This window comes from Rhinolophus ferrumequinum, chromosome 18 (genome assembly GCF_004115265.2).
Source record: "Rhinolophus ferrumequinum isolate MPI-CBG mRhiFer1 chromosome 18, mRhiFer1_v1.p, whole genome shotgun sequence".
NCBI classification, from domain to species: Eukaryota; Metazoa; Chordata; class Mammalia; order Chiroptera; family Rhinolophidae; genus Rhinolophus; species Rhinolophus ferrumequinum.
The window spans coordinates 48,656,955-48,895,006 of NC_046301.1; the positions used below are offsets into that span (position 1 = coordinate 48,656,955).

The 238,052-nt window shown below is 53.3% G+C and overlaps 26 protein-coding genes, 1 long non-coding RNA gene and 1 other non-coding gene across 42 annotated transcripts; 17 read left to right on the forward strand and 11 right to left on the reverse strand.

Moving 5' to 3' along the window:
* Positions 1–209: 209 nt before the first annotated feature.
* On the reverse strand, positions 210–2,332 carry DAND5 (DAN domain BMP antagonist family member 5). The gene is made up of 2 exons (XM_033133537.1): positions 2,006–2,332; positions 210–455 (listed from the first exon to the last, which is right to left on the reverse strand). Exons 1-2 carry the CDS (start codon positions 2,330–2,332, stop codon positions 210–212), a joined length of 573 nt encoding a protein of 190 aa, XP_032989428.1.
* Positions 2,333–12,152: 9,820 nt separating this feature from the next.
* On the forward strand, positions 12,153–14,284 carry GADD45GIP1 (GADD45G interacting protein 1). The gene is made up of 2 exons (XM_033134719.1): positions 12,153–12,544; positions 13,923–14,284. The coding sequence occupies exons 1-2, from the start codon at positions 12,195–12,197 to the stop codon at positions 14,239–14,241; spliced, it is 669 nt and encodes a 222-aa protein (XP_032990610.1). The 5' UTR covers positions 12,153–12,194; the 3' UTR covers positions 14,242–14,284.
* Positions 14,285–14,424: 140 nt separating this feature from the next.
* RAD23A (RAD23 homolog A, nucleotide excision repair protein) lies at positions 14,425–20,851 on the reverse strand. Its single transcript, XM_033134718.1, has 9 exons — positions 20,666–20,851; positions 19,141–19,302; positions 18,794–18,975; positions 18,601–18,656; positions 18,340–18,467; positions 17,986–18,064; positions 17,728–17,861; positions 15,661–15,825; positions 14,425–15,586 (listed from the first exon to the last, which is right to left on the reverse strand). The coding sequence occupies exons 1-9, from the start codon at positions 20,780–20,782 to the stop codon at positions 15,473–15,475; spliced, it is 1,137 nt and encodes a 378-aa protein (XP_032990609.1). The 5' UTR covers positions 20,783–20,851; the 3' UTR covers positions 14,425–15,472.
* A 1,626-nt stretch (positions 20,852–22,477) lies between these two features.
* CALR (calreticulin) lies at positions 22,478–26,330 on the reverse strand. The gene is made up of 9 exons (XM_033135168.1): positions 26,156–26,330; positions 25,693–25,794; positions 25,302–25,505; positions 24,748–24,842; positions 24,450–24,659; positions 24,254–24,367; positions 24,024–24,167; positions 23,331–23,423; positions 22,478–23,246 (listed from the first exon to the last, which is right to left on the reverse strand). Exons 1-9 carry the CDS (start codon positions 26,244–26,246, stop codon positions 23,043–23,045), a joined length of 1,257 nt encoding a protein of 418 aa, XP_032991059.1. The 5' UTR covers positions 26,247–26,330; the 3' UTR covers positions 22,478–23,042.
* A 2,961-nt stretch (positions 26,331–29,291) lies between these two features.
* FARSA (phenylalanyl-tRNA synthetase subunit alpha) lies at positions 29,292–38,293 on the forward strand. The gene is made up of 13 exons (XM_033135084.1): positions 29,292–29,484; positions 31,032–31,169; positions 31,258–31,356; positions 31,425–31,543; positions 32,472–32,564; positions 32,654–32,782; positions 32,859–32,974; positions 34,347–34,431; positions 34,521–34,620; positions 34,715–34,883; positions 34,964–35,041; positions 35,199–35,313; positions 35,983–38,293. The coding sequence occupies exons 1-13, from the start codon at positions 29,338–29,340 to the stop codon at positions 36,107–36,109; spliced, it is 1,515 nt and encodes a 504-aa protein (XP_032990975.1). The 5' UTR covers positions 29,292–29,337; the 3' UTR covers positions 36,110–38,293.
* Positions 38,294–39,550: 1,257 nt separating this feature from the next.
* SYCE2 (synaptonemal complex central element protein 2) lies at positions 39,551–52,874 on the forward strand. The gene is made up of 5 exons (XM_033134279.1): positions 39,551–39,621; positions 40,257–40,372; positions 50,349–50,559; positions 51,466–51,654; positions 52,715–52,874. Exons 1-5 carry the CDS (start codon positions 39,607–39,609, stop codon positions 52,760–52,762), a joined length of 579 nt encoding a protein of 192 aa, XP_032990170.1. The 5' UTR covers positions 39,551–39,606; the 3' UTR covers positions 52,763–52,874.
* On the reverse strand, positions 52,095–58,130 carry GCDH (glutaryl-CoA dehydrogenase). Its single transcript, XM_033134278.1, has 12 exons — positions 57,986–58,130; positions 57,769–57,898; positions 57,644–57,679; positions 57,225–57,368; positions 57,041–57,103; positions 56,595–56,765; positions 55,735–55,864; positions 55,439–55,655; positions 54,861–54,964; positions 54,478–54,603; positions 54,000–54,160; positions 52,095–52,629 (listed from the first exon to the last, which is right to left on the reverse strand). Exons 2-12 carry the CDS (start codon positions 57,857–57,859, stop codon positions 52,556–52,558), a joined length of 1,317 nt encoding a protein of 438 aa, XP_032990169.1. The 5' UTR covers positions 57,860–57,898; positions 57,986–58,130; the 3' UTR covers positions 52,095–52,555.
* Positions 58,131–62,521: 4,391 nt separating this feature from the next.
* On the forward strand, positions 62,522–65,955 carry KLF1 (KLF transcription factor 1). The gene is made up of 3 exons (XM_033133452.1): positions 62,522–62,714; positions 63,342–64,167; positions 65,308–65,955. The coding sequence occupies exons 1-3, from the start codon at positions 62,628–62,630 to the stop codon at positions 65,481–65,483; spliced, it is 1,089 nt and encodes a 362-aa protein (XP_032989343.1). The 5' UTR covers positions 62,522–62,627; the 3' UTR covers positions 65,484–65,955.
* A 648-nt stretch (positions 65,956–66,603) lies between these two features.
* Positions 66,604–69,130, forward strand: DNASE2 (deoxyribonuclease 2, lysosomal). Its single transcript, XM_033134311.1, is given in 7 exon segments — positions 66,604–66,938; positions 67,061–67,238; positions 67,337–67,409; positions 67,713–67,877; positions 67,968–68,165; positions 68,562–68,899; positions 68,902–69,130. Coding segments are annotated over 7 exon segments (1,092 nt in total). The 5' UTR covers positions 66,604–66,843; the 3' UTR covers positions 68,947–69,130.
* Positions 69,131–69,288: 158 nt separating this feature from the next.
* MAST1 (microtubule associated serine/threonine kinase 1) lies at positions 69,289–96,741 on the reverse strand. Of its 4 annotated transcripts, none has more exons than XM_033134309.1 (27): positions 96,613–96,741; positions 92,977–93,008; positions 90,905–90,993; positions 90,373–90,448; positions 88,352–88,430; positions 86,347–86,507; positions 86,123–86,198; positions 85,742–85,951; positions 82,964–83,065; positions 82,735–82,867; positions 82,588–82,655; positions 79,827–79,912; positions 79,529–79,737; positions 76,626–76,764; positions 76,382–76,514; positions 76,080–76,245; positions 75,878–75,979; positions 75,589–75,711; positions 74,995–75,104; positions 74,091–74,269; positions 73,764–74,014; positions 73,211–73,417; positions 72,773–73,002; positions 72,345–72,467; positions 72,105–72,241; positions 70,802–70,989; positions 69,289–70,704 (listed from the first exon to the last, which is right to left on the reverse strand). In XM_033134309.1, the coding sequence occupies exons 1-27, from the start codon at positions 96,649–96,651 to the stop codon at positions 69,437–69,439; spliced, it is 4,716 nt and encodes a 1,571-aa protein (XP_032990200.1). In that variant the 5' UTR covers positions 96,652–96,741; the 3' UTR covers positions 69,289–69,436. The 4 variants fall into 4 exon arrangements, with proteins under 4 accessions (XP_032990200.1, XP_032990201.1, XP_032990198.1 ...); XM_033134310.1 differs by having other exon boundaries at positions 92,977–93,005; positions 96,613–96,666; XM_033134307.1 differs by lacking the exons at positions 92,977–93,008; positions 96,613–96,741 and adding an exon at positions 92,646–92,839.
* Positions 90,457–95,994, forward strand: LOC117037825 (uncharacterized). The gene is made up of 4 exons (XR_004425594.1): positions 90,457–90,679; positions 94,483–94,616; positions 94,823–94,979; positions 95,186–95,994. It is a non-coding gene; the product is annotated as an uncharacterized LOC117037825 (long non-coding RNA).
* A 171-nt stretch (positions 96,742–96,912) lies between the features above and the next one.
* Positions 96,913–102,855, forward strand: RTBDN (retbindin). The gene is made up of 5 exons (XM_033134312.1): positions 96,913–100,384; positions 100,940–101,006; positions 101,130–101,240; positions 101,764–101,860; positions 102,432–102,855. Exons 1-5 carry the CDS (start codon positions 100,216–100,218, stop codon positions 102,657–102,659), a joined length of 672 nt encoding a protein of 223 aa, XP_032990203.1. The 5' UTR covers positions 96,913–100,215; the 3' UTR covers positions 102,660–102,855.
* A 2,868-nt stretch (positions 102,856–105,723) lies between these two features.
* On the forward strand, positions 105,724–106,680 carry LOC117038286 (phosphoserine aminotransferase-like). The gene is made up of 2 exons (XM_033135151.1): positions 105,724–106,468; positions 106,598–106,680. Exons 1-2 carry the CDS (start codon positions 105,724–105,726, stop codon positions 106,678–106,680), a joined length of 828 nt encoding a protein of 275 aa, XP_032991042.1.
* Positions 106,681–111,468: 4,788 nt separating this feature from the next.
* Positions 111,469–118,057, reverse strand: RNASEH2A (ribonuclease H2 subunit A). Of its 2 annotated transcripts, XM_033135142.1 has the most exons (10): positions 117,750–118,057; positions 116,488–116,724; positions 115,291–115,691; positions 115,026–115,097; positions 114,774–114,900; positions 114,584–114,671; positions 113,079–113,216; positions 112,891–112,978; positions 111,776–111,899; positions 111,469–111,654 (listed from the first exon to the last, which is right to left on the reverse strand). In XM_033135142.1, exons 3-10 carry the CDS (start codon positions 115,415–115,417, stop codon positions 111,516–111,518), a joined length of 903 nt encoding a protein of 300 aa, XP_032991033.1. In that variant the 5' UTR covers positions 115,418–115,691; positions 116,488–116,724; positions 117,750–118,057; the 3' UTR covers positions 111,469–111,515. The 2 variants fall into 2 exon arrangements, with proteins under 2 accessions (XP_032991033.1, XP_032991032.1); XM_033135141.1 differs by lacking the exon at positions 116,488–116,724.
* A 29-nt stretch (positions 118,058–118,086) lies between these two features.
* On the forward strand, positions 118,087–120,933 carry PRDX2 (peroxiredoxin 2). The gene is made up of 6 exons (XM_033135143.1): positions 118,087–118,215; positions 118,681–118,792; positions 118,889–119,042; positions 119,643–119,765; positions 119,907–120,037; positions 120,606–120,933. Exons 2-6 carry the CDS (start codon positions 118,690–118,692, stop codon positions 120,689–120,691), a joined length of 597 nt encoding a protein of 198 aa, XP_032991034.1. The 5' UTR covers positions 118,087–118,215; positions 118,681–118,689; the 3' UTR covers positions 120,692–120,933.
* A 2,076-nt stretch (positions 120,934–123,009) lies between these two features.
* Positions 123,010–124,843, reverse strand: JUNB (JunB proto-oncogene, AP-1 transcription factor subunit). Its single transcript, XM_033135309.1, has one exon. It carries the CDS (start codon positions 124,546–124,548, stop codon positions 123,505–123,507), a length of 1,044 nt encoding a protein of 347 aa, XP_032991200.1. The 5' UTR covers positions 124,549–124,843; the 3' UTR covers positions 123,010–123,504.
* Positions 124,844–135,544: 10,701 nt separating this feature from the next.
* HOOK2 (hook microtubule tethering protein 2) lies at positions 135,545–145,449 on the forward strand. Of its 5 annotated transcripts, none has more exons than XM_033135102.1 (23): positions 135,545–135,919; positions 136,435–136,520; positions 136,589–136,661; positions 137,613–137,663; positions 137,776–137,908; positions 137,993–138,060; positions 138,410–138,472; positions 138,776–138,856; positions 138,953–139,113; positions 139,201–139,341; positions 140,320–140,521; positions 140,828–140,938; positions 141,050–141,137; positions 141,493–141,562; positions 142,256–142,393; positions 142,483–142,570; positions 142,669–142,674; positions 142,764–142,798; positions 144,174–144,256; positions 144,337–144,440; positions 144,672–144,782; positions 144,851–144,922; positions 145,004–145,449. In XM_033135102.1, the coding sequence occupies exons 1-23, from the start codon at positions 135,875–135,877 to the stop codon at positions 145,151–145,153; spliced, it is 2,160 nt and encodes a 719-aa protein (XP_032990993.1). In that variant the 5' UTR covers positions 135,545–135,874; the 3' UTR covers positions 145,154–145,449. The 5 variants fall into 5 exon arrangements, with proteins under 5 accessions (XP_032990993.1, XP_032990995.1, XP_032990994.1 ...); XM_033135103.1 differs by having other exon boundaries at positions 135,875–135,919; positions 144,340–144,440; XM_033135104.1 differs by lacking the exon at positions 142,669–142,674 and having other exon boundaries at positions 135,772–135,919; positions 145,004–145,448.
* Positions 145,450–146,859: 1,410 nt separating this feature from the next.
* On the reverse strand, positions 146,860–153,216 carry BEST2 (bestrophin 2). Of its 2 annotated transcripts, XM_033134573.1 has the most exons (11): positions 152,990–153,216; positions 151,990–152,089; positions 150,857–151,105; positions 150,626–150,720; positions 149,603–149,836; positions 149,330–149,484; positions 148,930–149,007; positions 148,611–148,763; positions 148,452–148,532; positions 148,105–148,259; positions 146,860–147,642 (listed from the first exon to the last, which is right to left on the reverse strand). In XM_033134573.1, the coding sequence occupies exons 3-11, from the start codon at positions 151,006–151,008 to the stop codon at positions 147,219–147,221; spliced, it is 1,527 nt and encodes a 508-aa protein (XP_032990464.1). In that variant the 5' UTR covers positions 151,009–151,105; positions 151,990–152,089; positions 152,990–153,216; the 3' UTR covers positions 146,860–147,218. The 2 variants fall into 2 exon arrangements, with proteins under 2 accessions (XP_032990464.1, XP_032990463.1); XM_033134572.1 differs by lacking the exons at positions 151,990–152,089; positions 152,990–153,216 and adding an exon at positions 151,802–151,866.
* A 1,698-nt stretch (positions 153,217–154,914) lies between these two features.
* GET3 (guided entry of tail-anchored proteins factor 3, ATPase) lies at positions 154,915–161,040 on the reverse strand. Its single transcript, XM_033133414.1, has 7 exons — positions 160,851–161,040; positions 159,880–160,027; positions 157,028–157,176; positions 156,797–156,947; positions 155,914–156,021; positions 155,627–155,824; positions 154,915–155,248 (listed from the first exon to the last, which is right to left on the reverse strand). Exons 1-7 carry the CDS (start codon positions 161,009–161,011, stop codon positions 155,117–155,119), a joined length of 1,047 nt encoding a protein of 348 aa, XP_032989305.1. The 5' UTR covers positions 161,012–161,040; the 3' UTR covers positions 154,915–155,116.
* A 1,384-nt stretch (positions 161,041–162,424) lies between these two features.
* TRIR (telomerase RNA component interacting RNase) lies at positions 162,425–165,540 on the forward strand. 2 transcript variants are annotated; one of them, XM_033135316.1, is made up of 3 exons: positions 162,425–162,845; positions 164,726–164,803; positions 165,099–165,540. In XM_033135316.1, the coding sequence occupies exons 1-3, from the start codon at positions 162,507–162,509 to the stop codon at positions 165,204–165,206; spliced, it is 525 nt and encodes a 174-aa protein (XP_032991207.1). In that variant the 5' UTR covers positions 162,425–162,506; the 3' UTR covers positions 165,207–165,540. The 2 variants fall into 2 exon arrangements, with proteins under 2 accessions (XP_032991207.1, XP_032991208.1); XM_033135317.1 differs by lacking the exon at positions 165,099–165,540 and having other exon boundaries at positions 162,425–162,822; positions 164,726–164,802.
* A 4,688-nt stretch (positions 165,541–170,228) lies between these two features.
* On the forward strand, positions 170,229–184,855 carry TNPO2 (transportin 2). Of its 2 annotated transcripts, XM_033134615.1 has the most exons (25): positions 170,229–170,362; positions 171,795–171,906; positions 172,532–172,607; positions 172,693–172,842; positions 174,657–174,763; positions 174,846–174,979; positions 175,060–175,141; positions 175,216–175,338; positions 175,436–175,554; positions 176,408–176,468; positions 176,567–176,732; positions 176,932–177,084; positions 178,509–178,734; positions 178,937–179,108; positions 179,550–179,636; positions 179,715–179,822; positions 179,923–180,081; positions 180,604–180,691; positions 180,877–180,975; positions 181,481–181,576; positions 181,879–181,984; positions 182,243–182,342; positions 182,422–182,496; positions 182,611–182,735; positions 182,818–184,855. In XM_033134615.1, exons 2-24 carry the CDS (start codon positions 171,808–171,810, stop codon positions 182,716–182,718), a joined length of 2,694 nt encoding a protein of 897 aa, XP_032990506.1. In that variant the 5' UTR covers positions 170,229–170,362; positions 171,795–171,807; the 3' UTR covers positions 182,719–182,735; positions 182,818–184,855. The 2 variants fall into 2 exon arrangements, with proteins under 2 accessions (XP_032990506.1, XP_032990505.1); XM_033134614.1 differs by lacking the exon at positions 170,229–170,362 and having other exon boundaries at positions 171,777–171,906; positions 181,909–181,984.
* On the forward strand, positions 178,790–178,859 carry LOC117038612 (small nucleolar RNA SNORD41). Its single transcript, XR_004425702.1, has one exon. It is a non-coding gene; the product is annotated as a small nucleolar RNA SNORD41 (small nucleolar RNA).
* Positions 184,856–184,969: 114 nt separating the features above from the next.
* On the forward strand, positions 184,970–191,153 carry FBXW9 (F-box and WD repeat domain containing 9). 2 transcript variants are annotated; one of them, XM_033134617.1, is made up of 10 exons: positions 184,970–186,620; positions 187,816–187,955; positions 188,034–188,162; positions 189,079–189,191; positions 189,278–189,369; positions 190,243–190,391; positions 190,473–190,586; positions 190,711–190,800; positions 190,878–190,943; positions 191,012–191,153. In XM_033134617.1, exons 1-10 carry the CDS (start codon positions 186,212–186,214, stop codon positions 191,084–191,086), a joined length of 1,377 nt encoding a protein of 458 aa, XP_032990508.1. In that variant the 5' UTR covers positions 184,970–186,211; the 3' UTR covers positions 191,087–191,153. The 2 variants fall into 2 exon arrangements, with proteins under 2 accessions (XP_032990508.1, XP_032990507.1); XM_033134616.1 differs by having other exon boundaries at positions 190,243–190,586.
* A 756-nt stretch (positions 191,154–191,909) lies between these two features.
* Positions 191,910–195,314, reverse strand: GNG14 (G protein subunit gamma 14). The gene is made up of 3 exons (XM_033134622.1): positions 195,176–195,314; positions 192,148–192,240; positions 191,910–192,067 (listed from the first exon to the last, which is right to left on the reverse strand). The coding sequence occupies exons 2-3, from the start codon at positions 192,238–192,240 to the stop codon at positions 191,942–191,944; spliced, it is 219 nt and encodes a 72-aa protein (XP_032990513.1). The 5' UTR covers positions 195,176–195,314; the 3' UTR covers positions 191,910–191,941.
* On the forward strand, positions 195,233–199,512 carry DHPS (deoxyhypusine synthase). 2 transcript variants are annotated; one of them, XM_033134618.1, is made up of 9 exons: positions 195,233–195,906; positions 196,527–196,691; positions 196,934–197,055; positions 197,138–197,234; positions 197,316–197,402; positions 197,881–197,986; positions 198,063–198,166; positions 198,967–199,092; positions 199,299–199,512. In XM_033134618.1, exons 1-9 carry the CDS (start codon positions 195,700–195,702, stop codon positions 199,392–199,394), a joined length of 1,110 nt encoding a protein of 369 aa, XP_032990509.1. In that variant the 5' UTR covers positions 195,233–195,699; the 3' UTR covers positions 199,395–199,512. The 2 variants fall into 2 exon arrangements, with proteins under 2 accessions (XP_032990509.1, XP_032990510.1); XM_033134619.1 differs by lacking the exon at positions 195,233–195,906 and adding an exon at positions 196,046–196,201.
* WDR83 (WD repeat domain 83) lies at positions 199,400–203,360 on the reverse strand. Its single transcript, XM_033134620.1, has 9 exons — positions 203,110–203,360; positions 202,906–203,026; positions 202,718–202,823; positions 202,404–202,452; positions 202,195–202,321; positions 201,160–201,227; positions 200,960–201,068; positions 200,762–200,876; positions 199,400–199,692 (listed from the first exon to the last, which is right to left on the reverse strand). Exons 1-9 carry the CDS (start codon positions 203,210–203,212, stop codon positions 199,543–199,545), a joined length of 948 nt encoding a protein of 315 aa, XP_032990511.1. The 5' UTR covers positions 203,213–203,360; the 3' UTR covers positions 199,400–199,542.
* Positions 203,361–203,439: 79 nt separating this feature from the next.
* WDR83OS (WD repeat domain 83 opposite strand) lies at positions 203,440–204,907 on the forward strand. The gene is made up of 4 exons (XM_033134621.1): positions 203,440–203,618; positions 203,727–203,832; positions 204,316–204,413; positions 204,509–204,907. Exons 1-4 carry the CDS (start codon positions 203,569–203,571, stop codon positions 204,573–204,575), a joined length of 321 nt encoding a protein of 106 aa, XP_032990512.1. The 5' UTR covers positions 203,440–203,568; the 3' UTR covers positions 204,576–204,907.
* A 1,238-nt stretch (positions 204,908–206,145) lies between these two features.
* On the forward strand, positions 206,146–219,442 carry MAN2B1 (mannosidase alpha class 2B member 1). 2 transcript variants are annotated; one of them, XM_033135144.1, is made up of 24 exons: positions 206,146–206,350; positions 207,208–207,310; positions 207,483–207,656; positions 208,017–208,210; positions 208,869–209,001; positions 209,273–209,418; positions 209,856–209,972; positions 211,987–212,072; positions 212,162–212,282; positions 212,359–212,437; positions 212,629–212,738; positions 212,952–213,059; positions 213,358–213,474; positions 214,059–214,232; positions 215,000–215,097; positions 215,180–215,297; positions 216,463–216,581; positions 216,671–216,772; positions 216,949–217,036; positions 217,215–217,295; positions 217,728–217,955; positions 218,390–218,545; positions 218,651–218,753; positions 219,214–219,442. In XM_033135144.1, exons 1-24 carry the CDS (start codon positions 206,192–206,194, stop codon positions 219,321–219,323), a joined length of 3,024 nt encoding a protein of 1,007 aa, XP_032991035.1. In that variant the 5' UTR covers positions 206,146–206,191; the 3' UTR covers positions 219,324–219,442. The 2 variants fall into 2 exon arrangements, with proteins under 2 accessions (XP_032991035.1, XP_032991036.1); XM_033135145.1 differs by having other exon boundaries at positions 211,990–212,072.
* Positions 219,443–238,052: the final 18,610 nt, after the last annotated feature.

Here is a 238,052-nt window from a genome sequence, read left to right on the forward strand (position 1 = left end):
TATGACTATAAGCAGTTCACCTCTATAGCTGGGGCTGTGTCTGGTGTCCCCGGGAGCAGGGCTAGGACTCTGAAGGCCCAAAGGGCTGTCCCCGCATCCTTGGTCTCTTTGACCCAGTGTTACATGGTCCAGGTCAGCGTCATTCTTGGCCCATCTCCCCACAGCTCTCCAAGGTACGTGCATCTGTGTGTCTGTCCATGATGCTCAGCTCATGCCTTCGGGCTGCACTGACACTCCTCGACCAGTACTGTGGACGTCTTCACCCGCCGACGGGAGGCTGGACTGCCCACTTGACACCAAAGGACCACAGGTGCCCAGCGCCTGCGAGTGGGGGCACAGCTGTTGCAGAGGACAAGTGAGGTGGAGTCCACACCAGGGATGTAGATCGAGGAGCAGTGGCCAAAGCAGAGGTGATTGCGGAGGCGCACGGCCGTGCAGCCCAGCCGGGACAGCACCTGGGTCCACAGGCAGGGAGATGGGTCAAGGGCAGTGGAGTCTGGGGCTAGAGTGGCAAGAATAATCGCCCATCCACTTCCACCCCACCTTGACAAGCATAGATGCCTGGGCTCAAATCGTGACTCTGCCATCTTCTGACTGTGTGACTTGGGGTAAGTTACTCAACATCTCTGAGCCAGAGTTTCCCCACCTTTGAAATCAAAGTCCAACCAGGAAAAAAAGAAACCACTCTAGGCCCTTCAACAGAGAGGATTAATACAGAGAAGGGCGAAGGGACAACAAGAAGGGAGGCATTACAGGAGTGCGGAGGGGACTACAAAGAAGCCCGTGGCCCGTTGCCTAGAACACAGTCAGTGCTCAGTAAATGTTAGCTCCTCCTCTGATCCCCTCCAACTAAGTGGACCTATCAACTCCCCCCCTGATCGTGGCCCTTCTCTATTTAAACCCTGCACTCCTGCCTCTGCTCCTCTCCCACCCCTCAGCTCCCACCCTCCCTCTCACTCTGCCCTAACCACCCCAGCCTCTTGCCCTGAGTCATACAGAAATCAGCAGTTAAGGCAGACCTTGAACCCAAATACAACTGGCTCCAAAAACTGGGCCATAACACACAGTATGGATTCCTACAGCCCTCACGGAGCATCAATGGAATGAAGCTGTGAGAGTGCTGCCCACACCCCTCTCATTCAGGCTGCCCCACAGAGCTTAGGAGGCAGGTACTACTAGGATTCATTATTCAACAAACACTGAGCTCCTGCTATGTGCCTGGCTCTATTCTAGGGCCTGGAGACAGGAATACGGAAGTGAACAAGCTATAAAAATCCCTGCCCTGGTGGAGCAGACATTCTACTGAAAGAGACAGACAATAAATGCAATTACAGAATCAGTTTCACTTGTTAGGTGATTATGAGTACTACAGCAAGAAATAAAGCAGAAAGGGAGGAACAGGGTGGGAGGTGCTGCATGTTTAAATGATGTTTGAGTAAAAACCTGAAGGAGGTGAAAGAAGGAGCCATCGAATGTGTGTGTGTTGGGGGTGGCGGGGAAGGAAGGGTTGCTAAAGGCAAAGGAACAGCTAGTGCAAAGGCCCTGAGGTATATAACATTGGTGTGTCTGGGGGAAAGCAAGGAGGCAGGTGTGGAAGGAGTAAAGTGGATGAGAAGAAGATGGGAGGAGGTGAGGGCAGGGAAGGGAGAGGCAGATGGTGCAGAGCCTTGTGGGCCAAGGGAAGGACTTGAGCTTTTGCTCTGAGTGAGGTTCTGAGCGAAGGAGGGATGTGATCTGACTCAGGTGTTCACAGGTGCCCTCTGGCCACTAAATGCAAAACCAGACTTGGGCAACGCTGGTGATAGCAGAAGCTGCGTGACCAGGATTGGGGCAACTGCATTGGTCCCAGTGGGAGAGGCTTAACCCCAATTTTATAAGGGAGGAAACTGAGGATCAGAGATAGTTAGGTAAGGGATGCAGGGCTGACCCCAAATCTGGCACCACAGCCCATGCTCTCTTCCAAGGCTGAGACCCAGCCCTCTCCTTCCCCCACCCACATACTCACCTGAGTAAAGGGCACAGCCTTACACCTCTCCTGGGCCACTTCCTGTGGATCCAGTGGGAGAAACATGGTGGTAGCCACCTCCTGCCCACGCTGCAGCCCACCTGTCCCCAGCCGTCCAGTTTTTTGCAAGTCCAAGAAGGCCTTCCAGTTGCCAAGGGCAGAGGATGACACCAAGGAGGCTAGGGCCCCTCTGCCCAGAGTTCGGGTCTGATTGGCGGCAGCCCAGGGCTGGGGTGAGGGACCGTGGGGTCCAGGCCTCCCCAAGACTATAGGCAGCCAGGCCCCACTGAACAGGCTCAGGAGAATGGTCAGCTGGCCGGGGAGCATCTGTCTGTCTGAGACTGGGGCTCAGGGTCCCGGGCAGTCGACCCTGCTGTCTGGTGAGTGGAGGCTAGGCCTTCCAGACCCGCTTTTTATGGCCTGCCCTCCACCTGGCAGCCTGGGAGGCAAGTGCCTCTGCAAACCTACCATGCGGAGAAGAGTAAACCCAGAACTACTGGGTTCCCACCCCTCCCCCCCCCAGCCTGGCAGGGGATCTGAGGGCTGGGCCTGCAGGTGTGTGGGCTGGGGGACCAGGAAAGGCAGGCAGGTCTAGAGACAGGGGCTTGGAGCACAATGCCGAAACCTCTGAGGGCTCCTTTTCCCATTGGGGCCCCATTCATCCATTTAGCAAAACCAGACTTTGCAATTAAGCTACTCCGGTTTCAATCCCAGCATTGCAACTTCCTGGCTGTGCAGCACCGGTCAAGTCCATTAACCACTCTGGGCCTCGGCTTCCTTTTCTGGAATATGGAGATAATAACAGTCCTTACATGGTAGGATGGTTCTGAGGATTCAAGGAAATAGAGAATTTATGGAAGGAGTTTAAAATTAGAGGCTGGTACACAGTAGCACCATGAGTAAGCTATGATTAACATTATTGCTGTTGGTTTTCTTTTAGCACCTGTTAGAGGCCAGTCGTAATTCTGAGCCCTAGGGATACAGACGGACAAGACAGAAAATATGTCCCCCTGCCACGGATTTTACATTGTAGTGCAGAAAACAGACAATACAAGATAAATAAGATGATTTTAGAGTCTTGAGTTTTAACAAGATATTTAAAAGGGACGCACCTTACAGGTGTCTTAGAGGGGGCTTCTGCCCCAGAGGTGGTCAGGGAAGGCCTCCCTGAGGAGGTGACATTTTTGCAGAGTCCTGAGGTGCTGTCACAGACAATATAAACAGCCTGGTTGGGGGCGGGGTAGGTTGGAATGCTTGAAGCACTAGAGGTGGGAGCCGAGTACCAGGCTTTTGGGCCCCGGGGGATCCCCGCGGGTCCTGACACCTCTGAGGCCCCCATCTCGCACCCAGGTGAGGCGCTGCAGGCCGCGGGGCCGTGGGAAGCTGCAGGGCGGGTCCTTCCCGCGCCCCACAGGCTGTGCGTGCGATGGAGGCGCGCTCGCCCTCTGGCGGCGGCTCTCGGGACTGCGCGTCGGGCTCTCGGAACATGCCTCCCAGACGACCCACCTGGAGATCCGCGGGCGCCTCCCATGCATCCCCGCTACATCTGAGTTCCTGGGTGTCCCCCAGCTTGCCTTTCGGCTGTCCTGTAGGCCCAGCTAACCTCAGCTCCATTCGGCCAGGTGCTAAGGCTTCAAACTTTAGAGCATCCTTGACGCCTCTCTTTCTCCAATCCCACCCCCTCCCCAATCTTATATGAAAGCAAGTCCCGTCCACTTCAAAATCTAACCAGAACCCGCCCACTTGTCATTCCTTCCTCAGTCCCCCACCTGTACACGGCCCCCATTATCTCCCACCTGAACCAGTATAGTCCCTCAGCCTTGGTCCCCCAGCTCCTGCCCCCACAGTCTGTTCCCCCCACAGCAGCCAGAGGGCGCCTGTGAACACCTGAGTCCCTGCCTGTCCCCCTCCACCTCACCCAGGGTAACAGCCAAATTTCTCACTGCGGCCCACCAGGACTTGCACTGTCTATTCCCATCACCTCCCCACTCTAGTCTCGCCCCACTCTCCCCCTCCAGCCACACGGGCCGCCTCGCTGTTTCCCCGACTCAACAAGCATAATCCCCTAATACTGCACAGCTGTACAGGGCTGCGTAAGCTCTTATAGTTTCAACATGGAAAGATACCCAAGAAAAATGAAGTCAAAACATTTGCAGAACAGTGTGTCTATTATGCCCAGACCTGTTGGGAGAGGGGGATAAGAATTTATAGCTACTGTTTACTTGTATATGCATATTGAAAAGTACAGCAGGATTTTCCTGTTGGGGAGGGGCATGGAAATGGGTGGATGAGATGGCAGGGGCTTCACTTTAGAGTTTAAAAATTGTTTTAACCATGCGAAAAGAAACTTCAGAAAAGGAAAAAGCACAAATGAGAGCAATTTATACTTTGTCCTGCCCCTTGCTTTTTTCAAATGAACTATTTTGGGCATTCAAATAAGTGTAGATAAAAAATATACCCCCCCCCCCCCCGCCACTGCACTCATTACCCCAATTAAGAAATCAAAGATTACAGACACGAGAGAAACTTGCTTTATACTTGTCCCTAACCCCTGAATTTGCCAATTATAATCCTCATGGCTGCATTCATAGTTTTACTACATATATGACCAGGTGTGATTAAAAAAATATGATGAATGTTTAAATTTTTAAAATTTGTTATAGTAAAAGACACATTGCCATTAATCCCCCTCAAAATACTCCCCTTGGCTTCAAACACACTTATCCCATAGTTCTTGCCACTTTCTGAAGCAGTTCTGGAAATGCTCTTTCGTGTCTTTTTTTTAAAACTTTTATTTATTTAAGTGTGTTTTTCCAGGACCCATCAACTCCAAGTCAAGTAGTTGTTTCAATCTATTTGTGGAGGGAGCAGCTCACAGTGGCCCATGTGGGGATCAAACCAGCAACCTTGTTGTTAAGAGCACCGCGCTCTAACCAACTGAGCTAACCGGCAGCCCTTCGAGAGTGTCTTTAGTTGTGCTGTTGTGTTTGTCTCGATGTCCTGAATCGATTCAAAATGTTTACCTTTCATGGTCATTTTGACTTTGGGGAAGAGCCAGAAGTCGCATGGTGCCAGATCCAGTGAATAAGGTGGATGAGGACACACCGTATGTTTTTATTTGACAGAAATTGCCGTTCCAGAAGCGATGTGTGACACGGAGCCTTTTCGTTGTGATCAAAACATATGGTGAATGCTGCTTCCGAGTGCCATCCAATGCATAGGTAGAGATCTTCAATACAGGAAGTGGTGCGTGGTACCTTAGTAACAGTGTGTGACAAGTTTCAACATGTGCAGTGCAGTCAGTTTGGTGTGTGCTACGTTTGAGAGAAGATGTGTTTTAAAGTGTGCCCTAAATCATCCTCCATCATGACAACGCTCTGTGTCACACATCACTTCTGGTATACGGCAAGTTCTGTCAAATAAAAACATATGGTGTGTCCTCATCCACCTTATTCACTGGATCTGGCACCGTGCAACTTCTGGCTCTTCCCCAAAGTCAAAATGACCACAGAAGGTAAAAGTTTTGAATCGATTCAGAACATCGAGGCAGCCACGACAGTGCCACTACAGACACTCATGAAAGAGGACTTCCAGAACTGCTTCAGAAAGTGGCAAGAACGATGGGTAAGTGTCTTTGAAGCGAGGGGGAATATTTTGAGGGGGGTTAATGGCAATGTGTCTTTTACTGTAATGATTTTTATTTGAGCATTCACTGTACTGTTTGATCACACCTTGTATATCCATTCAGAAACAATATATCCCATTGGTTTGTGTATTTTAAACTTAATATCATGGTATCATAATGTATAGATCCTTTTTTAACTTTCATCTGTCCTCCACTTTGCAGTCCCTTCTTTTCACTGCTGAAGAGTATTCCACTGCACATACATACCCCAAAGTTATTTCTCCATCATCCAAATTTTAATGATCACATTCCTACAAAGAACATTTTGGAATGTGTCTCTTTCACACCTGGCTTTTTGCACTTACTCCATCTGGCAGTTTGTTCCATACCAGTGGTTCACATTCCTGGCTGCACATTTCTAAGTGGGGAATTGATGGCCAGACCTTGCTCCAGATAAATTGTGCTGGGATCTTTGGGGATGGGCCCCAGGCACTGGTGTTTTTAAAAAGCACCCCAGGGCTGCTGTGAACTCCTGGTCTGTATTGTTATATACAGCGGTAGGTCTCACAGGTCGGCCTGTATCAGTGTTATCTAAAGGGCTTCCACACAGAAGGCCCCACCGGTAGAGTATCTGATTCTGTGATGGAGCCTGAGAACCTGCATTTCTAACAAGTCCCTAGGTGATGTTGATGCTGCTGGCCTGGAGCCCACACTTTGAGAACGAACTATAAGAGTGCCTTTATTCTTTTTTAACACCTGTATAGTATTCCGTCCTATGGATATGCAGACATTTCTTTAATAAGTCCTCTATTCTTGGACATCTAGGTTATTTTCCACCTTTTGTTATAAGAAAAAAAATCCCTAAATGGAATATGATTCAGCTATTAAAGTAATAAAGTACTGTATTAATTTGCTAGGGCTACCATAATAAAGTACCCCAGACCGGGGGGCTTTAACAACAGAAATTTATTGTCTCACGATTCTGGAGGCTGGAAGTCCAAGATCAAGGTGTCAGAAAGGTTGGTTTCTTCTGAGGCCTCTCTCCTTGGCTTGTAGATGGCTGTCTTCTCCTTTGTGTGTGTCTTTTGTGTCCAAATTTCCCCTTTTCATAAGGACACCAGTCATATTGGATTGGGATCCACCCTAATTACCTCATTTTAACTTAATTACTTCTTTAAAGACCCTATTTCTAAATATGGTCCTATTCTGAGGTACTGAGGATTACCACTTCAATACATGAATTCTGGGGGGACACAACGCAGGCTATAACAAGTACTGATACATGTTACAATACGAATGAACCTCAAAAACATGCTAAGTAAAAGAATCTAGACACAAACAGTCACATATTGTATGACTCTATTTTTATGAAATGTCCAGAATAGGCAAATCCATAGAGATGGAAAGTAGATTAGTGGTTGCCAGGGGGTGAAGGGAGAGGGGAAGTGGAGTGACTGCTAACGGGTACGGAGTTTCCTTTTTGGGGTGATGAAAATGCTCTAGAATTAGATAGAGGTAGGTGGTGGTTGCACTACACTGTGAATGTCCTAAATGTTACTGAATTTTTCACATTAAAATGATTTAATTATATTGTTGAGTGAATTTTACCTCAATTTAAGGCCTGCCCTCAGAAGGCCTCTCCCATGACCATTTGGTACTCAGTGTAGCAGAGCCCTGGCCAACAGCTGAAACTCAACCCAGGATGGTTTGACATCAGAGTGCCTACTCTTAACCTGTAGGCTGGTGTTTCTCAGAGTGGTTCCTAAATTTGCTAGTCTGGGAGAAAACTGCAGCTCAGAAGTCCCACATCTGACTGCCCACCAGCCCCATTCCCGGTACTTTCTTCCTCTTTTACCTCCATGATAATTACTGGTGTGTCCCACCCACAAGACTGTGAGCTGTTCCAGGTCAGAGACCATCTCTACTTTATTTCCTGTATCTTCCAAGATCCAAGAAATAGAGGAGGGATCCTCTGAGTTAAACCTGAATGACAAGAAAAAGCCCGCCATGTAAAAGACCCTGGGAGAAAGTTCTAGGCATGGTAACAGCAAAGTTCTAGGCATGGTAATATGCAAAGGCCCTGAGGACAGTGCAGGTGGGGGACCATATGGCCACCTGTCCCCTTCTACCTCCTAATAGGTCTTTCTATTTCTACAGGTTGACCCATTCGGTGTCTTTTCTGCTCAGCAGCTAGAGAATAAATCATATCCATCATTTCTCTGCTCAAGCCTTCCCATGGCTCACCACTGCTCTTGGAATCAAACTGGAACCCCTCACCATGGCCTGTAATGCCTGCATGGCTGGCCCCTGCCTAACACTCTTCACTTCACCTCCTCCCTCAATCCGCTTCATTCACTGTATCTCAACCACACTGGCCATCTGTTCCTCAGCAAACCCTGGGGAAAAATTGTGATTTGAGCAGCCCAGAAAAACTTCCTCATGGGCACAAACACAGACAGGGAGGCTCACTACAGCATCATTTCTGCAATTGAAAAAAAAATTGGAAACAAATGTCCATCAAAACAGCCTGACAGAATAATTATAGTTTATTCATACCGTGGGCAATATTGAGCAGAAATTTTTTTCAAACTTTTTTTTTTTTTAAACCACTAAGCGCAGTAAGAAATATTTTATTTACAGGCCTTGACAAAGAGACCTTGACAATACTTTGATTGACCCCTCCCCTTGAACCCAGACAACCTTTATGACTGGCTTGATAACAGAATACAACAGAAATGATGTCATCTGACTTCTAAGACTCAAGTCATAAAAATGTCTGCACTTTAGCTTAGCCTTGCTCACTTGGGACCCAGCCGCCATGCTGTGAGGAAGTTTAAACTGGCCCACATGGAGAGACCACTGTGTAGATAAATATTCCAGCTGATAGCTCAGCCAGCGTCAATCATGAGACATGAATGAATGAAGATGTTTTCTGATGATTCTGGCGGCCAGGTGAATTCTTCCCAGTTGAGGCTACAGATAGCATGGAATAGAGACAAGCTATCTCTGTTGTTTCTTGCCCAAATTCCTGACGCACACAATCTGTGAGCATAATAAAAACGGTTGTTTAGGGGAGGTTTGTTAGCATACAATTGCAACTGGAGTATTAGTATATACATACAGGTACATGTGATGGAAACAAAAGTTTTACCAAATAATACCCATACTACATGTGACATGATTATTTTTATTTTATTTTTTCCATTAAAAATTACTGCTGCACCCATGTTCATAACAGCATTATTCACAATAGCCAAAAGGTGTTTGACAAACCCAAGTGTCCATCAATGGATAAATGGATAATCAAAATGTGGTAAATACATATGATGGAATGTTATTTCACTCTCAAAAAGGAAGGACATTCTGACACATACTACAATGTGGATAAACCTTAAGGACATTATGCTGAGTGAAACAAGCCAGTCACAAAAGGACAAATACTATATGATTTCACTTACATGAGGTCCTTAGAGGAGTCAAATTCAGAGACAGAAAGTAGAAAGGTGGGTGGCAGGGGCTGGGAAAGGGGAGAATAGGGAGTTAGTGTTAATGGGGACAGAGTTTCTGTTTTGTAAGATGACAAAAGTTCTGGAGATGGATGGTGGTGATGGCTGCACAACTATGTGGATGTACTTAATGCCACTGAACAATATGCTTAAAATGGTTATAATGGTAAATTTTATGTGTATTTTGTCACAATTTTCAAAAATAATTTTTTAAATTAATTTTTTTATGAATATTCTCCCCTAATTGTAAACCTGGAAATAAATGTTGGTTGTAACCCACTTCATTGATTTCCTGAATCAATAATGGGCCCCATGACTCACAATGTGAAAAAAGCAGCTATACAGCATGTACAATACATCTACAGGGATCCACGTGGAAACATCTAGAAAGCATGAGGTTAAGGGAGAATAATTGCAAACTAACGTGTTCAGGATACCATTTATGTAAACTGTTTAAAAATATATATTGTACATTGTTCCCACAGACTCCAGATAACTAGTGAATGTATAAAGGCTGGTCCTGGAATAATAAACTAATTTCAAAGTAAGTGTTACTCCTGAGGACAGGGAGGGAAAGAGGCAGCATTTGTAGATGGAGGTCTTACTGTCATTGGAGGCTGTGATAGCAGGGGTCAAGTTTTATAAAAAGGAATTCTTTTAAAAAGATCTGAAGCAATCGAACCAAAGTGTTAATATTTATTAAACCTGAGTGATGACATAAGTGACTGTACTCTTTTGTCCTTGAGAAATAATTTATTAACACTGTAAATAAGAATTTACAAAGCAACTCTCTAGGATACATAAGAAACTAAAACAAGTTAGGGGGGTGCTCAGACAGGGAAGGGGAGGATGAGAGACAGGTAGGAGTAAGACTGCTCACTGTAATCCTTTTGGTTGCTTGTATTTTCATTTTTAAATTGTGAAATATAATAAATCTACAGGAAAGTGAACCCACACAAATATGCAGTTATTAACAGCTTAAATAATTATAACTCAGATATCACGGTAGCCCAGATCAAGAAATAACATGGAATATATAGTCCATTTAGAGAAAAACAAACAGAATAGGTTGCTCAGTGACCTGTTGTTACAAAGCGAACTCCCTCCCCCAATGTGACCACCACCGACATGTCCTCTCATCCCCACCATCCTGACTTCTAAAATGGAAAGAAAAAGTTTGGTCCTGCCTCTTTTGTTGCCTCCAATGTCTGTGAGACTCATCCACGTTGCTGTGAGCAGCTGTAATTTCTGCTCTTATATTCTTGTATGGTAGTCTATCAGCTGAAACATCAAAATTTAGGCATCCTTTCTACTGTGTGGATGGACTTGAGTGAGTTGATTCCAGCTTGGGGTTGATATATATGATATATACAGTACCGCTATGAACTATGAACATCCTTGTACAGGCTTCCTGGCTCATCGAGCAAACTGCAATTTCTTTCTTCTCTCTCTCTCTCTCTCTCTCTCTCTCTCTCTCTCTCTCTCTCTCTCTCTCTCTCTCTTTCCCTCTTCTTTAGTGATAAAATATAAATAACATAAAATTTACCATTTTAAATGTACTGTTCGAGCCAGCCGGTGGCTCAGGTGGTTGAAGCGCCGCCATGCTCCTAACGCCGCCGAGGTTGGCCATCCGATTCCCACATGGGCCAGTGAGCTGCGCCCTCTACAGCTAAGAGTGTGAACAACAGCTCTCCCTGGAGCTGGGCTGCCCTGAGCAGCCGCAGGCCGGCGTGAGTGGCCGGCAGCCATCGTGAGCGGCCGGCAGCCCAGCTGGCGAGAGCTGCCCTGAGCTTCTGTGAGCTGCCAACCGATGCCCGCCCACCAACTGCCTCAGCCGGGGGGAGTGTAGGACACAGCTCCCCGGCCCATGCATAACACCAGCACGGGCCAGGGAGCTGTGTCCTACACAATTAGACTGAGAAACAATGGCTTGAACTGGAGTGGGGCGGGGGGAAGCGGAAGAAAGGGAGAAAAATAAAATAAAATAAATGTACTGTTTAGTGGCATTAAGCAAATTCATTCACAATTTTGTGCAACCATCACCACCCTCCATCTCCAGAATTTTTCATCATCCCAAACTGAAACTGTCCCCATTAAACATGAACTCCCCATCCCCTTCCTCCAGCCCCTGGCAGCCACCATTTTACTTTCTGTCTAAGAATTTGACTCCTCTAGGAAACTCCTGCAAGTGGAATCATACAATATATTTCCTTTTTTGACTGGCTTATTTCACTAAGCATGTCTTCCAGGTTCATCCATGTGGTAGCATGAGTCAGAATTTTCCTTCCTCTTTAAATAAGGCTGAAATCCTTTCTTAAAAATAGTGTTTTAATTTCTGCACCATGATCAAATATTTTAAACATTTTAAAAATATAAAACATTAAATTAAAAAGCATAGTGTAACTAAATATTTACAATAAAATTTAAAATATTTATACATAAATATCTTACTACATACACATTAAATAAATGTTTTAAGTAGATATTTAAATATTTAAAATAAACGTCTAGGTAAGGTTTTAAGTAATTATTTTAAATCAGTTTTAAGATATTAGAAATTACAGTAACATTAAAATCATAAAATATCTGAGAATTTAAAAAAATTAGAAATCAAGTTAAAGAGCATAAAATAAATATGCAATGTAATGAACAATATTTAAATGTTTAAAATAAAATTTAAGTATTTTAAATTTCAAATTTCAAATTTTAGATTTCAAATATTTAAATTAAAATATAAAATAATATGTAGATGGAATTTAAAATCGAAATATTTTAAATATTCAAACAATTGTTTAAAATAATTTAAATTTAATATAAAAATCAAATGCTATTTAAATATATAAAGTTAAAATGCCATTTTAATAAATAACTGCTAAAATAAAATTTAAAGTTGTATTTGAAGATGTATAAAAAAATATATTACGACTCTCTTCTTACCCCTGCCCAGAACTGAGAGGCAACAGGGACACGCCTCATCCCGCCGGCCCCCCGTGGGACCTCCAGTACAGGCAGGGCCGTGGCCAGCTCGACTTGCCCGCGAGGACCCCGCACAGGCAAGATGGCAGCGCCCGTGGGGCAGTTTCGCAGCCTACTCGGGCTGGTGGCGACCCTGGGCCCAGGCTCCCGCGGCTACCGGGCACCGCCGCCCCCGCGCCGCTCGCCGGGGCCCTGGTGGCCGGACCCGGATGACCCACTGACCCCGCGCTGGCAGCTGAAGCCGCGATACGCGGCCAAGCAGTTCGCGCGACACGGAGCCGCCTCCGGCGTGGCCGCCGGGTCGCTGTGGCCGTCCCCGGAACAGCTGCGCGAGCTGGAGGCTGAGGAGCGCGAATGGCACCCGAGCCTGGCGGCCATGCAGGAGTCATTGCGGGTGCAGCATATGGCCGAGGAACAGAAGCGTCAGGCCAGGTGTGTGCAGTCGGGCAGGCGCTGGGTTGTAGGTCGCGCCCTCCGCAGCCGGGTGGATGAACTGTAACCCGACGGTGCTTACTCCATCCAGCGTTTAAGGGCGGGGTGGGGGCGGGGGTGCATGCTATAGATTTACGTGCATGCACACCTAGCTGCAAAACATACTTCTGAGTTCATTTAGCCATTCAACGGCAAAACTTTACTGAGCGCCTACTGTGTGCAAGGCCTCGTACCAGGTACTGAGGACACAGCAGGGAACAAAACAGGTCATTTCAGGTGGCGACAGAGAACCATTAGGAAGATGAAATTTGGTGAAGAGTACATGCCAGAGAGTGGCTTTGGTTTGGGACTTAAACTTGATGTTTAAGCCGAGACCTGAGTGACCAGACAGCCACGAGATCTTATGGAGAGTGTTCTGGGTAGAGGGAACAGCTGGTGCAAAGGCCCTGAGGTATGAACCTGCTTTAAGTAACAGCCAGGCCATCATTGTGACTAAGGAAGAGTGGAAAGTGATGGGGTCTGGAATCAAGGATAGAGGTCAGACCCAGAAGCAGGTCTAAAACATTAGACTTGACAGAAATACGGAGGCAACACTGGGGGCATCAGGATGGTGTCACTTTCTGGAGGGAGGGACTAGCCAAAACAGGCAAGTTGGGGGAGCAGACCAAGTGTGTTCCTGGTGTTTAATATTCCTGTCCTCACAACAGTTCTAAGGAAGAGAGGGTCGGAGCCACCAGTCTGGAGTCACCCTGGCAGTGAACAGTAGAGCTGGGATGTGAACCCGTCTCCCATCTCTGCCCCAGCCCGGCTGGATAACCCTGTCATGTGGCGTTAGTTCTTCCTGCTTCACCTTTCTAATCCTTAGATTAGAATCAGATTAGAATCTAATCCTTAGATTAGAATATGGGGCTGTGACTGGCACCTGCAAACTCACTCACAGGATTGGAGGGAAAAGGTCCATTTCTTGCCTTCACTCTTGTGCCTAGAACTGGGCCTGGTATACAGGTGCTTGGTAATGTCTATAGGATGGAGTGAGCTGTGCGAATGGCCCCGCATGGTGTGCGGCACTCAGATGGCTCAGTAGACAGTTCAGTGAAATGTTGGGTTGACTTGGGGTCTGCTCCTGGGGGTTATTGGGGCCTGGCTCCCATGCTCAAGGTCATATGTAAGTTAGTTCATCTCTCTTGCCTGTTTCTTCACTTGTCAAGGACTTCCTGACAGTGAATGGCCAAGATAAGTCTTCCCAGTTTGTCATCTCCTGGGAAGAGTTGGGAGGCAAGACGTGGGCAAAGGCTTGAGGGTGGCATGTGGGTAAATAAATAGGTATTGCTCTGGCTGGGTATCATTGTCCTCACAGCCCACCCTCCTTCCCCTGCAGGGAGCAGCTCATTGCAGAATGCATGGCCAAGATGCCACAGATGATTGAGAACTGGCAGCGGCAGCAGCAGGAGCGCAGGGAGAAGGAGCAGGCAGACAAGGAGCGGCGGGCCCGGCTGCAGGCTGAGGCCCAGGAGCGCCTGGGCTACCACGTGGACCCGAGGAGTGCCCGCTTCCAGGAACTGCTGCAGGACCTGGAGAAGCAGCAGCGCAAGCGCCTCAAGGAGGAGAAACAAAGACAGAAGAAGGCAGCGCGAGCTGCCGCAATGGCTGCCGCTGCAGCCCAGGACCCAGCAGCTTCTGTGCCACCCAGCTCCTAAACTTTGTTCTTTCTCAATAAAACCTGCTGTCGGCCATCTCCCACCCCAGAGAGCTCTGCTCTCAACTGAGTCTTCTCTCAATGTGTCCCTCCCTGCTTCCTTCCCCAAGACCTGGAACCAGGGAATCCCCCACCCTTCCCTGCTCACTTGGGGACTCTAGGCCATGCTGACTAACTGGGGCTTCAGGGTCAGAGAACCAGGGAGGAGTGGGGTACAATGGGGAAATAATGGAGGAGCAGATGGCAGATGAGAAGAAGGCTTCTGTTTACCAACATTAATCTCCAGTAATTAGCCAATTACCAGGGGGGAAGCATAGCCAAAACAGACTAGTGATGATGGTGGGGGCAGGGAAAAACAGCCCTTCCAAGGCCAAGCTGGGGCTGGGACCCCCTGCCTGGAATGAGGCAGCTTCTGAGGGGGCAGGATACACTGGGAGCCCCAATGTGCAGAGGCTGACAGACACCTCTGCCTCTTGGTATTCCCAAATCGCCTGTGCCCAACTAGCCCCCAGAGCCAGACGAGCTAGAGTGGGAAGCCCCAGCAGGCACCGACCACAGGACAGGCTTTTAAAACTTTATTCACTTCAAAACCTTTATCAGAGACACGGTTCTGTTCTAGGGTGGGGGGGTGGCCTTGACCTCCAGAGCAGCTCTGATGTTACCCTTTCCCCAGGCAGGACAAACCTGGCTGCCTCCTCAGTGAAGGGATACAGGCTGGAGGCCAAGGCCAGACTGGAGGGGACCATGGACCTCTGAGTGCTCACCCCAGATGAGAAGATTTGGGCCAGTCCAATGGAGGATCAAAGTTTGGGGCTCCAGGTTCCCCTCACCCCAAAAGAGGGTAGGCGGAGGGTGGGGGGAGGTCTTGGGCTCTTCAGGGGATGGGGAAGCAAGCAGCCGCCTCTCCATCTGGCTGCAGGGAGCTGGGACAGAAGCCAAGAGGGGCCCATCTGTTGCCTCCATTCCTGCCAGCTCCTTGGAGCAGGCTGGGCTGGGCCGGGGGGTTGGGGGGACAGCTGTCTGGCCTAGGTCTTCTCAGGCCAAGATGGGAATGGGGGCCATTTCAGGAGAATACGAAGTTGGGGTGTTTTGGGTTTTTTTAGGTTTTTGATTTTTTTTTTCCACTTCTTAAATAAACATGAATATATATATATATATATATTTTTTCTTTTATAAAACTTTTGTGGAGTTGGGAGTAGGGTGGGAGCGGTGAGCAGCCTGGCCTCCCGGCATCACTCGTCATCAAAGTTCTGACTCAGGAGGAAGTTGGCAGCCAAGTTTTCGTTTTTTTCACAGGCAAAGTAGGCCTGGATCACTAGGCTCTCTGGGAAGCCCAGAGCCTTCAACTGTGGGAAGATGAGCAGGTATGAGCAGAGGGTGGGGGCCTGCCCACCAGTCACCCTTCAGCCAGTCCTCTTACCCTCTCTATAGCTTCTTTCTCCTGTGGAGTCACTTGGATGTAGTTCATCTGTGGAGCCTCCTCACCTATGGCGCCCACCTCACCCTCCACATCTGAGATGTCTGCCAGCTCCCCAGGGGGCTCGTTTAGCATCTGGATGAACTGCTCCTGGTGCCGGCTGATTTGCTGTGGGAAACAGAACAAGGGACGGTGACCCACAGACCTTATGCCCCCTCCCCAGATGCCTATCACAGTCCTTGCTTTTTCATCCACTCAGCAAATACTACGGGTGCCAAAAAAATGTATACAAGCGGACGCTTTGGTCAATGTTGCTCAAGCAGTAGTTCGCCGTTATCAGAAGTGTCTGGACGCTGATGGTAACCACTTTGAGCATCTCTTGCAATTGCAGAAGTCACAGGTGACTTGGATTCATCTTTTGTTACCGGTATATGTTGAGTATTACAATTTTAATAGTTCTTTTCCTTTCTTAAAATGTATATACACGTTTTTGGCACCTTCTGTATTTAGCGGGTGCCGATTCTGGCTAAACAGCAACACCGTGTTGGACACAGGGCCTGTCCTGGTGTAGTGGAGGTTCCAGGGTGAGGAGACAGGCCATCAACAAACATATGGACAATTATTTACAATATAAATACTGGTCCTGGCATATAGTAGTGCATACATTGGGCTAGGAAAGACCCTGTAGGCCAGGTGGAAAGGAAGTTTCCTCCAATCAGAACAAATAGCAAGCGCGAGACCCAGGGGTAGGGATACTTTTAGCAAATTCCAAAAACAAGATCCTTGGGGCAAACCCAAGTAAACAAGAGAAGAGGGCAGAAACAGAAAATGAGATCAGAGAGGAAGGCAGGGACGAGGTCTGCTCTCTTCTAGTGCAACAAGACATCACAGCAGTCATGGGTAACTGTGTCCTTTTAAAAACATTAACTCATATGTAATCTAATACCTACGATCAGGGTTCTAACACAACTCAGTCTACTTTTATGTACGTCTGACAATTTTCCCATCAATGAAAAAAATACTTTTTCAGGATTGTGGCTCCTGGTGGAGAACGGACAATAGGAGCTGTGCGGAAGCAGAGGCCTGCAGTGGCTACTAGGCAACCAGGTGGGAGATTAGGTATCAACCATGGAGATGAAGTGCAGGGCTGGGTTAAGATGTTCTGGAAGTAGAGCAGACATGACAGGTGATGGACGACCCCAGCACGTCTCCAGGGCCTGCGGCTCCAGCAACCCCAGGATGGTCCTTGTGGACGAGAAAGGGCTGGGAGGGTCTGTTCTGAAACCTTAGATGCCTCAACAGCACTTTCATGGAGGCATCAAGTCAGCCATGGAACAGCCTGGCATCCAGAGGTCTAGGCTAGTTACATACATTTGGGGGTCACTACAGATTGAAGGCCCCAGGACGAAACGTGGGGAGGACTGAGTGCAGATAAAGAACAGAGGTACATAGCCTGGGCCTGCCAATATCTGGAGGGGGTGAGCAGGAGCCAGCACGAGGGCCTGAGAAGTGGAGAGAAGCAGCAAACGACGGGTCCTGAACCCAGAGAGGCAGGCCTTCACAGAGGACCCAGAGGATCCCTCCCACAACCAGCGGCCACTGCCCCTCGGCCTAGGAACCTTCAAGGGCAGGATGGGGTCTTGCTGAACATGATGGACCCAGAGCCAGCTGGAGCACAGCAGTCCTGGGCACTGCCATGCAACCCTGTGGACATTTATGAAGCACCAGCTATATGTGGAGCCAAGCCACAGTCAGAGCCACAAGATCCAGAGGGCAGAGCACAGGACCCAGAGGCTGGCAGCACATACTCCACCAGATGCTTGACTGCTCCAAGCCTCTGGTGTTTTCTTCCATGGGGGCGATGACAACAGTACCCACCCCACACAGGGTGGTTACATAAAACGGTATAGGTCATCAGGTCACAAGGAGCAGCACCGGGCTGTCCCACTTTCCTAGTACAGAGGAACTCCAACATAAGGCGCCGGGCCAGGCTTGCTCTTTGGAGCTGTGGTTCCCACAGGGGATGGGAAGTGGTGCCTACACTGGTTCCCTCTGCCCCCAGGGCCACACCTGCAGAAGCTGCGGGTTCTCCTGGCCCAGCTGCTGGAGCAGGGCAGGCAGCAGTGCCGGGTTCTGCTGAATCACCTGTCGCATGTTCTGGAACTGGGGCTGGTCCCGCAGGAATTCCAGGGGGTTCTCTCCCACTGGCAGGAGGAAGGCATATGGTTAGACCCCAGGCTGGGCTCCCAGAAGCATAGGGTTTGGGGGGAGAGAAGTCAGATGCCTTGACAGCAGACACCCCACATGCACACATCCCAACTCACTCACCTGCTTCTGTAGCTGGCTGCTCGGACACCTGGCTCTCCTGGACAGAGCCGTGTTCTGGCTCGGGGCTCCCAGGAATTCCCTGTCAGGGCTCCTATTTAGTTCTAATGCACAGACCACCTGCTGCCTCCCTCCTGCACATTCAGCCCTGGCAGGAGACAGGTGAGGCCTGGGCCCCGCCCTCCACAGGCCCAACCCTCTGCTCACGTCCAGCCTCCTGAGCAGGGAGGTTTTCCTGGCTCGAACCATGACCCAAAGGCTTTTGGGGGCAGGTTTTACCTCCCTGACCACCTATCAGAGTGCTGAAGCCCACGTATTCCCTGGAAGCCTCCCTAGGGGGCAGCAGCCCCACCTCACCGTGAGTAGATACTCCACGGCTCGGTGGGGGTTGTTGTAGCTGGCTCTCAGGGCGGCCACGACCCGTTCCCGCTCATAGCCCATGGACATGATCTCTGTCAGCATCGTCTCATACTCGGAGCCCGTCACTGTGGAGGGAGCAGCAAGGTCTGGGTCACCCACAAGAGGGAAGGGCAGCTCCCAGGCCCTCCCAAACCCACACAAGGCCCAGCTGATGGCTGGGGCACCCAGTCACTTCTGCCATGGGGACCACCCACCCACCTAACGTGGAGGCCGCGTCTTCCTCTCGCCCGCTGCTACCTGAAGAAGGAACAGAGCTGCAAATTCAAGAGAGAGAAATCGGACCCTGACTTCTGGCGGCTTGCCCTCCCCCCGGGTGTGTGGGACCGTATATGTGGGCACTGCAATGTGCTGGAATAGGGCCCCACAACGAGGTTGCTGCTCCTTGCCTTACCCCGACACAGACTCTGGGGACGTCGTGGGGACTGATTCCTCCGATGGACTCTTGTCCTCTCTGGTGGTAGGTGAGGGATGGGACATGCCTGAGGCAGGGGCTGGCGGGAAGGATGTGGAGGACTCTGGGGCAGCAGTGGGTGATGCCTCTGGGGGTACTGAGGTGCCTGGGCTGGTTTTGGCCTGTGACACCCAGAAAAAGGGAACAGGCATCAGTATCCCTATCACGCCCCAACATCCCGCCACTTCCTAGCCCCGCCCTGTTCACGACTAATCTCTCCAGGGCACACAAGCTCCTCAACTTCCAAGCTAATCAACATGCCCTCCCAACCAGCACACTTCACCCACCTTCGTCACCATGACAACCACAAAGTTCTTCTCATCTATGCGATAGTCCCTGATGGGGACGTCATCGCTCAGGATCTTGCCAGCATAGATGAGTTTCTGTCCAGCCACCGGGAAGGCATCACGTCCCTTCTCAGCTTCTATCTTCTCCTTTAGCACCTTCACCTGGAGGGAGGGGTACAGTCATTGCAAACCCCAAGATTCTCTCTTCCCTTCTAGTTTGGTGATTGAGGGGAGAGGCTGGCAAGCCCTGATGATGGAGAGGCGAAGCTTCAGTCAAGCATGCTAGATACGAGTTCATTTGATCATCCCAACATTCAACTGAGTATTTACTGAACACTTAATGTGCCAGACGCTGTTTCAAGCACTAAAGACACCGGAGGGGACAAAATCAAGACTCTGCTCTCATGGAGATGATGCTCAAGTGGGGAGACAAAAAAACAAGTATATATTTCAGGTAGTGTAAAGTATAATGAAAAGTGAAAAATAAAAGGGAGACAGGCGAGTTCCTCATTTAACACTGCAGACAGTGGTCAGTTTTTACTGAAAGCATCTAATTTGACAGAGATGTCATAAATGTATATGCATCACACTTTTAAAGCCTCATAATTCTATGAGATAGATACCATTAGCCTCATTTCATATTTAAGAAAACGGAGGCACAAAAAGGTTCAGTAACTTCCCCAAACTCAAATAGTTGAGCAGGTCAAAAAACCCGAGTGTTTCCTTTTCTACAAAAAGTGGATGTCAATGTCTCCCTCATGGAGTATTGTGCAAAAAGTATCAAATACATAGTTAAGTCACTCACTAAGGCTGGTTAGGTCCTAAGTTTCTTTTCAGCTAAAAAGGCAGAATGTCTGGGCTCTAACATGAGGAAGAACCGAATTTGAGTCCTAACTCTGCGAATACTCACTGTGTTTGTGGCAAAGTTCCTTAATCCTAGGTTTCTACATCTGTAAAGTGGGGAGTCAGAGTCCCCAAATGAAAAGCCTGTTTTGCAGATTTAGTAACATAACAACAGTAAAATGCCCAACGACTAGCAAAGAACAAACGGCCAACAAACACGGACCACTGAAACTCAGACCATTTATTATCAGTATCATCGTGTTGCAGTCATCAGTCGGCATCTCTAGGCCATTACTCCCAGATTCGGCCACCAACGTCCCGAGGAGACAGACGTCTGCAAAGCTGGGAACTCAGAGATCCCCGTCGGGGAGAGCGCAACCCAACCGAGAATCTGAACCTGTGGCTCCTGCGCCCCGCAAAGGCGCTGACATTGGAGCCGGGGCCTGGCAGGCGTCCCGGGATGGGGCCTCGTCCGAAGACCGCTCATGAGCACCACCAGAGCCGCCAGGGGCTAGGCCGGAGACCATCGTGGCGGGGATGGGAGGCGGTGGTTCCGGAATGTCAGGCAGGTTGGGAGAGCGCAATTCCCCCTGCACCTCCCACCGGGATCTCGGGCCCCCCCGCCCCCATCCCACCCCGCGGCACCAGTCACTCCGCCCCCGGGCTCCAGCCTGGCTCGCACCGTCTCGTCAGGCTCCATGCGGATCTTAAAGGTCTGCTGCTGCAGCGTTTTGAGCGTGATGGTGACGGCCATGGCGGGGCCGAGCGATGGGGCAACCCCAGGATCTTCACACAACATGCAACTCACGCCGCCGCCATCTTAGCGCCCAGCCGCGCCGCGCGCCGACAGCTTCCGGGGCAGGCGCTGCGCGCGCCGACTATTAGAATGCGTGACCTACGCACCTCCCTCCCACCCACAACCCGGCTTTCGCGAGCATGCGCACAAGAACGCCCTCGGACCAGGCGCAGAGTAAGGTCGGCTCCCGGGAAGGGGAGGGTGTATATCTCTGTGCGCGCACACTCGTCACGTGATTTCCTGTCAGTGACGCCATACCCGTTTGCGGTGACGTCATACGGCCATAAAATGGCTCCAAAGTCCCCTTTCAGGCCCTCCTGCGTTTAATTTCATGACGTAGAACAAAAATTTTCGTGTACTTGTTATAGCTATTTGTGTTTCTCTATAAAGTCTTTGTTCACGTTCCAAATGAGTTTTATTCTGGTCCACCACCCTGACAGGAACCTGATCAAGGCCCTGAGAGTGAAAATTACTCAGGACTGGAAAAGATACTCGGAAGGTCACGAAAAATAAAGAAATTAAAACTCTAAAAAAAAAAGAAAAAGCATTTGGCTGTGGAAGCTGGAACACGGGCCATTTTGTGGACTCATTCGTTCATTCCTGAACTGGATTTTTTGGAATGATCCCTACCGTTCAAGTTCTTGGGTCTCCCACCTCTGCGCTACTCCCTCCCCAACTACTTTGCTCACTCCACTATACCCAGTGCGACCCCAAAAGTATTTAAGATGTTAACTTTCAAGGCCTCCTTACGCTAAATACATAATTCTCTCCATAAGCTTGCCCTGGATACACCAATCCTGGAGGCTTCCCAGAGGGGTGGAGCTGGGCCACAGGACCCAGGATGAAGCTTGAAGGGAGCCCATCCAAAGAACAGACTTCCCAAGCCTGGCACCAAGCAGGCAGTCACATCTCAGGCACACCCAACTATAACCAGGTCCTGCTGCTGCTTTCTTTACTGTGTGCCAAGCCTAGAAGCTTCCACCAGGGTAGGCCATGCCCAACTGAACTTACCTCTCCCACAAGGTCATCAGCTGCAGACCACCTACTAGACTTCAGTGGCAGCTTTATGGACCCTAAGAGTGGGCCTAGGCCAGCCTCAGGAGCCCAGACCTTCCTCTGCCACTATCTCAGCCTCTGCACCCTCCCTGGAGTCACCTCTCTTGAAGAGGTTCAAATCCCAACTTGGCCACTGAAGTCCATGGGTAAGCTATATACACCTCTGAGCCTATTTCCTTGATTGTAAGTACACAAGGAATAGCTTTTACCACTGGCTGGCATTAAGGTTTAAAAATTATCCAATTGTTCTACGTAGTCTTGCTCCCTAATAGGTGTAGAAGTACATACGATTCAGTATAAAATAGTATGAGATGGTGTCTAAGATGTAGGTTTAAATCCCTGCTCCACCTCTGACTAAATTCTGGACCTGTCTTCTCATACTGAACTTGTGTTAGAACCAAAACTCACCAGTTTGGTGCAAGGACTCAATGAGTTGATACATAGAGTATTTGTAATGGTACTTAGTTCATCTCCCACTGCTTTGTGGGGGTAACTGTAACCTTATGGGACACTCAGCCAACACTTCAGTGGCTGAAAAATAAGCCTTACTCAAATGTCAACCCCTAAAAAAAGGGCCACTTTTGGTTCCCTAATGTCCATCCTCCCCCAGAAGGAGACACAGGAAGAAGACACAAAACTTAATTTAATAGAAATTTTGTTTGTAGTTCTTACATTCTGTATGAGCTGAGTTGGAACCCACTGCCCCACCCAGAAGTGGCCCAGTTCTGGAGGCAGGGAGAAAGGGAGGAAGTGGGGGTGAGGGGTCGGAGCTCGGGCCCTAGGAGCCCCATTCTTCCTCAGTGCTGGGGGTCTGGGACACCACGCCCTTTTCCTGTCCCACTCTGGGATTCAGGAAGGTGAATAGTCGGAATCTTGGGCCTGGAGCTTCTCCTCCCCACCTCCTCATGCCCCCAGGTTGGAGGGGAACTAAGGGACATGGGGAGAGAAGAGACAGAGGACGGCGAAGGGTCAAGAAAGATGAGGGCCAGAGGTGAGGGCTGAGGGAGAATCATAGACAAAAACACCAGTTCAAAAAACAAATAACAAAAAAAAAAGGGAGAACAAAACCAAAATCCACCCCAAATCCGAACCCGCCTGGAAAAAAAAGGAAAGTTCTCCAGTCTCATAGAGACATTATTTGGCGCGGCCGGCTGTGCGGCAGGAGCGCTCAGGCCTCAGTTCAGCCCCGGAAATGGCGGTGCGGCCCCTACAGCTCATCCTTGGATGGGCCGGCGGCGGCCTCGTCCTCCTCCTCGTCTTCCTCCTTATCATCCTCGTCCTCGTCCTCGTCTTCCTTGTCATCCTCGTCGTCCTTGTCCGCCTCCTCCTCCTCCTTGCGCTTCCTGTCCTCCTCCTCCTCCTTCAGCCTCTGCTCCTCGTCCTGCTTGTCTTTCATTTGCTTTTCTGCCGCCTGCACAGACCATACACTCAGAACCTGGCCCCCACCTGCCAGCCCTGCCTGCCCCCCCAGCCAAGAACTGGACCCAGGCCCCACCTTTGTGACACCCCACGTCTCATTGCCGAACTCTTCCGCATACGCCTCGTCGTTGGTGATGAGGAAGTTGTCAAAGATGGTGCCAGACTTCACCTGGGAAGGGGAGGATGGATAAAGGGGTGGCCAGAGGGAACACACCACGCTCCTGCCCTTCAGTTCCATAACCACTCCACAATGCCGCAGCCTAACTTCACACTTAAAATACAGGCTGACTGAGTGCAAACCCCAGCTCTGCTATTTCCCACCTACGTGACGTTGGGCTGGTGACTTTTCTATACCTCAGTTTCTTTATCTGTATAATGGGATCTCTTCCTCTTGTTCAAGTATTTTTCTAGCACCTACTATTGGCAGGTACTGTTCTTAGCACAGAAGGTATATTAGTGAATGAAACAAACAAAAATTTGGTCCCCGTACAGCTCATTTTATAAGGGACTATCTACCTTCTAGGTTGTTGGGGGCAGTTAATGAGTTGGTTCACATAAAGGTTCTTGGGGGAGTGCCTAGCATAGCATGTAGAACCTCAAACGAGGTGCTGTGAGAACGCCATAGAAACAGACCAAGAAATTCTTCAAAACAGGACAATTTTGGGGTCAGACCTACCTAGGGTTGGATCCTATCCCTGTCCCTTTCCTTCTGGGTGACCTTGAGCACTTGAGGTCCCCTAGGGATCCTCCTGTTCCCTCCATGTCTCACCTGCCAGAGGTCTAGGCCCAGCACAGCAAAGTTTTCATAGGCATAGATATTGCTATCCGGAGAATACTCAGGGTTGTCGATCTCTGGGTGGATCCAAGTGCCCTTGTAATCTGGGTTGTCAATCTGTCGGGGCTTCCACTCACCCTGCAGAAGAAGGGAACTGGAGGTGAGAAGAGGTCAGCATGCTCCCCACTGTGTACCCCCATCCTGCTCGGGAGCCCCAGGCCCACCTTGTATTCTGGGTTCTGAATCACTGGTGGTTCCCACTCTCCATCCATCTCTTCATCCCAGTCCTCAGGCTTCTTAGCATCAGGGTCAGGGATGTGCTCAGGCTTGTCCCAATCCTGAGGGCACACGAGGAGATCAGAGTCAGCCCAGCTCTCCGCCACCTCCTCCATGGTGGGGACTCCCTGCCCAAGCACCAACCTCAGGTTTGGAGTCTGTGGGGTCATCAATCTTGGCCCGCTCATCCCAGTCTTCAGGCTTGGAAGCATCAGGATCCTTTATCTTCTTAGGTGGCAAGAAGTCCCAATCGTCTTCCAGGGAGCCCGACTCCACCTGGCTGTTGTCAATCTTCACCTCATAGGTATTATCCGGCCGAACGATCAGTGTGTACAGGTGTGTGAATTCATCATCCTGAAGAGGGCGGGAAGTAAGTGGCCCCACCCACCAGGCTGGCCTCTGAGCCTCCCCAGGCAGCCATTTGTCACCACCCCAGGCACACCTTGCAACGGATATCCTTATTGATTAGCACATTCTTGCCCTTGTAGTTGAAGATGACATGAACCTTCTTGGTGCCCGGGCCACAGATGTCAGGGCCTAGGTGAGAAGCAGGTCCAGTTAAGGGCCAAACCCTGCCCACCATAGCCAGCCCCCGCCCCCTACCCCGCCATTCTTCACAAAAGGAAAACCTCTTAAACTTAGGTCTGTAAAGACTCAAGAGACAGGACTCAGACACTGACTGTCTCTAAGGGACAGTCTCTAAGGTGTCTCTAAGGTGGAGCCTTGGAAAAAAAAAAAATTCATGCTCTAGAATACAGTACCCTCACTTGTAAAATTGGAAAATGCCTATGTAAGATCACACATATTAACAGACTTAGACCAATAATAACAATGCAATAAATTGCTGCTGTGATTATCCCCTCACCTTACCCTTCAAAGAAAAGCCTATGTGTTTCCTGTGCTTTCAAGACCACCTGTCATGGGATACAAGGAACCTATGGGATCTCAGTCTCCCTCTAACTAATCAGAGGTCAGCACCAGGGTGGGGCCCCTCACCAAACATAATGTTGTATTCAGAGTCTCCGTGCATGTCTGTCTGTTCCAAACTATCTGGAAATAGCTTCACATAGCCGCCCCCACAGTCGATGTTCTGCTCGTGTTTCACGGTGAACTGCACCACCAATGTCTGGTCCTTGTTGCTGAAGGGCTCAAATCTGGTCGACAGGGCGTAAAAGCGGGCATCCTGGCTCGTCTGCAGCCCTAGCAGGGGATGGTAGTGAGGTCACAGCTGGCCCCAACCCCCAGGGAACCCTAAGAATCAAAGATACAGACGACTCTCCCCACTTCCTCCGCCTGCCCTGCTCCTGGAGATGCCCAGGCTGTGCAGTGCCTAGTACTTCCTCCAGGAAGTCCTCCTGGATCTGATGACCTATACCCATGCTCTTACCTTTATCTTTGTCCAGATCACCGTAGAACTTGCCGGCACTGAGGACGAATTTGCCAAAATCCGTTTTGTGTTTGGATTCAATCCAGCGGTTGGTCCACCCGTCTACGGGATCAGAGGGGCAGGTCAGCGCGGCTTTGCTGATTCCGCCCAACACCACCACCAAATATCTGCCAGGAGCCACTAACTGCTGCAGGCAAAGACATCTCCCTCCCTCTTGAGTGCCCCCATCCCAACCACTAGTTTGACACCTCCAGTGGCTTAAAAGATTCTCAGGCGAACCCTAACTCCCGACGCGGGAGGCCACTGCGCCCTCCATGTTCCCCAGGGACGCGGAAAGAAGGATAGGCTGCGGCTCTTGTCCCCGGGGACCACCGTGTTGGTCCTCAGAGCAATAATTACAGGCCACAACGCAGATCTGGGCTGGGGGGCCGGTCGCATCGTCGGGGCGGCCTCGAGGCGTTACCTCCGTCTAGAAACTGCTCCTTTAAGTAGACGACGGGTTCGGCGGCAGCCAGGCCGAGAAGGCAGAGCAGCAGCGGCACAGGTAGCAGCATGGCGGGCCGAGGGGGCGGCAGAGCGCGGGGCCCTTTAAGTCGTTCGTCGGACAGCACCTCTGCAGCAGGGACGGACGCTAGCTCTGGCCGCGCGCTTTTATAGCCGACCGACCCTTAAACCAACCTGGCCCTGCCTCTTGGCCCGCCCTCCACATCTTTTCATTGGTCAATGGCCACGTTTCTGCTTTCCCATTGGGCCCTCTTCGGCTCAGCATGTTCGGCTGTGCCTCGGAACACTGGGTTCCCAGATGGCCGATTTCTATTGGCCGCACCGCTCGCCAATGAGGGTCGACCACGCGTTGTGGGGGACGCCCACCGGTGGGGTAGGGGCCTCCAACTCCTCAGATCAGGTCATGTGACCACTCTTCGGCCCAACCCCGCCCTCGCGCCCGTGCATTTTTCTGGATTTGGGCATTTAAAGAACCCGCGCGAGCGCAGGTGTCACTGCGCTGGACTAGGACCCTACCCCAACGTCGCCTTCTCTCATCCTCTCCGTGGGGTGTGGTGGGCAGGATTTTACTAGTCTCTCTACCCTGCATTTGGGGAATTCTCACTACGACGCGCTGTTTCTCTCTTAGCCTTGCCCCCCCACACACACACACAGGCTGAGGCAGAGGGCACCAGAGCCCAGGGTCTGGGACCCTGGAGCTTCACTTCACTCCGGCGCAACAGCCGTGCAGTCCAGCGGAGAGAGTGCTAGCTCTCTCTTCTGTGCGGTCCCTAGTGTCTGGTAGCCTGGTGGACTGCTGCTGTGTGAGCTGGGGCAAGTCACTTAGACTCTGAAGTCACAGGAGTTCCTGGGAGGCTAGGAGGAGCGACCCAGGGCAGCTGCTGCTTAGCAGAAATGCTTTCAAAGTTTTTTAAGGATGGCCTGGGACAGACAGAAGAAAACCCAGAAGGCTCAAAGACATGACTATAGGATTTGACTCCTAGGGAGGGATAGGGTTGTTCCTTAGTTGCAGCCTCTCCTTTACCCTCCACCCCCATCCAGAAAATGAAAGGGGTCTCTGCCTTGTGGTCTCCCACAAACGGCCTGGCTTTTGCAATTAAACGGCTAAAGAAGAGAGGACAGGGGGTTCCGTTAAACGGGAGGGAAAATAAGAGACAGATGGTGGGGAAGATAAGGTCCGAGGGAGAGGGGTAGGACCCCTGAGTCTAGAGGCTTCTTCTGAAGCCAGAAACCATGTGACTGACAGTGTGGGACACCAGCTCCCTGCCTCAAGTCTGCAGGAAAGAGGAAGGAGGGCTGGGGTTTTCCCAAACTGAGCAAACAAGCCCTAGACCTGGGAACTTGGGAATGGCCTGCAGAAGGGGGAAAGGGAAGGAATCCTGGCAAAAGACTGAGGAGGTGGTACTTCCACACTAGTGATGAGAACTCAGAAAAGGGAAGCAGGAGGAGTCTTGGAGAAGTTGGGATTCTGACCCTTCCCCCAGGCAGTATCCGGTATGGCCCAACCTGGCCCCCCTTATGAGGAGCCTCCAATCTAGGATGATCACTTCAGGCCTGTCACTGACCCTCCTGCCTTCCCTCCAACCAAGTGTCATGGACACATGGGTTTGGTGCTTCCTGCCTGAGAGTAGACGCTGTGCTTGTTCACTTTACCATCCCCTGGTGTCTCAAGCAGCACCTGGCACACAACAGGCTTACAACCTATTTGATCTATGACAGAAGGAAGGACTCTTGAGGAAATTAAACAAAAATGAGGAAAGTGAAGGAACAAAAGGGATTTTGAGGAATGCATTCTGAAATTTTTTTATCAGGACTTCACTGTAGGGTCGGGATTAGGGGATATTAGTAACCTCATTTTCTAGGCTCAAATAACAATTGTAATGGTTAAATGAGTAAATGCATACTGCTTAGAATAGTGCCTGACACACAATCCACATGCAATTTAGTATTAAATACTGCGTACACGCATGGGCATTATTTCACTTAATTCTCACAATAACCTGGGCTCATATTATCTACATGCAGATGAGGAAACTGAAGCATGGGAAGATTAAGAGATTTGGCTGAGTGACATAAATGGCAGATCTGGGATTAGAATGTACTTCTGCTATCTAATATAGTCTCCACTGGCCACATGTTACTATTGCCCATTTGAATTTCAAGACTTAATATGAAAAAGAAGGGTAAAATATTTCATTAGTAATTTTATATCAAGTGTTTAACTGATAAATGGATGTATCAGAATTGGTAAGTTCTTCAAATTAATTTCACCCATTTTGTTTTTAATGTTGCTGCTAGAAAATTTTAAATTACATTAATGTCTCACATTATACGAGTATATCTGTATGCCAGCGTTGATTTAGACCATGCGTTATTGCCCTGACATTGATCTCAAAGCATGGGTAGGAGGTTGGGTGGGATCTGGGGTGTTTATAATTTCTGACTCCATCTCCACCAGCTTCTTGTACAACCATAGGCAAATCATATCACCTTCTGAGCCTTAGTTTCCACATTTGTTACATGGGGATTATACCAGTATCTACATCATAAAGTTTTGGGGAAAATGAAATAACACACGTGCACTACTTAACACTGGACGGGGCACACGGGTTAATGTTCATACAGGTTAGGTACTACCTGGACTGCAACTATTATGAGGAGAGTCCCTTTCCTATCTATAAATACGGATGGTCCCTATCCAACCTCCCTTTGAAAATTTAAAAGTAGCTGATACCAGTAGAATAACTTATCTCTGGAGCCCACCACCCACCGCCCTTCCATAGGGTAAGAGAGAATTCCAGAAGGGTTGGGGGCTCCAAAGCCCAGAGAGGGTTGAGAAGTCCAAGGTCATACAGCCCGCTGCAGCTGGGGCTGGATGAAAGTTAAAAACAACGCTGTAATTCTATCCTTGAGGTCATCAATTTGACTTCTCACGTCAAACAGACACCACTAGTCCAGCCAAGGCAGAAGGACTGAGTCCCTTCCACCCTTTGAGGCCAATTGACACACTCAAGATGGCGAAGCCCTGAGCCCTGAAACACAGACCACCACATTCAAGATGGCGGGATCCGCTTCGGCGCCGGTTCCGGTTCCGGTGGCTCTAGCTCCGGCCGGTACACGCGGAGCGCGCTGGGAGTAGCTATGGCGGATGGTCCGGTGGCGGAGGCATTGCTGCGGCGCCTGGAGGCGGCGGATGGCGGCCTGGACAGCGCGGAACTGGCGGCCGAGCTGGGTGTGGAGCACCAGGCCCTGGTGGGCACCGTAAAGAGCCTGCAGGCGTTGGGCGAGGTGAGCCGAACCCGTGATGCCTGGCTGCTGGCTTTGGCACCTGCAGTTCCCGTGTCAGGAGGGCCCTGACTCCAGGCCATACTGTCTCAGGCCTGCGTAGGGTTAACTGTAAGTGTTCATTTCGGGGTGTGCAGGCGGGAAAGCAGGAACGAGTGAGGGCCCCGGGCGCACAGACGTTCCTTATGCAGGAAACGTCTGTTAAAGGCATGATTAACGTGGTGGTGGTTACCATGGTGGACAAAGAAGACGCGGTCGCCACCCTCACGGAGATTGCGGTCTGATAGGGAAGATACTCAAGTGACCAGAGTGATGGAGGAAGCACAGGGAACCCAGAGGTGACAGCTGACCCAGCCATGGGGGTGAGGGAGAGTGTCCCAGAGGAGATGACAGTTGAGTCGGGTCTCTGTACTGAGGAGGAAAACCATAGCGCTTTAGGGATCCATTGGGAGTTGGGGGTCAGGTGGTGAGAAAGACCGCAGAGCCAGAATTTGCAAGGCCTTGTAGATCCCTCACAGGGATACTGGGGAGCCATGGCAGGAGCTGGAGCTAGTCAGATATGTGTGCTGCTTACATGACTTTTGGAAAGAACTGGCAGGGGGAGGATTGGAGATGAGGGACAAGGGCAGAGGCTGGCACATCCCCAAACTACAGGGCATGGTGTTTGGCTGTAGGGAGGCAGCTAGAATGGAGAGGTGATTCAGGAGAGGGTATGAAATGAGATTCATGGCAAGGCAGGGGGAGCACAGATGAAGCCCCGCCTTCTGACTTGGATAAGTGAAGCATGATGGAGCCACAGGAGGAGGATGCTGACAGGCCTGTGGGCCACCCAAGAGGCCAGATCCAGGAGGCAAAGACTCAGAACACAGATCTGGGCTGTTCATTCATGAAGCTCGTGTTCTGTGTCCCACTCTGTTCTCAGCTTTATTTATGATTCATTCCTTACCATAACCGTAGAACGGTGGCAGTGTTATTATTCCTATTTGGCAGATGTGACCACTCCTGAATACTTGGTCAGTGTCACTAGAAGGGACAGGCAAACTTGGATTTGAAATTAGGCACTCATGGACAGCAACAACAACAAAAGACATTAGGTGTCGGGCTGCAGAGCCCAAGGTTGTCAGTGAGGGAAAGGGATTGAAGCTATGGTGTGTGGGGTGACAGTATCTTGATCTACGTGAAATTGACGTTTGTGTAGGTCACAGAGGGTTAAATAATGGTTCCTTAATGTGGTTCAAATCACATCTTCCCCAAGTTAAAAAAAAATCTTTCCTAGGTTCAAAAGTGATAGAAAGAATGTGTTCTCTGCCAGGTATCATCTTTAGTACTTTAACTCAACTTGGGAGTTAGAACCATATTTATCGTTGTCCCTGTGTCTAGAAGGGAAACTCAACAAGAGGAGCCCACTCGGCTCCGGAAGTGGTGCAGCTGGGATGTAAAGCTAGCTAGTTAGCTTCAGTGGTTGTGCTTTATGTTGGCCCTAGTGCGGCTGCGGCAAGGGTGTGCTGGCTCTGAACCCTGTCCTCTCCTATGCCCCCTTTGCCCTGCAGATCATCGAGGCTGAGCTCCGCTCCACCAAGCGCTGGGAGCTTACGGTCGAGGGCGAGGAGATTGCCCGGGAAGGCAGCCATGAGGCCCGGGTGTTTCATAGCGTCCCCCCGGAGGGCCTGGCCCAAAGCGAGCTCATGGTAGGGGCTGGGGGGCGGACGGGTCCTAGGGAGGTGATGGGGTGAAGGCAGTCCTCATGCCCCGCTCACTGCAGCCTTGTTTTCCCAGCGACTGCCCAGCGGCAAGGTGGGCTTCAGCAAGGCCATGTCCAACAAGTGGATCCGCGTGGACAAGAGCACTGCTGATGGGCCCCGGGTGTTCCGAGTGGTGAGTCCCTGCGGGTAGGTGGGTGAGCCCCTGGTCCTCACGGTCCCTCATGCCCATCATTACAATAGGTGGACAGTGTGGAGGATGAGGTGCAGCGGCGGCTCCAGCTGGTCCGGGGTGGACAGGCCGAGAAGCTGGGTGAGAAGGAAAGGAGTGAGCTCAAGAAGAGGAAACTGCTGACGGAAGTGTGAGTGGCTGCCACTCCCAGGCTCAGACCCATGTCACCTGTGTGGCCGTGGGGTAGGGGGAGGGAAGGGAGAGCCCCTCTCCCCACCTGGGCCTCGGTGCTCTCAGTCGCCTCCCAGCTTCCCTTCACACTGTGGTTGTCAAGCACACAGGCCAGACTCGTGCCACCTCAGGGCTTTGGCACATGTTGTGCCTTCTGCCAAGAATGATCTTTCTACTGATCTTCAAGGCAGGCCCTGGCATCCGACTTCTGCTCATGTGTCGCCCTACAGGGGCCACCTTTTCTCCCTGTGAGTTCCACAAAAGCCGTTCACTCCTAGTCTCTGTCTCTTGCTCCCTGTTTATTTCCTTCACAGTCCTAAGTACTGTCTAAAATTGATTGAATGCTGGGACCTGGACAGGCTGGGTTCTCTGCTCCCAGGGCTGATGTCCCCTTCGAGTAGACACCAAGTGGACGCAGGCTGCCTGATCCAAGTTCTGGCTCTGCCGTTTACTAGCTCTGTGACCTTGGCCAAGTAACCTAATCTTTCTGGGCCTCAGTTTTTCATCTATAAAATGGCCCCCTTTCACAAGATTGTGGGGCAACTTCAGCGGAACAGAGCCTGGCACAGAATAACATTTACCTAAACTTTACCTATTAGTTAAAACAAATAACAAAACATTACCTATTATTACTTTCAGCTGTATGCTTAGTGCCTTGAACAGGCCCTGACACATGGTAGGCTCTCAAGTGTTGTTGAATGAATAACTGAATGAACACAGGACGTAGGTAGGAGGCAAATAAAAGGATTTCAGGTGACAATAAATGTCAGGAAGGAAATAAAGCAATGTGACTTGGTGGGTGGCATTGGGGCAGCATCAGAGGGGAGATCAAGGGAAGCCTCTTCGAGGAGGTAACAGTGGTGTCCCCTCCCCTCCTCTGGCCACAGGACCCTGAAGACCTACTGGGTGAGCAAAGGCAGTGCCTTCAGCACCAGCATCTCTAAGCAGGAGGCGGAGCTGAGCCCAGAGATGATCTCCAGGTAGGAGTGGCCCCAGGGTCGGGGGTGAGGGTGAGGGTAGGGGTGGGCAGCCCCCACCAGACCAATGAACCCTGCGTCCCCACCCACAGCGGCTCCTGGCGGGACCGGCCCTTCAAGCCCTACAATTTCTCGGCCCACGGCATCCTCCCCGACAGCGGCCACCTGCACCCCCTGCTCAAGGTCCGCACCCAGTTCCGGCAGATCTTCCTGGAGATGGGGTGAGCATGGGACAAGGGGTGGGGCCAGGGCAGCCACTGGGCACAGGCAGGACAATCAGGCCAAGTCTCTCACCAGGTTCACCGAGATGCCGACTGACAACTTCATTGAGAGCTCCTTCTGGAACTTTGATGCGCTCTTCCAGCCCCAGCAGCACCCAGCACGCGACCAGCATGACACCTTCTTCCTGAGAGGTGGGTGGGCCCCGCTGTGCCCTCAGAGGTACCAGGCCCAGGCAGAATCTTTTGGTTGGTGTATCATTTCAAGAATAAAGTCCATTATCTTCAGCATGGCCGACAAGGCCCCTGTGAGCTGATCACATCAACCTCTCTAATGTCCTCCTTCCACCTGCCCTCCTGCCCACCTCGGGCTTTGCCTGTGCTATGCCTTCTGCCGAGAACTATCTTCCACATCATCGTGGTGGGCTCCAACATGCATGTGTCACCTCACAGAGGCCAACCTGATGTGCCTTTTTCCCCTTGAGTTTTAAAAGCCTCTCACCCTCAGTCTTCAACCTTGGTTCCCATTTCTCTCTTTTTTTTCGCAGTTCTTAGTACTGTCTGAAATGGAGTGGTTTTCCACAATGGTTGTCTCCCCTGCCAGTAGTTAGGCAGGTGACGCCATTAGGTGCCCATTACCTGGCTGGGAGCAACAGCATTATTGCCACCATCATTGCTGTGGGTGTGGCACCCCAAACTTATGAAGCACTCACTACGCACTAGTTGCTGTTCTAATCTTCCTGCCAACTATAGGAAGTTGAACTGTTAGCCCCTTTTACAAGTGAAGAAACGGTCTCAGAGAGAAAACAAGGTTTGCCCAAGGTCACACAGCTTGTAAATGGTGGAGCCCGGATTCGATGTCAGGCTTTTCAGGCACCCCAAAATTGTGTCTCTGGAAGGGCATCTTAAGAATTTACACATTCGTGCAACAAATGTTCGCTGAGGCCCTCCTATGTACCAAGATCTCTGTTAAACACTTGGGTCACAGCCATGAACTGGACAGAAGTCCTTGCCTGGTGAGACCTGCATCCTGATGGGGTAGCCGTGTATGAATTCCTGGGCACGCTGTAAGTGCTGTAATGCCAGGGGTGGTAAATGCAATGGGAAAATCTGCTGTGGTGGGGAGGGGCCATCAATTCAAAGTAAAAGCTTTGCTTAAATCAAGACTGAAGGAGGTGGGGGAGGAAGCTATATCTGGGGAAGGGAAGTACAAGGCAGAGGGAATGGCCAGTGCAAAGGCCCTGAGGCTGAAACATGCTTGGTGTGCTCACAGGTCAGTTGGGAGGCCTGTGACTAGAGGGAATAATGAGTTAGCAGTGAGAGGGATGAGAGCTGGGAGTTGACCAGGAATCACAGAGAGGACGTCGACTTTGGTTCTTTCTCCCAGTGAGATGGGAACTATGGAAGGTTCCATGCAGAGAGGGTTGTGACTGAGTTAGGTGTTCCCAGGTGTCCTATGGCTGTGATGGGTGGGAGCAGAAGCTACACCTGTCACTATTTGTCCTCTGTGCGGTGGCCGTTTGAGAAATGCTCCTTGACTAACCAGATGATGCTCTGTCCTGTCCAGATCCTGCCGAGGCCCTGCAGCTCCCCATGGACTACGTCCAGCGGGTCAAGCGGACGCACTCCCAGGGTGGCTACGGCTCGCAGGGGTGAGGCAGCACCAGGACTTTGGGGTGTCAGAGGGAAGGAGGTTGGGGCCCCGAAAGCATCAGCATGGACTTCGGATTTCCTCCTGAAGGTACAAATACAACTGGAAGTTGGACGAGGCCCGGAAAAATTTGCTTCGGACACATACCACAGCGGCCAGTGCCCGTGCCCTCCATCGCCTGGCCCAGAAGGTGCAGCTAGGCCTGGCAGTGCGGGGAACAGGGAGGGGACTGTTATACTGACCTTCTGACCCATGCCCTGGCCTTGCCCGTCTATCACTCCCAGAAGCCCTTCACACCAGCCAAGTACTTCTCCATTGACCGTGTGTTCCGAAATGAGACCCTGGACGCTACACACCTGGCCGAGTTTCACCAGATCGAGGGTGTTGTAGCTGACCACGGCCTCACCCTGGGCCACCTCATGGGTGTCCTGCGGGAGTTCTTCACCAAGCTTGGTGAGCAGGCAGGCTGGGGCAGGCAGGGTTGGTGGGGCATCGGCAGTATACTTGGGTCACCAGCCTTATCCTGCACCCAGGTATCACCCAGTTGCGCTTCAAGCCGGCCTACAACCCCTACACAGAGCCCAGTATGGAGGTGTTCAGCTACCACCAAGGTCAGGATGGGACCCAGTGCTGGGGTAGGAAGGGAGGTCTCAGGCAACCCTCTCTCAGCCGGGGTCCTGGTACTGCCAAGGCCACACCCCGCCTCCTGAGCTCAGTGCCAGGCCCAGTATTACCCACATAAGCCACCCCATCCTTCTGCCCCCACAGGTTTGAAGAAGTGGGTGGAGGTTGGGAACTCCGGCATCTTCCGCCCTGAAATGCTGCTGCCCATGGGGCTCCCCGAGAATGTGTCGGTCATTGCCTGGGGCCTCTCGCTGGAGCGGTGAGTGTCCAAACCACTTAGGGTGTCAGGCTACCTCACTCAGGTGACTTGCCAGGCGTGCAGACCTTTAGCACCATCCATTCATTCATCATTGACAAACTTTAGTGAGCACCTGCTGTGGATTCTGTCCTATACTGTGAATAACCAGCACACATCCCTGCCTCCACAAAGCTAGGGTCCTAGTGGAGTGAGAAGAACAATAAGTAAATTCAACGAGTAATCCCTAGAGTATGTCTGAGCGCAGTACCTGTTATAGAGAAAACTCAGCGGGGAGGTTCTAAGGAGAGGAGGTTGTCAGGGAAGGCCTCAGAGGAGGTGACACTTTGCTCATTCACCTGAGCAAAGACGAGGTGAATGAAGGAGTGAGCTGGGAAGATTTCTGGGGAAGGGAGTGCCAGGCAGAGGGAACTGCCAGTGCAAAGGCCCTGAGGCTCGAGTGGCCTGCTGTGTTTGGAGTGAGGAGGCTGTGTTTGGAGGGAGGGCGGGAGGGACGGGGGAGAGGGAGGAGATGTGGGTGGGGAGGCGATAGGACAGAGCATGCAGGGCCTTGTGGGCCATGGGGAGGACTTGGGCTTCTACTCTGTGGAAGGTGGGAGCCCTCAGAGAAGTTTTGACAGAGGAGAGCAGGACCTGACTTAGTGTTAAACTGTGTCGCCTCTCTTCCTCAAGCCCTACCATGATCAAGTACGGCATCAACAATATCCGGGAGCTGGTGGGCCACAAGGTGAATCTGCAGATGGTGTATGACAGCCCCCTGTGCCGCCTGGATGCCGGAGGGGGCTCCCTGAAGACATAGGAGACCACGTGACTTGGGCTGCCATGGACAGGCCCCTCTCCCCGAGCCCCTGCTGCCCAACCCCTTGCATCCCTGGCCAGTGAACCCCTTGTATTTATGAGGCCTCTGTGAGGCCATCCCCCTGACCCTAGTATCTTCTTCCCACCCATCCCAGAGTCCCAGGGTCAGGAGAGCAGGTAGCACAGTTCGTTCTGATATCTACCTATGAGGGTGGGCCCTGGGGAGCCCTGCACGTAGTTACTCCCTAATAAAGTGGGCAGTTGCCCTCACCTGGTGCCTTTCCTTAGAGGTGGAGGGGTCTTGTCGGCTTTCCCCAGGTCAGAATGCTGCTTGGTAGGGAACCTGGTGCGAGTGTGAAGGGTCATGGGTCGGGGGGCCTCCTGGCCAGCCTCAGCCAGATCCCCTCCCCGCCTCCAAGGACGATGAGCTCTGGCGAGCATTTACTGATCACCTACTGGTGCCAGGCCCTCTTCTAAGTGAGTGAAACTTAGAAGTGAGTGAAACAGACCCCTGCCCCTCTGGGAGGGACATTTCGGAGGGCAAGCAAGCTAAGCTTTTAAAAGCTGCCCTGCCCAAAAAAAGACTTTTTAGACCATTTTTAGGTTTACAGCAAAATTGAGTGGAAGGGGGAGATTGCCCACGTGACCCGTGCCCCCACCACACAGCCCAGCCTCCCCCATCAACATCCCCCCTCTAGTGGGGCATTTGTACGACCGATGAACCTACACTGACACATCATCACCCATGGTCCTTAGATGACATGATGGTTAACTGTTGTACGTCCTATGGGTTTGGACAAATGGATGATGACATCATTATGGTGTCATACAGAGTATTTTCACTGCCCTGAAAGTCATCTTCAGGTATTACACCTGTTCATCCCGCCACACCCTCCCCAAACGCTGCTCTTTAAAAAAATTCTTGTAAGGATTTCAGGTTAGCTCAGAATAGAGAGATGAACAAGATAAGGCTCCAGGAGCCCAGCACTCCTATTAAACAGTGGTTGGGATCTCACATTTGAGCTTCATCGCCCGTGTGTTTCTGTGGAAGTATTTTAAAGCAAATTCCAGCTGCCATTGTCACTCGCCCCATGTCTTAAGGGGTAGTGCATTTTTGGAAATGTAGACACTGGCACAGCCAGCAAAGTTGACAGCTGAGGCCATGGGCTTCACTGGACCCAGGGCCCTGTGGGCACCAATCTCCCAAGGGCACTTTAGTCAAATTTTTTTTTCCCCTGCCTTTCTTCTGCCTCCCCTCCCCACTCCGGCTCAATCTGTTGTTTCTCAGACTAGTTGTGTAGGACACAGCTCCCTGGCCCATGCTGGTATTATGAGCCTTCCGCTTCCCCCTGGCTGAGGCAACCGGTCACCAATGGTCGGTGGGCCGTTCACAGCAGCTCACGCTGGCTGCCAGCCACTCACGGACTCACGGTAGCACACGGTAACCCACAGCCCCGTGGCAGTTCACACCAACCTCTGGCTGCTCACAGCAGCCCAGCTCCAGGGACAGCTGTTGTTCACAATGTTAGCTATAGAGGGCGCAGCTCACTGGCCCATGTGGGAATCCAACTGGCGACCTGGGCGTTAGGAGCACGGTGCTCCAACCACCGGAGCTACTGGGCTGCCCCCAGTCAAATCTTTTTATTTCAAGTAATTCAGTCATGCAGAAAAATCCTGATTCATGCAATAAATGCACACTTCCCTAAGTGCCAGCGCTCACTGTTCATAAAATGAAGTCTCCTCATGGGCCAAAGTGGACTTAGTTTGATACCGTCTGGAGCTGACATGGGGAGGACACATGGGAAACATGATAAACAAAGAAATGGAGCGGGTAAAGGCCTTACTGAAAAACAAAGGCAGCTGAGTAGGGTGGAGAATATAAAATAAAGCAGAATTCAACAAACACCTGGGAATCCACTCCACGCCCTATTCGATAGAATCTAAACATTAACTATAGCAGTTGCTTTGGATCTTCTTTTTAGGTCTAAGTGACCAATGGGTTTGAAGACCCTGTGAGCTTATCCTAGTTCCTTCCCCCCCCCCCCGCTGACGTTATTATCCTTCCTGAATTTGGCGTTCATCATTCTCGTGTTTTAACATTTTTACTACTTGTATGTGTGATTTTCATAAGACATTTCATTTTTCGCATTTTTAAAAGTTATACAAATGGTGCACCATAAAAATCATCCTGCATCTTGTGTGTTGCTCTTATTTGAGTTCTGTATGCTCATGTTTGTGTGTGCATGCTGAACAATAAGCCTTTGAGATTTTTCTTGGTAGATAATCCTCCAACCTTCAAATCTGATGCTACAGGAAGATGTATTTTGTTTTAACTTGTGGCTTTGCCACAAAATACTAACGTAGTTACTGTTTATTAAACTCTTGGTGTGTTCCAGAGGTTTCATCCCTGAAACCCTTACAGTAGCCTGCTGTTTCATATCCTATCACCTTGGTAGTAGATGAAGATGGGTTTTGAGAGTGAGTGGCAGTTTTACAATCATTGTTGCAGGTAAGAGATAGAGCCCAGGTTCAAATCCGTATTGTCCAGAATATAGGTGTCCAGATGTGTGCCCTAGTGTGTGTGGCCCAGGACACAGCCCCTCACAGAAGAGCTGAGCAATGTGAACAGATTCACACTGCCCCGCCACATGAACACTGTGACAGGTGTCCCACAGAGAGCTCCCTCCACCTCCTCCCCAGTCGATTGGAATAAAATCCCAACCCTTCACCCAAGCCCCCATCCTAACCCCTGCCCAACCCCTGCCTCCCCCAATCCCTGCTCTCTCCCTCCAACAGACCTCCTGGCTGCTTCTCAAACACACTGAGTTTGCTCCTACCTCAGGGCCTTTGCACACACCTATTCAAATCTTTTGCCTATTTTTAAGTTGGGTTGTGTGTCTTATTGACCTGCAAGAGTTCTTTGTAGATGCTGGTAAAGTTCTTAGATTTATATTGTGCAAATATTTTCTCCTTGTCTGTGGCTCCTAGTGTGCCAACAATACTGTTACTATTAAGGTATTATTATTAAGGGATATTGGTCCAACTCTGTAAAGGCCAGACTTCACCATGCTTTCAAAGAGCTTCTGATTCTGGAGGGCACAGGTAACCGATTCAAGGAGGTAACTGCATAAACTTTTTCACTGGAAGCGATGAATAGTAATCAGAGAATAGTAAGCGTCAGAATCTTTTATTGGAAAGATTTCTTGGGGCAGAGCAGATGAACCGCAACGTGATGACAGCTCAGGGTCCCCACGTTGGGCCCGGGAAATTTATACAGCCTAACACGCGTGCGCAGAGACCACCCCGGCCCCACCTTCCGCCGACCGCGCCCGCTGCGCGCGCAGCCCCAGGACAACCCAACCGCCCGCCGCTAACGGCCAACCCCGCCCCGCTGCGCGCGCATACAACCCAAAAGAGGCGGGGCCAGGAGCGCGCCGCAGCACGTGCGTGGGCGGCGCGTGCGCAGAGGGCGCAGACGAGAAGGCGGGAAAAGGCGGGATGGAGCGACAGGGGGTACGTGGCGCTTGTTTCCTTCGCGCGGCGGCAGGCGGACAGGGAACGGCCGCGATCTCGAGCTTTCGCGACGTACCCGAGGCCGGCTGCTTGTCTCCTGTCCTGTTATCGGGGCCACCCCTCGCCTGTCCGGGCCCTGATTTCCTGACTGACCGACTGGGCCCTGACTGATAGGCGGACGGTGTGACTGACGCGCTGACAGCAGTGTCAGAAGCACAGACATCCACGCATGGCGCGTGGCAGGAGCAGTGTAGAGAGGGGCTCAGACACCCATACACCGCACCCGTTTCTTTCCTTCTTCTTTCTCTCTTCCCTCTTTAACTTCCTTGAAGGACTCAAGCCCACACATACCCCAGTTAGGAGCCCGGGCACCACAGCGCCCCTCGCGGAGTCCCTGCCCTCACGGCGGTCCCTCCAAGTTACTCCGCCTCTGCCCTGCGCTCCAGGAGCAGGATTCCCTCACCCCACGGCCCCGACCTCGTGGTGCCCACCCCAGCTCTGCCCAACTCTTCTGTGGGTCCCTACCATGTCGCAGTGTCCCACGGAGGTGCCCAGGACGGGAGGAGGGGATCTGGCCACTTGTCACCCTCCCTCCTTCCATCTCTCAGTCTCTCAAGTGCTGGCTGTGCCCACAGGTGGACATGCCACACGCAGAGTGCAAGGACCAAGAGCCACAGCCGTTGGGGGAGAGCAAGGAGCAACAGCAGGGCGAGGAGAGCTGCGAAGAGGAAGCTGGTCGGGGGCCAGCTAGGTGAGGAAGCCCCCGGCCCAACGGGTCTAAACAGGCCCCTGGGTCTTTCTCTTTAACCCGTTTCTTCCCCAAGACCCTACCATTGTGTGCTCTTGGCGCCTTTGTTTCAGTGCTGGTTGAGCATCTTTCATGTGCCTGTCTCGGGCCTCTGTGCTGGGGACACAGCAGTGAACTTACACTCTCTAGAGGAGACATTGTAAATTCAGGAATATATAGTCGTTAGTAGATGCTAAGTGGTATGGGGGAAGAGAAAACAAGGCAAGAATGACAAGTAGCCAATTTAGATCAGAGGAGGGGCAGGGAATGCTTCATGGAGGAGGTGACAATTGAATTATGCAGATAGGGAGAACTATGCTATAGGCAGAGGAACAGCAGCTGCAAAGGCTGGGAAGGAGGACTGTGCTGGAGCAGCGCGAGTAAGAGGGAGACAGTAAGAGATACAGTCAGACAGGTAATGGGACTTTGGATATTAATTACCCATGAAAAGGTTTGGAATAGAGGACTGACATGAAAGGACTATAGCAGGGTATGGACTATTGTTAATAAAGTTTTTTTGGAATACCACCACACTGTGGCCGCTTCCACAGAGTTAAATTGTTGCAACTTGGAGGATAGGGCCCAGAAAGCTGAAGTTTGCAGTCCTCTGGACTACAGTATTAAAGGCTCCCTCTGGCTGCTGTGTAGAGAATAGTTTGTTAGGGCAGGAGTGGACGCCTGGAAACCAGTGAGGAGGCAATTGGAATGATCTAGGTGCAAGACGATTCTGATTTAACCCATGGTGGATCCATGGAGGTGGTGAGAAGTGTTTAAATTCTGGATATATTTAAGAAGCTAGAACTGACAGAAATTGCTAATGGATTAGATGTTGGAGTGAAAGAAAGAGCAGTGTCAGGGATGACAAAAAAAAAGGTTTTGTCTTGGACATTTATTAATTCACCATATATTTATTGAGGGTTGGCTTTGGCCAGACCAGACTGGGGATACAGCAGTGAACAGAATCGCTGCTCTCTTGGAGCTGACTTTCTTTCACTAGTAATATGTATGTGCTTAATGTTCCTCCATGTCTTTTCATTTCTTGATAGTTCATTTCTTTTCAGCACTGAATACTATTCCATTTTATAGATGTACCACAGTTTATTTATCCATTCACCTATTGAAGGACATCATGGTTGCTTCCAAATTTTGGTAGTTATAAATAACGTTGCTATAAACATTCATGTGCAGGTTTTTGTGTGCACCTAAGTTTTCCACTCCTTTGGGTAAATACCAAAAAGCACGATTGCTAGATCATATGGTAAGAGTATGTTTGTTTTGTAAAAAAACTGCCAAAAATGGCTGTACCATTTTATATTCCCGTCCCAGTTACTTCACATCCTCACCAGCATTTGGTGGTGTTAGTGTTTTGGATTTTCACCATTCTAATAGGTGGTATAGTGGTATCTCATTGTTGTATTGATTTGCAGTTTCCTGATGAGGTATTAAGTTGAACATTTTTTCTATGCTTATTTGCCATCTGTATTTGTTTTTGGTGGAGTGTCTGTTCAGATCTTTTGCCCATTTTTTAATCGGGTTGTTTTCTTACTGTTGTTAGAGTTCTTTGTATATTTTAGATATCAGTCCTTTATCAGATAATGTGTTTTACAAAGATTTGCTCCCAGTCTGTGGCTCGTCTTTTCATTCTCTTAACAGTATCTTTTGTAGAGCAGAAATTATTAATTTTAATGAAGTCCAATTTATCAAATTTTTTTCTTTTGGTGTTATATCCAAGAAGTCATTACAAAACCCAAAGTCGCCTAGATTTTCTTCTATGTAATTGTCTAGGAATTTTATAGTTTTGTGTTTTACATTTAAATCTATGATCCATTTGAGTTAATTATTTTGAAAGGTGTAAGGTCTGTCTAGCTTCAGTTTTTTGCATGTGGATGTCCAATTGTTCCCTCACTATTTGTTGAAAGGACTTTTCTTTATGCATTGAATTTTCTTTGCTTCTTTGCAAGGATCAGTTAACTATATATATATGTGTGGGTCTATTTCTAGGCTCTCTTCTGTTCCATTGATCTATTGTCTGTTCTTTCCCCAGTAGCTTTATAGTAAGTCTTGGAGTTGGATAGCATCAGTCCTCTGATTTTGTTCTTCTTCAGTATTGTGTTAGCTATTCTGAGTCTGTTGCCAAGCTGACTTTCTAAAAGAGAAATAGACAATTAAAAAGAAGAAGAATGTGGTTTAAACGGGTGGCAAGTGCTGTGAGGAAACAAAGCAGAGTAAGAAGTGACTAGAGTGACAAGGAGTTTAGAGTAGTTGAAGAAGATCTCTAAGGAGGTCACATGAGAAGGATCAAGCCAGGAGGCATCTGGGGACCCAAACATGCCGGCAGAGTACAAAGTCCCTGAAGTAGGAATAAGCTGGGTGTGCTCACAAAACAACAAGGAGGCCAGTGTGTCAGGCATTGTGATTGCCAGCAGGGATACCCGGGTTCCACCAAACAGACACTCTCTGTCTGTCCGGTGCTTCCACCTGAAGGGAAGAGAGATATTGAACAAGTATTGACATGGAAGAGATCAGGGCATTGAGAAAACATTTCCCTTGTGGGCAGCCAGCCCTGATGGGGAGCCAGGGACAGCGCCCTTGAAGAAGCAATGCTGAATCAGAAGGTGAGGACGAATGGGTGCTGAGTGCGCGGGGAGCTGAGAGAAGAGTTTATGCAAAGGCCCTGTGCTTGTTCAGGGAGCTGAAGGCAGCCAGTTAGGCTGAGGCGGGAAGGCTGGAGGGCTTGGCAGGGGCCGGGTCACAGGGGCCAGGTCACAGGGAGTTTCATTGGCTGTGGACTTTATCCTGAGGACTCTTTTGGTAACAGCTTTATTGAGATATAATTCAGATACTATACAATTCACCCACTTAAAATGTACAATTCAGTTGTTTTTAGTATATTCACAGAGCTGTGCAACCATCACCACAGTCAACTTTATAACATTTCATCACCCTGAAAAAACCTTTGCACCCCTTAACCATCATCACCCCCAATCCCTGCATCCTCCCCAACCCCTGGCAACCACTACAATGCTTCCTGTCTCTATGGATTTGCCTCTGCTAGAGATTCCATATCAATGCAATCATATAGTTGCGTGGTCCTTTGTGACGGGCTTCTTTGACTGAGCAGTGTCCTCAGGGCTCATCTCTGTTGTAACAGGTATCAGAACTTCATCCCTCTGTATAGCTGAGTAATATTCCATATTGTAGATCTGCCACATTTTATTTATCTCGTCATCAGTTGATGAACATTTGGATCGCTTCCACTTTTTGACCCTTGTGAGTAATGTTGCTATGAACGTCCATGTATAAGTTTTGGTGTGGACATGTGTTTTCATTTCTCTTGGGTAGACACCTAGGAGGGGAAATGATGGATCAGAGAAAAGACATGCTCAAGTTCCTGTTATAAAAAGACAGTGGGCCACTTTGTGTAGAATGGGCGGGAGGAGTCATGAGTGGATGTGGGGAGATCAGGTGGGAGGCTCCTGGGGGGCTGGCATCTAGCAGGGCAGATGGAGAGAAGCTCTGTGGGGGGTGTCATTTAGTGAGGCATGAGGAAGGGCATGCATCCAGCATGTCTCCTGGTTTGTGTGCTCACAAAACAGTGAGAAGGCTGGCATGTCAGGTGTCGTGATTGGCAGCAGGGATACCCGGATCCTGGTATGCTGTGGTCCTGGTATGCTGGAGGTGGCTCTACCAGCTCTCAAGAGCTAGTTCTACACATCTCTTCTCAACCTGGCATTTAGCGACTTCATATTGGTAACTTGAAATTGGCTATAGTGGGAGTCTTTGCACCATGGAAATTGGCAATTGGGGTTTTCTTCTCCCTCTACCCACCCAGGGAGCCAGTTGCTAAGTGCTGACCAGTACACCACTGGCTCCCCGCTTTCTGGCTTCGGGTGGTTTCCAGCAGGTGGTACTTTCACTGGCAGAGGCGAAAGCACAAGTCCCATTTTGCTCTTGTTGAGCAGTGGCTGGAGACATGTACGTGAACATGTCTGGGATACAGTGGGACTTTCTGACACAGAACTCAGGGTGGGCCAGGGGCTCGAGATGGCATTGTGGGAGTCACTGTTTCGGTGGCAGCTGTGAGGTGAATGAGCTCATCACCTGGGGAGAGAGTGACAGGAGGCCAGGGCCCTGAGGACTCTAGGCCAAACGCCAGCTTCCCCTTACCTCCCAGATTCCAGGCTACAGGGTGGGATGGTTTCCAACTGTGTGCTATCGGGTGGAGACCAGAAAAAAAGAAGGAAATGACTGACGTTGTTGTTTGATAATATCTTCCTGCAAATAGCATGTTTAGACCCGGATCTAAATGGTGAACAAACACAATTGCAAATCATTGTGAGGTTTCAAGGAGTCCCATAAGAGCTTTGGGCCGAAAAACAGATGGATGAGAACCAGTGTAGCAGACACTCAGCAACATGATTAAAATATGAACATGTTTCAGGAGAGAAAAGCAGAGTCGGTGAGGACTGGCTCAGCGGCTTTGATTCAGACCTTCCTCCTTGCTGGCTGTACTTCAGCAAAACCTCTTTTTGTCCACACCGGAGATTCTGTTGTGTTCTTCTTTGAATGTTTGATTAGGTTGCCTGTCCTCCAGGGACTGCTGCCTGCGGTGGTCATAAGTGGTTGGCGGATTGTTTACTTGTATATCTGTTAGAGGCCACAGAGGGAGGGCCCCACCAGCGGGCACCAGCGGGCGGTGCTGGCTCACATACCTGCCAATCACAGCTTTACCTGGAGCAAACAGATGGTCTCTTCGCTTAGACCCATTTCCTCTGCAGTTCCCGCGGCCCCCTGCCAGCGTGGGTCCCTGCTCGGGAGCTATGTCCTAATCCTCACAGCCGAATTAGGGACTCCTTAAAAGGACAGACCGTAATAGATGAGCATGGCGATGTGTTCAAAGCCCCCACTCTGATCCCCCACCGCCCGAGCTGCTGTGTTGGGCCGACTTCCATTCCCTGGCCTCCATCCAGGGTTTGGCAACAGAAGCAGGCCCTGGGAAAGGGGGAAGCCAGCGGAGAGGACACCGTGCATTTTGTTTATTAAAGTTAATTGGTGAATGCAGGCCCAGGGAAGCCTCTGATTTATTAGCATCCTGATGAATATGCAGCTGCTGAGTATTAAGAAAAATGAAATGGAAAAGAGTAAATCCCCAAAGGAGAGGTTGGAAAAAATCAAGAGGCTCTCTGCAGACATCTGATGCAGGCCTTTGTCCCACAATGAAATTTGAATGAGCCGAATTCAAATGATTTTTCACCATTTGCATAGCTGCCTGGAAGACCCATTCCAGCCTCATCCCCAGAGCCTGAGAAAGGAGCAACTTTGAACTGTTAGCAGCTCAAGCAGGTTGTGAGCAATTACAGAAAAAGAAGCACCTGGTACCATCATTGATTTTAATTTCAGTATCCTTACACCGCCAGGTCAACACGGCAACTGTGGGTCCAGGAGGCTTGTGAGTAGGAATGTTACACTCAGCTTCTCTCAGGATGTAGTTTGTTCACTTAGGTATTCAGCAAACGTTGGTGACAGCTTTGGTTTGAGTAGAGTGCTGTCCCCCTGGCCCAAGCCTGCACAGTGCCCTGGAGGGAACCGACACGAATAATCGGGGAGCGTTATGAACAGTAGGCAAAGGTGCCATGTGGGTGCACTAGCGGAAGCTCTGAATGTTGCCTCATAAAATTGGCAGAAAGGGAAAGTCAATTCAGACAAAGGCTGATGGGTTTGGTGAAACTGGAAGGTTCCAAATTGCTGGGAGTGGAGCATGGAAAGAGAATAAGGCTGGAAGGAGGGTGGAGGCCCAGGGCCCTGGAAGGCCGTGGGTGCTGTGCTAGGGAATTTAGACTTGATCCTGTGGCTGGGGGGGCTCTCGAAGGCTACGGAGCAGAAGTGGGACATTAGATTGCGTTCTACGGTCACTGGGGCCCGGGTGAGAAGTAATAGGCTTAGGGTCGCAAACGGTTAGATGCAGAGATGATAGATTTGAGAGAGATTAAAGAGGGAGAAATGAGAGGGTTTCGTGACAGGATATAGTAGGACAGGGACAAGCCAAGCTCCAGGCTAACTGCTAAGTTTCTGGCTTGGGAACCAGGTGGCTTTTGGTGCGGGGGGGCGGGGGGTAAGAGGGGGAAGAGAGGACGAAATCAGGGTCGGGGGGGAAATGATCATGCTGGTGTGCAAACGTGGGAGAGTTTGAGATGCCTCCGGGGCAGCCAAGTGGAGAGGGCCCGGAGGGAGTCGGGTATGTGGTTGGGGCCCAGCAGAGGTGGGGGGTGGGCGTGATAAGTTGCGGAGACGTGGCAGTGTGGATGGTAATGAACGCCCTCAGGTGTCATTCACTCACTTGACGCACCTTTATCACTCCTCCCATGAGGGGTAGGTACGCGGATATGAAGACAAATGAGGTGAGGCCCGGTCCAGCCCCGCTGGAGTCTAGAGGAGAGGCTGAGGTGCGGGAAGTGACACTAGAGGCCGGTGTCTGTAACCCAGCCAGGGAAGACTCTCAAACGAGGCAGGACTCAGGTAGGGAAAGAGGCTGCCAGGACATTCCCAGCTGCACGGGTGCCTTTGGGGAACGACAGGCCGTGCATCGCACAGGTAGGGGGTTCGGGGGTTGGCAGGAAAGGCCAGCAGGTAGGACGTGTGGGAGGCCTGGCTGCAAAGCAGTGGCGTGAAGGAAGGTGTAAAGGGAAGAGAGGGAGGCTGAGGACGGAGCCTGGGGACACGACATGTCAGGAATGGCAGGGAAGGTGGTCAACAGCACCATCTGCTGCCAAGAGTCAAGGGTGGTGTCTGCCGGGTGTCACTGGGGACCTTGCCAGTGGCTGCTTCATTTGAGAACTGATTGCAGTGGGCTGAGAAGCGAGTGGGAGGTGAGAAAATGCGTTCAGAAAGTGTTGGCATCTCTTTCTAGAACCTTGGTGGTGATGGGGAGTAAAGGGAGGTGGCTGGCTGAGGGAGGTGTGGTGTTTGAGGGAAGAGGGTGTGTGTTGTGTGTTTTTTAATGCAAGAGACTCGATGTGACATACAGGGTGGGGGGGGAGGCCAAATATACAAGAAGGCGAGATACAGGGGATGGGATTGGGAGCCCAGAGCACCTTACCTGCATGCCAGGCTGGGAGTTTGGAAAAGGAAGGGCAGTGTGGATACATTTATGGGGGGCGGTAAAGGGGATTATTGGCCTGTACTGTATCTGCTGGGGGAGGGGAGGCAAGTATGGGGCCAGGGATGGGAGAATTATAAAGGTTTGGGATGGCTGATGGGTGGAATGAGGAAGTGACCAGGGCACAGACAGGATGCCCAGTGGCCCTGAGGACCCCACTGAGGATGGAGAGCTGGACTCTGTAGTGACCTTGTTCAGAGGGTCTGATTTCCTCCAGTGTCAGATTCCTGAGTGTGGGAAAAGAGACCATGCTTGGTTGTGGAGAGCCAGGGCCTGGGGTTTTGGTGGGTGGGTGTGACAGAATTGAAGGGCAAAGGGGCTAAGGTGAGGCCACTAGCCAGGGACTGAAGTGATGGAACCCCGGGCTTAGAACAGGAGGGCAGTTGGTGCTTGAGGCCTACGGGTCATCAAAGCAGTTCCTGAACCTATGCCCCCAGCGCCATCACCATCATACAAAATATGGCTGTCCATTTATTTATTTATTTATTATTGGGGAATTTATTTATTTATATTTTATTGGGGAACAGTTTCTCCAAGGCCCATCAGCTCCAAGTCATTCAATCTAGTTGTGGAGGGTGCAGCTCGGCAACAAGTCCGGTCGCTGTTTTCAATCTTTAGTTGCAGGGGGTGCAGCCCACCATCCCATGCGGGAATTGAACTGGCAACCTTATTGTGGAGAGCTTGTGCTCTAACCAACTGAGCCATCTGGCCGAGTATGGCTGTCCTTTTAGAAACACTCTGGATGCACTGTGTTCTCCACATGCATCCAGATATTACAAAAATCTGAATGTTAAAATGTCAGTGTGTCCCACCCACATCTGGTCTGAAATCATCTCTGCCTCCCCTCCCCTTAGAAGAGTAATTGCAGGCTTAGAGGTTGTAAATTCCTTAGTAAACCTTTGTCTCACAGCAAAACATCTTTTTACAAGAATGTTCATGGAGTCTTTAATTGGTTTGTTGTTTTCTAGCTGATATAAATTTTTCCTGTAGAAATATCTGCCTCAATTGGAGATAATTTCCCCTTTTTAAAATGCATTGGACACAGCGTCTTGTATTGGAGGCAGATGAACTTGCATGGAAAGCCAGAGGAGGAATAGATCTGATGGAAGGTGTCCTTCATTTAGTCAACAAACAGTGGAGGACTTACTATGTGCTGGGTGCTGGGAATGTGGAGATAAATGGGACCGAGCCCTCTGGGGAGATAGGGACGTGAGCAGTGACAGAGATGGGTACGGGGAACCTGGATGGCTTCTCACAGGAGGCAGTGGTCTGGCTAGGTCTCATGGGTGTCAGAGCAGGGGCAAAGGCACAGAGGCAAGAGGCAATCTGGCAAGGAATACACGAGAACCTGGACACAGCCATATCCTCGGGCCTGAGCACTTTTGTGCGGATGAGAGCTCTGGCCACCCAGGCTCGCGTGTGCTGGCGTTTCACCGTGCTTGTATCCTCAGCCAAAAAGAAGAGCTCAGGCAGTCAGGAAAAAGCCAAGAAAAATAGTTTTGTGAACATTCAGAAAACCAAGATGTGTTTTTCTAAGTAAAGCAGTGCTGGGCTCGCGGTCATGGAGACTTTAGGGCTGGGTGTGAACTGGTATGTTTAAGAACCGCGGTGGTGACACCTCTGAGTCTCAGCGTTGGAAGGACCTCAGAGGGCGAGGGCGGCACTAAGGACCTAAGAGGAAGCAGGACACAGGCTGTGAATCAAGCCATGTGGGAGCCACACCCAGCTCTGCCATAGAATTGGCTGGTGACCCTGAGAAAGGGATCAGGCTGAGCCAGTGCCCTCAGCTATGAAGTAAAGATGATGAGCGGACAGACCCCAGAGCCTTATCGTCAGGATGCAGTGACACAGTGCCTGGCAGATGGAAAGTGCTGACAGATCAGATAAAGCAGAGAAGCAGCAAAAAAAGAAAATAAAGCTTACCTTAAACATTTTATCTTAATTTAAAACACCAGTGGGTTTGCTGATCAGATTGCAACTTTTGTTTCATATGCCTTGTTTATAATGAATTACCCGCAATTCCCAGTTGTTGTTAAAGACAAAAACTTACAGGCCCTGTCAAGCAATCCGAATGCAGAATCCTTCTAGATTTTTATGGTCTTTGCCCCAATCTATGGTTGTCTCCCCATACTTGATTTAATAGTTTTTCTTTTATTAGACTTAACCTTTATTCATTCAGTTTAGCTTTATCAGGCGGCTGTCACTTTTTTGCCATTTCACTGGCTAACACGCTATTTAATTGGATTACATCATTATAGTCCTGTGTAGTGTGGGACAAACATAACTCTTCTCTTTGTGCATTTAAAAAATCTTTTAACATAAATAACTCTTGACAGGCCACCTCATGTGGTGGGAGACATGCAGGTACACGAGCCCCAGGTGGATGGCAGGCTTCAGGCATCACCCAGAAGGTTTAGAAGGGGATGGAAAGGGATGCCGCAGGTTGGTGATAGGAAGACCCAACTAAGAAAGCATCTATGATATATAGAAATAGGACTATTGATGCTCATTTCAAAGCAAGTTGGTGTCATAAAAGGACTGTGTGCTTCAGTCAGGCAGATCTTGTTACGGAAACTTGGACAGATTTTGTGTGTGCCTCTGGTCTGTTTTCTCAGTTATACAATGGGGATACCATCCCTGCCTCTCAGGGTGGCTGTGTGAATGAAATAAGCCAGCGTTACCCACAGGAGACACTCAACACGTGTTCTCCTCCCACCATCAAGCTAATTCAGATAGCTCCTCTGGGCAGAGTTTGGCGCTGACCTTGGTTTCCTGTACTTTCAGAAGTCAGGTTTCTAGCCCCTCTATAGCCACCTCCAGTGCCAACCGCCAGCTGATGGTGCTGGAAGGGAAGTCGGGACCCTACTTTTCCTCTCTGGACTCGAGCATCGAGATCCTGAAGAAGAGGGCCCAGGAGCTGATTGAAAACATCAACGAGAGCAGGCAGAAGGACCACGCACTCATGACCAACTTCAGGGACAGCCTGAAGACCAAGGTGACAGATCCACACACGCACTCACCTGCACTGTTCAAAGGGGGTGCGGTGTCCATAGGTAAAAGGTAAAAGGGGAGGGAATGAAACCTGGTGAGCGTGTTATGTTCCCAGCATGATGCCAGGCAATTTGCATATAGTACCTCATTTCACCTTAATCCTGTAGAGATTGGACCCACTTTATAGATGGGAAAAGTAAGGTTTAGAAATAATTTGCCTGAGTGATAGTCAGAATGAGGGACCAAGGCACATCGGCCTCGACTGCCCAGCGCCCTTATTTCATACCAGGGCTAATGGCTGTGGGAGAAGGGGTTGAGGCACAGCCTGCGTTAACGCAGCCATTTATCCTCCAAAGTCAAATGGTTTGTGATGGGAAAGTAGGGGTCCCTCAGTATGTCCGGGGCTTATGTCTAACAAAGCCTGATGTTATATTCAGGTCCAACATTAATGGTTGTTCCTGACGCTTCTTCACAATGCACAACTGTGAGTGGGACATCTGTTGATGACAGGCTGAACTTTTCTGTCCCCCCGCCCCCCCCCTCACCCTACCAGTACACACCCTGGTACAGCATAGGAAATAGAGAAGTAGAGAAAAGTATAACATAGCAGGAAAAAACATAAAAACATTCCTATGAGCCTGCCACCTAGAAGCCCCTTTGCTGCTTGTGTTTTTCTAGTCTCTGTTATGTGCTTACTTCCTAACCTGGTGGAGCCTGTACTATATATATAATTTTGCAATCTTACCTTTAAAACAAGTTTTCTTTTTAATCTAGGCAGTTTCACCTCCAGTCATTGGAATTGTTTTTACCATTTTAATGTGATAAACTGCAGAAATCTTAGCCACTTAGAATACAAGTTTTGTGATGCCTCTGGTTCGATTGTCCAAGAACACGTCTCATTGTTTAAAAGGTTTCGGATCTGACAGAGAAGCTAGAGGAGAAGATGTATCAGCTTTATAATCACCACAACAAGATCATTCAGGACAAGCTTCAAGAGTTCAGCCAGAAAATGGCAAAGATCAGCCATTTGGAAACAGAGCTCAAACAAGTGTGCCACAGCGTGGAGACTGTGTACAAAGACCTGTGCGTCCAGCCGGAGGTAAGACTAACCCCTGCAGGGCTCGCTGCCTGAGGAGAGTTGTAGGGGCTAACATGAAAGGAAACGTCCACAGAAACTAAGGATGTAACGAACACAGAGAAGCTCTAGGTGTTCCTGCCATCACTCTTGTGCCCCCGTGCTCCCCTGTAACGTGGTATGTTGGAGCTGAGAAGCTGGCCCATTGTTATTTGCCACCGCTGTGTGGCCAGCTCTGTGGTGACAGAAAGGACAAAGTCCCCTCCGCCCAGAGCCCTGAGCCCTGGGCAATGCCTAATGAGTTTACTGATTACAGCAGAGCCAGAGACGCAGACATCGGCCAGGTCACTGGGGATGGGAGGAAACCCCGCCACATCTGATCACCTCACTGCCCCCACGTGTATTTGTTTTTCCTGTGACTGAAAGGACTTCTCAGGTAGTGCCAAGTAAATGTAACCCAACACTGTGGGTCAGACATGCAGTCTCTTTATTATTCTCTCTTCCCCCCTTATTCTGCCCCAACTTCCAGCATAAGGCACTTATCCCCCAGATGGGAGGGTCAGAGGGCACACAGGGAACTCTTGCTGTGTGTGTGGGGTTTACTCGGTAAGACACCAGGTCCGTGGGTCTCACAGAGGTTGCTTCTGTGTCACTGTCCTTCCCTCTCCCTGCTCTGTCAAGAGAAGCTTCTGTTCCAAGGTAAGTGGAACCTGTTTCCATCTGAGAAAGTCGGTACAGAGTTCCACCTTCTTTTTAAGGGGCTCATCTGAGTGACTTCAGAAGGGAAATTTTGATATTGAAAAATCAGTCTCTCACCTCCCACCATAAAAATTGGCTCTACCTGCCACCTTTCTGAGTAAGCTCAGCTCACAGCAGCTCCCTGGGAGGGGGCTCGGGACCATCTGGGCTCCTGGATGACGTGTGGTCACTTGCCGGTGGTGAACGCCTGGATCCCTGTGATTGCCCTTCCGAGGATCAGAGCGTGAATGTCGTGAGTGCCTGGACAAGATAAATATAGAATCAGTTTGGATTCTTAACAGTTCACAACTTCCCTTTAAAGACAATCTTCATGTCCCCTCTCCAGGCTACTACTTTGGAAGAAGAACAGACCCACAAAGATGGCGAATGCTGACAGCTTCTGGGAGAGTCGCCTCTTAGTGACAGCCCTAAGAGAAGGCTCAGAGGCCACCATTCCGGCCACACTGAGAAAATTGTTTTTCAGTTCTGTAATGCATTTTGGGAAAAAAAAAAAAAAAAGTTCCTTGTGCTAGACCCACAAGGCAGCAAGTCCAGCCACCACCATGGCTACAGCTTTGGTGACCCCCACATGTGGCAAATTCACCCCACCCCAGCCCTACATAGTTCATTAAATGTTTGATTTTCAATCCAGCCGTGCTTCCTTCCCATGGAGGTAGAGAGCTCTGATGGACTCTAGAAACACATCAGGCCCTTTCTCAGCCACAGGAGGGAAAGGAAAGCAAACATCACATAATCACTTGTCCCAGCTGAGGCTACCCGCTTCCTGAAGCCGCCACCCACATCCCACAGGGCAGAAGGCAGAGGTTACTCCCTTTTATGGAACAAAATAATTCTGATTGCTTTCTAAAGTGCATACCTGACACTGTCCCTCTCCTTGGTCCCTCACCTCCTAAAACAATCTGAAGGTCCCCCCTGCTTAGCCTTGGGGTCGTTCCTGTCCCCGTGTCTCCCACCCCTCCCTTTTGCAGTTTGGAGAATGTTCCATTCAGAATAGCATTCAGAAGCTATTTCACTGTCTCTGCCCAGGGAGCTCCTGCACCTGCCTCAAGACCTAACTCCATTCCATTTTCCTCCTAAGAGACAAGCACCTGCCCCTCTATTTCTGCCTGGATCACACTGGATTGTCCTTTTTCTCCCCCTTTTTAATTAACTTTTTCCACAACTGTCTTCCTTTGAGGCCAGGGGTTCTGGACCCCATGCGAGTCACAATCAGTTGCCAGGTGCAAACAACAGTCTGCAAATGGTTTACCTTTTTTCTCTTAACATAACATGGAGTGGCGATGCTTGTGTGTACTCACTCCCTTGCATCACCAGCTCACTGGGCATCGTGCCCCACTCGGGCTGCCCCATGAGGCTGTCAGCAGGCTTGGTAACACCCCCTCCCCGAGCATCTGAAGGAAAGGCTGAAGAACGCCTCACCTCCTCGGCCCCAGTGTGAGCCATTCCAGATGAGGGGTACAGGGTGGGACCTGTCCCAGGTCACACTGCCAGTGGGGGACAGCTGGGAGGAGGGCTCCAGTCTGCTGGCTCCACCCCTCCTCCCTGTCCCTCTTCCCCAAACAGTGAGGCCAACTGACCCTCCCCCATTCTCCAAAGGATTCAGCTCCCACCTTCATAGGTGTTCACGGCCTCCAGGTTCATGGCATGCCTGATCACGTGATACTCATCAGAAATCCCATTCCCTCCCAGCATGTCTCGGGCCTGGCGGGCGATGTCTAGGGCCTTCCCACAGTTATTCCTCTTTAGCAGGGAGACCATTTCTGGGGTGGCCCTGGGAATGGCACAGACATATAACAAGCCTTGATTACAAAGAACTAACCCCGCTCCAGGCATCCAGGCACCCCGACACGCTGGGCAAACCAGCCAGAGGAGGACTCCCTGCATTAGTCATAGCAGGAGACACTGAGTTCCCAAGAAGGGACAAGCAGGGCAGGCGCTGGCCCGTCAAGGCCAAGAGGGAGAAAAGGGATGGGTCCCCAGGGGCCACCAGCAGGAAGGACCTTTCATCCCAGGGCCAGCCGCCACCATGCCCAGAAGCGTGGGGTCCTACCACAGCTGTCCTCTTCCTCCCCCACAAGCAGCCCCTACTTGTCCTGATCCTTCAGGCGGCCCAGCTGCAGGCAGGCGTGAAGGCCCAGCGTGATCTCGGTGAGCATATCCGCCAGCTTCTTCTGAATCAGCTGGTTCCTGGCCAGCGGGACACCAAACTGGATCCTAGGCAGGCAAGGTTAGGGAAAGTTCAAGAGCAGGTGCCCACCGGCCCAGGAAGCCTTCCCAGGCTGCCCTAGGCCCCACTGAGCTCACCATGGCCCCGTCATTGATTCAGCCTGTCACTGCTCAGAAGGACTTCCCTGGCCATTTCACAGAGCAGGGAACTTAGGTCTGGTGAGTGGGGTCCAGGGAGCCGCCAGTGAGGTAAAGGATGGAATGCGAGCCCGCCCCCAAGAGCTCTCAAGGTAGCCTCCACTCACCTGTCCAGGGTATACTGCCGGGCTGTGTGCAAACAGAACTCAGCGGCTCCAAGCACGCCCCAGGCGATGCCATACCGGGCATTGTTTAGGCAGCCGAAGGGACCCTGTCGGATTGAGAGGGGGCCTCAGTCCCACCCCGGAGGAGCTGAGAGGGTCTGTGCAGAACCAACTCTGAAGTAGGGGGACACCCCCTTAACTCAGACATTCAAAGAGTCAGGGAGGCTGTTTAAATCACACAAGGCCCTGGTACCGAAGCTCATGTACAACAGGCCTTGCTCAGTGCCAGCTCACTCTTGGTTTGCACACAGGTCCACCCGTCCTAGGATCTGGATTGGCTGCTCAACTCTAGGGCCTGACATAGGGAGACAGGAAGATGTGCATGTGCCAAAGGATTAAGCTGGTTCAGGCCCATATGTGTCCTGGGCAGAGCCATTGTGAACAAGATAGTCACCAAAAAGGGGCAGTACACAGGGACTATGTCTGTCTGGTCTCCAGCTGGGACCCCAGCACGGGGCCTGCCCAAGAAAGGTAAACCAGCATGTGACCTGATATCATTTCCCAAGATGGCTTCTGCTCACCGCCAGCCCAGAAGCCTTGGGCAGCACGTTCTCCTCTGGCACCTCCACACTGTCCATGATAATCATGCCCGTAGCTGAGGCCCGCAGAGAAAACTTGCCCTCGATCTTGGGGGCCGAGAGGCCCCGCATCCCCTTCTCCAGCAGGAAGCCCCGAATGCACTTATCTTCACACTGAGCCCACACTACAAACAGGTCGGCCACAGGCGAGTTGGTGATCCTGGGGATGGGACAGGCAGTGAGTCTGGCGGCTGCCCCTCTGCCCTTGCCCACCCACGCGAGGCACCCAGATCCCTCACCAGGTCTTGGCCCCATTGAGGGTGTAGGTCCTGCTGGATGGGTTATGGCGGGCTCTGGTCTCCATGCTGCCAGGATCACTCCCGTGATTGGGCTCTGTGAGCCCAAAGCAGCCCAGGAGCTCCCCTTTGGCTGTACGCACAAGACATTGTTAAAAGGCTCCCTGACCCCATTCATGCCCTCAAGTGAAAAGTGTCAGCCTCTCAACCAAGCCAGGCTAAAGCAGATCCGGCCCTGCCCTCACAGCACTTCCATATGCTGGTGGAGGGACAAGTCCTTGCCCCCTTACCCCCCACCCCTGGGCCATAGTCATAATGCCATGATGGGGTGGGGCCTCACAGGAGTCAGGAAGAAGTCAGCTAAACTGTCTTGAAGGGGAGTGAAAAGGGTTAAGCAAGAAGAGAAGCCCTGGCAGTGGGAAAAGGACATGCAAAGGCCCAGTGGTACACTTAGAGAATTCCAAGTAGCTGAGTCTGACTGGGGCAGAGCGTCAAGAGAGTGGCCACAGATGAGGTTGAAAGGTCACCAGAGGCCTCCTCATGTGGGACCTCACGAACCCAGTCAAGAAATGAAGATTTTAAACGTTGGTCTAGGATGGGGGAGACAGAAATCAAATCAAGAGGGAGACAGGGAGATGATGGTGGTAAGAAAGGGCCAGAGAGAGAGTCAAAAGAGACCTAGGAGGGGATGGTCAGGATCAGATGTGGGGTTGAGGCTCAGACTCTGGCAAGGGATTCAGGTGGCCCCTGGTGCTATCCTTGATGGGGGAACAGAAGGCAGGCTCAGGGGACAGCCCCACCCGAGTCCTAGACCATTGGAACTGTCTTCTACCAGGGTCCCCTGGCAGCAGGCAGCTGCTCACCCAGCAGGGGAAGGTACTTCTTCTGCTGCTCCTCGCTGCCATACGCGTAGATGGGGTGCATGACAAGGGAGGACTGGACACTCATCGCTGACCTGTAGCCGCTGTCCACACGCTCCAGCTCCCGGGCCAGGAGCCCATAAGCCACTGATGAGACTCCAGCACAGCCATACCCTGGTGAGGGAGGTGCGGAGGGGAGATAGGGCAATGGGGGCCAAAACCGACCCAGCGGGGACCAGTGACTCCTGAGGCCCAAGAAACAAAGATAGATAGGGGTGCCCAAGGAGGGGGCGTCCAGCTGACTTTATCTTGAACATGTATTCGTTTCATCCCCAGTCAGAGGGACAAAAGCCTTGCTTTACCGACTGGGAAACCCAAACTCAGGGAAAGGAAGGGGCTTTCCAGCTCACAGCTGGGGCTGCAGAACGTGGAGAGAAACTTGTCCCTACCTTTGATCGTGGGGCCCAAAACACCGAGTTCCCCCATCTCTGAGATGATCTCCCTGTGAAAAACTGCAAAGGGACAGAGGCCCAAGTTCAGGGCCAGCTCTGGCCCACTGGAGCCCCCACCTCAGCGACTGAGGAGGCAGAGGTGGTGTGTATGGTGGAGGTGCCCACCAGCCCGCCTGGGCACCTTCGTTGCGATTGGCCAGCAGAATGCGGGGCATGAGCCGCTCCTGGCAGTAGGTGCGGAAAGTGTCCCTGATGAGGATCTCATCTGTTGTCAGCTGCTCCTCCAGGACCAGCGGATCCCTCCAGTCAAACACTGGACGCAAGGCTGGGAGAGGGAGCAGGGACTCGACTCAGCCCAGCCCAATCGACCACCGCACCTTCCTCTCCCAGGATCCTCCACTCCAATCCAGTTCCAGGATAACATGGGTTGCAAACAACAAACTGGCAAGCTGGCCCTTGTTCGGGAAACCCACTGCCTCAGCGCATTCGGCCCTGGCCTCTCCGCCCCGGCAGCCCTCGGACCCTGGGACAAAGCCCACCCGGGGCAGACAGACAGTGGGGCAAGGGCCGCAGAAGCACGGCGTGACGCGAGGTCCTTACACTTGGCCGGTCGGCTCTGTGTCTTTCCGCCCTTCTCTGCAAACACAGGACGAGAAAATAAACCCGAGAAAGTCCCCGAGCCTCCAGTTCCACCCTCCCCACCCTACCCCCGACCCAGCACTGACCGCTCTGCGCCGCTGCCGAGCCCCAAGCGCGCAGGAAGCGCAGGCGGTGTCCGCCGCTCAGCAGCCGCAAGGAGACGCCTCTCAGAGCCATGTGGGCAGAGGTCCGGCGAGCGTAGCAGCCACGCCCGACCTGGAGGAGCGGAAGCATCAGAATGGAGCGGCACCCACCCGCAGCCATGGCCCATTGCGCCCCTCGCCCCTTTTCGTCAGTCCCTACCAGGCGCCCCTCGGCTTCCCGCACAGACCACAAAGCACCAGATGATGGCTTTTGACCTCGGGCGGAATAGGAGGGGCGGAGGCGGAATGGAGCTTCTCATTGGTTCGTCCTGGGACCTGACTCCAACGCGGCTCGGCATTTTAAAAAGGCAATGGCAGGCTTCTGGCGAAAGCGGGCGCGCTCAGGCGTAGGCACGTTAGCCCCTTTAAGAAGCAGGACTGGAAAAGGGCAGAGGCGAGTGCGCCTACCCGATTGGCCAGCTGTATTCCGGCTCTGATTGGCCCAAAGAGGGGGCTCGGCCCACTTTTGGTTGGTCAGTTGATGGGGACGTGTGCAAAGGGATTCTGGAGTTAAACGAGGAAGCTAAGGCAGGAAAAGAATAAGTCCTGGAACTCAGGAGGCCAGACCTCGAGGTCTCCTGTAATGGGGTACTTGTGTGTGTGAGGAGGAATTGGGCTCTAGAGGGCGATCTCAGCCCAACCTGTCGGCTAGTCTGTCCCAGGAAGCACTGCAGCCGCGAGTGACTGTGTGACTTGGCGTGATTCCGAGTGCTATGTGATTCTGTGTGCATCTGTGTGTGTGATTGTGCTTGAGTGACTGTGTATCTGTATGTAGTGGGACTGAGTATGCCTGGGCTGTTGACTAGGTGGTTTTGTGCCTGTGTAACTGTGGCTGGTTTTGAATGTCTGTGTGGCTGAATGTCTTTGTGGTTTCTTGTCTGTGATTGGAAGCTTGTGTAATTGTATTCTGTGTGGTACTGTGTGTATGACTATGTTTTGGTGATTTTCTCTCTAGGTGTGGCTGTTTGTGGTAATATTACTGGATATTTGTGTATGTGATTGTGTGTAACTATATGTGTCAGTGTGGTTTGGTCTATGTGCAGTTGTGTGTGATTGTGTGCCTGACTGTAACACATGCCTGAGTGGTTGGCTTTGCTCACCTAGGTCACTTTTAAGAGCATTTATGTGGTGTGCATTTGTCTGGGTGCATCATGCTTGACCATCTCTTTATCTGAAAGACATAGATCTACCATGACTGACCCATTCTCAGTTGGGAAAAGTAAGGCCGAGAAAGCAATACAGACTTGCGCAAGGTCACACTGGGCCAGGTGCAGAGCAGCGACCAGGACCGGGATCCAAGCCTCCTGATTCCCAGGACAGGCCCCTGCCCACTCTGGAATACTTCTTCCCACATTGACACTCTGGATAGTTGTGTGTGTAGTGTGCTCTGCCTCACACATTGTGACTGAGTGTGATGGCAGTAACTGTGGGTTTGTGTCTGAATGTGATTACTGGCCTGCGTGTTCCCAAATGCCTGGGCCCTGGATGTCCCTGGACTCTCCCACTTTCTAGGCCCTTTTTTGCCCTTAATATCCAAATAAAATGGTTTGAACCCTCCACCTCACACAGTAGGGAGTCCATCACCACCTTGAAATGTTTGGGATTCTGCATAACTCATATTCTTCTGGACACCTTCCTCCTCCTGGAGCCCGTGGCCTCTCTCCTACTGCTTCCTTTTCCCCAAAGCTCCCTGCCCTGGAGCTGTTGTGGGTGCTGCAGTTCTCTATGCTCAGGGGGTGTCAGAGGGTGATGACAGCATACACACTAGGAAACGCAAATCAAAGCTCCAGCCTGGCTGCCTTGTGAAATCCATCATTCCTACCTACTGCTACATCATCCCAGCGGCCTTCTCTCCCAGCCAAATGCCTCTCTCTGGACCCTTATCCTCTTGCTTCAGAGCCAAACATACCTGTTTAGTGCCTTACCCTAAACCAAGGAAATCTCTCCCCAAGAGAGAGACTGCTTTCCTCTCCAGGAAACCAGCCATTTTGCTTTATTTGAAGTGAAATTCACATAACATAAAATGAGCCATTTAAAATGTACAACTCAGTGACATTTAGTACATTCACAATTGTGCAACCACCCCCTCTATCCAGTCCCAGAACATTTCCATCACCCCCCAAAGGAGACACTGTACCCGTTAGCAGTCACTCCTCATTCCCTCCGTCCCCCAACCCATGGAAACCACTAACCTTTTTGCCTCTATGGCTTTGCCTATTCTGGATATTTCATATAAATAGAATCATATGTGACTTTTGTGACTGGCTTCTTTCACTTAGCATGTTTTTGAAGTTCATCCACGTTGTAATACGTATTAGAACTTCATTCCTTTTTATGGCTGAGTAATAATATTCCATTGTGTGGATGGACTACGTTTTGTTTATCCATTCATCTGATAATGGACATTTGGGTTGACTCCACCTATTGGCGATTGTGAATAATGCTGCTGTGAACATGCATCTGCACAAGTATTTGTTCGAGTCCCTGCTTTCCATTCTCTTGGGTATATACCTAGGAGTGGAATTACTGGATCATATGGAAACTCTATGTTTAACTTTGTGAAGAATCATCAAACCGTTTTCCATGGTAGCTGCACCATTTTATATTCTGACCATCAGTGTACTAGGGTTCCAATTTTCCCACATCCTTGTCAACAAATGTTATTTTTTTGCTTATAGCCATCCTGGTAGGTTTGTTGAGCTGGCTTTTTTTTTTTTTTTTTAAAAAAAGGTTTTATTGGGGAAGGGGAACAGGACTTTATTGGGGAACAGTATGTACTTCCAGGACTTTTCCAACTCAAGTTGTTGTCCTTTCAATCTTAATTGTGGAGGGTGCAGATCAGCTCCAGGTCCAGTTGCTGTTGTTAGTTGCAGGGGGCGCAGCCCACCATCCCTTGCGGGAGTCCAACGGCAACCTTGTGGTTGAGAGCCCACGCTCCAACCAACTGAGCCATCTGGCACTAGCCCATGTGGGAATCAAACCGGCAGCCTTCCGCGTTAGGAGCACGGAGCCACCGGGCTGGCCCTGTTGAACTGGCTTTTACATTCTTTTTTGCACAGAATTTTTTGTCTTTTTTGTGTGACGCATTTGTGGTGCACCAACTCTGTGTATCTGTGGTGATTTGTCTATGTTTGGGCAAGATTGTGTGCCTTTCCCTATCAGGCTGTCTAATTCCATGTTGGTATGTTGTCTATGTTTGACTGAGTGCGCCCCCTAAGGTTGGACATTGATAGCTGTGCAAACGTCTGACTAAAAAATTATGTACTGATAGTGACAGGTGGCGTGACTACAAAAGGTTGTAGGCTTTATATGGTGCTGTGTGTGATTGCGTCTGTGTCTGATGTTAGCTGTATACATCATTGTGTGATTGTGAATGGTTGTATGCAGCCGGTTTTTATGCTTTTGTGTCTTAGGCACATCTGTGTTTGACAGGGTTGTGTGACTGCAGTTTCTATAGTTTTGTAACAACATATCTAGGAATCTCCATGTGTCTGTTTGGTTTTAGGTAAACCATGTCAGTATGATTGCATGATTGTATGTGATTGGATAACTGTGTGTGATTTTGTCAGCATGTGATTATGAATTCTATGTCGGAGACATTGTGTGACTAGATGGTATAACCAAATGGTATATGGTTGTTTTCCTGCCCGGGAATTGTGTTTCTGTGCCTGGTCTATGTGATGCACCAACACAGAATTATATGTGTGGGACTACATGGTCTGTATGGCTGAGGGACCAGGAATTCATGTCACTATGTAATTGCATATTGTGTGTTTGTGACTATGAACTGTGTATCTGTGATGTGTGTCCATGTTGCCCCCACCCCAGTGGAGGTCCCTGGTGCAGCACCTTGGATCCTGCCCCCATGTGGTACAGAAACCAGGCAGCAGCAAGACCCAGGGCAAGGGTTGATGTGAGTCTCCTGCAAGCCAGGTACTTCTTGTGGTCCCACCCAATGGTCCTCTCCCATCCAGGTGGGGGGATCAACTCCCCCTCCCCAGCCCTCATCAAACTGCAGATGTAGTGTTGCCAGCCTCAACCTCCACACAGCCCCACTCCCTACAGTGCCCCCCAGGGGGTGTGGCTCCATGGTAGACAGTGGCAGCTAATTGGCAGGGGCTCCCCTGCCACTGGTCTCAGACCCTGAGAGTTCACAACCAAGGAAATTTCAAGCCAAGCTAACGTGAAGCCCCAGCCCCCAGCCCTGCCACTCGTCAGGGACAGAGCTTTGGCTGTTTTGGGCCCCCACCTGATAGCAGCCTCCAACGTCTGGGGTGTCTGATAATGCTTGTCCTGGCAGGGAGTTCGTGCCAAGTCCCGCCATCAGCATCTTTGCTTCTGTTTTTGGGGGAGGGGGAGGGCTGCAAGGCCTCCGTGAAGGGAAAGGGGGTCTCAAAGCCCCTCCCCAGAATCCCCATTCTGCCTGTCACCCCTTTTCCAGGAAGGTAATTGAGAGCAGGCCCCCAAGACTCTCCTTTGGGGATGCAGTGCCTTACTTTATCCAATGCCTGAACCCCCAAACCTCTGAACCCCCAGCCCCCAAACATCTGAGTGGGCTTTGGATACAGTGTCTGTCTTTAAAGCTCTGCCCCAAATAGGCCAAGGTAAGGTCTGTTCCCCAGAAACAGTGACCATCCCCACCCCTCCACCCCCATTCCCCCGCCTTGCCTGACCCTTATCAGGGGCTGCAGCCAATCATCTGAGGGCAGAGAGGAGCCCTCCAAGAGGCCATCGGAGCCTCAGAGCCCACGAGGCCACCGAGGGAGAGGTGGCCTGAGGGCTAGGGTGGGCACCAGCCAGCCATGGCCGCAGCTGAGACCACCTTGCCTTCCATCAGTACACTGACTGCCCTAGGCCCCTTCCCGGACACACAGGAAGACTTCCTCAAGGTGAGGTCATGCAGGATCTAGGTGGCTGGCTGGGATCCTAGGCTCCGGTCATAGAACTTAGGGGTCCGGTCTGCATTTTGCCCTGGAATCCAGAGACCTGGCCTTGGCTGGGGGTCCTCAGCCCAGTCCAAGGGTCTGAAGTGGTCTAAAGGCTTATTTTTGAAGCTTAGAGCTGAACACCTTGGGGGTCTAGGCTCAGTGAGACAACCCCAGGTATCAGGGGAAAAAAACAAAGGTGTCTAGGGGACATCCAGGAATTAATCTTGGGAATTAATCTTCTTGGCGTACTGGGAAGCAGGAGATTCTGGGGGGAAACTGAGGCAAGGCTGGGCCACCCCAGCCTTGCATTCTTGGCTCTGCCACCCCTTCCCCCACGCCTAAGTGCAGCTCCAGATAATGTATGTCTTATCTCTCGTTGCCAGCCAGACGCGATGGACCTCTGTCCCCAAAGCTGGAGGGGGGACAGGGGCAGTGTGAGGGAGTGGGACAGACATCACAGACAAGCACGCAAGACCCCTTTCCAGAGCCTCTGGCCAGCGTGCTCCCATCAGGGCATCAGGACCCTCCGTCTCGGCGGAGGGTACCCTGGTGACCCCTGAAGCCTTACTCTACGGCTCCTTCTCTTAGTGGTGGCGCTCTGAGGAGGTGCAGGACTTGGGGCCGGGTCCCCCAGACCCCATCGGGCCGCCCCTCTATGTGAAGGCAGAGTTGCAGGACGTGCCTGGGGAGGACGAAGAGGACAAGAGGGACGCGGCCACTGCCTGGGACCTGGATCTCTTCCTCACCAACCTGCCGTGCGCAGAGACCGGCGGTGCGCCCCAGACCTGCGCTCTGGCGCCCGGCGAGTGTTCGGGGGTGCAATTCCCACCGCCGCCCGAGACTCTGGGCGCGTACACGGGCGGCCCAGGGCTGGTGGCTGGGCACTTGGGTCCCGAGGAGCACCCGGGCTGGGCGCGCCCGGCCCCACGAGCCCCGGGCCCTGACGCCTTCGTGATCCCAGCCCTGGTCCCGGCCCACGAGCCCAAAGCGCTGCCACTGCAGCCGGGGTACCTGGGGCCGGGTGCAGGCTCCTCCGGCAGCTACTTCCCGCGGACCGGGCTTTCAATGCCTGCGGCGCCGGGCGCCCCCTATGGGCTGCTGTCCGGCTACCCCGCGCTGTACCCGGCGCCACAGTACCAAGGGCACTTCCAGCTCTTCCGCGGACTTCCCACGCCCGCGCCTAGCCCCACCGCGTCCCCCTCCTTCCTGAGTTGTCTGGGACCGGGAACGACGAGTGCGGGACTCGGGGGAAACGCAGGAGACCCAGGAGAGACTGCGGAGGCCGCGCCGTCCAAGCGCAGCCGGCGCTCGTGGGCACGCAAGAGGCAGGCGGCGCACACGTGCACGTATCCGGGCTGCGGCAAGAGCTACACCAAGAGCTCGCACCTCAAGGCTCATCTACGCACGCACACTGGTGAGGCAGCAGGGCTAGAGGCGGGGCCTCGGGAGCCGAGCGTGGCCTGGGATCCCGCAACCAAGCGCACGGGTCTGGGCAGAGGGAGCTGGGAACGAGCAGGGACCCTCCCGAGCTGGGAGGGCTAGAGGACTGAGTAGCAGTGGTGCGAGAGGCGGGTTGGGAAAGAGGGAGGACCTGAAAAACCTGAGGAGCGTTTCAGAGAACAGACGGTTAAGACCTGGGCCTGGGTTGAGGAGCAGAAAGCCTGGCCAGCAGCGTAGGGTACCGGTCTAGGTGAGGGGCTGAGGGGAGGGGCCAAACTTGGAATGCCGGGGGCGGGGCCAAAGACACTGGGTTCAGGTTTGTGGCAAGCGGATTCTGGGCTCAGGGGCCGAACTAGGAGTAAAAAGCGTTAGGTTGGCATGGAGGAGGAGCCAGAGTGTAGGGGGCGTGGCTGGGGCTCAGGGGCTGAGATACAGGTACAGAGTCAGTTTCAGTTCCCAGAGAACAGAGGAGTAGGGTGGGCACTAAAGAAGCTGTCTGAAGACAGAGAGGGGGGCCGTGGAATAGAGGCGGGGAGGAGAAAGGGTGAGGCCTATGCTTAAGGATCCGCATAAAGGGTGGTGCCAGGTGTACAGACCTGTCCAGGGACTCAGGAGAGGGGCCAGGCCTAGCAGGGGGACAGCATAATAACCGCGGGCAGGGCCTGGAACACCAGGTGGGTTTTGAGGCTCAAGGGTCAAAGCCAGAGGCAGGGTAGGGCAGCAGCTGAAGAGTCCCCTGGTGCAAGGGAGAGGCTGGACCACCGGGGGCAGGACCAAAGGGCGAGGGTGGGACGACTTTAGGACGCTGGAGCCGGGTACCAGGGCACAGGAAGTGGGACCAGTGGTGTAGGGGATGCGATTTGGGCCCAGGAGGTGAGAACAAGCATGGGTCCAAATGCAGGTACAGAAAAAGGATTGGGGTCACAGAGGGCCGGACTCTGGTGCACTCCACTGAGAGTGGGCGCCTCCTTAAATTGAATTCACACCCTAGGCGCCTCACTTGCCTCACCCTAGTCCAGTCCTAGGCTGAACAAAAGGAGTGCGGCCAGATGCAGTGGCGGTCAGGGAGCGGTGTGGGACAGACAACGGCGCTGACAGCTTCCTCACCTCCCAGGGGAGAAGCCTTATGCCTGCACGTGGGAAGGCTGCGGCTGGAGGTTCGCACGCTCCGACGAGCTGACCCGCCACTACCGAAAACACACCGGACAGCGCCCCTTCCGCTGCCAGCTCTGCCCGCGCGCTTTTTCGCGCTCGGATCACCTGGCCTTGCATATGAAGCGTCACCTTTGAGCCCCCTCCCCCCAGCACTTGGACCTTCCCGGGGACGGAACAAGAATGGAGCCACGCAGGGTGGTTTCCCCTCGAATGGACCCTCTGCCAGTCTCGTGGCCCCACAGATCCACGAAAGATCAAGGGCTGGCCTATAGACAGACCTGGGGGGAGCCTCCAACGGAAGCTCCTACATGTCCTTAGCCACAGGGAGCCACAGAGACTTCCTACGAAACAGAGCCCCAAATAAATGGACTCAGATGGACACTCAGACACTTGGGACAGGAGACAGACCCTCAGAAAGCTGGACCCTCTGACCAGTTCACAGGAGGCCCTGGACAGCGGGAGGGGTTGTGGGGTGAAGCTTCTCAGAGACCCTGGGTCTAGAAGGGGTCTTCACACCTTGACTTCTGAAGCTCTGCATAGAGCCTGGCATCTGCTGTGAATGGTTATGGGTCCTGTAAAACTGCCCTCCTAGATAAAGCTTCGATAAAGCTTCGGTGTTGGCCTGACTTTGTGAGTTTTGGGTGCTGGAAGATGGGAGGAAGCTGTATCTCCAGAGGTGATATTGGGGGGCCATACACACCCTCACACCCTTATCTCCTAAACTTCCTAAACTTCCCCTCCGGTACTGCAGGCCTTATGGCCCCTTCTCCCCCCCACCCCAACCTAAGATCAGGCTACATCCTTCTAGTCTCCTGCCTTGAACCTCAGGCACATTCACAGGGACCGTCTCCCTCCATTTAAGAGCCCCCAGCCTGGCCCCAGAACCCCAGCACCCTTCACCCTGCCACGATTCACAGTGACCCCTTGGCTAGCTCAGGGGGGCCCCAGGAAAACAACGAAAAGGAGGAGGAGCAGGAGCACAAACTCCCTTTAAGAGAACAAAAGTCACAAGACTTGACTTCGGGCTGTAAGGCAGGAAATGAAAAAAATCCAATTTGCATATGACCCAGAAGCCCAGGTTGGAACGGGTGCCGGCGGGAGAGAGGATTGGAGGTAGCCGGAATTCAAAGACACAGAGGCGGAACTTAGTGGAGGGGCCTGAGCGGTGATTGGCTAAAAGCAGAGTCAGCGGCAGGACACGGGACGAACCAGAGGGTGGAGTCTATCAAGGGTCGTCGGCCGGAAACAAGAGGCGGCCTCTGGCAGGCCGGGTTGGGGCGGGGCCTGTGAGGAGTGACAGTTCGAAAGGTAGCCTCGCCCTGGGAGAATGTAATGCTTTTTTAAAACTCTGCTTCGCCTCTCGGGGTGGAGTTTTCGTCTTCCGTCTGTCAAGTCCTCGGTTTTTCCAGGATTTTGGGGAAATGAAAGTCACCAGGGGCCCATCTCGTGATCCGGCGCCCCGCAGTGTCAACACAGATTCCTCGACCTCAGCCCCATGGCTGCGCTGAGCCCGCTGCTCCTAGCCGCGCTGCTGTGGGTCCCTGCAGGGGCCGTGACCTGCTACGGGGACTCGGGGCAGCCTGTGGACTGGTGAGTGCACCGGCGCCGACCATTACCCCCGGGGCCCGATTGGGGATTGCTGAGCTCTTGGGTGAAGCCTGGGGCTTCTTCTCTTCCCCTTCTTCCATTTCTATCCATTCCCCAACCTCCAGGTTTGTCGTTTACAAGCTGCCGGCCCACAGCGGGCCCGGGGTCGAGGCGCAGGCGGGGCTGCGGTACAAGTACTTGGATGAGAGCTCAGGGGGCTGGCGTGAAGGCGCAGGGCCCATCGACAGTTTGATGGGGGCCGTGGGCCGCAGCCTGCTGCCGCTGTACCGAAACACCAGCCAGGTGAAGGGGCGCAGGGCAGAACCTGGGTTGGGACTATAGGGAGGGTTCGGCCTGGGACGAGAGGGAGAACTTCACGTCGCTCGATGTATCTCCCCTAGCTCGCCTACCTACTGTACAATGATCAGCCGCCTAAAGGAACTAAGGATTCTTCCAGCCGGGGGCACACGAAGGGTGAGGCCCGCACTGGGGGCTGGGCAAGGGCTGCGGTTTCCTTATGCATTTCCCTCAACTAACCCCTGACTGCAGGAGCGGGAGGGGGCTACTCTGTCAGACCCTGGGCATCTGTTCCCACATCTTATATTAACATTCCTTTCTCCACACTGTAACATTGATCGCCTATGGAAACAGTTCAGTAGTAGTCCTGACATTGCCCACACCTTCTCTAGGCTACCTGCAAACGAAGTGTATTCTTGATTGCACATGTGCTTTTTGGGATGCTCTGAGCAATCCCCTGATCCCTGTCTTCTGGTTCAGGCGTGTTGCTTCTGGACCAAAAAGAGGGCTTCTGGCTGGTCCACAGCGTTCCAGGCTTCCCTCCAGCTGCTTCCCATGCTAACTACAGCTGGCCTCGTCCTGCCCACACCTATGGGCAGACGCTGCTCTGCATGTCTTTTCCTCTCGAGCAGTTCTCAAAGATTGGTGAGTGGGGACAGGGAAGCAGAGTGAGTACCTGATTCTCAGGCCAGCATGTGGAGCACTCCCTCATTTTCTCCACCCCTTGCCCTCCAGGTAAACAGCTGAGCTACACCTACCCCCTGGTGTATGACCACAAGCTGGAAGGGACCTTTGCCCAGAAATTCCCCGAACTGGAGGAGGTGGTCAAGGGCCACCATGTTCATGACAGACCCTGGAACAGCAGTGTAACACTCACGTCAAAGGCAGGGGCTAACTTCCAGAGCTTTGCCAAATTTGGAAAGTTTGGAGATGGTGAGCCTGAGGTTGAGGGTTGAAGTACTCTTTTTCTGCAGAGGTGGTGTCAGATGTGTCCATGGCTGAGGACAGGTCAGAGATAAGGACTGGGAACCAGAAGTACATGAGAGGTAGACAACCAACACACCTGGACTCAACTATTGGTTTCTGGTTGTGTGCTGCATGATTTAACTGGACTCTCAGTTTACCCATCTGAAAAATGGGGGTACCGAGATCTACTTTAAAGGGTTGTGAATGAAGTGATACATATACAGCATTTAGTAAGGGCTATTAGTCTTAATGTTGTTATTCCCTGGGGTTGCCAGGAAACTGAGCTCAGAGAGGGGTCAGTGGCCTAAAGAATTCCTAGCAGTAACCCTGAGCTTGCCTATGCCCTCTTTCCATCCTCCACAGACCTGTACTCTGGCTGGTTGGCGGAAGCCCTTGGCACAAACCTGCAGGTCCAGTTCTGGCAACACTCTGGTGGCATCCTGTCATCCGACTGCTCCAAGGTCTGGGAAGTGCTGGACGTGACCCAGATAGCCTTCCCTGGGTCAGCTGGGCCCACCATCAATACCACAGACGACCACTCCAAATGGTGTGTGGCCCCAGAAGGGCCCTGGGCCTGTGTAGGTGACATGAATCGGAACTGCGGAGAAAAGTACCGAGGTGGGGGCACAGTGTGTGCCCGGCTGCCTGCCCTCTGGAAGGCCTTCCAGCCTCTGGTAAAAGCATGGGAGCCCTGTCAAGGTGAACAGACCTTGTCTCCAGGAAGCCCGGCAGAGAGTATAAGAGCTAGAGCTCACAAGCCAGTTTTGACTTCAGTTTAAATCCCAGTTTAGTCTCTTTCTAATTGTGTAACCTTAATTATGTGCCTTAACCTCTGTGACTCAGTGTACTCATCTGCAAAATGGGAACCATAACACCTGACAGGATTGGTGAGAAATAAAAGGAAACGGGTGGATGGGACTGTTAACCTTTCTACAGGTGGGTACTAGGACTCAGAACAGTTATTACGGCTCCCTGAGGGTCTGGGGGCAGCTGGCTGGTAGGTGAGACACCTAGTGGGACCAAAAGGAAGGATCCATATAAGACTCACCTCCCTATTCCATGGTAACCGGGACTGGAGTTCTGCCCCTCAACAAGTACACACACAATAGGGCGGAAACCTTGCCTTGCTGGGGAGGAGGGGCAAGCCCCAGAAAGCTCATGTAGCTTGAGGTACTTTATTTATATGTGTACATATGTATACAAGCGGCTGTACAGTGCAGGGCCAGCGGCCCCCTCAGCTATGGGCCTGGGGGTGTGGGGCAGGGTGCCTCTTTTTTCGTCAGGCCTGTTGGGGGTACAGCTTCAGCAGGGCACCGGGAAGTCAGCCCCACCTCAGGCTTGGTGGCTGGGACCAAGAAAGTAGCTGGTGGGGCTGGGGATGCTATGCTGCTGGGTGCATTCTTTGCATTCTTCGTTGGGGCTAGAGAGGGGGTCTGGGGTTCTGGGGAGAGCTTGGGGGAGGTGGGCTTGGAGCGAGGCCCACTCAGTGTGGTCCGCTCCTCTACCACCTCCAGTACCCAGCGCTCCCGGCCTCGGGGGGCCTCAGGTGCGGGAGGAGCCAGGGGCATGGATACCTGCAACCCCTTAGAGTCCGAGCCAGGAGGCTGGGGCACTTCGGTTTTGGCCCCCGGCCGCACAGGCTCTACAACAATGGGCACCAAGGGAGTGCCTGCTTCGCCGGAGCTACTGCGCCGGCCTGTCTCGTGTTCCTGTACTGGGCTCAGTGTGGCCTTGGCCACGGCCCTGGCTGCCCCGCCCACGCCATCTTCAGTCTGCACGCTCTGCTGCCGCGTGCCGCTGGCGTCCCGCTCCAGAGTCCGGCTCCCGGGAGTCGTCGCGCGGGGCGGGGTGCAGGCCTCCGCACTGCTCGGGGACTCCTCTTTACTGGATGCAGCCGGCGGCCTGGGGGCGCCCTCGGGCAGCAGCGGGTCCGCGCCCAGGCTCAGAGGCGATTCCTGCCGGCCCAAGCGGCGGACGGCGACCTGCCGGGGCGTGCCAGGCCCCTCGACAGGGGGCGTCTCGCCATCGGACTCAGCGAGGCTATGCAGCGCCAGCTCGCCGTGGAAGTCCTTGCGGAAGTCCGGATGGCCCACCTCGAGGCTGTGTTTGCGCAGCGCGCCCTTCTTGTCGGCGCCCAACGAGGCTCCCAGCTTCTCCGCCGACTGCACGCGTTTAAGGAGTGGCGAGCGTGGTGGCTCGGCACTCTTGGGGCGGGGGCGCACCACCGGCGGCGACGAGTGCAGCTTGGCCGGGAAGCTCTGTGTCGTATGCGAGCTGCCCACCGTGTGGCCGGGCAGCGGCGGCGGCGATGCCTGTGTCGGGGACGGCGTGTGGGCCAGCGGCGACAGCGGGATGTTGCCGGCCGACTTGCAGCGCGCAGAGCGGTACTGGCGGTGCAGCTTCGGCGACAGGCCGTGAAGCGTGCTGGGCCGAATGTGGTGTGACGCCGACGAAGCTGGTGAGTTGGGTGTGCTCGAGGCCGGGGAGCTGCTCTGGGACGAGGCCCCTGCGGGTGGGCAAGAGAGGGTGCTGAGCACGGCAAACACCGCCAGGGGACCAGTTCGGCCACCCCTCGCTCAGCCCCGCGCAGGCACAGAGAGTACCTAGGTAGGCGGAGTCTGGTGTAGAGCGGTAGCTGTGCGTGGGCGAGCGCGCGGGTAGCCCATGGGTGGGTGAGCCAGGTAGGCTGTCGCTGGAGGACAGCGAGCGGTTCAGAGACGACAGTGAGCGGCTAGTGTGCAGCAGGTTCGACTGCTTCGTGATTTTGCGGAAGAGGGAGCTGCGTTTCTTGCTGGGGGACAAGGAGGGGGCCATTTACCCTAGATTAGACTCCAAAATTCCCAGGTCCTCCCACAATGGCTCCTGGGACTGCCCAACCCTCTGGCCCCACCCTCTACAGCTACAAGGGTGAAAAGAAGTTCATCTGACTTACTTCTGCCTGGATCCTCACTCAAATCTCCACTCACGACTAGTGCAGGCCAAACCCACTAATCAAAACAGACCACTCTCCTGGCCCCACCCACCTCCCCTAGCTCCTCCTACCTATCAGGGTATGCTCATTCCAGACAGAAATCCCTCTCCTAGCCCTTCCGAGTCGTCTAAACACATCCAAAACAGGGAAAGACCACTAACTCAATGGCACCCTTTCTAATCCAGATCTGCTGGCCCTGCCCACCTGCCCGCGATACTCTCACAATGCTTTTCTTACAGCCCAGGAACCTGGCAAAGCTTCCTTTACTGGCTCCTTCCGCTTTCCCACCCCACCCCCTTCTCTGTCCTCTTGGTTTTGTTCTTTACTTGGTGGCCCAAACCTTTCCTTCTCCTGTCCTCATCTGTGCCCCTCCCACTTTACCCCCCCATACACACTTTTTTCCCCCCCTTCTTTCGCCTCCCCCCACAAAGCTGTTGTTTCTCAATCTAGTTGTGTAGGACACAGCTCCCTGGCCCATGCTGGTGTTATGAGCCTTGTGCTCCCCCCAGCCCCGGGCTGAGGCAGTCAGTCGCCATCTGTTGGCTGCTCACAGCAGCTCTCGCTGTCTGCTGGCCACTCAGGATGGCTGCCCGCCACTCATGGCTGGCCACCATCCACTCATGGTAGCCCACGGCAGATCACGATGGTTGCCGGCCACTCACGGCGGCACACAGTAGCCCGCTGCAGCACACAGCAGTCCGTGGCAGCTCACGCCAACTTCCGGCTGCTCATGGCAGTCCAGCTCCAGGGAGAGCTGTTGTTCACAATCTTAGTTGTAGAGGGTGCAGCTCACTGGCCCATGTGGGAATCGAACCGGTGACTTCGGCGTTAGGAGCACGGTGCTCCAACCGCCTGAGCCACCCGGCCAGCCCCACACTTTTTCAAAAACATAAACAGGAGTGTGTCCACTGCCTGCTATGTATAGCCCCACGCACCTCTCCTGGCCCTCCTTAGCTGAGGGCCTCTTGTTCCTCCGAGCCATTTTGGCCTTGTAGCTGCTGCGCCTTGCTGGGCCGATGCGGATGGAGGTATTTTCGAAGGGCGTTGTGGTCACTGCCACTTTGTTGCCACTCTGGGGGAAAGGGGGCAGCTCTGCTGGAGGCTGTTCAGGCAGCTTCAGCTCCCAGGATTTCCCCTCCCCCTTTTTCCCTGTGGGCTCCCTCCCTTGCACTCACCTTAAGGATCAGCTCCACGACCTCAGGATGCACCATGCCATGCACAGGCTCCCCATTCACATGGGTGATGAGGTCCCCCGCACAGAGCCCTGCCTCCTGAGCTGGGCCCCCCTCCTCCACGTGCTGGGGATGGAGCACCACATGGGCAGGGTTAACAGGATGGGTAACGAGGAAGCTCCCTAAGTTTATGTGCCAGACACCCAGCTCTGCATGCACTGTAATCCTCATAACACCTTATGAAATAATTATTCTCCCCAGTTTACAAATGAAGAAACTGAAGCTCAGAGGGGGAAGGGACATTGTGGGTCACAGAGGGGTCTCATCCAGGCTGCCCGGCTCCAGAGTATGAGCTGTCCCTTATGGCGGGGGGACGCTTCTCCCCTCCCACCCTCCACTGTGGAACACAGACGCCACCCATGAGTGCTCACCCAGACAATATGGTGGACACTGTACACATCCGAGTCACCCATGTAGACCCGGATGGCACGCAGTGTGAAGCCGTACTTCTTGCCCGAGCGTTGAATGGTGATGGGGGAACGGAGCCCACTGACAGCGGGTGAGTAGTCCCGGCTGGGTGAGGAGTCCCGTGAGGACGGGTTTGAAGAGAGAGATCGTGGGGACATGGGGCTGGCCAGTGGTGAGCTTCCATGGGGATCCACTGCAGACACAGAATCATGGTCAGAAGTCAGGGCCTGAAGACACAGCTCTCTGTTATCTGCTCCTCCCACTTCCCTAGTCAGTCTCAGGGCTCTCATTGGTCCATCCCCAATGCCAATCACTGGACAGGGAAAATGCAGTGTTTTCTTTGGCTTGTCCGGATATAAATGTGGGCAGCCCCACCCCTGACAGGTGGGGCCCAGCATCACCTGCAGGAATCATGACAGACAAGGCAGTCGCCGAGGCTGACTTGATGACTTTGCCGCCCGTTCGAGAAGGCCGCTTCTCTACTGCGGGATCCCCTGACAGCTGCTGGTGCCGCGCCCGGCGCAGAACCAGGTCATTGGTGGCCCTTTGGCCTGATGGGTCCCCATCCTTCGAAGTTGAGCAGAGGTCACCTGGGTGTGGGCGGTCAGCTGCAACAGAGCAGGTGGGTTAGGAGTCAGTCCAAGGTTACACACTTCTTGCATGCTGTTCCCTCTGCCTGGAATGCTTTTCCCACTTCTGGTCCGTGTTGGAATGTGAGTTTCATGAGAGCAGGTAACACACATCTAGAACAGCTCCTGATACAGAGAAGTGCTCAGATACATTTGTTGACTGACCAAACATGCAATACGGAATACGAGTGTTCCTCATGTTGATGAGAACCCTGATTGGAGTGTGAAGAGTACACGAGATCTTCCATAAACAGTACCAGGCCCATTGAATGCTCACTACATGACCACTGGGGAACTGGGGAAGGAGGCAGAAGCGGGCACTCACTGGCCTCGAGGTCCCCGGCGCTGGCGACGCCATCCCCTTGAGCTACCTCTTTGGGGACCCGTGCATCCAGCGAGCCTGGGGGATCAGAGCTGGGCGCAGGAGGCCTGCGCAGCCGGGACTCGTCCTCATCTTCTTGGGGGGCGTTGAAGCGGCTGGGCTCCAGCAGCGCTGAGAAACGGCGGCGCGCACCCAACGGGGGACTGGCCTCACCCTCCAGGAAGCTGGCCTCTGACGCTGAGAAGCGCTTGCTGCTGGAAGGGGACGTGGTCAGAGGCAACACGCCCCTTCCATCCCGCCCCGCCCCAACCCAGCCCTGCCTCTGCTCACATCTCTGGGGAGCCCCCTCTCCAGGTCTTCTCACGCAGGGTCAGGCTTCCCAGGCCTTCCCGCTTGCTGGCCACCTTCTCCTCTGGACCCTTGGCGCTCGGTTCCCGCTTGCTGCCCCCTGTTGCCGCCACGGGGGTCTTGGGCTCATGCTGCGACAGCTGCTCCATACTGCTATACACCTGCAAGGTGGGGGGGGGGGGCGGGAAACAAGGTCCTGCCTTTGCTCCCAAACCAATTGGCTTCCCACTACAGGACCCGCCCAAGCCATTCTCCGCCTCCCAAGGCTGGGTCCTTCCCAATTCTGGTTCGTTCCCCCAACTACCTACAATTCTTCAGTTCAGACTCCATCCCACAGAGTTAGGCCCTGCCCTATTCTAGACCATGCTCCCCCCATACCTTGAAGAATTTGCTCTCCTTCCAGCCCCACCTTCCCAGGCTTCACCCAATCATGTGTACCCAGGATAGGACCTGCACCCTACTACATAGTGCTCCTAGAAGCAAAACATTGTGCACCCTTGCCTCCCCAACTGCTCATCCTCTCCACCCTAAAGGTCTTGACCCCGCTTCATGTACACCTAGCTCCGCCCACTGTGGGTTCTCCTTTCCACAACTGTCCAGATTCTTGTTAGATTCCACCCAATTGCAAAGGCCCGTCCCATACACCCCATGCTGCCTTCCCCACCAGGCCTCATCATTCCCAGAACCCCGCCCGCTCAGTAACTTCACCAGCCTACCACCTCGGGCCTGTTCCCCAGCCTCCTCAGCCCCGCCCCACTCAGGGCCACCTCCATTCCCTTCCTCAACCCAGCTGAAAGACAAAGACCCGCCCTTGCCCAGGCTCCGCCCCCTCATCTCGCTGGCTCTCCCTGGGTCTCGCTCCACCCCTAACCCACCCTGGGCCCACCTTGCTGAAGCGTGGGGAGCAGGAGGAGAACTGGCGTATCTCCACAGGCTCCTCCTCTGTCGTGTCATCCTCATCGTAGGAGTTCACGTGGTGATACCTGTCCGAGCGGGCTGGGGATGGAGGGTGGACTATGACCACGGGCCATAGACATCCTCATATCACACCTCTTCAGGAGCCACGTCCTGGTTCAAGCCAGGCCCCATTCTCAGAACTGATTGAGTCCCTGCTCAACCCGGAGGCTCTATCTAGTCCTACCTCCATACCCGGAGAGCCCACCTATGGCACCCTCCGCCCTGCTTCCACCTCAGGCCAGCCCCTGCCCCTGCCTCATTCTGGGTCCTACCATCACGCCCTAACCCAGGCCCAGGCCCAACTCTAGAACTCACTGCTGTTCCGGCCCCACCTCTACCCCATCCTCCTTCCTTACCAACTTCTCAGACTGAGCCCTGCCCCTATGCCATGCCACACAGGAGAAGCCCACGCCCCCACCACAACCTCAGCGCTCTTCTCTGTCTGGGAGGCTCCTCTCCTACCCAGCTCGGTCCCAGCCCAGGCCTTGCCTGAGGGCCCCTCCCACACCCTGTCCCTGCTCACTGTCGAAGTAGCTGGTGTCATCCTCAGACTCCAGATGGGGGATGAACTCGGCTTTCTGCCTCAACAGCCCTGTCCAGTCCAGGTCTCGAAAGAAACTGTGCTGCTTCACCTCAAAGGCACCACCTGGGGAAGGAGGGGTGTACAGGGGCATGGAGGGAATTCCAGCAACTGACAGCCAGCTCAGCTGCCCAGCTCACCAGCTGTCTTCCACCCCAGGGCCATAGCACTTGGAGCCGTACTCTGCCATGGTCCCCAAGCCCTCAGCTTCTCTGTGTAGCTGACCCCTTACCTGCCCCAAGGCGGACCAGCGGGTTGGTCTGCAGGAGGCTGGATATCAGGAGCTGGGCGTCTGTGGGTAGAGCCTCATCCCCCTCAGGCCACAGGATGTCATCTGCAGAGCAAGGCCAGACTGGGGGTCACTTTTGGAGTTCAGGAGACCCTGGGCTGGCCCATGTCCCCTTGTCCCCCACACGCCCACCACAGGCACGCACCACTGATGACCTGTCCAAATAGTTCTTCAGGTGTGTCTCCAAAGAAGGGCACGCAGCCCACCAGGAACTCGTAGAGAATGATGCCCATGGCCCACCAGTCCACCGGCTTGCCATAGCCCTGGCGCAGGATGACCTCGGGTGCGATGTACTCTGGGGTCCCACACACCTGGGGGCAGGCCATCAGCCTGCGCCCTGGCCACAGGAGGGGCCTCGAGGGGGAGCCATGCCTCCCACCAGGCCCTGGGACCCGAAGTCCTGCTGGGTCACTCCCCCCGCAGTGATCCCCTTGCCCGCACACACACCTGTTTGTCCAGGAACTCCCGGGCATCTTTCTCGATGTGGCCTTCGTACAGATTCGTGGTGAGGCTCATGAGCCCCATTTTGGAGAGGCCGAAATCTGTGAGCTTGATGTGGCCCATGGAGGTGATAAGAAGGCTGCAAACACGAGCCAGAAGGAGGTGATGCCCACACACTTCCCTTCTGGCTCTTCCACACCAGGGCCTCCCCAGGGGCAGGAAGTAGGTGATGGGGAAGGTCAAGTCTCACTTGTCAGGCTTGAGGTCGCGGTGCACAATGCCATAGTTGTGCAAGTATTCGAGCGCTAACACTGTCTCAGCGAAGTACATGCGGGCCATCTCCACCGGCAGTGCCCCGATGTTCTTCAGCAGAGTGGCACAGTCGCCGCCTGTGGGTGAAGGACGCCCACATGAAGAGGAAGACACCCCCACCCCAGAGCTGAACACTCAGCATGCACCACAGGACCACGTTCTCACCTCACGTTGCCCCCATTTTATAGCTAAGAAAAACGGAGGCACAGAGCAGGGCCTCCCTCTCCCCAGATCACACAGGGAGTGCCCTCTGCCAGGATTCTCTAGTCCTCTTAGCCATCCTCCAAAGTTGGTTTGATCTGAGACTCAGAGAGGTTGGCTCACGCAGGGAGTTGATGGTGGAGGTGAGGTTTGGTAGGTACCAAAGGCTGCCTGCTTACGGAGTCTGGAAGCACTGCCCTCGATCTCCTGGAGTCTAAACTTGAAGGTCCGGGGCCTTAAACTGTGGATTCCTGGCCCCCACCTGATACGCTGTGATCAGCATTCACATTTTAGGCTCCCCCGATATCTACTCCTCCTTTTTCTTACAAAGACCAGATTTGCTTCCAAATGCAGTGGCTGGATCAGCATGTAATCCAACTTGCTCCATGGAGTCAGCCCTCAAACTTTTTGCCCTTTTCTCACGGAGATTGTTAAGCTAGTAGGATGTAAGTGGGATATGCTGGATGGCAACCTGGCCAGATGGGCCTATCTAAAGGGAAGTCTACACATGGGAGAACAGAACCAAAAAATGGAGATTCCTGATGATATGGTTTGAGCACCTGGATACAGACATTTCTGAAAGTGACACGGATGTTCTGATCATAGTACGAGTCAATAAATGTCTTTCTCTTTTTTTGTTTGAGCCAGAAAACTGATGAATCAGATTCCCTGAGGTAGAGCCTGCATCTGGCCACAACCCTAAGTAATCCTGACACACACATACACTGAGAACAAAGCTGGGTTGATTTCCAAGTAAGACTTTGAGGTTGGGCCATGTTCACGTACTGTGTGCTCAGCCCATCAGAGATCCCGATTCTGCCCACTTCTCTCCTCCTCCGAATGACTTTGGACTCATGCAGTTGCCTCCATCTTAATCTCCCTTTTCTGCCCTCTGCACAGCAGCCAAACAAATACTCAAAACATGTCAGACCATGTCAAACCTACTTAAAACCCTCCAGTGGCTGCCTGTTGCACTTGGCATGAAATCCAATGCCATTCCGGATTCTGCAAGACCCTACATGCTTAACCGCCTCCCCTCTCCATCTTCATCTATCCCCAACCCTCCCTCTCACTCACTCACTTGACTCCAGCTCCATTGGCCTCTCTGCTACTCTTCCAAATCAGATGCCTTCTCACTTAATAGACTTTGTGCTTGGGGTTCCCTCTTCCAAATATAGTGCAGGCCTCAGAGAGGCACCTGCCTACCTTTATCCACATGGCCTCCTTGAGCCTTGAGGTCTTCATTGCCATCCTCACTTTATGTAACCACCTAATTGCCTTTGGCTTGTTTTGCTTGTTTATTGTCTGTCTACCCAGACCAGAATATAACCTCCATAAGGGAGAGGTGTGTCTGTCTAGCTCCCATGGTGCCACCAGCACCTAGCACAGCACGTGGCATGAGGGAGACAATGAAGGGACATCTGTTGAATGAATGGATGGTTGACAAAGACGGGGGCAGCATAGCTTTAGTCCCATGAGATCACATGTGTGTCTTAATAACCATAGTATGTGTGTGTTTGGGCAATGAATACATTAATATTTGAGTGAATATAAATATGGATAGATGGGTAAATGGATGAAAAATACATACATTGGTGGCTGGATGGATGGTAAATGGATGGGTGCATAAACTGATGGATGAATTGTAGGTGAATGGATGGACATAGCTAGATAATATGAGATGGCTGCTAGAATGGAGGTTTGGATGAATGAATAAAAATACGGATAGTAAATGGATATATGAATGGATAGATGGATCACGGATAAATAAATAGATAAATAGGTATTGGTGAATGGATGGATGGATGGATGGTAAGTAGGTAGGTGAACAAATAGATGAATGAATGAAAAAAAAAATGGTTAGATATATAAAAATATGAATGGATGAAGAAGGTCCAAGATGGCAAATTAAGTAAATGCTCTGCCTACTGTATCCCAGGATCAAACCAAATTACAAATAAATTATAGAACAATCAACCTCAAGAATCATCTGAAGACTAGCTGAACAGAACCCTATAACTAAGGATATAAAGAAGAGGCCACATCAAGACTGGAAAAAAAAATGAACGGATGAAAAATAGATGTGCAACAGAGTGAACTCCAATATAAACTATGACTTCAATTAATAATAATAATAAAAAATATTGGTACAATTATAACAAATTATAACACACATACCACACTAATGCAAGATGTAAATAACAGGGAAACTGGAGGTAGAGGGTGTATGTGGGCACTCAATGTAGTTCCCAATCAGTTTTTCTGTAAACCTAAAACTGCTCTAAAAAATAAAGTCTATTAATTTTTAAAAAATAGATGTATAATGAATAAATACGTGTACGGATGGAAAAAGAGATGGATTAGCAAATTAATAGATGGAAGGAAGGAAGGATGAATGGATGGATGGATAGGTAATTGGATGGATGTATCTATATTGAATGAAATGAAAACAGATAAACTAATTGATGGCTGGGTAGAAATAAGCAGGTGGAGTGGATGGCCAATGACTGGATGGAGAAACAAGTGGATGGAGATACAGGTGGATAGTCAATATGGTGACTGGGGCTCAGGCAGGCCACCCAGCAGCTCTGACTAGCGTGCATCCCCCCTTCTTCCCTACAGCCCTGCAGACAGCCACACCTTCCACATATTCCATGACCATGCAGAGGTGGCGCCGGGTCTCAAAGGAGCAGAACATGCTGACCACAAATGGGTTCTCGGCGAAGGTAAGAATGTCGCGCTCCACGAAAGCCTGCTGGATCTGGTTGCGCAAGATCAGGTTCTGTTTGTTGATCTTTTTCATCGCGAAGCGCTGCCTCGTGTCCCGGTGCCGCACCAGATAGACGGCGCTGCAGGGGGAGAGAGCGAGGACCGGCCATCACCTCCGAGACACCCGGCCTTCGCCACTCTCCCCCCGCTAGAGCCCCGGGTGGCTCACCCGTAGGCACCATTGCTTATGAGTTTGATGGTATCAAAGTCATTCTCTCCAGGTGGCTTCTTAGCCTTGGTGGTGCTACTGCGGCCCTGCAGGGGAAAGATGGAGACCCTAACCATTATCACGATAAGATTGGGACTCTTGTCATTCCATTTTACCCCTATGGAACCTGAGACACGGAGGTGGGTGGATCATTCATCCAAGTACCACAGTGAGGGAGTAACAAAATCCCTCAGGACTTGAACCCAAGACTGTCTGACTCTGAAGCCATATTCCTAACTTCTTTCCATCAGGAAAGAAGCCTACAAAATCATCACCCTCATATATAAAGAGCTTCCAAAAATCAATAACAAAAAGCCTAACAACTGAAGAGAAAAAATAGGCAAGATATGTGAAGTAGAATTAGAGCTCTTAACCATATGAAAATATGCTCAACCTCACATATTAAAATTACCCAAGATACCAAAAAAATCCAAAAGGCTGACACACTCTGTGGGCAAAGCTGTGGGGAAATAGGTACTTTTATACCTTGATGTTGGGAGTGTAAATTGGTACAACTCCCATGGAAGGTACTTCAGTGTATATCAGAATTACAAACGTATGTTCCCTTTGATTCAGCAATTTCACTTTTGAATTAATGCTACAGATAGGCTTGCACGTGTGAAAACGACATATGTACTAACTTGCTCATTGCAAGACTGGAAACAATTGACACGTTCATCTACAGGAAATTGCTTAAATAAACATATGAGGGGCATCTGTATAAAGGACTATTGTGCCACTGTTAAAAAGAATGAGCAATCTGTCAGTATATTGATTCAGAAGGTTTTCCCAAGTATTTTATTAAGTGGAAAAGCAAGCAAGCAATAATATGTACTGTATGCTTTTTGTAAATAAAAGTGGCAAAAGAGAACTATGTAATCATTTTTGGGGGGATGCTCAGCAGCACATATATTAATAATATCTGATGAGGATATAAAGCAGTGGAGGACAAGAGTGGATGTAAGATTATTCACTGTATACCTTTTTTTGAAAATTATTTTTATTTTTGTTAGGGACAAAAAGATTTATTACATAAACACTACACAAAAGATCTATGAGATAAAAAAATATTAAACTTTTTTTTTTTTTTTTTTTAAGGAGGGCACAGCTCACAGTGGCCCATGCGGGGATCGAACCAGCAACCTTGGTCTTATTTGCACCGTGCTCTAACTAACTGAGCTAACCGGTCACTCCAAATATTGAACTTTTATGCTCCTAAGAATGTAGCCTAAAAATGTCTGACACAAAAGTAGACAGAATTACAGGGAGAAATTGCTCAAAACAAGGATTTAACATATATTGCTCAAAAACTATTAGATCAATCAGGCAAAAAAAAAAAAATGAATAGGGAGATGGAAGATTTGAATCACTCAATTAACAAGTTTGATTGAATGGAATCACGCAGAATCCTACAAACAACAATTAAAGATAAATACCTTTTTAGAGTTTTAGACTTTTGAGTGATGTCATTCCATTACCTATTCAAAAAATTAAACAAATGGCACGGGTAGTGAGATATATACGTATATATATATAAAAGATATGTGTGTATATGTGTGTGAATTCATAGATACAATTTGAAACAAAGGTTATAAACTCAAATGCCTTCAGAGGCCGGGAAGGCCAGATGGGGTCCATGGGTGACTGGGGGCAGGTAACTGATATCATAGGGCAGGCACCACTCACTGCCAGCTGGTTCCACCAAAGTGTTGTCAGAACTTCTGATTTTTTCAAAAGAAGGCCCAAACCCAGAGTTTGAGGAAAATTCTTCTAATTTCTATATTTTGCTTCAAATTTTTGAAAAACACTAGACAGTTCAGAGGAAATACACTTGTGACCACTATGGCAGGTAGTTTCCATTAGACATGTGTAACATCTTCCAAAGTATGGTTGGCCTGGGGGCGGGATTATGGCAATTTTTACTATACTGAACTCTTAACACAGAGAGACACTCAACTCACTCAAAACCCCATGCAGGGTTCCTCAATAAATTAAACACAGAACTATCGTATCACCCAACAATTCCACTCCTAGGCATATACCTAAAAAAACAGAAACAGTTGTTCAAATATTTGTACACAAATGTTCGTAATGGCACTATTCACACAATAGGCAAAAGATGGGAACAACCCAAGTGTCCATCAGTGGATAATGGATAAGCAAATATGGTATCTACATACAATGGAATATTATTCAGCCATAAAACGGTAGGAAGCACTGACTCATGCTACAACGTGGATGAACCTTAAAAACATTACACCAGAGACACAAAAGGCCACAGAATGAAGAATTCTATGTATATGAAATGTCCAGAAAAGGCAAATCCATAGAGACAAAAAGCAGATAAGTTGTTGTCAGGGGTTGGGAGAGGGGGGAACAGGGAGTAACTGCCTAATGGGTACAGCTTCCTTTTGGGGTGATGAAAATGTTCCAGAATTAGACAGAGGTGGTGGCTGCACAACACTGTGAATGTACTATATACCACTGAATTGTTCATTTTAAAATGGTTAAAATGGTATATTTTATGTTACATGTCTTTTACCATGAAAAGAAAAATGTCCATGGAGGAAGGGCTAGTATTAATCCATTTTACAAGTGGGAAAACTGAGGGTCAGAGCAGGGACTAAGAGATCTACCCAGCCTGAGGGCAGAGAGCCAGGAGGTAAGCCCCCGCTTGTTGGGCCAGAACCAGAGTGCTGACTGCTGAGCCACCTGGCCTTACCTCAGAGAGGTCGTCCTGCTCTGGTGTGTTGGAGCCGCCACTGTCCTGTTCCTCCAGGCGCACCACGTCTGGGAAGGGACAGAGAGTGAGCGGAGGCTGCGGTCCTGGCAGGTTCACCCCCAACCCCCTGTGCCCACCAGCTGGCACCTGGAAAAGGGTCCCGGGTGAGGCCCAGCTGACGAATGATGTAACGAGGAATGTCTGTCTTGACAAGGTGACCCTCCTTGGCATGGCCCTCGGCTGCCTCCAACAAGTGGTAGAACTCCTCTGGGTTGAATTCCTGAGTCAGAGCAGAGGCAAACTCAGGGTGGGCTCCGAGGGCCAAACACCCCCACGCCCCGTCCCGCTAGCCCCCACCCCCACCCAACCCCCTCACCAAGCACTCCAGCAGCCTTGCAGGGCGCGAGATGATAATGAGTAGTTTCTTCACCAACTGGGTGACGAAGGCCACCTCCAAGCTCTCCGAACGTTCATAGGCCTGGGAAGGGGGACACAGTGGGAGTGGGGTTCACAGGCGTCATGCCTCAGCCAGGCCCCTCTCCCAACCCCATCGGCTACACACCTCTGCTATTGTCCCATTTTACAGTGAGAAAATGAGGCCCTTCACTTATTGAATTGATCTTCAAAACAACCCTATAATCTGAGCCAAGTTAGAAACCCTCTGCCTGACAGGCGCTCCCCTCGGATCCCTGAGAGACTCCCTTCTTTTCCTCCTTCAGATTGCTGCTCAGTTGTCAGCTCTTCATGGAGGCCTGCCTTGAGCTCCCCACCCCAATCTAAAAATCACACCCCACCTCCTGGCAGGACCCTCAATCACCATTACCCTACTTTACTTCTTTTTCCAATCACATGAATCCCCTTCAGACATCTCATATATTAATTTACCTATCATGCTCCTCAGGGTGAGACTAGGGTGAGGCAAAGAGGCACTCACCGTGACACCAAAACCCTCACTCTTCGAGATTGCTAATATTTTAATGCAATATTTGAAAAAAATTGAAATGAATGCAAAAAATCCATGATAAGCAAAAGAGCAAAATTTAAATGACAGTATCCAACAAGGGCTGTGCCCAGGCATATTGGAGCTTGAAGCAAAAGGAAAAGTGAGTGGGTGGCCAGTTGGCTCAGTTGGTTAGAGCGCAGTGCTCATAACACTAAGGTCGCCGGTACGATTCCCACATGGGCCAGTGAGCTGCGCCCTCCACAGCTAGATTGAAAATGACTTCACTTGAAGCTGATGGGTCCTGGAAAAACACACCGTTCCCCAATAAAAATTTTGAAAAGGAAAAGTGAGTGACAATCTATGTGTTTTTAAAATCATTAATCTATGTTTTTTTTTTTAAATCATTAATGGTTTTAGTAAAAATATTATTATTGATAAGTTTGTTTCCATTAAAACCAGGAAAGTAAAGGTATAACAAATTATGGTTTAATCATAAAGAAAATATTTAACTTAAAATAATGTTAAGTTTTAATACATCTACTTTTCAATATTTTCAATAATTATTTTAAGGTTCTGGGGGGGAATTAACTACTTGCCTCACCTTAGTCTCAGCCCTGATACTTGTTGTTTATCTTCTGTTTCTTCCTGTTGGAATGTCAGCTCCCTGAGGGCAGGAACTTTATTTCCAGTTGATTCTCTAGCTTCTAGGCCAGTCTGAATAATAGGTGCTTAATAAATATTTGTGGCATTAATGAATGAGCGAACCCCTTTTATAGCAGGACGACTGAGACACAGAGAGGTTAAGTGACTCAGCAAAGGCTGCACAGTAAATAAGTGATAAACCGGATATGAATCTGGGCTGTTTGGAGTCTGTGCTCTTGACTCCTATGGATCTAGTGGCAGAATCCAGACTCAAAACAGATCTGATGCCAAAGCATGTAAGGACACTAACATGCTGTCTTCAGGTCTGGGCGGAGGGCCTGGAGCGCAGAGGCCCATATTCTGGTCCTTGTGCCCTTATCCAATCTCATCTCCTCAAGACAGTACAGTCATTTTGGCTTCTGTGCTTCTGGAATTTCCTAGACTGCCTTCTTAGCTCAGAGCCTTTGCATGTGCTGTCCCCACCCCCCCCCCCCCAGCTCTTCTCCTAACCGCTACCTTCTCGTTATTCTTTTTTTTCCCCCTTCTTCTGCCTCAGAGGCAGAGGCAGTCGGTCACTGGTCGTTGGTGGGCTGCTCACAGCAGCTCACCTCACTCAGTTCACCCCGACCTCCAGCTGCTAACGGCAGCCCAGCTCCAGGGAGAGCCGTTGTTCACAATCTTAGCTGTAGAGGGCGCAGCTCACTGGCCCAACGAACCGGCGCCCTTCGCATTAGGAGAACGGCGCTCCAACCATGGGAGCCACCGGGCTGGCCCACCTTTTCATTATTCTTGTCCCAATTTCAATGTCATCTCTTACAGGGAAGCCTCCTGGACCTTACAAGGGAGGCCCTAACACTCCATCTGGTCGCCCTATTCTATTTGCTACACAGCTTTAAGTATCAGCTGAAATTATCAACTTCTTTGGTTTGTTTGTGGGAGAAGAATGTTTCCTGTCCACCTCCCACAGTGGAATATCAGCCCTAGCAACGCAGGAATATTTCTCTGGTTTATTCACTGCGGTTCCAATGGCCCAGCACACAGTAGGTGTTCAATAAATGCTATTCATTATTGTTGACTTGAATAGGGGCATTATTTTGTTTACTTTCATTTATTCATCCTTTCATCCATGCATTTAATCAACATTTATGACCACCTACTGTGTGCTGGGCACCGTGGACACAACAGTGAACAAACAGGCAATCTCACGACCTACCAGCAGGACTGACATTCAAGTAGATAACACAGAAGTAAGATAAGAAAAAAATACACATTATGACATGATGCTGAGTGTTAAGGAGAAATCTAAAGAGACAGCACATGGTGAGCAGAGTTTGACATTTTAAATAGAGGGGTGTCTATTTAAACCTAAGAAGGTGACATTTGAGTGAAGACCTGAGGGAAGTTAAATTCCTGCCTCCCCCATCAGGCCTAGAGCAGGGACCATATCCTTCTCTTCTACCCCTGAATCCTCAGCTCCACACCAGCGCCTGGATGTGGGGTGAAGGAAGGCATGGGCCTGACTTTGGGTGTGCAGAGTTTGGGATAGGGCCGGTGTCCCCATGCACTCACATCCTGCAGCAACTTCTCCAGGTTCTCCTGAAGTTCGTAGAAGTAGACGGTGGTGATGAGGCCGTCGCGGGACTTGGTCAAGCAATCCCGCGCCAGCTCGATGATCTGGTGATGGATGAAGCTGAGCACGCCGTCGGCCAGCGGCAGCACGCTGTCAGGTTCGTAGGCGCGAGCGAAGTCGCGCAGCTTCTCCTCCATCTGCGCGGTGGCCTGCGGGAGGGACAGAGGCAGGGCGAGGGTGACAGCGCGGAGTTGAGCCCAGAGGCGGTGGCCGCCAGGAATCTGTGCTGCGCTCTCCGTCCACTAGGGGGCGCGCGGAGCTAAGGCGAGCAAGGACTCCGCTGGAGGGCCTCCCCACAGCCTCCCCCCGCCCCGCCTCACCTTCGGGAACCTCTCCTTGTAGACGTGGTTCATCATCACTATCTCGTTGTCGTAGGAGGAGGGGGAGCGCCCGGGGCTGCGGGGAAAGAAGCCCATCCTATCCAGCAGCCGCCTCCAAAATGCCTCCCCCCATCATGGTGCAAGCCATTTATCCACTGGGACGGGGGTCTCGCAGTACACAAGCCCCCAGACCGCCAGCTTGTAGTTGGAGGATGCCGGCCCACCTGAGGCTCCGCGAGCGCGGCCGCACGGCCGGGGAACGGCGGCCACCATCCTCGTCCGTAATGCTCTCGGTGCTGCCGAAGTGTTTGGAGAGGAAGTGGAGCTCATCCACGGTGGGCTGGTAGGGCAGCTGGTGCAGGCGCTCCTGGGAGGAGCAGGAAGACTGGGGGAGGGGGGGAGAAGGGGCGAGGTCGGGGTCAGAGCCACCGCCGTCCCCCCATTGCTCAGGACCCTGTGCTGGGGATTCCCGGGGCTGATGGGCCACTGGTAAGACCCGTATTAGGACCTGATAATGATCCTGGGGTCCCAGGGCCTGGGTTGGGACTCTTGGCGACAGGGGGACTGGGAGAGACACGGATGAGAACAGTGACACAGAGAGATGTGACTAGAGGGTACCTGTTAAAAACCTGAGTCAAGTCACATCCCTTCTCTGTTCAGAACACACCATGGCTCCCACCTTACTCAGGATGAACGCCAACGTTCTCCTCAGCCCACAAGGTCCTGAACCAATATCTGGCCCTGTCTCTCTGTCATCACCTCCTCCCGCTCTCCCCATCACTTACTCTACTCCAGCTGCAGAAATGTAGCCTTCCTGATAGACCGTGAACAAGCCAGGTACACTCCTGCCTCAGGGCCTTTGACCTGACTGTCCCCTCTTCCTGGAGCACATATGCTTGGATCACTCCCTCCTCTCAAGGCTTTGCTTAAATGTCACCTCTCAAGGAGGCCTTCTCTGAACAAACACCCAAAACTTCCTATCCTCGCCCTATCTTCTTTCCTCTCGCTGGATTTATCTCCTGACTTACTACTTCTTTATTATTTATTTGTTATTGCTGTCTGCTCTAGGGCAGGGAATTGGCTCTGCCTGGTCCCTGGTCAGGGCCTGGCATGCAATGCAGTTGGGGAAAACACAGAACCACAGACATCAGTGGAGAGACACAAGGATATCCACTTGATTCTGTAGGCAGAATGTTCTTTCTTTTTAAACATCACATCACTCACTCTCCTGATTAAAACTCCCATCCCATCAGTGCATTTAAGTAATTTTAAATGCACATAATCTATGACCTGCAGAAGCACAATTTCAAATAGTTCACATTGAAATTTTAATACAATTTAATATAAAGCCAAAAAGCCTTTCTAGGGCTTTCCCCTGCATTTAGAATAAAATCCACCTTCCTGCCCTGGCTGATAGGCCCCAGTATGATCAAGGTCACTGCCCGTCTCTTCTCAACTCCTTTACTTCCAACCCAAAGCTCCAGTCACACAAGGCTATTTTCAATTTTCCCAGTATGGCAAGTTGCTGTTCCTCCCTTCCTGGAACACCCTTCCTTCCCTTCTTCCACCTGCCAAACTCCTGCTGATCCTTTGTCTTGGCTTCAATTGTACCTCTTCCAGGAAGAGGTGGAATCCACTCTCTGCGCAGTTGAGTCAGTTGCCTCCTCTCTATCACCTCCCCGGTATGTTATTCCCATCACAGTTCCAATCCCCCATGTTGTAAATGCCTTCCTGTTGTCTCTCCCCAAGAGGGCTTTGTGAATGCGTGGACCCCATTCAGCTTGTGGGGCCCACCCAGCACATGCCATTCATGTGATGAATGTCTGCTGCACATACCAATGGATGCATGAGTGCACCAGAGACACAGGTAGAAAAGGGGGCGGATGGAGAGAGAGCCTTTGGGTTTAGCAGTGGGTGAGCAAACGGGCTCAGGGTGAAGGGCTCAGGGTGAACTGGCCCTGGCCAGCTGCAGACACTGGGGCAAGTGGCTTAATGTCTGTAAAATAAGTCAGTAATGAATAGGATCTCCAAGAAGATATGTTGAGGGTGGAGAACAGGGCTGGTGGAGGGGGAACATGCAACTCACTAATAGATACACAGGTGACACCCTTGGAGGACAGAGAAACCCAAAGCATTCACTAGGGCCAGCCCCATCCTGGCCTGGGTGTGGGCCTTCAAAGTTGGAGGAGGGTCCCCTGCAGTTCTCACCCACCTGCCTACCACACTCACCGAGACAGTGGAGCTGGGCGTGTTGGTGCCATATCCAGATGAAGGGAGCGAAGCCAGAGACCAACGGCGTCCATCCGCCCTGGAACCCAGCCAAGATGCTCAGAGACCACCAGGTCTCACCAGTACCCCCAATTCTCAGGATGTTAGAGAAGCCACTGACCACAGCCAGGGCAGGGGGTAGGGGAGTATATCTGTGATTCATGAAGGCCCTCCAAGTGAAGGAGGTAAAGTGGAAGACTTCCAGGCAGGTACCAGTCTCTTCTGGTGCTTCCCATGATCCTCCTCTCCTGCCACACTCAGGCCACACTAGCCCCCAGCATGGACCCCAAGGAAGACCATAAAAGGCCACTCATGGAAGTCATCCCAGAGGACCCCAAAAGTCAACCCCTACAGAACTCCCCACGAGAAAGCTCTCAGAGGCAGACCCCTTGGGTCTTCTCAGAGAAGGCCCCTCCCTCAAACACACACACACTGACACATGCTATCACATTGGTACACTCACATTCACACGGACAGTCACTCGAGTTTTAGTATGACTAGTGTAGTCAAGTTCACGCAGTGACAGTCACACATTCACACAATTCCCCAACAGACACTCATACACTGTCCCATACATGGACCCAAATATCACACTTTCCCACGCTAACACACAACTGCACTTACAAAAGCAGACATCTATTCACATATAGACACAGACACTTACAAAGACCCAGTTCTCACACTCTGATACACACACACACACACACACACACTACACTTTCACATTCACATACATTCAAGACACCTTCACACATTCAGTCACACATTCAAACTCTCACATAGCCACATACTCATTCACACTCCCACACAGACTACACATTCACGAGGAGAAACACATGGAGGTGCATGCTCCCTCACACATCCACACACATTTACAACCCTAGAGATACACATGCACACTCACAACTTTCACATTTGCACACATGCACACCCCATGGACACGTGTAGGCACAGGCTGCTTCACATATTCACAATCTCACAAGCTTACACTCACATTGCACACAGATTGCAGTCATATGGACACACACACTCCCATCACTGGACCCCTGCCTCATTCCTCCCTCCAGACAGTGCCCTTGCTCAGCCCACCTGCCTCCCAGCTCACCCTCCGTGCAGGCAACCACATTAGGCCTAATCTTGGAGCCCTTTTCTGGGTCTCTTTTCTGGAATTTGCCCTCAGCTGAATTCCAGATGAGAGGGGCCTCCCACCACTCTACTCAGGGTGCTGTGCTCTGTCGCCACAGTCCCTTGTGACTCCCACACCACAGACTCCACCAGCCTTTGCAGTGATCCTGGTTCTCTGGCCTGCCACCCAAATTCAACTCTGAGGATAGAGGATAGAGGCCCTGTATGCTCAGCTTCCAAAACACAGCATGTGTCCAGACAATGCTGTTAGAATGAATAAAGTTCAAAGAAAAAGAGATCTGCCCAAACAGCCTGGTGACTCCCAGAAGTTTCTCCCAAAAACATTCAAGAAATTTCTCTGTCTCCCCCAGTTTCACCAAAGGTCCCCAGAAAATTCATTTAGGGACACTCAAGAAACGTGCAGAGAAACCCCAGCGAAGGAAACCTTAGATTCCTCCTCGAGTCCTCGATAAATAGTCCTAGGCGCCCTCCCCCACATCGGGGACCAAGAGTATCTCGATGGGCACCATGCAGTCTGCGCTTGCGCACCTCATCTCCGCTCCCCATCCTGTTGCTATGGAAACGCCCGGCCTGGAGTGCCAGGCGCGAGACTGAGACCCTGGGCCCAGAGCGCACGCGCTTTCGCTGCTAGGCCAAAGAAGCTCCGCCCCTTCCCCGATTCCGGAGTGGCGGCTGGCCCCGCCTTCTTATAGGCCCCGCCCATAAGGCGGGGCGCTGGTGCCCACTCGGACCTTGGAGCACTTTGTGGGTCCCTCAGGCCTTGGCTCAGCTGCAGTTAGGACGGGCACAGATGGGAGCCCATTTGGGGCTCTGGGGCTCTGCGGACAGGGACTCACCTTCGGGAGGAGGCAAACGAGAAGTGAGCGGGGGTGTTGGGGGAGAAGTTCCGGGGGCTATCCAGAGGACTGCTACCTGTGGCAGAAAGAGGGGGATCTTTAGGCCTGTGCTGAGTGGCAATCCCATCAGGCCTCCGCGGGTTGCAAACAGCAACCCGTCCCCTTTAGTCCCACCGAGTGAGTGGGCCACTCCTGCTTCGCTGTGGCCCCGCCTTCCTAAGATGTCTCCTAATATGTTTTGGTTACCGAGTCAGCCCAGTTCCTACAGGCCGATTCTGCCTTCCTCTGGGATGGACCCGCCGCTCAGGTATGGCTCCTCCTTTCTACCCCATCTCCTTTTCGATCTGGCTCCGCCCACCAACACCAGCTTTCCTCCGGGCTGACCACGCCCATACAGTAATGACCCCGCCCCTTGTCCAATCCGGGCTCTCCTCTCTGTCCAGACTCAGCCCACCCGTCCTGCGGCGTGAACACACTCCTCGCCTGTGGCCACGCCTCCTCTAGTCTGGTCCACACCCACCATCTGTCTCACCCAGGTGTCCAGGCAGTGGGGAGTGGGGTCGCGGCAGCGTGGGCGAAGTGCTGGTCAGGATGAGACTTTTCCGGTTACTGGTGCGGCAGCTGCGGGGAAGGAGAGGCAAGGGGGCCGGGTTGGGCCGCAGACCAGGAAGTTGGTGAGCCCAACCGGCTGCCCTCCAATCTCAGATCCTCGCTTACCTCCCAACCGTGTGTGCAGGGAAATGCCCACAGAAAACTGCTCAAAGGACTCGGCAGTGAAGGACTCGGCAGGACTATGTATGAGAGGGGATGCGCGTGGGATGTGTAAGTGCAAGACTCCTGGTGCAGACTATGTGTAACCATGTAGGATACAGTGTCAGTCATGGAGTGTTAATCATGTGGTCTATGTGACACTACTGGAGATACTGAGTGTCTACGTGTCTAGGTCTGTGCGTGACATTTGCTGTGTGTATCCACGTGTGGCACCCAGAGTGTGAGTTCAGCATCCTAGTGTGACAGTCCTTTTGTTTATCTTGTCTGACACAACCTGTGCCTTGGTGTGTGTCTATGTGACACAGTGTGTAATGCCACTTGGGGATGACTAGATGTCCCACTGTGTGCTATAACTTCTGCATGATGTGTGATTTCTGGTCCATGTGTTTATGTATTCATACGGCATTCTAAGTCTGTGTGAGATACTGCCTTTGTGTCTGTGTGTGACATTCATCATGTGGGTCCACAAGTGGCATCTACTGTGTAAAGTTTAACACCCTGTGACACTGGGCATGTCTAAGCATGCCACCACGTGTGACATTCCCTGGATGAGTCTTGCTTGTGATAATGTGTGATACTGTGTGTCTTTCATTCTCTGCAAGATTCCCTGTGTCTGTTTATTATGGCATCCGTGTGACACAGCATGCGACATCCTTAGGTGATATCGTATGTTGTAACATTGGGTGCATGGATGTTTTTGCCACACATGTTTCTTTGTGCATCTTGGGTGGCATAATTGTGTGTGTCACCATGCATGTGAAATCTTACTGGGTGTACACAACAGTGTGCCTGTGGGTTTACTTGTTAGTATGTGATGCTGAGGGTGCCCCTGTGTGTCTGTGCATATCTCTGACCTATGGCCACTGTATGGCTGGGTATGCGTGGTGCCTCCGAGGTGTATCTGGGCCACTAGGGCTGTTGTGTATGTGTGTGTGACATCATGTCCTACGTGATACTGTGTGTCACAATTTTCCATACTGTCTTGGGGGGGAGTTTGTGCTATGATTAAAGTACCCCCTCTTCTTCTGCCCTTCAGAATCCCAGCTTCCGAAGAGGGAGCTCCCAGCCCCTCCATTCCCCTCACCCCCACCGCAGTGACTGAGCATATTAGCGCGGCCAGAGCACGCGGCATGGGGGTGGGGGGAGGCCAGGCTGCGGCTATTGTTCTGAGGGTGCCAAGCCCCCCTCGCTCCCCTTCTTCCCTTACCCCCTCCGAGCTGCCAGAGCCCGCAGCAACAGAAGACAAAGGCGCCGCACCCCCACACACACCCGGAGAAGCCCCCTCCCCCCCCCGTGGAGGTCATTTCCCGCGTGCCCCCCAGCTTCGGCCACACTGCCCCCCATTCAGCCCCATCCCTGTCAGGAAGGCGCAGCTTGGGCACCTCTGGCGCAGCTGGACTGGGTGCAGCATCCCGGGCCCCGCCCTGCGGCAGCGGCCGGAGGGACAGCTTTGGCGGGAGGGCCAGGTCAGGGTCTGATGGATAGGGGGTGGGGGGTTCTACCTCTTGGTGCGGCGGAACATACTGCCGCCAGGAAAGGAGGGCATCGAGAAATTGGAAAGCGCGGTCCAGAGAGAGTCAGACATGACCCAGCGGCGGCGACATGGTGGCAGGTGCGGCAGCAGCGGCGGCGCGGCGAGCGAGCGCGCTGGGCGGAGGCTGGAGCCGCAGCGGGCAGGGGAGGACGGGGGAGGGGAGGGCCTTTTGCGCCGCCTCCCGGGAGGGGGCGCTGCTGGGTACCAGCTCGCCAGGCCCCGCCCGCGCCCGCGCCTGGAGCCTCAACCCGCGCGGGAGAAGGGGCGCCCAGCCCTGCGCATCTCTCCCCAAGGCTCACCTGCTGCTTTTCCGGGGCAGGGGCAAATCCTTCTGGAAGGCAAAGGAACAAAAAGATAGAGGTCAGCATGGGCCAGCAGCTGCTGCCGGAAAGCCTTCTCAGCCCCCTGGAGGTGCAGAAGTTGGGTGGGACAGGCCCCTCATCAGCATGTCATCTGCACCCTTGGACATGCGTTAAGGGCTGTGTGTGGGGGGGGGTACCAAAGTGATTCCTCCCCCGACCCCCAGAGACCAGCACAGGGCCCAACAAAGGATTCCTGAGTTGGCATCTCAATATGTTTGTGCAAGTGGAATAGGAGTCTTGATTTGAAAAGTATTTCTTGAACACCTGTGCTAGGGCATATGCCAGGCCCTGTGCTAGGCACTGGGGACATAGCAGTGAATGAGACAAAAATTCTTGTCCTTTTGGTACTAGCATTTAGAGGAGGGAAGCAGACAATAAACAAGATTAATGTAGAAGTGAATGAGATCATTTTAGACAGCAATAAGTGTCGTGAATAAAATTAAGCAAGATGATGTGATGGAAAGTAGATAGGAGGGGGACATCATGTTCCGAGAGGGCTGATTTGGGAAGGTAACTTTTAAGATGGTTGCTGAAAAATAAGAGGCAGCCATGGGAGGATCTGTAGAGAGAATATCCCAGGTAGAGGAAACTTCAAAGGCCTGGAGGCAGGAATGAACTTGACATGCTCAAATATGAAAGTTTGAATGAATGGATGAATGACTCCTCCACACCCCAACAGTTCTACCACACTACTAGCCAGATCCACAAAGTTGGGGGTGGAGATATTTAGGGTGGCTCAAAACTGAGATTTGAATTAGGAATCAGGTGGTGGCTAGGTGGTCTTTTTTTATAATGACAGTGATAATAATTGGTAGCTATTAACTTTGTGTCCACATCAGAAGATGGTCGTGTTCTGCTTGTCAAGCACACAGGAAGTCACTACAGCGACCAGAAATTATGGAGGTCTAAACCCTTTTCTGAGAGGAATGGGGAGAGGGGGTGCCACCTTCCAGCCAGTTCTGTGTCCACAGGCTGATGTGAATAAAGGGGATTAGGTAGGACTGCAAGATTTGGGTAAAGGTTTCAAAAGCCCTTTGGTTGGGGACTCTAACCAGGGGAAAATTAGGAATGTTCTAGATCCTCTCTACTAAAGCAGAAAGCCTTGGGTTCAAATCCCAGCTTTGCCTCTTATAACTTGGCAAATGACCTTCCAATAGTCTGTGCCTCCTAAAGGATTCTGTGAGATGATGCAGGTGCCTAGCACCTTAGCGTGATGCTAGCGCACAGTTAGTGCTCAATAAATATTAGACCATAGGAACAGGAGTTGTTGTGGATAGACGCGCCGTATGACAAAAAGTAGGCCAAAGGGACCTCCCACTCCCATGTACGGAGGACAGACGTATAGTTGGGGTCAAAGGGCACACTGTCCGAGTTGGCAGCCTTGCCGTCCGGAGCCATGGGTGACCGAAAATCCATACCAGGTTTTCCCCCTGTCTTTGCAAGATCAGCTTGAATGAGCCGCATCTTGGACCAGCCTGCAGGGCTGTGCGACCGCAACGGCCCAAGCGAAATCAAGACCTGGATTTTCCGGCCACGTAGCCCAGGACTCCAGACCACGGTACGCTCGGCCTTCGAAGGTGAGCCCCTGGAGAACCTTTAAGCCCCTCCCAGAGAGGTCCTCAAACCTAGCCCCATCCGCTAGCGCCCCTAAGCATTGTAAGGTCGAACAAAAGAGCAAACTGGAACGGTAGAGGATTTGGATTTTTGGCATCAGTTTAAACAGACGCCACCTCCAACCCCAACTGCAGAGCTGCTCTGCCAAGTGGATCCCGCTTCTCCCCAGGATTAATGGACAGTGCTGTGGACTGGTCATTCGAACTGAGGATGCTGTTCAGATATACGATCCCAACTACACACAGGAAACTCCCGGGCGAAGCTTCGCACTAGTGTGTGAGGTTGTATCCAAGCAGCGAAGTGGTTAAACCTGCCAGAGGGAAAAGGTAGGGGCAGGACCCCGGCGGGGGTAGCCAGGAGTAGTAGTTGCCTGGGGAAAGTTGGGAGGATGAGTAGGAGGATACCGTGTAGGGGGCGGGGCCTTGCGGGAGACAGAAATTCCGCGTGGCGCTGAGCCAATGGGAATCGGCTCCAGACCAGAGAGTGGGGACACACCCCCATGCCGGCCCCGCCCTTTTCCTCCTTCTTCCAGGGGACCCGACGGCGCGTACCCAGTCAGCCTGCTTCAACACTTGCTCTGGCTTTGCCGCAGCTGCCTCCCTTTTCTCAGAACCCTTTCTCCTCATCCAGCCCTGGAATGGGGAGAGAATCCAAGGAAGACCTGAAGAACCCAAGGCTCCTAGATGGGGCCATCTGGGCTCTGTTTGAAAGCAAATTAGCTTTCCAACACAAGTCTGGGCTCCAGCATCATCTAGATTCCTGGGAAGTCTTTCCTGCCGTCTGACTCCAATTTATCCCCGCTGCAGTGACTGATCAGCTCACCTTAGTGTCCAACCTCAGGGATGGTGGGTTAGAGGAGTCCAGAAATGGACAAGGCCCTGGATGAGGGTTTGAATCCTCCCCCTTCTTTTCCCAAGCTCCAGGCCTGGGATGTAGCCTGAGTCTGGGCCCACATTAGGCTTTATCTAAACTCCTCAGATTACTTAGCAGGGGGCTGAGCTCCAAAATGGCTCAGAAGGACCAGACCCCAGACAGGTCTTGGAGTGGAACTGATCAGTTTCCCCTTTGGGGTCAGTTTGGGGACAAGACCCAACCCCCCTATTAGCCCTTAGAAGCGCACACCAAAGACAGGAGAAGAGGACCTTTCTCAGCTTGAGAATCCCCACCCATCTTGGAAGTGGGAGTTCCTAACGTCTGGATTTGTCCACGTCTTCATATACTCCACAACAATCCTCAGTGTCCCACTCTGCGCAGTGGACTCACGCCTCCCGCGCCTGTGCAGCCTGGAGACCAGCATCTTCTAAGGCTGCAAGGAGCTAAAAATCGCTCCCGCCCACCCACAAGCTGTGCTGGACTTGAGGATCACGCAGGGGTGGGGGTGTGTGTAGTGGAGGGGGGTGGAATGAAGAGTGAGAAGGGAGGTTGTCTAGGTGCCTGTCCAATTAGGTCAGTAGGAAGAATCCTAGTGGCTGGGCCGGTGCATGGAGGTCGCAGGGGGTCCCCACATCTCCGAAAGAGGCTCCTGAGGTGATGAGGGGCGAGGCTGCCGCACAAACATGTTTACGGCTGCAGCGGCGCCAGCGGCCCCATGGGGTGCGAACCCTGGGGCAATAACTTTGCTCTGCGCCCCCTCACCCCCAGCTTGGCGAGGCGCCAGTGAGATGACTTCTGGCCCAGGCCCCCTGCCCTCTGGTGGGCCAGGCGCCACGCAGGCTATCTTCGAGGGGGAGCGCTCGGCTGCACCTCCCTGTCAGCTCCCTGGATCCCCGGCGGCGCCTGAGGGGCGGGGTCCCCAGCGCGGCAGGACGCGCGGCCACAGCGTTCCCAGCGGGTAGCGTCCCGAGGCCCTGGGAGGGGGCGCGGGAGCGGATACTGGTGCAAGTTCTCCCGCCCCCAGCCGGGCCTTGCCCCAGGGCGCCGACCCCTTTCCCCCCACCCGGGGCCGGAGCCACCGCGTACCTGCAGCCTCCGGCGGCGGATCAGGCCCGAGTCGTCCATGGCGGCGGCAGCGCCTTCGGCCCCGGGAAGGGAGGAGGGAGGCGGCGGCGGCGGCGGGAGGAGGGAGGGAGAAGCCGCGGGGACCGCCGCGGCGGCGGCGGCGGCGGCAGCGGGGAGGGGTGAGCGGGGGCGGAGCGAAGTGGGGCGGGCCCCACACCGTCACTGCGTCTGGGCGCCCGAGCCGGGTCTCCGCCAAAGCTGTCCGCGCTGGGGGCGGGGTTGTAGGGGGGTTGGTGAGGGGCGGGGGAAGGAGCCTCCAGATAACCCTGAGAGAGCCAAGCTACCTAAAGATCCCGATAAGGAGAGACTTCAGGAGAGAGAAGCCCCCAACCCAAGAAACACCCCAAGAGAGAGACATTCTCACTGACATATATTTCCTATGCGACCACAGACACACACACACACCCTCCAGCGAACCCCTCAGGGAGACACATTCCCACAGGGACACAGTCTCCACAGGGAAGCGTTCTTCAATCAGGAACTCTCCCCTCACCCTGAAAATCATTGCTAAGACAGATGGTTTCGGAGAGATGACGCCTCCTCTCAAAAGACCCTCTTCCCCAGGAAGAGACATTTCTGCAGAGAAAAATCCCCACAGGTGACATTTCATGTGGGGAACCTGGTGAGGACACCCCCAATGAAAGAACCCCTAAACGCCATGTTCTCTGTGGAAAATTATCCTCACCCATGAGACCCCCACATCCCATTCTTACAGAGTGACATTTTCACCGAGGAGACCCGTCTTCACGGGAAATGCCCCCTCAAAAATATTTACATTCATACACCGCCCCCTCTCCCTCTTCAGGGAATCCTGCAGCCCCTCCAGTGACCCCCTCCCTCATCGTCAGGATTAAGAAGCCAGGCCAGGCCGGGCTGTATTTATAGAAGCGATTAGCTTGTCTTTGGGGAGGGGGGCATCTGAAGCTATTTTCAACACCCCATCCTCCGGCAGTGTTCCTACAGCTGAGGCCAAACTGACCATGCTTCCCAGAGTTGAAGTGGAAAGCTTCAGAGATCTCCCCACTCCAAGTCTAGGCATTGGGGGGCAGGGTGAGGAAGGCGCTGTCCAAGGGTTCCGGCCTATAAGTGGCCCGAGGGCCCTGAAGGGCGCGGTCACTGTACAGGAATTACCCCTGCTTGCCAACCAAGCTGACATAGAGGTCTATGCCCTCGTGTTCCCCGGGCGCTTGTCTCATCTCTGCTTTTTTGCCTGTGTTACCTATTTCTCTCTGTCTCTGTTGGTCGGCATGTTTGTGTTGCCGTCTCCTTGAGTCTGTTCCTCACACTTCTCTGTCCAAGGCCCGGACTCCGCTGGCGTCTGCCTTTTTCGCCCCCGCGGGCGGCCGCGGGAGCTCTCCGTGGTGCTGATCTCGTGCGCTCCTGTCCGCAGTACTGAAATCCGTGCATAGGGTTGGGGGCTGAGGTCAGGGGAGGGAAAGGGCTGGTCGGAGGCACAGCCCAGAGGCTGGACAGATCTGACCTACGAGCACGCTGGACTTCCCCAAATGTGCTGGGGGATGGCTAGGTCCACTAGGTCTTGGTTGCTGACGCCTCCAGTACATCAATGTGTGCCCACAGGGGGCCCCAGAGAAGTGCTTCCTGATTTGTTCATTTACTCGACTTGTATTGAGCACCTACTGCGTGCAAATTAGTGTTTTGGGATCTAGGAGTACAGCAGTAAAGCAGACAGACAAAAACTCTGCAGTAGCCTTAAAAGGAAGAGAGAGAGATTTGTGGTAGTGGTCATCACTCACATAAACACATACGCCCACTCTGTGAGCACAGGAGCACACACACACATACACATACACTCTGCAAACATACACACAAACGTGAACATACCAACACACATTCAGCAAACATAGACTCATATACTCATAGCCACATACTTTACAAACACATACTCCACAAACACACACACACACAAATATATACCCATAAATTCACACTCTGCAAACACATACTCAGAAAATGCAGACATATACACACTCAGCAAGTGCAGACACACACAATCAACACATACTAACACTCAACAAACACAAGCACATACACATAGTCCTAAAACCAAAGGAAGCTCAGCTACACATAGACAAACTCTCACCCAACATACAGACACATTATCCTTCCAAAACAACACATGGATGCACTCGTATATACCCACTGCAGGAGTGTTTTTCTCATCAGACTCTCCCACTAGAATGTCAGCTCTATGAGGATTGAGATTTTCATGTCTTGATCACTACTGCTTCCCCAGAATCTGACATAGAGCAGGTGCTCAATAAATGGTGAATGAATGGATGAATTGATGTAATGTTCCCAATGGACACATTCCCAGAAACTACAGAGAAACACAAACACACATACACATTTCAGATGCAGACACACCCTCTCCACACATGACAACACCCCCTTGTTCACTCATGGTTAACACTCATGGTCAATCTTTATCCACTGACTTTATCCACTGATCCAACATTTTCAAAGGATACCCATCCTGCCCTGATCCTACATGTCCTCCCCTACATTTATTATCTTACTCTTACTCAACTGGACACACTTGGCTTGGGACACATACAGTCCTCCTTATCCAGAATTTTGAACACACACACAGACACACACACACACAACCACACAACCAAGAGACACATATAAACTGCATACACATACACACTCAAACACACACACACACATAGAGCCACACAAACACACCCTCATTCAACACCCCCCACACATATAGATCCATAACCTCAACATAAAGGCAAACAGGAGAATGTATACACACTGGTCCCAAGTCTTCAAGCCTTGGGTCAGCTGGAGCAGGGGGTGGAGCGGTGGGAAACCCCTCCTCTCTGTCAAACCACGCCCTTTTCAGCTGCCACCGTTTCCTGGACTTAACCTTGAGGTGTCTCAGTAGCACCCTAGAACGCAGTCCTGCTGACAGGTAAGGGGTGGCCCAAGGGGGCAGAAGAGGGGAGAGAATTGTCTTATCTCTACAAACTCCCAGTTTCCTCTGCCCTGGGGCTTTTTGACTCCAGCAGCTGAGCCCGCATCCTGACACAACCAAGCTTGGCTCCAAAGGCCCAGCCCTGGGTGGCAGCCCCTAAGCCGATTGTAGACTGAGAGAAGGTGACCATGAGAGGGGCCAGCAGGGATCGAGAGGGAGAAAGGAGACTGGGCAGAAGATAGGGAGGAATTACTGGACAGAAAAGGGACATCTAAAGAGCTGAGGACATCCCCTTAGTTCTGAGCATGGAGGGGTTGCCTGACGGCTGACTGGGTGGGAGACCCTGATGGGTGTGAAGGGGGAACGGTACCAAGGTCATCTGGGGCTGAAGAGATAGAGGGGACAAGAGTCTGATGGAGGAGCTCCTGGGTCAGAGACAGGCCTTGGTGGCCCCCTGGGATTTGAAGGTCTTTGGCCATTGCCTCCTCATCAACTGCCCATTCTCTGCTCTGCCTGGCACTGTCTCCTGGGTGTGCACCAAGAGAGTACTACTCTGAGCTCCCAGAAAAGTACGGCCGAACTTCACCCTATATCCCAGTTGACTCATATCACAGGTGGATATGGCCTGCAGGGGCCTCACTCGACCCAGGGGCCTGGCTTGGGCCCTGCAACTGACCCTGGCGTGGATCCTGCTAGCAGCCTGTGGAGGGAGCCGCCCACACCCACTTAGGTCCCAGAGACACTATAGCCTGGCAGAGAATCTGGGCACAGGCCAGCTGCAACTGGCAGGTGAGTACTCCAGACCCTGACTAACTCACAACACCCAGGAACCCCCACTCCACCATAGCAATGCCAGAATTTCCTTATGACAGAGGCTTACAGCAGCCTGGGCTAGTGCTGAAGAATGGTGGTTAAAGAGAATAGACTCTAAAGTCGGACTGCCTGGATTCAAATCCCAACTCTGCCATTTTGTAGCTGTGTGACCCTGGGCAAGTCACTTAACCTCTCTGGGTCTCATGTGGGCCATTAAAAAGGAGGAGAAATAATAAACCTACCTCATAGGGGTGTTGTAAAGTTGTTGTGAGTGCATGTAAGCATTTGAGAAGTTATACCACTACCAGGGACAAAAAAATATAATTATCTGATTATGATAAATGATTATTATTACTTGAAGCTGCATTTGTATTTCAAGCGAAGTGTCTCTAAGTTTTATGTTTGGGAGGAATGATATAACGGGTCTCCTCTATTCAGGGGACCCCCAAGCTTTGGTTCCCCAACCGTACCTGAGGATTCAAGACCCCAACTCAAAGTAGTTCTCTTCTCCATGGCCCTGTTGTCCCTCAGAGATGGACACACCAGAGGCATCGGACCCTGGAATCCTCCCAGAACGCTGTGGGCAGCCAAGCCCCGGGTAAGTACAGCACCCCCCCCACACCCCAGCGTTTCTTTGTGATCTTTACTTCAGTTGCCCCAGCCAGGGGCCAGAGCCCCTGAGCATCTTGACCCAACCGGGCGGGTCCCTCCCGATATCCAGGTGCGAATCCTTCCTGGAACACCTCCAAGTTGCCCTCCGCGCTCGCTTCCATTTCCTACTATTGGGTCTACTCCAGACACAGCCGCTCTGCGCGGAGTTCTGCGATGCCTGGTAAGGAGTGGCGGGGTGTGAGGGGCGTGGCCTATGTTTTAGGCGGGGCCGAGGGCGGGATCTGAGGCTAGCTGGTCCTAGTGTTTGAAGTGGCGTGACCTGCCTCCAACGCGACCAAGGTCTAAAGGCTGAGGCCTAGTGTTTAGAAGCTACACAGAAAGTGGCGGGGCCTGTGGATGTCTCCAGTACGGAGGCATGGTCTTCCACGTCTTTTTAAAAGGAGCGGGGCTTCTTGATTGAAAAGAAAAGCAAAAAGTGTTGGGAATGTAAGGGGCTGGCCTGGAATAGATGGTTTGAAGTCTGCTGGGATGAGGCCAGCTGTAACAGGGCCCTGGGTATGTGTGGAGAATATGGGGCAGAGTGAAATCTGGAGGATGGTGTTTGTAGGGGCGTGGTCCTAAGAGGAGGGACCTGGATCTGGGGAAGGGACAGACACGGGAAGGATCCGTGGAGAGCTGGAATCCCACTGGAATGCGACTGCAGAGCCTTTACGCATCTTCTTCTCTCCACACAACAATCCCAGGTTTGCCACCTGTGAAAGCGATATCACCTGCGGCCCAACTTGGCTTCCACTCCTTGAAAAGAGGAATTGCGACCCTGGCTGCAGTACCTATGGGCAGGTGAGCATGGGACAGAAGTTGTGGGGAAGAGGCTGAGACCTCCCCTTACTATGTGCTGTCTTAACCCACCTAAGCCCCAGAGTCTGGACTGTCACTCCCAAGACTCCCGCTCCCACCCTTCGCCCTTCTGCAGCCCAACTTCCATAGTGGAATACATACGCCAGTAGCCTCTCTAAGGCCCACTGAATCCGAATTTGCCCTCCCAAAGGACTGTCCCTGTCGTAGGCTCATCTACAGTCCCCCCTGAAAGATCCAAAGGCCCGAGTTACCTTCCCCAAGGCCCAGCCTTAATCTGACCCCCCCCAGTAGGAACTACTCTCCCTCCACACGGCCCCGCCCCTACTATAGCCCCTCCCCTAGAATCCTGGGAGCACCCAGAGGTGGGAAATGCCCGCCCCAGGACCTCGCCCCTGCCGTCGCCCAGGCCCCTACTCTCAATGGAACTCCCTCCCGGCCTGTCGCTTCCGAAGGCCGAGATCCACAACACGCCCTCCGCCTGCCCCAACACGACCACGCCCCCAAGGTGTCTGCACTCCGCCCACTCGGGTCCTAACTCCACCCCTTCTCCCAGACCTTCGCTGACGGGTTGGATCTTTGCCGCTCGGTTCTGAGCTACGGGCTGCGGGTGGCAGTTCCTGGCGCTGGTCACTGCCTCAACATTTCCATCTCTGTGCGTCCGCATCCCAGACACGGACGGAGGTCTCGGGAAACCACCTTCCCGCACTCCCGCCACCCTCGGACCTGGATCCTGGACACTGCGGGGAGCGGGAGTGGCAGTGGAAGCGGCAGCGTCCCCTAGGGGGCGCCTGGCCTTGGCTGGGAGAGGCGTCGCTTTCCCCGCATCCCCTCCCTGCCCCTCTAGACACCTAGAGCTCCACCCCTCTCCCTCTCTGCCTTCCAGTTTCTAGAGCCCTGTCCCTCCTCCCTGGGGCTCCAGAGATTCGCTCCTCTCCAGATTATTCGAGCAATAATCCAACGCAAGCTCATTTCCTCCTCTCCGCCCTGAATAAAGTTGCCAGCTAGAGCGCATGATGTGGCTGCTTATTGGGGAAACAGGTGGGAAGGATAATTTCCAGAAAGTGATGGTGTCTCATTTCTAATCCTCAGGTCCTAGAGTTAGCGACTGATGCACACTAGTATGTAAATGACGAATGGCTTATATCCTGGAGCACTTGTTTTAGTAACGTGGAAAATTCAGGTGTCAGAAATAGGGGTTGGGGTCGGAAGAAAAGCTGACAAGGGCAGAAGGTATGTTCTCTCACTGTGTGCCACCGGGGAAAAGCTCCCTGCCGCACAAGAAGCTCCCTGACTTGTACAGATCTCCCCTTCCTTCCTCCCCATTCTCCCAAATCCCAGTCCTAACCCTAAGGCAAAGGACTGGACTCAGATTCAGGATTTGGGTTGTAAGCACTACTCCTAATCCTCATCCACAAGCCCCAGGAGAGCCTTGGTTTTTTCACCTGGAAAACAGGGCAAGGTCCCTTTTAGTTCAATAGAGCAAGACTGGTGGATGCCTCCTATGTCAAGGCACTGTGCTAAAGTAGATCAAGTTCATTCTCTGACCTCAGGGAAAATGGAATGACATAAGAGAGGTATCTCATTGGGAGAGTAGCAACCAGGCCTCTTTTGGCTGCAAGAGACAATTGGATTCAAAGTGCATTTAGCCAAGACAGTGCTAAGCTTCAGAAATGACTGTATCTAGGTGCTTAAATGACGCTGGGAATCTGTATCTTTTTCTCACAGTAGCAAAGATGGAACAGAAATTCCATGATTCCCATAGGTAAATGGGCCTATTTCTCTGTCAAACCAGCAAAAGTTCCAGGGCTGGCTCTCACTGATCCAGCCTCGTCATGAGCCCATCACCAAACCAATCATTGTGCCCAGGGGGATGCTCTGCTTTCACTGGCCTGATCTAGGTTATGGGCTTTTGCCTGAAGGCCCTTGGTAGCATCAGTTCCATCTGAACCACAGGGACTGAGGGTGGGGGAGGAGTGGTCCCCCCAAAGAAGAGTCAGGTGCTGGAACCAGAAGGGAGAGGGGTACTGGGCAGGGAATGAAAATATATTGACTATGGAGACTGGTGGTTAGGACCCTGACTCTGGAGTACATCCACCTGGATTCACATCCCAGTTCTACAATTTACTCATGCTGTAACTTTGGGCATATTGCCCAGCCCTGAGTCTCAGTTTCTTCGTCTGTAAAATGGGGATTATCATTGTTCTCATAGGATTGTTGGGAGAATTAAATGAGTTCATGCCAGTTGTTCTGGCTATGCACTGCTGTGTAATAACTCCAAACACCCTGGTGTAAAACAATCATTGTTAGCTCTCATGGTTCTGGGGTTTTCCTGGGCTCATCTGGGTTCTTGCTCAAGGTGTCTAATGCAGTTGCAGACAGAGGCTGGGGGTGGAGTCACCTTAAAGCTTCCTCACTCACCCATCTGTCTGGTGGTTTGTGCTGGCTTTTGCCTTGAACTTCAGCTGGGGCTATTGGCCAGAATAGCTACACATGGCCTCTCCTTGTGGCTTGAGCTTCCTGACAGTATAGTGGCTAGATTCCCAGGGCAAATTTCCCAAGAAAGAGAACCAGGTGACAGTTGTCTTACCTTTGACAACCTAGTCTTGGAAGTCACATAGTGTCACCTACTTTCTAGTCACTAAGGTGAGTAACTAAAGCCAGCTCATACTCAAGGAGAGGCATCCTAGACTCTACCTCCTAATGACAACGATGTCGAATAAAACGCTTGGAAAGTGCTTGGTACATAATTAACACTTAATAAATGTTGATGTCATCCATTATCGTTGTTAATGATGTTATATTCTGTGTCACTGGCAATAAGGATAAGTAGGCATTCAAAGAAGAAGAGTGACAGAAGCCTTGGAAGGATCTCCAGGCAAATGACCAAGCTGTGGGGGAAGGACATTTCAAACAGGAGGCCTGGAGATTTCAGGTTCTAGTCAGCGATCCTGGAACAGAGTGTAGGAACTGGGGTCAGATCATGGAAGGCCATGAACCCCAGGCAAAGGCAACTTCGACCTGATGATGAGGGCCAGGTTTACACAGGGGAAGATCCATCAGACTGACACTTACCTGCCAGTTACAAGCAGGACAGAGGAGGGTGAGACTGGAGGTGAGGAGCATCAGTGAGGATCTTGGGACAGGAACCGGAAGATGGGCAGAGGGAGATAATAACACACAGAGCTGTCCCAAGGAGAGCAGGACTGATTGTTTGATTGTTTCAAAGCTTTAAGAAGCACAGGTTGGCTGGCCCGGTGGCTCAGTTGGTTGGAGCGCGTCCTCTCAACCTCAAGGTTGCCAGTTCGACTCCCACAAGGGATGGTGGGCTGCGCCCCCTGCAACTGGCAACAGCAACTGGACCTGGAGCTGAGCTGCACCCTCCACAACTAAGACTGAAAGGACAAAAACTTGAAGCTGAACGCCTCCTTAAGATTGAAAGGACAACTTGACTTGGAGAAAAGGCCTGGAAGTACACACTGTTCCCCAATAAAGTCCTGTTCCCCTTCCCCAATAAAATCTTTAAAAAAAAAAAAAAAAAAAAAAAGAAGCACGGGTTGTTGCCAACCTCATTTTAAACCAGATCCTGGGGACCTTCACATATCTGCTGTGGGGCCCTGAGGTGAGCTTGATACTGCTGGTCTGGAGACCCCGCTTTGAGGAGCTATGGATCCAAAGACTTTTGTTAAAGGAAACATTTGCGACTTTCCAGCTGACTTGCTGTCCGCACCCTGGCACCATGGACCCCCCGAGGCAGGTGGTCAACTTCAAACCTGGGGCCTGCCAAGCTGCCGCGCTCGGTATTGTTAGAGATCCAAAAAGAATTATTAGACTACAAAAGTGTTGAAATGAACCACAGGTCATTATATTTTGCTAAGATTCTTAACACAGAGAATCTTGTGCAGGAACTGCTAGCTGATCCAGAAAACTACAGGGTGATTTTTGTTCAAGGAGGTGGGTCTGGCCAGTGCAGTGCTGTCCCCTTAAACCTGATAGACCTGAAAGCAGGAAGGTGTGCCGACAGCGTGGTGACAGGAGCTTGGTCATCTAAAGCAGCAGAAGAAGCCAAGGAGTTTGGAACTGTGAATATCGTCCACCCAACACTCGGGAGTTACACAGAAATCCTGGACCCAAGTACCTGGACTCTCAGCCCAAACTCCTCCTATGTATATTATTGCACCAAGGAGACCATGCACGGCGTGGAGTTTAACTTTATCCCTGATGTTGTGGGAGCAGTGCTGGTTTGCGACATGTCCTCAAACTTCCCATCCAAGCCACTGGATGTTTCCAAGTTCCATGTGATTTTTGCTGGTGCGCAGAAGAACGTTGGTTCTGCAGGGGTCACACTGGTCATCATCCACGATGACCTGCTAGGGTTCGCCCTCAGAGAGCGCCCCACCATCCTAGAGTACAAAGTGCAGGCCCGCAACAGCTCCTTGTACTACACACCTCCCTGCTTCAGCATCTACGTCATGGGCTTGGCTCTGGAATGGGTTAAGAACAACGGCGGTGCAGCAGCCATGGAAAAGCTTAGCTCCAGCAAATCGCAAATGATTTATGATATTATTGATAATTCTCAAGGATTCTATGTATGTCCAGTGGAGCCCCAGAATAGAAGCACGATGAATATTCCACTCCGCATTGGCAATGCCCAAGGAGACGATGCTTTAGGAAAAACATTTCTCGAGAAAGCTCTTGAGCTTAATATGATCTCCTTGAAAGGGCATAGGTCTGTGGGAGGCATCCAGGCGCCTCTGTATAATGCCGTCAAATCAAGGATATTCAGGAGCTGGCTACCTTCATAAAGATGTTTTTGGAGATGCATCAGCTATGAACACATCCTACCCAATATATACTTTGCCCTTGAACAAAGTACAAAATTTAAAGTAACTTAGCAATGGCTTCAAAAACTTAAACATGGTATTTTTCACAAAGGAACATGTTTATTATAGATTTTTCCCCCTCAAATAACAGCAAGATATCCACAGCTCTGCAAAGCTGGTGGGACTTAATTTTGACTTGAACTGGAAGCACTTAAAACACCTTCCTTTAGCTTTTCTAGCGATTCCAGCTTATGTTGTCTTTGCTGCTACTTTTTCTGGCTAGATCTCAGTATTCAAACTTGCCTGTGGACTTAATTATACAAAGTGCGGTTAATTGTTTTTGGAGACGCACAGATACACAGTATGGAGGGTGGGTGAGGTCCACTAGGTGCTGAATCTTTTTTTTTCTTTTTCTTCTTTTTTTTTTTACGTGCTGAATCTTGATCCTTTCTAAAATGACATGGGGGGGGGGGGATCTCCTGGGCTCCTCAGCTGTTAACTCAGGTTTCATTGACCTGTAGTATTTAGCAGTTCCAGGCTGAAGGGCAAACTAGAGATCTTTCTTTACACTGTTGTTCTCATAAAGAGATAAAAGTGACAAACCATGTTTATTTAGCAAGGTCTGTTTTTAATAACAAGTAGTTTACATCTCTATGCATTTATATTTCTGCTAATGCGGTTCTCAGTGGTATATGTAGAGACTTTGAGAATTTGCTGGAATCCTTGACCTTGTACCTTATAGCACCATATTTTCAACAGCTGTGTCTCTTCCCTTCCTCCTCCCTTTGTAAGCTCCATAAGATTTAGAAGTTCCCCAATTTAATTTTCCTTTCAGTGACTAATCGAGAAGGTTGGTTTGTTCTTTACATTTTAGTTATTCTAAACTCTAGTTAAACTAAAAATCTCTGTTAAACTCCCTTATCATTTGTTCATTTAACTGTTCTTGTTATAGTGTTTTCTTTTTTTAAAGTTTATTGGGGTGACAATTGTTAGTAAAGTTACATAGATTTCAGGTGTACAATTCTGTATCTCGTTATAGTGTTTGATCAGAGTGATGCTGTGAGTTCTGGAATATCCTTGCTGAAGAGTCTTTCCCCTATTGTTTATCAGTTGTCAGTATTTTATGTTGAATACATGATGGACATTAAAGTCCTAAAGTATCTAAAAACAAAAAGTAACACTTGTGAGTTAACAGCTTTAGGGTGCCCGCTAGTTTCCGCCTGGTGCCAGCTGTGAGAAAAGGGGGGACAGTTTCTCCTAATCTTGCCCAGGCAAATTACCTCAGCAGTCAGAAGCGCCTATAATTTAAAGACAAACTGTAAATCTAATAATTCTGAGAGGGAAAAACGCAAGTCTGAGATGTTACAAATTTGCAGCATAGAAGAGGACAGGGCAGAATTATAAATGAAATCAGGCTCAATGTTTTGGAACTACAATCACCACAGGCTGAGGCTTGAATAGAATGTGCCCCTTGGTGGGGGGAATAGGGAGGCTGCAGCTCTTCCTTGGTCTCAGGGTATCTGCATTTGCTGTTCCCACTGCCTGGAACCCCCTTCACCCTCTTGTTATCTGTTCCACCCTCCACCCTTCAGATCTCGGCCAGTGGGCTTCTCAGGCTCTGAGACCCAGACCAGACCCAGCCTCCCCATCATGCATTTTCAGGTCCTCTGGACCTCAGTGGGTGCTCAGAGAGGTCTGGGACCCTTCTAGCTGATTAGTGCTGGCTTCCACTGTCCAGCACAGAAAATGCATGGAGAGGAGGTGCTCTGTTATGGGCTGAACCACACTCCCCCAAACTCATACCGTGTTTCCCCCAAAATAAGACCTAGCCAGACAATCAGCTCCAATGCGTCTTTTGGAGCAAAAATTAATATAAGACCCTGTCTTATTTTACTATAAGACCCAGTCTTATGTAAGACTGGGTCTTAGAATAGAATAATATTAATGTAATACAATATAATACCGGGTCTTATATTACTTTTTGTTCCAAAAGATGCATTAGAGCTGTGTGGGCAGAGTCCCAGAGAGCAATTTCCAGGCTCTCGGCCTCATGTGGAAAGCTGCTGGCTCAGGTAATAGATGGCCATCAGCTGTGACTAGTTGGCCATCAGCTGTAACCAGTTAGCCATTAGCCACTGATATAACTGTCATGGCTAAACTAGCAAGCACGGATTGCGGATTGCACAGAGGCGAACTGCAGTTAGCAAGTGAGGTTGGTTGGCAGAGAGGCGGACGGCGGGTTGCAGATCGTGTGGCTCCTGCTGTGTCTCCAACCCAGGCGCCAGCGAGACTATAGTGGTATGACTCCCCTGTCTATGGCTCCCTGGGTGTTCCTTTTTGTCCTCACCATGTCCTGCGTTCTTAAGTGGGGAGCGGGACCAGAGATGCTGCATGACTCCCTGCATGACAAGCTGATTGTCCGGCTAGGTCTTATTTTCCGGGGAAAAACGATAACTTGAGTTCTAACCCCCAGGACTTCTCAGCATGTGACTGTATTTGGAGATAGACCTTTAAAGAGGTAATTAAGCTTAAATGAGGTTAAATGGGTGGGCTCTTATCCAACATGAGTGGTGTCCTTATAAGAAGGGGAGATTCGGACACAGTCACACAAAGAGAAGACCCTGGGAGGACACAGTGAAGGTGGCCATCTACAAGCTAAGGAGAGAGGCCTCAGAAGAAACCAAATCTGCTTCATTTGGGACTTCTAGCCTCCAGAACTGTGAGAAAATAAATTCCTATAGTTTAAGCCACCCAGTCTGTGGTACTTTGTCATGGCAGCCAGAGCCAACTAATACAGGCTCCATAAATAATATTCCCACAATGCCCTGGGATTCTGCCATCAGAGCATTTATTTAAAAATGCTCTTTCTTCTTTTCCATTAAAATCCCACTATTCAAGGTGGGGTTCAAGGGTTGGGAATGATGGGCCTCTCCCCAGCTCAAGGTATCAATTCTTGACTACCCCAAATACTCTACTCCTTTTGCCAGGGATTGCCTTGGGCACGGACATGTGTCCTATTTCTAGCCAGGAAGGGTAGCTGCTGGGAGATAAAACTTTGCAGGTTATGATGTGATGCCTGGAGCTATGGCAGCCATCTAGAGACCATGAGAGGCAAAACACCAAAGATGGCAAAATGGAAGATGGGTTAAAAAAAAGAAAAAAGTGTTTTTTAAGTTGTTTAGCCACCTGACTTCCAAACTTCCACGGAGTGAAATAAATCTGTCCTGTCGCTGTCAGGACAGATTCACTTACATTGCTGTTCACTTACATTGCTGGCAGGAGTGCCATTGGGTACAAGCCACCACAGAAGGGAATTTCAAAATATCTCCTCTCCAAATTACACACATACCTTCTCTAACCCAGGAAGCCCAACTCTAGGAATTTCGCCTAGAAATCTGTGCACAAGATATGATGGCACATTCTGATTGTTCCCTGCTGTACAGGTTTATTAACAGCAAGCTGAGCAACAGTTCGGCATACATTAAGAGGCATCAAATAGGGGCGGCTGGATGGCTCAGTTAGTTAGAGGGTGAGCTCTCAGCAACAAGGTTGCTGGTTCAATTCCCGCATGGGATGGTGGGCTGCAACTAAAGATTGAAAATGAAGACTGGACTTGGAGCTGAGCCCTCCACAAAATGGGACAACTTGGAGCTGATGGGCCCTGGAGAAACACAGTTCCCCAATAAAAAATTAAAAAAAAAAAAAGAGGCATTAAATAAACTATGGGACAGTCATGCCACGGAGGGCTCTTTATACTTGATCTTAGCCAAAAGGCCGAGAAGCAATGGGGAGGGCTCTTGAGCTATGAAAGGAATGAGGAAAGTCTTTAGATACCCATGTGGAATTACCTTCGATATTATGTGGCACAAAGAGTAATGTACACTATCTAGGGTATAGTTTGCTTCCATTTGTGTAAAAGAAAGTTTAGGAAAGAATGTATCTGTGCATATGTTTGTAACATGAGCTATGTCTGGAAGGACCTAGAAGGCACCTGTTAGGGTCTGAATGTTTGTCTCCCTAAAATTCCTATGGTGAAATTCTAACCCCCAAAGATATTAGGAGGTAGGGCCTTTGGGAGGTCATTAGGTTATGAGTCTGGAGCCTCCAAGAATGAGATTAGTGCCCTTATAAAAGGGACCCCACAGAGATCCCTCACCCCTTCTACCATGTGAGGACACAGAGAAGTCAGCAATCTGTGACCCAGAAGACAGCCCTCACCGGAACATGACCATGCTGACACCTGACCTTGGACTTCTAGCCACCAGAACTGTAATAAATGTCTATTTATAAACCACCCAGTCTGCGATTTTATTTTTTTAAATTGGGGAATACTGGGGAACAGTGTGTTTTTCCAGGACCCATCAGCTCTAAGTCGTTGTCCTTCAATAGTTGTGGAGGGCTCAGCTCAGCGCCAAGTCCAGTCGCCATTTTCAATCTAGTTGCAGGGGGCGCAGCCCACCATCCAACTGAACCGGCAACCTTGTTGAGAGCTCGTGCTCTAACCAACTGAGCCATCCGGCTGCCCCCGAGTCTGCGATATTTTGTTACTGCAGCCCAAACAGACTGAGATACCCAGGTAAGACCATCAGTGAGCTGGAGGCAGGGTGCTTCTCAATGTGCTCCTTCCTAATCTGTATCATACAAATATATATTTTAAAATAAAATCAACCAGTGCCCTTCTTGTTTAGGTTGCAAAAGTCAGTAGCTGGGTCTAGCCACAGTGCACACCCCCAATCCCCTCGACCCCAAGTATAACCCCCACGCTTGGCTTTAAGTAATTTTAATCACAAACTGTGGGGAGGGGGAGAGGCTGGCTCCTAGAGAGTGGTGGCCGACTCCAGGCTCCGCTCCTGGAAGTACCGGTGGGGGAGGCGGGGGCGGGTCCGGTGGCCTTCATTGAAGTAGGATGTGATCTTCCCGTGTCCCACCTGATCCTCCTCTGTTGGAGAGTCCTCCCTGTGGGCAAGAGGTAGTGTCACTGACCACCTTGGGGTGGGGTGAGGCTGGCAGCTCTCCCAAGCTGGGCTGAGCCCTGGCCTCTCTCCCTCCTTCCTCACAGCACCTCCAGGACACCCACCAAGTAACGACTTCCGCCTCCTTCTCCAGGATGCTCTGGGCCGTGCGCCAACTGAACCGGACAAACTGAGGAAAACCAAAGATGGGCTCCACATGCTTTCTCAACCACGCCTTTGTCTTGGGATCTGGTGGGGGGCGGGGGGAAGGTAGGCAAAGGTCATGGCCCCTGAGCCCTGCCCTGCCATCAAGTCCCAGCTCCTCAGCCTGGCATGCGAGACCCAATCACCTCATCTTAGGCCTCCTCTTGAGTACCTGAGGCACCTCCTAGAATTTGAGACATCTCCCTGCCTCAGGACCTTGCACAGGCAGTTCCCCTTCGACTCTTTACCAACAGTTGCTCAAGGTGCAGTTTAAAGAGACTGCCTGAGACTCTCCCTTGCCCACCAAGAACAACAGTCATTAAACCAGCATCTGTGGACCATCAGGTTAATGCCTGTCTCCCCCCATGTAACCATAAGCTCAGTAGGGACAGGGCGGTCCTTGTTTGTCTTGCTCACAGCCATATCCTCAGGCTTGGCCCTGCATGGCATGTACCAGGTACTCAGGAAGCAGTGAATGTGGCCCAAACTGTTTTTGGCCTGAACCTGGTTTCCTCATTTTGGCTTCATCTAAGTTCTAATCACAGACTTACTGTGTCACCCCACCCACCTGCAAGTTCCTTCCTGGGCCTCAGAAGGACCAGAAGATTCCTTGAACCCAGCCACTGAGTCTTCAAATCTGCCCTTGTGTGTGTTGGGAGGGCACAATCATCGCCACTTCAGATAAAGAAACTGAGCCTCACGATGGGAAGAAAATGATGGATTTAAGCTACGGGCAGTGGACACAAGCCAGTGGTCCTCACCCTGCTCCTTTCCCCTTAACAAATGGATGATGCCCACCGTGCGTCTCAGTCCCTCACTGGGGCTCCAGAGAGACATAGAGAGGGCGGGAGCCTGCCAGCTGGAATAGGGCTCTCCCACACAAAGCCACGAGCAAGGGGCCTCCCGTCTGGGCCTCAGCCTCTTCTGCTGTGGGCTGAGTGGAACGACTCTCAGGCCTGCCCTATCTGTGTTATCACCAGTATCGCTGTCTCAGGACAGCACCCAAGGCAGCGCCTACTGCCATCTATCTGCTCACCATTGGGGTAGCCGGAGCCATAATCAATGTCCAGGTCCTGCAGTTTTTCCACAAACTGCCAGTTCTTCACAACCTGGTCGCGGGCCACCTGTGGGAAAGACAAGTACTTATGGTCTCCCTCTTAGGGCCACACCTGCTCCTTCTCTAGAGGGATGCTGGGAGTCAGACATGGACAGCAAGGGGCTGACCTTGGCACAGATGCTGGCAGCACTGACCACGGGGTAGAGGGCATCTGCCTTGGCCGTGACTGTCACCTCAATGTCGGGAAAGCATTGCTGCAGCCGCTTCTGATATGTCTCTGGTAGCCCCACGGTGTCCACGAATACCTGCAGCAGTGACAGAAATGTATTCAACAAACATCGGGAAAACAACTGTGCAAATGATCCAGTCTCATAGCCTTTGCACTTGCTGTTCCCACTTCCTGGAATACTCTTCTCTCAGTTTGTCCCTACACTGCATATTTCTCAGGGGGTTCAGCTCAAACATCACCTCCCAAAGACGCTTTCCCTGATCAAGCTGCACCCATTCTACCCATTACTGAGCACCTGCTGCATGTCATGGGATACACTAGATGCCAGGAACATGGCAGTGAACACATCAGACAAAAATCCGTGTTCTCCTGGAGTGGAACACCCTGGCGAGGGCCACAGACAAGAAACAGGGTAAATAATAAAGGATAGGGGAGAATCAGAAAACGTTATCATTTTAAACGAGGGTGGGGGTTGGGAAGGTTCAGGAAAGGTCATTCTGAGGTGGTGACATTTGAATAAAGGACTGCAAGAGATGAAGGACCCAGTCATTTGGAGGTCTGGAAAAGCATTCTAGGCAGAGGAAACAGCCAGTGCAAAGGCCCTGAGCTGGGACCATTTCCAGTATGCTACACAGCAGTAGGGAGGCCCCATGGCTAGGTCAGGGAAGGTAGCAGGGAAAGTGATCTCCATAGCAGTTACTGTTCTTAGAAATCAGCTTTATTTGCTTACCAGCTCACCATCTGTGTCCCCTGACATGGCCACGAACCCGTGAGGCCAGCGCCCTTGCCAGCCCTCTAGCACTGCGCTGCCAGCTCCACACCCAGTCCTGGACCTCAGCCACCTCCTCAGCAAGACCTCCCTTGTTCCATTCCCTTTTTCAAGTGTATTTGTCTTTGTCATTCTCTCAAAACAGCTCGTTCTTTGCCTCAGAACACTCCATGCCATGCCATCTTATATTTCTCTACTGTAATTTAATCTCATTCTCCTCCCTTTGAGTGTGAGTTTTCCTTATTTAATTCTCACTGTGATCAGAAAATTAAATGTTGACATTTACATTTCAAAAAGATGACTATCTGCTGCTACTGTGTTGGGAGCAGACGGTAGGGGAGGGGGCTGGAGGTGGGGGGACCAGAGAAGAGCATGAGGCAGGTGTCCAGGAGGGGAGGGTGCCCTGGGCTAGGGCAGGTAGACAGATGTGTGATTTGTTCTGGACACTAAGCCTTTAGGATACAGAGATAGGTGGGGATGGGGGTGGGGCTGGGGCCCCACTATGGTCCTTAGTGGGGCATACTTTTGGGGTAGGAAAAGCAGTAGGAAGTCAACAGGAGCAACAAATATTCCTGAGGTACTACAGATATGTCTGACAGTGAATCGCCCACTGCACTCATACCTCCATTTTATCCCGAGGTGATTAAATGGGGGCTACCCAACAGTTAGCTCACCTGAGCGACTTTCACACCCTGGTCCAACGCATACTGCACCAGCCCAGCAGCTGTATCGTGGGACATGGAGTTCAGGTTGTATTTGACCCTGCAGTGGGAGACAGAGCCCAGTCAACCCCGTTCCAGCCACGGATCCCTGCCAGCCCATGCTGGCTGCCCCTCCACCACGGCCCCTCCGGGGATCCCTCACCGCCCAAGCATGCTGGTAGAGATGAGGTTCGGAGAAAGCACGTCCAGTGCCCAGCCCACAAAGTCCCCGTCCTCCTCCATTTTCGCAAAGAGCCTGTCCCGCTCGCTCTCCGACAGAGTCTTTGAGTCTGGGAGATGGGTTGGGAGAGAAGGAGTGGCTGGTTCTCCCAACTCCTGCTCTCTCTCTCCAGTTTGCACCCGCCCCCTGCACATTTCCAGGAACCCCCTTCTCAGATGTACACATCAGGCTCACCTGCTACTTTCAGGGCCTCCAGATCTGTCAGGCGCGACAGAGGGCAATAACAGATGGCGTAGACCATGGGGCCTGGGGGAAGTGGGGATCCAACCAGTGAGCCCGTGAAAGCCGCCTTCCCTGTTTCATCATCACCGCTTTTTCCGGTGCCATCACCACTATCACCACCCCCCACCCCAAATCCGGTACAATCCCGGCTCCCATTCCTGGGCAATTTGCATCCCCCTTATCATGTGCTTCCCCCACCCCGGCCCTGGAGGCGCACCCAGCACAGGGCCCCGGCCCGCTTCATCGACGCCCAGGGCGCAGGGTGCCTTGCGGCACACCGCGGGCACAGGCGAGTTCAGGCGACAGCGGCCCGTATTGTCTCTCTCCAGCTCGCTGAGATCCATGCCACTTTGGTCGCCGCCACCAGCCACAGAAACGAGGTCTGAAGGCGCAGCTTAGGCGCGCGTTTTTCGGGAGCTCCTCGGTGGCTCCGCTCCCGGCCAATCGGAGCACAGGACACGCCCCCGACGCTCCCGCCGCCGTTGACGTTTACGAAGCCGACGCCGTTGCCGTGCCGCTTTCTGGGAATTGTAGTTCTCGAGGCCCACTGCCTAGCTCAAAGTTTGGGTAACGGGTGGGCGGGGTCGCTTTCGAAGCTCCGCTCCGGGGTTTCTGGAGCTGGTGACAGGAGAGGAAAATAAACGAGGAACTGAGGCGGGCCATTGAGGACCCGCCCAGTCAGGGTCTAGAAGGTGAAATACCACTACACTCCCAGAATTCGAGGGTTCGCATCACTGGGTCCCCGTCCCCTACCTGGGCTCTAGAGGCCATTTGCACCCGCGATCCTTACACTCCACATAGTCTAAGCACCCTGGACTAGGTATCTCTGATCCCACTACGCTCAAGCCTTCGGAGATGGGGTCCCCCCAACTCCCTCTCAGTACCTCAACCGCATCTCCACTGCCCCGCCTCTTCCTATCCTCTCTTTCATTCCGGCTAAGCCTCCCCTTCCTTCCAACCGAGGTCTGAGATCTCAAGACCTCAACAGACTCCTTGCTCAGTCTTTGTCCACTACGCAGACTTATTCTCCCCATCTCTGGGTTCATGTCCTATCCCCACCCCCCACCCCGCCCTTCTCTTTCTCTCCCCGCATCTTATTCCCTGGTCTCAGCGGGGCTCTCGTCCTCTGCCTGTGGGTCCCTGGCCTTCACCAAGCTCATGACCCTTCCACAGGGTCACAGCTCCTCCATCTCCGTTTCCCCCTCCCCGTACCCCGCCATCTTTCTTCCTTTGTCCTCGGATGTCAGCGGTGCTCACATCTCCGGGCTCAGCTCTCTTCTCCCCACACCACCCTCAAGCCCCAGGCTTAGGACGCCAGTTCTTCCTTCCAGGTGCCCGCCTCCTACGCGCCCCCCCACCACTCACACAGCCCTTTCTATCTTCCCGCCCACCCAGAGGACTTGCCAGCCCGCACCGGTCCAGCCTCCTCTGCGCCCGTCTGTCACCCGGGCTCAGGGCCTCCAGTCGCAGTCGATGGGCTTGCAGGAGGAACAATCCCGTTGCCCGCAGGGCCGCACTTGCACCAGGTTCTCGCGGTCCATGAACACCGGGCCCGGCGCCGTGCCCAGCACCTCTCGGCTGCGCTCCTGCTTGCCCAGGTCGCAAAGACAGAGCCACTTTCCCCACGGGCCAAGGAGTGAGTCCTCCACGTCTAGGGATGGAGGGCCAGGTGGTGGTGGGGAACCTACCCGCCAAGCTCTCCTCTAAGAGGGGAGGAGGATAAAGACACTACCGTAACAGCAACAGCTCATGTTTGCAGGGCTATGCCTCTGCGCCAGGCACCCTGCCATAGATGATCTAACTGAATCTGCTCATTAGTCCCAGGTTGTGAAACTGAGACCTAGAAAGAGCAAGGCACCATTCCGAGCTCACGCATCTGGTGAGTGGCCCAGAGGAACTGCAAACTGACACGTCCCATCTATGACAGCCTACCAAGTTGGGGCTGTGGTACAACACCCTTGGTGCCCACTATCCGAAGCTGACTCTTGTCTTCCGAGATCACGAGCCTGTCCAGTGGCCACAGTGCCACCTGACTAGCAGTTCTGTCAAGTGGTAAATTAAATGACATAATTGGCACAATAAAGATACTTAAAGCCCCTGACGCTGTGTTAGTAGTAGAACAAAAGAGAGTGTGATCACTTTTAAAAGCAGCTACAACTTATTGAGCGCTTAACCACGCCCCTTTACAGGGTTCTTTTCCCGACTTCTCCCTAAACCCCTATGAGACAGGTCCCAACTCATCAAGCCTCCGTCACACAAAACTCCCTGGCGCACTCTTCCCCCTGTATCTTTGCATTTTTGGCTTTTCTTGTCAAGCCAGCTGTTGGTTACCTATCTTCTTCAGCCGGGCCTTCTCTGACTTCAGAAACTGACCTGCCCCCTTCTTTAAGCAGTTTACATGGAGAGAGAACGTGAGCAGGACCCAAGCAGACACATCCATAAACTCATGGGTAGGTGGTAGGAAGGGCGGAGATGGAAAAACCATGTAAGCTGCTTAAAGGCAGTCTCTATTTCACTTTACAGATGAGAAAACTGAGCCTCAGAGAAAAGTGACCAGCCCAGAGCGAAGGTGGGCGGAGATTTGAAGTCCACGGAAGAGGGTCTGTTTGTAGCCAGCTGGCAAAATAGAGCGATTGGGCACCCTTCCGCGCTGTCACACCCGCGAACTGCAGTTACCTTTCCCCTGATGCTGCAGCTGCAGTTGCTCCCAGGTGTCGCCTTTGCCCTCTTCACCGAAGTAATGGTAATCGGGGGAGACTTGGGCAGGAGTCACCAGCAGCAGGAGAATCAGAGGCGGCAGTAGCAGCGCCTCTGGGCTTCGGGCCATGCGGAACTCCAACTGTCCCCCGGCGCGCTCCAGGGCTGAGCCCGGCGCGGGGTCCCCGTGGGCGGGCGCAGTGGTCCCACCCGCGGCTGAGCCTCTCCCCCAGCGGTCGGCAGGCGCGTGGGCCCGGCCGGCTCCTCTCCTCCACCCCTGCAGTGGCAGTGGATCCGACCGCTCTGCTTGTCTACTACCCCCCCCCCCGCCCTGCGCGTCATGGTTCCGGCCACGCATAAAAGGCTCCGCGGCTCTGCGCGCACTTGGTGCTGAGAAGCTGTCTACGGGTCCGCTGCTCTTTGTGTCCCGCCCTTCCCCACGCAGGTAGGGACACCTGGAACGCACCCGGCTGGGGGGAACCCCTTGGAGCCGCTTCGGCCCTCTTCAAACTTCAGCGCTGGCCGCCTTTGTTTTCCACCCGCCGTGGTGGCCGCCTTTGTCCTTGGTGGGGGAAACCGAGGCCAGAGCCTTGGAGTGCAGGCCGCATGGCCAGGATCCCGGCTCCCAGCTCGCTGGGGCTCCTCCCGGGGCGGTGGGCCAGCGCCACCGCGCTCGGCGACAAGCTAATGGGGGCCCAGCGGCTGCGGCCTGGTGTCTCTCGCTGGCCGGAGGGGCGGGTCTCCCGTGGTCTCAAGGCCGCTCAGAGCGGGTACCAGGGAGGGTGCGGGGCAGTGCCGCTGCCTCCGCCAATCTGACTCAGTCATCGGGCCCAGCTCGAAACATGACCTTGGGAAGTGAGACAAAGGGTCTTCCCGGGCGCTCTGACCGCGCCGGGGGTGGGGGTCTCAGCTTTCAGTCATGGCCGCCGGTAACGCGCACATCGGAAAGCCCGCCCCGGACTTCCAGGCCACCGCCGTAGTGGAGGGCGCCTTCAAGGAGGTGAAGCTTTCCGACTACAGAGGTGAGGGCGACCTGGAGGGGGCCCAGACTGGGGTGGCGCCCTGGCACTCGAGGCGATGGGCCTTCACTCCTCGTCTATTCCTGCCCTCTTCCTCAGGGAAATACGTGGTCCTCTTTTTCTACCCGTTGGACTTCACTTTTGTGTGCCCTACGGAGATCATCGCTTTCAGCGAACATGCTGAGGACTTCCGAAAGCTGGGCTGCGAGGTGCTGGGGGTCTCTGTGGACTCGCAGTTCACCCACCTGGCTTGGTATTAGCGGGGACCAGCAGGGAGGGAGGGTGCAGCCAAGCCTACACCTGTATAGGGTCGGACCTGTGTGTTCTAGTGGCCATTGCTCAACATCTGCGCCTCCCTTTCTCATCTTTAAAATAAAGGAAAAGTGACGCCCAGGTCCTGAACGATGATGACAGTAATTAGCATTTGGAAACTAGTTGCTTGGTGCGGAGTTGCAAATGCTTTTTATCTCACTTTGAGCAAAGCAGCCTCCCTCCCAAGAACTAGTTCAAGAAGGTGGCAACTCCAGTTCAAGGGAGTCAAGGGCTGGGCCCCAGGACACAGCTAGAGAAGAGGATGGGGACTCTGCTTCAAGATGCGTGAGGCTGTAGCACGTGTGAATCCACTTTGCTAGAACAGGCGCATTGGCTTAGCCTTCCCAGCTGTGGGAAACAGTCCCTGCACCCACTTCAGGGTGGGGTGGGTGGGACTCCCAGGGCCTTGCTCTAAAGCCCCTTATCTCTTGTCTCCAGCACCCCCTCTCCAGCTCTTATCACACCCAGGCCCACAGGGTAAGGACCCTGTGGTGCCAGGCATCCCAGTCTGAGGTCCCAGCCCTGTTTCCTCTACCCCCAGGATTAACACCCCCCGGAAAGAGGGAGGCTTGGGCCCCCTGAACATCCCCCTCCTGGCCGATGTAAGCAGAAACTTGTCCCACGATTATGGCGTGTTGAAGAAAGATGAAGGCATCGCCTACAGGTACCATGGGGTCCTCAGGGGACACCTCCCATCCTCAGGGTGAGGGGACCACTCTTAGACGGTGCCCTCCCAACCCCCAGCCCTGTGGCTGGCAGAGAGATGGTTCTCCCAGCTCCTCACAGTGAACACTGATATCTTTAGGGGCCTCTTTATCATCGATGGCAAGGGTATCCTTCGCCAGATCACCATTAATGATTTGCCTGTGGGGCGCTCCGTGGATGAAGCTCTGAGGCTGGTCCAGGCCTTCCAGTACACAGATGAACATGGGGAAGGTGAGTGGGCACACATTCACGGGGGTTCATATGTGAGTAGATACCCAGCCCCTCTTTCTGTCGCTTATGCGGACATTCACTGCCTGCTCTATCACCTGGGTGACATGGATGTGAGGACCCTAAAGAAGATTCAGCTTAGGGCCTTGTCTGCAGGAAGTTTCTCATCTGGTGGGAGAGATAACCCGACTATAAGGATGGAGCGCTGGGAGGTAATAAAGATTTATAGAGAAGATATTTGAGAAGGTTTATGCCACAGCAGGCTTGAATAATGTTAGTTGCATCAGAGTACCTTCTCAGATGGAGGGCACAGCTTGACCAGTCTCTCAAAGTCCAGTAGGGCGAGGGCTGAGGGAGAAAGATGGGGCTAAAAAGAAATAAAAATATCAGCCCCAAAATCCTGCACCTGGGCTTGGGGGCTTCTGTCAACATGTGGTGTGGTGTTGGGTCTGGACCACTTGGCTGTGGGCTTTTTCTTCTGCAATTTGGGCTCTTGCTTTGCCTCTCACTACTGCCCTATCTTGAATATGGGGCTGTAGCATCACATGTGCATTCTTGTGTCTTCCCACAGTCTGTCCCGCTGGCTGGAAGCCAGGCAGTGACACAATCAAACCCAACGTATATGACAGCAAGGAATACTTCTCCAAACACAACTAGGCTGGCAGACGGATGCCAAGCTTGGGCTCTTGGTCCCCACCTGTGCCCCCACCTGGGTGCCCTGTGCTGGCCCTGGAAAGGCCAGACCTGCCCCTTCACGTTCCAGTCAATGATCCTGGAAGGCTAGGCCATGGCCGTCACGTATTCCTAGCTGAGTGGTGAATGGTGAACCCCTCCCTAGAGCCTACCTAGTGAGGCACAGGCCTAGAGGTGACCAATAAAGTATTAGGGACAAATATGAATCTGTTGGTGTGTTCTGTTCTGATGTTCCCCCCCTTCCCCTTTCCTCGAGGCTCTGGCCTTGGGAAACTAACACTGTAGTTACTTATCTTCACCACAAGGTGACAGTCTTACCTCATGCTCACTCCTTGGCCTCAGAGCAGTTGTGTGGGGGGGTGACTTTTGCCCCCTGCTGGGAACAAATCCCACAATACCCTAAAGGAACCTGGCCTTGGAGGGCAGTGCCCATCCCTTGCCATCAGCCATGCTTGGTTCAAATACCATTTAAGAACTGTGATCCTTCTTGGCTTTCATCATCAGGAAAATGGGAATAAAAACAACCAACCCAGATCACCATGCACATTAAGAGAGCAAGTGTGTGAAGGTCAGGGCCCAGTGAATGGTTACTACGATGGTTCCTGGGCCTGGAAGAAGAGTCCAGTCTTATGGGAAAGAGGGTGGGGACCCAGTTGTGAGAGCAGAACCAAGAGTGGGAGCTTAAGCTATACGCACAGTAGGCAAGCTCTGCCCCACCACAAGTTGGAAAGGTGATGGTTAGGCTGGGAGGCAGGTGTCAGGAGCAAGGTAGTATTTCCAGGAGTGTAGTCTGATGCTGTGTGTGGCCAGGCAAGTGGCTTCGCCACTCAGACCTCATTTCCTTCCACAGAATAGGACATGTTCATTTAATACATAGAACCATTATTAATATTGTTATCCAGCCTAATACCCTCCAAGGTCACTCATCTCAGCTTTGGAATATTATCTACACTCCTCCCCAAGTCCCTGCGTGTGGTCTTCCCATATTTAATCTCCATGCTCCTGGTTTACTCCATTCCAGACACATTAGCTTCTTACTGTTCTTTAACAGGCTGATCTTGTTCTGGCCACAGGAACTTTGCATGTGGTATTCTCTGCCCAGAACGCTGTTACGCAGGATTTTCTCAGAACCTGGCTTCTTCAAATCTGGTCTCATTAAAGGTCCACCTTCCCAATCCATTCTCCAAAGCCGCTCATCTCCCCTGCCTCATCACTACCACTTTGACTTGTGTTTTCTCTTCCTAGAACTTACACCATTTCCAAATCGTTTCCTTGTTTATTATCTGTCTCCTGTGGTCCAGACTGTGTCTCCAGGGCCGTGTTGTTCAGAAGTTTATAAATGAATTAATGAAGTGTCTGTTCTGCCTACCCCACCCCTTTGGCCTGGTTTCTCCGCCTGTTTTTCTCGGCTGTTATGGGGGCTTCCAGCTCCGAGGCCAGCTTGACCCTTTTGACCAGCTGCCCTCCTACCCATCCCAGCTGCGGGGGAGGGAGCCCCGAGCGAGGGCGGCGGCTGCGCCGGGCGGCCTGAGCAGCCGCCCCGGCAGGACCAGACCTGGCAGTCACCCCGCTCCCTGCCTGGCACCGTGAAGGAAACTGGCAGACGGGCACCGCCCTTCCTGGCGGTGGTGAGGGGGACCGCGGCAGCAAGGACATGCGGACTACAGCAACCCCCCGCCCGGGTCAGGTCAGACAGCGTGGGTGCGGCGGGGCCTGGGCGCCAGCCAGAAAAGGGAGGGTCTGGGGTGGCTCCCGGGACCCAAGAGCGCGGCCCGCCCACCGTGGACGCTCTGGACTCAGGCCTGGGGCTTTCCGGGCCCAAGCAGCCACCCGCCTGGGAAAATCCCGGCCTCCTTCCGGGCGCCGCGGCCTTGCCGGGCAGAGCGGGGGAGGGGATTCCCGGAATCTGCCCGGAGACCGCCGTCGCGTCACTGGGCAGAATCGGCCCATATATGGGCAGCGCTTCCGCTGCGTCAGCGGGGAAAGCCCCGGCCCGAGCCAGTGGACGGGGCTGCGCCTGCGCACTGCACATCTCGCCCCAGGCATCCTGCTCCCAGGTCCTGGGAGGCTGGGCCCGGTCCGCGCCCTGGACTTTCCAGCCCCCGGGATCAGGGTACGCGAGGAGGGTTGGACACCCGGGCTGGAGCTGCGAAATGCCTGGGCAGAGCTGGCGAAGGGACACAAATACCGGAGCGAGCCACAAACAGCAGTGGGGTGTGGGCAGCTCAACACTCTCCTCCCTCCGCCCGCCCGGCTTCGAAAAAAAAGACAACAGAAATTAATAAAGAACCTTTTTTTTTTTACTTAAATAGATTCAATAAAAAGTCAGAACAAACGCACACACACACACACAAACACATTTTAAAATAAACTTTTTAGAGACTGAGTGCGTGTTTCTTCTCCACAGTACGGTGCAGGGGGGGAGGGCAGGGGGCGGGGCCCCTCCCTTGAGTCCTCGCAGCCTTGAGTACCGGGCGGCGGGGCCAGCTCCGCCGCGATCGCCCCCTCCTCCCCACCCTGTTAAATACACAAATATATTATATTCAATATGAATCGAGTCTGTTTCCAGCAGAAAAAAAAATACAAAAAAACGCGGAAGGGGGGCTTGTAAACGTCGAGGTGGAAGGACTGGGCGCAGAGCCGGCGGGCAGGAGTCCAGTGTGGTTTTCGCCGCCCCCATACCCCGGGGCAAGTGCCCACCGCCTGCCCCCTTGCCCCTTGGGAGGCGTGCGCCCAGCCGTCCAGGCTGGGGGAATGTCCGTACGGGGAAGGGGTGCTCAGAAGGCGTGTCCCTTGACCCCGAGCAGCAGCTGGCAGCCGTTGCTGACATGGGTCATGACCTTCTGTTTGAGCTGAGCCACCTGCTCCCGGAGGAGGCCGGCAGTGCTGGAGAGCCCTGCGTTCTCCGCCTTGAGTGTCTTCACCTTGTCCTCTAGGCGCGCGATGCGCTCCAGCTTCCGCTTCCGGCACTTGGTGGCCGCCAGCCGGTTCCGCAGCCGCTTGCGCTCCACTTTGATGCGCTCCTGGTCTTCCATGTTGATGGGGGACACTGGCGGCGTGGCGTCGCGGCTGCGCGCCTCAGGCACGGTCTGAGGTTCCTCTTTGAAGGTGGAGGCGCCTCGGCCAAGGCCCAGCTGTGCCGGGTGGCCGCCAGCGAAGGGCGGCGCGTGTGGGAGGTAGCTGATGGTGGCCGTCGGGTATGAGCTCCCGGTCCCGACGGCGGCCCCGGCGCCTCCGGAGGGCGCAGAGGCTGGGGAATAGCTGCTGAGGTTGGTGTAGACAGGAGGCGGCTCCGGGCCCGCGTAGACACCCCCAGGCCCCGCCGGGGGGCCCCCGCTGGCGCCCAGCGACACATTGGGGGGTGTCACGTGGTTCATCTTGTGCAGGTCGTCCAGGGCTTTGACAAAGCCGTCGGCGAAGCCCTCCTGTTCCTCGGTGACGCCGCCCCCCGCTCCCCCCGCACCTCCACCGCTGCCACCCCCTCGGGGGTAAAAGTACTGTCCCGGGGGCGTGGGCGTCGTCGTGATCACGCCGTTGCTGTTAGGGACGATCAGGCGCTCTAGCTCCGATGAGGCGAGCTTGAGCGACGCGCCTGTGTCCGAGCCCTGGCCGGAAAAGTAGCTGCCACCACCGCTGCCCTCTGGGCCGGGGCCCCGCGCCCCAGGCGCTTTCAGACTTCGGTAGGGGTCGGCAAGGTTGAGCGCCAGGCTGGGTTTCAGGAGTTTGTAGTCGTGTAGAGAGAGGCCGCCCGGGGCCCGGCCGTATCCCGCCGCTGCGTATGAGTCGTCGTGGTAGAAGGGCTGTTCCATTTTAGTGCACATCCGGGCGGCCCGGGCGGTCTGGGGGGGTCCCTGCGGGGCCGCCCCGGGCCTCGCTGCTGCGAGCGGTGCTCTGTCCGCGGCGGTGGCTGGACTGACTGTCTGGACGCGCGGCCCTGGGTGCCGGCACCCGCCGGGAGAGGCCACCCGGCCGCCTTGCGCGGAAGCTCTGTGCGGCTTCTCCAGCCCCTCTGCCCCTCTCTGGCGCGCTCGCTTTCTCCGTGTCGCTTACCCCTGCTCCCCGTTCCCTGCTGCTCAGACGCTGGTCTGCCGCGCTCAAGGTACCGGCCGCTCAGCCAGAGCCACACGCTTTTATACCACGACTATCAGCTGCGGAAGTGAGCTCCGATTGGCCGTCGCGCGAGCCGGGCCCCCGCGCCCCCCTCCTCGAGCGTGGGGAAGGGGAGGAGGCGGCTCGCGTCACTGTCAGGAAGCGCGTGTCCTTGTAAACAGCGGCCACGGGCTGGGTGGCTTGGCTATGCTGTAGGGGGAGGGGCTCAGGGGACCCCGGGACGCGCGAGGAAGGGGGTGCTGGGGCGGTCCGAGGCACCCGAGGAGGGGCTCCAGGGTGGATGATGATACCCCTGAAGTACGCGATGAGGGACATGAGGAACTGATACAGAGCAAGTGTGTGTGTGTGTGTTTGGGGAGGGGGGGTGTCCCAGGTTGTACATAGAAGGACCTGAAGGACCCGGAGTATCCAAAAGGAGTTGGAAAGCTGAGAATACGCTAGGAGACCCCATAAAAGAGAGACGGAAGGGTTAAGCAGGGGAAGGGGTAAAGAGAGGCCTGACACAGGAATTGTGTGGGGGTCCCAAGTACCAGGGGTTGAGGGACTGGGATTTTCATGGGAGCGACTGAATCCAGGAAAATTGGGGAGGAGGAGAAATGAAAAGGGTACACTGGGAGAGGCTTGAGGACCCATTATGCAAGAAATGAGTAGGGGTCCTGGAGTCCATGGGAGAGACAGAGGGTCCCCCACAAATGGGAAGGGGGGACACTAGGGGAATCTAGATATGCAGAAAGTGAGTGAGGGTCCTGGGGTACACTGACTCAGAGAAAATATGTGGGGTAGAAAAGGGGGTCACTGGAGACATCTGCAAAGCCCTGATGAAGTAGAATTAGGGTCAGAGCACACTTTCAGAGCTGAGATGCCAATGACAGAGGGTCCCCGGTTGAGACATGAGGAAAGGCGGGGTCTTTGAGGATCCTGGGGACTTGGGCTGCTGGATCTTCCATGATTGGAGCCCCCTCTTTTGGGTGACCTTCCTGCTGAGGTCTTTGTATACTCTGTCCCCATCCCAAAGCCTTTCCCCAGTGACCGTGGGCTTGACCGACACCGAGTCGGCTCCTGGTGCTTGGACCCAGCCCGCCGGCCTGGGCGCGGTCACCCAACCCCACTCCTTCCTTAGAAAAGGCCTGGGAAGAGCTTCGCGGCAGGAAATGTGGCAACAGCCCTGGGGAACGGAGCCCAGCCCGGCCTCCGTCACTCGGATCCTACTGGACCGTGCGCCCCGCCCTGGGTCCGGCGGGGTTCTGCGCCTCGGATGAGGAACCTGGGAGCGCGACCACTGCTGAGGCCTGGGTGCGCCGAACACGCCCAGCTGCAGAGGCCTCCAGTCACTGTTCCCCCCGCCCAGCAATGTGGTTCAGCCCGTGGCGCCCGCAATCTCGGAGGCAGACAGTTCGGGGACTATTCCATTGGCCCGACAGAGGGGGACGCACCCAAGAGCGGGCCTGGTCGCTATGGCAACAGGCCAGAGTCCGTGCGCTGGCTGGGGGCGGGGCGATCCCCGGGAGTCTCTCCCTGACGCCCATATAAGGGCACAGGAAGGGGTGGGGCCAGCGCTGTCCCGGGGACCCGAGCCAGGAGCCGGGAGCCCTGGTATCTGCCAGGTCCCAGGGCGCGCCGGGGCCCCCGGACGGCTAGTCCCGACCAGCCTCGGCCGCCGCCTCCGGGCCCCCACGGCCGCCTGGCCCAGCCCCACCCAGTCGCTCTGGGGCGGCGTCCTGCTAGGCCTGGCCCGACCCAGCCCGGCAGGTCCCCGCCTGTCCGCGGGCCTGGGTCGGACTTCGCCCCCGGCCCGACGGGGCGCGGAGAAGGCGGGTCAGTGCCTCCAGGCGCCCCCGGCGCCTGGGCGGGCTGGCAAGGCTTGCCTCCTCCCTCGGGCGGGTACCTTCCTTTTTGCCAGATGTGGGACTCCTCCCCACAAACACCCTTAGGGGCTGGGATGCCCCCTCCTTCACTCATGTGAGCAAGCGCCCCTACTCTTGTTTTGTTTGGGGGTTCCGTCAACCATCCAGAATACCTGGGAGGGGTTCCCTTCCTCCACAGGATATCTCTTTTATCTGAGGGCTCCCCTTCCCTCCAGTCAGAAGAGACCTGAGAATCCAAGGGAAGAATCTGGGGAAACCCAGAGCCCCTTCCCCAGTTAAGGACTGAGTGGGTGTTTAGATGGTGAGGTTTCTAGTTAGACTTAAGGTGGGACTTCCAAGCAGTTAGGATGTGAGCCACTAGAACAAGAGGTGAGAAGCTCAGTCTCTCTCTCTCTCTGAGAGGCCTGTATCTTCTGGAATGATGGAAGTTTCTTTAGGGTAGAGGCTGAGGATGGAGCTAGCCAGTTTTTGTACAACAGGCACAGAGCTCACCAATGGTGGGGGAGAGAAGGAAAACGAAAGAGGTGAAAGAGAAACTGAGCTGTGTGGGGGTAGGGGGAAGTCCAGTAGAGCAGTGGTGCTTGGGAGGAAGGTCCCATGAGAAGCTGGGGGTGTCCCTTGTCTTTGGTCTTTGGAGGTCCTTGTGACCCCTGGTTGCCCCCTTCCCTCCTCCCCTTGTTTGAACTGCTCCCCTACCCCGCCCCAGGCTCAAGGGAGATTCCGGCGGCCCGCTGAGTCTGGCCGGCAGGCTGCCAAGGCCTATGTCTCCCGCCCATGCTAATAACTGCAGCTGACATCTGGCCTGGGCCCTGCGGGGGTGCAGTAGGCAAGGTTGGGGGGCTGGGCAGGTCTGGCCAGAGGGCAGCATCTCACGAAGCCAACCTGCAGGTCTCACAGGCCAGGAGGCCACAGTGAGTCAGCCCTGGCCAGTGCTGAGGCAGGCCAGGCCAGGGGAGTCTTGGAAAGAGGTGAGGCCAGCCCAGAGAGGATCCAGATGGAGGGCAAGGACTCAGCAAGGAAAAGTGGGTGTATGAAGGCAGGGGTCAGGGCAGGGAGAGATGGCCAGAGAGACAAACCCGGGGCAAGGTTAACGTCATGCAGACAGACAGCAAGATTCAGACACTTAAGATAGGCAGACAGACTGAGAAATAGTAATTATTATTTTAATAGCTAACACTTACATGGCTCTTATCATGGGCCAGGCACTCTTCTAAGTGGTTTACGTAGAATAACTCATTGCCTGCTTCCAACCACCCAGAGAAATGCATGCTATGTACCCCCATTTAACAGACAAGAAAACTGAGGCACAGGAAGGTAAAGAACTTGCCTGATGGCCCACAGCTATAAGTGCTGGAGTCGAGATATAACCCTAGCTGTCTGGATCCAGAGCATTAGCCACTACACTGTGAATAATCACAAGCAGAGAGGCTTTTATGCAGTACCAACTGGATGCCAAGCTCTGTAGACCCTTTCATGAAGGGTCTCCTTTAATCTGGAGAGCAATGGAGTTGGGCACAGGATGGAGAGATGCTGGTGGGTGGGGAGACAGCCCAGCATGTTGGAGTGGGGTCGGGTGGCTCCATGTACTCTGCATGGGTGTTTGAACAGGGGGTGGGGATCAGGCCAGCGAGGGAGGGCGGGGGCCCAGCTGAGCTGGTACAGCCGGTTCCAGGCCCCTGCCAGTCTCACCCTTGTGGCCTGGGCACCACCCCCTCACGCCGCCCCACTGGCGCCAAGGGCCCTGTGAAGAGGGTGTGAGGATAGCCCCCTCCCCCGCCTGGCCTGGGTGCCCAGATTGTCAGCTGGGGACTGCCCAGCCCCTGGGCTCCAGACCAGCATCTGTAGGAGGACTCTGTGCCCAGGCTTCCCCCACATCCAGGGGCCCAGGGCATGGGGTGGGGGGACAGGATAAGGGGGAAGTTCACCCACCCCCACCCACGGGTCTCTCTGGGGCTTTTGGTCCTGACATGAGGGACTTCTCCTTCTTATAAATAGCCTGGTGACCCCCCTCCCCCGGCCCCACTGACCAGTGGAGCCCTCACCAGGAAACTGGGCTGGGGGCTGTGTGTGAGTCAGCTGGTGGGCAGGACAGGGCGAGAACCCACAAGTCACAGCACCCAACATCCCGCGTCCCTGCCCCTGGGTGTGGACAGGCAGCTGGGCAGGAAGAGGCTGAGAATCAGAGAGGCCCTCCCCCAGGAACCCTTGGCCTGCCAGCTACCTCCCTCCCCCACCTCTGTGGTTTGGGGGTCCCTCACCCCTCTGCTGGAGAGGAAGCTGCTGGGTTTTCTTGGAAGCAGGAAGGAGAGGCTGTCTCCTCAGGCTGACTCAGCTGGGCATGAGGGGAGTTTCCCACAAAACTGTTTCTGTCCCCCACACACACTGCTGGTGAGGTCTTGGGGGGCCTGAGTCGACTGAGATTCTGTGTGCCCCCTTTACAGGGGATGTGCTGAGAAAACAGGCCCACAGCCCACCCGGGACTGAGGCAGCTGACTTGGGCCTATGGGAAATGACAAACAGTAGGGAGGGCAGAAAGTGGGGGGCAATGTTTGGAGAAAGTAAGTGCTGGGATCTCTGAAGGGGATAGAGACAGGCTGGGAAGCCTAGAGCCCCACAGAACCTCAGCAGGGTCCAGGAGTGCGTGTGTCTGGTCGGCTGTGGATCTGTGTGTGGCTGGCTTGTCAGGGCGTGTGAGAGTATGTGAGGCCTGTCTCCCCAGTACATTTGTCTGTGTGTTCGCCTAACCCTGCAGGGGTGTATAGGGTCTGTCTGTTGTGTGTGTGTGTGTGTGTGTGTGTGTGTGTGTGTGTGTGTGTGTGTGTGTGTGTTGGGGGAGTGAGGTGTGTGTATGGTCTATGGAATAGGTTGCATGTAGCTGGTCTATATATGCATGTGTTGTTTTGGAATTCATATGGCTAACCTATTCATGTCTGGGGTGTATGTGTGTGTGTGTGAGGTCCATGGCTTGCCTGTGTGAGGTCTGTGTGTGTGTGAGCTCTGTGGCTGGTGTGTGTGCATGTGTGTGTGTCAGGTATCTCTGTGCCATTGTTTATGAATGTCTGGCTATGGCCTGTCTGTGGTTGGTGTGTGTGTGTGTGTGTGTGTGTGTGCAGATGCCAGGGTGTCTCTGTGCCAATGTGTTTAGGAATGCACTACTGTGGCCTGTCCATGCTTCTCTGTACTGGATGTGACTGTCTGTTCATAGCATGTATGAATGTCAGTTTGTCTGCTTGCATGTGTCCATCTGTCGGTGAATCTGACATGTGAGTGTTACCAGTGTGGTAGCGTGTATCTGTTAAGTCTTGGTGTCCCTTGAAGCCTTTTGAGTGTGTGCAACTGTGTGGGGAGCAGGGGAGGGGCCTTTTTTGTCATGGTGTGTACATGTCCTCTCCGTCCATTTCATCACGTTTGTTTTTCTCTTTTGCCTCTGAGTGTCTTTCCAAGTTGGTGATCTTGCTAGTGTGTGTGTGTGTGTGTGTGTGTGTGTGCGTGCTCATGTGTTGCTTTCTCGTGTGTCAGGATCTGACAGTGTGTGTCTGAACATGTCTTATGAAGCTCTTGAGGTGCTTGTGCTGAAAGTGACTGTCCTTTCTCTGAATCTGTCAACTTGCATGCATTGTCACTCGTATCTAACCCACAATCATCTCTGTATCTGTGTGTTTCTGGCCTGTCACATTTGTCTCAGAGTGCATGTAACCATGCTACTTGGTGAGCCAGGCTCTGTGCTCACCTGAATGTCTCTCTGTGCTTGTGTTTGGCAGTGTGTCTATCTTGTCTGTATGCCCAGTTGATTTATCTGTGTCACACACACCCTGCCTGCATACTTCTGGCCTGTTGATGGCTTGGGTGTTTGGCAGAATTTCGATCTTGTTCCTGAGTCTGTCCTGTCACTGACTATGTCTGTGTGACAGCCATTGCTGGGTTTTTTGCCCAGTGTGTGTCTGACCCTGTCAGTGTGTCCCAAGTTGGCAGTCTCACTGTGGCAGGGTGACAGGGGTTTGTGTGTCTGGACTGGCTCTCTCAGGGTGACTGTGTATGTGTATACTCCTTGCCACCCCCCCAAGTCTGGCCACCCTGGGCCATGTTTACTCTGCCCCCAGCTGACTTCTGCCCTGCCCCGGGAGGGGCTGACCCTCCCATCTGGTCTGTCCAGCCGGCCATCCACAGGATGTTCCCGAGACGCTGTCTCCGCCAACATCCCCTCCCTCGGGCCACCCTCAGGTCAGGACCCAGGCGTCCAGGGCAGCAAGGGGTGGGGCAGCAGCGTGGGGGCCCTGTAAGGGCCAGGGAATGAGGGTGGAGGGGGCGGGGAGGCGACGGGCCCAACAGGTTCCGCCTCATTCCTGCTCCGCCTCTCACTTCCTGGGTGCCTGCGGTGTGGAGGGGCAGGGGTGTACGGGATGAACCCCAAGGCCTCGGAGCACCTGGGTGGGGCACTGGGTTAACTAGCAAGGACTCACTCCTGCTGGGCACTCTTAACACCCAGGAAGAGACAGGAGGAGTCTGGGTCCTTCTGCGTGCCAAGCCTCCTCCCTGCTTCTGTGCCCAGCTCTGGATGCAAAACGTCCCATCCATTATTCACCTAATCCCCACAATGACACAATGAGCAGGACATAATTATCCCCCATTTTCAGATGGGTAAACTGAGACTCAGACAGCTGTGAGAGCAGAGACAGGATTTGAATCCAGCTCTATATGCTACCCAAGACCCCCAGCCATCTCACCAACTGCTTTCCCTTCCCTCTGTAAAAATGGTACATGTGGAGTAGAATATGAACCCAGGCCCCCAAGAGGCCCGGCTCAAGGGGGCGCCCAGCTTGCTCTGAGTCAAAAGGGGCCCCTGGATGAAATGAATAAGAAAACGGCTTTAACCGTTTCATCGCCAAGAAGGGCTCTGCCAAAACTTCCTGTGGGCTGTGGGGGGAGGGGCTGGGTTCCCGGAGGCCAGGGATGGAGGAAACGCCTTTAGTGACCTCGGCAAGGACCAGGTAAGGGACCCTCTTCCCCCAGAGCAAGGGGTCCCCAGAACTTGGTTCTCGACTCCCCTGCCTGAAGGGGGGTCTCAAAGTCCACAGACCCCTCCCCGGGGGCCTGAGTCACACACGGGGAAAGCCGCGATGGGTGAGTCACAGGGGCGGAGAAGGGGGAGGGGGGTCGGCTGCGGCCAGGGGACCCCCGGGCTTGCCTGAGTCACGCACACCCCGGCCTCGCTAACCCCAGCCCTCTTCCCCGGAGACCGGGAGAGGGAAGCGCATTGCAGACGACGGAGCTGGAGGAAGATCTGGAGAGGAGGGGAGGAGGCACTCGGGAAGCCCTGGTTCCCATGGTAACTGGGGGGTCTCTCGGTTCGATGGGGGAGTTCCTTCCCTGGCAGGGACGGCCCCCAGGCGCCGGGGAAGCCCCCGCGCGCAGCATCTACGGGCCAAGAGTTTCAGGTCGGACAGGAAGGGGTTAACGGCAGCCCCCCTCCGGGTTTCACCCGCGCTCCAAGGCCTGGGTGGGGCGGGGCTGTGCACCACGCGCCCTCGCGCGCTCCGCCCCCGCGGCCGCCCACGCACGCGCGCATGCAGCTAGCCCATCCCCTGTTCCCCGCGCTCGCACGCACGACCGCGTCGGGCTCCACGCACGCAGTGACCCCCGTCGTGTCTCACGTCACGCACGACGCACGCGCCCCCGCAGCGCGGGGAGGGGCCCTTCCAGCATAGAGCAGCAAGTTCCAGGGCAACTAACATCCCTGCACAGTTACTACCTCTGTTGAGTACTCTGCCCCCTGTGACCTTGGCACCCTCCTACAATGTCACAAACTCTCCAACCGAGTTTCACATGGACACAGGATACCCTTGCACAATGGCACAAAACTTCACTAGTCCAGCCAGTTCTGCAGCGAACGCAGACAGGGTCACTTGGACGCATACGGAGGCACAGTTACACAGACGCACCCATCACACACCGTTTGTGGTAGGGACACAGACAGGGCCATCTTCATATACAGGTGGCATACACAAACACTCCGATAAAGTCACACCATCACCATCAAGACAAAGTAAGACAAAGTCTCGGACATCAAGACACATGATAGTCATGCTGTGATATGGTCATCACAAAAGATTCGCGTGAAGTAAACTAGGGTCACAGAGACAAACCCAAAAGCCACAAACAGGGACATTCATATTGTCAAGGGTACATGGAGAAACCAAGGACACACATGACAGGGTTACACTGTCACAGAAAGACACATGATGGAGAGAAAGGACAGTCACACAGAAACACAACCTAAAGCCACACTGAGGTGCTGATTGTCACACTTCTAACAAAGAATAACGAATATACCGTGTTTCCCCGATGAGACCGGGTCTTATATTAATTTTTGCTCCAAAAGACGCATTAGAGCTGATTGTCCGGCTAGGTCTTATTTTCCCGGAAACACGGTAAACATAAAGCAAGGTCTTAAATAGAGAGCATGTGCCCCAGTCCCTGACAGCCCCCCACCCACACACCACCAAGTCACACATAGTCTGTTGCCTAAAGTCCCAGGGCTCCAAGACACACCAAGACTGGTGGATACAGACATACACACCTATGCACACTCAATCAGACAAATGTGAGCACACTTCATAAGGACTCAGACAGACAAAGGGAGGTGTATAGGATGGGTGTTCCTGGAAGGATGTTGGTGTCTGAAGTGCAGAGGGCCTGTATGTGGCATGGTGTCTACCCTATGGCTGTGGTCAGCCCTGGGGGAGGGGCATCCATCCTCCAACTGTGTGAACCCAGGGTCCCCATCCCAGTCCTCATGACTGGGTCTCTGCCCAGATGTGAAGGCCAGAGGGTGCGGGCGGGGGTCCAGCTGTGGCCACAGGGAGGGGTTGAGTCACCCACTTCCCAGCAATACTACCCAGGCTGGGCCCAACTGTTCCTGGAAACAGGAGGGGGTGGGGTCCCCAAATCAGCTGGGGACTGCTGGCTCAGACCTGCCCTCTCTGTCCCAACAAAATGAGCGCCTCTAGACCATCCCCCAAATTTGTGGCTCCCTTCACTGAAAATGGGAGTTTGCATCCTTTCCCCAAATATAGGATCCCTGCCCCGAAATGAGGGCTTGTGACCCCTTTCATTGAATTGAAGGTACCTGGATCCCCAATAGTGTGACTCCCTGCATCCCATAATAGAGATTACTACTCTTCTCTGCCAAAACAGGAGTTCCTTTTCACTCCAAACATGAGATTCCTGACGCCTCAAATGGAGGGTGTGGCTTCTCCCCCAAACTGATGGCACACGGACCTTTCCTTAAACATGGGGATTCGAATAACCGCATATCTAGAATGCCCGTAATGTCACATCAGCAATAGAACAATTCATGTCTATGTTGCCAATATTTGGATTTCCAGATTCCTCCTAATCATCAGGATCCCTGAGGCTTTTGCAAACACTGGGGACCCCACTCCAAATGTTTGGTGATCCTAGCATATCCTCCAACATTGGGCAACTAGGCCCTCTAACAAATATTACTCCCCACACACACACCTTGTTCAGGTACAGCCCTAGTTCCTGGCTCACCTTCCACTTCTACCTAGGACCAGGGTGGCCCCGTTTCCCCTTATTGGCAGCACCCTCTCCTCCGGTGGACGCGGGATTGGGGAGCCAGCGGCAATGGTTTCCACGTCCGCCCGCCGGAAGGCAACCCAGTCCGGAAGCCAGCACTACCGGTCGGCCCTTGTCCCCTTCCCTTTTAGTCTCTCCTCCCACCCAGCTCCCAGGGGCTAGAGGCTGAAAACAACGTGGGAAGGGGATGTGAGGGTGTAGACAAGCCTCCGAGGCCCCCACGTGCGTGCGTGCGTGCGGCTGCGCATCTGAGTGGATTGTAACCGCGTGTTTGGTGGTAGAGTGACTCTGTTCTTGAGAAGTGGCTTGGTACTGTCCTACTGCCTAACCTGCTCTGGGGCAGGGTCGCAGGAGACAGACTCTGGGTTGGAGGGAGCAGCGCCCCTCCCCTCAGACCTAGACTCACCCCCAAGGCAGAGCCCGCCCCCCTCCTGGTACTGCTAATAATCTCATTACGTCGCCCTCACCTGGGGGAGGGGCTGCCGGGGAACTCAAGCATCAAAGGGCGCTGGCCCGGGTTTGACCCCCTCACTCTAAAGCCGGGTCCACCCAGAACCTCTGCTTCCTCGCCTGCGAGCCGGGAATTAAAACACTTGAGTCCTGGGGAGATTTTTTTTTTTTTAATGGTGTATATGCACAAAATAGTCCTGGGGAGATTTCAACCGCCTATGTATTTAAATCGCTTAGCGCAATGACTGCATACTGTAGGCACTCAATAAAAGGTGACTGCGACGTTATTGTTTAACTGCTCTTGTTATCATTTTCCTTTGAGCCCCTCCATCACCCGGGTGGAATCTTAGACTGGATACATTCGCTTCGCACTAGGCCACGCGCGTTCTTGCGGTCCGAGCGCCCCCTGCTGGGCCGCGGGGACCTGGTCCTGAGTTCTGAGACCTGAGGACTCTGGCTCCGGGTTCGGGGAGATAAAGCACAATGAAAGTTCAGTGGAGGACGGATCCAGGGTGGGTAAGTGTGTCTATCACCCAGGACGTGTGTGTCTGGCTGAATCATCTTGCCCTCAACCTAGGACCACATCCATGACCCCTTATTTACCCCGGGGCAAGACTCCCAAATCACCTCCGTCAGGAAGAATCCTTTGGAATCACCCCTCTTAAGTCCATAGAATGTATTAGGGCCTGCCCCTCCCCCAGATAAAGGCTCCGATCATAAGGTAGCCATACAGCAGAATTTCTTTCACCGAAGGGAAGGTACGTGAATGCGCCTGTATAACCGGGTGGGGTAGTTCCGTCTAGGATGCTGAGGAACGATCATGAGGTCTCCCCTACCCACAAAGAGCGGGGGGAAGAGGGATGCGCAAGGCTGGCCCAGACTGACCCCTAGCTGCAGGGCGAGCACCCGAATGCTGCCCGGATCCAAGATGGCAGCACTGGAGGCCTGAGCAGGCGCCCGGAGGAGACCACGTGACCTGGGCGGGGCCTGCCCTAGGGGGCGGGCGCGGGGCGGCGCTCTAGGCCGAGCGGGAGGTCGCAGCTGCGGGCTCTCGCTGGTGGCGGATCGTAAGGCGGCTGCGGTGGCGGGGCTCCGCGACTGTGGTCGAATCTGATCGGGAGCCATGAGCGTGGACAAGGCCGAGCTATGCGGGTCTCTGCTCACCTGGGTAGGTTGGGGGCGGGGCCAGGGACAGGTGTGTGCCCACTCTTTTTCGCCCAGGAGTCCTGGCCTTGGCTCGGTCCACTTTTCGGTCCTGGGGCTGGGAGGAGGAAGGGGGTCGTTGGCCGGCGGGGCCGTTGGACTCTGGCCTGAGCACCCGCCCCCATCACGTGGCAGGCCTGTGTGGAAAGAACAGGTGAGACCCCGCCCCTTTGTGGCTGGGTCACGTGGGGCAAGGGCACAGGTGAGCTGGCCTGTTGACGCAAGGCCTTTGGGGACCAGGTGATTAGGTTCCTGGCCTGGTCGCGCGGGGTTTGTGGGATAGAGGTGAAGTGAGGCCACGCCCCCTCAGGTCCCAGGTGAGCAAAGGCCACTCCCCCACGGAGCTGGCTTGCTGTAGCAACGGGCCAGCCCCAGTCCTACCGAGTGAAGTTCCTGGTGACAGGAAAAGTCTAGAAAAGGGTAGTGGCTCAGTGGTCCCAAGTCCTGACTCTGCCCATTGCTCTTTCCTCTTCCCCACAGTTGCAGACGTTCCACATCCCGTCTCCTTGTACCAGCCCCCAGGAGCTGAGCGGTGGCCTGGCCATAGCCTATGTGCTGAACCAGATGTGAGTGGGGCTGAGGGGAGGGTCCCAAAAGGGTCCCCCAGCAGCTCATCCCACCTTTTCACCCTCAGAGATTCTTCCTGGTTCAACGAGGCATGGCTCCAGCGCATCTCAGAGGACGCAGGTCCCAACTGGAGGTTGAAGGTGACAGGTGGACTCTACTGGGGACAGACTGGTGAAGAGATGATTAGGGAAGGGTCAGCTAGACATGTTCTGGATGATGGGTCAGCTACACTTGTGATCTGGGTAATGGACAGACAGACCTGGCCAGGAAGAGGGATAGATGTTTGGTGATCAGCCAACTATTCTTTCATTCATTTGTCAAGCAGCCCTGGGCGTGCAGCAAGGAGTAACACAGACAAAAACCTGTATGCACAAACAAATGTTGACTTCCAACATTATATGAAGTAAATTATATGAAGACAATAAAAGCTGGGCCATGAGAGAGAGCAACTGAGGATTGGTGGGTGGTTACGCCAGATGGGCTGATATGCATGTGAGATTTGGAGGAACGGTATTCCAGGCACAGGGAACAGCAAATACAAAGGCCCTGAGCTGGGAATAAGCTTGGTGTGATCAAGAAATGAGAGAGGTCAGAACAGAAAGCAAGGGGGTTAGGAATGGTAGATGAGGTCATCAGGGGCCTGGCAGGCACCAGCAGGGAGGTGGATTCTATTTTAAGTGCTGTGCAAAGTCAAGGAAAGGTTTTAGCAGAGGAAAGACTTGGGCTTGAAAAAGCTCCCCCTGTCTACTTGGAGAGGAATGAAGGGTAGGCAGCAAGAGTGGGAGCTGAGATTGGGGAGAGATGACAGTGGCTAGGGCCAAAGGGTGGTAGGGCAGGTGGTGAGAAGTGATTGGATTCTGGGGACATGTGAACAAGATGAGCAGGTGGACAAAAAGGGCAGGCAGCCAAACAGATTAGGCCAGGAGAGAGGACGTTCAGACAGAGAATGGGGCCAAACAAGATGAGGCAACCAGGGATTGGCAAGGGAGGTGGACAATAAAAGGATGGGGTAGATAGATTCAGAGTGAGGGCTGCCTGGCCCCTTCTGGGGGGCTCGGGGACTCTGGACACAACTCCTTGTCTCTCCTCAGGTCAGCAATCTGAAGATGATCTTACAGAGTCTTGTGGAGTATTCCCAGGATGTGAGTAACTGTAAAAGGATTTAAGGGGTTGCACTGGGAGGAGGAGGAGGAGAAGGAGAGTCTGTGGGCCCCTGACACCCACCTACCCACCCCTCCTCCCACCCATCTTCAGGTCCTAGGGCATCCCATTTCGGAGCAGCACCTCCCAGACGTGAGCCTCATTGGCGAGTTTTCAGACCCTGGAGAGCTCGGCAAGCTGCTTCAGCTGGTGCTGGGCTGTGCCATCAGTTGCGAGAAAAAGCAGGGTATGGGAGGTGAGGGGGTTCACAGGGGAAGATCTGAGGAAATCCTCCTCCCCAAGTCTCAGTCTCCCCGACCTTGATCCCCAGAGCACATCCAGAAAATCATGACACTGGAGGAATCAGTTCAACATGTGGTGATGGAAGCCATCCAGGAGGTAGGTGGGGGTGCCCAATGTGGCAAGGAGCTGCAGGGGAGGGGACATCTCCAGGGCAGAGGCAACTGGGCACAGGCTTTACCCTGGTAAGGCCTGGGCTCTGTCTGGAACTTAGCTGGCCAGATTTCCCTGTCTCATGTGTCTGCCAGCTCCTCCCAGCTCTGTCAAAGGACCAGGCCTCCATGTGTGCTGGACGCACAGCAGGAGGGCAGACTCCATTCCGGGGCTATAGGGGAGAAATGGCTTTGGAGACAGGAGGATGAACAGGTTCTCAGGCTGGATTGTAGAAGCCTTGAAGGCTGCCCTCAGAGAGCCCAGACCATCTCAGTGCCACCCCACCTCCTTCTAGCTCATGACGAAAGACACCTCTGATGCCTTGTCGCCGGAGACATATGGGAACTTTGACAACCAGGTAAGGAGTAGGGGACCTGGTTAGGGTCCGAAGCCCATTACTAATTTTCAGGGCTGTCTAAGGAGGAGGGACTTGTCCTTATGCCTGTAAACCACTCCCTTCCTGCAGGGTCCTAGCCTCTTGCCTTGCCAGGTACCCAGGGTTCCCTCATCACCTTCCTCCAGTCCCCTGGGGTCCCAACCCTCTCTTAGATCCTAAGAGTTCCTTGGCTCCCTCCTCTCTGCCCCGAGAGATCCTAGCCTCCTTCCCCTAATCTCCTCCCCTGGATTCTTGAGTTCCTTGCCCCTTCCCCTCCCCTATCAGTCCCGCAGGTACTACTTCCTGAGTGAGGAGGCTGATGAGGGGGATGAGCTTCGACAGCGCTGTCTGGATCTGGAGCGGCAGGTGGGGCCGAGGTGTGGGGACCACAGCTGCTCCCAGGGCAGGGTTGCCTCCATAGCCCCCCTCCTAGCTCCAGCTCACTGCACCTCCTACCTGCAGCTGGTGCTCCTGTCAGAGGAGAAGCAGAGCCTGGCGCAGGAGAACGCAGTTTTGCGGCAGCGGGTAGGCCAGTCCGAGGGTGAGGGGGCCACAGGCCTCACTGCCAAGAAGCTGCTGCTGCTACAGTCCCAGCTGGAGCAGCTGCAAGAGGAGAACTTCAGGTGTGTGCAACTGGGGCTAGGGCCAGGCCAATCAGGGGATTGGGGCAGTGCAGCCCCCTCATTTGTTGACTCCCTAATACCCGCCAGGCTGGAGAACGGCAGGGAGGATGATCGTCTGCACTGCGCAGAGCTAGAACGGGAGGTCACCGAGTTGCAACAGCGGAACCAGGCGCTGACCAGCCTGGCCCAGGAGGCGCAGGCCCTGAAGGATGAGATGGACGACCTGCGGTGAGTGGTGGGTCCCTGGGTCTCCACCACATGCCCCATTGCCAGAGTGCCCTTCTGATGCTACAGTACCTCTGTAACCCCAAAATGCCCAGTGGACCCCTACAATGCCCCCTAGACTCTACAATGCCATCCTGGACCCTATTGCACTTTTTTAGACTCCACCACATCCTCTGAATATCACCAAGGCCCCTGGGTCCATGGTGTCCCCCAGGGCCCCCCAGTGTCCCCCTGTTATCCTACATTGTATCGCCCAGACCTCATAGTATCCCTGTGACCCTACCAAACCCAGCGCCCCCCACAATACTCCCCAGACCCCACTGCACCATTCTTGGTTTTATGCCCCAGGATCCCATGGTGCCCTCCAGGACCCCATAATTCAATAACCTTGCAGTCCCTTATGATTCCACTGTGTACCCCATGACATGACTGTACCTTCTGACAACCCCAGCGTGCTTAGTGGGCCCCCATAGCACTCACCCCTTCTAGCTCACTGTGCCTTCTGTAACCTCACAGGGCTCCCTTGTGACCCCATGGCACCTCTGTAATGTTAAAATTTGAGGACCCCATACTGGTCTGACTCCAAAGCTCCCCCATGACCCCACCATGGCCCCTGCACTCACAGTGCTCTTGTCAATCCCACAGCCACCTCACAACTCCAAAGTGTCCTTGGAGGCTCCTCAATCCCTCTGGGCCTCCATCATTCCCCCTATAACCCCAAAACCATTCTGTGTCCCCACACCGACATTCCTGAGCATCCCTGATTATGACCTTAGCTATGCATTGATGCCTAGGGCTCCCTTTATTCCTCCTAATAACCCCCAATAGCACCAGGCCTGGGCTGACCCCTGACCTTCAAGACCCATCACCTTGAACTCAAATGCTCCTAGGCTGACATGACACCTGTCCGGAGGCCCTTGCATCCAAGTGAACTCTGACTGCAGACCCAGGCCTCCTCTCCCCACTTGCCCCCTCCCCTAGGCAGTCCTCGGAGCGTGCTGGGCAGCTGGAGGCCACGCTGAGCAGCTGCCGGCGCCGCCTGGGGGAGCTCAGGGAGCTGCGGCGACAGGTGCGGCAGCTGGAGGAGCGCAACGCTGGCCATGCAGAGCGCACACGGCAGCTGGAGGATGAGCTGCGCAGGGCTAGTTCCCTGCGCACCCAGCTAGAGGCGCAGCGGCGGCAGGTGTGCAGGGGCTGGGGTGCCAGGGAGCCTGGACCTGGGCTGGGGCGGGGGCCTCTCATGGCTCACTCCCTTCTCTTTGGGGACCTTCAGTGGGGTGCTGAGCCCCTCAGAGGTGAGCGCTGTCTTCTTTATATGTAGGCCATGCCCTTTAGGTAGGCCAGCTAATCGCTTGGTTTTAAACTCCGCCCCTTCTCTTAAGCCCCACCCCTCTTTGAGGTTGTGTCCTCTGGCTTCCTTCCTTCACCTTGTACTCAGTCCTTGCTGCTTGTTCCCACCCTGCCGTTCTCACCCCTCCCCTTTGTTCAGGTTCAGGAACTGCAGGGCCAGCGGCAGGAGGAGGCCATGAAGGCCGAGAAATGGCTATTCGAGTGTCGAAATCTGGAGGAAAAGTATGAGTCTGTGACAAAGGAGAAGGAGGTGAGGCTGACGTCCTACCACCCAAGCCCCACGCTGCCCATCATGGGGTAGCCTACTCCCCTGGATGCTGAGTCTGCCTCAAGTGGCATCTCTTGCACCCTGTTCCTCCAGCGGCTGTTGGCAGAGCGGGATTCCTTGCGGGAGGCCAATGAGGAGCTACGTTGCGCCCAGCTGCAGCCTCGGGGCCCCACCCAGGCCGGTGAGTTTGGGGTCCATTCCGGGATCCTGCAGTGCAGGCGTGGTCAGGGGCGCTATTAGTGCAGGCAGAAAAGGCAGTGTCCCAGGTCTTGTCTAGGATAGGGGAAGAGCTAGGCCATGCTGGAGGGACACTAGAGGGGAAAGAGGTGACAAAGGCTGACAGAAAGCAGGAGCTGTACTCCTGAGCTCAGGGTGGGGCCAAGCATCACAGCTCCTTGTCAAGCCGGGTATGGGGCTTGTGCCTAGCCAGACCTTTGGCAGCATTTGAGCCCCCAAAGATGATTCTTGGAAAGAGGACCCTTGGGATGGGAGTGGGGGCTGTGCAGCTACCTAAAGACTTTTCTCACATTCTCCAGACCCCTCACTGGATCCCACCTCACCGGCTGTGGAAAACTTAGCAGCAGAGATCTTACCTGCAGAGCTCAGGTATTCTGGGGTCACTCAGAGCTTTGGCCCCATCCTGGCCTGCTAGTTCTCCCCCTCCCCCCAGCCCTGCCCGCTGTGCAGGCACCTACGATAGCCCAGCCTGCTTGGCTTGTTTTCCAAGTCCTAGCTGGGCTCCTACGCCCACCCACTCCTCATTCTGGCCTTACCTGGCTGGGGCTCTAGCCCTATTGGCGGCTTGCCTCACCAGGATCCATCCTCAGTGCATAATTAGGTCCAATCTGTCTGGATCCACTAGCCATGCAAAAATCCTACGCCCCAGCCCCTCTCACATTGGACTCTGCCCTCTGGGCACAGCCCTGTCCTCAGTGTAGCCCCTGCTAGGTTCAGTGCCCTTTGCCCTGGCCAGATGGACTCTCCCACCCCAGCTCTTCCCATTCCTGTGTGTTGCTTTCCTGCAGCCCCTTCCCTGTGTTCAAACCATCTCCTGTAGCCCTGCCCTTGCCTGGCTCTACACCTAGGTCCAGGTCAGCCCCGCCCACTTTGGTCCCCCAGCTCTCCATCCACGACTATACCAATCCACCAGACTCTAGTCCTACTCCAGGGTCTGTCTGGGCTCTTCTCCAGGTCTCTGTCCCTTTCCTAGTCCCCTCTGCCCGGTCCCCCTGCTTGAGCCCAGGCAGGCCTGCGGGGTGATGGGTCCCCAGTGCCGTTCTACTCCCTCGGGGTCCGCAGGGAGACGCTCGTGCAGCTTCAGCTGGAGAACAAGCGCCTATGCCAGCAGGAGGCGGCGGACCGGGAGCGGCAGGAGGAGCTGCAGCGCCACCTGGAGGAGGCCAACCGTGCGCGCCACAGGCTAGAGACACAGCACCGGTGAGGACCGGGTGGAGGGAGGGCCCTCCACACTTGGAGAGGGGCCCCGAGGGCAAGTGCAGGCACTGAGCGGCCGCCCACCCTCTCAGGCTGAACCAGCAGCAGCTGTCAGAGCTGCGGGCCCAGGTGGAGGACCTACAGAAGGCCCTGCAGGAGCTGGGGGGCAAGACGGAGGACGTGAGTGCCCACCTGATGCCTCCTCCCTGCCTAGCCCTCCCTCCTGCCCCCCAGTAACCCTCTTCTCTTTCCCCACTGCTGCCCGATGCCCCATACAGTCCATTGTAAGTACCATTGGACCAGGGTGGCACCCCTACCCCAAGGGTTGGCAACTCTGGACCCCCACTCACCCCATGTCTCTTCTCTCTCTCAGTCCACCCTGCTGAAAAGGAAGCTAGAGGAACATCTGTGAGTCCCAGAGGGAGGGTACTCCTTGGGGGGGGGGTGCTGGGACAAAGGTGTGGGGAATGCAGGGTGTCAATGGAGAGTCATTTATGAGGAGAGAAAGTCAGCAGAAATACAGACTAAAGGCTCAGATCTAGTGGGGTCTTAAAGGCCAAGGGAAGCAGTAAGGACTGTTTTGGGAGAGCAATGGGGAGCCGCAGAGGGAATTTCAGTAAGGTAGTGTAACAAAGTGATAGTCGCCTTTTACTTTTTACATTGTTAAAAAAGAAACTATTTTAAATATTCGATCGTGTTTATAGTTTAAACGCCAAAATGTGTACTCCCCCAATTGATTGAATTTCCACCCTCATTCTTATTAGTTTATTATGGAAATACCTCCAGAGTTTTTAAAGCAAATACAAATGAATATGAATATAGATTTTTATCCTCATTCCTTATTTACACAAGAGGTAGCATAATACTATGTGTTGGCCTGCACTTTGCTTTTCCTACTTAAGATGACTGGAAAATTTTTCCAAATGAATAGTCACTTTTTTATATAAACATAGCAGCCTGTGTCAACTGGGGTTCCGTGGGGAAACTAGGCTTTACAGAAAATGATTTGGGTGGTGGTTTTCTGGGTTCTGGCCAAGGATGGAATATAAGGCCAAATTATACAGTGAAAAGTATTTCATTATAGAGGCTGGAAACCTAGAGGCGTTACGTCCTTAATTCTTCTGTAGAATTCTGGTCCAGAAAGGCTAACTTGTGGCATTTTTTGTGAATATCGTAATGTATTTAATTCATTCTTTCTCAACAAAGTAAAACGTTACACATGCATGATTTCACTTGTATGCAAATATATCACAAGTGGAATTGGTTGCTCAGAAGGCACATGCCTTTGTAATTTTAGTGACTATTAAATGTTATATATGTTCCACGTTCAATGCACAATAATAGTCTCATCTACAGGGAGTGTTATCAAATCTTTTCGTTTTTGCTACTGGTGGCATAGGGCACTGAACCTGGGTGCAACTTCTAGCTTGCATTTCCTTTCCTTTTGTTATAAGAGATTTGCATTCCGGACAGATCACTGGCTGCTGGGTAGAGAATGGAACTAAGGGGTTGAGACTAGAAGAGGCTGGTGAGGGGTGATGGTGACTGGACCAGCATGTGGGCTGTGAAATGAGAAGTGGACAAATGGAAGGCTGATCCAGGGGTGACCCACACATCTGACTAGGGGTGTGGAGGGTTGTTGCGGAGGAGGTGGTGGGGCCAGAGCACACAGCACCTGTGCTTGTCGGGCAGGAAGAGAGAGAGATCTTTGCAGCCAGGTAGGGGCACTCATGGCCAGCTGGGAATGCCGTGGTTACTGCTGCTGCCTGTCCCCTGCCCACAGGCAGAAGCTGCACGAGGCAGATTTGGAGCTGCAGCGGAAGCGCGAGTACATTGAGGAGCTGGAGCCACCTGCTGATGGCAACAGTGAGCAGGGCTCAGCGGCCAGGCAGGTGAGGGAAGCCCTGAGCTCGGCATGGAGCTGAGGGGCCACCTTGTTCCCCCAGCAGCCCGACGTATCGAGGAACTGCAGGACAGCCTACAGAAGAAGGAGGCAGACTTGCGGGCCATGGAGGAACGGTACCGCCGATATGTGGACAAGGCACGCACGGTGAGAATGCTAGGTGACCTCCTACCTGGGTTGCTGCCTTCCATTGGCTCACACCTCACACCAGTTTGTACATCTCTGACCCCCACCCCATGTCTGTCATATCCCATCACATACACTTCTACATGTAGAAGTCATAGACTTCTACACGCGCTGTCACACTTAACGCATCCCAATGCATCGAAAAGCCTGTGAGGCCAAGGTCACCCTGGCTGTGTCTTCCCCAACCCCTAGGTCATACAGACCCTGGAACCCAAGCAGCGGCCACCTGAGGGGGCACCCCCGGAACTCCGTACCTTGAGGACACAGCTCCGGGAACGGGAAGTCCGAATCCGGCACCTGGAGGTGGGTGCCCTCATCCCTTCTCACTGCCCCCAGCATATCCAGGCCCTTGACTATTGCCTCCTTGGCAGATGGACTTTGAGAAGAATCGAAGTCAGCGGGAGCAGGAAGAAAAGCTGCTCATCAGTGCCTGGTATAACATGGTGAGTGTACCAGCACCATGGCTGGAGTGTTGGGGACGTCCCATGGGCTCACCTGATGCCAACCACACCCCTTCCCTCCAGGGCATGGCCTTGCAGCAGCGAGCCGGGGAAGAACGAGCGCCTGCCCATGCTCAGTCATTCCTGGCACAGCAGCGGCTGGCCACCAATGCTCGCCGTGGACCCCTGGGACGCTTAGCATCCCTGAACATGCGCTCCACTGACAAGCACTGATGGACTTCAGGATCCTGCCCCGCCAGTCAGGGCTTAATTCACCCTGGATTCCCCCAACTCACCGAGGGCCCAGCATCATGCCTGGGTCAGCTGCTTGAGGGCCTTGAGGTCATGACTTCTGCCTTTTGCTTTCCCAGATGGGACAAGAGTGCAGGACAGGGTGGGAGGCAGGTATGGGTCTGTTCTTTTTAGCAATGTGATTCTTATCCTTGATATTCTCCCTGGTGTTAATGAGCTGCCAGGGCAGGAAGTGATTTTATATTTGAGAAGAAAAATAATAAAGACTTTTAATCTGCCATGGCTGGATTCTGGGACTGAGGTGAGGGTGAGAGGACTCAGGCGACTGCATTTTAAAAAGGACTGACTTGTGTTCTTACTAAAGTGTGAGTGACTGATAGCACCTAGTGGGAGGTGAGATTCATATTTGCGTTTGTGTAACTACATGTGTGGTAGGTTTTGAAGAAATTTCAGACAAAAATCTTTGCCTTATGAAGCTGTTATTTCCAATGAAGCGAGATAGACAATAAACAAAATAGATAAAAGTCTGATGTGAGAAGGGCTATGGAGAAAAATAAAGCAGACAAAAGTGATGGAGATGCAGGAGGTAGATTTAGGAAGTGGTGATTTTTAATAAAAGCCCAGCAAACGAGGCCTCACCGAGGAAATGACATAATTTAAGCGGAGACCTGAAGGATGTGTGGGAGGAGCCATGTAAGTAACTGAGGAAGAGCAATCTAGCCAGAGGCAACAGCATGTGCAAAGGTCCTGAGATGAGATCTTGCTTAGTGAGTTAGAGGGACAGTGTGGAGTGAGTGAGGGGAAAGAGGAGACGAGGGGAGGGAGATTGTTCAGGGCCTCGTGGGCTGCGGGAAGACTTTAGCTTTTATTCTAAGTTAGGTGGGAGTCATGGAGAGTTCTAAGGAAAGGACGGACGTTACCTGATTCAGGCTCCCTTTGCTGCTGTGGGAGGAACTGACTGGGGCGGGGGGCGGGGCGGTTAGGGCCAGATCTGGGAGACCAAGGCAGAGGGCACTAGTCCAGCTTGTAGGTGCATGATAGTGGGGGCTCAGCCATGGTGGGGGCCCTGCAAGAAAGGGAAATGGTTGGATTTGGGGTACAATTTGATGACCAAGCTGATGGGATTTGCTGCTGGGTTGATGTGAAGGGGGGTGAGAGAAAGGATTTATAGATGACTACAGGTTTTGGTCTCATCATCTGGGAGGACAAAGCCGACAGACAGAGGTTGGAGAGTTGATAGGGAGCTGGGTCAGGGGCATGTTATGTCTGAGATGCCTAGGAGATCCCCACATGGAGCCACTGAGCAGACAATTGGTGCTATGGGTGTAGAGATGGGAAGGATGGTAGCTGGACTTCTAAATATAGGAGTCATTGACATACTGAATTAAGAGCACTGAAAGGGTATCTGAGAATTCAGGGACGTGGGGTGGAGAGGTTGCTTGCAGAATCATAAATCAAGGTTGGCAGGAGGAAACCTTGGTCCTGGGACTATGGCTAGTACAGTAATGAATGAATATAGCTGTATGCACTGATGGGGCCATTTCGGAGTACAGAGTTTGGGAGGAAATGAGCAGGGCATCATCAAATAACCTGGAAAAATTCTCAAATCCGATAGCATAATGCCTGACAGGAAGTCAGGCTAATAACATTTGAGTAGGAACCACTAACATTTTATTGAGCAACTGTTATGTATCAAACACTTTAAAGCCATCATTTCATCCCATCCTGACAACTCAGAAAGGTAGGCACTCACATCTCCAGCAATAAAGGCGGGACACACTGATAGAGGACACACTCTCAGGCAGTGGACAGTGGGAAGTAGAGCTAGTGGGAAGGATAAGCTGCTCAAAGCAGCTGGAAGAATCCCCTGTGCTTAGCCCAGGGCCTAGCCCACAGGCGCTCCAAGCCCTTATGCCAGACGTGAAGGCCGGAATTGGTCAAAAGCGGACAGGAGGAGTCCACGCCTGGCTTATGAAGGCCCAGACTGGTGCCTGCCTGTGGTGCGGGTCTTGGCTCCCTGTCCTTGGCAATCCTGGGCCCCAGGGTCTCAGGTGAGACTCTCTTCCTCTTCGCCAATGGGGCTGGGCAGCCAGGGTGGAGCCGGTCCCCGGTACGTGGGCATGGACACTGTGGTGAAGGGCTCGGCGACAGGCCCCGTGGCGGAGGGCTCGGGCCCAGTGAGGGGCTCGGGTTCTGGTTCCCTCAGGCCCGGGTCGAGCAGCAGGTCCCCGCAGCCGCACTCCAGGGCTGCGGTGTCTGGAGCGCCCGCGCACGCGCAGCTGGCAGCAGTGGACGCCTCCGACACGCAGCTGTTCTTGCGGCGCAGCAAGGACAGGCGCCGGCCTAGCAGGCCTCCTGCGGCCATGCCTGGGCCTGCAGGCAGGAGGCGCTGCAAGAAGTCGCCCTGGGCCTCGCCCAGCGGCACGTCCACGCCATCTGGCCGCTGGAACTGCATGTCCTCCTTGGCCAACCTGTGGGATGGACAGTGGGACAGCACTGCGATCTCGACCCTCTCCTTGGTTACAGAGCTGGGACCTAAGCCCTCAGCTTTTCCTGGCTCCACCCACCCCTTTGTCACACTTATACCAAAAGACCTTGGCCCCTCACCTGAAAACCTGGCCTTATCCTCTGGCCCAGGCTCTGCTCAAACTTAGGCCTCACAGCTTCAGTTGTTTTTCTGCTGTGTTTCCTTTGGTATCGCCTCTAGCCACCAGTCCAGTCCTCATACACCTTAGCCCTTAGCTCTGCTCCCAGTTCGTGGCCTGGTCCTAGATCTTGACCCCAGCCCTTGTCCTCGTAGACTTTATTTAACTCTTAGCTCTGAATCTCCAGAGTTTAGCCCTTAGCCACACCCTAAATACCCTTCAATCAGACACTCAGGGCAGAGCCATAAGCCTCCTCCCCATGAGGCCCGGCCCACCCTGCTGGCTCACGTGATGTCAAAGGTGGAGCCCAGGAAAGAGGGCTGCAGCCTCTGGAAGGCGGTGGCTGCTGTGTAGGGGGCACGAGCCTCAGCCGCGTCCCAGTACAGATCCTTCTCCAGCATGGCTAGGTCGTCGTACATCTCATCCACGGCCAGCATTGACACCTGCGGGCGCAGACACGGGACTAAGTTGGGGGATGACAAAGCATGGGCACCGCAGGATGGACCCCTCAGGATGGGTAGGAATGTGGTACCAAAGAGAGAAGGATGGTTCAGAGGCCAGGTCTGGGCAAGTCTTGGCGGGGGTGGGGCTCTGGCCACTGTGGGAGCCCAGGGATGGTCGCTAGGGAGTCTCACCTGGAAGTTTCGGTCGATCAAAAAGTTGGTCTCAAAGTCATCGTCGTCCTCTCCAAAGGGGTTGATGAGCTGCTCGGCTACCTGAGAGGGGAGGGGGTAGGTAGGCGGAGACCCCTGCCGCCTACCACCTGGAGTCCGGGCCTCAGGGGTCCCACCCACCTTGAGCCAGCCGGCGTAGAAGAAGAACTGCAGCAGAGTGAAGACTGGAACGAACAGGTCAAGATTGTGGTCTTTGTAGCCCTGCGCAGGGTCTAGGAACTGACGACCGATAAGGCAGGCCAGGAAGTAACTGTACACGGCGATGGTCACCACCTGGAGGTGGGCCGTCCGCCATGTCAGGGCTGTCCCGGCCAGATGGGGTCGTGGAGAGACCAGGGCTAGGATCAGGCGTCACTGTGATGGGGTCTTAGCTGATCCTCAGTTTCCCCTTGAGACCAGCGCGTGACACTGGATATAAATGGAGGCACAGAGGGTTTACCTGAGTGTAGACGAGGGGTACGCTGATCCAGTCGTAGTGAAACAGCATCGAACACTTGCCCCGAAACACAGTCAGCTCCTGAGAGTGGATACCGTCATTGAGGGGGCCTGACTTGTGAGCTCACACGTAGGGAGTAAGTGTGGGTACTTGGGATGGAGGTGAGTGGTGACCTGGTGGGAGGTGGCATGTACTTCTGAGGGCTCCAGGGAGAGTAGTTAGTGGTGAGTGTACACCTGAGGTGCAGGCCCCCGACACATAAATGTGCACCTGGGGGCTGCTGGGTAAAGATGTTTGGAATCGCCCTTGTGGGAGGCGTGTGGCAGACTGCTGTTTGACACAATTCCAGGGCAGTCGGTACTTTCCCTGGTATTTTGTATTAATGACCAGCTGGCGAGCCCACCTCGAGCAGCAGTTTAAGGGCGCTGTTGTCACGGATGCGGCCCTCACGCCGGGCCTGTGCCGCCAAGTTGGAGAACCAGACGCAGGGCACCCAATACTTGTTGTAGGGCGAGTTCAAGTTCTCGAACTTCTTGCGCTCCTCGCGGGTCATAAACCCTAGAGGGGCGAAGTCCAGAATCATTTGCCCCGCCCTCCCGTCCTTGCGGGGGGCGGGGGTGGTCACTCGCCCCGCCCTCCGTGTGGGCACTGCCCCCGCTTCCGGCCCGAGTCTCACCAGCCTCAACCACGTGGTCTATGGTAGGGAAGCGCTTGAAGACTGCAGTGCTGACAGAGCGCAGGATGAGCACAGCTGAGAGCCCTGCGTAGCGCATGAGCGTGCGCCGGTAGAGGCGGCCGCGCTCGTCGCGCCCGTGCACGGTGCCCGACACTATGCACATGAGCGCGTCGGGCAGAGGCATGCAGAGGTACTGGTTCCACCAACGGTGCACCACCAGATTCACATAGAAGCCTGCGGGAGAGCCGGGAACGGCTGAGTGGGGGCTCTGGGGAGACGAGAACCAGGGGTTTGGGGGCCCAGGTGGTGAGAAGGAAGAGAGAGGAGTGACATAGCGTCTGCATCAGGGACACCAGGCAGGCTGGTCGCCCTGACCACGCGGGGCCACCTGAGCTTGGAATTTGAAGTTTCAGTCCTAAGGTCAGAGTGGCTGGAGCAGGCTGGGTCACTCTGGCTTTTTGGGAGTTCCCTGGGACGGGGGGATTGGGATCCCAGTATGGAGGCAGAGACACAGGGCCGGTAGGCAGGTTTTCACCTAGGCCACAGGGAGCCCGTGAGCCAGGGATGTTTGCAGGGCTTGGCCATAGGGTCTACGTCAAGGAGCCCGGCCAGGCTGGTCACCCCATCCATGTGAGCAGAGAACAGTGGGAAGGAGGCTGGGGGCCAGGACTTGTCAAAGAAATACTCCCCAGGCTGGACTTGAGAGGATAGAGTCTAGGAGGTCCCTGGGGCCCAGGACATAGGAAGGGGGGCACTGGTAATCTTACACAGATGGGAGTCTCTGAGTTGACCAGGGATAAGCATATGAGTGACATGGAGCTCTCATGGGGGCACTGTGACCAGGTGATATCCAAGGTCTTGGGAATGGGGGCCATACCTGGCATAAAGAACGCAAAAATGGGGGTCTGTGGGGTTGGATTTGAGGGGGATCTCAGAGGGGCAGGAATGGGGACGTCTCCAAAAGCCATGAATGGAAAGGTTTCTCTGGATCAGGGGATGGGGAACTCAGGAGCTCAGACACACCGAGCACGAATGAGACCGGGATGAGACTGGCGTACTGGTCGCAGTAAATGACGAGCTTCTCGAAGTAGCGCTTCTGCCCTTCGGTCAGCACGAAGCTGCAAGGGAGGGGCGCGGGGTCACAGGCGAGCTCCCTCCGCAGCTGCCGACCTCTCTTCTCGCGCTCTGCCCCGGGCACCCCCGGGCCCCTTCGCAGCCCTCTCTGGCCGGCACGCCCACCCCAGGCCACCTCACCGATAGGTGGAACTCAGCGCCATGTAGAGCCCGAGGAAACAGAGCAGCTCCCGCCACAAAAGTTTGTAGATGCTCCCGCGCCACAGCAGTAGCAGCTGCGAGAAGCCGCCAAAGCGCGCGTTGGCCACGCGGGCTGTGTACGTGACGGTCATCCCGGCGCCGGGCCAGTCCCGCCAAAGGAGATGGGGTTGGACCGATCCCCACCTGTGGGCCGAGGAACCGGGAGCCGGGAGGAAGACGGGCTGGGGGCTGCGGGAGCGGGTGGAGAGGTACGAGGTGACTCAGCTCAGCGTCCCCTTCCGCGCCCGGCTATCTCCTCCGTCTTCTACTCCCAGCTCTGTTCAGTCCGGTATCTAGCTGCCAGTCCTCCCAAGACCCCTCTCGCAGGCCACACCCTTCCCTGGACTCGGTCCCACCCCCACACCACCGTCTTGTGCCTACCTCCCCAGGTCCTCTCACCAGCCCCCACCCCCAAAAGCCTTGGGTCAACCGAGATGGGTCTACCTGATCCCATCCCCATTACCTGGGCTCCATCTACAGCCTCCCCCACTTCCTGAGTCCCCAGCACCTCGGTTTCTAGGTTCTCAGGGCTCGGACTGCCCCCCCATTCCCTTCTCTCAGATCTCATCTCTGCCCCCCCTTCCCTAGCTCCCCGTATCTGCCCTCTGAAGCCCTGTCCTTAACCTCCTGGCTTCCAGGTTCCCTCCTGTAGCACCCCCCCCACCCACACACACACCTCAGACTGGCCCCCTCTCCTGCACGGCTGCCCCAGTCTATCCACCCTCCCCACTTAATTGCCCTTCCCCTTCTCCTGGGTCCACCTTGATCTTTCCTGTCCATTCTCCTCCAGCTTCCGAGCTCTTCACTCCAGACCCTGAGGATTCCTGCTCGCAGGCCCACCTATTCTCAGGGTCCCCTAAAAACCCATGCCTGGGCCCTTCTCACCTGACGGTGGATGCAGGACACTCGAGGACAAGGACAGGACAGGCAGGTGGCTTCAGAGTTGGGTGGAGCTGAAGCCAGACCCCGGAGTGGGAGGGGACTGGGGAATGGGCGTGGACAGTCCCTCCCTGGCCCGCCCCCCCCCTAGGTTGCCGCCTCAGAACTTTGGAGAAGTCTGGACAATTTGTTACCTGGAGCAGGGGGAGAAATCCACCCAGGCCTCTCTTGCTCCTCCTGGGACTCTCTCTCCCAGTCAGTCACTGGCAGGTCCAAGGGATCTTGGACCTAGAGCTGGGGGAGAGGGCAGGAACTGTGTCCTTCTCAGTCTCTCTCTCTCTCTCTCTCTCTCTCTCTCTCTCTCACACACACACACACACACACACACACACAGACACACACACACACACAGACACACACAGAGCTCAGTGAGGCTGGGTCACTCCACAGTCACCTGTAATCATACACTGTCACAAAGATGTACTGTGTTTCCCTGAAAATAAGACCTAACCGGAAAATAAGTCCTAGCATGATTTTTCAGGATGACATCCCCTGAACATAAGCCTTAACGCGTCTTTTTTGGAGTGAAAATTAATGTAAGAACTGGTCTTATTTTTGGGGAAATGCGGTACATAGACCCAGGCACGAATTCAGCTTCCCTCAACACTGACCCAAAATCACGGTGACCCAGAGGGCAGTATGCACTGTCACAAAGTCACACAAGACACACCTCTCTCTACCTTCTCCAACATTCAGGTATAAGGCAGATGGACACTAACCCAGCAGGCTCACGGCTCTCAGCCACCAAACAGCCACCCAGGAGCACATGGGCAGGGACCCAGGGGTCCCGCATTCCCTCCTGATCACACCATGAAACAAAGACACACAAGGTCACACAATCAGCCAAACGCAGACCCCATTCAGAGCCCAGAAAGCCTTCACACACAGCTACACACCACCACACAGAGGGTGGTAACACACATTCAGGATCTTCCTTGCAGAAAGACACACTTGTGGTCACACAATAGATGTGGGAACGCTTGCCCTCTACACAGCTGCACATGCTCCTGGGGTCCCTTAGATCCACCAGTGTTGCAAAGACACACTCATACAACAACGATCCCTCCCCAACAGTCCCACAGACCTGAGAGGCATATCCAGACAGGGTCACCCATCACCCTTCATGAAACTCACCTGCATTTGCTCATCAATAAGTAAGACACCTCTCCCCAATGCCCGTTTACTACAGTGTGCAGGCATACCCCCCATACACACACCTCAGCTCTCAGACCCTCTCAGTGTCATGAACACACAAGCTTGGGGACACAAAAACTTGTCCCCACATTTGGCATAAATACAGGACAGTTGTTCAACCTTCGCAGACACGCCTATAACGTGGGCACTGTCAGCCTGGCACAAACAGCTTCCCTATCCTAGCCCTCAAATTCACAGCCCGGTGTGTGAGAGATGGAGGCTCAGGGATCCAGGCCCTGGGCCTCTCGGAGTCCAACCCATGCGTTAAGAGTTCGGATGACTTTATGTGGCCCCACCCCAAAGCCCTGCGGCCAGGACACTTTGTTCCCAGTCTGGCAGATGTCCGCCCCGCCTGGGGTAATTAGGAACCGGCCAGGGCTGGTCACTCTTGAACCTGCACCTCCGCTGCCCAGCTGCTGTCCAGCCCATAAAAATGGGCAAGGGGTGGCACTGCTAGCTCTGGGCCCTGGGAGGGGACAGGCTTCAAGGTGATGGGGCTCTGTTCCGACCAGGGGTCCTCACTCCCCAGGATGTATCTTTATACACACTGCAGCCAGCTCTTTCTTCCTCTCATTATCCCTCCCCCAGCTCACCGTGTCCCCACAGGCACTTCTGACTGCTGGACCCCCGATGGGGTAGGGGCAGGTTGCCCAGGCTAGTTCACATGCTTAATAATTGTTAACAGTGAATAATAACAAACACTCCTTGGCGGGTACATGCCAAGGAGTGTTGTAAAGGCGTTACTTATCTCACGTCACTGAGTCCTTACAAACAGGCTTATGAAGTTGGTGTTCGTCATTCTTGCTATCCAGGTAGGGAAACAGGCTCAGATGACACAGCCCTTTCATGGCACAGCTGGGACTTGAACACAGGAAGTCTGGCTGGGAGCCTGGGGTCTTTGCCACTGGCTGCACCACCGTGTTTGTTTACAAGTGCCACCCTGACATGCCCACACTCGCATGCACAAACTCAATGCATTGAGTCAGGGGACACGTTTGGGCTTGTGGCTGGGTTCCCCTTACACGCACACACACCCTGACACGCCCAGCCCCTGGGTGTGCAGTTTGAACACCACTTCCTGACTCATGCGTGTCCTCAAGTACCTCTTGTCTACCCCACCCCCACCTCCCCCAAACCAGCGCTGGCTTGGAATCTGCAAACGCCCAGGGTCATCCCAGTTCTGGGTCTCTCAGGTGAAAATGAAGGTGGCTGTCCAGGGAGGAGTGAAGCGGGTAAGGGGGCCCACTAGGTGCCTTTCCAGGCTGACCCTTCCAGGTTCAGGTGAATTTGTACGATGGTTCTGTGAATGGCCATACTGTCTCCATTTTTGGAATGAAGCTCAAACTACAGGAAACATGAGGCCACTCAGTGAGACCGTTCTGGAGCCAGGACTTCAGGGATTCCTCTGCCATCCTGTTCCCAGTTGAAGCCCTGTGTTGGGAGGAGCTGATGCCATCCCAAAGGGACAGGAATTGGGGGGTGGAGACTGTTAATCCCGTCTGGCTGGCCCAGCCTCTGCCCAGGGTGCCTCCTAATTTCCAAACCAAACAGCAGGTAGTGTTGGGTCAGCTGCCAGGCCTAATCTGCTCGGGCTCTCCAAGGGGTCTCCTGGTTCCCACGCTCTGAGTCTCAAAGGAAGTTGGCAGATGCTCTTCCACTCCAGCAAGGACACCCCTACTCATAGAGCGAGAGAAAACATCCCCTTACTGAAGCCACCCACTTTCCAAAATTGCCATAATAAACACACCTGTTAGGTTTGTTTTAACTGCGCCTCTCTAGATGTGCCATCTTTGCGCAGTGCACAACCTGTGCAATTGTATATGGAGGTGCTGACTCCCAAACTCCCTGTATCAATACCCACAGTGGTTTAAGATCATTTTATTGAGGATCGAGAGGCAGGGAGAGGTAGGGGGCAGCTACAGCCTCCCCAACCCCACCAGGGGGAAAAGATCCCCTCCCCGCCTCCCACGTGGCTCCCCCTGTATTATGGGGGTACTTTGTGCAAACTCTGCCCCGGTACAGTGGAGGATGGATATGAAATGGTAGCAGCTGGGACTGGCAGCGGTGCTACTGGGTGCTGGGTGGCTTGTAGGGCTCCAGGAGGAGAGCGGAGAAGGTGTTGACCTTGTCTGCCCCCCGCACCTCGTGGGGTAGCAGAGGCAGCTTCACAATGTGGAAGTCTTCGTACAGGTCCTCCATCTGCGGCCGGGAACAGAGGGAAGCAGTCAGGGAGCCGCAGGGCAGGAACAGAATGTGGGTAGATGGAAGGGGTCAGGATGGGGGCCTTCTGGGGTCAGAGGCTTCACAGGTCACAGGTAGGGGCAGTGCCAGTGAGGTCTGAGATCCCTGAGCCAGACCTCCCGCTGCCCAGGGTCAGAGATACCCGGGGCCAGGCCAGCCAGTCCTTGAGGGCCAGAATTAGGGGGAAGGGTCTGAAGTAGGGCTGAAGGGCAGGAGGTTGGGGTGCGGATGGAGCAAAGGGTCAGAGCATAGAGTAAATGGCTGGCAGTGCTGTGGCTAGGCTGGGCCAGGCTCCCACTTCCAGGATCAGAGTGTGAGGGCTGGATAGGTGCGCACCTGGTCCAGGTACTTGGCCTGGATCTTGTGGCGGGCCTCACACATCTTGCAGGGCTTCTCAGGGTCTGGGAAGACGAGCTGGTTGACGATGATGTTGTGCGTGTCGATCTTGCACTTGGCCAACTCCTGGATGAGCCGCTCTGTCTCGTACAGGGACAGGAACTCGGCGATGCACACGCAGATGAAAGTTGTCTGCTCCTGCAGGGTGCGAGAAAGAACAGTGAGGGCCAGGTGCTGGCCCTGTCCCCAACCCGAGCTTCTCATTGCCCCCCTGTACCGTGACTCACAGGGTCCTTGAACTGCTCGCTGACGGAGCGGATGACGGGGAGTGTCTCCTCCAGCTTGGAGGCCAGCTGGTCTGCGTTCATGTCCCCGAGGCCCAGCATGTTACACATCTGGTGGGGAGGAAATGGGAGGGTTTGTGACTTCCCTGGGCCCGTACATCTCCTGGGTTGGGGGCTTGCTAAACACCCAGGGGGATGGCTCCGGACACCTCCCAGTGGTTAAAGGCATGGGCCCTTGAGCAGCCCACAGGGGTCAAATCCCAGCTCTGCCTCTTCCGGGGGGCTGTGGCCAGGTGGCTTGACCTCCCGGAGTCTCAGTGTCCCCATGTGTAGACCTCACCTCCAAGAGCGGGTGTGCCAGATGAGCTGACACATCATGTGTTCAGAACAGTGCCTGGTACACAGTAAGTGCTCCACAAATGTGACTACAGGTCCCCAGAGAGGACCACACCTACCACCAGTGGTGTGGGATGTGTGTAGAAGTGTGTTTGTCACTAAGGTCGTCACACTGTCATGCTAATAACCCATGGGGGCACTCGCATGCTCTCCATGTGATGGTCACGGAAGGCGAGGCTGGGAGAGATGAAAGGACTTGACTGAGGTCACATAACTGTCCTACCAGAGTGCAGAGCATTTGAACCCAGGCTGCCTGGGTCTGGAATATGTGCTTTCAAGTTCTCTCTGGGCACTCAGTGGGCGGGAGTAGGGACATCAAGTCCTCTGGAGTAGGGGGACAGTCCCCCCATAGTGAAGATCCATCCCACCCATTGGGAAGCGTGGACCCAGAGGGGTTGTGTGTGGGAAAGGCCTTTGTCATTGCACATCTGGGAACCTGGGGACTGGCTCCCACTTAGGGGATGCCTGGATGCCCTGGGGCCCTGCCTGCCTGTGAGATGAAGGGGCTGATCTGGTTCTTGATCTGCATGAGGCGGCCTAGGCCCCGCTCCACGATGGTGGGGAAGTTGAGCAGCCTCAGCGTGTGGCCCGTGGGCGCCGTGTCAAACACCACGACCGAGAAGTTCATGCCCTTCACCAGCCTGCAGGGAGATGAGGGTCAGGCCCGTTTTGCCCTCTCTTCCACCCCAGCCCCAGGCAGCACCAGCCCACCGTGCCTGACCTCATGACCTCTGCATAGCTCATGGCCTCATCGATGCCTGGGAAGGCGCTCATGGCTTCCTGCATCATCTTCTTGCCCATGCTCAGCATGTTGTCCTCCTCGAAGAACTCATCAGGCAGCTCTGCCACGCCCAGGCTGGGATCGATCTCCTGGAGGAACCGAGGGTTTGAGACTCAGGCTGCTGCTGCTCCTGCAGATGCCTTCTCATCCCGGCGGGCTCCAGGCCAGGGGACACCACGGAGGGCCCAAACCTCAGTCCTGCATCAGGTCCCAGCTGGGGAGACCCCCAAGGTGACATGGCCCTCCCTCAGACACTAAAGGTCTCCGGGATTGCACAAAGGATCAAACTATTTCACAAACGGGTGGATCAGTGTCCCCAGAGGGAAGCCAAAGCCTCTGTAGAGCTTTCATTGGCGAGATCCCCCGCCAGACCCCGACTGCTTTCAGATCATTCCTCTAATGTGAGTCTTCCCTCACCATCCCATCTGACAGCACAGCAGCAGCCTCCCGTCCCACCTTCTTTTCTCCTTAACATCCAGCCTCTTTTCACATGATTTACTTATCACATTTCTCATGTCTCCCCAACCAGAATGTCAGCCGTACGAGGGCACCAGGAACTGTCTGGCACACAGCAGGTCCTCAACAGGGACGTGGAATTCACAATGGGATGAGCATTCCTGGGCTCCCTGGTCAGTCTTGGACTTGATGCCTCCTTCTCTATCCTCTGCCTGTGTCACCTCTTCTTGGTGACTTCATGGGTCCCCCCGTGAAGCCAACTCACTGGCCTAAGAGGTCATTTCCCTGCAGAGAGCTTGCCCACCCATCACCTCACCCATCACCCTCACCGTCACACCCTTGATGGGTTACTCCTAGTCACTGGCCACCTGTAAGCTCACGTACCCCACTCTGACCCGGGCCTCCTCACCTCCTGCCTCAGTTATTTAAACCTCTTTGGGCCACCTCATCCCCCTAGTTCACTGTTGGTGTCCCTCTTGGCTGGCACCCTTATCCAGCCTGGGCTCCATAGGCTGTCTCAGCAAACACTCCTCTTTCCTTCTGTGTTTTGCAAAAATCCCCATCCTGGCTCTCTGGTATGACTGCACTGAGGTGAGTAGCAGGGGAACACGCCTGACGAATGACTTCCACCTTGCTCCGTATTCCTGATCACAAATCTCCAACAGGCATTTGACGGCCAGACAATCCACCCTTGGGAGTGTTGATGTCACATCTTATCCTTCCTCAAAGCCCTTCTGCCCCATTCGCTTCTTGCTCCCTGCTGAGATCTGTGCCTCATCTGTGCCTCAGTGAGAAAGAAAGCCGCTGGCTGCCAATACCCTCATCGCCACCCCCCCCGCCCCCCGGAAATACTCCATACCCCTGGCCTTGCCTTTGAGTCCCTGGCCCTGGCGTAGTCCAAGTCCTGGGTCTGTGTGCTGGATGGAGCTCATGCCCACCTGAGGACCATCCTCTGCCAGCATCCCGGCTCCCTCCTGCAACATTACCTATCCCTCCCTATTGGAGCATTTGTGTTAGCAAAAAAATCATGCTCTAGCATCTCTTTTCTCAAAAAAGCCTTCCAGGGGGCAGCCGGTTAGCTCAGTTGGTTAGAGCGCGGTGCTCTTAACAAGGTTGCTGGTTCGATCCCCACATGGGGCACTGTGAGCTGTGCCCTCCACAACTAGATTGAAACAACTACTTGACTTGGAGCTGATGGGTCCTGGAAAAACACACTTAAAATCAATTTAAAAAGTTAAAAAAAAAAAAAAAAAAAGCCTTCCATAACTCTTCTCCCATATCCCTCCAGTGATGGCCCCATTTCTTAGCCCCTATCATGGCGGGCCCCAATCCCTGTCTCCACCTCCTCAGCTCACCCACTCCAGGCAGGCTTTTGCCCCCACTTCTAGGGTGGTCTCTCTAAAACTGATGCGCCTACTGGAGCCGACAACCTCTTCCTGCCCAAGTCCTTTGTCCTCTGGAGCTTAGGAGCCCACACCCTCTGGCTTTTCTCTCACTTCAGTGGTGGTTCCTGCATTGCTGGACCCTAAATGATGATGTGACCTCAGGTTGTTTCTGGGCCTCTCTGTTCTCTCACATTCTCCTCCACTCACAGCTTTAAATACCACCTTTGGGACAATGACTTCCAAATCAATGCCAAAGGCCACTATCCTGCTGTGTCCACTTGATGTCCAGTGGAAACCTTGGATTCACCATGGTCAAAACAGAATTCCTGATTTGTCCCTTCTAAACCTGCTTCTCTCCTAGTCTCCCCCATCCCTGATGCTCAGGAGCCAATTGAGAGACGTACTTAATCCATTTTTTTCCTTCACCCATCGCAACCAAGCAGTCATATTGCTATACTTCCAAAATACATCCCAAACTTAACCATGTCTCCCCCAACATTCTGCCCCACACCCGAGTTCCAGCTGTCATCATCTCTTGCCTAGTCACTGCCCTAGGCTCCTTGCTGCCATCCTCGACTTACAATTCAAACCCCACATGGCAGCCACAGGGAACTTCTTGAAAAATTAATTTGGCCATGACAGTGCCCTGCTTAAAATGAACAGCTTCCCATTACACTTGGAATCAAAGCCAAACTGCTCCCAGTGGCCTATAAGGTCCCACAACTCTCTGACGTCTCCCTCCCTTTGCTCATTGCTAAGTTCTGGTCACTGTGGCTTCCTTTCCGCTCCACAAACATTCCTCACTTGTTCCCCTCTGGGTATGTGGAAGAAGGAATGAAACTAGACAGAGGATGTAGAACGGGCAGCACATTGTCGCTGATGGTAGGTGTTCACAGGAAAGGCCTGAACGGGCCTTTGCTTGAATAGGGAGCTGAGCCCTGTTCCACTCACCATGGCGAAGAGGTTGTCATAGCCTTTGACCTTGGTGGGCACCTTGGAGAACTTCTGGTCAAATGCATCCGAGATGTTGTGGGCTGGGTCAGTGGAGATGATCAGAACACTTTCCCGCCCCTTGGATAGCTGGACTGCCAGGCTGCAGCTGGGCAAGGGAAAGGTCAAAAGGCAAGGAGTGAGGGGTTAGGCTCTGCTCCCTAGGTCTGCATGGAAAGATGTGGGGCCCAGAAGCTGGCCGGGCCTCGAGAATATGGCTAATTGTGGAATTAAGTCTCAATCTTTGCAGAAGTACCCTCTCAGACCTCACCTACTGACCCCTTCAGCTGGCTAGCATGGTGAGGTTCAGTATGGCTTGATGCTTGCTTCTTCACTACTCTCTCCTGGCACAGAGAGTCATGGTCCAGCTGTCCAGCCAGCATAGTTAAGGAGTCCCTTGTATCTCCTCAATTCTAAGCTAAGGGGTCCCCTGCACTTCCTGCTAAACTGAGGATGGTTCAAACCAATTGTCCAGGATAATTTGCCCCAGGGACCCCACCCTCTCCTCCCAGTTGACTGGGACAATCTGATCATGTGCCCTTGCCTTCTATCTCCACGTGGGCATAGAATGGCAAGGTTCACTCAGACTAGAATAGTTTGCCCCCGTGTGTCCCTCCCTATACTTTGAGCTCACTCTGGTCCACAGCTGACTGGGACAGTTAAGTGCTCTCCTGGCCCCCGAGCGTTGGGTTCAGTGTGGTCCCGCCCTTGAACCACAACGGGGATGATTTCCCAGAGGGTGCCAGGCCCGCATTCAGGAGGTCTCTTCCATTTGCTCCAGGTAACTTCTGGAGAGTGCAACCCGGAAGACCCCGGCCCAACCCCCGTGCTCAGCTCGGGGTCGAAGAGCGATCCCTAGCCTCCCCTTCGCCCAGATGGGTGGGATGGGAAGATCCCACCCATCTTCCCGGCCCACGCTGCAGCCTCTTTACCTGCAGGTGGTCTTGCCAACACCACCCTTGCCCCCGACGAAGATCCACTTAAGGCTGCGCTGCTCGATGATGTTGCTAAGCGTGGGCTCCAGCGGCTCCACATCAGGGGCATCCTCGAACTCCTCTGCCTCAACCCCCCAACCGGCTACCCCTGCCGCCATCTTGGAACCGGCTCACGTGATCGAGCGGAGCGCACCACGCAAAGTACCAACAGGGGAAATTCTCTGTTATATCCCCATCAGGGCTAGCAACCCGAGTTAATTTCCCCATGGCATTACTTTTAGGAGCTGACAGAAGCTATATTTCCAAAGTCCTCCTCTTCCAGGGTTCACCTTGTCGATCTCTCGTCTATGTTTTCTCAGAGACTCCCCCTGCCTAATTAACATATTGGTACGTTCCAGAATACTCCCCTTCACTGATTGGACCCTAAGTCTCGCAGCGTTCTTTTCATTGGCTACATCTTTTATTACTTTCACCAATCACTCTCAGGTCCTGGTAGCCGCCAATCTCTCCTTAGCAACCAGCCAAACACCCGGTCCATGCCCTGAAGTTAGACCCCAGGTCCGCCCTGGCCTGACTCCATAGGCTCAACTTCTTGTCGATCTTTTCCCCCCTATTCTCCAAACTGAATCACAACATCCTCTCAGGCCCTTCGCCTCTTATCCAATTGGCTGTGATCCATCTGGCTCCTGACGCTAACCAACCATAGATGAATTGATTAGTTGGCTGAAAACCTGTCTCGGGGCTGAGTGGGCTACAGGGAGAACGACTCCGGTTGGACGAAATTTGCAGATCCTTGTCCAGTGCGCACTGAACCCCTATGCTGGGCAGACCAGGGCAAGGACCAGACCTGCAACCGCGCTTCTTGTCTTCGAAGGGACCCTATTCCCGAAAACTTCTTAGTACTTTTATCTTTGTGGAAGGGAAGACTCCAGCGAATTCCCTGTTTGAACCTCTGCACTGGGCAGGAATACAAGATGGGTCTCTCATGCGGTTGGCGGACACTCTTAACTATAAACTGGGTTACCCCAGCTTGGAAATACCTTCTCCTGAGAAGCTTCTTCTGAATATTCTAGCTCATAAAATAATACCCTGATTCTCAGATGGGGACCCCAGCTCCACGGAGCTAGCTAGGTGTCCGCATTTCCAAACGAGAGCTTCATCCCAGAGACAGGTACCTAACCCAGACACCTCCATTTCTAGTCCGGGGGGGGTCCAGGCTAGATACCCTCTATAGACTTAGTTAGGGACCTAGATTCCAACGTGTCAGTTGAGTACACATCCTTAGAGGAGATACCTCTCCTCACTGAGATTATTCCTGGTGCTAGAAGGAGGTTCTAGCCCCGTAAAGCTAATGCACCTCCAGTCCCGTGAGGGCTACAGCCCCAGAGGACGGTCCCACTCCGGGGGAGACCCTGCACGCATAACGCCTGCCCAAATCTAGAGGGTTATAAAGGTCCGCGGGGCGGGGCCCTCCGGTCCGCCAGTCAGGTTTTACCCCTCATTCGTCCCGCCCCTCAGGCCCCGCCCCCACCGCGGCGCTTGGGGGTCAGAGTGTTCTTCCCGGCATGCATTGCTCGGGATCGGCAAGTCCGGCGGCAAGCGCGGGGCCGAGGCGGCCTTCCCGGAGTCCTTTGCGCGGCACTTGGCGACAAAATGGCTGCCCGAGGGAGACGGGCGGAGCCTCCGGGCCGGGAGGCACCGGGCCCCGCGGCGGGCGGCGGCGGCGGGAGCCGATGGGCTGAGTCGGGGCCCGGGACATCGCCCGAGAGCGGGGATGAAGAAATGTCGAGCCCGGTGTCGGGCGGCGTGAACTTGTTCGCCAACGACGGCAGCTTCCTCGAGCTGTTCAAGCGGAAGATGGAGGAGGAGCAGCGGCAGCGGCAGGAGGAGCCGCCCCCGGGCCCGCCGCGACCCGACCAGCAGGCCACCGCCGCCGCCGCGGGTCCCGGGGATCCGAAGAGGAAGGGCGGCCCGGGCCCCACGCTCAGCTTCGTAAGGAGCCGCGGGGGTGGGGGCGGGCGCCGGGGCCTGCCATGGCAGGGGGAATCGGCCCGAGAAAAGGGATCGGGATTCAGGTCCACCCTCCGACCCCGATGAAGGGGCCATCCGGGTCACTCGTTGAGGATGCGGAACCTGGATTTCCGATGCGCGAGTTTTGGGGGTGGACGTGGAGAGCCCCGGAGCTTGCTCGCGAGAACCGGGAGCCGAGGCTGGGGAAACCAGGATTCCTATTTAGTGGTACTCGAACTTTGGGTACTGGGACCATTTCCCAGTATTCGGAAGGGGAGCAGATTCAAATCTGGAGTCGAAGATGTGTGGAATAGAGACTCAGACCGCTTACTGTGTGACTTAGGAAATTTTCTTGACTTCCTGAGTCCCCTTCGGTTAGTGTCCATTTATTGAGCACCTTACCTTGTGCTGGGCATTGTGCTTAGGTGCTGGATATACCCTGGTGAACATGACAGACAAGATCTCTGCTTTCCTGAGCATCTGGGCCTATCTTCATATTTTCTGTTTGGAAAAATGGACATTGTCTCATCTTCTGATGTGATGAGGGTTCAGTGAGGCCATCCTGGAAAAGTTGTTAGTTAGCATGGGGCCTGGCTTATAGGAAGGGCTAAACCAGTGGTTCTCATTTGGGGATGATCCCCCCATTTAGCAAAGTTTGGAGGCAGTTTTGGTTGTCAGAACTGGGGGAGTGGGGTGTTATTGTCATCTGAGTAGAGACCAGGGATGTTGCTCCACATTCTACAATGCACAGGACAGCCCTCGCTGTCCCCCACCCCATTCCCCAGCAAAGAAGGATCCATCTCAAAATGTCATTACTGCAAGATTGAGAAACTTGAAACAAATGGCACCTTTATTGATGGTCTACTCTGAGCTTGCTTTGTCTCGTATTGAGATCAAGTCCCTGTGGTGTGAAGAAAAAAGTGTTGACTCGAGAATAATGGAGTGGGGGTCAAGTTTCATCATCCACCAAAAATGGGTGAGACTAGTCCCAGCAGGGCAGGTCACTTACTGCCAGGTTGAGGGGAGGAGATGATGCCTGTGAAGACTGTTGCAGCCCTCAGTCAATGGGAGAAGATGGAGGCCCAAGATGAAAGTCCAGACTGAGACTTCTGTTTGAGGAAAGGGAAATGTCAGTACCTGGGTTGGGATGGTGTAAGAAATGTGTAGAGGCCAAGTACCTCTCCTTGAGTGGGAGTAGCAGTAGTTGTCACAGCCTTGTTCATTGAGGGGCTGTTGTTGGAGCACCCTATAGAAGCCAGGCCAGGCCAAGTTAGGTGCAGGGGATATAGCGTTGCTTAGTCGTTACGGATGCTGCTCTGTGGCTTGGACCCACCTGACCCTGAACCAGCTCCATTGTTTGCTGCCAGGATGACCAAGGGTAGGGGCCTCACCTTCTCGAAGATGTTTCCTCATCTATAAAATGAGGATGGTTATAACCTATCTTAGGGTAACTGTGAATGTGAAAGGAGATGATACATTCAAAGCATTTGGCACAGGGCTTAGCATACCGTAAGTGCTCAGTAAAGGGAGATGTTGCTGCCTGCATGGTCACTGCCAGGGGAGGGGGAGGATTTAGCATGGAGAGTGAGGACAGAGTCCATCCCCACGGATGTGGGGGTTCTTCTCACTCCGTGGGAAGGCAGCCCCGGGGGCCCAGGATTGCCTGGGCATCATGGGCCCAGGACAGGCGCTGAGTCGCGTGTGCTCCTCTCTGATTGCTGCGCAGGTCGGCCGGCTGGCGGAGCTGGGCGCGGCGTCGGGACGGGCCACCGGGCCGGGCTAGGAAGGTGTAGTGGGCCTCAGCGCCGCCAAGGGCGGGCCCGGCTCCTGTAACCGTTGCAGTCTTCTGTCCCTTCACCCAGGTGGGCAAGCGCAGAGGCGGGAACAAACTAGCCCTCAAGACGGGAATAGTAGCCAAGAAGCAGAAGACGGAGGATGAGGTGAGCAGGTTGGGTGCGGGGGGGCTGCCCAAGTGGCCTTTCCTTTCCAGCCTCAGCACCTGGCTAATGAGCCCTGTCCCTCCCTGTCTAGCCTCCGGGCCTTGGATGTGGGTACTGGGTGGGGGAGGAGGGCTTTCAACGGCTCCAGATCACTTGACTCTGAATATCTTGACCTCAAACCTAGGACCTCTGGGATGACACTGGGGGTGGGTCAGCTGTCTCAGGACAGTCCTGATCCCAGTTCTGGCCTCCCGGGCATCCCCTTCCCAACCTCCTGTGCCCCCCCACCCCACAGGTATTAACAAGTAAAGGTGATGCATGGGCAAAGTACATGGCAGAGGTGAAAAAGTACAAAGCCCACCAGTGCGGCGACGATGATAAAACTCGGCCCCTGGTGAAATGACTCCCTTCCCCCACCTGCCCACGGCCTGGGACTCTGCGATGTACATAACTATTTAATGCGGCGGCAGCGGTGGCAGCGGCGGCAGCCTTTCCCCCCAAGGACTTACACACAGAAGGAACCCGAGATGCTTCCCGCAGCCGCCGGCGATCCTCCAGGACTCTTTTTTACCTTGAGCACTTGCCTCCTGAGACTTCATAGAACAGTGGTTTACTGTCCTCTCTCCCCCCCCATTTCCTCGCTCTCTCTGGCTCTGTCTGTCTTTCTCATCTCACCCTCCCCTTTCCTCTCCTTAGCCATCACTTCTGGAAAGTAAAGAACTTGATTTAGTGCCGGAGCTGAGTGCTTGGTTTGCCTTCTTTGCTCTCTCCAATCTAAACCCTTCCCCTTCGGCTCGTACCGCCCCACCAAAGCCTGGGTCTGGCTTGGTGAGTGGGAGTTTGGAGAGGATGGGGGCGTGCTCCGCCCAGTAAGCCTGGATTCTTCCCCAGGACCCATTTCCTCCCCCCCTGACTGCACCACCGTTGTTGCTCCTTACGTTCCGTGTCTCTTCATAGTCCCATTTGGCTGGGCTAAAGCTGTCATTCAGCAGACACTGAGTACCTACTGTGTGCCCTGGCTGTGCTGGGCCGTGGGGCCACAGCAGGGAACAGAACAGACCACATGTGCTCCCTGCTCTTGTGAAAGGAAACAGACAAAAAAGGGAAGCCATTTTGTGAGGTGCCTGTGAAGAAGTGCTGGGTAGAAGCTGGGGGAGTGGGTATATTTTTGTTGACATCTCATCTGAGACCTGAGGGAGGTGAGGAAGCGAGTCACTAGGTAGAGGGAGCAGCCAGTGTAAAGACAAGTGGGAGAGTGCCTGGCCCTTATGGGGAGTTCTGAGGAGGCCCATATGACGAGCCCCGTGAGTGAGGAGGGTAGGTGTATTAACATACACAGCCTTGTGTGTTAGGGTGGGAATGTGGGACTTCATTTTGAGGGAGAAGCATTTGCAGGGGGCAGGGGATTGCACTAAGAAGCAATAGTGTGTTTTATATCTTAACAGGATCTCCCTGGCTGAAGGGGGGCTGGGGTAGAACCTGGGAGATGAAGGCCCGGCCATGATCAGGGGAGCAGCGTGATGGGGTGTTGGCAGTTCAGGAGGTGAGGAAGGCTAGGATCTGGATTCCGGTGAGGCTCCTCTGTCCTGCCCGCTACTTGCAGTCCTCCCAGGGAGGCTGGGGTTGGCCCCGCGCTGGCTGTGTATGTGATCAGGAGAAGGAGCTCACTAGGGCTTGTTTGTCCCACTTACAATCATGAGTGTTGACTAGTCGGGACTGGGTGTCCTAAAGAAAGTCTGACTCCCCTAGTGACCCTCTAATGCTCTCTGTACTTCTGTGCCCTCCTGGCCCCTTTGTTCATCCTGGTAGAGCTGTAATGTTTTAAGATGCCCTTGCCTCCCAACTCCTTCTCAAACCTAATAGACTTGAAGCAATATCTGGGCCCTCCAGACATGAATGCTGAGTAGCTCAGCACTCAGGCAGGGAAACCATCCCAGGGCCAGGTTCCTGTCCCCTTTCGGTCGGGAGGACCACAGCTTAGAGGATCATGGTGGTCACTGGGACATGTGGAGGCAACGGGAGGAAGGGCAGACAGCTGTGGTTTTGGGAGAGGGCTGATGTGGCACCCGCCCGGCCTTAGACTCTGTCAGATCCAGCCTGTGGAGGTTGGGGTGGGGCGTTTCAAATACTGAGTACCAGCACAGACAAAACTCCCTGTCGTAGTGGAGCTAACATTCTAGTTGGGGGAAACAGACAAGAAGCAAAGTATAGTACACATCAGATAGTTAAACATTTTGGAGGAAAAGTATGAAAGGAGGACCTTGAGGAGAGTGGGAGAGATGGCAATTTTAAATTGGTCAGGGATGGCCTCCCCGAAACACTGTTTGTCCCAAGTTCTGAAGGAAGTGGGACTGGTAGTGAGGATGGTCCTTGGAAGTGTTCCAGGCCAAAGGAACAGCAGGTGCAAAGACCTCAAGCTGAAACCATACCTGACTTGAAGAAGAGGGAGCAAGTAGGCTTTGGAACAGGAGCATGTCCCCTCTCACTTCCTGCTAATACACAATAAGGCGTGTCTGGTTTATTTTCCACGTTGGCTCAAAGAGCTCTCTTTCCTACTTTTGGGCTGCTGAGCTGGCCCAGATGTGATGTTAGCCTTGAGGATGTAGCATTGGGGGAGGGGACATAGGAAGCCAATGGAACCACCTCTATCTCCTCCTCTCAAAGCCACCAGCAGCTGCTGGATCTTAAAAAAGAAACACAAGTGGGAGAAGTAGGTCGCCCCTGCAGCAGCTCAGCCTCTATTCTGGAGCGTCAGGAGGCAGAAGGAGCTGATGGAGTCCTGGCATCTCCATCCACGGTGCTCACCAGCCCTGACCTGGGGAAAGTGTGAAGGGGGAGGAAAATCAAATTTCAGGTTTTGGTGAGTCACATAGCCCTGGCTTCAAACTATTCTGGTGCCTGTTTGCTGTGTGATCTTGGGTAAGTCAGCCTTTCTTGGATTAAGGTTCATCATCTATAAAATAGGGGTAACATGCAGAAGCATCTCTAGAGACAAGCACTATCCGAACATTAGGGAATCAATGTTCATTCATACAGTCTACGTTAACCCTGACATTAAAAAAAAAAATGTATTGGGGAATAAATATTGGAGAACACTGTATTTCTCCAGGGCCCATCAGCTCCAAGTTGTTGTCCTTCAGTTTAGTTGTGGAGGGTGCAGCTCAGCTCCAAGTCCAGTTGTCATTTTCAGTCTTTAGTTGCAGGGGGCACAGCCCACCATCCCATGCGGGAATTGAACCGGCAACCTGTTCAGAGCTCCCGCTCTAACCAACTGAGCCATCTGGCCGCCCCAGTCCTGACATTTCAAACAGCTGTCTTTGCTTCTCTGGGTGAAGCAACTGCCTTGTGTTTGATGGTCATGTTTGAGAAATCCTGACCTTTATACGCAGGTGCAGTCTAATGAGATGCTCAGGCAGGGAGGCTGTTGTAAAGTGAGAGGCGTTTGTCTCCCATCTCAGATTCACGATTGGGGAATCAGCTCCTTGAGTTTCTTGACCTAAGCGCTTCTAGTTGAAATAAGTTTGCCGTGCACAGGGCTGTTGTGAGAATTACATTTGGAAACCCTCTGACAATAGGTGCTTGAGGAGTGTGTGTGTGTGGGGGGGGGGAGGGGAGTAGGGGGACGAGAGTCCCGATTCAGTATTCAAATCCACCAACTGGGGAGAGGAAGAAAGACTTCCGTGGTCACACGAGGCCCAATACTGTGGATCACACAGGCAGCAGGGGCCACTTTATTCTGCTTGGACTCCTCTCACCCCTGAGGTTTATGCAGGGCTGCTGGAAACCTGACGTCTTAAAAGGGAGGGAATGAGCACTAACATTCTCTCCTGCGTCTCTAACTCGCTTCCCACATGACCCTTATCTGGGGCAACCACCAACCCTGAATAGAAAACTCCTACCGTTCGTACCCTTTCCCGAATCCTCCAAACCTAGTTCCAGCCGCTCAGCCTCACTCTTCCTTCTGCTCAACGCCCACATCGAGGGCTCTCTAGATCCCCGAGTTTTGAGTCTCAGCCAGATCCCGTAAGCCGGCGCCTGGCAGGACGGAATTTGTAGTTCCAGGGAAGTTCCTGAGCGAGGGAAGGCCAATGCGCATGCGTAGGCGCCGGCTTTTCGCACGTGTCCTCCAAGTCTGGTCTCTGTCCAGCTCAGCCTGCTGAGATGAGAATGCAGCCCGACTGTCGGACGGAGTTAGGCACCAGCTGACCTTTCCGAAGCCAGTACTGGGCAAGAGAGGTCTTAGGTCCTATTTTTCATGAGTGAATGGAGCCGGAACTGACTTTGCCAATGGGAAATGGGCTGAGAAACCTGTCCACCTCCTCCAGGCTGGGGCAAAAATTGACCTCGTGCCTCTCCCGAGGCCAAAAAGTCTCGGGACAGGGCTGGGTTGTCCTTTGGGATCAGAGACCTAGTTAATTAAGTAAATTTAGTAAATATTGATTTAGGGAAGGGCTGAATATGTGTACAGTGAAAGTTCGGCCTTGAGCCTTGTGGGGTAGGAACCGCGTTATAAAAGAACAAATTTTGGTGATGCTTAATTTAGATTATCTCTAACCAAGCAAACTATAAGTATTCTTATACTCATTTGACAAGATGGGAAACTAAGGCTCCGAATGGAAGGATAACAAGGAGGTCACCTTGTTATCAGTAAGGTCAGGAACGGAACCGGGTGCTTCCGGGTCTCCATCTCCTGCCTGCTCTTAAGAGAAAGAAAAGAGGGCCCTACTTTGTCCTCCGACGGCGCAAGGATCACGAAAATGTGTTTTTCATGACCCTGCTCTTGCTTGAATTTCCTGGGCTGTTCCACTTCATTCAACTTCAGGTGGGGAAAGGGATTAGGCTTTTTGTTCCAGCGTTTATTTTATTAGTTCATTTCATTTAAAATTTTATATCCTTGTGTTTTTTTCATATCCTAGTAAAAATCGTCAAACAGTACTGGAAAATAAATAACGTAAAATGTGGCAGAGGCTTCTGTAGGAACCCAGCCCGTCTTAGGCACTCCCTTTGTCTGGTTTTCCTTTGTCTCTGGGGTATAAATCCACCCCAGGCTGTCCCCTTCCACTCTTTCTTTGCGCACACAGACTGTGCTCCCAAATACCCTCTGGATGGGGACAGGGAGATACAGTTCAATTCTTAGAGGAGGGGGTTACAAAGATACAGCTGACTCTAGCCGAGAGGTTCCCGGGTCCACGACAACCCGAAAGTGCCCACACGCCACCAAACTCAGTTCCCAGCAAAGAGCTGCTGTCAGGCCGGCTTGAGAGACCCCGAGAGAAACGAGACGCTGGGAGGACCGGCCGGCCAGAGAGGCCAAGAGAGCCGTCAACTCCTCGGTCACGTGACCCGGTCTCGGCGGGGCCTGGGTCTCCCTGGTGCCAGGCCACGTGTGACGACTGCTCCTTCCGATTGGCTGGGCTGTATCAGTTTGAACGGCATACGGAAGCCGCCTTAGCTCATCCACGGCCGCGTTTTTTTAATTCCCTCTCTTTGGCTCCCTCCTTCCGCGCGAGTCTCAGGAGAAGCCGCAGCGCAAGGCGCCGCTGCTCCGGCCCGGGCCGGGTAAGTGGGCCTCATCCAGAGCTAGACCGTGTTGGCACCGGCTTGTTTCGACCCCCGCCAGGGTCCGGATCTATGCCGCACGCGGCCCGGGCAGCCGGGCCACGCCTGACCGGGAAAGGCCGAGAACCCTGTTGGGCCTGATTCTCGAGGCAGAAAGAACGGGCCGGGGGGGAGGGGGAAACCGAGCCGGGTTTAGGGGGTGGGGCCTCGAAGTCGGGCTAGGTCCTGGTGCCGCGAGAATCGGGTCAGTGGGGCGCCTGGGGTCGGGCTCGAGGGGATCTGATTGGGGGACGTCGTGAGGATCGGGTACGTGTTTTGGGGGTGTTGTTTCGGCGGGGCTTGATTGGGTCTGATTAGGAGAGGCCGCATTGAAAAGTTGGGGGGGCTTGTTGGACTCTGATAGGGAGGGAGTCAGACTTCCGCCTGGAGGGTTTTGCTGGGTCTGACTGCGAGGCCTCTCTGGGATCCGTTGGGGGGAATGCTCCGCAGGGTGTTCGGCCAGGCCGAATTGGGGGAAGCCGCAGGGATGCGACGGAGGGGGTTTCCGGCTCGAGGTGGTGGGGGGCTTGGTGGAACTTGATTGGGGAAAGCAGCGGAGATCCGTCAGCAGGAGTTATTGCCGACCGGAGCAGGGGGCGGGAATGGGGGAAGGCTTGGCCAGACCTGATTTAGGAAAGGGACAAGGACCCGTCCAGGGGGCTTCTATCGCGGGGTGGGCGGGCTTGGCAGGCTCTTTGGGAGAGACAACGCGGACCTATTTGGGTATTGCTTCGGACCTGATTAAGGGGAATCGCTGTACGGGGTCTAGCTAGGTCAGAAAGGGGGGCGTCTGGCATCCGGCTGAGCTTTGAGGGCCGGATGAGGGGAGACGGCAGGGATCAGGACGATCGGAGCGCCTTGGGACGGTGCACCTGGGGAGGATCAGGGACCAGACCAGGCAGAGGAGGCGTCTGAGATCTGGCGGAGTTTGCGGGCTGGATTTCGGGAGCAGAAGGGGGATCTTCCGGGACCGTGCTTGCAACGGGGAGACCAAGGCGGCCGAGGCGCTATCGTGGGCTGGGGCAGGGCCCTCGCCTAGTGGTTGCAAGGGAAATAAAAGCCTTAGGACCCGCAGCCGGGGGAGGCGGCAGGGGCAGCCCTGGGACGAAGGCTGCGTGTCAGGCCTGATGAGGATCCACTGGGCCCTGCCACCGCCTCCCATGGCCCGCTTCCACCCCACCTCTCCGCCCGTACTCCCAAGCCCACGACTGCGCGGCAGTGGATGGCTCAGCTGGCAGGGACCCCGCACTTGGGCTAGCGTGGCTCGGCCTCCACCTGTCTGCGGAGGGCGCTCCTGTGGTGCTGCCGCCGCTGCCACCTCCCCGGGGGCTCAGCCTGCGTCTCACACGGAGCTCCCGGGACCCAGCGCTGACCCAGGCCCCTCCCCTCACAGCTTGCCTTGCGCCATGGACTGGCAGCCAGACGAGCAGGGCCTGCAGCAGGTCCTACAGCTGCTCAAAGACTCGCAGTCGCCCAACACAGCCACGCAGCGCATCGTGCAGGATGTATCCTTCCTTCCTTCCAGGCCTGAAGGCCAGAGAGAACGGGGACCACCCCCTAATCCCCAGACTCTTTCTGCAGTGCCTAGGAGCTGGCCTTGGCAGAGAATTAAGGATTAGAATTTAGCGTCCCAGTCTCAGGGGAAACACGGCCCTATTGGGGGGGGGGGCACCTCTAGTTGGCACTGAGCTTTTGTTTAGGTTCATGGTTAAAATTTTTGTTTCAATTTGTTGTTTAGAATACTATAAGTTAAAATTTTAAAATATTTAAACCACTGGCAAGTTTTACAGGAAAATGCGTATTCCCCTTTTTTAAAACAAGCTGGCAACACTAGACTGTTAGCAGAGCTGAGAAGCAGCTGCCACCTTCAGACAGAGCCAGGTCAGCCAACCCTCTCCTGCTCTGGCCAGGTCTTCAGGAGTGGTGGGGAGCTCAGGTATGCTCCCCCACCCTCTGCGTGAATTTGATGTGCCTGAAATGCTGCCTTCTTCAGGGCATGGGGGTTGACAGGTGGGCTCCCAGGAACTGGCTGCTTGGTCCCAGTGGTCAGAGGTACTGTCAGCTACGTGGTAGTAAGGGGGCCCCCCCTGGGGAAGCCCTTGTCTCCCAAGTCCCTTAACAACCTGACAGAAACTCAAACAACTGAACCAGTTTCCTGACTTCAACAACTACTTGATCTTCGTCCTGACCAGACTCAAGTCAGAAGGTACGTGGCCCTCGGTGCCCCTCCACACAGGCCAGACCCCATTTCCTCCTCTGTGGTCCTCTGAGCCTCAGCCCTCTTCCCCCAGATGAGCCAACTCGCTCTCTCAGTGGTCTCATCCTCAAGAACAATGTGAAGGCGCATTACCAGAGCTTTCCTCCGCCGGTGGCTGACTTCATCAAACAGGAGTGTCTCAACAACATTGGCGATGCCTCCTCGCTCATCCGAGCCACCATAGGTGAGGCGGCCGGCTGTAGTTGGCCGGGATGATGCCCTGAGCTCCCACTTGGCCGAGAATGGTCTCAGCATGTTGAGGGTATGGAATCACTGGGGATGCTACGACTATTACTGCTGCCATTTTGCAGATGAGGAAACTGAAGCACAGTGAGGTTAAGGGACTTGCCTGGTAAGTGGCAGAGCTCAGAAGTGACGAGTGCAGGTCCACGCTCTGAACCACACTCCCTCCTGAAACAGCCTTTCTTGCTTCTGAGGCAGTTACTTAATGTCCACAATTTTATGTTAGGTCCTGAGGGTGTAGCAGATTAAAATCAGAGTTCCCTACCCTTGTGGAGTTTGGTGTCATTAATGATTTAGCTGAACTAAATCAAACCAATGATGATTTAGCTGAAACGTGAGTTAGCTTTGCCTTGGTGTTTTCCTGATTCCTGGAAGGCTGCCTGAAGGAGTTAACAGAATGATGGCCAAGAATTTTCCAGAAGTGTTATCTTAAGTCTTTTCACTACTGTTTAATACCAACCCTACTATTTGTTACCGACTTACTTCCCCACCCCCAGCTTTATTGAGGTATAATTGACATATAATGACTTATATGTCTTCAAATCTATGTCAACTTTTAAAACTTGCTTTAAAAAGGTTGTTGCATGTAACTGTTTTAAATGAAAAGACAGATATGCTTGCCCTAAAGGGAAGGTAATCTTAAAATTCAGTAAAGATAGAAGAATAGTATTCAATTTGAGATAGCTGCTGGGGCATGCCAGAAGGGCAGATCTTTGGGCCTGCTTCCTCTGTTAAAGTGATCCTTAGCCCTGCCAATACCTCTTCTGAGGCCAGCAGAAGGATCTGGACTTACCAAGCTCATTCCAGGTGTCAGGTTCTGCCCTGAGTACTTGAGTTAAGTCACCGAAGTTTCCCAGCAGCCCTAGGAAGTCATTGGTCTTTGTCCCCATTGAAGCACAGAGAGGTTAGGTGATGCGGCCAACATCACACAGATAGGGATGGGACCGGGACTGTCCTCAGTCTACCGCAGGGAGCACTTTTCCTAGCAGACATGTGACCGGGGTCATCTAGAGTGTTGTCAGGGCAGCTTCTCCCCCTGGGAAAGACTGCCACCTCCTGGCTTTAAATACCATCTCTGCGCACGGGCATCACCCACATTCAGCTTCACTGCCCTCACGCTTCAGATGCCTACTGCAGGTGGTTCTTGCGTTTTGGGTTTCTAGGAAGTAGTGCAAGTCCTCCCTGAGGCCACTGCACCCTGCAGGACCTGTCCCTTGCACCCTCCCAGCCCTTACCTTACCCCACTGAGCCCCATGGGCGCCTCACCCGTCTGTAAGCTCTCCAGGCTTGCTCCCGCCCCCAGGCTTTTGCACTTGTCATTCCCTCTGCCTGGGATGCTTTTTCTCTAGGGACCTAGATGGCTTCTCCCTCACCTCCTTCAGGTCTTTGCTCTGATATCAAGCTGTCACCTGGGGGAAGCTCTGGACACCCAATTTTAAATTGATACCCTCACCGTCAGTCCCTGTTAGCCATCTTCTCTGCTTTATTTCTCCCCTTAGCTCTTTGTGTCTAGCCTCCCAGTTCCTATGTGGGTTGATCTTGACTTCGCAGCCTCCTTCATTAGACAACTTCTAAGGGTAGGGACTTTGTATTTAGTTTTGCCTGTACCCCGGGGCCTGGAACAGAGCTGACTTACAGTAAGGCTCAGAGAATCTCAAAGGGGGTGTGTAGGGCTCTTGGGGGAGAGAGTCCGGAAAGTGGCGGGCAGGCCTGTCTGCACCCAGCCTGAGGCAGCGTCCTTTCCCGGCCGCCCAGGCATTCTCATCACCACCATCGCTTCCAAGGGTGAGCTGCAGATGTGGCCTGAGCTGCTGCCCCAGCTGTGCAACCTGCTCAACTCAGAGGATTACAACACCTGTGAGGTAGGCAGCAAGCCATGGCCCGCCCGGGCAGGAGCTGGGGCTGGACTGGGACCCGTGGCCATGTGTGCTCCTCCCTGTTTAGGGAGCCTTTGGAGCCCTGCAGAAAATCTGCGAAGACTCATCCGAGCTCCTGGACAGTGATGCCCTCAACAGGCCCCTCAACATCATGATCCCCAAGTTCTTGCAGTTCTTCAAGCACTGCAGCCCCAAGATCCGGTGGGTGCAGCTCCCCAGGAGTCTGCAGGGGGCCTGGGGTGGGCGGGGTGGGGGTGACCCACGTACCCGCTCCCTGCCAGGTCCCATGCCATTGCCTGCGTGAACCAATTCATCATGGACCGGGCCCAGGCGCTGATGGACAATATTGACACCTTCATCGAGGTGGGTTGCCAGGCTGGGGGTGAGCAGGGCAGGGCTGGGCATCCCCGCCGTGGCTGACCCCGCCTTCCCCGCAGCACCTGTTTGCCCTGGCTGTGGATGATGATCCCGAGGTGCGGAAGAATGTGTGCCGTGCCCTGGTGATGCTGCTGGAAGTGCGAATTGATAGGCTCATCCCCCACATGCATAGCATTATTCAGGTGTGCACACCTAGGCCAGCTGGTGCTACAGGGCGGGGGCACCGGGGGAGCTACCTCTAGCCGGATGGGGCCTTACCTTCTTCCCATCCCGCCCCAGTACATGCTGCAGAGGACCCAGGACCATGATGAGAATGTGGCCCTTGAGGCCTGTGAGTTCTGGCTGACGCTGGCCGAGCAGCCCATCTGTAAGGAAGTCCTGGCCTCCCACCTGGTCCAGTGAGTACCCCTCCTGCCTGCTGGCCCTCACACCCCATGCTCTACCTCTTTTATCTCAGTTTACTTTCTATACCTGCAGACATTTATTTTGCAAGTACTATGAATGTAACTTGAATGCCTTAAAAATTAGATAAGTTAAGGTGGAAAAAATGAAAAGTCAACAAAGGCTTCAGGCATAGTTGGATCCAGGTGCTCAAAGGATGTGAAAGGTATCTGTCTAGCCTCAGATCTACTTCCTCTACTTTGGCTTCATTCTCAGGCATGACCTTCCCTCATGGCCATGCTGTGGTCAACAGCTTTACAGCTTAGGAACCTCTGAGAAAAGAATTTCTCTCTTGACCTGTATTTCCAGCAAAAGTTCTAGGACCAGCTTGGATTACTCGCCTATCCCTTAGTCAGTGAAGGCTCTAATCAAAGTTTCCAATTCCAAGGTACATGGGCTCCAGCTGAGGGGGCCGGCTGTCCTGCCTGTTTGCTCCCCTAACCTGGCCCCATCCCAGGGAGGGGCCTGGTGACTAGGCCACATGTCTCTGCTTTATGGCGTCTTAGGAAAACAGGCACCGTTCCAAGTATCTCAGTATATTCAGGAGGCTGGAGTTCCCAGAGTGGCCAGGTTTGGGTCAAAAGCCTTCTTGTGGAGCCTGGAGTGGTATCAGCTCTGTCCGTGTTACAGTGGTTGAGACTACGTTCCCACGAAGGGAAATGAATGGGTGTGGGGCCCTCAGAATCAGCGTGTTCCATCTAGTCTGCCCTTGATGCTCTCATTAGTACCTCTGCTTCCTTCTTGCCCAGGCTTTGAAGCCCCCAGGGGGCCCCGCCTCCCGATGAACAGCCTTAGCCTCTCTCCTGACAGGTTGATCCCCATCCTGGTAAATGGGATGAAGTACTCGGAAATTGACATCATCCTGCTAAAGGTCAGCCGGGGCCCATCGCCGGGCACAGGCAGGCAGGTGAGGGCCGGGGTGTTGGGGCTGGAACGGTGGTGGTCCTTAGCGGTCTGCCTGGCCCACAGGGGGACGTGGAGGAGGATGAGGCAGTCCCTGACAGTGAGCAGGACATAAAGCCACGCTTCCACAAGTCGCGCACGGTGACGCTGCCCCATGAGGCCGAGCGGCCGGATGGCTCTGAGGACGCAGAGGATGATGATGATGATGATGCTTTGTCGGATTGGAATCTGAGTGCGTGGCCCCAGCAGGGGTTGGGTGGTGGGGGTGGTAGGTGGGGGCAGCCAACCCTGGGTTCCCTCTCGGGAAGTGATGAGAAGCCCATGATCATAAGGATTCTAATCATATCTGATCTGACCTGGGGGTATGGTGGAGGAGGCCCTGCCTGATGGGCTTCCCTGAGCCTGCCTGTCGGCTGTCCTTCCTGCCCCAGGGAAGTGCTCGGCGGCTGCACTGGACGTCCTGGCCAATGTCTTCCGGGAGGAGCTACTACCCCATCTCCTTCCCCTGCTCAAGGGACTCCTCTTCCACCCTGAGTGGGTGGTCAAGGAGTCGGGCATCCTGGTGCTGGGTGCCATCGCTGAGGGTGAGTGCCCCGCCGGCCTGCCTGTGCCTGACCTCTGACCCTTGTGCTGATGTGAGACGGGCTGGCCCAGGCAGGGCTGCCTGGGGGAGCAGTGCCATTCCCGAGTTCTCTCCAGGGGCCTGCTCAGTCCCTCCAAACAACTTTGGGATTTCAATGTTCCCCTCAGCCTGTGGGCCTGAAAGAAACCCCAAACCCCGAAATGCAAGCCCTCTCCTTAATTCTCACAGACAGGCAATTCTATGAGGTCATAAGCATAATTATAGCGACTGCAATAATAAGACCAGTCACTTCTGCATTGCTAGTCCATGGCAGGCAACCCGCTTCCACGGGTTCACCACTACCTGATGAAGTGGGTTTCATAGACAGAGGGATGTACACCACTTCCCTAGTCACCCAGGGTGCAGCTGGGCCTCAAAGCTGCTCCCAGCTGTGGGGCTGGCCTGCCAGGATGAGTGTGCAGTGGTGGTGTTTCCTCAAACTTCACGTGGTCTGCTGCTACTGCCATGGCTTTCAGGCGCCCTTGTCCCGATGGGTTGTACAGCTGGAATGACCAGAGGGCTTTGCAAATCTGTTACAGGCATCACTCGTGACCGCCTCGGCATCCAGGTCTGTCCTAAAAAGTTCAGACATGGTGATGGGGCAGCCAGTTAGCTCAGTTGGTTAGAGCGCGATGCTTGTAACACCAGGGTTGCCGGTTCGATCCCCGTATGGGCCACTGTGAGTGGTGCCCTGAACAACTGGATTGAAACAACTACTTGACTTGGAGCTGATGGGTCCTAGAAAAACACACTTAAAATAAATTAAAAAAAAAAAAGTTTAAAAAAATTTTTCAGACACAGCAGTAGGATCCCTCAGCAAGGAAACGTTTCCTTATATAATAAGTGTAATACAGCTTACATGTGCGCATATGAATAGACTACCTTAGGTGTTCTGCATATTCATGGGAAAAGACCTAGAGGAACTAGGTCCTGAACCAGTGAAAAATAGATCACTTGTCTTGGATTATTAGGGGGTGTACCATTATCTGTGTTCTCTAAGTAAAAGACGTATGCAATTGTTTTTTTTTAAAAAAAGAAAATGAAAAATAGAGAAAGAAAAGTCACAAACATCCAAGAAAGGTTTCAAAAGAAAAGTAGTTTCCATCCATTGGGGTTACTGTTACCCACAAAGCCCGAGTCACTGTGCAGCCTGGTCATCTATGAATGAATGAGTGACCGTGATAGGGTGGAGCCAGTGGTGGGGAAAGGTTTGCAGTGATGCTGCTTCCCCTCCTGACCCTACCTTCCACTGGCTCTATGACTGAGCCAGTTATTTAACTTGAGTCTCAGTTTCCCCATCTGTCAGATGCCATCGATTCTCTCCCCTAGAGGTGGGAGTGGCCAGGCTCAGCTGGGCTCAGGCTTCCTCCTGTGCCGTCTTTGCAGGCTGCATGCAGGGCATGGTGCCCTACCTGCCCGAGCTGATCCCACACCTTATCCAGTGCCTGTCGGACAAAAAGGCCCTGGTCCGCTCCATTGCCTGCTGGACGCTGAGCCGCTATGCCCACTGGGTAGTCAGCCAGCCACCCGACATGCACCTCAAGCCTCTGATGACGGAACTGCTCAAGCGCATCCTGGATGGCAACAAGAGGGTGCAGGAGGCAGCCTGCAGGTGACCCCTGACCCCTGGTCCCACAGTCCTCACGTTTGAGCCACTGGCTGCCCTCTGGGAAGTGATGATACACAGTACCCCTGACATCCCGCTGATTTCTAATGTGTTCGTACTGGCTGATCCCAACTACCCGCTCCTATCTCCACCTGCCTGTGGCCCCACCCCGCCAGTAGACCCCCACTGAGCCCTTCCCCCCTTCCAGTGCCTTCGCCACCCTGGAGGAGGAGGCCTGCACGGAGCTGGTGCCCTACCTCAGCTATATCCTGGACACCCTCGTCTTCGCCTTTGGCAAGTACCAGCACAAGAACCTGCTCATCCTCTATGATGCCATCGGCACCCTGGCCGACTCTGTGGGCCACCACCTCAACCAGCCGGTGAGACCCCACAGCGGCTCTCTCCTTCTGATCCTGTGCCTCTCGGCATCTGGTGATCTGGCGGTGACCCTGTGTCGCACGCCAGGGACATGGCCATGACCTCGACAGGCAGACAGACCTGGCCCCAGTTTAGTGGGGGAGACAGACAGTTCTGAGACAGTGTGGTAAGTGCTGTGTTGGGGGAGTTCAGGGGCCGATGGGAACCAGTAGGTGCTGACCCAGGTTCTGAGGGGGCAGGGGTGGGTAGAGCGGAGCTTGGGACGGATGAGAAGGGCCTAGAGGTCTGGCTGGATGGTGAGGCCTTGCAGGACCCCATGAGCCACAGCGAGGAGCCCAGGCCTCACTGCTCAGGCAGTGGGTACCTCTGAGTCACAGGGAGCCCTGCTGGTTCCCAGGCTGCCACCCCTGCCCAGGGAGCCCCAACTTCCTACTCCCCTCCAGGAATATATCCAGAAGCTGATGCCTCCGCTCATCCAGAAGTGGAACGAGCTCAAGGACGAAGACAAGGACCTGTTCCCCCTTTTGGAGGTGGGTAACCTCTAGACTCCCTCCCGCAGCCCCGCCCTACCCCTCCTAAGCTTACCTCTCCTGCCTTCCTCCTGCTAGTGTCTGTCGTCAGTGGCTACTGCCCTCCAGAGTGGCTTCCTGCCCTACTGTGAGCCCGTTTACCAGCGCTGCGTCACCCTAGTGCAGAAGACACTGGCCCAGGCTATGGTGAGCTCCCACCTGCTGCCACCCTGCCACCATTCCTCTGCTGCTGCCCTAGCCTTCGCCCGCCCCCCTCACCCGCCCACCTGCCCCCATCCGTGCCCAGATGTACACCCAGCACCCCGAGCAGTACGAGGCCCCTGACAAGGACTTCATGATCGTGGCGCTAGACCTGCTCAGTGGCTTGGCCGAGGGCCTGGGTGGCCACGTGGAACAGCTGGTGGCCCGCAGCAACATCATGACACTGCTCTTCCAGTGCATGCAGGTGGGTGAGCATCCCCCACCAGCCTCAGGCTCACAGTGACGACACCCAGCAGTCTGTGTGGGCCACCCTGGGGGCTGGGGTGGGAGGCTCAGGGCCCCGGTGGTAACCCAAGGACATTAGGGAAAGGGGGCCCATAGAAAGAACCTTGTAATTATGTTTAAAAGGGATTCAAATAAGACATGAGTAAAAGCTCATTTTTCAGGCCAACAATGTAGAAAAAGTAGAAAAGAGGAAATGTGAAAGCACAGGTCCATCCAACATCACCCCCAACCCGTGTATCAGGATGGGCAGCAGTTACATGTGCCCCCCTCTGTGGCAGTGCCCAGAGCGAGGCACTCATTCATGTGTTCCCCAAGTCCTAATGTACAGAGGGGGTCCACATCCTCCGTGCTGGGAAGTAGAAGGGTCAGGCTGTGCTCTGGGGACTGCTCCCCTAGCTGCCCTGCAGCTGGGATTGATTGGGACCCTGGCTGATTGGTGGGAGGGGAGCCCTGCCAAGCTGATGCCACTCTGATCCCCCAGGACTCCATGCCCGAGGTCCGGCAGAGTTCCTTCGCCCTCCTGGGAGACCTCACCAAAGCCTGCTTCATCCACGTCAAGCCCTGTATCGGTATGACACCCGTTTCATCCTTACCCCATGACCCCAGCCCTGGCCTCAAGTGATGGAGCAATGACCGGGGAGTACTGTGACCGAATTGGGATGTATTCGTACTATCTGATGGGGCCTGCCTGGCCAGCTCTTGGAGCTCACCCTGGCAGGCCCTCCTGCTCAGCACTCCTCTTTCTCCCCACCAGCTGAATTCATGCCCATACTGGGCACCAACCTGAACCCTGAGTTCATCTCTGTCTGCAACAATGCCACCTGGGCCATCGGCGAGATCTGCATGCAGATGGGTGAGTGTCCTGCATGTGGGCAGGCTATGTCCGTCTTGGGTGCTCCCCGCCTGGGTGCAGAGCCTGGCTCTGACTGACAGGTCCCCTCAAGAGGGCGCTAGTGCTCCTTGAGGAAGGCTCCCATGGGCCAGGACAAGAGGACACCTCTGAGCATTGTTATCAGAGATGGGCTGAATGGCTGAAAGGCCATCTGTGGTGGCCTTCTGTAAAGAGGCAGGATGACAGGTCTGTTCTGACTGGGCTGTTCAGCAATTTCCCCCATCACCTCCACAGCAAGGCTGGCTGGTGTGGCCTCACCCTGCTGTCCAGCAGTGACTCCAGGGAAGCTTCTGGTGTTTGGAGAATGTGGGTCTGTCTCGGGTTGGCCATGGGTCTGGGCTGGGGACCATCTGGAGAAGGTTTTTCACTCCCTCACCAGTTATGGTCGGCCAGTGTCTAGATGCAACTGGGGTTGTCAGCCTGGGTGGTGTGGGCTGTGCGGGGCTCTGACTGGCTGGTCCCTCAGGGGCAGAGATGCAGCCCTACGTGCAGATGGTCCTCAACAACCTGGTGGAGATCATTAACCGGCCCAACACACCCAAGACGCTGCTGGAGAACACAGGTGGGCATCACGTCTGGGCCTCTGCCGCTCTCCTTCCTGGCTCCTGGAGGTGGGCTTCCTGGCTGGGAGGGTAGTTGAGAAGAGGCCCTGGGAAAGAACTAGGGAAGGTGTCTGGAAGGGGTTCTGGGAGGAGCAGCAAGAAAGATGCTGGCCTCAGGGGAGACCCAGGCTGAGCCAAGCTCCAGGGTCAAGCTCTGGGCCAAGGCTGGCGGGAGCTATTCCCTTGGGGCCCATGGGGCGGGGCTGGTGCCTCATGCCAGAGGCCCTGCCACGTACCGTCCCGGGGCCGCTCGGGGTTGCAGGTCGCCTGACGAGTCCCTCTGCCATTCCAGCCATCACCATCGGCCGCCTGGGCTACGTGTGCCCACAGGAGGTGGCACCCATGCTGCAGCAGTTCATCCGGCCTTGGTGTGTGCTCACCTGTGTGGGGCCTGCCGTACGGTGGGCTGGGCAGTGGGGTGGGTGGGACAGGCCCCACCCATCCCTCACCTGTGCCCACCCAGCCCTGCCCATCCATAGATGCACGTCGCAGCCCCTCTGCTCACTGGTCCCCTGCTTCCTCCACACCTCATAGACACACGGCCCACCCCAGCCCTGCTGTCCCCCATGGATGCCCTTCTGCCCCAGTCCTGCCTGCTGACTCCCCAGTGCTCACCTTCCCCACAGGTGCACATCCCTCAGGAACATCAGGGACAACGAGGAGAAGGACTCGGCCTTCCGAGGCATCTGCATGATGATAGGCGTCAACCCTGGGGGCGTCGTGCAGGTTGGGGCGGCTGGGCTCTGAGGGAAGGCGCTGGGGCTGGGCTCGGGCGGTCCCTCACATGGGGTCCGTCGTGTTTCAGGACTTTATTTTCTTCTGCGACGCTGTAGCCTCCTGGGTGAGCCCGAAGGATGACCTGAGGGACATGTTTTATAAGGTGAGGCTCCCGCTTAGCCCTGATGTAGTCCCAGGAGGCGACAGGGGGACACTCTGGGGGGAGAGGCTGAGTTCATCTTGCTCTGCTCTGGGTGCCCCTTTCCCTCCACCACAGATTCTTCATGGCTTCAAAGACCAAGTTGGGGAGGAAAACTGGCAGCAGTTCTCAGAGCAGTTCCCACCACTGCTCAAGGAGAGGCTGGCTGCTTTCTATGGGGTCTAGAATAATGCGACTGCCAGGTGAGGAGGCCGCAGGCAGGGGGCTGGTGCTGTCCTAGGGGCTGAGGTGGTACAGACTCTGACCCCCCTTCTCTCCCTGCAGGTTTCTGTCTGCGTCGTCTTGGAGGGGTTGCTGTGGATCGCGCTGCGTCCAGAAGTTGCCGTGCCCTGGTCGAGGGGGGTTAGGGAGGAGTGAGTGGGACCCAATCCAGATGCCTTCCCTGTCCATCTACCTGCTACGCCCGGCTTGTGTGGCCAGTCAGTGGTGGGCAGGTTGGTGGGGCCTCCACACTCATCCTACAAATGGGAGGGGGGTGGGACTTCTTGGCAGCAAGGGCCCCTTGCTCAAAGCAGGGTCACCCCAGGCAGCCCACTTGGGCCAGCCATGTGGGAGGGAGGAATCAACACAGCCGACCGAATCTGGCTTAGGGTGAGACAGGGAGAAAGCAGGTGGGGAGGGGGGGGTCCCTGTAGAGACATGTACTCACACGTACACATGTGGCCACACGCATGTGCGGGCACTGCAGCCAGCCAGGCCAAGCCAGCTGCCCCACCATTTCCCCGACTGCATGGAGACAGTAGAATTAGTGAACCCGAGTTAACCCGTAAGGCCTTCCGTGTAACCTGCATCTAGAGTTTAAGAAGCTTCTACCGTTTTGCCAGAATTGGCAGTGATTGGGGAGGGCTGGGTGGGTTGGGGGCCTCCACTGGGAGCCCAGGGCAGGGGCAAGAGGATGGCCACCTTGGGGCTGCCCCGTCAGCACGCATACGCTTTGGACCTGCTCCGCACACTTCCTGCCAGCTCTGTGGCAGCCTCAGCCAGTGTGTCCCCCTTTGCCCCGTTCCAGCAAGAAGAGTGCGGATCACTGGAGCAGCCAGAGGTCCCTCTTTCTTCCTATCCTGTGCTTCAGTGACTTCTGAAGACACTGTGTTGGGACCTTTTTCTGGAAGAGAGCAGGCGGTAGCCAGAGCTGCTGACACCTACCCCTGCCTCTCCATAAGCAAATCCATTTCAAGGGCAGTCTGTTACTCTGTGCTGAGAGCCCTCTTCTCATGTTCCAGGCCCCGAGTTTTAACCCGAGGCCTGGGGCATTTAATTGATGGTGATGGGATGAAAGCTTATGCTTTGCCAGTAAGAAGGAAACTGAGGGCTTAGAGGAGGGGAAAGGTGCCTCCCCACCCTAAGGCCCTGAGGCTGCCTGTTCGTCAGAGCTCCCGATGGGCCCCGAGACCCCACCAGATTGGGACAGTGATTCTAGGGACCCTTCTGGGATTCTTTGGGATATGGTCACAGTGGGAGAGTCTCCTCTAGAACAGAAGGGAGTATAGTTACTTTCTGTTTGGCCTCAAGACTGAAACTGGGCCCTGCAGTCCCCTTAATGTTTTCCTTTTTCTCCTCCCCTGCTTTCTACTTTTTGGGGGGCACCTTTTGGGGTTTTGTGGGGTTTGACTGGATTCCTGCATCCTGGGGCCTGCTCCATCCATCCCACCAGGGGCCTGGACCCCACCCCCATCACAGCCCTGTGTCTTCTCTCAGACAGGGTCAGGCCCTGCCTCTATTCCAAGGGGCACTTGGTGCACATTCCATAAACTCAGCTGGTTTCCCCCACCCCAGCCCTTTGAAACTCCAGCAGGTCTCTGGAAGCCATTTGTAAAAAAAAAAAGAAAAAAAAGAAAAAAAAAATTTTTAATACCATTTAATTTTCTGGTAATTCCAGTTTTTTGGAGCATCCTCTGCTGGGTCTTGGGGTGTGTGGATGGACTGGCTGTCTGATGGGATTGGAAACCCCTTAACCCAGGATGGGGGTGCTCCCACCACCTTCAGGGAAGGGGGAGCCTGGTTCGTTGTCTTTTTTTTTTTTAAAGAAAACTATTTAATTTTTTAATTTATTTTTGGTTGATTTTTGCACAACGAAGTTGCAGCTTCTCAATCTTCTCCCCTGCTCAGGGCTGCGGACCCTGACTGGCCTTGATCCGCAGTCCCGCTCAGGCCCACGTCCCTCCTTCCCCTTCACCCTCTTCCTCCTGCGGGCTCCAGGGTCTGTCCACTTGTTACCGTGCTGTGCTGGGGATTGGCGCCGAGGTGGCGTGAGAGTCCACTTGTGTAGAACTTTGTTGAGTAAAGATCAGTTCTTGTGAAACCCTTGGTCTCCAGCTGGCCTGTGTCCTTGGCTTTGGCAGTAGAGATGTGTGTGTGTGTGTGGGGTGGGGGGGGGCTCGGAAACTTTAGAAATGGGGATATATAGGACTTAGGTCAGGAAATAATTGGGGAGTGGGGAAGGAAGTAAAGCACTAAGCAGGCACATTTCTTGGAACCCCAAGCCTCTATTTTCTTCCTTGCAAATTGAGCAGGTGAATTTGAAAGATGAAGATTAAATGCGATAACATACATGTGGAGTGTATTCTCATACATAATTACAGCTCACTAAACGTCCTGAGCTCACTAAAGGAGCCATTAGTGTTACAACCCAGGTTCAAGATCTCCATCTGCCTTAGACTAAATTGCGTGGCAAGGGGCAGGATCTTGCAGCACTCATCTTTGGCTGACTTCACAACTCTGGATCGCTGGGCATCTTAGGCATTTTTGTAGAAGTCTCAGCCCAGCCCCAGGCTTGTGGGAAATATGTAGATAACAAGTTATTTAGGCAAACGAGGCAAATTGCTCAGCCTTGGGGATGCACAAGCCTCAGTATGGCCCAAAGATCACCTGCATCAATCTGGGAAAAAACAGAAAACCCCCTGACACATCCAACATTGATTAAACAAGTGTGTACATTTCAGTGAGTGGGAATAGAAGATAAACACTGTTGTGTCCCATAGAGAAAAATATAGCGGGAAGGGGAGAGAACACGGAAAGATGTTCACAGTCTTACACTGTGGTACCAGGGAAGATATTTGAGCAAAGAGCCATGTGGCTATGAGAAGAGTCAGGTGGAAGGAACAAGTGCTGCTTAGAGATCATTTATGTGTTAACACTGACTGGCTCAAGAAGCTTTCCAGTAAGAGGTGCTGTGTTTATCAGTATGATTTTAGGTAATTCAGAGTTAACTGTTCCACCGATGGCTCTGCAGTTTTAGAGTGTATGTTTCTGGCTCTGGAAGGAGACACTGTTCGAATCACTAATATGCCCCAGACTGCGAACCCAGAAAAGGGGCTTTGCATTACTAAGCTCGGTGTCACCTGTGAAAGGTACCTTCGACGGGCCTGCATTTTGCAAACCACAGTCCGCCGTCTTTCTCCCTCGGCACCACCAAAGATTTTAAAAATGAAGGAGCCAGGAATCCACGTCTCCCAGCTCTGGGCCCATGCAGCTCCAGAACCAGACCGCTGGAACGTACCCGCTTTCAGTATTCAGCCAGTTTTCACGTGAGTCGCTCACTTCCGGCCGGCGCCTAACGTCATCAGGCAGCGCCGGAAGTGCCCTCGCGCTGCCTAGGAGACAAGACGCGGGGGCCAGCCGCTGACAGGGCCGGCCTGGCCGCGCCCACTCGGTCGCCATGGAGCTGCCCGTAGGGCCGCGCGAGGATCCCCGCGCCTGGGACGATGACTCGGACCCGGAGCCGGAGCCCGACCCGGACGCGCAGGCCGAGGCTTACGTGTCCCGCGTGCTCAGTCCGCCGCAATTCGGGCTGGCGCCCCTGCGCGCCCCTCCGCTGTCCGCGCCCGCCGCGTTCTCTGGCGCCCCAGAGCCGCGGGCCGCGTCCAAGGGTCCGTCTGTGGAGGTCCCGGGCCTGCTGAGCCTTCCCCCAGAACTGCTGCTCGAGATCTGCGCCTACTTGGACGCGCGCCTAGTGCTCCACGTCCTGCCGCGCGTGTGCCACGCGCTGCGCGACCTCGTGCGTGACCATGTCACCTGGAGGTTACGAGCGCAGCGCCGCGTACGCGCGCCCTATCCAGTGGTGGAAGGTGCGCGCGCCCCGGGGCCAGGGTCGCCTGCTTAGGTCAGGCTTAGGGCGGGGGAGTGGATACCTGGGGTGCTGTTAGCACAGCTCCTAGAGCAGACTTCCTGGCTGTCCTGGCTCCCGTGGAACCAGAGAAAGTTACTGGTGGTGCCAAAGCCCCTGACTTCTGAGTGTACCATTAGGCAGATATCTGGGGTCCTGAGGCTGTAGAAACCTATCTGGTGGTTGGGGTCGCTGAACTCAGGATCCAGTGATCCTCGGGCTTGGGGTCTGGTGGTACTAAGGCCCTGTCCTCTGGTTGGGGGTGGACACAGGGACTTGAAGTGTCAGGCTGTCAGAATCTGGTTGGGGCTTCAGGGTAAGCTGAAGAATACTCAGGTTCTGGGTCTAGATGCTGAGGCAGCAACTGATGATGCCAAAGCCGCTCACCCCTAGAGTCCTGACCTAGGTGGAGGTGAAGCAGGGATGCAGGTCCAGAGCCTGCAACCTTTGAACCCAAGCTAGAGTTTAGAGGTTGTACCAGCAATCACACATCCTTAAGCCCAGGGTCTAGCCTGGGATCTTAAGCAGGGACTGATAGTCATTCCCCCAGTGCCCCTGAGGTCATTAGTCCCTTGGGGATAAGATAGCTTTGAAGTGACCTTGCAGTGACAGGACTCTCCCGAACAGCTTGATAAACATAGATGCTTGGGCCCCATCCACTAAATCTCTGCACCTAGAGCTTGGGTTCTGCATCTTGACAAGGCTCCCAGGTTTACAGATACTAGTTTGAGGAACACTTCCTTGGGTCTGGTTCAGATGGCTGAGGAAGGAAGTCCTAGCTCCTGTGCCCAGTGTGAGGGTTGAGGGACTGAGGTCGGAACTCAGCCAGGGTTGAGGAAGGTCCGTAATGTCCTGAGGCTGCCATCCCCCAGACTTGGGTTGGGGGATGAGGTCTGGGAAGGCGGTCCTGAGGCTCCAGTTCCCCCATTTCTGGAAACTGGGGTGAGTGGTAGTTCTAGACCTGTTTGGAAGGTATGTGGGCTGGTGGTCCCAAAGCTAGAGCCTGGGCCTCCTTGGGGTGGGAGGTGGGATCCAGGTTGGGGTGTCTCCAAGTCTGGGGCTGGTTGGGCTCCCTGGAAGCCAGGAGTGGGTTTGGGCAGCTGGTGTGGATAGCAGGGTTCCAGCCCCCTGAAGACCCTGCCCGTGGTACCCCACAGAAGAAGACTTTGACTGGCCAGCAGCCTGCATTGAGCTGGAGCAGCATCTGTCACGCTGGGCAGAGGATGGGCGCTGGGCTGAGTACTTCTGCCTGGCTGATGGGCACTTTGCTTCCATTGACTCAGTGCTGCTGCTCCAGGTGAGATGGGGTTCAGTGAGGGGCCAGGCAGGGGTGGGCCAGGGTGACCTCGACATCACCACCTCACTCCCCTGCCAGGGTGGGACACTCTGTCTATCCGGCTCCCGAGATCGCAACGTCAACCTGTGGGACCTGCGGCAGCTGGGAGTGGAGCCCAGCCGGGTTCTGGTCAAGGCCCTGGGCACCCAGAAGAACAGCACCCACAAGGTGAGGGACTAGGAGGCATGAGGCCTGGGTAGGGTGCTGTGGCTAAGGGTATGGCTTTTGGCATCAGCCTCGTAGATTGCAATCTTGCTCTCCTATTGTTAGTGTGATTTGGGGTGAGATGTATGACTTCTCTGGGCCTCAGTTTCTACTTTTATCAAGGGGTCAGTTAGGATGAATGAAACGAACAGGCATTAAGAACTTCATTCAGACTCGGATACACAGTAGGTTCTCAATAGATGTCCGATATGCCTTGAGAGGCCCAGGGCAGGGCCGTTAGGAGGCTGCCCTTGGGGATTGGACAGCTCTGAGCATGACTGTCATCCTGTGTGGAGTGGCCATGGAGGGGCAAGTCCACCATTAGTGAGGTGGTCTAGGCTTGTGGCCAAGAGCTTGGTCTCGGAGCCAGGCTGCTGGGTTCAAATCCCCATTTTGCTACTTCCTGGCAGTGTGACCCTGGACAAGGAAGTCCACCTCTGTGTGCCCTCAGTTTCCTCATTTGTAGAACAGGACACCTCACAGCACTCTCCTCAGAGGGTTTGCTGAGGAATAAGTCAGTCACCAGCCAGCGCTTTGTGCATATTAGCTCCTGAGTCAGAGACTGTTTTTAATGCCCATTTTCCCAATGAGGAAACTGAGGGAGGGGACCTGATTTGTCTGGGTCATGGAGTGGAGGCCCCAATCTTAATCACGTTGTCATGTGGTCTCAAACCACTGCTAGTGCTGAGTCGCTGCGGGACTTGATTTAGGAATATTATTGGGTGAGGGGTGGGCATCTCCTGGGCTCTGCATCAGACTCACAGACCTAAGCTCTAATCTCTACACGGTGCTGGGGTTCTTGAGTCGTTTGTCTCTCTCCTCTGACCCTCAATTTTGTTATCTGTGAAACGGGGACTGTCACGTGGGTCTGGTCCTGCAGGGTTGGGTGTGGTCACTGGCAGCGCTGGACCACCGAGTGTGCTCTGGTTCCTGGGACAGCACGGTGAAGCTCTGGGACATGGCAGCTGATGGGCAGCAGTTCGGCGAGATAAAGTGTGAGGGGTCCTGGGGAGGGGGCATTGGGGGGGACAAGGGCCCTGCCTGGTCATAGCCCAGCCCCATGCTCCATGTGTCCCCAGGGGCAAGGCAGCTGTGCTGTGCCTCTCCTACCGGCCTGACATCCTGGTGACTGGCACCTATGACAAGAAGGTGACAGTCTACGATCCCAGAGGTGGGCTGGGGGCCCGAACTGGGGAGAGCAAGGCTGCCTGGGGGCTCCAGGGTCATGCGGGGGAGGGAGACACTCAGGCCCACAACCTGGCTGGGGTGAGAGTCACAGAAGCAGATGCTAACCACTCAAGAGTGACTTATGCTGTGCTGAAGGCAACACAGGCGATGTCTGAGGTGGGGAGGGGGTAGAAGAAGCCCCACCTTCACCTGGGGTGGGGTGAGGGACAGAGGATGCCCAGAGGAGGGGCCTCCGAACTGGAATCCCCCGGGAGGCAGACAGCCCCTGACAATCCTGGCTCCCCAACTCCCTAGCTGTAAGACACCAGTCAAGCTTGAACCTTGGTTTCACCATCTGTAAAATCTGGGTAACAACTCCAGCCCCATATGGTTAATGGGAGGAGATGGCAATTAGTACTTTGGTGGATTAAACATTAGTTTACATAAAACGCCTAGAACAAACACTGCTTGGAACATAAGCTTTTTCTGTTGTTTATTCATTCTAATTTTAATTGAAGGGCCAGCGTGCCTTATCTGGGCAGAGCTGAGTGGTGGTGGGGATAGAGGCACGCGTCTCCTGGCATTGGTTGGCATTTTATGCTGGGACTTGGCTGTCCACTCTGTACTGAGAGCAGATGGGACAAGAGGAGGGAGATGGGACACAAGATGGGGGTTGGGGCGGAGAGGCCTGGGGATGCTGGGAGGCCCAGATCCAGCTGGGGCAGAAAAAGAGAGACAGGGTCACCTGAGGGATGGGGGGTGGGGAGGGAAGCCAACCGAGGGTTTTGCCACGGAGGACAGGGATCCTCGGGTGGGTCTGAGAGGCCTCTGAGGAGCTCTGATGTCCCCCTCCTCTCGGGGCCCATCACCCATGAAGCTGGCCCAGCCCTGCTGAAGAGCCGGCGGCTGCACTCGAGCGCGGTGCTGGCGTTGCTGGCGGATGACCGGCACATCATTTCGGGCAGTGAGGACCACACACTCGTGGTGTTTGACCGCAGGGCCAACAGTGTACTGCAGCGGCTGCAGGTGGGCCCTCCCCAGGGGCTGGAGGGACCGGGGCTGCATGTGGCCCAGCCTGAGCTGCTCTGTCCTTTGTCCCTCCCACAGCTGGACTCCTACTTACTCTGCATGTCCTACCAAGAGCCCCAGCTCTGGGCCGGCGACAACCAGGGCCTGCTGCACGTCTTCGCCAACCGGAAAGGCTGTTTCCAGCTTGTCCGGGTTGGCCAGGGCCCTTGTCTCTGCCCCACTCTCCCTGGGCTTCCTCCCTACCCCTTAACCCTTGGTGGCAGTGGGGTGCTGGCCTTGGAGAGACCCATCTGAGTGTCACCTGTTCCTCCTGCAGACCTTTGATGTGGGCCACAGGTCTCAGATTACAGGGATCAAACACTCGCTGGGGGCCTTGTACACCACGTCCACTGACAAGACCATTCGGGTGAGGACCTTGGACAGGCCCCGTCCCCCCCTGGCCAGGAACACATCTCTTGACTTTGCCTGTTGCCCCCTAACCAGGTGCACGTGCCCACAGACCCACCAAGGACCATCTGCACCCGAAGCCACCACAACGTGCTAAATGGGGTAAGGCTCTGCCCTCTATGCCCTGCTGGCTGCCCAGAGCGCCCCTGAATCCTCATGTCCCTGTCCAGATCTGTGCTGAGGGCAACCTGGTGGTAGCTGCCTCCGGGGGCCTGTCGCTGGAGGTCTGGAGGCTGCAGGCCTGAGCAGGCAGACGTGGACGTGGATGTGTGGATGTGGATCTGCTGACCGGCCGGTTCTTGGGGGACCCTCCCCCTCGCTGGTGCTGCCCCTAATCTGGCCCACAGGCCTGGGGCACAAGGAGCCCCCGTTACATTTGGGTGGGGTCCCTGGGCTGGGCCCCAAGCCAGGGGAGGTGAGGTTGGTGTTTTGGCCCACCCAGAGGGCTGCTCCCCACCCTTGGGCTCCGTTTTTGTTGATTTGGGTACCTGCTCTCCCTTGAAAGTGCAGGAGAAATAAACCTGATATACTGGTGCTGTGCCCTGAGTGGTACCTGCAAGCCTCGGTGACAGCCTCTGCTGTTTGTGTCTGGGTGTGCCTGTACCCGCTCAAGTGCATTCCGGGATCCTATGTGTCTGTGTGTCCCTGGGGAGGCAGGCTGGCTGTGTGTGTTGTTACTCTAACCCCAAATCCCATCTGCGCCTGTCTGTGTGCCTGTGAGTGTATGTGTATGAGAGGAAGACAGATTCTGGAGGACGTCGGCAGCAGTCTGTATGATGGCACCTTTGTGTGTGTGAGACAAGTGGACAGGAGTGACGAGTATGTGTGTATGTGTTGGCATGAAGCTAGGGACGCTGCCTCCGGATGTGTTTCTGCAGAGGGTGATGGGATCTGCTAAGGCTAGCCCATAGGTGTGGGGCAAACGGGTGGAGGTACGTGCTCTTTTAGCCAGTCCAGGGTGGGTGTGACCCTGCAGGGGGCGGGGGAGGCTGGGCCAGGTGCCCCTGCCAGCCCACAGCCCCACTTCGCCCCCCACTGCAGCCCACCAAACCCTGAGGAGTGTTCACTTCATGTTTATTGAGGGGTCCTCAGGGCCAGCGTCATAGGATGGCACAGGGCTTCTTCTCCTTGAAGGGGTTGGTGGCAGCCGGGATGCCTACCAAGAAGGGGTCGCTCTTGGCCTGCTCCATGCAGAACTGCAGCAGGTCGGCAGCCGCGTGGGACACCTGTAGGCCAGCCTGGTCAGCCAGACCCCGCGGACCCTCTGCCCCCTCGCCCAGAGGTGCCCGCCTCGCCCCACCCTCACCTTCACACGGTTCATGCCGGCCTCCATCCGCAGCTGCTCCACGGCCCGGCGGGCCTGCCCGATGTCACTGCCAGTGGCCACCTTGCCAGACATCTGGGGGTAAGGTGAGCAGGACCATAAACATCAGGGTGAACACCAGACCTGGAGTCCTAGGGCCACCCGAGGGTCCCTGCACCTCCTTTGATGTCCCCTAGGAACTGCAGGATGTGGTGGCTGCTCCCCGCCCAGCAGGACCACACACCTCAGCTGAGGACTACGGCTGACTCCTGGCTGTTCAGTCCTCCTCCTGCAGCCTGGCTCTGCCTCCTTCCCAACCCCCCTGCCTCTCCAGCCCCTTTGCCCTCCCCTACCCCTGCAGAGACTTTGAAGCTGGGACACTCATGGAGTAAAATGTCACCAGTGACAGTAGCAGCAGCTGCCTCAGCCAAAGGGTTCCCTGCCCCAGGAGACCTGGTGGCTGCCCCATGGTCATGTGTCACCTTGGCAGGGGGATTGCAGGTCCCTGGTCTCTCACTGACCTGACTGATCTCCTGCTAACTGGCCCCGACACCCTCCTTTGTCAGCCTCTGTCCCCCACCCCCCCACCAACATGGGACACCAACAAGCAGAGTGTCCCCGGCTCCGGTGCAGCCCTGCCTCTGCTCTGTCTGCACTCACTGCCCAGGGGTCTATTCCACAGATGACTCAGTCCACCCACTTATGATGAAGTCTTCCTCTGCCCCATCGCAGACCTCAGACCCACGTGAGGACCCTCCGCTCTCCTCAGTCCATCCCACCTGTCTCTCTCTGGTGTCTCTCACCTGACTTGGCCAGGCTGGACTCTGGATTATCTTCCCCCCAGATCTTCTGCCCCCAGATGTACCACCATCCACCCAGTTGCCCTGGCCCAAATCTTGAACTCCTTCATTCCTTTCTTTCTGGTATTCCCACATCTAATTCCTTCTCAAGAGCCAGACGATCAATCTTCAAATTAGGTTCTCAATCTCATCACTTCCTTCCACCACCACGTGGGTCCCACCACCATCTTTGCTCACTTGGACAAGTGCAGCCGCCCCCCACCCCCCACCCCGCCTGGTCTCTCCTGCCCTCCCCACCACTGCCACCATTCTCAAGGCAGCCAATGGGATCTGTTAAAAAGTAAATCAGAATATAACATGGATGAACTTTGAGGATATTATGCTGAGTGAAATAAGCCAGCTACAAAAGGACAAATACTGTGTGATTCCACTTATATGAGGTCCCTAGAGTAGAGACAGGAAGTAGAATGGTGGGTGTCAGGGGCTGATGGTGGGGGATGGGAAGTTAGTGTTTAATGGGGACAGAGTTTCAGTCTGGGATGATGAACAAGTTCTGGAGATGGACGGTGGGACGGTTGTACAATAGTGTGAATGTGCTTCATGCCACTGACCTATATACACTTAAAAATGGTTAAGATGGTGAATCTGATGTGTAGTCTCTCAGTTCCTTTTTCAAACTCTCCAGGGATTTCTCAGTCTCCTTACTACAACCCACATGATCCTGCCTGGTCTGGCACCTTCTGCCCTCCTTCATCTATCAACTGCTCCCTCCTTCATTCCTCATGGATGACACTGATGCCCTTGGGTGTGTTCATTCATTCATTTAGCATCTTTGCTGAGATCCCAATGTGTCCAGCACTGTGCGGAGTAAGAGGGCTGGCAGTGAAACCAGGCACAATCCCGTCCTCACGGAGCTGCCATTCTACTCAAACAAAACGTATTAAGTGCTGTGAAAGACAACAAAAGCAAGGTAAGGGCAAAAGTGGGTGTTCAGGGCAGGCCTCATGCAGGTAACAGTCTGAACTGAGGCCCAGAAGAGAAGGAGCTGGGGGAGGGATGTCCTAGGCAGAGAGCAGCAGGTGCATTGTCCCTTGGTCAGGAAAGAGCGTGGTGGGTTCTAGAACAGTGAGGGGGTTGGTGTAGCTAGAGAGGAGTGTGTGAGGGCAAGTGGTGGGAGATGAGGGCAGGGAAGTGAGCATGCGCCTTCAGAGGCCATGGTGAACAGCCTGGATTCTACTCCCAGGGAGAAGCCACCATTGTTAGAAGGTTTTAGAAAGGAACAACACATCTGATTTCTGTTTAACACACTCTCTGGCCAGAGATTGGACGTGGACTGGAGGGAGTGCAGTGTGGAGGCCCTGGGATGATAAGCACCTGCATGCAAACGACTTATGTTGTGTACCTGACATTAATATATGTCATGTATCAATTTTTAAAAAAGCAACAAAAAAGCACTTGGATTTGGGATGCATTTTGTAGGTAGAATTTAGCACATGTGCTGGGGGATGGATGTGGGGTGTGGGAGGAGACATCAAACTCAACTCCCCAGTTTTCAGCCTGGTAGATGAGGGTTGTTTGCCGAGATGGGGAAGACGGCATGCAGCAAGATCAGGGTTAGGTGGAGAGAAAGCAGAGGTAGTGAGTTTGAGATCCAAGCCAGGAATGTCAAGGCTGTCAAGGAGGATGTTGTTTCTCCAATTAAGGAGGCTAATTTCCAGCCTCAGGGCCTTTGCACAGGCTGTTCTTTCTCCCAATGAGGGACGGTGGGAGAATGGCCTCCCCCATAAGCTCACATATGGGGCCTTTCTTGGCCTTCTGTCTTTGGCTCAAATGTCACCTCCTTGGTGTCCTTCCTCAACCACCTGTCCCTCCAACTAAGGCCACCAACCTCTCCAACCACCGCCACCCCAAAGATTCTTGCATTATCCTGTTGAAATCCTGACTAGCACTTAGCACTGTTAACTTTCTGTCTCCTGAAACTGTGGGCTCCAGGAAAGCAGGGTTTGCATCTTGTTCACCGCTAAATCTGCACCCAGCACAGAGCCCAACATATAGCACAATATAGACTACATTATTATAGATAAATGTACAGTGATTAAGGTGTCCCCTCTGGACCAGACCCTGTGCATGGTTAGGAGGACCCATGAGATATAGTCCCCGCCCTGGAGGGTCTCACAGTCTTGCTGCAGGGAACGAGATGTCAGCCCTAGATCCCAGAGGAGGTCACTTACCAAGAGGAAGGTCAGGGAAGGCTTCCCAGAGGAGGTGACAACTGTGGCTGCTGGGATTAGACCAGAGGGTTATGCAGCATGTGGAGGCTCTGGAGATTTGCAAGGCACGAAAAGGGATCAATATCTTATTTGATGAGAGATGCTCAATGGCAGAAACTGTCTTGACAGTTCCTGATGACTCGAATTCTAAGAAGACATTCTTTCCTCTCAGGGAACAGAAATGAATGGACTCCCCGCAACGCGGGGAGTCTCCAGCAGGCGGCAGTAAATGTAAGACTCTTCATGTGAGTAGAGAACACACGAAACAGGAAACAACGGCTCCGTACGGCTTCCGTATTACAAAAACAGGCCGCGTCCTGGACTACGGGTGTCGAGAGAGGGTCATGTAGCGCAGCAACTTCCGGACGTGTCTCCAGTTTTTCCTGCGCTCTCGTAGAGAAGCGTGTGCCAGTGCTTAGCGCGTTTGGAAGCCATTGGAGGCCTGGCCTGCGGCTGCACTGATCTGAGAGCGCGGCCGCAGGTGCATGGAGAGTTCCCCGGAGGAGGAGGCGCCCGCGGCGGCGCGGGCTGCTGTGCTGAAGCCCAGCTCGGCGCTGCCCTTCGAGAGCGCCCAGGTCCGGGGCTACGACTTTAACCGTGGCGTGGACTACCGCGCGCTGCTGGAGGCCTTCGGCACCACTGGTTTCCAGGCCACCAACTTCGGGCGCGCGGTGCAGCAAGTCAACGCCATGGTGAGGCCGGGGGCGGGACTTCCTGGGTCGAGGGGGGTTTGGCTTCTCCGAGCACCAACGCAGTACAGTAGATGGAAGGGCGGGGCTCCCCTGGGGAAGGAGGCGTGTCCTTCGTTGGGGTGGCCCAACAGTTGGAGAGAGGCGGGGCCTAGCCGGGGCGGCGGTTTGTGTGTTGGGAAGGGGACGTTGCCACCCAGCAGCGACATCCTAGTATCCTGAGGTGATGGACACTGATTTTGGGTTGGGGCTGGCTACGTGTGAGTGCCCTGGAATGGGCGGAGCCTGAGGCAAGACGGTGAGATTGAGGGACGAATTGGAAAAGGAGCCTAAGTCAGGGCGGGGCCTTGGATTTGCTCTTCCTAGCGGGGAAGGGGGCTGGGTCCTGCTAAGATGCTTTCCGACTCCGGATGGGGGCAAAGCGTGATCGTGTGCCCTGAGAGCCGGGCTGTGACAGGGATGGAAGCTGCAGAGGGGTCTCGTGTTTCCTGGTTCCAGGTAGAAAAGGTCCCGTTTCCCTGAGTGGGCAGGGACTGGGGGTAGAGTCTGATTCTGAAAACCACTCGGGTCCTTGGGCTGGAGTTTGGGTCCTGAGGTTAACTCGACCCCACCCTTACATGTAGATAGAGAAGAAGTTGGAGCCTCTGCCGCAGGATGAAGACCAGCACGCAGACCTGACTCAGAGCCGCCGCCCACTCACTGGCTGTACCATTTTCCTGGGCTACACATCCAACCTCATCAGTTCAGGGATCCGTGAGACCATCCGTTACCTCGTAGAGCACAACATGGTGGGGAACCACTGGCGCTGTTGTCTTGGCCTCTCTGGGTCTAAATGGACAACACGATTTTTGGTCATTTTAGTGACATTGGGAGATATGAGTCAATTTTAAGCTGTGGGACAGGATTGAGTTTTGTTTTGCAGCAGAGCTTCCTGCAAGGTGACTAGATGAAAGTTGGGAGTTAGCAGTCCTGCCTACAGTGAGGGCAGGGACCCCATTTCTGGGCCAACGTAACTGTTTTGTGGCTGCAGGTGGATGTTTTGGTGACTACAGCTGGGGGTGTGGAGGAAGATCTCATCAAGTGCCTGGCACCCACATACCTGGGCGAGTTTAGCCTCAGGGGAAAGGAGCTACGTGAGAACGGGATCAACAGGTGGGAAACCCTGAGCGGTGCTGGGCAGGGGAGCTAAGCTGAGGGACCTGGGGCCTGATGCCCATCTGCCTCCTGTCCCCAGGATCGGGAACCTGCTGGTGCCCAATGACAATTATTGCAAGTTTGAGGACTGGCTGATGCCCATTCTGGACCAGATGGTGCTGGAGCAGAACACAGAGGTGGGGCTGGAGCAACCTGGGGGGCCAGCATGGTGAGAGTCAGGGGAAGCACCGCTGGCTGAAGCTGGTATCTCCTCCTAGGGTGTGAAGTGGACACCGTCCAAGATGATCGCCCGGCTAGGCAAGGAGATCAACAACCCAGATTCGGTGTATTACTGGGCCCAGAAGGTGAGGGGCTGGGTGGGGGCAAAGATGCCAGGCCTTGGCCTCTGTTAACTTGTTTTATCTTCACAGCCACCTGAGGAGTCAATGCTGTTCTCATCATCTGCACTCTTAGACCAGGAAGTTCAGACCCAGAGAGGTTAGGCAGTTTGAGGTCACACAGCTGTTGAGTATAGTCCTGATATCCTGGGAATAGTTGGGGCAGTGCTTAGCAACCCTCCTGGTGTAGGGTCCCCTGCTCCTCAGAGGCTATGAGGCCCAGCAATCAGAAAAGTAACAAGAGCTCCCATTCTGTGTGTCAGGCTTGCTCTTACATATTTTATGTGTTTTCTCACACACACCTCTACGTTGGAGGTACTGTTACCGTCATTTTAGATTCAAGGAAACTGAGGCCCAGAGCAGTTCAGCACCTCACCCAGAACAGGCAGAGGGAGGGAACGCTGCACCGGGTGCTGACTCCCACCACTGTCCTGCCCTCCCCCAGAACCACATCCCCGTGTTGAGCCCAGCGCTCACAGATGGCTCGCTGGGCGACATGATCTTCTTCCATTCCTACAAGAACCCAGGCCTGGTCCTGGACATTGTGGAGGGTGAGGCGCTGGGGCCGGAGGAGCAGGGGAGGAGGGCTGGCTGGGCCCAGGGCCTGACCACAGCGCTCTTCCCTAGACCTGAGGCTCATCAACACCCAGGCCATCTTTGCCAAGCACTCTGGCATGATCATCCTGGGCGGGGGAGTGGTCAAGCACCACATCGCCAATGCCAACCTCATGGTAAGCAGGGACGAGCACCTGGACCCTAGTGTGGGGGTGGCACTTGGGCCTGCTGTGCAGAGATGGCTGTGTGCTAGGCTTATGCCACGTGCTGGGGACACAGCTATGGGCTAGACAGGACAGGATCCCTGCCTTCCTTGGACTGACATCAAATCAGTTGATGGTTATTGCCATAGAGAAAATTGAGGGATGACAAGATGGCAAGAAAAAGAGGGTACTGTTCAATAAAGGGAAACTTTCTGGGAAATGTGACCCGGGAGCAGGTTTTTGGTAGGTGCCTCCTATGAGCTACGTGGTTGCCTTGGAAGAGTTCCCAGCGGAGAGAACAGCCAGTGCAAAAGCTTTGAGATGCCTGAAGTAAATCAAGGAACAGCTAGAAAGACTGTGAAGGGGAGAGTGGGAGGTGAAGTGGGGAGGTGACAGGCAGGACTTGCAGGGCCTTGAGGGCAGCCACTCAGGTGCTCACAGATGACCTGTGGCTACTGTGGGGGGAACAAATAGGGCCAGGACCAGGGTGGAGACCAAGGGGGTTCAGAGGTCTTCTGAAGGTAGAGCTGGGAGTAGCTCCCTCTGAGCAGATGTGGGAAGACTGTTGCTACCTAGGAGGTGGGTCTGGGGCAACACTGCCCATCTGCCCAGCAACCTTGTAACCCCTCACTCTGCCTAGGCATTCATGTTGGGGCTCCTCCCTTCATCCAGGACAAATGGCTCAGTCTCTCTAGCTGCAGTGCCCTCTTTGTGTGTGTGTGTCTGTGTGTGTGTCCATCCTGGCTGACCGCCTGCTCTGCCCCTCCCCACAGCGGAATGGAGCCGACTATGCTGTTTACATCAACACAGCCCAGGAGTTTGATGGCTCCGACTCTGGTGCCCGGCCGGACGAAGCTGTGTCTTGGGGCAAAATTCGGGTGCATGCACAGCCTGTCAAGGTGAGGGCCAGCTCGCAGGCTTGGGCATGGTGTCTCCCAGGTTGCGACTCAGGTGCTCACAGGCGCCCTGTGGCTGCTATGGGGGGAACAAGTGGGGCCTGGACCAGGGTGGAGACCAAGGCGGGCGGACAGGGGGTTGGGTTCCGAGGTCTTCTGCAGTTAGAGTTGGGAGCAGCTCCCTCTGAACTCCTGGGTCCTGTCCTCAGGTCTATGCTGACGCCTCCCTGGTCTTCCCCCTGCTCGTGGCTGAAACCTTTGCCCAGAAGGTAGATGCCTTCATTCCCAAGAAGAATAAGGACTGAACAGCTGCAGCCCCAGGGAGGTCTCCCCGCCTCTATTAGTTTGCAGACCCAACTCCTCTCCAACTCCTTGGGCAGCAGCATGTCTACAATAAATGTTCTCAGAGGTCCTGCGCCTGCATCTGTGTCCGTGGTGGTGGGTCCCCTGGCTTCAGCCTGTGCCACTCTCGGCCTCGTAGGCCTCTTCCCGCCAGCACTGGACGCTGCCCCCCATGGCGGTCAGCAGGCAGGGCTCCGTGGGGTGGTAGGCCAGTGACTGTACCACACCGGGACCCACAGGCAGGGCCAGTGCCAGGGCACCCTGTGGAGCAAAGGGGTGGGGAGCAGTTAGTGAGCCCCGATCCCCTGACCTTCAGCTACCTGCCTCTCATGGCTTTCCAGACACTGCAAATCCAAAACTGAGCCCCTAGGTGGCTCCATCCTTTCAGGTGCTCAGGCCAAACTCTTGGGAGTCTTTCTCTCATACCTCACATCCCTTTATCAGTAAATCCTTTTGGTTCTGCCTTTAGCCCACGTCCAGAGGCCACCCATTTGTCTCTACCTTCATCACCACCACCTTGTTCTGAGCCCCTTATGTCTGGCTTTCAGCTTCCCTCCCCCACGGCCGCCATTGAGGCTCCCAGTTGGCAACCTCAGTGTTTGCACTTCAAACTTCATCACCCTGCAGATGCAGTGCCACATAAATGGTTTCTCAAGCAGGCCACGGTTCCTCTTTCCACCCTGAAATGTCCTCCCAGGTGACTTCTGGTCTACTGAACCCTCGAGAAGTAGGTAGAATACTGGCACTTTCTTAGATCCCCGAGTGAGAGCTGGCCCCTTGAGTCCCCAGGATGCCCCAGTTCATGCCAGCCCCTTAGGGGGCTTATTTCCCCTGGCCAAGCCCCAGTACCCCTGTCTCCTTCCCTAAGGCTCCCCACCCCGACCCCTCTAAGCCCAGCCAGTCTGTTCCCTGCGGATGCCTCCACTAGGACAGGGTACTCAGTGCTTGGGATCGGAAACCACAGGGATACTCAGAGGTATTAGGTTTTCTGAACTACAGCCTCGCTTCCCCTGGGGTCAGCTGCTGCTGTCTGTTCCTTCTCCCCCAGGGTCTCAGTGTCAGCCTGGCATTGGTGGCCCTGCCTGACCTGGATCCTGCTGCTGCCACTGCTATCCCGAACTGCTTCTATTTCCTGAAATGCATGCCATACCTCCAAGCCTTAGCACATACTGTTCCCTTTGCCAGGAATGCCCTTCCTGTCTTCTCACTCACTCCTTTGAGCTCCTGATTCTAGTGGCAGTCTCTTCCGCAGGTCTGGGAGTGAATGAGTTAAGGACAAAGTGGGGACAGGATAGGAGCCCTGGTATGGCGTGGGGGTGGGGAGGCTTACCTCCACCAGGTCCCAGAAGAACACCTTCCCATCCTCAGAGCAGCTGACCACGTGTGTGTCACGCTCGCTCAGGCAGCAGTCCAGCTTGTACTTCTGGTTCTTATGGCCCGTGTACCTGGGGGTGGGTAGGATCAGTGGGGCTTAGGCCTTACCAGGGGCAGAGATGGGTGGAGGGGCCCCATGACCCCAAGGACTCACTCCCCCAGCAGCTCCCCCGTGTCCTTGTCCAGAAGCCGCAAGGTGGAGTCCAGGCTGGACACCAGGGTGCACTGCCCGTCCCGGCTGAAACAGGTGCAGGTGATGGGGCCTGAGGGGAAAGGAGAGGTGGGCAGGCCAGTGAGGCTGGGGCCCTTTGCTGTCCCCGCCTCCTCTGCCTCCCACACAGTGCGACCACTCACTGCCCACGTAGTCTGAGAACAGTTGTCCCATCCTCAGGTCATAGCGCCTAACCCGGCCGTCCACGGAGCTGCAAGGAAGTTGCATCTAGTGTAAGGCATCTAGTGTAAGAAGGCATCTAGTGTAAGCCTTGACAGGCCAGTAAGACCATGGCTCCAGGTACCCTCGGTGTTCCTGTACCCTCCCACCTGGCCAGGGCCCTGGGCAAGGCTGGCCCTGTCCTTCCTACGTACCCCTCACTGTCACATTCCCTTAGGGCCAGCCATGGAAATTATGCAGCCATGGAAAACATGCATTGAAGTGAATCCATGAGTGGAATTCTGAAGCACTGGCTTTGAGACTCAGACCTAAGGGCCAATCAGAATCCACTCCATCTGTTTCTGATATGTACTGAGCATCTCTGTGGGCTTGGAAAGCTGGGAGCAAGTCAGTAGCAATTTCTGCCATCATGTAGCCTCACTGACTCAGGGTAACCTAGGAAGGCCTCCCTAAGGTGACATCTGAACTGGGACTCAAAGGATGAGAAGGACCCAACCTCTTATGGATGGAGTCCAAGGGCAGATGTGTGGGAACATAGCCAGTCAACAGGCTGGGCAGTCCAAACTCCCACCACAGTGGGAATGGCACTCCCTTGGGTTGACAACACTTGGGCAGTGCTGCATAGGAATTTTTGTTTGTTTGTTTCCTGCACCTAGATTATCAAGCCAATGTGGGCAGGCATTTTTCCTTATTTATTTCCCTGTCTTGTTCACTGCTATATGCTCTTTGACTAAAAAAGTGGCCCGTGGAAAGTGCTCAAATACACTTGGAAGAAGTAGTAGGATGGCAGTCCAGGCAGAGGAAGAGCAATTGCAAAGGTCCTGGGCTGGGAGCATGCTTGGCATATTTCCTGAAACGAGACTAGGAATGAATAAAAGCTGAGAGATCAGCAGGGATCAGACTGTGCAGGGCCTTAGGAGCCACAGTAAGGAGAGGCACAGAGGTAGCTATGATCCCCAGTGGCACCTGGGGAGGGGCCAGGTCCTGGCTCCACTCACCCTGCCAGGACCTCATGGTCTGACACCTTCACACTGGACACGCCATCTCTGGCTTCGTCAAGCTTCTGCACTGGCTCAGGTCTCCGAGATCGGCAGTCCCAGCAGCGGATAGTGGAATCGATAGAGCCTGTGAGACCAGCATGAAGGTGAGGTCAGGTGTGGAGGAAAGGGCAGCACCCTGGGTTCCCCTGCCTAGGCCCCCGACTCACCAGACAGGATGACAGTGGCCTCTTCATTAAACTGCACCGTGTTCACCTTCTGAGAAACAGCAACTGCCACTCAGAGGAGGCTGGACTCGAAGGATTGGGATAAAGGCAGGGTTCCCAGTGCAGGTTAAAGCACGGACAAAGACTAGGGATAGGGAAGGTGGAAGGTTTTGGGGGAACTGCAAGGACCGGGGTTGGTGAATGCTGGGCCATGCACTATAACGGTGGTGTGTGTGGTCCCTGTCACCACCTACGCGCTAATGCCTGTCCCCTCCGCCATCCGCGCTCTAATGAGGCCTCTTCTTGCTTGCACTTACCCCTGCGTGGCCCCGGAATTTACGTACGACCTGGCCCGATGCCACGTCCCACAGCACCACTGCCTTATCCCCGCCGCCAGAGCAGAGATTGCTGTTGTCAAAAGAGCTGGAGGGCAGAGGAGGGAAGGTCAGGGTCGACCTCCGATTCCCGCCTCAGTGCCCTGATCACGGCCTGGCCCCCGACTCACCCGGCCGCGTCTAGCACCTCGTAGCCGTGGCCGCTGTACGTCCGCAGCAGCGTCCCTCGCAGCGGATTCCACAGCTTCAGGGTCTTGTCGCTGCCGCAAGTCAGGCAGTAATTGCCATCCACTGGGGAAGACCACGCGGGGGTTACCGGGCCGCCGACCTCAGGAGGCCGGAGGAAAACTCGGAATGAAGATGAGGGCGCTCACCATTAAATCGCACGGCTCGCACCGCTCCCTGCCTGCAGTCCAGCGTCTTCAACCTTTTTTGCGGCAGCTCCGGACCTCGCGGCTTCGGCTCAGGGAAAGCCATTGCTCTGGGATCCCTTCCTCGCCGCCTGATGTCGGTCTGCACCAAGGTTTTCCAGCCGTACACATTTGGGTGTAACCTTATTATTGTCCTCCGTGGTCTACTTCCTGTTCCCCACTTCCGGGCTCAAAATTTCGGCATTTTGGGAATAGATAAGGAATACTGAAAGCTGCCTGTAGCTTCCAGGTTTCTTTCCCCACTTCCTGCTTCCAGTAAGTATTTGTTGGCTTCTTCTAATTTTCTCGACTGGGGGAGTCCTGGCCCACGAGGGCTGCGGGTGTTACTGTAAAAACCACCCTCCGTTTCCACGCCGGAAGCTGCTGTTTGCGCAGCGGAAGAGGCGTGACCTTGGAGTCGCCATGTCCACGAACAATATGTCGGACCCACGGAGGCCGAACAAAGTGCTCAGGTGAGGACCTCAGCGTCATGGGAACGGGGCTCGGGTTGTGGGTCCGGGCCCAGGGAAGCGCTTGTCCATCCCAGGGGACGGACATCAGTGCCCCTGACCCTGCCGCAGGTACAAGCCCCCACCGAGCGAGTGTAACCCGGCCTTGGACGACCCGACACCGGACTACATGAACCTGCTGGGCATGATCTTCAGTATGTGCGGCCTTATGCTCAAGGTGGGCGGAGCTGTTTCCGTCAGCGTAGCTCCGCCTGACTAGGAGCCGGGAGCGTGTTCGGAATGAAGCTGGGCGGGCGCTGAGGGGGCGGGGTTGGGGTGATGTTAGACTGAGAAAAACAGCCGTGGGGGAAGCCAGGGATCCGGGTCAGAGTTGCTACGTGGGACGTCGGTCTGAGTGTGAGGCCAGACTGTAAAGCAACTTGGAGGGGGCTGGTGGAGAAGGGGTGGGGTCTTTAGCATGATGGGATATGTCAAAGGCTGGACTTCTTAGCTCTGAGGGGACTTGGTGGGGTCAGAGGCGTAAGCCAGGGAGTAGGACCAGAAACTGTACTTGGAGTAGGCTATGAGGGGTTGGGACTGAGGGACTCCTGGGGAGGCAAGGTCCAAGCTGCTCCCGTTGAAACCAGTGGGTCGGAACTGGTGCCTGGGAATTGCCCTTGTCTTCTGCTGACCTAACCCCCATCCACCTACCTTTTCCCAGCTCAAGTGGTGCGCTTGGGTCGCTGTCTACTGCTCCTTCATCAGCTTCGCCAATTCCCGGAGCTCTGAGGACACTAAGCAAATGATGAGTAGCTTCATGTGAGGCTGGGCTTAGAGAAGGGGGGACTCCTGAGTAAGGGGAGAGGAGATTCAAGCCTACTCATCCTGACTGACACCTCTCTCTCCCGTCTTAGGTTGTCCATCTCTGCTGTGGTGATGTCATATCTGCAGAACCCTCAGCCCATGACGCCCCCCTGGTGATGTCATTGTAGAGGGGTCACATCCTGGACCCCTCTGTCCACCTCCCACCCAGGCCTGGTCTATGGCTGCTCAGCCTCCTGTCCTGAGCTGCTGTCCTGGGCTTCACTGGGTGAGGTGGTCGTAGGGTCTGCAGCTGGATGGAAGGAACCTGGCCCTTTCTCTGGGATCCTACTTCTACTGAGGCAGAGAGGAAAATGCCTTAGGCCTACCCTTTCTGCTTTCCTAGCCCACCCTGCCTGCTGCTGGAGGAGATGCTCTCCATATTTCTAGGGGTATCCACTTGTTTTCTTGTTAAAACCAGTTAATAATAAAGTTTGGTGTTGTAGCTGTTCTCTGAGACTCTCCTTCTGTGCATTGTGGGTGCACTCCCAGTCAGGGGAAGGGCTCCAGTTCCTCCACTTAGGCCTGGGGTGGAGCCTTCTAGTTGTTCACGTGCTTATTCACAAGCTTCGTGCCTTAAGTCAGCTGCTGGAGACAGGACAGTGACTGCCCACCTCTGGCAACTCAGCAGATCGTCCTGCTGACCTGAGGAATCTGGGCTTTGATTTTCTTATCAAAGAGACGGGCCAATGTCAGTGAATAGATGGATTGGCAGGGACTGGGAAAGGCTGAAAGACTGAGTCCTATCCCACTGTGGAGGAGAGAGTGTTCCCTGACTTGTCTGCTGCTGGACCTGAGCTAGAAGGGGGAGATTGCTTACTGAAAATTTCCCTTAGAGACTGATCGTATTTGATGTTCATTCTGATATACATCAGCATCCCTCCCCTACCTCCCGCTATGTGCTGGTTCCTGGAACAGGTTGTTGTCCTGACCTGGTCAAGCCTGTGAAATAATTTTCCATACCTGATAGCATTCACGTACTAGTACTGTCCCACCCCCCTTTACCCTATATAATTCTTTGGCACCTGCCAAGTGGTGCAGGGATCCATTTCATCTTGCAGCTGCCCAAGACACGCCTCACATGTAAATTGCCCTTAATACGCTCCATTAATTACCGGACTGGAGTGGCCAAGCTGTTTCTTAGGTCTTTGCTTGCCCTCTGCTTATGGAGGTAGATTTTCAGTCTCAGAGCTTTTCCCTGGGTCTGCATGTACTAACACCAGTAATCCTCCCAACCAGGGTGGATGGATGCTTCCCATCCCCAGCACTGCAAGGGCAGTTCCTTTACCCAACGTCCCCATTGCACAGAACAGGACCTCTCATGAACCCTTGCTCCTAGCCAAGCTAGGTCCCAACAGGACCCTAACTAGCCCTGAAGGCAACCGGACAACCTAGGATCCGAAGCACATATTCTAATACTTTCTAAGCAAACAGGCACAGGTAGGAAGATCTGAGACCTCTACGCCCACGGGGACAAAGGGGCACTCTAGGTCCACACGGAGGCGCCGAGACGCTAAAGTACCCCCCGGGCCAAACGAGCACCACAGGGTGAGACACAGCCAGTGCCCTCAGGGGTACCCAGAACTAAGGCCTTAGTCCCTTTACAAGCCAAGCTGCGTCCTAGCCCCGCCCCTACCAGCGCCCATTGGCCAGACCAGGTTCTGGGGGCGGGACTTTTACCCCACCCTGGCCGGGAACCCGCTGGAGGCAGTGGTGGCGGCGGCTGCTGCGGAACGATGGGCACCAACGCGCGGCCTTCGGCGGTCCGTGCTGGCGGCGGCTGGGGCGCGGTAGGGTCCTGGACGAGCTCCGGCGCGCTGCGGCCGCCGCTCCCGTCTCTCTCCTTTCTGTTTTTGTTGCTGGTGGCTCCCGGCGCTCGGGCCGCAGGATACAAGGTGAGCGCGGCCCGCGAGCGGAAATGTCCACGAGCAGGAGGGAAACCCCGAATAGGGTCTGTTCTGTGGGTGCCTAGTGAATGGTTGCTAATATGACAGCGTGGTCTGAGTTGAGCTTTGTGTCAGTGAGAGGTCTGGCTGTTCGCGTCTGAGAACGGAGCTGCCTGTACCTGCTTCCCTGCTTCTGTGGGTCGCCTTGCTTGGAGTTTGCATGTACTTAACTGTGATTGGGCGTGTGTGTGTGTGTGTGGGGGGGTGGGGTGAGGGTCGGGTGGAGGCTGGTTGAGAGTTGGGACTCTCGAGTCAGCCTGCTTGGAGTTCCAGCATGGCTCTTTAACTTCTGGCTGCTTGAACTTGGGGCAGTCATTACACCTCTCTGATCTCAGTGCTCTGATCTGAAAACTGGAGATGATGTTGTCCCCGCCTCACAAGGTGGCTGGCTGGCTGGTATTTACAAATGCTTAATAAACATCAACTACTACTAATGTGATTTCCTCAGGGTGTGAATGAGAGCTGCCCTGAGTTGTGCCATTAGGGAGCTGTATGTGTGAACACAATTACCGTGTTTCCCCGAAAATAAGACCAGGTCTTATATTAAGTTGTGCTCCAAAAGACATATTAGGGCTTATGTTCAGGGGATGCCATCCTGAAAAATCACGCTAGAGCTTATTTACCGGTTAGGTCTTATTTTCGGGGAAACACAGTAGGTATGTGTGTGTCCTCCCTGGGAGGGCCTGGCCCCACCTCTCTGAGTTACATCTGGATCAAAACTTGTCTTGTGCCCCGCCACCAGCCTGCCTCTTAACCTTGGGGTAAGTGACAGGGTGTGTGAGTGTGCATTTGGGGTCCCTGTGCAGACATGCCCCACGGTACAGCCGGACATGCTCAACGTGCATCTGGTGGCCCACACACATGATGACGTGGGTTGGCTCAAGACGGTGGACCAGTACTATTATGGCAGTGAGTAGAGGGTGGGGACTGACCCCTGGGATTCCCATGGTCCCTCCAAGTCCTTCAGATCCTTTCTGGGTCCTGGATATTAGGGTGGGGGCAATGTCCAGCGTGGGTTCCTGTGTCATTGAATGTCCCCCTGGCTCGCTGGTCCCTGATCACCTGACCCCTGTGCTTACAGTCAACAATGGGATCCAGCATGCTGGCGTGCAGTACATCCTAGACTCCGTCATCTCCTCCCTGCTAGCAGAGCCCACCCGCCGCTTCATTTACGTGGAGATGGCCTTCTTCTCCCGTTGGTGGCACCAACAGACAAATGCAACACAGGAAGTTGTGCGGGACCTGGTGCGCCAGGGTGAGCTGCCCCAAGGAAGTGAAAAGAGGAAGTTCAGCCTAGCTTCTGTTTTTTCCACCCTGGCTTCTGAGATTTTATCACGCCATGTGCAGCGTTTACGTGCATGTGACTGCCTGAAATTTCCCTTTATTTGGAGAACTCCTATGCATCCTGCAAGGCCCCACCTCCAGTGGATCCTCTGGCAAGCCTGCTTTGCAGGGGTCCCTGGTGTCCCATATCTGGCTGCACTGGCCTGGGAGAGACCCCTTTTTTCTTTTTAGGGCTGGGCATGCAGGCAGGTTTTCTCACCACCTGAATTGCCAAGCCCGGCCCCACTCCTGGCCGTGACAACCTGCTCAGACTTTGCCCATCCCGGCATAGGGCGATTGGAGTTTGCCAACGGTGGCTGGGTAATGAACGACGAGGCGGCCGCCCACTACGGAGCCATCATAGACCAGATGACACTCGGGCTGCGTTTCCTGGAGGACACGTTTGGCAACGACGGGCGCCCCCGTGTGGCCTGGCACATCGACCCCTTCGGCCATTCTCGGGAGCAGGCCTCGCTGTTCGCTCAGGTGCTTTACAGACCTGTCTTGGACCCGCCCCTTCACTCGCTCTGACTCCTCCCTCGGCCACTCAAGACCCGCCCTTCCCTGCAAGCTCACACGGACTAGGCCCTGTGTCCCCTGTCCCTCTGGCTGTTGGAGATCCTGACACTGGAGTGAACTGTGAATCCCACTCCTTTCTGGCCTTGGTCCTGATCTGCCCCAGCCCAGACTAACCCCGCTCCAGTTGGATCCTTCTCCTCCCCCTCCCTTGACCCCACCCCGTTTGCTAGGATCCTGGCTCCTCCCCAAGCCGGGTGGCAGGTGGAGGCCTGCTGTGCTTTGCAACCGGCTTCCTGTCCTGTACCTTGACCCCTTCCATCCTCAGCCTGCCGAAGGGGGAAGATCTCCTTGAGTCAGTCCCTCTTCTGAGCTCGGGAAGGTGGAAGTGGGTTCAAGCGTTGGACCCACCCCCTCCCGGCTCTCTCGCCGTTAGTTCTGACCCTTCTTCAAGCTTCAAAATGCGCTGGAGTCCTCCGTGGTTTCAGACCTGCTTTTTCTATGTGCTCTGGCCCACCCCTCCCACACGGAGGGGGCTGGCGGGTGGTGATGAGAGGGCTTGGCACTTAATTCATCCTCCCCTCCGATTCCCCTCCTTATTGCCCTCCTCGTTGCGCTCCGCTCCCAGATGGGCTTTGACGGCTTGTTCTTTGGGCGCCTGGATTATCAAGATAAGTGGGTGCGGAAGGAGAAGCTAGAGATGGAGCAGGTATGGCGGGCCAGCGCCAGCCTGAAGCCCCCCGCTGCAGACCTCTTCACCAGTAAGGGGGTGGCGGGTGGGCATGGGTGTGGGCAGGGCCGGCTCCAAGGGCATGTGACCTGTGCAGAGTGTAAAACCATGCCCAGAAAGGCCCCGGGCTTGGTTTTACACTCTGCTGTCATCATTTTGACATTCTTAATAATTTATGACCAAGGGCTCAGTATTTGCCTCCACAAATTGTGAAGTCCGACTTGGGTGGGGGTATGGCAGGCTTTGACCTCAGGGCAGGTCCAGGGCGTTAGGCCATCCCCTGAGCTTGGTGTGGCCCACAGGTGTGCTCCCCAACATGTACAACCCGCCGGAGAATCTGTGTTGGGACGTGCTGTGTGCTGACAAACCCGTGGTGGAGGACCCCCGCAGCCCCGAGTACAACGCCAAGGAACTGGTTGATTACTTCCTGCAGTTAGCCACAGCCCAGGTAACCCCAGTGTCCAGAACCTGGGAGACTGGTATACATAATGCACAGGACGCTTCCCACAGCCCCTGCATTCCCTAACACCTCATATCCTCAGAGGAAGGTAATATTCCATTCACCCTCACCATACCCTCCTTCTGGATTGGCACATTCCCGATGAGAAGGTAATATGGACCCCTTCACCACCGCACACACTCACCATAGTCATGAGACAGAATGGCACAGTGCCTCAGTACCCTCGTCTGTGTGGCGGGCTCAAGAGAATTAATAACTTGTGGCTGTTGTTTGTGTCCCTGTGTTCCCACGTGACACATTCCCACACACTCCCCTCCCCTCTCGCCACTGTGCACCCACATTCTTGACCACATACATACCAAGACACAGCTGTACACAGGGGTGGCTAGGACAGCTGGTCTGAGGACACCCCATTCTGCCTGCAGGGCCGGTACTACCGCACCAACCACACTGTGATGACCATGGGCTCAGACTTCCAATATGAGAATGCCAACATATGGTTCAAGAACCTTGACAAGCTCATCCAGCTGGTCAATGCCCAGGTGAGTGTGCCCAGCCTGTGTGCATGTGTGTGCTTGTATCCCTGGGCCTTGGGTCAGATGAGTAGCTATGGATGCTATCTTAGTATTCTCTTGCTCCTATAACAAATCACCACAAACTTAGTGGCTAAAAGAACAGAAATACATTATCTTACAGTTCTGTAGGTCAGAAATCCAACATGGTTCTCACTGGGCTAAAATGAAAATGTCAGCAGAGCTGCATTCCTTCTGGCAACTCTAGGGGAAAGTTTCCTCGCCTTGTCCGTCTTTGAGAGGCGACGCACATTCCTTGGCTTGTGGCCTTCTTCCTTCATCTTCAAAGCTGACTCTGCTTTTGTTGTCCCATCTGTTTCTCTCACTCACTTTCACTTCCCTCTTCCACTTTTAAAAACCCTTGTGAGTACGTTCGACTTGCCCAGATCATCCAGAATAATCTCTATTTTAAGGTCATCTGATTAACAACTTTAATTCCATCTGCAACGTCAGTTCCTGTTTGCCATGTCACAGGTTCTGGGTATTAGGACACGGACATTTTTCTGCCTACTACAGATGTGTAAGTGGCTTGGGGCTGTGTGGGCAGGCATTCTCCCATCAGCACAGAACCTTGTCTCCCCTCTCCCATCTAAGATGTTCCTTCCCCTCACTTCCATCCTCAGAATTGTCTACCAGCACAAGCTCCACGTCCTCACCTTCCATTCGCTCCCTGCACTGCTGGTGCACCAAAACAGCTCTCACCAAGGGCCTTCCAGAGGACATTTTTAAGTCCTCCCCATCCCCCTGAGGAGCCTTGAACACCTTGATTACTTTCTCCTGCAAATACCATGTTCCTGGGCTGCCAGGATGTCATACTCTCTTGATGTTTCTCCAGCCACTGACAGCTGCTTCGCCCACTCCATTCTACTGGAAATGGGAGTCTCTCAATTCAAATCCTGGCTCTGCCACTTACTGGCGCTGTGACCTTGAGAAATGTGAAGCACTCAGTGCCTTAGTTTTCTTATTTAGAAAATGGGCATAATGGTTCCCAGCTGATAGGGCTCGATAGGGCTCTTGATGAGAGTTTCATGAGTTCATTTACACAGATCAGGTAGAACAGTGCCAGATAAATAATAAGTATTATGGTGGTTTTGTTTATTATCATTTGGGGCTGAAAACATTCTACTTCTCCTTTAAGATACCAGCTGCAATGTCTCCTCCTCCAGGAAGCCTTCACTAAACCCCAGGCAGAGCTCTTGCTCTTTCCTCTGTGCTCACACGAGTCTTCACAAATACCTGTCATGCCACATCCAGGCCAACTGATGATCTGTTTAGTCTCTCTCCTGCACTTGGCTGTGAATTCCATGAGAGTGGGTGGGCTTCTGGTTCTAGATTGTCTGTGATCTGGAGCACATTGAAGAATCGAGTGACTGCTGAGTGAATAGTGTATGTGTGGGTCTGTGTATGTAACTGTATATGACTGTGTGCAGAAGTGTAGACGTGTGTATGCGCATAAAGGCATGTGGGCCCACACATTTCTCTTCATTCACTAAAGTGTTTAATGAGCACCTACTGTGTACCAGGCACTGGGGACACAACACAAGCAGAACGAACATCCTTTTCCTTACAGAAGAGGTCACCTTGTTCCTCTACCTCCCTCAGTGGAAAGCGAGCCTCCATTCATTATAATAATTGTGTCATTTGGCAATAACCTGATAGTACTGAGAAATTATTATTTCTGCCCTCTATGGCATAGTTTTTCCCATGAAAGTTTTTAGTAATAAAGTTGAAATTATTTAAAAAGTTTACTAAAATTTCAGGTTTATTCTTGCATCCCTGAAATTCTTTCCAGGCAGGTAATATTTAGCTTTGGCCCAAATACATTTTCACACTTGGTTATTGGTTTGCACTCAGAATGTGTATTAAGAGAATCTGAACACATTGGATGCATGAATGGACGTGTGTGCGTATGTGTTGCACACCTGTGGGCCCCCCAGGAAAGGTGCAGACTCCTGTGGGCTCACACACACACACCTTCTCCCAGCAGCAGTCCAACGGAAGCCGCATCAATGTTCTCTATTCCACTCCAGCCTGTTATCTCTGGGAGCTGAACAAGGCGAACCTCACCTGGTATTTGTGGGGCCTGGGCAGCTTGGGGGCGGTGGTGGTGGCATGCCCTGTGGGTCGTGACCCTGCCCTCAATGCCTCTGCTGCTGCAGGTTGGTGAAACAGGATGACTTCTTCCCCTATGCCGATGGCCCCCACAAGTTCTGGACTGGCTTCTTTTCCAGCCGGCCGGCCCTCAAACGCTATGAGCGCCTCAGTTATAACTTCCTGCAGGTGGGTGGGCGCTGGGCTCAAGGGGGAGGCCTACGGGTCCCGACAGACCTTGTGACTCAACACCCCTGCCCCCCAGGTGTGCAATCAGCTGGAGGCGCTGGCGGGTCCTGCAGCCAACGTGGGACCCTATGGCTCTGGAGACAGTACATCCCTCAGTAGGTGGCCGGCGGTGAGGGGCTGGGGCGGGGCTCAACCTGGACACTAGATCACGCTACCTCCTTGAGTCCCTTCTGAAAGCCCCTAAGAAAACCCTGCCCGCCCCTGCACATAACATTTTGCATCTCCTTGGGGTCGGGGCCCAGAGTCCTGCAGAGACCCCACCCAACTTACCATCGCCTGCCTGCAGATGAGGCAATGGCTGTGCTCCAGCACCACGACGCAGTCAGTGGTACCTCCCAGCAGCACGTGGCTGATGATTATGCGCGCCAGCTGGCAGCAGGCTGGGGACCCTGCGAGGTGCGTGGGGCGAGGCGTGGAGCAGAAGGGAGAAAATAGGAAGGGGCGTGGTCGACGGCAGGGGGGTGGAATCTAGAAGGGCTCGTGGGGCAGTGCTTGTGGCAGGAGGGGCGGAGACGAGGCAGCAGGGCGGAGTCTGAGCTCATGGGGGCGGGTCCTGGGATGCACTACGAGGCGTCCAGAGCGGACCCATGGCTTTACGCTCTTCCCCAGGTTCTCTTGAGCAACGCGCTCTCCCGGCTCAGCGGCTCCAAGGAGGAGTTCACGTTCTGCCGCAACCTCAACATCAGCGTCTGTCCGCTCAGCCAGACCGCGGAGAGCGTGAGCGGCGTCCAGGGCCGGGGGTGGGGTGAGGGGGCGGGGCCGGGAGGCAGGTCCCGTGGGTGGGTCGAGAGCAGGCGAAACCTCGGGGCGGGGCGAAGAGGAGGCGGGACCGGTAGCCGAATAGTTTTGGAGGATCGCTCTGAACCAGATCATGTGGGGAGCAGTAAGCTGTGGCTGGACGGACACCTGTGCACCACATGGGGTCTTGGATCACCCAGGGTCATTGTTGTGCTTGGTGGGTGGGTTTCGAGAAGGCCTGCTGTGACCCATGCCTACTCTGACCCTCCCATCCCAGTTCCAGGTGACCATTTATAACCCCTTGGGGCGGAAAGTGGATTGGATGGTGCGGCTTCCGGTCAGCCAACACGTTTTCCTTGTGAAGGACCCCAGTGGCACGGTTGTGCCCAGCGATGTGAGCCCATTCGATGACTGTTACTCCCGTGAACACCCCCCTCCCACAGCTACCTCCCCCCTTGGATACCTCCCTCTTTTGGGTACCTAGCCTTCATGGATACCTGCCGCCCTCCATGAATACATTCTGCCCAGTACTTTTTCTTTCTCTGAATCTCCCCACCTCTGCCCCTTAATATCCCACACGCCCTTGGGAACATTCCTCACCTGTGAGTATCTACCTCTCTTTAATATCTCCCCATGAATTTTTTCCCTATTTATAAATATTCCCCTCATCCTGGAAAGCCTCTGCCCACGAACCTCTTCCTCTCCCAAGAATGTCTTTCTCTCACTCTCCTGTCTCAAGGATCTCTTCCCTCACTTCTCCTCCCTCCCAGTGGGGTTCCCCCCCCCACCTTATAAATCTTCTCTGCAATCTTTTAACTCATAATTTCTGTCATCCCCATTCCCCGCACCCAACACCTAAATTTCTTCTTCCCATCCTGGGGCCCCTTCCCCTCCTGGAGTGTGACCCTTCCCTGTATGTGTGCTTCTATATATGTATGCATAGCCTCTTGACTCAGTTTCCCTCCTCCCTTACCTGAGGTGGTGACAATGCCCAGCTCAGACATGCAGGAGCTGCTTTTCTCAGCCTCAGTGCCTGCCCTTGGCTTCAGCATCTATTCAGTAACCCAGGTGCCTGGCCGGAGTCCACAGGCTCACACCTCTCAGCCCGGATCCCAGAAGCCCTCGTCCCGCATCTTGACCATCCAAAATGAAGTGAGACCCTACTCAGATCCTCTTCCCTGCCCCAGTGACAAATTTGAGGTGTCATGGTGAGCTGCATAGACTAGGTTAGCAGGTCGTGGGTTCGGGGTCTCGCGTCACCTGTCCTCCATTGTGTGTCCTTGAGTGACCGCCTTCCTTTGAGTCTCAGTGTCCTCTCCTGAGGCTGTTGTGAGGGCCCAGTGTGATCATGGGTGACACTTGATAGATATGTCAAAGCTGATGGTGGGAGAGGTTTGCAAATTAAGTGAAGGTATCAGAGACCTGAGGGAGGGAGCCGTGTGGCCATTTGGAAGACATTTGGGGGAAGAGGGATCCAGGCAGGCAGGGAGCAGCTGACACAAATGCTCTAAAGGAAATTAAAATTTATGAATTTTTCAGGGGTCTCTAAAAGTCTCATGGACCCTGGCACTGGGGTTCCTCTGTCAGTTGCACAAGCTAAGATCAGATTTAAGGTGTCACAGGTGCCCTCTGGCGGTTATGAGGGGAACAGATTGAGGGTTTACACTAGGCAGCCAAGAAACCAGGAAGAGGTCAACTGCATTAGTCCTGGAAGGACTTGGAGGTGGTGAGAAGAGGTCAGATTGAGGATAAGTTAGAGGGTGGAGCTGTTAGGATTTGCAAGTAGGGTCAGGTGTGAGGAGTGAGAGAGAGAGAGAGGGAAGGGTGACTCCAGGGTTCTGTCCTGAACCCCTGGAAGGATAAAGCTGTCCTTGGCTGGAGGGATGGTCATTAACGTCTGTCCACCTTTTTCTGCCCAGCACCTCCGGGCTAGGTTTGACCCTGACACAGGGCTCTTGGTGGAGTTGAAGAACCTGGACCATGACCTTCTGCTGCCAGTTCGCCAAGCCTTCTACTGGTGAGGGAGGACCACCAAGCCAGGGAGGGGGCCTAAGCAGAGCTGAGGTCCCTTACCTGACGCTCACCTGTCCTGGCCCCAGGTACAATGCCAGTACAGGCAACAACCTAAGCACCCAGGTCTCAGGTGCCTACATCTTCAGACCCAACCGACAGGAACCACTGCTCATGAACCACTGGGCTCAAACCCGCGTGGTGAAGGTCAGGGGCTAGGATTGATAAGTGGGCATTGGGGGTGTCTGTGGAGCCTGGGAGGGTGGTGTGTGGGGTGGGGGGAAGGTTTCCGTCCCTGTCAGATCAGAGGGCTAAGACCCGAGGGGAGGGCTTGAGGATTCTTCCACAGGGCTGACATTCATCAGTCATACTGTGGCATACAAAGGCATTCACATCTGCTATGGGTGTCAGGATTATACTTAGCTTTTGAAACTGGGGGTGGGGTGTTCCCACTTGTCCCATGCATGCAGAGAGCCAGGTGGGGCTACTTGAGTTCACCAAAGATCTGTGCTAGGATGGGATTATATCCAGAGTTCATGCTTGGATAGGGCTTGGGTAATTCTCACTTAGGGTGGGTATCTGAGCGTGCGTCTGGCTGGGAACAGGGGCTCAGGTTTGTGGGGTTTCCCGGGGCCTCTTGTTGACATTTTCTTTTAGGGTGGGAATGGAGAAGGTAATGGCAAGACTCACCTTTGATAGGACTCCCTTTGTGGTGAACATCTGCATACATCGGTTAGGATACAGTTTTGCTCAGTATAATAGAGTTACTCAAATGAACTGTGCTTAAAACAAGACAGAAGTTTCTTTTTATCAAACAGAAAGTCTGGCTGGGTCATCCAGGGTAGGTGGGGTGGATCCACGGTCATCCCGGCCCCTTCTATCTCATTGCTCTGCTTTCCTCAACATTCAGCTTCGACATCATGACCCAAGATAGGTGCTCAAGTTCCAGTCATCACATTTGCATTTGAACTAATGGGAGAGGAAAAGGGTCAAGGAACATTAACCCCACCACTCCGATCCCTTTCCACTGGGCAGACATAGTCACACTGGCTTCAGAGAAGACTAGACAATATCATCTTTATTCCAGGTTGCCACGTGCCCAGCTAGAATCCTATTCTAAAGAGGAGAGGTGGGGTAGTGGTGGGCAGCAAGCATATCTGCCACACTCAAGAATTATGTGGCAACAACTGAGGTGGAAAGTATGGGCATCACACCCAGGCAGGTAGGGAAGGTGGGTGGTGTTCTCATGCTTTTAGTGGGGTTGACCCTGATGGAGGCCTTTGAGAGGTTCATGGCAGGGGTGGACATTTGTAGGGTTCACCTTTGCTCGGATGGGGACTCACACCTGTGCTCCACCCCCATGTGCCTACAGACGGCCTTGGTGCAGGAGGTGCACCAGAACTTCTCAGCCTGGTGTTCCCAGGTGGTTCGCCTGTACCCGGGACAGCGGCACCTGGAGCTGGAGTGGACGGTGGGACCAATACCTGTGGGGTGAGTGGTACAGACTGGGACTGGGGGCTGGGGGCGGGGGCAGAGTGGAGGTAGGTGAGCCTCACAGCCTTGCCATTCCATTGGTATAGTGACGGCTGGGGGAAGGAAGTCATCAGCCGCTTTGACACTGCGCTGGAGACAAAAGGACTCTTCTTCACAGACAGCAATGGCCGAGAGATCCTGGAGAGGAGGTGGGGGTGGTTGGGGGCGCGGAAGGGTGGTCTCTGATGCTGAGGGGGGTCCATGGGTGGTGGGGGCATCTGCTGACCCTATGAGTGGGAGGGAGAGGATGAAGGAGGAGTGAGAGTGGGTGAGCTGGGGAAGGGGAGCCTGGACCCCAGGTCTGACCTTACCTCCACCTCCCCAGGCGGGATTATCGACCCACCTGGGAGCTGAACCAGACTGAGCCAGTGGCAGGAAACTACTATCCAGTCAACAGCCGTATTTACATCACGGTACCCCCTCCCCTATCTTGCTCCCCTCTTCTTTCTGACACTCCTCTACAGAGTGGAGGTTACCTCTCATTGCTAGCTTTCCCTAACTGTCTTCGGCAGTGCCCTCCTCTATGGGGCCTGCCTGGGGGTCGGGGCTGGCTGGCAGTGAGCCCTCTCACTCTCATCTATCGCCCCCCAGGATGGGAACATGCAGCTGACTGTGCTGACCGATCGCTCCCAGGGGGGCAGCAGCCTGAAAGATGGCTCCATAGAGCTCATGGTGAGTGGCCCATACCCCATCTAAGCTAGGGTTCTCCCACCAGTTCCCGCCCTGGCTTCCTGCTGGACTTTGAAGCTGGTTTCTATGCCAGTTCTCTTCTAGGTGCACTCCTCCGTTTGGGGTCCCACTAAGCTGAGACCTCCGTTTCTATGTGAGACGGTTACTCCACACTTTTATCCAATCCCCATCCAGGTGCCCCCTCCGGGTCCTGACTTGCCCTATCCACGCCTCCTTAGGTCCTTACCTCCCAGCCCTAGTCTCCTGCGAAGTCGGATCGGCACTTCTGCTGGGGTCCCCCCTACCAGACCTTCATCCTCATCTGTTCCACCCACTCTTCAACTTCTCTTGAAATTCCCACAAGCCCTTACTCAATTTCTGGCCCCGAAATTGGCCAGAGTGGCCCTCACCCTCTTCTGGCCTCTCTCCCCGCAGGTGCACCGAAGGCTGCTGAGAGACGACGGACGCGGAGTTGGGGAGGCGCTGCTAGAGAAGGGGTCGGGGTCGTGGGTGCGAGGACGCCACCTCGTGCTGCTGGACAAAGCCAGTATAGCGGCTGTCGGGCACCGGTTGCAGTCGGAGAAGGAGCTCTTGTCCCCGCAGGTGGTGCTGGCCCCAGGTGGTGGCTCCCCCTACCACCGGGGGGTCGCCCCAAGTACACAGGTGAGAGGCCGAGGGCTTTGCAGAAAGAGAGGACCCGGCTGAAGCCTGGGGTGGGGTCGGGTCTCCCTAGGCTTAGCTGGACCCACCTCGCCCGCCCCCAACTCGTCCTGGGGAGGCCATAAGCTAGCTAGCCCCAGTCGCGGCCCAGTCCCATCGGTCCGGACTGGGTCCTCAGTCTCAGCTCCCGCCTCTCCGCGCTTCATCCCCGCCCTCAGCCGGGTCTCAGTCCAGATCAGTTGGGCCCTCGGACCCGCCTCCAACCTGCCACCGCCCTACCCCATCATAGGCTCAGTCCTCCACTTCCTGGCTTAGTCCCCCGGCTCCTAGGTTAACCCCCACCCCCACCCCCAGGACACAGATAAACCCCGCCCCTCACGCAGCTCGGCCTCGCCCCTCTGGTTTAGCCCCGCCCCGTCCCCTCCCTTGTTCCGCAGTTCTCGGGCCTGAGCAGGGAACTGCCGCCCAATGTGCACCTGCTCACACTGGCCCGCTGGGGTCGGAAAATGCTGCTGCTGCGTTTGGAGCACCAGTTTGCTGTAGGGGAGGATATGGTCGGCAACTTGAGCTCTCCGGTGACCTTGGACTTGAGGGTGAGGAGGGCAGAGGTGGGAAGCAGACAGGAGAGAGGCAAGAGAGAGGGGAGAGCGGAAGCTCCGCTTTGTCCCTACTCAGCCTGGCCCATCCATTGCTTGCAGGACCTGTTCTCCACTTTCACCATCACTGACCTTAAAGAGACTACACTGGCTGCCAACCAACTCCGGGCTAGTGCCTCCAGGCTACAGTGGACACCGAGCACAGGTTGGGGCCTGCCTGGGGGGCCAGGAGCTGGGGGCCGTGTTGGAGGATCCAGGTCCAGCTCGAGGGCCAGGGGCGGTGTTCAGATCCACTTTTGGTGTTTAAGGGTTTTAAGTGGATCCAGCAAACTAGCGGTGGGTCTTGGGTTTTTGAGGTTGGAGTGCAGTCCCAAGAACAAAATTTGCGTCTCTGTCAATGTCTAGTTCCGGGGTGGGGTTGTCCATCATCCCTGGGGTTGGCTTGATGGTCCTTGAGGTGGGGCTTGAGGGTGTGAGGGTGGTGGCCAGGCACAGGGGAGGGTTTTGGGGATCTGGGGGTGATATCTAGGCCCTGGCAAGCAGTTGAAGGGTCTGGGAGTGAGGCCCTGGGACAGGGCTCTGTTTAGGTCCAGGGGAGAGAGCATGGGGGTGGCATGGAGGCAGAGGAAGTCTGCACCCCTCACTCCTCCTCTGCACTGTCCTAGGCCCCACACCCAAGCCTTCTCCATCCCGGCTGGACCCCGCCAGCGTCACATTGCAGCCCATGGAAATCCGCACCTTCCTGGCCTCTGTCCAATGGAAAGAGGATGACTAGACCTGCAGGGGGCAGGCTGCCCTGTTTCCTGCCTGAACCCCCTCCTGCAGGGGTGAGGCAAACTCTCCCCCTTCTCTTGCTGCGGCCGCTAACAAAAGCCATTAAAATCCACTACCAAGCCTCTGGTCAAGGTGTGACTTAATGTGGGTTTGTTTGTTGTTTTTTGAGCGTGATAGAATTGATGACCCAGAAAGGTCTACCAACTGTAGCTGACCCCTGACCTGAGGCCTCGCAGAGAGGTCACTGAGCTGCCTGAATGCTCATACCAGACTGTACTGTTCACACCACACCTCATCCACCACTGCGACTTCCACTCCTGCTACACTCCTTTGTCCATTTAGGTGGTGGCCCGGCTCTCTTGAGAAGCCACCAAGGGCAGGCCAGGGAACTAGACACACTCTGAGGCCTCCCAGACCCGGCCCTGAATTGAGGAATCTGGGAGGTCCTGGGGGAGGAAGTAGATTCAGTGGTAGGTCAGAAAGCTGGGCCTCAGACAGGTGGATTGGAGCTGCCGGCCTATGAGGAGAGAGGCAGAGAGCCTGGCACGCCCTCGTTCTGGTGTGCTCTAGGGTCAGTTTCAGAAGGAGACCTTGGGATGAAACCCTAGGTTTAGGGTCAAAAGGAAGTTGACTTCTGTGTACAGGTCCTTTGAAGGCAATTTGAGGCCGCAGAAGGGTGTGTTTGAGCTGTGTTCAAGGGGCGGGGTTTAATCAGGGAGGGGCGGGGCTCAGCCCGAAGAGGGGATGTGCTGAGCCAAGGAGGGCACCGTGCGGTGCCAGGTTCGGGGCGGATCCCACCTGCAGGCCAAGTGGAAACCAGTGTTCTGCTGCACCCGCAGGGTCGTCTGCACCTCTAGAAAATGTGGGGTAAGGGACAGGTAGCCTAAACCGGCTATGACCCCCTGGAGAGTGCATCCTGGGCCTGGATGAGGTCATAGATGGGATCTGTGTGCCAGATGTGCCTCTTGAAAAACTTTCTAAGTCTTTCGCTAAAGGGATGTACCAGAGAGACCTAAGGAGGGCACCCCGTCTAGTCACCATCTCACATGGGGTCCAGTTGTTGGGTGTATCTCCTTAAAATGTAAAATTCCCATTCAGAAGGAGGCAGCAGAGCCAGCCAGAGTAGTCCTGGGCATGTGCCCCAGGGATGTCTGCTGTCCCACATGGGTCCCTGTCATAGAGGCACTTACCAAAATTCCTTAGAAATACTCCTTTGGTGGCAGGGATCAGGATGGGCTGGGCCCGGTATCTTGGGCCCATTGGTACATGTACCTCCTGAAAAGGTATCCAAGTCCTCTTCCAAAGGTGAGCACTGCCCTGGGCTGGCCAAGGAGACTGGTGGAAGTCATCCTGGGTCCTCCTGTTACCGGAGAGTGGGCCCTCCTCGGCGTGGTGTCCAGGTTCTTGGCGTCTCGAGCAAAGAATTGAACAAGATACTGAGGTAAAGTGAAAAAGCAGTATATTAGAAGAGATAGTACACTTCAAGGAAATAGGAGCAGACCCGAGCAGTAGAGAATGGCTCAAGGGCCCAAGATGGCATTATTACGAGAAAAAGTACACTTCAAAGAGTTTGGAGCAGGCTGAGCAAAAGAAGAGGCTCAAAGTCCCAAGGGGCTCAAGGGGCTCAAGGTGGCATTATTAGGAGAAAAAGTACACTACAAGGGGTTTGGAGTGGGCCCCAAGCAAAGGAAAGGCTCAAGAGGCTCAAAAAAGGCTCAAAACGCTCAAAGGCTCAGAGGCCCAAAGGGCTAAGGGCCTGGGCTCAAAAAGGGCCTGACAGGTGAGGACTTGGAGTTTTTATCCCTTTTTCTCTAGAATGGGCTGTTCCTTTCTGGGAGTGGGACCACTTGATTGACGCCTGTGATTGACAAGAGGCTTTTATTTCATCTTTAATTTAGACTGTGCATGTTCCTTCCCAGAATTCAGTCTGTTATAATGATATTAATGAACTTCCGGGCATATATATGATATTATAATGATAGTATAATGAGGCCCAGGTGAAATGAAGGTGTGTCGCGTCCACTGCAACACGGGCAGTGAGGGTGCGAGCAGGGGCGGCGTTGGGTTAGGTTTTAAGAAAGAAAGAAACAGAGACTTACTGCAGTTAAATCTCAGAAGGCCAGGGGTCTCGCAGTCACCAGAGACTGGAGCCCCGAATCGGGCCGACTGGTGGCTTTTATTGATAATCACACAAGGAAGTGGCATTCTCTTTTCCACGGTCTGTGAATTTCATACATCACGTCACAAAAGTGAATCAAACCAATTATCTTTGTCCCCAAGCAGCCGGAGTAGAAAGTCTTGTGATGACTTAGGTGAGGTATGCACCTCCCAGGGGGCAAGTCTCTCATGTTGTAACTGTTTCGCTGAGATAAGTGGAGAGAGCTGATCTTTATTGCCCTCATGACTTCTCTCACAATCAGGTGAGAGAGGAAAGCCAGAGTCAGCAATGGCTTTTCCCAGGCAGCGGGGAAGGGGAGGCAGGGCTCCTGCCCGGGTTTTCTAAGGCAACTCACTGGGGGTCCCCACTCGGTTCCGCCTGGCTTGGGTTGTATCTCACGTGAGATATCTTACCCGTCTTTAGCTGCAAACCATCTTTTGGTGACCAGACAGAGAGACATAAGGTGTAAAACATGGAGATAAGCAAAGTCCCCAAAAGGCACAGTCTCACAGAATTTTCTTTTCTCAAGGAAAGACATGGGGGGACAGTCAGCTAGGCTGCTGTGTGACAACAAAGGTGGTTGTGGCCCTTACTGCCCAGGTGCGAGTGACTGGGCTAATCTAGTTGGGTATTTTGTACCCGTTTATTCCTCCTAGGGGTAGATGATTACAATGAAACACGGAGGTTTTGTACAGAGAGGGGAGGCCTTTTGCGCGGTTATGCGGAGACCCGATGTCTATCTCTAACCGCCTGCCTTGATTTCCCCTTGAGAGACGCGATTCCCGTAAAATCTCTATGGGAAGTGGAGGGACAGGAGGTCTGTTTTTCAGTATCTGCCTCCTGCTGGACAGGGGCATAGAGCTGTCACTACCCATTGGGGGATTCACGGAACTGTCACCCTATCTGATCTTAGATGAGAGGAAGGGGTTTCGAGATCTGCCTGGAAGACCGTGTTGGCTTCTTTGGTTGGGACTGGCAATCTTGCTGGGGTATCCTCTGTATCCCCAAGACCCCTAAATGAGGAAAAATAGATTTTCATTAATAAATCCGTTAGCTCTATAAAGCCTGTGGCCATTCAACCAGTCTTTTAGGCAGCACCAATTGTCCAGGAGCTGGGCCTAGAATGGATTGGAAAGAACGTTAAGCTTCAATGATTACAATCAACAAGTATGCTGGTCTGGGGGGTCCGGAATGGCTTGGGGGCCGTTGGGAAGTCACAGGCTTTTAAGTAGTTATCTGAGGCAGGGGTGAGAGACATGCTGTGATTCAGGCTAGGAGCGATCTGTAGTCTAGGACTCAGAAACTGATGAGAAGAGTAATCAAAGCCAGGGGCTAAGGAGCTAAGACACTAGGGAAAAGGAGACGTAAAGTTTATAGTGAGGTGGCTCTCCCATATGACTCCCTCTGTCCTGCATGGGGCCTGATGGCTGTAAACCCTATAAACCTGTCTATCCTTTCGTGATGGGGCTGGCACAGACTAGCCAGAGAGACTCAGGGGTGGGTGTCAGGGCCAGGCTGTGGTTCTGTATGGGTCCTGGTATGGGACCCACCTGTTAGTACCTCCTGGAAAATGTATCAATGTCCCCATCTAAAGGAGTGGTACTGGCCTAGGCTGGACAGGTAGACCCATGGAGGGTGCCATGGGCTCAGGTGTTCTCACTCTTGGGTCCCTGTTATTAGGAGTGCCTTCTGAAAAGTTCCTGAAAACTTTCTATGACCTTCTGTGGGCCAGGACTGAACTGCAATTGCTGGCTGTGCTCCCTCTCCCCACCATTTTTATCAGTCTCCCTCTGGAGGCGGCAACAGGCGCTAGCCGTCTAGGGAGGCCCAGGGAGTGTTCTCTGCCCAGCCACAGTCACATGTGGGCCCTACGCATCACTTCACGCCTCTGGAAAATGTTTCCAAGTGCCCCTCTAGAGGGAGGCAGGTGGTGGCCTAGTGGGTTAGGGACCAGCGTGGACGGTGTCCTGAGTCCAGCTGCAGTCCCGTTTGGGGCTGGGTCGCCAGATGTACTTCTCAAAAATATTGTTAAGCCCTGTTGGGAGGGAGAGACTCCCAATAGGATGGCCCCCTCTCCCCCATCCCAGCCCAGTCCCACGTGAGGCTGGGTCAGTGGGGGCACCTCCTGAAAAGTATTTGAAGTACTCCTCTGGAGGTGGAGGTCAGCCCCGGCTATCCAGGCAGTTGCGTGGACGGTCCCCCGACTTCTGTTGGCCCAGATACACCGTTCGAGTGAGACCCGAAAGCGGTGGCATTTGGGGTCCAGGTCGGCGCCACCTGGCGGCCGCTTTTATATCATCACTTGGAGCTCCGCAGCCATGGGCGCGGGCTGGGATCTGGCTGCTCAGCTCAAGGCCGAGTTCCAGGAGGCCGCAGCGATGTCGTCCCCGCTGCGACACACTCCGCCTCCAAACGTGCTCCCTGAGACTGTCACTATGGTATAGTGGAGTGCGGCATCTGGGAACTGCATGGGAGGGCTGACAGGCGCACAGAGGTGCCGTACACCGGCGGGGACCGACTTGGGCCGTCACAGACAATCGGGTAGGGCGCCCTGGGCTCGGATGCATTCCCACGTGATGTCTGGCTCTCTGAGGGTTTCCCGAGAAATTTTCTAGGTTCCCCTCTTGGATCCGGGATCGCGGCCAGGGAGGCCCGGAGCACCGGTCAACGGGCCTCAATCCCACAGGGTACTGTGCCTGGATGTGCGTCCTGAAAATTTTCCCTTCTGAACGGGGATAGGAAGGCTGAGGGAGGGCAGGCGGTTACACCGGGGCCTATTCTTGGACACTACCCCCAAACCTTCCTAAGCCTCCCTCCAGTGGCAGGGACCATCCTGGGCCAAACGGGGTCAAGGGGTGGGTGTCTTGGATTTAGTCACGGTCCACAACAGGAGTTAGATCTTCTCAAGAACCTGCTAAAAAGTTTCCAATTATGCTTGGGGTAGGGGTGGGGCTCAGGCCCTGGATGGTCAGGGAGGTTCCAGTAAGATGCCCTGGAGGTATCATTCCCGTGTGGGCCTTTTCGAAAGTTTTTTTTTTTTTTTTTTAACTAGTTTCAGGTGTACAAAACAATGTACTAGTTAGACATTTACGCCCTCACAAAGTGACACCCTGCTCCCCCCATCTACTGCCCCTCTGACAATGCATATAGCTGTTACACTTCCATTGACTCTATTACCTATGCTGTGCTCCACCTCCTGTGACCATATATATATTAAATTATAGTTGACATTCATTATTATTCAGCTTCAGCCTCAGATGTACAGTGCAGTGGTCAGGCATCTGCACCATCCCTGAAGTGGTCTCCTGAATAAGACAAGTGTCCATCTGACACCCTACAAAAACTTTACAACATTATTGATTATATTTTCCAAACTGTCTTTCCTATTTTAAGTGTTTCTCAGAAGGTTGACTCCTTAGGGGGCTGCAAGGTAGGCCTGAGGAGGTTGTTTCTGGCAGGCAGTTGTCCTCAGTGGGACCCAGTCATCACCTGCCACCTGTTGAAAACATTTCCTGAGGGGAGGAAGGCCCTGGGGTTAGCTCCCTACACCAGGAGAACTGAAGTCACACATGGGTCCTGTTTGTTGGACGTGCCTCTTGAAAATGTTTCGAAGTCTTTCTCTGTAGAGAGAAGCCAGCCAGACAGGGAGGCCCTTTGCTGTGGGAGGTGCCCAGGCCCTGTCACCACAGGAGGTCCCCATAGCCCAGATCAGGCCAGTAGTTAGAAGCACCCCAACACATTTATATGCCCCCCTACACAGGCTGTGACCAGCCCTCTCTGGCTCTGAGGGCTGGAGAGAGTAACTCTGTACTCCACCTCCTGTGACCATATATACATATACAATTATAGTTGACATTCATTGTTCTTCAGCTTCAGCCTCAGGTGCACAGCACAGTGGGTACAGGATGTGGTCTCGTGGTCCTGGTGTCATAGTCGTCACTTGAAATTGTTTCCAAGTTCCTCTCAAAAAGGGGTCACTAGTGTGGGCTGGTGAGGGACACCTGAAGGATGCCTGGGCCTGGCTATAGTCACATGTGACGCCTGTTTGATGACGGCACCTCACCAAAAAGTTTTGAAGTATCCTTCACGAGGTATAGGGACCAGCCAGCCCGAAATAGAGGCCCACAAGGGGCACCTGGTCTACACGTGGTCCTTCATGGGGCCCAGCTCTCTGTTTACACCTTCTGGAAATTTTGCTAAGTCTCCCTCTGGAGGAAGGAGCGCTGGGTCCTCCATCCTGCATGGGGGATAGGGGATACCTTCTAAGCCAGTGGTGAAGAACCAGCTAGTCTGGCAGTGATGATGGGAAGGCACCCAGTGCTGGCCACGTTGTTGCAATAGGTCACAGTTGTCACATGAACCTTCTGAAAATGTTTCCAAGTCCCCTTTCTGTGGGGGAGGTGATGTAGGATTTCTGGTGTCTGGTGCCTGGGGTTCGTGGCCTCAGACACTTGAAGAATGAGAACGCGGACCCGGAGAGGTAAATTGAAGCAGTTTATAGTTTTATTGCAGAAGTGAATAAGCGCAAGGGTACAGTGCTCTGAGGGGAGATCTCGAGGGGGGATCGGAGCGGAGCCAGAGCTAAGCTGCAGGCTAAGCTGAGCCAGAGACTATGTGCCCCTGGATCTGTAATCTTTAAATTGTTTACCAGGAGCCGGTTGGGCTCCCCCCTTCCCTTCCTGCACTTGGGCTGGTATCTTGGCTGATGCTGTAGTCTGATGCGGTAGCCCCTCCCATCTAATTCCCTTTTCTACATTCCCCCCCCCCCCCCCCCCCCCCCCCCCCCCCCCCGCCAGCTGTTCTCTTTGGCCTTGAGGTCCTCTGGCGCATGTCCCTGGCTGCCCACGATTTTCCCATCTCACGCTGAGACTGTTTGTCTGGGCTTTGATGTCCTCCACCGCGGTCCTGTCCCTAGCTGCCTATAACTTTCCTGTCTCAGAGGCACTGTCCTGCGTGCCCCTCCAATGCTGCTAAGTCTCCATCAGTGGAGTTCTCGGCCCTTGTTGCCAGGTCCCATGTTGGCCCTGGTCATCTTATTTAGCTCACAAAGACGTTTTCAATTCCTGGTCAGCTTAGCAGCTTTCAGAGGGCACCTGGGCCAGGCCTCAGTCCACCAATGGGTCATAGTCACAGAGAGTGCCTCTGAAAGTTTTCGGAGTCCCCCTTTGGAGGCTGGGACTGGCCTTAGCTGGACAGGGAGGCCCAAGGAGAGGGACCCCAACCTAGCCATGGTCTCACATGGGGCCTAAGTTTTGAAATCAGGAAGTGTAGGATCTTTAATTGAGTTTTCTTTTTAAAGATTGTTTTGGCTATTTGGGGTACCTAGAGATTCCATGTGAATTTTAGAAGGGATTTTTTTTTTCTATTTGTGCAAAAAACATTGTTGGGCTTGCATTGAATCTGTAGATCAATTTGGGTAGTATTGACATCCTAATACAGAGGGTACCAAAAAAAATATACTCATTTTAAGAAAGGAAAAAACCGTATTAAAATTGTAATACTCAATATATACCGATAACAAAAGATGAATACAAGTCACGTTTGACTTCTACAATTACAAGAGGTGCTCAAAGTGATTAGGTACCATCAGCGTAATTTTAATACAGTTTTTTTTCCTTTCTTAAAATGTGTATACATATTTCTCTCTATATCTATATCTATATCTATATCTATCTATATTATCTCTATCCTACTCTTTATCCATTCATCCATCGACAGACACACAGGCTGCCTTCACATCTTGGCCATTGTAAACAATGCTGCAATGAACATATGCATGCACACATCTCCTTGAAATAGCGTTTTGGGTTTCTTTGGATAAATATCCTGAAGTGGGATTACTGGGTCCTTCACTGTCTCTTGTTATAGCCTTTGTTTTAAAGTTTGTTTTGTCTGGTATAAGTATTGCTACCCCAGATTTTTTTAAATTTCCATTTTTATGAGATATCTTTTTCCATCCCTTTACTTTCTGTCTTTGTGTGTTTTTTAATTTGAAGTGAGTCCCTTGTTGGCAGCATGTGTAAGGGTTTTATTTTCTTATCCATTTTTCCCTCCTATGTCTTTTGATTGGAGCATTTAATCCATTTACATTGAAAGTAATTGTTGATAGATATGTAGCTATAGCCATTTTATTATTTATAATTTTGATTTTTTTTTTTAATCTTAAAGAAGTTCTTTTTCTGGAGTTTTCTCCTTTTCTTTCATTTGGGATGCATTTCTTTATTTCCTCATTTTGGCTGCCTCTCTGTGTTTGTTTCTATGGGTAATATTAGGTAGATCTGCTATGTCTCCCAGTCTTCGCCAGGTGGCTTTATGTAGTAGGTGTCCTGTGGGGCCCAGTGACACAGCCCCCCGGTCACCTGAGAGAGGTGGTCCAGGGGTGTCCCTTGTGTGGATTGTGTGTGCTTTCCTGCTATAGTTGAGCCTTGGTTGCTCTTGGCACATGAGTGTTAATCCCTAAGCTGGGGATTAACCCTTAGGCTGACTGGCTGTGGGGTTTGCCTATGTCCACAATATGGGCTGCTGTGCAGGAGGCTTACCCCACTGAGTGGGAAGATTCCCCCCAGTGGGCTCTGGTGCTTGTTGAGACTGCCCTTTGTTTGTGCTGCTTGTGGAGCTAATTGGGCAGTGCTCTTCTATGGTCTGAAACCAACCTCCAAGTATGTTGGTTCTGGGGCCTCTTGGGAGGAGTCCTGGTGCAGGCCCTGGTCAGCCACTGCCTGTGACAGGCTGGGGGGTACCTGGTAGGAGCTACAAAGTGATCCATGGTTGTTCACTACCTGTGCTGGACCTGGAGGTGCATGGGAGAGCCCACGCTGCAAACTGAGGATGTCTGCCACTAGTACAGGGTCTGGGGTAGCTCTGCAAAAAGCCAGGACTCCCTGAGGCCTGCTGCCATCTGCTGGTATGCGAGTTGGGTGAGGCAGTGTCTCAGGGAGTCACTAGAGTGGGAAGAATTGTGGTCACCAGGTTAATGTAAATTCTGGTTTTGTGCCAGTGCTGAGCCTGGAGTGACTTAGCAAAAGTCTCAGCATACCGAGGCCAGTCGCTGCCCAGCTGGGGCCTGCTGGACTCTGATAGTTTTCCAAGAAAGAATGCAATGCAGGTAGGTCTGGTTGTTCTTGGAGAAAGTGCCTCCGGAGGTGTTTGAGTTGGGTGGGGTGGGATCCCAGTGAGTCAGCAATGCAGAGCAGCGGAGCTCACCAGGCCAATCAGATTCAGATTTAGCTGGAGGGGGCGGGCTCAACACAGGAAAGATGGGCCCGCCTGTTGGCTGCACCGAAGGTGGACTTCTCACCGGGAAAATGCCAGCTGTCCTCCAGTTTCCACTCAGTCTACCTCCCTGCCACCCCCGTATGTCACCGCCGTATATCTCCGAGTTACTGTCCCTACGCTGGAGACCAAGGTAAGTGCCTGTGAGCGAGTGAGTCTGTGTGCGGGCTGTTTAAGAGGATGTCTGGTTTTCCTGCAGCCTTCTGACCCACGCGAACGGTTGGAATTCCCACTGTTTTTCACAGCCAGATGTTGTGGGGGCTCCTCTTCTCAGCACCAGTACTCTGTGCTGGGGAGCCTGGTGTGGGAGGTCTGGAGTCCCTTGGCTCCAAGGCAGCCGAGATAATCCTCTTGATTCTCAACCACCACACGCAGGTGTGGGGCCCATTCTGAGTCTCCAGCCCTCCTACAGTCTCATCGTGGCTGCTGCTTTATATTTTCAGTTATAGGACTTCTGTTTTGCTAGACTTCAGATGGTTCTCCAGGTTGATTGTTCTATAATTTAGTTGTAATTTTAATGTGTTCATGGAAGAATTCAGGCACCCTGTTTATCTACTCTGCCATCTTGGATCTCTCCCCTATACTTGGGTTCAACACTCTACCTTTATCATTTCCTTCTTCATGACCATTTAACTTTCCTTACAAAGCAAATGTACTGGTAACAAATTCCTTCTTTTTTGTTTGTCTCAGAAAGTCTTCATTTCTCCACTTTTGAGAGATAGTTTTGCTCTACACAGAATTCTAGTTGGGTGGTGTTTCTTTCAACACTTTTTACTATTTCACAAGGCTCTCTTCCTGCTTGCATAGTTTCTGAAAAGAAGTCTGATTTTATTCTTATCCTTGCTTCACTATAACTAAGGTCCTCCCCCGCTCAGCTTCTTTCAAGATATTCTCTTCATCTTTGATTTTTCTCAAGTTTGAATATATTTCTAGGTGTGCATTTTTTGTTTTTTTATATTGTTTGGTTACCTCTGAACTTCCTGGGATCTGTGGTTTGGTGTCTATTATTAATTTTGGGAAAACCTCAGTCATCATTGCTTCACTTATTATATATTAAAAAAAAGTCTTTATTCTCCTTCATGTATTCCCATTATGTGTATGTTGCACCTTTTGTAAATGTCCCAAAGTTCTTGGATTTCTGTTTTGTCTTTTTTGTTCTTTTCACTTCTGTGCATTTCAGTTTTGGAAGTTTGTATTCACATTTCCCCAAGCTCATTGGGGAAAGCTCACTTTCCTCACACATTTTCTCTGTAGCAATGAGCCCCCCAGCAAAGGAATTCCACATTTCTGTTCTCTTGTTTTAACATTTTTTTTTTTTTTACTTTTTGCATTTTCCCCTTAGTTCTTTGTATTTCCATCTCTGCCTATATTACCTACCTACCTGTTCTTGCATATTGTCCACTATTTCCTTTAGTGTGCTTAGCACATTAATCAAGATTGCTTTATGTTTCTGGTCTGATAATTCCAACATATCTGCTACCTCTGAATTGTGTTCTTTTGCTTATCCTGTCTCTTCAAACTGTGTTCTTTAATTCTTTTAGTATGCCTTGTAGTTTTTTGTTGAATGCTGGACATGATGTACAGTGAAAAAGGAACTGAGCTAAATAGGCCTTTAGTGTGAGGTTTTATGTTTATCTGACTAGGGTTTAGCCTGTATTTACTATTTGCTGTAATGTTCAGAGGCTAAAACATCCTCAGGTGTGCTTGCTTTTGTCTCCCATGTTGTCTTTAGGGTTCTACAGAGGTTTCTTAAATAAGTTTTGAAACTACAGTTCTTTCAGTATATTCCATTGTTGTTAATCAGGAGTGTTATTGATGTAGTGCTCTGTGGTGAGTGGCGGGAAAGTGTGCTATAGTCCTATGATTTGGTCTCAGTATATTGAGCCTGTGTTCCCGTCTGTGACCTTCTGTGATATAATAGGAATGATGCTATATCTTTGTCTATGGTTCTTAGCAGAGACCTCCTAAAGCCCTTGGACTTTCTGAGTGATAAGGTGATGGGAGCATCTATGAGGTGACTGCAGGCCCCTAAATAGCTTCAGGATGGGTATTGATCACCAGGAAGACCAAGCTTAGAGTAGAAGCTTAGAACTTTCAGCCCAGCCCTAACCTCTGGGGTAGAGATTGAGTTCTTCACCATGGGTCAATGATTCAATCAGTCATGTCTAGGTAAGGAAACTTCATCCAAACCCCTAAACCTTGGGATTCAGAGAGACCCGACTTTGTCAACATATCAATGTGCTGGGAGGGTGTCATACCTGGAGAGGGCGTGGAAACCCTACTTCCCCCACCCCCACTTTGCCCTGAGCAGCCTTTCCATTTGGCTGTTCCCAGCTTGTATGTTTTACAATGAACTGATAAAAATGAGTAAAACGGTTTTGTTAGTTCTGATAGTTGTTTTAGCAAATAAATGAGCACGAGAGGGTGTCCTGGGAACCTCTGAATTTGTAGTCAGGCACGGAGAAATGTGTGTGGCCTGAGCTCACATTTCTAGCTGGACTCTGACTTGCTGGCAGTTTGTGGGACTGAACTCACAAACTGGTTAGTGGTAGAACTGAATTGAATTGTAGGCCACCCAGTTGGTGTTGGAGAGATGGAGAAGTAGTTTGGAAAACACACCACATATGTGCTATCAGGAGGATAAATAGCCTGTGAACCTCACAAGTGTTTTTAAGTGTGTCCCAGCCTCAACTTAGGTCACGCAGAAAGGCTAGAGGGGACTTAAGTTCCCAGTTTTCCTCCCCCATGTCCGTTTGGCGCTGATAAAATCCCAGTCTGCTAGGCGCCGGTGCAACAGAATCTTTGAGGACAGGCCTTGTTAATAAGAACAGAATATTGGGGGCATATTTTAAGTTGGCTATTTTCCTGTCTCTCTTTCCAATTTTGGAGACAGCAGTTTGCCCTGTGACCTCAATTCTATGATAACTCTAAGAAGAGTTGTTGATTTTAAGTTTGTTTTTTTTCTGGTGAGGATGGGAATGTCACCTTCTAAGCTCCTTACAATGCAGATGAGTAGCCAGAGGTCTCTCTCTCTTTTTTTTTTTTAAATTGGGGAAGGGGAACAGGACTTTATTGGGGAACAGTGTGTACTTCCAGAACTTTTTTCCAAGTCAAGTTGTTGTCCTTTCAATCTTAGCTGTGGAGGGTGCCGTTCAACTTCAAGTTGTTGTCCTTTCAGTCTTAGTTGTGTCGGGCACAGCTCAGCTCCAGGTCCAGTTGCCATTGCGAGTTGCACGGGGCACAGCCCACCATCCCTTGCGGGACTTGAGGAATTGAACCAGCAACCTTGTGGTTGAGAGCCCATTGGCCCATGTGGGAATCGAACCAGTAGCCTTCGGAGTTAGGAGCACAGAGCTCCAACCGCCTGAGCCACTGGGCCGGCCTGTTTTTTTTTTTTTGGAATATTGGGGGACAGTGTGTTTTTCCGGGACCCATCAGCTCCAAGCCAAGTCGTTTTCAATCTAGTTGTGGAGGGCGCAGTTCACTGGCCCATGTGGGGATCGAACTGGCGACCTTGGTTTTATGAGCACTGAGCTCTAACCAATGGAGCTAACCAGCAGGTCCTCTGACTCTCTTTTAATATTTGACTGCTAGTATGTTGGAAAAACACAGTTTTCTTCCTGAGTATATAAAACCCCGTTTTTCCCTCCTATGTGTCTCCTTCACTTTCACCTAAAACACTTCAGTTCTGACACTTCTGATCACCAACTGTGTGAGGGGTTTTCCCCCCAAGAAGCAATTCTCTGTGACACCAGCTGGTGTCCTAGAACTTAACTCAGTCATAACACTATGTATCTGGAGATAATGTCATATCCTACAGATTAAGGTCTCAGTCCCATGAGACTGCCCCCCACACACACATTTCAGATGCCAATAGCAAGCAATACGTCTCCAGGTTGCTCACAACTTCTGTCTGACTTGGTTACAGATCTATAGGTTCCTATAACCCCCTCACTCATTGGGTTTGGTTCATTTGCTAGAGTGCTCACAGAACTCAGGGAAACACCTACGATTACCAGTTTATTAAAGGATATAATAAAGGATACAGATGAAGAGATACTTAGGTGATATCTGGGAGGTCTGAGGAGGAGGCTGAAGCACCAGCTGGCTGTAATCCATTCCTGCATTTAAGCAGAACTTGTTTGCAGTTGTGCAGTTTTCTTCTCACAGATCCTTCCTAATGTGGGGACACAGGTGTGCACAGGGAATTCCAGAGTCACTTTCCAGATGGAGCAATGCCCTTGTCTACAGCAGGAGGGACACCCAGGCCAGGCCCGACTGGAATAGGAAGGGCTGCTATCTTCCTCGGGTCAGGGTCTTGGGATAATGCTGCAAGGCCACTCATGGAACTGTGACCCTTGTTTACAAACACACTTACAAATGACCTCACTATATGTGATAAAGAATCTGGCTCCGTTTTCAATATTTGTTGAGGATTTTTGCATATATGGAGGGTGCCCAAAAAAATGTATACACATTTGAAGAAAGGAAAAAAACTGTATTAAAACTGTAATACTCAATATATACTTATAACAAAAGATGAATACAAGTCATGTGTATACATTTCTTGGCACCCCCGGTATATTTGTAATAGATTTTGAAGTTTCTTGTGATATTTTTATGTTTCCAGAATAAGAATAGATACTGGCCTCAGTGTTGTCCCCATTCTATTTTTTGGAAGATTTTGTGAAGAATTGATATTATTTCTTCTTTGAATGTGTTGAAGAATTTTGTGGTGAAGACATTTTGGCCTGGGCTTTTCCTCATGTGTAGTTTTCTTTATTAGTATTATAATGAAACCAATTTTACTTGTTATTGATATATTCAGGTTTTCTATTTCTTCTTGAGTTAGTTTCGATAGACTTTATCTTTCTAGAAATTTGTCAACTTCATGTAAGTGTTCTAATTTGTTGGTATATGATTATTCATTCTATTCATTTGTAATTATTTTTATTTCTGTAACATTTGAAATAATGCCCCCTCATTTTTTTCTGATTCAAGCAATGTGAGTCTTCCTTTTTCTATAGGTCAATCTACCTAAAGATTGTCAATTTTGTTGATTGTTTTAAAGAACCCACTTTTGGTTTCACTGATTTTCTGTATGGTTTCTCTTGTCGCTATTTCATTAATTTCTCCTCTAATATTATTTCCTTCACGTTCTTGCTTTGAGTTTGCTCATCTTTTTCAAGTATATTAAATGAAAGATTAAGTTATTGATTTGAGGTTTTCTATCTTAGTATAGTCATTTATGGCTCTAAATTTCCCTCAAAGTACTGTTTTAGATGCATCATATAAATTTTTGTTATGTTGTGTCTTTATTTTCATCCATCACAAAGTACTTTCTGATTTCCATTTTGATTTCTTTTTTGACATATTGGTTATTCAGGAGTATGTTGTTTAACTTCCTCATATTTGTGAGTTTCTCCAATTTTCCCAAGATGTTTAATTTTTAAATTTCATTCCATAGTGATCAGAGACCATACTTTGTATTATTCTTAGACTTTACAATTATTGTTGTTTGTTTATGGCCTACCATAAGGTATTCCCTGGAGAAAGTTCCATGTGCACCTGAGAAGAATATATATTGTTTTTGTTGGGTGGAGTGTTCTACAGATACGTCTGCTTGCCTTATAATGTTTTTCAAGTTTTTTATTTCCTGCTGATCTTCTGCCTGGTGGTTGTATATAATATTGGGAGTGGAGTATTAAAGTCATCAACTATTCTTATTGAATTTTTCTCTCTCCTGTCAGTTTTTGCTTCCTGTATTTTGGCACTGTTATTAGGTACATATACGTTTATCATGGTTATAGCTTACTGATGGATTTAGCCTTTTATCCTGATATAATGTCCCACATTAATGCTAGTAATATGTATTTTTTTGTTTCAAAGTTTATTTTGCTTGATGTTAGTGTAGTCGCTCCAGCTTTCTCATGGTTGCTGTTTACATGGTGTATCTCTTCCCATCGTTTTACTTCCAGTCTATTTGTAACTCTGAATCTAAAGTGTATATCCTATAGATAGCACATAGTTGAACAGAATTTTTAAAAAATATTATTTATTTTGATACTTTTATTTTTCAGAGGTATAACTGACATACATTAGTTTCAGGTGTACAACATAATAATTCAATATTTGTATATACTGTGAAATGATCACAATAAGTCAACATCCATTTCTATACAGTTACAGAATTATTTTCCTTGTAATGAGGACCTTTAAGACTTACTCTCTTACCAACTTTCAAATATGCAATATAGTGTTATAGCTGTAGTTGCCATACTGTACATTACATCCCATGACTTATTTTATAATTGGAATTTTGTACCTTTTAACCCCCTTCACCCATTTTGCCCACCCTCACCACTTGCCACCTCTGGCAACCACCAATCTGTTCTCTCTGTATCTATAAGTTTAGTTTTTTGCTTATGCAAACCTATCAAATGTCTAAAGGATAACACAGGCAAAAAGCCTGGCTATGATGATGAGGTTTAATATACAAGACCAAAAGCAAGAGCCCTGAAAAAAATTGATGAAGTAGACTTTATTAAAAATAAAAATTTGTTTTCCAAAGACACTGTTAGGAGAATAAAAACACAAGACAGACTGGAAGAAAATATTTGCAAAAGCCATACCTGGTAAAAGACTTGTATCCAAAATACAGAAAGAATTCTTAAAACTCAACAATCAGGGCTGGCCCGGTGGCTCAGGCAGTTAGAGCTCCATGCTCCTAACTCCGAAGGCTGCCGGTTCGATTCCCACATGGGACAGTGGGCTCTCAACCACAAGGTTGCCGGTTCAACTCCTCGAGTCCCACAAGGGATGGTGGGCAACGCCCCCGGCAACTAAGATTGAACACGGCACCTTGAGCTGAGCTGCCGCTGAGCTCCCGGATGGCTCAGTTGGTTGGAGCGCGTCCTCTCAACCACAAGGTTGCTGGTTTGACTCCCGCAAGGGATGGTGGTCTGTGCCCCCTGCAACTAGCAACGGCAACTGGACCTGGAGCTGAGCTGTGCCCTCCACAACTAAGATTGAAAGGACAACTTGACGTGGAAAAAAAAAAAAAAAGGCCCTGGAAGTACACACTGTTCCCCAATAAAGTCCTAGTCCTATTCCCCTTCTCCAAAAAAAAACCTTAAAAAAAAAACACACACAAAAAAAACCCCTCAACAATCAGAAAATCTTTAATCTGAAAATAAAAGGCCAAAGTGAGAGGCAACGAGCATTTATCTGAGATCAAAAAAAGAATAGCTATTTGGGAAGCACTGATTCAGGCAGAAGCCCACATATTGTTCGGAACAGGAGACAAAGGTAAGAGGTATTTATGAGAAAAAGAAGGGGAACATTATATCAACAGAAGGAAGGCATTTCTGTTGGTGCATAACATAGTGTGATATTAATTCTAAACGATGTTTTTAATTTTCAGTCCAGTAGTCATTTGTCCAGTAGTCATAATATCTGCTTTCTTGTTATCTTTGCATACAGTTCTTTGGGGCACAAGGTTGCTTTAGGCCTGGGCCAAAAACCAGGTTGCTTTATGCCCTGTTTTAACCTTCCAAAGGTCTTAGGCATAAGTCATGCAAGGCAGTTTCTCTAGAATGGCATCTCTGGCTCCATTTCGAAGTGGCTCCATTTATATATTTTTTTTACAAGCCCAATTAAAAAATGGGCTACGTATCTGAACAGACACTTTACCCAAGAAGCCATACAGATGGCAAATCAACGTATGAAAAGATAATCAACGTATGAAAAGATATCATTAAGGAATTGCAAATTAAAACTATAATGAGATATCATAACACACCTACTGGAATGGCTGAAATGCAAAAGATACAAAATTCTTGTGAGGATGTGGAGAAACAGATACCCATTCATTGCTATTGGAAATGCAAATGGTACAGCCATTTTGTAAGACAGTCTAGTAGTTTCTGACAAAATTAAACATAGTCTTACTACATGATCCATCAATTGTGCCTCTAGATATCTATCCAAATGAGTAGAAATCATGTCCACACAAAATCCTACACACAAATGTGTATGGAAGTTTTATTCATATCCACCAAAAACTAGAAGCAATCAAGAGGCCCCTCAATAGGTGAATGGATAAACAAATTGTGGCATATCCAAACAATGGAATGAATAATATCCGGTGATAACAAGAAATTAACTATCAAGACAAGACATGGTGGGACACTGAATGCATATTGCTAAGTGAAAAAGTTCCCATTTGCAAAGGCTACATTCTCTATGATCCCAACTATATCAGCCTATTTTTAAGGGAGCAGAACTCTCCCTGACTGCTAATAAATAGTCCAAAGCCAAGTGGTCATCAGCTGCCATGGCTGCCCGATTTTCCTTCAAGGAAAACATCTGAAGCATTCACTATCTGGTACTTGGGTTTCAGACATTTCTTGATTAGCATCAATGATATGAGTTTGGGTGCTCAGGGCAGTGCCACTGACAAGTGAGTGCAATTGCCAGGAAAATAGCACATTTATGTTGAGAGGGTGTTTGGAAGGTGGGTCCCAAAATGAAATATTTGAACCAAGGGAACATAGGATGGCTAGTGGAGCACAGTTGCAATAAAGGCCTGTAGGAGTGACCATTTTGACAGCAATGTCTGGTACAGGAAGGCCTCTACTTATAAGGTGCCATGAAGCCAGGTGGTCACAACAAAGTAATGGGTCCTAAAGACTGGGGTTAGTCTAATCCCTCTAACAGGAGGAAGAACCATTTAGCACCATTTGTGTAAGTAAGCCATTCTGGTATTCTATGAGGGCTATAGCCTGGGGTTGTAAAAGAGGTAAAAATTTTACTGTATGCCTTTTTTCAAGAGCCCAGTGTTGTGTATTTTGGGAAATGAATCAACCACAAAAAAAAAGTCAGTACACTGAAGGTGATAAGTATCTTGGTGAATTCTTGCATTTTGGCTTCAGAAGCAGCATATCTGGTGGCATAGGTACTATACCTGCACAAGTACCTGTCATGGTCAGAGCACAGTGAGTAGCACCTGCAGAGGAGTGAGGGGCTCTATAAAATCTATTTGCCATCAGTATAGCTCCACACTCAGTCTGTAGGGACTTCCCAATCAATGGGAAATAAGCCCATTGATTTTATTGCCAGTGGCGGATTTTATTATTCTTTTTTTTATGTGGAATAAGGTGCATTTGTTAGTAAGTTAACCAAGGCAGAGATCAGTCCCTGGCATTCTGTCTAGACCTTTAGCACAGAGGTCTTTCAACTGTTTCATAACTTGATGAGTCCACTAAGCCAAGGTTATAGCAACAGGTCTGAGGTCCAGGT

Bases quoted from the DNA above. Each gene is read 5' to 3' on its own strand.
- DAND5 (XM_033133537.1), bottom strand. From the start codon at position 2,332: ATGCTCCCCGGCCAGCTGACCATTCTCCTGAGCCTGTTCAGTGGGGCC. The intron at 456-2,005 runs GTGAGTATGTGG...CTGTGGACCCAG, and splicing joins AGGCTGTGCCCTTTACTCAG to GTGCTGTCCCGGCTGGGCTG.
- GADD45GIP1 (XM_033134719.1), top strand. From the start codon at position 12,195: ATGGCAGCGCCCGTGGGGCAGTTTCGCAGCCTACTCGGGCTGGTGGCG. The intron at 12,545-13,922 runs GTGTGTGCAGTC...CTTCCCCTGCAG, and splicing joins GAACAGAAGCGTCAGGCCAG to GGAGCAGCTCATTGCAGAAT.
- RAD23A (XM_033134718.1), bottom strand. From the start codon at position 20,782: ATGTTGTGTGAAGATCCTGGGGTTGCCCCATCGCTCGGCCCCGCCATG. The intron at 18,468-18,600 runs GTGGGTGGGTGG...CTCCCTCCACAG, and splicing joins AGACGCGGCCTCCACGTTAG to TGACGGGCTCCGAGTATGAG. The intron at 15,587-15,660 runs GTAAGAGGACTG...ATCTTCCCACAG, and splicing joins AGAAAGAAGCTATAGAGAGG to TTGAAGGCTCTGGGCTTCCC.
- CALR (XM_033135168.1), bottom strand. From the start codon at position 26,246: ATGCTGCTACCTGTGCCGCTGCTGCTCTGCCTTCTCGGCCTGGCTGCC. The intron at 25,795-26,155 runs GTAACGCCTCGA...CTGATCCCGTAG, and splicing joins GGAGCAGTTTCTAGACGGAG to ACGGGTGGACCAACCGCTGG. The intron at 25,506-25,692 runs GTAAGAGCATGG...ATCCCCTGCTAG, and splicing joins TGATCTGGACAAAGATAAAG to GGCTGCAGACGAGCCAGGAT.
- FARSA (XM_033135084.1), top strand. From the start codon at position 29,338: ATGGCGGATGGTCCGGTGGCGGAGGCATTGCTGCGGCGCCTGGAGGCG. The intron at 31,544-32,471 runs GTGAGTGGCTGC...CTCTGGCCACAG, and splicing joins AGGAAACTGCTGACGGAAGT to GACCCTGAAGACCTACTGGG. The intron at 34,432-34,520 runs GTGAGGCAGCAC...TTCCTCCTGAAG, and splicing joins GGTGGCTACGGCTCGCAGGG to GTACAAATACAACTGGAAGT.
- SYCE2 (XM_033134279.1), top strand. The intron at 50,560-51,465 runs GTGACAGATCCA...ATTGTTTAAAAG, and splicing joins GGGACAGCCTGAAGACCAAG to GTTTCGGATCTGACAGAGAA. The intron at 51,655-52,714 runs GTAAGACTAACC...TCCCCTCTCCAG, and splicing joins ACCTGTGCGTCCAGCCGGAG to GCTACTACTTTGGAAGAAGA.
- GCDH (XM_033134278.1), bottom strand. From the start codon at position 57,859: ATGGCTCTGAGAGGCGTCTCCTTGCGGCTGCTGAGCGGCGGACACCGC. The intron at 57,680-57,768 runs GTCAGTGCTGGG...CTGTGTTTGCAG, and splicing joins CTCGGCAGCGGCGCAGAGCG to AGAAGGGCGGAAAGACACAG. The intron at 57,369-57,643 runs GTAAGGACCTCG...TCCCTCTCCCAG, and splicing joins ACAGAGCCGACCGGCCAAGT to CCTTGCGTCCAGTGTTTGAC.
- KLF1 (XM_033133452.1), top strand. From the start codon at position 62,628: ATGGCCGCAGCTGAGACCACCTTGCCTTCCATCAGTACACTGACTGCC. The intron at 62,715-63,341 runs GTGAGGTCATGC...TCCTTCTCTTAG, and splicing joins CACAGGAAGACTTCCTCAAG to TGGTGGCGCTCTGAGGAGGT. The intron at 64,168-65,307 runs GTGAGGCAGCAG...CTCACCTCCCAG, and splicing joins TCATCTACGCACGCACACTG to GGGAGAAGCCTTATGCCTGC.
- MAST1 (XM_033134307.1), bottom strand. From the start codon at position 92,728: ATGTCTGACTCTCTCTGGACCGCGCTTTCCAATTTCTCGATGCCCTCC. The intron at 90,994-92,645 runs GTAGAACCCCCC...CCTTCCCCGCAG, and splicing joins ATGTTCCGCCGCACCAAGAG to CTGCCGCACCAGTAACCGGA. The intron at 83,066-85,741 runs GTGAGTGCATGG...CCCCCTTCCCAG, and splicing joins TGGAGAAGTTGCTGCAGGAT to GCCTATGAACGTTCGGAGAG.
- RTBDN (XM_033134312.1), top strand. From the start codon at position 100,216: ATGGCCTGCAGGGGCCTCACTCGACCCAGGGGCCTGGCTTGGGCCCTG. The intron at 101,007-101,129 runs GTAAGTACAGCA...CCCGATATCCAG, and splicing joins TGTGGGCAGCCAAGCCCCGG to GTGCGAATCCTTCCTGGAAC. The intron at 101,861-102,431 runs GTGAGCATGGGA...CCCTTCTCCCAG, and splicing joins GCTGCAGTACCTATGGGCAG to ACCTTCGCTGACGGGTTGGA.
- LOC117038286 (XM_033135151.1), top strand. From the start codon at position 105,724: ATGAACCACAGGTCATTATATTTTGCTAAGATTCTTAACACAGAGAAT. The intron at 106,469-106,597 runs GTCCAGTGGAGC...TCTCCTTGAAAG, and splicing joins TTCTCAAGGATTCTATGTAT to GGCATAGGTCTGTGGGAGGC.
- RNASEH2A (XM_033135141.1), bottom strand. From the start codon at position 115,417: ATGGATCTCAGCGAGCTGGAGAGAGACAATACGGGCCGCTGTCGCCTG. The intron at 114,672-114,773 runs GTGAGGGATCCC...CTCCCACTGCAG, and splicing joins TCTACCAGCATGCTTGGGCG to GGTCAAATACAACCTGAACT. The intron at 111,655-111,775 runs GTGGGTGTCCTG...TCTTGCCCACAG, and splicing joins GAGGCGGAAGTCGTTACTTG to GGAGGACTCTCCAACAGAGG.
- PRDX2 (XM_033135143.1), top strand. From the start codon at position 118,690: ATGGCCGCCGGTAACGCGCACATCGGAAAGCCCGCCCCGGACTTCCAG. The intron at 119,766-119,906 runs GTACCATGGGGT...TGATATCTTTAG, and splicing joins GATGAAGGCATCGCCTACAG to GGGCCTCTTTATCATCGATG. The intron at 120,038-120,605 runs GTGAGTGGGCAC...GTCTTCCCACAG, and splicing joins CACAGATGAACATGGGGAAG to TCTGTCCCGCTGGCTGGAAG.
- JUNB (XM_033135309.1), bottom strand. From the start codon at position 124,548: ATGTGCACTAAAATGGAACAGCCCTTCTACCACGACGACTCATACGCA.
- HOOK2 (XM_033135102.1), top strand. From the start codon at position 135,875: ATGAGCGTGGACAAGGCCGAGCTATGCGGGTCTCTGCTCACCTGG. The intron at 137,664-137,775 runs GTGAGTAACTGT...ACCCATCTTCAG, and splicing joins TTGTGGAGTATTCCCAGGAT to GTCCTAGGGCATCCCATTTC. The intron at 142,799-144,173 runs GTGAGTCCCAGA...CCCTGCCCACAG, and splicing joins AGGAAGCTAGAGGAACATCT to GCAGAAGCTGCACGAGGCAG.
- BEST2 (XM_033134573.1), bottom strand. From the start codon at position 151,008: ATGACCGTCACGTACACAGCCCGCGTGGCCAACGCGCGCTTTGGCGGC. The intron at 149,837-150,625 runs GTGTGTCTGAGC...GCTCTCCCGCAG, and splicing joins CCCGGTCTCATTCGTGCTCG to GCTTCTATGTGAATCTGGTG. The intron at 148,764-148,929 runs GTAAACCCTCTG...GCCCACCTCCAG, and splicing joins TACCCCTCGTCTACACTCAG to GTGGTGACCATCGCCGTGTA.
- GET3 (XM_033133414.1), bottom strand. From the start codon at position 161,011: ATGGCGGCAGGGGTAGCCGGTTGGGGGGTTGAGGCAGAGGAGTTCGAG. The intron at 156,022-156,796 runs GCAGGCAGGGCC...CCTCCCCACCAG, and splicing joins TCAGCCCCTTCATCTCACAG to ATGTGTAACATGCTGGGCCT. The intron at 155,249-155,626 runs GTGCGCACCTAT...TCCCGGCCGCAG, and splicing joins AGGCCAAGTACCTGGACCAG to ATGGAGGACCTGTACGAAGA.
- TRIR (XM_033135316.1), top strand. From the start codon at position 162,507: ATGGCTGCCCGAGGGAGACGGGCGGAGCCTCCGGGCCGGGAGGCACCG. The intron at 162,846-164,725 runs GTAAGGAGCCGC...CCCTTCACCCAG, and splicing joins CGGGCCCCACGCTCAGCTTC to GTGGGCAAGCGCAGAGGCGG. The intron at 164,804-165,098 runs GTGAGCAGGTTG...CCCACCCCACAG, and splicing joins AGCAGAAGACGGAGGATGAG to GTATTAACAAGTAAAGGTGA.
- TNPO2 (XM_033134615.1), top strand. From the start codon at position 171,808: ATGGACTGGCAGCCAGACGAGCAGGGCCTGCAGCAGGTCCTACAGCTG. The intron at 172,608-172,692 runs GTACGTGGCCCT...CTCTTCCCCCAG, and splicing joins GACCAGACTCAAGTCAGAAG to ATGAGCCAACTCGCTCTCTC. The intron at 174,764-174,845 runs GTAGGCAGCAAG...CTCCCTGTTTAG, and splicing joins AGGATTACAACACCTGTGAG to GGAGCCTTTGGAGCCCTGCA.
- FBXW9 (XM_033134616.1), top strand. From the start codon at position 186,212: ATGGAGCTGCCCGTAGGGCCGCGCGAGGATCCCCGCGCCTGGGACGAT. The intron at 188,163-189,078 runs GTGAGGGACTAG...CTGGTCCTGCAG, and splicing joins AGAAGAACAGCACCCACAAG to GGTTGGGTGTGGTCACTGGC. The intron at 190,944-191,011 runs GTAAGGCTCTGC...GTCCCTGTCCAG, and splicing joins ACCACAACGTGCTAAATGGG to ATCTGTGCTGAGGGCAACCT.
- GNG14 (XM_033134622.1), bottom strand. From the start codon at position 192,240: ATGTCTGGCAAGGTGGCCACTGGCAGTGACATCGGGCAGGCCCGCCGG. The intron at 192,068-192,147 runs GTGAGGGTGGGG...GCTGGCCTACAG, and splicing joins CCGGCATGAACCGTGTGAAG to GTGTCCCACGCGGCTGCCGA.
- DHPS (XM_033134618.1), top strand. From the start codon at position 195,700: ATGGAGAGTTCCCCGGAGGAGGAGGCGCCCGCGGCGGCGCGGGCTGCT. The intron at 196,692-196,933 runs GTGGGGAACCAC...TTGTGGCTGCAG, and splicing joins ACCTCGTAGAGCACAACATG to GTGGATGTTTTGGTGACTAC. The intron at 197,235-197,315 runs GTGGGGCTGGAG...ATCTCCTCCTAG, and splicing joins TGCTGGAGCAGAACACAGAG to GGTGTGAAGTGGACACCGTC.
- WDR83 (XM_033134620.1), bottom strand. From the start codon at position 203,212: ATGGCTTTCCCTGAGCCGAAGCCGCGAGGTCCGGAGCTGCCGCAAAAA. The intron at 202,322-202,403 runs GTGAGTCGGGGG...CTGGTCTCACAG, and splicing joins GGCCACTGTCATCCTGTCTG to GCTCTATCGATTCCACTATC. The intron at 201,228-202,194 runs GTGAGTGGAGCC...ACTTCCTTGCAG, and splicing joins GACCATGAGGTCCTGGCAGG to CTCCGTGGACGGCCGGGTTA.
- WDR83OS (XM_033134621.1), top strand. From the start codon at position 203,569: ATGTCCACGAACAATATGTCGGACCCACGGAGGCCGAACAAAGTGCTC. The intron at 203,619-203,726 runs GTGAGGACCTCA...ACCCTGCCGCAG, and splicing joins AGGCCGAACAAAGTGCTCAG to GTACAAGCCCCCACCGAGCG. The intron at 203,833-204,315 runs GTGGGCGGAGCT...ACCTTTTCCCAG, and splicing joins TGTGCGGCCTTATGCTCAAG to CTCAAGTGGTGCGCTTGGGT.
- MAN2B1 (XM_033135144.1), top strand. From the start codon at position 206,192: ATGGGCACCAACGCGCGGCCTTCGGCGGTCCGTGCTGGCGGCGGCTGG. The intron at 212,438-212,628 runs GTAGGTGGCCGG...GCCTGCCTGCAG, and splicing joins TGGAGACAGTACATCCCTCA to ATGAGGCAATGGCTGTGCTC. The intron at 214,233-214,999 runs GTGAGACCCTAC...TTTTCTGCCCAG, and splicing joins TCTTGACCATCCAAAATGAA to CACCTCCGGGCTAGGTTTGA.